We start from the raw sequence: 288,358 nt of genomic DNA on the forward strand, positions 1-288,358 counted from the left end.
CTACACTTCAGTTGGTTTCCCATAAAATCTTTTTTTTATTTATGAAATAATTTATCACTAGGATAGCGATAGGATTTTTCAGTACTATATTTTAAGTGCCTCACCAAAAAAAGAAGTTCTTTGGCAATGTAACTATTGAAATAGAATCTAACAAGCACCATAAGTGGAGACATGTTACAAACATTTGTACTATCACCCAAATGCATGGCCAATCTGTTCTAATATTTGTTTCTTCGTATGTTCGGCAATGTTTCTGTGACTTCCCTAAAAATGTGCTGACAAAGAAATGCTTTTGAGTTTGTTGGTCTTTTGTTTTATAATTATTTCAAACAGTTTTTACTGTGGCAAGAAGAACTAGAGATGCCGATGATTTGTGACTTTTGTTCGTTAATTGTATATTGAAAGACCTCAAGAAAGGCTTCTAAGCAATTATTAGTAGGTTTCATGAGATTTGTCAAGAACCAGGTTTGTTCCGTAAAACTTTAAGTATCTCTGAAAAACTGCTGAAGTTTGTCTTCCTGTTCTGAATGCTTAGCTTTTAAATGGCTAATCACTGGAATTCATAGTATTACTAGTTAATATCTCAGGACATAATATGCTAACCAACTACCATTAATGGAGAAGTCCATTAATATAAGTGGGTGTATATCCATATTTCAAGTGGTTTTCTTGAAAACTTTAGATTTGGAGGGATTCCTTCTTATATCTGCTCAGTCACTCAGTCATGTCCATCTCTTTGCTGTCCAACCCTTTGAACTGTAGCCCACCAGGCTCCTCTGTCCATGGGATTTTCTAGGCAAGAATACTGGAGTGGGTTGCTATACCCTCCTCTAGGAGAACTTCTTGACCCAGGGATTGAACCCGTGTCTCCTGCACTGATTCTTTACCCCTGAGCCATGGGACTATTCTAATTACAAACGTTACTTTTTTTTTTTTTTAAACCATAATGCAGCTGATTTGTACTAAAAGTAGAAAGGTTCGCTCTGCCATTTTCTTTAAGTTCATTTTGTTGTTATCTTTCTATTACCTGTTTCTTTTTTGAAGAAATATTTTTAAAGCCATTTTTCCAATATGAGGGTTAACTTAGTTAAAAGGAGATATTAGCTGAAACTCCCCTTACTGGGCAGACATTATTGGAATGTCTGGAAACCTGCTAGAAGCAATCAATTGACTGAACCAGGACTATCATCCCTTTGCCACTTTTTCCTCCATAGGATATCTTAGAACCACTGAGTCCTGGGAATTAAAATTATAGTCATTAGCATACCCTGACTAACATAACATCAACAGCAAGTTTGAAAACTACGGGCTCCTGTTAAGCCATGTCTCCCCTTTCTGAACATGTGCAACTGGGTTTTTTAACTTCGATGTAGAATTTTACCTTTGTGCCTACTCATTCCACTTCCTGTCATTTGTCCTTTTACTTTAGCCTATCAAGATCTTTTGAGATTCTGATTCTATCATCCAGTATGGTTGCCATCTCTTGTAAGCTTTCAAGATTTTCATATGCGTATTAAGAAGGATATTTCTTTAAGACAAAAATAAAACAATACCAAAAAAAGCAACTTCCTTCTGCTCCAGTTGCTCAGCCCCTGGGGCTGACAATGGCAGGATGGTGTAGTCTGTATTTTCTACACAGGGTTTCCTGTCAGAGGACTTCTGCATTTCAAAATCAGGCAACTGGAGTCAAACAACTCTTCGAATTTTTGTTCTCAAACTCCTGCAGTTCGGAGCTACAGTTTTCAGAACTCTCTCTCCATCTTCCCAATCACCATCTCCACCCTCCGTTTGCTCACAATTCCCTTCTAAGAGAGACATTTGAATATTATAAAAGTCTTTCCCAGATTTGCCTTTTACTAATTTTTTTTTTCCAATTAGGCAACAAAGCTTCTTTAATTCACTGATATTCCACATAGATTCTCTAAGCAGTTTGAAGCCAGTAAGACAGAGGAAAAGGGAAAAATTCTAGGATGACACCAGATTTCTGGTTTCAGGAGCTGCTTTGAAGGAAGCTAGTGCTTCTCACCTACTTCCTATGAAAAAAAAAATAAATGGAAAAGAAATGGAATCCAATCTTAACATGATGAGTTTGAGATGCCCAGGAATACCCATGTGGAGATGTTGAGATTCCATGAAATGGACCAGTCTAGAGCTAAGATAGCCACTAGGATTAGTACTCTGCAATGTGCAGATAGTAATTCCGAAGACACATTGAGTATGTGCTCTCACAGCTTTTGTCTCAAGGCAATTCTGGTCCTTGCAGTAGACATGGTGGGCCAGAAAGAAACAGGCAAAAACTGCCCTCTTTTTCAGGTGTGTCTCACTCTATGACCACAGACAACATACATTAGGAATCGTTTTGCAAGCTGCCTTTGGAATTCATCAACCCCAACTGTAGACAAATGGGGATTGCTACCAGAAGAGTTAGCTTCCATATTCAGCCTGCACAGCTCCAACTGCCGACTGTGAGCCACAATAGCTGGTTGTGGTCACTGCTCTCTGCTGCCACCTACTGGTGGGCACATTGTTGTTCGGTCACTAAGTCCTGTCTGACTCTGCGACCCCAGGGACTGTAGTATGCCAGGCTTCCCTGTCCTTCACTATCTCCCTGAGTTTGCTCAAATTCATGTCCATTGAGTCAGTGATGCCATCCAACTATTGCATCCTCTGTCACCCCCTTCTCCTCTTGCTGTCAATCTTTCCTAGCATCAGGGTCTCTTCCAATGAGACAGCTCCTTGCATCAGGTGGCCAAAGTATTGGAGCTTCGGCATCAATCCTTCCAATGAATATTCAGGTGGGCACAGAGCTGTTCATGAATTGCTCAAGGGCATGTCACATTACATACGGGTACTGGTCTGAGCAGCACACATCTGTTACTGGGAAAATGAGACTGGCCAGCCAACACCCACACAGATCAGAACAATCAGTGCCCACCTCCAGGTTTAAGCCATAGTAAAATCAGAGACACCTAATAGCATCAAATTTTTCATATATGATTTGGGAGTAGCAATTGAGCTGGGAGGGGGAGCTAGGGAGTCTGTCATTTAACTGCTTTTGTATACCAGGAATTCTATTTTTACTTAGATGGTATGCTCATTTGGAATGACTTTGGGTATGGAGGCTAATGAATGTCCTGGGAGCTTAATGGCCTTCTTAAGACACCCTTTGTTTCCATGACTTGGGCCACCACTCTGCTATGAAGTCCAGGCCATAGTTTAGGGAGCCCAATAACCTTTAGCCAAAGTCACAGACCTCTCAGGCTTCCATATACTTCCCAGACTTTCTTTTTCCTTCTCAGCCTTAAGATCCTTACCACACCCAATTTTTAGCAAGAGGCTTTCATCACTGAGAGGAGAAAAATGCGCCTCTGCACCAGGAGAGCATCTTCATGTTATATGGCATTTGACTCATGTCCATGCCCAGTAGGAAGTTATTGTTAGAATTTGAGTATAGATAGCGAAATTGATATTTGGTTTAAAGGTCCTCCAGATGGTAAGCAGAAGTAGAATTTGAAGCCAGGTGTGTCTGGCTTCAAAGTGTAGGATCTTTCTGCTTTTTCCATGCTTCCTTTCCCGGAGCAGGGCTCAGATGAGTTTCAGAGCCACCCCAGCATACACAGTAGAAGAGGTGTCTAGTCCTCCAGATTGGTTACCTTAATGCCTTGGAGGACACCTGCATATAAGTTCTTGACTTCCCTCAGGGCATCTCCCAACCCTCTTGAATGCATGCATGCTAAGTCGCTTCAGCCATGTCCAGCTCTTTGTGATCCCATGGACTGTAGCCCACCAGGCTCCTCTATTCGTGGAATTTTCCAGGCAAGAATACTGGAGTGGGTTGCTGTTTCCTTCTCTAGGGGATCTTCTCACCGCAGGGATCGAACCGGCATTTCTTACATCTGCTGCATCAGCAGGTGTGTTTTTTACCCCTAGCGCCACCTGGGAAGCCCCACCCTGTTGGATTATCATGGTCTGCTCAATCCATTAACCATGGCCCTTTATAACTGCTAATGGCTCTGTATTTAGACTAGTGCCTTTGACATTTAATTCTGACACCTGTGCCGAGAAAGCAAGACCCACAGTGCTCCAGGGCCTGCCTCAACCACTCCAATCCTAGTAAACTATCCCGGTAAGTTTTATCACAGATCTGCTCATCTCTCAAGTCTGCAGCAAATTTTGGAAGTGGCAAATATCCTTTATAATCCCTAGTCTTCATCCTCTGACCTTCTTCTCAGCTACCTTCATCATAGCCCACTTGTTCACCAAAGATGTAGGAGGATTATCTGGTATCTGACAGTGACTTCCAGTTCGTATCTGGCTTCAGAGAGCACATGTCTCTTGCACCCAACACCCATAGCCAGAAGGCCAAACTGTATCCACTCAGTTCTGAAAAATGCCTCTGCTTCTACATCCATCTGTCTTTGCTTTGCTCCTTCCTTCTGCTTTGTGATCTCATTTGAAAAATCTCATTCCTGATTTTGGTGTTTGGATTCAACTCTACTTGCTGTATTTTCCTCAAACCTGACACCATCATGGGATCATGTTTTAACAATGACGACTTCATTTTAGAAAGTAGCATGATGGTTGCCAAGGCTTGAAGGAAAGCAGAAAGGGGGAGTTGTTGTTTTAAGGGTGTAGGGTTTCAGTTTTACAAGATAAAAATTTTCTGGAGATCTGTTTCACGACAATGTGAATATATTTAACACTTCTGAACTTTACACTTAAAAATTGTGAAGTCTGTAAATTTTATATTAGGTGTTTTTTACTGCAATAAAAAAATGCAGAAAAGAAATTTTTTTTATCACCCAGAAAAAAACAAATGGTCTCTCCATCTTTACTTTTTCTGGGAAATACCAATTCAATTTGCTACCATTAGGCACACATTGGGCTTCCCTGGTGGCTCAGATGGTAAAGAACCTGCCTGCAATGCAGGAGACCAGGGTTCTATCCCTGGATGGGGAAGATCCCCCAGAGGAGGAAACAGCAACCCACTCCAGTATGTTGCCTGAAGAATTCAGTGTACAGAGGAGCCTGGTAGGCTGCAGTCCATAGCGTGGCAAAGAGTCAGACACGACTGAGTGACTAACACTTTCACCTTCAGGCACAAATTAGAACTGGTTTTAGGGGAATTTTATGCTGTAGCATGTATTCCAATACAGAACCTTGATGTTGGCTACAACTGTAATCAGAATTCACACAGTAATTATATAACCTGACCCTTTGGGTCACTCTCTCGTTTTAGTTAAAAATATATGTTTTGACCCCTGGATCATGGGTTCTGAAATTTATAGACTTATTATATATGTGTATTCTATGGCTTACTCTAGACCTATAGAATTAGAAATCCTCTGAGGCCCAGAAATCTGCATGTTAAATAAACTCTATGTTATGTTGAAATAGGCTGCCACTGTATCACAGTTTGAGAAATTCTGCTTTAGAAGGTATGCTGCTTTTAAGGCAAAGACCAAATGCTTAATTTTTTTCTTCTGTGGGCAAGCTCAGAGCTTTGTACTCAGTAGGGACTTACATGTGGTTGAAAAAATACAGTTTAAAAAAAAAAAGAGGCATTTTGCTGGACTTGTCCAAATAAAATACAATCTGGAGCATGTGGCTTATTTCAGAATTAATTATGCATTAATATGTATTTGAGCAAGCCATATATAATAATAAGGAGCTATAATGTGAAGCTGTCTCCAAAAATGTGGTTTTAGTGTTTAGTGTTTTGAATCCAGACTCTCAGAGCCTCTGATCTCATACAGCTCTAAAAAGTCATTTCCTTTTTTGAACTTTTTATCCCTCTTCAGCCTCTAGGTGGAAATGAAGCATTCCTAGTTTCAACCTGACTTACAACTTTCAATGCGTTCTCAATGAAGTATTAGAGAACATTTATAATGTTCATTTCATTGTGTAGTCTGTCCACACAAGAATAACTGTGAAGATACTTTTTAATACCGTATGTTTTAGAATTTAATGTTTTGCTTAAGGAAAAGTTTCATTTATCTAGTAAGCAAAGCAATTCAGAGTTGCCTCATTCAGATTAAATTCATAATTTTATTTTTAACAGCCATTTACATTTATGCTATCACAAGTATGTACAATGGTAGTCTTTTCACTTAGAAATTAATAAGATAATTTCTTCTTCATATTCTAGAGGATTTTTGCCCATTAGATGGGTGGTTAGATAAACGTCTATAAAGGATCCCTCTAACCCCTACTAAGGTCTGTGAATTTATATTACCAAAGCAATTTTTTGATACACTCAGTATTCAGTTCAGTTCAGTCGCTCAGTCGTGTCTGACTCTTTGTGACCCCATGAATTGTAGCACGCCAGGCCTCCTTGTCCATCACCAACTCCCGGAGTTCACTCAGACTCACGTCCATCCAGTCGGTGATGCCATCCAGCCATCTCATCCTCTGTCGTCCCCTTCTCCTCCTGCCCCCAATCCCTCCCAGCATCAGAGTCTTTTCCAATGAGTCAACTCTTTGCATGAGGTGCATCATTCACTCAGTATTACTGGGATGTAATTTGAAATGTAGTTGTTCCCCAGAGAGAACACACTTTTAGCCCCAAATTTGCCTGTACAAAGAGAATTGCCTGATAGTTTTATCTTCGTGTGTTTTTAGAATGACATCATGCTTTAGAAATATAAACATCCAAATGGAAAATCAAAAATTAGATCAGATAGCCTTTAACTGTGTGGATCGCAATAAACTGTGGAAAATTCTTCAAGAGATGGGAATACCAGACCATCTGACCTGCCTCTTGAGAAACCTATATGCAGGTCAGGAGGCAACAGTTAGAACTGGACATGGAACAACAGACTGGTTCCAAATAGGAAAAAAGGAGTACCTCAAGGCTGTATACTGTCACCCTGCTTATTTAACTTCTATGCAGAGTACATCATGAGAAACTCTGGGCTGGAAGAAGCACAAGCTGGAATCAAGATTGCCGGGAGAAATATCAATAACCTCAGATATGCAGATGACACCACCCTTATGGCAGAAAGTGAAGAGGAACTAAAAAGCCTCTTGATGAAAGTGAAGTGGAGAGTGAAAAAGTTGGCTTAAAGCTCAACATTCAGAAAATGAAGATCATGGCTTCTGGTCCCATCTCTTCATGGAAAATAAATGGGGAAACAGTGGAAACAGTGTCAGACTTTATCTTTTTGGGCTCCAAAATCACTGCAGATGGTGACTGCAGCCATGAAATTAAAAGACGCTTACTCCTTGGAAGGAAAGTTATGATCAACCTAGATAGCATATTGAAAAGCAGAGACATTACTTTGCCAACAAAGGTCCATCTAGTCAAGGCTATGGTTTTTCCAGTGGTCATGTATGGATGTGAGAGTTGGACTGTGAAGAAGGCTGAGCGCCGAAGAATTGATGCTTTTGAACTGTGGTGTTGGAGAAGACTCTTGAGAGTTCCTTGGTCTGCAAGGAGATCAAACCAGTGCATTCTAAAGGAGATCAGCCCTGGGTGTTCTTTGGAAGGAATGATGCTAAAGCTGAAACTTCAGTACTTTGGCCACCTCATGCGAAGAGCTGACTCATTGGAAAAGACTCTGATGCTGGAAGGGATTGGGGGCAGGAGGAGAAGGGGACGACAGACGATGAGATGGCTGGATGGCATCACCTACTTGATGGATGTGAGTTTGAGTGAACTTCGGGAGTTGGTGATGGACTAGTGTCCTGTGATTCGTGGGGTCGCAAAGAGTCGGACACAACTGAGTGACTGAACTGAATTGAACTGAGTAACACCCCAACTGATCTATCTTTTAACTTTTCTAATGGACTAATCTATTATGTATGCTCTTTCTCCCCCGTAAGTCAACAGTAGTAACACAATGGTCACCAAACACCTTGTATGGATGCAACCAGGACTTGTGGCATTCCAAAATGTCTTAAGAGGCTTGAAAGGACAGGTCCAAAGTCATAGAAGCTTAGAACTGAAAGGACCTCAGAGATGGAGCATGGCTTCTCTGCTGGCTCAGATGGTAAAGAATATACTTGCAATGCAGGAGACCCGGCTTTGATCCCTGGGTTGGGAAGCTTCCCCAGAGAAACGAATGGCAACCCACTCCAGTATTCTTGCCTGGAGAATTCCATGGACAGAGGATACAATTCATGGTGTTGCAAAAAGTCAGATACAACTGAGCAACTAACACAGCAAACAGCAGAGATGGAGCAGGAAATTAATTAGGTTACTGAATTGCTGAATAGTGTATAATGGTGGAGAGATAACATGCTTCTCTCTTGAGGCAATGTATTTCTCACCGCTTTGAGGGAGGAAAAATTAAGAAATTGTTTTGTCAGGACTTCCCTGCTGGTCTGCTGCTGCTGCTGCTAAGTCGCTTCAGTCGTGTCCGACTCTGTGCGACCCCATAGATGGCTGCCCACCAGGCTCCTCCACTGTGGGATTTTCCAGGCAAGAGTACTGGAGTGGGTTGCCATTGCCTTCTCCATCCCTGCTGGTCTAGTGGTTAAGAATCTACCTTCCAATGCAGGGGAAGCAGGTTTGATCCTTGGCTGAAGAACTAAGATCCCACATGCCCTGTGGCAACTATGCCCATGAACTGCAACTACTGAGCCCACCACCAGGGCAGCCCATGCTCCACAATGAAGTCAAAGAAAAAGAAAAAGAAATTGTTTCGTCCGTTCTGTCTGTGGATGATACTGTGCTCACTATCCTTTGGAAATCCACCTGGTATTATGTCTACTTACTTCTTCTTTCTAGGTTGGGTATCCATTGTGGCAGACAGACTAGGGCAGCCCCCGTGATCCTCGGCCTCTGGGGATTCACACCCTTTTATCCCCTTCCCCTGAGTAAAGGCAGAACTAATAGAATGCAGCAAAGATGACATGATATACATGGTTATGTGTATGTGATAACCTCACACATGACTGTAAACCATCTTGGTAATAGATCTCCTATCGTTTGCCTGGTCAGGTATGGTTTAGCCCGGTCCACTGATTCAGAGTCTTACAAGGATCCAATCAAGTTATCAGCGGAAGCTTTGGTCTCATCTGAGGCTTGATTCTGGGGGAAGGGGCTGTTTGCAGCTGCTCTGGTTGTTGGCAGCCTCCAGTCCTTTGCATGCTCTTAGACTGAAGGCCTCTGTAGCTGGTTGTTGGCGGGAGACTACCTTGCCATGTGGTGCCCTCTAGAGGCACTCACAATGTGGCAGCTTGCTTCTTCAGAGCCAGTGAGGGAGAGTCTATGGGTCATAACTGTATACAACCAGAAGACTCAGTTATTTTAACTTGCTTCATCTAATCGGGGTGAATTTGCACCTGCAATTTATGTTAGGATTCTAAAACTTGTGACTGTGTTTACCTTGACAACATCAATATAAATGCAGTTTTTTCATTATTTGCATAATTATATGGTTCAGGGAATTATGGAGTAACATTGACTGTCTTGTGAATTCAGATGAATCTATTGTGTAAGCAAGGAACCTGTATAAACTATTAAATCAGCCACCAACCGACCACTTGACCTTCCTTAGACCAGAGTGTCTGCCAAAGTAATAAATTGTACCTTGGAGGGATAAATCAATTTCACTGCCATGTTCTATCTCCTACTTCCTTCCCTTCTTCTTTCCAAATGTTGCACAAAAATGTGATATTTGGGCACCAAATCTCTTGGATCCCATGATAACCTCCTTCTGTCTTCAGAAGTGTGCTGCGCACTGTGCCCTCAATGATCTGCATTCTTGTCTGCATATGTTCCTCCCAGTGATGGTTTTGTTCATCCTGATTCCGTCAGTGATTAGCTTCACAAACACACAACTGACAGAAACCATAAAATGAAAGTGTCCATATTTTAAATTAACAGAAAAAACTTTTACCACACCACCAATGAGAATTCCCTTTAGCTATTATGATATCAGATCTTAGCCTTGACAAAACTGTAAAGTCTAGGCATTCATTACTGGAGAGGTTCAAGATCCTTTATTTTAAAATCATCTTTCTGTGGAAACTAGACTTGTTTCATCTTAGATGTATGGTGAACTGACAGAAGATCAATCAAGTGCAAAGTCAAATTCAGTGAGGGAAGTCTGGTTTAGATTTCCCCAATGAATTTTTAACCAAAGCTGCACTTCCGCTTGGAAATATTGTGAATGGTTTCATTTGTGCCAGGATTACTGTAATTTTGCAAGGTAAATTTAACATTGTTAGATTAAGTAAAAATAAACAGCTGACGAACATAATTTACAGAGGTTAATGGAAAAGGTTCACGTGTATCCCCCTAAATCTTATAATTCCTTCAAAGAGTTGTTAACTTTTATATTTTATTTTCATAATGTAGAACTCCTTCCTGACTTTCCACCATCTTTTCAATATTCCTGCTAAAATGTATAAACCCATCCTTTACTTATGTTCTTTGGACTATTCATTCCAGCAGCTCTGATATATTTTTTATTAGTTTAATACAACAATTCAAGTCAAAGGAACACAGTTCCCCGCAATTTGATAGCACCTAGAACTTCTGTACTTTGTGAACAAAGATAGAATACTTTAGAAAATACCTACAAGGCATCGAGACTCAGATCCATGCAACGCATTGGGTCATTTGAGAAATAATATGCAGGCTTTTTTCACATCTTCCCTGAGGACTTTTGTTTGGGTTTCCTTTACATGTATACATTGAAATTCTTTGTAGATGACTGCAATAAAAAAATGTATTTTCCTCCACTGGCAAAACCAGAAGAAACTGGCATATTACTTTTCCTCATGAGGTCTTTGACTTTCTCCCCTAATGCCTGTTAAGAGAGTCTACTGCTAATTTTAGATTAAGAGTACAGAGCTTTTCTGTTTCCATAAATGTTTTAATGCTTCATTCCCATAGACAGGCTATTTGGGGAGCTCTGTGAAGCTGTTCTTCTTGAGAAGTAAAATATTTCCCCACAAAAAGAGAAGGGAGGTTTCCAGTGAAAAATGAAAGCCTGGTGAGTGTACTTGGGGCTCCTTAGAAGAGTTCATTCTCACATGGAGAACGGTTTGCTCCCAGAAACTTATTCCCCGCTTGCCATGTTCCTGCCAGTGTCAACGCATGCACCTTTCAGCCACTTCAGTACACTACAGCTGTCATATCCTGACCAGCATGGACTTCCTTCTTCCTTTCTGCTACCTCAACGAGGTCATTCACTCCTTTCTGTCTCTCTCTCTCTTTTTTTAAAAGAAACCTTTTCCTCTCCATCTGTGCCTGGGATGCAGATACTCTTGCTTTTCCCTCATCAGTTCTGGCTGAGCTCATTGTTCAACCTATTGTTTCTCATGGATAGGGCTTTGCATTAGAAAACCATAATCTAATCACTAAGCAAAAACAGGGAGTGGAATATTTTGTTTGCATTCAGAGGCTTTTCATTTACTTTTGTCATATTTTCTTTGTTTTGTTAACATCCATATTTTCAAACATCCATGTTAGTAAAGTCTGCTTTGAATTCGTCCATATTAACTATGGCTAGCCACAATGAGACAGAGGTTTTGTCTCTCCCTTAAATACCATCAGTTTGCTCTTTCCACTGCTTTTGCCCTGCTTCAGGTAGCTCCTCGAAATTAATTGGGAAATCCATTTGACTTTTTAACCTTTATGTGTAAAAACTCTTGTGGTATTCTTCATCGGGGTCACTGGTATGGTATTTAAAGTTACCCTTATTTTTCCATAAAACAAAATCATTTGCCTCAAATCTTTTTATTTGTATTCATGTCTTATTTTAATTGAGGTATAATTGATATTTAACATTATATTAGTTTCAGGTATACTACATACTGGTTTGATATTTGTGTGTATTGGGAAATAATCACCACAATCAAGTCTAATTAACAATCTGCCAACATTCATAATTACAGAAAATTTTCCTTCTTGTGATGAGGACTTTAAAGATTTACTCTCTTAGCAACTTTCACATATGCAATATGGTATTAACTCTGGGCTTACCCTGATAGCTCAGTTGCTAAAGAATCTGCCTGCAATGCAGGAGACCCCAGTTTGATTCCTGGGATGGGAAGTTCCCCTGGAGAAGGAATAGGCTACCCACTCTAGTATTCTTGGGCTTCCCTGGTGGCTCAGAAGGTAAAGAATCTGCCTGCAATGCGGAAGACCTGGATTCTGTCCTTGGGTTGGGAAGATCCCCTGGCGGAGGGCATGGCAACCCACTCCAGTATTCTTGCCTGAGAATCTCCATGAACAGAGGAGCCTGGCAGGCTACAGTCCATGAGGTCACAAAGAGTCAGACATGACTGCGTGACTAAGCACAGCACATTATTAACTCTAGTCACCAAGCTGTAATCTCAAATTCTTTTAAGAGGGTGGGATATTAATAAACAAAATAATTCTGTAGACTGATGCTTCTTATCCTTTAGTGAGCATGAGAATTATCTGGAGTTAAAACACGGATTGCTGGGCCCAGCCACGGAGACTTTGATCACAAAGTGCCACTGCTTCTCCAAGTGTTACCAGCGGAAACCAATATAAAGAGAAGCTTGTTGAGGTGTTAAGTGTATAATCATTGACCAATGATAGATAATAGAATTGTATGAATCCTATGTTACTACTTATTATTTAAATAATAGCAGTTTTAAAAACTCTATCCCTTAATAAGTTTTAAAGCATGGTATACACAGTATAAACGTTAAAAAAAAGCACAAAATATGTATATCAGAAATTAAACTGTTCCTTCTTTCCAGATCTCCACACCCACTTTGAAGAATCAAGCATGTTTAATATCTTGTTAGAGTATGTGCACTTAACATTTTGAAAGAAGCTGGGAACTGCCCTCTATCAAATAGTTTATGCCAGTTTATACTTCCATCTACTGTTATATGGATGCTTATTTCTCCACACTTCAATGGTATCGAATATCCAAAATTTTGATCTGCCAATCTGACATGTAAAAAATGACATCTAATCTTTATTTTACTTTGTGTTGCATTAAATTGTGGCAGAAGTTAAACAACTTTGAGTAGCAAGACTGTGGGCAATCTATTAATTTTGTGCAAAAGCTGATTGGTTTTTAAATTCGACTTCATACTTGCATCCAAGCAAAAGTATCTGCTTTTTTTGTTCGCCTTTGGTTGAATCTTGCTTTGAAAAGTGCTGCGTCACCTCCTTTTGAACATAAAGAAACAACTATGGTAACTCTCCTTGTCTGCCCTTTTCCTCCTTTCCCCCAGGAAATTTGATTTTTTTTTTTTTTCGGACAATCTTTTGAAAAATGAAGGCTTAGATGTAGATTTTTTTATGGTCTGTATAGAAAATAATACATCTCCAAACCCAAGCCCTGCTTATGGAAAATGACAGCTGACAGCTAAACGGAGGTTATAGGAAATCAAAGAAAATGTTCACTACAGTGCAACGCACCAAAGCTGAATTTTCCTTAAATTGTTTATTGATGCTCACTTGAAAGAAACACACACACACACACACCCCCACCCAAGACTGCTTTGTGAAATCAAATGTATTTCCTGCCTTCTTCTTTCCTCTGGACTCTTACCACCAGCCTATTTATAGCCCAGGAAAGGAAAAAGCACCGCTGGAGGCAGGAAAACTAAGTCCAGAAAGAATAGGAGGAAGTGTGCCTGCCATTTAGCCAAACAACCTTTAATTCATTGAGCTCAAAGCTTAGCGGCTTCGCTGTTGTCGTGAGGCATAAACAGCTTGCAAATTAGAATTTTTTTCTCTCCCCACGTTTCCACTGGATTTGGGCAATGGAGATGAAGGCAGCATTTTAGAAGAGAGAACAGAAATCTCTAGGTGTTTAGACACCTGAAAGAGGAACTGGTGAGGGGTTGGTGAAGCAGACCGGAGAGGATGAGCTGGAAATGATTCCGTGCCTGCGATTTAAGGTAAGCGTTCTTTTCAAGACAGTCTGCTGTTGTGTCTGCATACATATCAGGTGCTATGGAGATTAGCCCTGGATGGTGTGTATAATTTGAGGGCAGAGTCTCTTGACGAGCTCATGAGCTTTGCTTTTATCGCTGAAGAAATGGGGAAATTTCTTTCAGCCTTAGTTGTGACATCTTCAGTTTTTAACAATAATATTTTTAAATAGTTGTTTCTTTAAAATAGTTTTGTCTCCACTAAGTTTTCTTTGGTTTCTTTGTCACCAGAGGATTAAATAGTATAAATAACTTCACTGAAGGTCATTTTTGAAAAATCATTTCTTGATATTTGTCTGTTTTTCTATCCTTTTCAAAGTACCTATTAATATTCCACATACCAATTTTTGAATCAATACTGGTTTTAGAATACATTGAACAGAGAGGCCCTCAAGAAAAGTGGTCTATTTTAGAAAAGTTATTTTAACTAAAATTTAAATTTTGTATAACATTCAGCGAAGATTGAATTTTTTAATGCAAAGCTTTTCCTAAACATGAATTTTCAGACTAAGGAAAACCCTCTAGAAGCATAAAACAAACCAGCACTTAACAGCTCCAGTGATAGAGACTGTTCACAATAATTACTTACATTTAAATTATTATTTCAAAATATTCATTCAACATATATTTTCTGAGTGACCTGAAAAATTGTTCCTGGGTTTGGAAGTCGAAAGGTCAAAAGGGAATGGATTATATCCAAGAGCAGCTGATGCCGCCCACAAAAACTTGGAAAGCTCCTAGGGACATTCCAACTCTTTTAACATTTTTTTGCCATCACACAAGTATGTTTGTTTAGATGATCCACTGTATTTGCATCCCCCACTGATTATATTCACATTTGTGTCCTGGAAAAACTTGATTAATGTTTCTATGATGTCAAACAAAGGAATAAGGTTCTGGTGGTTTATTGAAAAGGAAAAGCAGAAGGAAATGTGTTGCTGTTATTTTGGTTTATCCCCGTTTGAGATTGGTATGTTTAGAATCTGTCTTAAGAAGATAGCAAAACTGGAAGCCAGAAAAGCTGAGCCAGCCAGATTGAGACTAATGCAGGAGGCCAAGGCTGAGTTCTGTCTCGATGTGGATTTTATTGCCTGTTCTCCTTCCTGGAAGAATTTAAGGGTTATTTTCTTCTGATTAGAAAATTATAATTCATTCCATGGAAATAGCAAAGTATAATATCCTTGAGTAGAAAGAGCAATATTTCTTAGTTAAAGCTAGGTAGTAAAAAATAGAGGGAAATAAAATTAATCTGGACAAATATGATGAGTCTGAAGAAACAGAACAAACTCTTAGCCCTTGTTTCCAGGACTCTCTAATTCTGCAAAGTCCTGAATTCAGTACTGAATCCATTTTATTATTTCCGCAAAATAAAGTCTAAGGTAACCTAATTAATTGCCATTCCATGTGGGTCTAGTGAGAGAAACACTGCTTACAGTGATTCTGATTTCTCTGTGTATGTTGAACTTTTTCCTCTTGCAATTTCAAAACAGCATTCTCATTTGTTGTATTCGTATGTTTACATTATGAGAATAAAATTGTTATAAACACTGTTGAAGGCTTAAATAATAAAACTATGAGCTATGTATTTTATTCTAAGAATATGTATCTTTTCCAATTTTAAAAGTTCTGTTTTTGGTCATTAGTTTCTGGATGCCCATAGATGCTTATAAATGTATCCATGAAGTGCCAGTTATTTAAAATAGATTTCTTGAGAATCGCTTAATAGTTTTACAATTTTCTAGATGTATTCTCAAGTTCCTGAGATTATAGTACTTTATTGTTGTTGTTGTTTACTCACTAAGTCATGTCCCACTGCGACCACATGGACTGTAATCTACAAAACTCTGTTCCTGGGATTTCCCGGACAAGAATACTGGAGCGGGTTGCCATTTTCTTCTCCAGGGAATCTTCCCTACCCGGGGATTGAACTCGCATCTCCTGCACTGCGGGCAGATTCTTTACTGCTGAGCCACCAGGGAAGCCCATAGTATATTACTAGAGTTAGCTAATTTTGAAAAATAAAAAAAATAAAAAAAAACAAAAGCAACTTTTTTAGCTTCTCTATTAATTAAAAGCATTTACTTCTTGGCTTCCAGCATAACTCCTACAACTACTATGTGCTTACAGGTTACACAGTACAGCCGCCACTTGACACTCATTGAAATATAAATGACATCAGATTGCTGAAGCGGTAGAGTGCAGTTTAAAGAAATACAGATTTCACAAAACCTACAATTTGTAATCCACAACTTGTAGGATGTATTGAAGGAGGACATGGGGAGAAGCGTCCCACGCCAGGCAGCCATACCCACCTGGCCTGATGCTGTGGGAGCAAGGGGAGCTGCAAATTGATTTTCATGGGTCTATGAGCACCTTAAATCCAGATCAGTGACCTCTGGAGGTTCTTTTTCTCCTATACTCTTATCCCTTCACATCCTATATTACAGATCAGCAGTAACACCACCAAAGCATATTTATTAAGTTCTTCTACTTATAATCTCTACCTTTGATAAACTCAACATTAACGTGGAGAGTTGGAATTATACAGAACACAAGGCATCCTATATATGGAACCAAATGAATGATGTGGATGATTACAAGTTCTGATCCTGGCAGGCTTCTTGGAGGGAAGAAATTGAGCTCAGACTTGAAGGGCAGATCTGATGGGTATGGCTAGAGATAAAAGCCTCCAAGATAAGAATGGAACCGTGTGCATGGGAAGGGATAGGAGAGTACTTGGGTTGCCAAATGAAATACAGGATTCCCACTGAAATGTGAATTTCAGATAAACGACATATACTTTTCCTAGTAAGAGTATGTGCATGAGGTCTGTTGATTGAGATATACAAAATATATTTGTTGTAGATCTGGTTCACATTTAACTGGGAGTCCTGTGTTTTTTATTTCCAAATCTGGTCACCCTACCAGGGAACTCTGTGTCAAGCAGCTTGATCGAAGCAGAAGCAATGCACATATGGAAAAAGTGAAAAGTGTCTGGAGGAGATTGAGGTCAGACTGCGGTGGGACAATAACGCTAGACTAAGGAATTTAGAATCTAATTTGAAGACACTGAGGAGACACTGAGGGTTTTGAAATGGGAAATGACATCAATAAGATCTGGTCATTCAAGGCAGGACCTGCTGGGGCAGAGAGAACAGCTCACCAAGGTCTGGGTGTTGGTGACAAAAGAGAGAAAGAAACCAGTCAGATGAAGACACGTTAGAGAACAAATCCACATGTCTTGTAAACTAATTGGGTATGGATCTGGGAGGAGAGGAAGTGTTAGAAAGGATATTATGTTTAATTTAGAGTCCATTCAGAGAAATAGTCAGAGATAGCAGCAGGTCAGGGAATTGGTGAGGGAGGCAAGGATTTTGGTCTCAGACATATTAAATTTGAGGCAATGATGGGATAATCAGGTAGAAATAGATAATCAGGTAGAAACACTGGAAATGGGAAATAGCTTAGGAGAAAGGTAAAGCCTGGAAAGATTGATAAAGCCAACACTGATGGAGATTTTCTTTATGCCAAGCTTTTTTTTTTTTTTTTAATATCCATTCTCTATTTAATGCTCACAACTACCTATGAGCAGATTCCACTGCCAGCCACGTTGTACAAATGAGAACACTGAGGCTCAGAGAGGTTAAGTGACTTGTCCACGATTGCCTTGTTAGAGACAGAAAATGGAACCCAGGTGTCCATATGCCCAAAGCCATGTTCCCGCTCATTCCCATGGAGAATGTTGAGTATCTTCTGTGGATTCACTTCCTCCGTCTACAAAGATCTAAAGGCACAGTTGTTCATGCTGTAACCCAAATCTTATTTTTTTAATTTATTTATTTATTTTAATTGGAGGACAGTCATTTCACAACACTGTGGTGGCCCCTGCCACACATCAACACGGACCAACTAGATGCCTGGTCTTTGTACCTCACTGTGGTAGCCCTCAGAATTCTGCACCTTTTAATCTGTCTGAGGAAAAGGGAATAGTTTATACACAGAAAACTTCCCATTTATTTATTTGTATATTTATTACGCAAATTGTTTTTCCCTTCAGCGCCTTGTTTTTAGATTGTTCCTCGGTTATTTGGTGAAATAAAAATTACCATGAAGAGAAAACAGGACCAAGGGTGTTAAACTCCTCTCCCTGTCTCTGGCTGCCCTCTAGTGGCAGAACCAGGTTACAACGCTTAGCTCCGGTCTGGGAATGTGCTGCTGCTACTGCTGCTAAGTCGCTTCAGTCGTGTCCTACTGTGTGCGACTCCATAGACGGCAGCCCACCAGGCTCCCCCGTCCCTGGGATTCTCCAGGCAAGAACGCTGGAGTGGGTTGCCATTTCCTTCTCCAATGCATGAAAGTGAAAAGTGAAAGTGAAGTCGCTCAGTCGTGTCCGACTCTTTGCGACCCCATGGACTGCAGCCTACAAGGCTCCTCCGTCCGTGGGATTTGCCAGGCAAGAGTAGGGGTGGGGTGTCATTGCCTTCTCCGCTGGGAACCTTAGTTCCTTAGGAAACCAAGTCAGAGTCAGCAGAAACATCTGTGGGCTCCTAAAAGGTTTGGAGTCTAGTTGTGCTAAGAGATTCTGGAAATGGACTTCGTAGAGTATACTTACACCGTTCCAGATGGCTGGCTTGAAGGGTATCCCGTTCTGGATTTATTAAACTTGGTAATCATTAAAGGTATTTCACTTATTTATCCTGTTAGGAAAGTAAAAGCTGAAAATCTCTCAGCCGTGTCTGACTCTTTGAGACTCCATTGACTGTAGCCTGCGGGGCTCCTCTGTCCATGACATTCTCCAGGCCAGAATACTGGAGTGGGTCGCCATCCCCTTTTCCAGAGGATCTTCCCAACCCGGGGATCCAACCAGGGTCTCCTGCATTGCAGGCAGATTCTTTACCATCTGAGCCACCATCAAGTTTGGTTATGAAATTTTTAATACGCAATTGTGCCTTGATTGTTAAGAAAATTTCCTAGACTTATTATTCTAAATGTTTATTTAAAAATACACCATATATTTTCTCTTAAAATATAGTCTTTTAGGAATGTATCCTAAGGAAATATTCATATATTGAGACAAAAATGTATGTAAAAGAAAGTTTGTCTACTTGAAACAGAAAAGTTTTGGAAAATATACAAAGTTAGGGAATTGACAAATAATAGTCCACAATATGGAATTACAAATAGCCATTAAATTACATTAAAATATTTAATGGCAACAGTAACTGTTTGTAGTAAATGTATATATGAAAAAAGAAAAGACAAAAATGTTACATTCGTGGCATGATCCCATTTTCTTACAAATTACAAATGTATATATGAAAAAGAATTAAGAACTAAAAATCTATATACTAAACTGTTAGCAGTAAGAATCTCTGGTCAGTGGGGGTAATGGTGATTTTTATTTTCTGCTTTCTCTCTGGGATAAGCACGCACTACTTTTATAATCAGGTATGAAAACCAATATGTTTTGAAACAGTGGAGAACTAAGTCCCGATGCTATAATTTCTTGCTTTCATGACTGACAATCAGGTTTGTGCTAATTCAGCCCCATTTAGGCTTCTCTGCCCAGTAAGGAGCTGTATCCTGTTTGTGACAGCATAATTCATTGTAATGGAAAAGATTATGATGCACTAGTCTGGTCTATGACTTCACTGTATTCACTGGCAACAGGAAACACAGACAGACACTTGGTTTTTTTTTTTTTCATAATTGTTTTAGCAATAATTGACAATTGGAGGAAATGAATGGCAGAAAACAATTATGGGCAGACAAGACGGTCAGCAAATCAGACTGGGAAATGCAATGAAGCCCGTCTTAGTTCTATTCGTGCAACAATCTCAGAACATTATAAAGATATTATTGTTTTGTTTTCAACCTACTTCTGAAATCACTATTGTTTTTAATAGCAGTTACACAACTCTTTGCTGGCAGCAATAACCCCCAATGTGTTTTAAATTCAGTAAACTGGTAATTGCATGTCAGGGATTTGGGACTGAATTTTTTTATCTATGTTGATGTTCAGGATCAGTGTGAACTTCTCAGTGTGCACCATGTGTCCGGTTATAGTACTGCTACAATAATAACCAGCCCCCTGTTGCCCATACACAGGGTCTGAAAAGCTTTATTTTCCAGTAAAATTTAGAAAATCAAATTCATGTTTCTATTTTCTGTGAAAAGATCGCTTGTCTTTGTTTTAGCAGCAATGGTGAGGGAAACAACAAAAAGTCAAAACAAATGAATTCATGATTCACTGTCTTGTTTTCGTGCTGTGAAATGAGTACGATTAACAGCGACTGAGATGAAAATGGATGTGTTATCAACTGGGAAAGAGCTTAAGTAAGGCAGGTATTACATACACCGCAGTGACATTTCTCTCAACCAGTGGCTCCTGTAGCTAGACATGACTTAACTGTCCTGCTGGGTATTATTAAATGTTTGGATGTAAAAACTAAACACGAAGGAGCTGCTTTAACCTTTACTCCTTTACTGTTCTCCTCTGATTACTCTGATTTGGAGTAAAATTCTGCAGCAACTCTGACCTCCAGTCTGAAAGGCCAATTATTGGCCATGTGACTTAATGAGGAAGCCTCTAGACCAAACACTGTCCACTAGAAATATAAAGTGAGCCACAAGTGTGGGCCACGTGTGTCAGTTTATATTTTCTAGTGGCCACATTAAGAACTTACATAGTCAGGTCAAAATTAATTTTAGGAATCTCGTTTGTTGAACCCATTATATCCAAAACATTATCATTTTGACTTGCAATCAATATAAAAGATTGGTAACGAGACATCTTACCTTCTTCTTCTTTGGTACTAAGTCTTTGAAATCCAGGGTGTATTTCATGCTTGCCACCACTCTCGGTTCAGATGGGCCTTATTTCATGTGCTCAGTGGCTTCAGGTGCCCTGTGGCTACTGTATGTAGTGGGCAGTGCGAATCTCAACAGCAGAGCTTCCATGGCTTCATAAATGGCATGTGAATTTTGGACTGTGAGATTCCGCTATCTGTTCAGGACTCATGGTCTTCTCCATTCTGATGCACTCATTAGGCCAATCTTACATGTATCAGCTAAAACTGAATAACTGAAAAGCAAGCAAAGGATTGACAGTTTCTGAGTTTTGTCCTCTTAGAACAATCCAACTGCTTGTTGCATCAGCTGGAATGCTGCGTAACTATGGATTCCTCAATTGAGAATAAGGGTGAGAAGTTTTAAAAAACTCTCAGACTTTGAAATCTGGATTATGTGATTATAAGGAACTTTATTTTATCATGATGTTTCCAAGTGAATTTAGGCATGCGAACAGATGACATTACACAGCTTAAACTTCTAGAAATCATTATAGATATTAATAATGTGTACAACAGTACAAAGAAAGAAATCTTTAGCAGTTCTCATACGCACACATACACAGACTTCTACCATTGTGACCATTTCTGATGTCTTTTATGCATTCTGCATTGTCCTATTTGAAGGGGAGGAAGTATGCTTAAATAATCTTGTATAGCTACTATGCCCTGGGGACTCTCATGCCAGTCAGCTGGAGTGATAAAGATAGCTCTGTGTGCTAAGTATGGAGATGCAAAAATAGAACTGATGGAAGTGGATAAAACTAAAAGACATTGTAGTTTCTTAAGGCCCCGCCAACATCAGAGACCTGGAAACAAGGCCTTCTGAAGTCCTGGCAAGGAGTCACAGTCAACTGAAACAATCATATTTTAGGTTCATTGCTTATTCCATGAAGGTTTGGTTATGGAGCTAGATTTAAAACAATCAGAAAATTCTAAAATCATGATAAAGGTTAAAGACATTTAAAATATAAATAGTAACCATCCATTGCATGATATATAAATCAGAAGTGTTTCAAAAGCATGTTTTTTAAGAATGTTCTTGGTTCCCTGAATTGACTTTCCATTTTTCCTAAAGAAACAAAGTTATAAAGAGTGATTGGTATGTGCACCTAAAATATCATATGCTTACAGTGAAATCATTACAATGTATTTAGAATGTACTACATTAAATTATTTTGCTTTAATTATAATTTATTATAAATGTGCATTATTACTCCAATGCATTTACAATGAAATATAATTAGTAACATTTTGTTTTACATTAGTACATTATACCATACAGCACTATGTTGATAATTATATTAATACATTAATAATATATTAATAATTAACCCAAACAGGGCTTTCAAGGTGGCACTAGTGGTAAAGAACCCGCCTGTCGATGCAGGAGACATAAGAGATGTAGGTTCGATCCCTGGGTCAGGAAGACCTGCTGGAGAAGGACATGGCAGCCCACTCCAGTGTTCTTGCCTGGAGAATCCCATGGACAGAGGAACCTGGTGGGCTACAGTCAGTAGGGTTGCAAAGAGTCGGGCATGACTAAAGCAACTTAGCATGCAAACAGAAAAATAGTATATCAAATCAATTTACAATCTCCATCTACTCAAAGCAAAAGCACTGACGGAGAATCTAGAAAGTGCCGGGTGTTCTGTCAGGTACCAGGACAAGCATAAAAGATAAATTGTATTTATTTTGTTTGTCATTGTCAGTGGGACAGAAGCTTCACTAGAGAAGAATGAGGAAATAGATGGAATTCTTTCCTACGGGAACAGCCTTGTTATCTGCGTTAGTCCTAGGTGGAGAAGACCTTTTCATTTCTGTGTCTAATTTTAACTTCTTAACTTTGGATTTGCCTGTTTTTTTCTTTTTTTCCATCCTTAGGACCAAGTACCTCTCTTCAGGGTGTAGCCACAATTAGGAGCTTTTTCGATTCCCATATAGGGCGTGATTTTCCTAAGTCGCATTTGGCAGAGAGGTAGAAGAGACGAAGGTGAGAGAAAGGTTGTGGTGAAAGAGAACACGGGGCCACATGAGAAAGAGCGTTCGCCAAACTGGCTCGGTTCTGCTTGCGGGGGGTGGGGGGGGCAGGAAGGCAGGGCACAGGGGAACCAGGATTTGGATCATTCTGTGAATTTTCCTCTGCAGCTTCCAGAAGGGGAAAAGGAGGGGTGGAGGCCTGTGCAACTGACCTTTGCGTGTAGAGCGTACTTTCCAAGCCAGGGTTTTGTATCTTGGTGAGCGCCATTAACTGTTGGATTCTGTAGTACAGCCATCGCTTTTGCTCTTCACTAGTAAATGAGAAGCAGGTGCAAGGTCAGGTATTAACTGGCCTTTAGGCGAAATCAAGAAGCCTGGGGCGAGTGGGGCCACTGATTGAGCTCACAAACCAGCAAGAGAATTCAGGGACGTACAGGTGAGTTGAGACTACCCCGTTCCTCCCTTCCCGTCACCACGGCTCCTGTGTTTGCGCCTTTCCCCTTATTCAAGGGCTCACTCCAGGGGACTGCCCTGGCAGTCCAGCGGTTAAGGCTTCGCCTTCCGACGCGGGGTGCAGGCTTGATTCCTGGTTGGGGAGCTAAGATCTCACATGCCTAGGGGCCAAGAAACCAAAACATAAGCAACAGAGCAATATTATAACTAATTCAATAAAGACTTTAAAAATGCTCCACATCAAAAAAAAAGTATTTAAAAAAAGTGGGTGGGGGGACTCATTTGAGCTGACTTCCTTTCCTCAGAGTCTCCTATCCACAGGGGATTGGTTGCAAGACCCCTCTGAGGTACCTCAAGTCCTTTATGTAAAATGGCATAGAGTTTGCATTTAATGTAAACATCCTCTACTTTAAATCAACACCTCCAGATCTTGTAATACCTAATACAGTGGGTGTGCTGGGGAAGTAGTTGTTGCTTTGTGGCAAATTCAAGTTTTGCTTTTTGGAGCCTTCTGAAAAAGTTTTTTTGAACCCACAGATACAGCATAACTGACTGACTATAATCTGTCTTGGGGGTTGTTGTGACTTTATTGAATTAACAGTTGTTAAGTAGAACCCCAGGTGTAGGATGGTAAGCAAAACACAAGACTATAAGAGAAACTGAAATAGGTTTATCGTCAAGATGTACATGGCAGGCCTGAAGGGAGGGGTCAAGGAAGGGGGCAGGCTCATGACCTAGGGCACAAGCTTTTATTAAGGTGGAGTCCCTGGGTGGACTGCTTTGAGGTTCCTGAGCTAAGCTCAGTCCAAATCCCAAAGGCAGGATTTTGGTAAGTTCCACGGGGTGTCTTAACTTAGTGACACGGGGGAAGGCTCTTGGAGGTTGGGGAGACTGTTGATCACAGGGGTTATTGGGGAAGTCATATGGGCTTCCTTGATAGCTCAGTTGGTAAAGAATCCACCTGCAATGCAGGAGACCCTGGTTCGATTCCTGGCTTGGGAAGATCCGCTGGAGAAGGGATAGGCAATCCACTCCAGTATTCTTGGGCTTCTCTTGTGGCTCAGCTGGTAAAGAATCCACCTGCAATGCAGGAGACCTGGGTTCAATCCTTGGGTTGGGAAGATCCCCTGGAGAAGGGAAAGGCTACCCACTCCAGTATTCTGGCTTGGAGAATTCCATGGACTATATAGCCCATGGGGTCAAAAAAGAGTCGGACACGACTGAGCGACTTTCACACTTACCAGGAAGTTACATTTGCCTGTGGCTCTTTTGGCTGTCTTCTAGGGCACACCCTTGCGTGGGGGGCTAGTGTGAATTTAAGGCACCCTGCGGGCCTCTTTAGCCAAACAAAATGGATGCCAAGGCAGCAATACCATGGAGTAGCTTAGGTGAACACTTGGCAGAGGACAACACACTGCCTGGGATCTTAGCCAAGTTACAATGAACGTAAGCTACATTGGTTGTAAGAAAAAAATATACCTCACAGAAGCACAAGAAATAAGCTGAGGCTGCCAGGGGCCTCCACCCAGAAACCAGCTGATCAGGGGCCTGGGACCCGACAGGAGAGCTTGACGGTTCCAAACTTCCAGTCCTTCTGGGAGGTTCTGCTTCTCTCTCCCTCTGTCTCTCTCTCTCTGACTCCCTCTCTCTCTCTTTCCAGCTTTCCCTGTCTCACCAAGCACAGGGAGAAAGAGGATGTCCATCTGTGTGAATGTCCTTTGAATGTTCAAGCACTGGTAGTTCTAAATTCCAGACTCTCTTGTAAAAAAATCTGATGATCCGACTGGCCTATACTTGCCTCAGGTGTCAATCCCTTCTCTAGTCATTTATGGCCTTGGGAGTGGAGGTCACTAGACTAATCCTGCGGATGGGGGCAGTTTTCAGCAAAAAGGGGCTTGAGCTGGTATGCCCCAAAGCTGTTACACCCCTGGCATTGAGGTGTAACAGGGCTCTTGACTTTTTTCTGACCTCTCTCTCTCTCAGGCCCTAACCAATGTGTCTCCTAATTTTCCGTGAAATTGCCATGTGTTTTCCCTCTCTGAAGACTTTCTTGTGCTGACCTGGCCAGTTAGGGTTATGCCACCCCTCTCCTTTCTCTAATCCAAAGTGTCTGTTTCCAGACGCTGCACAGAATCGCTCACTTTGATAAAACTATTACCAGTCTTCTGTGACCTCGCTCACTTTCAAAATACTGTAACACACGGTCTATTGTCTAATATATTTAATCACATGATGTTTACTGGTATTTCTTTCGCTTATTCAGCTATTATTTGACTTTATAGTTAACTTTCCAGGAATTTGTTCTCTCTTCAAGCTAATCATGAATTCCTTGAGGTATGAGCCATGTTTTGTTTTTCCTTTCCTAAAACTCCCTCTGGAGTAGGTCAGTGTTCCAAGAAGCACAATTCACAGTAGCCAAAAGAGTGGAAACAACTCAAGAGTCCACCAACAGATGAATGGATAAACATATAATGGTATAAATGTTTGATGGAATATTCTTCAGCCATAGGAAGGAATCAAGTTCTGTATATACTACAACATGGATGTATGTTGAAAAAAAATATGCTAAGTGAAATAATCCAGACACAAAAGGAGAAATATCATATAATTTCACTTAGGTTAAAATCTTGAAAAAAAAAAATCTTGAATAGGCCAATCATAGAGACAGAAAGAGGTTGTTGGAGGCTCGGGACAGGAATGAGTGGAGAATTATTCCTTAACGGTTATAGAGTTTCTAATCAGGGTGCTAAAATATTTGTGGAAATAATGGTGGTGGTTGTACAACATTGTGATTGTGACAAATCCTACTGAACTGTAAACTTAAAAGTGGTTAGGGTCAGAGTAGCAATTTTTTGTTCCATATATCTTACCACTATTTAAAAATAATAATAATGCAATATACGGAAATCAATGAGTTGTATGGTATGTGAATTATGTCTCAATAAAGCTATTTTTTATTAATACCCTTTGGGAACCAGATACTATGTATAATAGTGAGTGCTTAAGTAATACTTGTATCATTTGTTGTGAGTTAACATAACATTATCATTTGCAATGTGAGATTCATTAAGACACAAGTTTCCATATGATAGAGAGCAGGTGTATTTCCTCAGTTATATACACACCAGATACAACACGATTGCTCTGCACTTGGTGCTAAGGTAGGTGTTGAGACATGAGCCATGTCTCATGTTGAGACATACCCATGTCCGGGTATGATTTGAGATCCTAAATTCTGTCAATCATTTTTTTGTAGAGTACCTGCTATAAGGGATTACACACCAATATATGAATTTTATGTTTGGTGAAAGAATAAAAATATTAACAAAGTATATAGTAATAGAATTTCCACTCATACATATATATTTTTCTCCAACCAAATATATATATTTTACCATCTCTAGGGATTCATTCTTTAGGGCTGAGACATTGTTTTCCAAATATCTGCTTTTAAGATGTAATATATTATAGAAGAAGTTGATTTGTGAACTAGGTTCCTGCTTCTCCATTCTCTGGTCATTGAATAAAGCTTGTGTGGTTTCAGTCTCAAAAAGAAAAAAAGACATATTAGACTATTGTATTGTTGGTAAGATGGAACACTGTGCAGCCATGGGAAAAGTCATGTTTTAGAGGAATATTTGATGACATTGGAATCTTTAAGAATATTGAATGATGTTAGAAATACTTAAAATACTTAAAGAGGCGACTAAAAAGCTATCAGTTCAGTGCAATCGCTTAGTTGTGTTTGACTCATTACGACCCCAGGGACTGCAGTAAGCCAGGCTTCCCTGTCCATCACCAACTCCCGGAACTTACTCAGACTCGTGTCTATTGAGTCAGTGATGCCATCCAATCATCTCATCCTCTGTTGTCCCCTTTTCCTCCTGCCTTCAATCTTTTCCAGCTTCAGGGTCTTTTCAAATGAATCAGTTCTTTGCATCAGGTGGCCAAAGTATTGGAGTTTCAGCTTCAGCATCAGTCCTTCCAATGAATATCCAGGACTGATTTCCTTTAGGATGGACTGGTTGGATCTCCTTCCTGTCCAAGGTACTCTCAAGAGTCTTCTCCAACACCACAGTTCAAAAGCATCAATTCTTCGGTGCTCAGCTTTCTTTATGGTCCAACTCTCACATCCATACATGACCACTGGAAAAACCATAGCTTTGACTAGACGGACTTTTGTTGGCAAATAATGTCTCTGCTTTTTAATATGCTGTCTAGGTTGGTCATAACTTTTCTTCCAAGGAGCAAGCATCTTTTAATTTCATGGCTGCAGTCACCATCTGCAGTGACTTTGAAACCCCCCAGAATAAAGTCTCGCTCTTTCCACTGTTTCCCCATCTATTTGCCATGAAGTGACGGGACCGGATGCCATGATTTTAGTTTTCTAACTGTTGAGTTTTAAGCCAGCTTTTTCACTCTACTCATTCGCTTTCATCAAGAGGCTCTTTAGTTCTTCTTCGCTTTCTGCCATAAGTGTGGTGTCATCTGCATATCTGAGTTTATTGATATTTCTCCCAGCAATCTTGATTCCAGCTTGTGCTTCATCCAGCCCACCATTCCTCATGATGTACTCTGCATATAAGTTAAATAAGTAGGGTGACAACATACAGCCTTTCCCAATTTGGAACCAGTCTGTTGTTCCATGTCCAGTTCTAACTGATGCTTTCTGACCTGCATACAGATTTCTCAGGAGGCAGGTCAGGTGGTCTGGTATTCCCATCTCTTGAGGACCTTTCCACAGTTTATTGTGATCCACAGTCAAAGGCTTTGGCATAGTCAATGAAGCAGAAGTAGATATTTTTCTGGAACTCTCTTGCTTTTGATCCAGCGGATGTTGGCAATTTGATCTCTGGTTCCTCTACATTTTCTAAATTCAGCTTGAACATCTGGAAGTTCACGGTTCATGTACTGTTGAAGCTTGGCTTGAAGAACTTTGAGCATTACTCTGCCTGTTATAAATTTTATAAAACACAGTAAAGATATTTATTAGTTGCCTGTCTCTGTGTAACAAGTCACTCCCTAACCAAGTGCCTTAAGGGTGGGTTGCAATCAGGCATCAGATGAGGCTCCAGATATCCAAAGACCTGATGGGAACTTGAAGACCTACTTTTGAAGCTGGTCATCCCCATGGCTGAAAAGTTGGTATTTACTGTTGGCTGGGACCCCCAGGTCCTCTCCTGTGGGATTTCTCTGTGGACTGCTTGAATATCTTCATGACCTGGCATCTGACTTCTGAGTGAGAAATCCTTGACTAAGATGAAAGCCGAAATGCTTTTTATGACCTTGCCTTGGGGATTACACTCCACTATGGCTCTTGTATTCTAGTGGTTATGCAGGGTCAGCCCTGAGACAGTGTCAACAAGGACTACAGAGGGCACGTGAGGATTATTGGGGACCATCGGCAGGTGACTGCAAATACACACTGAAATAAAAGTTTTAAGAATGGTTAGAATTGATCTTATTTTTGGGGGGAGCTTTACTTTAAAAAAGTTTAGGGTGAAAATACACGAGTTTTGGAATCACACACATCGAAATCAATGCAAGTTATTTTTTCAAAACCGTAACTATTCCAGTGAAGACAAGCTCATCCCTGATACCTTGGTATAAAGTTGGGTTATCTATGCTTTTCTTTCTCTGATATAATCCTGTAACTAGGGAAAGGAAAATCGATATGGAAAGTGGAATAGTTTTGAAATATGGGGCACATGACTAGGAAGATGTGGCCAAAGTAGAGAGCCTGGGGTAAGCATAGCAGTACAGGGGCCCCAGAGCCAGAGAGACATCAAAGAGGGTTAAGAATATTATAAAGAGTGACAAGTACATTGAAAAGACCTTGAGCCTTCAGGTAAAGGTGGGTTTAGCATATACTTTTACTTACCTCTGCTTCCTTCTGAGAGCCTATTAAGACAAGATCAAAGGATTTGGGTTTCTTAAAGTCAGAAATACACTATGACAATATTTCGGAAGCTGGAAAGTAGATGGTGACTAATTCAATAGTGGAAACCAGAAAATCAACCCAGTTTGCCCTGGTTGTGGTGGTGGTTTTAGTTGCTAAGTTATGTTCAACTCTTGCAACCCTATGGACTGTAACCCACCAGGCTCCTCTGTCCATGGGATTTCCCAGGCAACAATACTGGAGTGGGTTGCCATTTCCTTCTCCAAGGAATTTATACTGGAGAACTCTTCGAAGACTTGAGAATTAGTGGCACCAAGTACTGTTAAAACTGTAGGTGAAGGTGAGACTAAAGGGAGGGAGACTGGTTGAAAATCTTCCTAGGAAACAGTTACATTCCCAGGTCCTCTCCCCTGCTTTACACAGTACCATGATACCAGAGGTTTACTCTCTCAAGAGGATAAAACATAGGTGTTTAGATTGCAGGACCCTGGTCTTGGGATGAGGTCCAGCTGCAGGTAGACACATTCTAGTTACAACCAGAGAATTATTTAAAAGTTGAAACCCAGCCCTCTTCTCCCACTTGACTCCCGAACACAGTAGTCAAAGCAGAAAATATGATTGCTAATAGGTTCTGGGTTTTATATCTTAAGACTTGGCCAAAGAAAAAGAATGTTCTGGCTCCGTGTCTGAAAAATATGGGGAAGGGACCCATTAGGTTAGGGAATCATCTGCCTGAATCAGGTGCTTACCCCTGAAACACTCCAATTTGGCCAAAGTGAGAGAGGTGCCATGACTGGCCCAGTTAGGATCACATGCCCATCCCTGGACCAGTGAACCTTGCTCAAGGATCAAGGAAGTTCCAAAGGTCAGAGGGCCAGGTGGGCTTGTTGTTGAAGAGGGTGACAGAGAATGGGCATATTAGAGAGACAGTGTCCTGCTGCTGCTGCTGCTAAGTCGCTTCAGTCGTGTCCGACTCTGTGAGACCCCATGGACTGCGGCCTACCAGGCTTCTCTGTCCATGGGATTCTCCAGGCAAGAACACTGGAGTGGGTTGCCATTTCCTTCTCCAAGGCATGAAAGTGGAAAGTAAAAGTGAAGTCGCTCAGTCGTGTCCGACTCTTATCGACCCGATGGACTGCAGCCTACAAGGCTCCTCTGTCCATGGGATTTTCCAGGCAACAGTACTGGAGTGGGGTGCCATTGCCTTCTCCTAGATGACGACTAAAACTTCGCAGCCTCCTCTGTAGGAGGTGATGTCATGTAAGGAAAGGACCACAGCTTAAAATTTTTAAGTAGTGAGAAATGAGTATACTTTACATTTCTACAATACATTATGGGTTTTCAAAGTACTTTTTCTCTATATTTATTTCCTTTGCTTTCTTTGCTTCCAAGAAAAATCTGTGAGACAGATATTGCTATTACCACTTTCTTGATAATTAAGGGGGACTCATCATGGTAAATGTGTTGGACTCACTTACTATACCTTAACTAGATGAAGGCAGAGCTGGTATGAGAAATCCTGTCTTTTGATTCTTAGTCTTGAGCAGTTTATTTTTTAGCATCACAGCGATCAGCCCAACATCACAAACTCCTAGATGACTGAGCAGGGAAGGACATTTGGAGATGCCGTGTACCGGCAATAAACTGCAAGACTGTCCACAGTCTCCTATCGTCTGACCCACAATTCCCCTGCGCGTCAACCCCAACTAGTGTAAAATCAACAGAGGCTGGGAGAGTACAGCCAAACGCACACAGCTTGAAGGAGCCACATGGCCTCATTTTGGAACAAGACTAAAGAATTAACTTCTGGGGAGAATTTTCCATCTGTTTTCCAGATAACATTGATTAAAACCCAGTTTCAAAGATTCCGTGAAAGGGTGGATGAGCTGTCCCTTCTGGCCTGGTTAAGTTTGGTTCACACTCCTCTGCAGAGTCCCAGCTCCACCACACGAGGAAGGCCACTTCTTTACCTTCAGTCCCAGATGTGAGCCCCACCTGCACTGAGCACCTTGCTTTAAGTAGGGAGGGTGGCACTTCTGCTGCAGACCAGCTGGGTAACAACCTCACATGCATTTCATTTACCATTTTCACGAGGTAAGAGCAGGGAAGTGTATTTCTCTTTGCCAGTTCTTGTCTCCCTTCCACTTCACTCATGGTCTTTCCTCCTGATCTAGTTTTTTCAGTTCCCTTTGTTATTTTTAGTATAAAGAACTTTCATTCAATCACTTTTAAGGCTTCAGAAAAATAGTTAAAAGAAGTTGAGTTGGGGAGCATTGTCTGATCCTCTTATCTGTGTGTGTAAACTCAGTCCTGAATATTCATTGGGAGGACTGATGCTGAAGCTGAAACTCCAGTACTTTGGCTACCTGATGCGAAGAATTGACTCACTGGAAAAGACCCTGATGCTGGGAAAGATTGAAGGCAGGCGGACAAGGGGACAACAGAGGATGAGATGGTTGGATCGCATCACCGACTCGATGGACGTGAGTTTGAGCAAGCTCCTGGAGTTGGTGATGGACAGGGAGGCCTGGCGTGCTGCAGTCCATGGGGTTGCAAAGAGTTGGACACAGATGACTGAGTGACTGAACTGAACTGAACTGAAACACACACACACTGGTTACACACACATATCTGACACCTAGGGAACTGAATGGATTAAAAATGGGTCCATCTTTTGTTATTTAATGATAGTCTTTGCATTTTCATGGTGAATTCAGACAATTAACACTGTGGTTCTTTAGGTATTTTTTATTTTCTGTTTACCCTTCTTTTCCTTTCCTGCTTTCTTTCGGATTTTTCAAGTTTTCTGTATTCCAGTTTCTCCCTCTAGTGTTTTGAGCGTTATGTCGTCCATTTCTTTTCTTTTAGTAGTTACACTGAAAATTTTAAAACATATTTGATTGAGCAAAGCCTGATGTTAATATCTTCATATTAACATCATAACATCTTCTGAATAACATTAGGATATCTTCTGAATGTCATAAAAATCTTAGAAGCCTGTAATTATGCTCTCATGCTCCCATCTCTCATGTTATTACAGTTGAAAATTTTAGCCCAATATAAAAAACCAATTTCGTTGAGGTATAATGGATATATAATAAATGGCACATAATAAAAATATACAATTTGATGTCTTGACGTGTATATATCCATGATATGTATCACCACAATAAAGATAATAGTCATCCACTTGAAAATAAAACACTGATCGAGTTCACACACGAACGTACCTGGTTGCATGTACACTTGTTTTACTTAAGGAGTTCTGTCACTTCTGAGCAGAGGGAACTAAGATAACCACTATTCATCTCAGCCCACTAGGCATTCTGCTAAATTCTTTACGTTAATTATTTCTCATTATTTTTCCTTCTTTTTCATTAAAAAAAACTTTTTAAAATTATGAAATATTATAGCACATTAACAAAAGACTTGGAATATATGGAACAAAGTTACATATAGTTCCACTATATCATTTCTTTATTGCCATTACTTTTTAATTATAAAAAAATGCAGGTTTAGTATAAGTGAATGTACTCAATATCAAATGAATAGTATAAAAGAGGAAAGCTTGTAATTCTCTTTTTTTCTTAAGAGTAGTTACATGTTTATTGCTGGTTGTTACTGTAGATATTTTCTATGCAGTTGAAAACATAAATACATTATGGAGATTTTTTTGGCTTAAAACAATAATTTATGCATGCTGTTTTTATGCAGCTTGTTTTTGTCATTTATTAGATCGAAGGCATCTTCCCATCCATTCTTCTCATGGCTGCATGATTTATTCAGCATTGAATTAATGTATTGTGATTATTTTGATCAATCATCACCGACTCAATGGACATGAGGTTGAGCAAGCTCCAGGAGATGGTGAAGGACAGGAAAGCCTGGTGTGCTACTGTCCGTGGGGTCACAAAGAGTCAGACGTGACTGAGTGACTAAACAGCAACAACCCCTTGGTTTTGGTTGTTTCCCTTTTATTGTTGTTATTGCAGGTGTTGTATTAAACTTGTCTTATGTCTAGAGACAACAAGAGACTTCCCCGTGGCTCAAACAGTAAAGAATCTGCCTGCAAGGCAGGAGACCAGGGTTCCTTCCGTGGGTTGGGGAGTTCCTCTGGAGGAGGGAATGGCAATCCACTCCAGTATTCTTGCCTGGAGAATTTTATGGACAGAGAAGCCTGGCAGGCTATAGTCCATGGGCTCGCAAAGAGTTGGACATGACAGAGTGACTAACACAATATGTCTATCCTTGCGCATTTATTGAATTTTTAAATTTATTTTTTTCATTTTTTAATTATTTTATTATATTTTTTTTTACTTTACAATATTGTATTGGTTTTGCCATACATCAACATGCATCTGCCACGGTTGTACACGTGTTCCCCATCCTGAACCCCCTTCCCACCTCCCTCCCCATACCATCCCTCTGGGTCATCCCAGTGCACCAGCCCCAAGCTTCCTGTATCCTGCATCGAACCTGGACTGGCGATTCATTTCTTATATGATATTATACATGTTTTAATGCCATTCTCCCAAATCATCCCCCCCACCACAGAGTCCAAAAGACTGTTCTATATATCTGTGACTCTTTTGCTGTCTCACATACAGGGTTGTCGTTACCATCTTTCTAAATTCCATATATATGCATCAGTATACTGTATTGGTGTTTTTCTTTCTGGCTTACTTGACTCTGTATAATAGGCTCCAGTTTCATCCACCTCATTAGAACTGATTCAAATGTATTCTTTTTAATGGCTGAGTAATACTCTATTGTGTATATGTATATTTTTATAGGATAAAACTCTGAAGTGCAATGCATTATTTCCAACCCACATAGCCACCCTTTGAGTTGGGTATTATCATTTCCTTTTTACAATTGAGGAATCTTACACAGGTCTTCCTCTGCTTACAATGGGGTTATGTCCCAATTAGCCCAATATAAACTGAGAATATCACAAGTAGAAAATAGATTTAATACACTGCACCTACTGAACATCATAGTTTAGCCTAGCCTAACTTAAACGTGCTGAGACCACTTACATTAACCTATAGTCAGGCAAAATCATTTAACACAAAGCCTATTTTATACCCAAATGTTGAGTATTTCATGTAGTTGATTGAATAGTGTACGGAAAGTGAAAAATGAATGGTTGTAGAAGTTCAGAATGGTATTAAGTATATGGGTTATTTCCTCTTGTGATCACTCAGCTGACTGGGAGTTGCAGCTCGCCAGAGCAGCTCAGCATCACTAGAGAGGATCAGAGTGCATACTGCTAGCCTATTGTTCAGTCGCTAAGTCATATCCAACTCTTTGTGACCCATGAACTGCAGTACACCAGGCTTCCCTGCCCTTCATTATCTCCCAGAGTTGTCTCAAACTCGTGTCCATTGAGTCGATGATGCCATCCAACTATCTCAACCTTTGTCACCCTCTTCTCCTGCCCTCAATCTTTCCCAGCATCAGAGTCTTTTCCAATGAGTCGGCTCTTTGCATCAGGTGGCCAAAGGATTGGAGCTTCAGCTTCAGCATCAGTCCTTCCAATGAATATTCAGGGTTGCTTTCCTTTAGGATTGAGTGGTTTGATCTCCTTGCAGTCCAAGGAACTCTCAAGAGTCTTCTCCAATACCACAGTTCAAAAGCATTAATTCTTCAGCACTCAGCTTTCTTTATGGTCCAACTCTCATATCCATACATGACTACTGGAAAAACCATAGCTTTAACTATGTGGACCTGTATCAGCAAAGTAATGTCTCTGCTTTTTAATATGCTATCTAGGTTGGTCATAGCTTTTCTTCCAAGGAGCAAGCGTCTTTTAATTTCATGGCTGCAGTCACCATCTGCAGTAATTTTGGAGCTCAAGAAAATGAAATCTGACACTGTTTCCACTTTTTCCCCATGTACTTGCCAAGAAGTGATGGAACCGGATGCCATGATCTTAGTTTTCTGAATGTTGAGTTTTAAGCCAGCTTTTTCACTCTCCTTTTTCACCTTCATCAAGAGGCTGTTTAGTTCCTCTTCGCTTTCTGCCATAAGGTCAAAACTCAGAATTCAAAGTATGATTTCTACTGAATGTGTATAGCTTTCACAACACCATAAAGTCAAAAATTTGCAAGTCAAGCCATCATAAATCAGGGGGTGCCTGTACTTGAAGGGTTAAGTGACTTATTCAGCTAGTGAGTGACTGATTAGGGAATGAGAATCCTGATTTTCCAGTTCTCCAACATGCCAAAATCCTCACCACTCACTGTACTGCCTCTCCTCCTAGTTTGGAAAATGGCTAAAAAAGAAAAAAAACATATTAGTGTTGGAATTGTCAGGAGGAAAACTGGGGATTTTCAGCTAATAGTAGTCCTATGGAATTAGATTGCAGGGGACATATTTCAGGCAACTTAGAGTTTCACTTGGCCCCTCTGCTGAGGACACTAATGTCAGAGTTGCGGGGCTATTTTTCGCAGGTTACTTTTAAGCACCCCTGGAGAGGTTGTGAAATAACCTGTCTTTCACAGGCAGCTAGGAATTGCTTGCCTCCTTTTTTGTTCTGAAGGAAAGGACACAGACCATCTAGGCCAGTAAGTTGGGTCCAAAATTGGACTCATGTTTATTTTACTTAACAAATATGTTCTTGAATAATATGAGTTGAATTTTGGTTGGTCGAATGCCATTTTTAATGAACCAGGGCACACACATTTCTTGTAATCCTGCAATGAGTGGCTTTCTAAAACAAAGAATGCTTTGGTAATGTGAACAATTTCCCTTTAATTCATGTTGAATAGAACTTTTTTTTTTTTTCCTTTCCTTTGGGCAAGGAACTCTATGCTCAGTTGCTGGTATCTTAAATTGTGTTGGCTGGTATAGCCATATTAGTTAATGGTCAGGTGGAATATATATGCTGTTAAAATACAGACTAACATAGTCCAAACTTTCACTCCAAAATCCCAAACCAAATGACATGGTGAAACTATATAATTTAGAAGAGGTGGTTTGTGATAAACATCTAATGCCAGGAAGAGTGTAGTTGTAGACCTGGGGTGCTCCTACTGTTATATTTAGATTGTGGGCCCCATCCCTCCCTCACTGAGATGGCATGTGGAAGAGCTGGCCCTTCAGTTACTAAGGCCACAGTCCAGAAAATAAGATAGAGGTAAGTGAGGGCACTCCTGATCCTTTTCCACCCAGCACTAATTTCTAGTCCAACATTAACATTTTTGTTCTTCCTAACATATCAGTTCATTTTTGCTCATACATTAAAAAAAAAATCAATCAGCAAGAGATTCTGCAACTTGAATGGGCTCTAGAGTTCATGGAATTTTTGGTGTATGCAGATAATAAGGGTTGAAATGAAGTGAAAGTCATTCAGTCATGTCTGACTCTGTTACCCCTTGGACTGGTAGCCTGCCAGGCTCCTCTGTCCATGGAATTCTCCAGGCAAGAACACTGGAGTGGGTATTTGTTCCCTTCTCTAGGGGATCTTCCCAACCCAGGGATTGAACCCAGGTCTCCCACATTGTAGGCAGATTCTTTACCAACTGAGCCACCAGGGAAGCCCAAGAATACAGGAATGGGTAACCTTTTCCTTCTCCAAGGGATCCTTCCAACCAAGGGATCAAACTGGGGTCTTCTGCTTTGCACTCCAATACTTTGACCACCTGATGCAAAGAACTGACTCATTGGAAAAGACCCTGATAATGGGAAAGATTGAAGGCAGGAGGAGAAGGGGATGACAGAGGATGAGATGGTTGGATGGCATCACCTACACAATGGACATGAGTTTGAGTGAGCTCCTAGAGTTGGTGATGGACAGGGAAGTGTGGCGTGCTGCAGTCCATGGGGTCTCAAAGAGTTGAACAAGACTGAATGACTGAACTGAACTCAACTGCATTGCAGGCAGATTCTTTACCAGCTAAGCTATCCAGGGAAGCGAGAGAAATAGATTCTAAACTCTTAACTTTGGCCAATTATAGTGATTTGGCTTAATATGCTTTGGTTTTAAAAAAATGTTATTATTCTACATGAAAACCAAGCAAAATATTCAACACAAATGATTTAGTTAATATGCCTGGTAGGACAGGATTCTGCAAATGAATAATCTTGATCCTCTAAATTTACATTTATCAGTCTTTTAAAGGCCTTGACCCTTGTGTTGCTTTCAGTTTAGTCTTGGGGAAATAAATGAGAGTTCAGAGTAAAATGAAACACTTTGAAATCCCAACGATTCCAGTTTTGGAGATCTACACTTTGGAAATAAAAGCACCAGAAACTAAGACATGTGCTAGAATGTTAAGTGCAGCACTGTTTATAGAGACAAACACTAGGAGCATCTTTAGTGTTCAGCAATAAGGTGAATAAACTAGATAACTACAGTATGAAGGAGTACAAAACTATTAAGAAAATAAATCGGTGTTACTGGTAGTGAAGCCAGTATATGTAACCATGATACACTGTGATGGGGGAAAATCAAATTAGATTACTTTTTAATGGAAAAATAGAGCCCTATGTGTGTATGTATGCATATGCATGAGATGCATTTCTCATTGCTGTGTGTCATGTCAGTGAGAGAGAGGAGTTCTACAATAACATATTTTATTTTATTTTTTTTGGTAGTATTTCCCTTACATATATCTCTGTATTTATCTATGATGAGCATTATTGCTTTTTAAGTTTAAGTATTTTATAAGTTAAAAAATTCACACAGGCATCTGTTTCTCTTACAGTGTAAAAGGAAACAAGAGCATTCTTCCAAGTGATAAGGTAATTTTCCTAACCATTAGAATATATATTTTTAAAAAGGGTTTATAAGCATTCAGATACCTACTGAAGCCTCACCACTTAGGTTGCTGTTTTCAGCTATTTTAACCTATGCTCTCCTGCATTGATTGCTCACTACCACGTGTTTATTTCCACAAGCCAAGATGCTTTGGCTGACTTTCTTACTTCCTATGGTTCTATTGAAGCAGCACCCGCCTCTCAGCTCTGACCCTTCCCCTGTACTTGCCTCTCAGTTTGAGAGTTTACCACAACATAAATGAATCTATTGCCTTTCACTAATAAGAATGGCAATCACCAAGAAAAGCCCTGAGAACAAACACTCCTTATTTAATTAAAATATGAAGGAAAACTGGAACCATTCCTACCACTTTTTAATGTGCTTCTAAAAGGGCTTTCTTAGTTGACCCCCTGTGATCTGCAAATAAGAAAATCCTATAGCAAGAATGTTAGATCCTCATTCCGCAGCAGGTTCCCACTCTTGTGGTTGCCTTTTTGTTTTTCCAGGAAGTCACAGAAAGAATATCTTATCCAAAGGCATTCTACACACAAAGGGTGTAAGTAAGCCTGAGATGCAGTTGAAAGTTTCAGCAAAGATAGTGCAAGTAAACCATGGCGATATTTGATCATGTGTATGATAAATGGAAATGAGGTTAGAAGCTCAGGCCTCACAGATTTAGAACCCTCAGGTGGTGATGGTTGGATTAAAGCTTGAGCAAGTAGTTTGGCACTAAAGACTGGAAAATAGGACTTGTAGTCAGCCAGCTGGGTTTGGGTAATATGGTAAAGTAAAGAGCAGAAGTGATTTGAGTAAAACATTGACACTGGTTAGAATTATGTATAATTTTGAGCAAATGGATTTGGTATCAAAATAGTATGGTTAATGTATAGTATAACCATGGTGTAAAAATAAATTCTTTCATTCATTCCGAAAGTGTTCACTGACCATCATAGTCAGTGGGCTGTGATGTGAACCCAGGACAGCTTAGCAGACTTTCAGGAGTCCAGCAAGAGCAAAACAACAATGAGAGAATAGGCAGAAGTGGGCCCGAGGGGTCCTAGAGTTTGCATATAAGAATAAGAGGACTTGGAGTTTCTAACTATGCTTTTCCTGTGATTCCTAGGAAGATCAAATTGTGCCCCACTTCGTGCATTTGACTATCACATAACAAGAAAAAAAATAAATTTGAATATTTTCTTTGCCTCATTTATCCCTGAATCAGCTCTGTGTTTTATACTTTGATAGAACAATGATGCTGACACAGATAGGAAGGAAACCATAAATGTGAAAACTGCCCTTCTATTATTTTCTACGTACCAAATGAGTCTCAGGCAAATGCATAGAGACAGCCTTGGGGATTTTATCTATATTTATTTATTTATTTACTTATTTTTTACTCTGAGCAACTTTTTTCAAGAACTAAAAGAATTCTGGAAACTGCAGTGGCATTTTAGAAGATTTAAAGTTAATATTATCATTAATCTGTGGTATATAGTGATGAGATCTTCAAAGATTGATAAAATGTGCTGTCAAGTCAGGGTTTTGAAAGAAGACTCTTAGTGGGGGAAGTTATTGTATAAGCAGTTGTGCTAAGTAAGGTGTTTTGTGCCATGAATACCTAATTTTCCTTCCTGTTTTTTTTTTTTTTTAAACTGAATATAGCTTTAGCTAACATGGTCTAAGAAGCTACACTAAGAGATCTGAGAAGCCTAAATGGAGGAGAAAATGTTGCCATTAAGATAAATTTAAACAAATTAGATTGAGTAAATGTAACTCTACTAATATGTAATGTGTTTTTAAAAAGTAAATGAAATTTTATAAAAAAGAGGGAAAAGAGAGAGGAGATTGGCAGGAAAAAGAGATACTGAAAGGGGAAGGCTATTTTAATCTGGATTGATTTGTACAGAAATTTGGGAGTTCCTCCTGGGATGGTATATAAAAGGGGGCACAGAGGATGGGGTTTGAGGGCACCTTCTGCTGAGGCCTCCTCTGCTGGAGACTGTCCTTATTCATTCTCCTCTTCATTTTTCTACAGCCTGTCTCCAGTTTATGAATGGCTGGGTTCCAAAGGCTCACTTGTAAATCAGTTATTGGAAACCCAGAGAAGTATTATGCACAGAAACAAAGGTTTTTAAAAATATTTCTTTTACTTATTTGGCTGTGCCAGGTCTTAGCTGTGGCACTCTGGGTCTTCACTGCAACATGTGGGATCTAGTTCCCCGACCAGGGGTTGAACTCGGGCCCCCTGTGCTGGCAGCATGGAATCTTAGCCGCTGGGAAGTCCAAGAAGCAATGTTATAAATGCCACTCAGTCTACCAGACCACCTCACGACCATGAACCACTATCGTTGGCTGAAATAGAACATGTTTGCAATGGACAAGAGTAGCAGACTACTGTTGTGATGCCAGAGATTAGATCTTAAAGTGCCATGCAGTTTACTTGGCTATTATGCTCGAGGATAAGCAGGGTGAGCTAGAAAAGAACAAGCAAGTCTCTGAAAAGTTCTGACTGCCAAATCATTTTGTGGGGTTAAATGTGCAGGGTTCGGAGTCAGACGGTCGCATTCAAAATGTCTCTTTCTTTGCTGCTTCCTAGCTGTGGGGAGGCTAGTTAATCTTGTTAAAGGTCCTCTGGGGATAATAGTATCTCTATAGAGCATTGCTGTGAGAATTAAAGGAGCATTTTAAGCAGGTGATAACTGGTTATAAACTATTAACAATATATTAATATAGTACATCATATTAATAGATGCTGATTGTTGTGATAAATATTTGTTGTTATTGCTTACGTATGGCTTTCTACATGTTCCACTTTTCTCTTGGAGGTGTTATAAACCTTGAAGGTAGAGATGTTTGTCACATACTTTGATGAATCCCTAAATGCAATGTGCATTGAACACAAGACATTTTATTTTCTCATTTATTGACAATGGTTTACTTAGTTCAAGGGCTTTGGTGGTTAAAAACTCTACTCTGATTCTTTACAATTTCTTTCTGCAACTGGCATGTAGCTTGCGTGGTTCTTACAACTGATTGTGATTATGTATTTATTTTGGCTCACACATGGTGAAAAAAAGGGAAAAAAAAGGAAAGAACAAGAAGGTGAATGAAGATCCCCATTTGTCTAAGAATCTTGGACAAATGGTGGAAGGAAAAAAAGGAGAGAAAAGGCTCCCAAAGTATATGTATCTGAGAAAGCAGTGACCAGGTAGAATTTACTGAACCCAAGAAATACAAGAGTAACATTGCATATGAGGCTCCCTGAAAATAAGGTGGGGGTGAGGATGCAGCATCAGAGAAAGCAGTGGCACCCCACTCCAGTACTCTTGCCTGGAAAATCCCATGGATGGAGGAGCCTGGAAGGCTGCAGTCCATGGGGTCGCTGAAAGTTAAACACGACTGAGCGACTTCACTATCACTTTTCACTTTCATGCATTGGGGAAGGAAATGGCAACCCACTCCAGTGTTCTTGCCTGGAGAATCCCAGGGACGGTGGAGCCTGGTGGGCTGCCTTCTATGGTGTCGCACAGAGTCGGACACGACTGAAGCGACTTAGCAGCAGAGGATGCAGCATAGCAGTGGTACCTCAAGTTGACCAGCAGGTGGTGTGTCACCAGCTTGGAGCGGCTTGTATGGAGCCTGGCACCAAGCAGATAGATGGGGGGGAGCTGGCAGGGCTGAGGGGAGTAAGGGGCGGCGATGGTGGTTCATGCTCCCTGATCATGTGTGCATGGGATGGATACCATTTGGGAATTTCTGCTTGTGGGAATGCCTCTAATAGGCACAAAGGCCCATCAGGATGTCTCTGAGAAACTGAATCCAAGGTGCTCAAGCCAGGCCATGTTTCCCTCCTCTTCCTTCAGCCTTTGAACCTGGTAGGTAGTTCCACCACTTCCAGTGACTTGCTGTCAGTTATTACATCCAGGAGCACCAGTTTAGAGAGTCAAGACTTAGTTGGGAGGAAGTGGCTGGCTTTGTTAACGGATGGTGAGGCTTTCCTGCTCTGGGTCTTTTCTTCTTAATCATGTTTCTCATCAAAGGCTTTCTCTTCTTCATGTGGATGAATAAAATACTTCTAAATTAAAATATGACTAGTATACTTTTTCTTATATAAAAAAGATCTCATTTGAAAATGAACAACTGCTACATATTTATCATGAAAACACTAGAAAAGAGCTGATAAACATAAAGAAGGTGTGTGTGGGGGGGGAACTGGATGTGACCTGAACTCCCAAAGATAACTGCTGTTAAAAATTTGGTGTCAAAAGTTTCAATTTTCTACATGCTCACATATTTTCTTAGAAAAATGAAATCACACTGAATAAATTGTTTTGTAATTTGTGTTTTTCACTTAATCTATACCAAATAGTTTTCCACATTAACATATTTCAACATTATTTTATGACTCCATAGTGCTACATCTTATGAATGTGTTATAATTTATTCTACTACTTTTGGCACATAGATTGTTTCAGAGTTTTCACTAGTTGAAACAATGTTGTGAAAAACACCCTTATATATGAATATCTATTTTTTGGGGCTATATCTCTAAACACAAACTGAAGAATTATAAAGTATACATATTTTAAAAAGCTTTTGCTACATATCACAAAATTATCTTCCTCAAATGTTGTAGCAATTTATATTCTTGCCAGTAGAGAATGAAGGTGCCGTTTTCCAAACCTCCTGCCAACATTGGAAAGTATCAATAATCCATCTTTGTCAAGGTTTTAGAAAATAAAGGGTATCCTATTATTGTTTAGCTTATATGCATTTTTAGGAAACAATATTTTTCAAATGTGTGTTGGTCATTTGTATTTCTTCCCTTGTGGACCATTTATAATATCCTTTGCCTTGTTGTTAACTATAAGTGTTATTCATATGTTAAGGCTCTTAACCCTTTAACATACAGGTTTCATTTTTTAATCTCATTTTGTCGTTTCTGATTTAATTTTGGTTATGGTGGGGTTATTTCTGACATATACAAATTTTACATTTTATTCATTTAAATAGTAAATTTTTTTCTTTATAATTTCTGCTTTTCTGATTATAGAATAATTTTTTCAATAAACATATTTAACCATGATTTAAATGATTTTTAAGATTATAAAAACAATTACATCATTTTCTCCAAGTGTGTGGTTTTATTCTCATATTTCACTCTTTGGTCCACTGGGCATTTACTTTGTGTATGATGTGAGGTAATAATTACATCTTTATTTTTCCTAATAATTAACTATTCAACCAGTTAATTCAACCAGAATAATTTTTCCCCGCTGGGTTTAAACACCATATTTAACAGATAAACATTTTATTATAGTATGTGTATTTATAGTTCTGGGCTTTCTGCTCTGTTCCATTGCTCTGCCTTCTTTGGCATCAGTATCAAACTGTTAAATTCCTGATTTTTTCTTGTTAGCCTATTTAATATCCAGGACACACCTCTTTGTTGTTTTCTAGAAATTTCTTTACCATTCTGTATTTCATTCTTTCAAATAAACTTCAGGAGTTCTTTTTTAAGCTGTTTGAAAAATCTCTTTGAGATTTTAACCAAGAATTAATTATATTTATAAATTAAATAGGGAAAAATTGACATTTGACAATGTTGAATCTTCTGTTCCAAGAAAATCATATAACATTATTTATTGAAATATTTTCTCAATATAGTTTTATAAATTTTAAAATATAAGTTATTCACTTTTTTTTGTCATTTCTAGATACTTTGTTGCTACTATTAAGCTTTTTTTTCTCCATTATGTTTCCCAACAGTTTTTGGCTGTTTTATGGAAAATTCTTTTATTTTGTGAATTTGTTTTTTAACTGTTTACCTCATTGACATTTCCAATTATTTAAAAACTTTTTAAAAAGCTGATTCTTTTGAGTAAATGATTATAACATGTACAGGTTAGATAATTTTGTCTCCTGCTCTTTCATAATTCTTTTTTTAGTTTCTTTTTCTTACCTGGTCCAGAATACTATGCTAAAATAAATGATGGTAGTGATAATAGGCATTCTTTTCTTGTTTGTTTCTGGTTTTAATGTTTATACTTCTAGTATTACACCTTGAAGTATGATGCCTGTGTTTGGTTTGGGATACACAATCTTTATTGTGCTAAGAAAAATTCTCCTATTCTATTAATTAAAAAAAATTGATATTTAGTTTTATCAAAAGACTTGTTAAGATTACTGTGCTAAATCAAAATTTTTTTCTGTTGACTTATTTACGTTACTATGCTAATGCATTCCTTAATTTTGAGACTTTTTTTCATCTCAAGGGTTAACTGTGTTTATACAGGAACTTAGTCTGTGATTTCCTTTATTATGTTCTATCAGTTTGTTTGTTTATTTTTAAATCAAGGGTATTATGTTAGCTTTCTGTTATTTTTGTCCACTTGAACATTTTGTAAAGCCTGGGAATTATCTATGGCTTCAAGCCACAAGAGAACTTGATTGTATGAGTAATTTGGACCAAAAAGTTTTCTTGGAACAATTTCTTAATACCTTTTGCATTTTCCCATGATTATTGATCTATTGTTTTTTAACTTCTTCTTAAGTCAGCTTGTCTCTGATTAACTCTTTTGCTTTGTACATGCTGTTTGATATGTGGTGTTCTCATTACTGAAATTTCTAAGCATTCTATAATTGTTTTTTTCTTCTTTCCCAATCAATGATTTTTTTAAAGACAAATTATAAATCTTTCCAAGAGCTTGGCTCTTTTCTGGCTTTTGTAATTGTTTTATAGTTTTACTACAGTGCTGTCAAAGAATGTGGAGAAAATAATTTCTTTTGGGAGGGAATTGCTTAGGATGGTTTGATGAACTAATATAAAATCCATTTTTACAAACTTGAAAAATTATCTTTTCTTAAAGGAATAGGCAGATAGATGACCCTTCTCTTCAATCATTCATTTATTTATTCAGCATGGTTACAGCCACATATCTCCTATATATCAGACATTGTACTAGGCATTGCAGGATATAAAATGAGTAAGTTATACGCTTTCTCTAAGGTAGTTGAAGTTTGCATGCAACATAGACACATGAAGACCTAACTATAACACAGAGTAAGAAATGAAACAGCAGTGGAAAATGCAAGAGAAAAATTCAAGCCCAGTCACAGGTTCTGGTAATATAAAGGTACCAAAGCCACCACCATGGCCCCTGAGAAGATTTTAGTGTAAAAAAAATAAATAGATTGAAGGTAGAGACGGGCTTTTGAAGGCAATGCAACTAATTAGGAAACTGGTAATCAATGAAGACACATGCAAGATGTAAGAAAACAGGAAGAAAGAGGGGATTTTCACATTTAAGGGGCAAGTAGAAGAAAAGTCCACATAGGAGGCTGAAGGAGGCAAGAGTAAATTTTACAGAAGTCACAAGAGAAAATTTTAAGGAGTGTTTGGTGAGTTGGGTCTAGTAAAGCTGAGAAGTTGAGTAAAATACAAGTGAAGCCAATAACTTTGGTCTTTGGTGACTTGGGGGAAGATTTTATGTGTTATGTATGTTTTTACTAAAAGTGAAACGTGCTATTTTAATGTTGGAGAAAGATAGCTGACACATGTACCTAATGACTTGTTGTTGTTACATTAAAACTGTAGATTTGTATATTTATGTAGTTTCTCTATCGACATTCCTATTTATAGCTTTTTTTTCTTGGGCTATATAATCTTTCTGTGCTTTGGATTGTCTTGATTTGGTCAGAATTTTGATACATATTAGTCACTTTTAACAACTAATTTTGTTTGATTTATATTATAAGCTTTTATAGTTTTTGAATAAATCTAGCCTGCTTTCCAAGGGACTCTCAAGAGTCTTCTCCAACACCACAGTCAAAAGCATCAATTCTTCAGCGCTCAGCTTTCTTCTCAGTCCAACTCTCACATCCACACATGACCACTGGAAAAACCATAGCCTTGACAAGATGGACCTTTGTTGGCAAAGTAATATCTCGGCTTTTCAACATGCTATCTAGGTTGGTCATAACTTTCCTTCCAAGGAGTAAGCGTCTTTTAATTTCATGGCTGCAATCACCATCTGCAGTGATTTTGGAGCCCCCAAAAATAAAGGAGATCCAACCAGTCCATCCTAAAGGAGATCAGTCCTGGGTGTTCATTGGAAGGACTGATGCTAAAGCTGAAACTCCAATACTTTGGCCACCTCATGCGAAGAGTTGACTCATTGGAAAAGACCCTGATGCTGGGAGGGATTGGGGGTAGGAGGAGAAGGGGGGACGACAGAGAATGAGATGGCTGGACGGCCCGACTCAATGGACATGAGTTTGAGTGGACTCCGGGAGTTGGTGATGGACAGAGAGGCCTGGCATGCTGTGATTCATGGGGTCGCAAAGAGTTGGACACGACTGAGCAACTGAACTGAACTGAGCCTGCTTTCCCTAAAAAAAAAAAAAAAAATCATTTCAGTGAAATTGATGGAAGAAGCCAGACTGTAAGCAGGTTGAGACTTAAAATGGGATGCAAGACCAGACAAGTATTTCTCCAGAAGTTTAGTCACGAAGGGAATGAATGGGTTAGAGCAGGAGTTAAAGAAGCGAAGGATCAAAAAGGATTGTTTTTAGGACACAGAAAACCATGAGCATATTTAGATAATGAGGAGGGTGAGAAGGTAAAGTTGTTGGTGAAAGCATCCTAAACAGGTGGGAGTTGCCCAGTGAGACCCAAATCCGGTAGGTAGATGGCCTCTAATAGGAGGAGGGCACCTCTCTTTGAATTGAAGGAAATGATTAGTACCTGTAGACAGTATGGGCATGGAGGTGGGATCTCCCCATTTCTTTGCGAGGCTGAAAGGTGTCATTGGAGAACCTTCCATCACACCCCTGGACCCTATTGGGAAGGTGTGTTCCTGGTCATGGTCTGCATCGACAGTTTGCTTCAAGGCTGTGATTCAGGGTCCATCCCTTTTGTTCCTCTCTGCCAACAGAAGGAGAAAAGTATTTCCTTCTTTTGTTTTTCTGGAGTATAGCTGCTTTACAATGTTGTTTGTGTTTGCCTTTCCTGAGACTGTTTTTTCTATTGGTTATTGAAGGGTTTCTCTCCTTCATTGACCATGTGATATGCAATAGATCACCAGAACAATTAACAAGTCAGTTACAAGTAAAGTAACTGATGGATGCCATCAGGTCACAAAAGTTTCTATGATTATAAAGTAAAAATAAATCAAAGTAATATTTCACACCTTCAATGGGCCTCCTTTTCTGTTTTGGGTTAATGATGGTCATATGAACACAGGAAAAACTGCTTATGAAGCTAACATGTATTTTAGCACATTGTATTCTGATGTCTTATTTCTGTTAAAAACTTTGAACCCTTAAAGATACATTTTGAAGCTTTAAAAATTTTCATTTGTACTTTGGGCTCTCACATGTTGCTAACAAATGAATCCTCTGAAAGAATGGCAAAACTGATGGGTTTTTTTCATCCTTTTCTGATTTTCTGGAAAAACATTTTATCTTCTGTACAGAGGGAAATTTCTGGTTTGATTAACATTGTAAATAATTATAAGACAAAATCCAGATTTGAAAAATGGCCCACACAGGCTCTTCTATTAAGATCTTATTTATTAAAAATCAAGGTTGACAGTTTAACAGGCTCATTATGGTTCAGAAATCCCCTGGGGCATTTTAACCTTTTAAAAATCTTTTTTGGATGTTCAGTTTGCCAAAAGGGCTGAATCTCTGTCATATCTCCCCTCTACTCTCCTCGGGCACAGATTTGGGTAAGTGTCACTCTTACCACAGCTTGGGTCAGATGCCCAAGGTCAGATTCTGTCCAAAGTCAGATAGCTTAAAGGCTTTCTTTGCAGAGACAGGCAAAGAAGAAGGGGGATGTGGTGGTGGGAAAATCAGCACAGGTGAGAAATATGAATTCAACAAAGCACTCAGGATGGTTTGCCACTTTTGTGAGCAACACAGGAAACAGCAGGCTGGTCCCGTTTCCTGGCATACCATAGAGGGCAGCGGCACATCTGCAAAGTGCTTTGTGAATTTCTATGATTACTTCTGTTTCCACTCTCATTCCCTCGCTGATAATCTCAACAGTGCCACCAAATGTTGACACAATCCAATAGATAACTATGCGGAAGTTTGGTCTCAAGTGCCTGAAATCATTTCCATTCGCTCTTTAGATAAAGCTGCATTTGCTATTCCTCATTAAGCCTCCACACATCTCCCCTCAGCATCATGGGGCATAGCAGCCCTGTCCTTTGAAATTAAGCCTAAGCTTTCTTAGACTGCTAGTCTGTCCTCCCCAGAAGAGTCCACTCAGTTTGTGGCTCTTCCAACAAACTGGAGCCTGGGGTGCTGAGAAAATAAAACCAAGATGGAGCAGCGGATGGATGTAGACTAGGGACACTGGAAAGAAGAGCAGCTGCCACCAGCTGTACTGCTGGGGTCCCTTCCTCTTGCTGTTCAAGTGTCCCATTGAAAACCTGAGGGAGGTAAGAGAGCAGACGGACTGCCAGCCTACCCCCTGCCACCTCCTTCCCATCACAGACATCAACTTTCCACTGCAGTGACCTGCTCTCCAGGGTGAGTTATCAGCTGTTCGTGTTTTGTCACAAAAGAAAACAAATGATGGAATGTGCTGCTCTACATGCTAATGCACTGGCTGAGCCAGTGCACGGGTTATGAGACGGTTTGCGAATTAGGAGAATAATGATCTTCAGTTTCTGACCTCCTGGCACGTAGCGGTATTTATCAGGAGGTGCATGTGACTGGTTAAGACACAGCCGCAGCTTGAAGGAAACAGCTGCTCGCCGACTGCTCTGGCACTTGGCAGCTGAGCAGGCAGGGCGCTGATGTGAATACGCGACCAACCATCCTAGTAAGTAACTGGAGAACTTTCTTCTGTGTGTGAGTGTGCGTGTGTGTGTGTGTGTGTGTGTATGTGTGTGTGTTTGTGTGTGCATGCTCCTGTGTGTGTGCAGGTGCACACATGTTTTGCAAGCCACTGACAATTTTTAATTTTGGTTTCCCTCTGGCACTAAAGGAGACATTTTATTTCTACCTGTTGCTAATAGCCATTTGTGTTTTTACTAGTCTTTTTTTTAAAGCAAGTATTCTTTTCAGCGGCCTTGTTTTCTAACTTTAAGGATTAGTGAGGCATATGGCTTGATTCCTTTCTAGGAAATAGCAAGTTTATTTCCTGGTATTTGGAATTTTAATGGTATATGACGTTTAGTTTCAAAGCCAAGATTCAGTTTCTGAAGTAGAGACTATTGATGTGATGAGTTGATGACTAGATTTGATTTTCATCAGTTTTTACCACTGACGCTTGAGTCTTAGCATTGAAAATATTGTTTGAGAAATAGCTTGTGAATCAATTATATGTGCAACTGGACTGCTCTAAGTCAATTTTGAAGACTGTTTCATGTAACTGTATAAAAATCTGCAAAACAGAAAGCTAACAAAATAAGACTCAGATTAGAAATCATATTTCGATTTCAGACATGCTTTCTAATTCATGGAAAGATAAATTTTATAATTATTTTCATCTTCATTACAGCTTTTCTAACTCACTTCTATCACTTTACAGCTCAAATTTCTAGTCGTCCCTAGTCTTCCTTATTTTGGATAAGGGAATTCCTGTGTTTTTGATGTAAACAGCCGTTCTTCCTTGTTTACAACCCAGATTACAAAAGTGTTTTCTGAAGCTAATTACCAACTCTGGGGGGCCTGGCATCCAGCACCGAGAGGGCTTGTTCTTTCTCTGGTTCATTTGGCAGTAATGGGGCTTGGTTTCGGCAGGGCAGCGAAGCAGGCGCAGTCCTGAAACAAAGCTTCCGTTTAGGCGACTTGTCCTTGCGTTGCTGTCCCCAGACAGTGATTAAGAAAGGGAAAGGAGAACGGGAGAAGGCAAAATCTCTCGAAGTGCCGGGTCTCTGAATCAGACCCATGGGGGCAGGTAACCAAACAAGTTCCCTTTTCTGGATTGCCTGGACATTAAGGGGGGTGGGCGCGGGGCTGCACACAGTGGTGTTTTGATTTGAATTCTGACCAAATAGTCAGTTTTGCTTGTGAGAAACCCAGGCCACCCCAAAGTGTGCTTCTTTCCTTAAATGACTGGCAGATTGTCATATAGGCTCAAGTTCTCCCTCAGCCACCCACACCCTCTTCTTACTTGGAGAATGGATCGAAAATGACACGCTGATTCTGCCCAAGCTTCCCTCAGTGCGTCTGGCCTTGAGTTGCCACATCAGCCAAAGACCTGGGGTGGAAGCAGATTCAGACGCCTGGCTAGTCTGGTTTTGGGAGATCTCCCCCTTTATTTCTTTCAAAATGTAGAAGGATTCACAAAACCTAGAGTGTCCAGTAAGGAAACAATGTTTCCAACTCTTTGTTCCTCTGTATGCCAGTGGTGTGAGGTCCTTGGGTTGGCATGTGCCACATGGCCGAGTGAGTTCTGTCTGACTGTGGGGCACTGGCTGCCCAAGGAGCCATTCTCTAGGGAGTTTGTTTCTGGGGTAGTTCCCTTTTTCTGAAGACTGACAGTAGAAAGCAATACTCAGGTGAAGTCAGAGTTATAGAGCCATCCACCTTAAAAGTGCTGCAGCTGCTGAGTCGCTTCAGTCGTGTCCGACTCTGTGCGACCCCATAGACGGCAGCCCACCAGGCTCCCAGTCCCTGGGATTCTCAGGCAAGAACACTGGAGTGGGTTGCCACTTCCTTCTCCAATGCATGAAAGTGAAAAGTGAAAGTGAAGTCATTCAGTCGTGTCCACTCTTAGTGACCCCATAGATTGCAGCCCACCAGGCTCCTCTGTGCGTGAGATTCTCCAGGCGAGATTACTGGAGTGGGGTGCCATTGCCTTCTCTGACCTCAAAAGTGGGGGGTGTCTAAATGGCAGTCTGATTATTCTTTGGATTATGAGTGCTGAATTTTTGAAAGCCTACAGATTATTTTATAAACCAATGATATCTTGACTTTCAAAATAGTAATATCAGAATAATAGAAATAATTATTTTGCATGAAGACAGTATGTCCATAGAACCAAAGTTTTGTGTGTCTCTGTGTATTTATTTAGTTAGTTTTTAATCGGAGCATAATTCCTTTCCAATGTTGTGATAGTTTCTGCTACAACAGTGTGAGTCAGTTATATGTATATATATTTCCCCTCCCACCTCCCCATCCCACCTCTCCAGGTCATCACAGAGCACCAAGCTGAGTTCTTTATGCTAGACAGCAGCTTCCCACTAGCTAGCTATTTTAGCAACCCACTCCAGTGTTCTTGCCTGGAGAATCCCAGGGACAGAGGAGCCTGGTGGGCTGCTGTCTATGGGGTCGCACAGAGTCGGACACGACTGAAGCGACTTAGCAGCAGCAGCAGCAGTGAATATATGTCAATACTGCTCTCTCAGAACCAAAGCTTTTAATTCTTGGATAGGAATCATAGAATGTGCAATTTAATGCCTTCATTTCAAAGATGAGGAAATTGTAGCACATTTATCTAGGTTCCAGAACTAGTCAGGGGCAGAGCTTGAAAAGATGTCAAGGCTTCTGCTATCACTACCATCCTAATATTAGCACTAATAATTATAGGGCTTCCCTGGTGGTACTAGTGGTAAAGATCCCGCCTACCAATGCAGGAGATGTAAGAGATGTGGGTTAGATTCCTAGGTTGGGAAGATCTCCTGGAGGAGGACATGGCAACCCACTCCAGTATTCTTGCCTGGAGAATCCCATGCACAGAGGAGCCTGGTGGGCTACGGTACATGGGGTTGCAAAGAGTCGAACCCAACTGAGGTTAGCACACACAGCACAAAAGTTATAAATTTATTGTGTACTTGCTGTGCCAAATATTGTGATGAGCAACTGTGTTTATGTTCATATAATCCTCACAGTAAGTCTATGTGCTTTATATAGTTATTCCAGTTTTGTAGATAGAGAAACTGAAGTTCAGAGACTGTAGTCACTTGGAGATACATGACGCAGGCAGAAGTGATACCAAGATCTGGCTCCAGAACCTGCACACATTAAACAAACAAAAAAAAGGGCAGCTCATCTGCTAATCTCACACACTGAAGCTTAAACCTCATGAAATGCAAATGAGACTATTTCAGCACAACACGATTAGACACACAATGTGCGTTATGGCCTTTGCGAACTCTCCATGGCAGGAAGGGTGAGGCTTCCCTTTGTGACAATCCAAGCACAGGCAGTGTAGCGGCACTGACTGGCAGCATGTTTTTCTTCATGAGAGTGGTTCCCTGCTGGCCGTGCATTGGTCAGAACAGCCATTGAGAGCTTTATTATTACCCAGGAATGCACTGCTCCCGCTGCCCTTGCTGGCCTTTTCCTCCGTTTTTCCTGTCACTCCTTTCCTTTGGGGGACAGCCACTCCACCCCTGCCCCACCCCAAACAGCCAGCTTAGTGGTGATAACACTAATGTCAGCCCTGTTCATTGTGCGGCTCAACCTGGAAAGCGGGTTGTTCAGAGAGTTCAGGACTAGAAGGCTGTTCAGGACCAGAAGCAATGCAGTTCTTCCCTCTCTTTGCTCCATTTGGAGGGTGGGGGAGAGCAGAGAGGTGCTTGTCTCTGCTGATTAGAATGCTCCCTTGCACCACCATTTGCCACGGAGTGCACACTTCTCCGCCCACCTGCCCCATTTCTAAAGACTGACCTTCTCACTTGTGGCCCATGAACCTGTGGCTTTCCTGGGTCATCAACCAGAGACAGCCCTAAGAAAAACCTACTTCTCAAACACTTCTGAAAATGTAATTCTCCATACCCTTCCATGTGGTTCAATCTCAAAATGAGGGCTGGTGATGAGAAAGAGCACTGAGTGAGGAGGAGAAGGGTCTTTTGGTTAAGCAGGAGGAAAGCGAAGTAAGCAGACCACTCAGGCGTGTCTTTGAGAAAGTTGTCAATGTTTTTTTCAAGGTGGTTATAACAAGATTATATCTTTTGAAGACCAAACTATTTATAACAAGAAGAGACATTTTTCACCTACTTCTCACCTGCCTGATCCTTCTAAACCTAAGGCCAATTCAAGAGCAGTCAGCAATACAATCTGCTAACCCAGAGCCACTGGAAATCACCTCTAGTTCTTAACAATCAGTGTGGTCTGGTGGGTGCCACATGGGGACTCCTGAGATGAACTTAGAGGTGCAGCAGAATCTGCAAGTCACACTCCAGAGACCTGCTTTGAAACAAAATAAAGTGATTATTTTCCTGGGATCTTTTATACAGAAACCAATTTGGTGATGCAGTGCTTGTTTCATGTCTTTCTCTTTCTGTCTCTCTTTTTTTGCCAGCTTGTGTTCCAAAGAAACTCTTCCCAAAGAGTTAACTCCCTTGGATGCCATTTCTGTTTTTATTGGTTGCTCATTTGCCCTCCCTGGAGTTGTTTAGCTGTTTGTTGGTCACATTCACTTTGTTTTTATGGATTTGAAGGTCTGGGATTTTTGCTGCTTTAAACGATCACAGTAGTGTATGTACCTCTGGAGTTTGGTGTTATGTGGATTTCCTGTGTTTGCATCTCGTTGAGCGGCTCTGCTGTATTGAGAAGGCAAACTCCTGGATTTTTATGGAAATCTTTGCCACAATCCTATGAAAGAGGGCGATGGGTGGGCACCATCACCACTGATTACAGTGAGGAAACCGAGAATGAGAGAAAGTGAGTGACTTGTCCATGGTCATGGTACCAGTAAGTGACCAAACTCAACTAAGTCCCCAGTCTTCTGACTCTGAATAATACCCGTTGTTCTTTATAATCATAGGAATATAGTTTGTGTTGTATTCTCATGGGTGGAAGGTAAATGGATGACTGATTCCCTATGTGCCATTTAACACATGTCAATGATGATGTTTCCAAAGCCTTTCGATATTTGGCTTCGGCAACAGGATCAGCTTAGTTACAGACACAATAGTGTTTGTTTTGGTCGTATTTTTTAAAGGGACTTGGTGGTCATTTTCCTACCCTGCAGACCCAATGTGGTTAAGGTAGAGTCGTATCAACTATGGCATGATGTAATATTCAGCTTTTAGGAGGGCTCTTGTTGTTTTTTAGATTAAAAAGCATAGTCTGATGTCCGCTAGGCACTCCCCTTACCCAACAAAATATCAGCTTTCTTGGAAGTTCTACCTGGTTATATAGTACCTTTATTCTCATGAGAAAAAGATGTACTCTGACCACCAGGCACAGTGTCCCTGTGATCATTTCCTTCTGCCCACAACTGAGAGAGTCTTAGCTTGTTAGACTCATTGAGAATCCTCACTACTAGTTAATTTTCTGTGATAGCAATCCAGTTCATTGTATAATCAGTATGTTCTCAAGGTCCTAAAAATGACAGTGTATGGGGTGTGACTTTACAGCACAGCTCTGCATTTTGATGACTTGAGCTTAAAGGCAGAGAATGGGGAAAACAAGTGAACAGCTTTTTGACAATAACAGCTATTATGTCGTTTCTTTCCATAGTAGCTTTTTAAAATTATGGGTGTGAAAAATAGCCTTCCTCAAATAAAACATCCTGAAAAACATTTAATTCATAAACTGATTCAAGGATATTTTTCCTTGGTAACTATGGTGTAATACTCAGAATTTTCTGCACCTTTCCAGAGGAGGAAAGGGGAAATTTTGTTTTCAAGAAAAGAAAAAGATGAAAAAGTTGATTTAAAGGCTTACATTCTTGGGTTACAGTCTATGGACTCTGAAGTAATATATTGATATTAATAAACCTTATATATATTAATAAACCTTAATGCTCCTATTGTAAGTGGTGAACTTAGAATATTCAACTCAATATATAAATGACGTATGTAGCTGAAGTTATTCCCAGCATATTCTATGTTTCTACATGGTCAAATTGGTCATTTTATTTTCTGAAGACTTCTCTATATGCCAACTGCTGCCCTGTCTTTGCCGCACTTGGTGCTGGTTTGGGTGAACCTGTCCCTACCTCACAAAATGTTCCAAGACCCCTGCATAGATCATTAGAACATTGGTTTTCTTTAGTATCATAAGTATACTCAGAGTTTCGTCTTTGAATGTGTTCCAGGTATAATCTTTATTTTTTTTTAGTTGAAGGATTTTGTATAATTTTGCAGGTACAATCTTCGATCGAGAACTAGTAAGGGAAAAAACTAAGTTCACAGTTAATTACAGAATTTCATTTTAGTCACCACTTTACTGATGCTTAATTGCTGCCAAAGTCACAGACAAATAACTGCATTTGAACGCATCTAAGTGATTTTAATTGGTTCTCGTTTTTCCCTTCTTGAGGTATTTGTGGTAGAGACTTTAGCAGTTGATGAGCAGGCTAAAAGGAAGGAGAAGAACTCAGGCAAAAGGTCCATGAATTGGCCATGGGATCAGACTCCATATTTTTTTAAATAAAAAAGAAAAAGGGACTGTTTTTCTGATTTGTTTTTGAGAAAAAACAAATGATTTGTTTTGAGAAAGTAATATTCTTATTTTCATCCAGCAATTAAAAATGTACTGAACCAAGTTTCTGTGGAGTCTTTTGCTTAACTTCACTTTCAGAAGATTCCACTTTAAGGATTCCTTTTTAGGAACTGATGTCCTGGTTTCTTAGAACTCTTTAGACCTAGGATCAAGGAGCTAGGAAAAATGAATGTTATTTTCCAGCTACACTGTAAAAACTTGCCTGTGACTTGGAAGAATGAATGTTCTCAAATCTCGAGTTACTGTAGATTTCTGAAGCTCACAGACTACACAACAGTTTAAAGCAGCTTTAAAATAGAAGAACCGAGTATAATTTCCTTATTTGGTTCTGGAAAACTCATACCATGAGTTCAATTTGACTACACTTTGGATTCTGCTCCACTTACAGTTCTGCTTTTTAGAAGTAGAAAGAATTTCGTTTATGCATGGAACCACTGCCATTCAAAATCCTGTGAGCTGACAGAATATTTTAGAGATCATTATTTTCTTATGGCAAGGATAGGGCTCAGTCTGAATGGTGCTGCTCGAGATTTCTCTGTAGTCTCTTTCCAATCATGTCACTCTGATTCTAAGATGAATCTGTCCCTTCCTATTTTCCTCTGTAGTGGGCATTTAAACTGAATCTGTTGCTGCCAGAAGAAAGAACCTGGTGTTTATTTTCACAACACCCAGAGGTAGATAGTACTGCTGACACTTACAGAAGAGAAAACTAAATTTCAGGGAGGCTGAGGACCTTGTGCAAGGCCATGAGGCGGTGAGCAGTAAAGCTGGAGGCCCCGGTCTTCATAGAAGCAAAGTGCATGCCTTTTTCTAATCTATCATACTGTCTATATCACGATGTTTATGTTAAAAACCGATGTTCACTATGGAAAAGGCGTCCATTCTGGAGGGTCCAGGTTCCACAGTTTTGGTTGTGCCCAATGCATAACTATTTCCATTAGAAACATGCTGCAGGACAAAGAAACATCCTAGTAATCTGGATTCAAGCTTGCGTTCTGCACTCATCCTGTTTCCGTTGTTGAGGTGTTCCCTCCGCTGTGGTGCTCTGTATCTTGGGCAGGGTGCCCCTGCAGAGCTAAGCCTCTGGTAACACTCAAAAATCATTGTATAATCTTAGACGATGACAGGTATAAAATAGATCATGACCACAGGACCTAGCTAATTAACCAGCAGTGAGACTCTGCTTTACAAGGTATTTGGTTTTTACAAGAAATGACATAATATTGGCACCAAGAGGGGCATTCATATTCACTCTATAAATTGTTTCTTGGGGCCATGATTACAAATAGAGAGAAGGGCCAAGCAGAACTTGAAGCAGAATCAGTGGAACACATACTATCTCACTCTATTGTAATTCTCTAAGCTTTAGAAGAAATACTACCTTCAAATTCTCTTTGGAGGCTGAAAGAACTTTGATGGACATAAGCCACTGATGGAGTTATTGTGTAAGAATTGAGTCACTATCTTTTTAGCTACAAGGATGACCAAGAAATGTGTCATGCATAAAATCCTGCAACTATTTGAAGTATTCTTGCACATCAAGCTTGTGGAAGAGAGGCTAAGACATTTGAAAGATTGTGTAGAGTTGTAATCCTCATATTTGGAAATTTCACTCAACTAGAAGTTACCAAAACATGACTAAGTACATTCTAGTTTATGGGACCTCTTATGTGAAAGTCAGAATCCACATTTGGATAACAAAAGTAAAAGAAAAATCAAAGTATGTTTTCCTGTGATTCATTTGGCAAGTATTTTTACACATATGCTTTGCACTGCATATCACACAAACATAAATAATGGCATAGACTTGACCCTACAGAATATCACCACCTAGTAAAACAGATTGATATTTAAAAAAAATTATTACACCAAACATCTTACAACACACAAATATTTGTTCTAGAAAAGAGGTTTTCACAGAGTTCAATAGAAATCTGGGAAAAGGAGATGACTATATCAGATTAAGTCAGGGAAGGTTCCTTAGGGTTGGTGACTTTTGAAGAGGATATAAAAGGATAAGTAGTCATTGTTCAAAAAGAAAAAAAAACACTGTATTTTGAAAGACTCTTTTCAGGAGTTATATTTCCAATTTCCAGTTATATTTCCAATATTTCCAGGAATAACATGTAACTTGGTAGAGCTGAATCATAGGGTATGTGTTGGAAGAGGAACTGGATTCAAGGCTCAGAGATAAGGTAGTTCCAGATGGTCAAGGGTAATGTTTGCCCTTCTGAAGCATTCAGATAGTTTTGAGGAGAATTTAAAGTTAAAAAGTATTTTTATTATAGAAAATTTCCAACATACACAAAAGTAGGCAAAATTATATGGTGAACCTCCATGTGTTCATTATTTGACTTTAACAATTTTCAATGGCCAATCTTGTTTGATATATATCCCTACTCATGTTCACTCCTTCTTAGTTTTGAAGCAAATACCAGACAGCTCATCATTCTACCTGTAAATATTTTAGTTTATATTTATAATAGATAAGTTCTCTTTTGAAAAATCCACAGTATCATCAATACATATAAACTAATTAACAAAACTGAAGCTTGTCAATAAAGCAGTGATACAAATATATTTGTATTTTAGAAAGAAAATCGGAGAGGCAATGAGGAAGACAGGTTAAAGAGGAAAAAAATGCCAAAGACCAATAAAAGGCTCCAGAGATAAGTGTGAATTAAACTAATGGTGACATGGAAGAATTTTCAGAATGTTTAAAAAATAAAGTTGATAGTTCCTGAGAGCAATTGGATATGGGGGTGAAGGAGGGGAGGGAATTGAGAAAAAAAGTTTTTTTTGGCCACATGGTATCTGGGATATTCATTCCCAGACTAGGAATCATATCTTAACCACCTAACTGCCAGGAAAATCCCTGAGAAAATTTAAACTTGTGTTAAACTTGTGTGAACCTGGAGATTTTGAACTTAGTGCAGGAGACACCGGAGACAATGGATTGATCCCTAGGTCAGGAAGATCCCCTGGAGGAGGAAATGGCAATCCACTCCAGTACTCTTGCTGAGAAAATCCCATGGCAGGCTACAGTCCATGGGGTCGCAAAGAGTCAGACATGACTGAGCACACGCACACACGCAATCGGCATATGAGAGATGTGAGAGTTGGTCCACAGAAAAGGCTGAGTGCCAAAGAATGGACAACTTCAAATTGTAGTGCTGGATATAAAGGAAATCAATCCTGAATATTCATTGGAAGGACTGTTACTAAAGCTCCAATACTTTAGCCACCTGATGCAAAGAGCCAACTCATTGGAAAAGCCCCTGATGATGGGATAGACTGAAAGCAAAAGAAGGGGGTGGCAGAGGGTGAGCTGGTTTGATTGCATCACCAACTCAATGGACATGAGTCTGAGTAAACTCCAGGAGATAGTGGAGGACAGAGAAACCTGGCATGCTGCAGTTCATGGGGTTGCAAAGCGTAGGACATGACTTACTGACAAACTAACAATGATCAGCATATGAATATGCCAATAACTGATACAGTTTAGGCATTCCATGAAAAGCCGTTTAGACTGATTCTTCATTCACTGGAGACTATTGAAAACAAATACAAAAATGTTTTCCTATTACTCTAAAACAAAGCTTTGAGACTTGGAATATTTGGAGTAATTTTGATTGCTTCACCTTAAGAGAGTCATTAGCAAAAATTAGAAAACAAGAGAATAGCATGTAAAATGCTCCAGGGGAGACAGGAGTCACTTAGACAGACTGATAACTGACACCTCTTCAGTTTATCTATGATTAATAGTTATAAAATCATAAAGGCTAATGGATGTGACTTATTCACCAAATCCCCAAACACTAAAAGTTTGAAAGATGTCAGTTTAAAATAATGGAAGTACCCAAAAAACAAAAGTTTAGGACCAGACAACTTCACAGGTGAGTTCTGCCAAACATTTAGAGAGGAGTTAACATCTATCCCTCTCAAACCATTCCAAAAAATTGTTGAGGAAAGGGTACTTTCAAACTCATTCTATGAGGCCAGCATCACTATGATACAAAAACCAGACAAAACTATCACAAAAAGAGAAAGTTAGAGGCCAATGTAACTGATGATCACGGGTGCAAAAATCCTTAACAAAATATTCAACAAACAAGTGGGATTATCACAGGGATGCAAAGGTTTTTCAATATCTGCAAGTCAATCAATATGATATATCACATTAACAAACTGAAGAATGAAAAGCATATGATCATCTCAAAAAATGCAGAAAACACTTTTGGCAAAAGTCACCATTCATTTGTGATAGAAATTCTCCAGAAAGTGGGCATAGAAGAAACATACCTCAAGGAAGGCCGTCTAAACAAACATTTGTAACACACCCACAGCTAACATCATACTCAGCACTGAAAAGCTAAAAGCATTTCTTCTAAGGTCAGAAACAAGGATGTCCACTCTAGCCACTTTTATTCAACATAGTGTTGGAAATCTTAGACATACATAGCATTCAGACAAGAAAAAGCAATGAAAGGAATCCAAACTGGAAAGGAAGAAGTAAAACTGTCACTGTTTGCAGATGACATGATATCATATGTAGAAAATTTAAAGATGGCACCAGAAAGCTACTAGAGCTCATCAGTGAATTTGGTAAAGTTGCAGAATACAAAATTAATATACAGAAATCTGTTGCATTTCTATACAATAAGAAAGTGAAATTAAAGAATTCCATTTACCATCACATCAAAAAAATAAAATACCTAGGAATAAATCTACCTAAGGAGGTAAAAGCCCTGTGTTTGGAAAACTCTAAGACACTGATGAAAGAAATTGAAGATGACACAAACAGATGGAAAGATATACAGTGTTCCTGGATTAGAATCATGAATATTGTTAAAATTACCATATTACTCATGGCAATATACAGATTCAGTTCAATCCCTATCAACATACCAATGGCATTTTTTATAGAACTAAAACAAATAATATAAAAATTTGTATGAAAACACAAAAGACTATTAGTGGAAATGTAAATTAGTACAGCCGCTGTGTAAAGCAGTATGGAAGTTTCTTAACAGATTAAAAATAGAACTACCATATGATCCAGTATTTCTACTCCTGGGTATATATCCAAAGAAAAGCAAAAACACTAAATCAAAAAGATAAATGCACCTTAATATTCATAGCAGCATTATTTACAATTGCCAAGAAGATTTGGAACCAACCTAAGTGTCCATCAACAGATGAAGGATAGAGAAAATGTGGTACATGTGTGTGTGTGTGTGTGTGTGTACGTATCTATACGTGATGGTGGTGGTTTAGTCACTAAGTCGTGTCCGACTCTTACAACCCCACGGACGGTAGCCTGCCACGCTCCTCTGCCCATGGGATTCTCCGGGCATATATATAAATGGAATATTACTCAGCCTTAAGGAGGAAAAATTTTCGCAGCCACACAGATGGACTTGGAGGGCCTTATGCTAAGTGAAATAAGTCAGACAGATGAAGACAAATACTGTATGATATCACTTATATGTGGAATCTAAAAAACACAACAAACTAATGAATATAAAAAAGAAGGAGCAGACTCAGAGATATAGAAAACAAACTAGCCATTACCAATGGGGAGAGGGAAGAGGGGAGGGACAATACAGGGATACAGGATTAAGAGGTACAATCAATCATGTATAAAATAAGCTATAGGGATATATTGTACAACATGGGGAATATAGCCAATATTTTTAATAATTATTAGTGGAGTATAACCTTTAAAATTATGAATTACTACGTTGTATACTTGTAACATAATATACATTAATATTATATACCAATATATTATCCCCTTTTTCTTCAATTAAAAAATTAGTTGACTGTAAAAAATACAAAATAAAGTATAAAATAATGGAGAAAATTTTTCATACTTTATGATGACAATGTTCAAACAAAAAAAGTTGAAAAAATGGTATAGTGAACATCCGTGTGAGTGTGTTAGTCGTTCAGTCATGTCCGACTCTTTGCAACCCCATGAACTGTAGCCCGCAGGCTCCTCTGTCCATGGAATTCTCAAGGCAAGAATACTTGAGAGGGTTGCCATTCCCTTCTCCAGGGGATCTTCCCCTGCCAATTCAGTTTTACCATTAATAATTTCCTAAGTTTGCTTTTTCACATATCTCCCCAAATATTCATTCCTCTATTCATCCATTGGTCCATCTTTCCTTTTCAGTATAATTGTAGACAGCAGCAGTTCGCTCCACTCCTCAACACTTTATCATACATATCACTAACTGGAATTCAGTGTTTGTTTATGCAGAATTGTATTTTACACAAGAGATATTAAACTTATACACTTGTTTTGCCAGAAGGAAAGGCTGTGATTCAAGAAGGATTAACAAAATTCATGGCTGATTGTTCTTGGGTTATTTATAAAAATGAAAACTCTTTGAGAACCTCTTGATCCTCAAAAGTTGTTGCCATATGGAGCAGACACACCCTCCCACAGAACAGCCTTTGAGGCACTGTCGAGTATTGACTTGGCAAGAACACCTGCCTCTTAGTAAATGTTAATTGGATTTGAATGAAAAAAAAAAATGACCCCCAGAAGCATAAGCTATTTTCCAGTAACTGACAGAGATGGTAGGAGAAAAAAAATCACTTCTAATAGTTTCACATTGAGCATCACTCTCTGCCTGAAACAACTCTGCAGAGTAACAAGGCAACAGAGTAAATGATTTATAAGTAAAAACTGTAATACAAGCAATGCATTCTATGTAGAGTCATTCTGAGATTATTCAAGGGGAATCAGTACTGGGACAATGGGAAAGGAAGCAAGCTGTTCTCATAAAATAGAATTCTTTATTCATGTATTGAAAAAAATGCCTTTGTTCATAAATGTTTATCCTCTGATATCCTCCAAAAAGAATTTAAACAGCTTATGATAAGAAGCAAAAATAAAATGAAACTGAAAATGATTAACATAGGAATAAAACAAAGGCCAAAATAATGCCAGTCTAATACTCTTAATAAAATACCACTGTATCAACACCAGGGCAAAAATGAGATACGAAATGACTAGCCCTTCAGAATAAGGTTCAGGAAAAGCCAAGCTGAGAGGTTCACAACACAAGCTGACAATTCGTGATGTATCAACTTGTCTGTCTACCTGTGTGTGGTTGGTTTCCCTTGGTAAACGGTATGCTCCACTGGTCAAAGATCTGGTCCATTTCATTCATCACTGGATACCCAGGGCCTGGCATAATGTCTGGAAGGTAGAGGTGTGTATTCAGTTGATATTTGATGAGGCAATAAAGAACTCAGAATTTGGATATTGAACCTAAACAAACAAGAATCAGGTCCTTGTGCAGTTAGAACCATACTTTTAATTCGATTAAAAGACAACATTTAAATATCAGTGTGGGGAGGAGGGGAGAAAAAAAAAATTGAAGATATTTAATAAATGTGTGTTGATTAATGGATAGATTAACATTTACTTAATTTATTTGTATTCTAATTTATTTAGTTATAATACAGAAATAGCACTATTAACTCGATTTTTACAGAATTGTTTTATAAGGCAAAGTTAGATTATTGCCCTTTAATCTCCTTTGAAGAAAGATATTAAACATGTACAAAGCCCCATTTAAGACGGTGCAGAGGTTACATTGCTATCTATTTCTTTAGCCTGAGAACTGCACTCCACTAATGTCTGAACTCTTGTGGTTTGTGAGCCAACAAAATGTCATCGGTCTAAATTGTTATATGCCCCATTTGAAAGGACACCATTTGATAGTGTTTTTGTGAAGTGGCTGGAATTATATCATAGTGTATGCAGCCTTAGAGCCCTCTTTTCTGCTGCCCTGCCCTGTGGGGAGTGTTCTATGAGGCAGGTGGACCCCCAGCACAGAGCCCACCCCCACTTCCCTGGCTGATGGCGTCTGACCAAGGTACTGAAAGGTAACAGAAGTGAACGAAGTGGTGAAGGAAGCAGCTTCACAGAGAGGAGTAGAGGTGGTATTTCTCAACCTTAGTGGGGCATAGACGCCTCTGCAAAAAAGGAAACCATATGTTTTTAAACTGGATTCTAAGCCTAAGGTTGCTTGTGGACTCTTAGGAGAATGTGAAAATTTCTGCTAATATACCTCAAAGTTTTGTGACTCTAAAAAGCTGGTGGTGAGAATCAAGGAGTGATTTTGTGTTTTCTCTCCTTTTCCATTGGACAACTTTATCTGTTTTAAGATATAAAAAATGGCATTAGATGGTGGATCCTCAGGGAATATTGATTTTCCTGTGTCTTCTGAAATCCTCCGGGCAATCAGTCTCTGTGTGTTTGAGCAGTGGTTCTTAAACTTATATTGATCAAAAGCCCCTTTAAAAGCTCATGGACACAAACACAAAATTCTACATATGATGCCAGAAGTTTTTATAGATCTCTGATTCTTGGTTAAGAGCCAAGAATGGACTGAATGTGTGTCCACCCCAAATTCACACGTTAAAGCTCTAACTCTCATTGTAAGTATATTTGGTGATAGAGCCTAGAAGAAGGTAATTAAGGTTGAATGAGGTAATAAGCATGGGGGCCTGATCCAATAGGGCTCTACCCTTATAAGAAAAAGGTCCTCTGTCTACCATGTGAGGACATAGCAGAAGGTTGCAAGTCAGGAAGGGAGTCTCACCAGGAATTGGACTGGCAGCATCTTGATCTTGGATTTCCTAGCTTCTAGAACCATGAGAAATTTCCTTCCCCCCCACCCTTTGGTCATACCACACAGCTTGTAGAGTCTTATTTCCCCAGCCAGAGGTTGAACCGGTGCCCCTGGCAGTGGAAGCATGGAGTCTTAACCACTGCACTGAGACCTTTCTGTTTAAGCCACCTAGTCTGTGATATCTGTCATAGCAGTACAAGCAAACTAAGACAAGTCTCTATGGTAGAAACTGGTTTTCCCCTCAAAATGTCTATAGTCACTGGTCCATGAAGGAGTGGGCTGGGGGAAGGGGACTCCCTAGGGAGCTCACTTTCTGTGTGGGGAAGAACCGCCCTTTGGAGTGTATGGAAGAAGCCTGGATGCACAGGGACAAGATAAGCTGGCAGCACCTTGCCTGGCTCTCTTTGTGCCCTGGGCTTCATGAGTCCACACTACAGAACAAAGTCCGAAGGCCATGCAGAAGAATGACAAGCTCATGCTGGGCGTGGGCCTTTTCTGTAAGCTCTCCTTCATTTCCCTGGGCATGTTGTCCATCTTAGCCCAGCGGCCTCCTTGAATTTCTTTCAAACATTTCATGAGGCAGGTATCCGCCTGAATACAACAATCCCATTTTGTAAAGTAGAAATCTTTTCCCCCAGAGTTAAGTTTGGGATCTCCTGAGCCAGAAACAAACTGATGGCAATGTGGGAGACTTCCGTGGTAGTCCTGTGGTTCAGAATCCACCTGCTAATACAGGGGACATGGGTTCAATTACCTGGTCTGGGAAGGTCCAGATACTGCTGAGCAACTAAGCCTGTGTTCCACAACTACTGAGCCTACACTCTAGAGTTACAAGATGCTACTGCTGAAGCCACTGAAATGAGAAGCCCCCGCATGGCAGTGAAGAGTAATCCCCGCTCTGCAACTAGAGATAGCCTGCATACAGCAATGAAGACCCAGCACAACTAAAATAAATAGCAATTAAAACGAGAGAGAAGCCAAAATTTGAGTGACCAAAGGTAACCAAGAAAATATATGGGGTTCCATGTGATAAGAGTGAATGACTGGACAGTGTTCAGGATCAAGGCATCAGAGCCAGAGAGCCAGCTGTTTGTTCCAAGATGAATTTTGAGTTCCAAGACTCCACCTTCTCAATTTCAATTTCACTACACATCTTTACACCTGATCTCAAAGGTACCCAGAACTGCTTCTGATGTCCAGTAGCCACCAACTGGGGATTTTAGCTTTCTTCCAAACCCCCACATCATTTTGGACCCCTGAATAGAAAAACTGTTTTTCACAAAGGGAGATGATTACGTTGGAATAGTTTTTTGCAAAGTTTGAGTGTCAAATTACCGTGAAATCAGAATGGTGAGCAGAAATTCCACAACTCACAGCAACATCCATGCTGATTCATTTCTTCACATCGACATGGCAAAGAGCTGCTTCTTATCAGAAAACTCAAACTTTCTTAGGCAGATGCATTAGTATAAAACAGCCTCTGACACATGTACTTTTTATGTCCCAGAGAACCCGACTCACTATGAGTCTGGATTCTATGGAAGCTCTGCTATGATGGTGTATTTTCCTTTCTCTCATTATCTCACTGTTAAAACTTGGGCGAATTATGCCATCTTTTTGACCCTGGGCTTCTCCTTTATAAAGTGAGGTCATTAACCTGATAAATAAGAGGTTCCCTTGAAAAGTGGAAAAACATGCCTCTGTCTTTCCTGCACCACAGTCTATTTATTAGAACTAGAGAGTTTCTTTGAATAGACCAAAAAAAAAAAAACACCTCTCTCAGAAGACTTGAATGAGCAAGATGAGGAAATCAGGTGTTTAGAGGTCAATCCTTGCAGCTGCACTGACTAGTAAATAACCCGCGCCTGGTTGCTGGTTTCTCTGTTTAGAATCATAAACAACAAAGGAAGAATACCAGCTCAGCTTGTATCATCACAAGTTATCCAAGTGATTCATTATCTAAGGACTGGAAATGATCTTGGAAATTATCCACAGGAAATTATCTGAAAGGTCTACAGTGACCTGTGAGTTACTCAGATCTGACAGGGAGGAATAAGCTGTTCCTGGTTATAGTCAACAAATCCAAAGCAACGGAGAGAGGAAGTGGGAGAGAGTGAAACTAGATACTTGCCATAGTGCATGGAATCTGAAAATGCATTTGCCTCTAAGCATGAGTAGATACATAATTTTTGTGTAGATAGCCCTGTATACATTCTATTTTCCTGTAATCGTTCCAGAATCTACAAAGTAAAGTGTTGAGAGACATTGGCACCAAGTTCCCATGCTCTTTGGGAATCAATAGTGTACATCTGTTTTGTTGATTTTGAAAACTTTTTGGTAAAAGAAAAGCACAGAAGTCTGACAGGACTTCCCTGGCACTCCAGTGGTTAAGACCCTGTGTTTCCAATGCAGGGGGCACGAGTTTGGTCCCTGGTCAGAGAGCAAAGATCCCCTGCCTCATGGCATGGCCATAAACAAAAGAAAGAAAGAAAAACGCAGAAATCTGAGGAAATTGCAAAAGTTAGAGGTAATCTAGATATTTTAAGCACATTATAAGTGAAAATAAAGAAGATTTTATTAGCCTGACCAGCCTTGACAAATGCTATAGAAATCCCTAAACTTTTCTTGTTTGGGCAAGGATTGTCTTGCAATCTGAACTTACTTTCTGGATGGAAATAGGCCAGAAGGCATAGGAGCTGTCTTGTGATTCTTCCTTGTCCAGTCCACGAATAGGAACATTCTAAAGAGTCCTTCTTAGTATCTGTGATGTCAGTGAGCAGCCTCGTGAGCCTGAGATGGGGACTTGCAAAGGCAAATGTGTGCAGGGCCAAGAAGGGACCAGAATGAGTGAAGTGGATGAGGGATAAAAAGAATTATTTCTGTCTGGGACAAGTGGTATTTCACTTTCCTCTTAAATGTCTTAATATAGTGGGATGAAAAATGGCCATGACCCTTGGCCTCAGTCTGGGGAGATGGTAGAGGGTAGTGGGGACTTTAGGGAACTTTATTCCTCAGCTCCAGCTACATGTTGCCTGGTGGGAATGCAGCCCTAAAACCAGCAGAGCTGATTTTTCCATAAGAATTGAGAAAATTGGATTTTTAAAGTGGAAGTCTGGACTTGTACATTTTTGCAACTAATTCAAAATATTTGCAACTTTGTGAGAGCCAATCCTGTGTGAGGAAGCCTAACAAGACTACACCTTCAAGTTAGGTCTCTGTAGGAGGTCACTGTTCTACAACCTGCTGATGCTGAGTGAGTAAGAACTTGTTAGCACACACCATCTTCACTTTGGAGGAAAAAAGCCTAACACTGTGGTTTATTATTTACACGTCTTTAAGTAGATTTTTTACAGGTAATGAGAAAAATGCAAAAGAGAAGGGCATTTGAGGGACTTCTCTGCTGGTCCAGTGGCTAAGACTCTGCACTCCCACTGCGGAGGGCCTGGGTTTGATCCCTGGTCAGGGAATTAGATCCCACAGGCTACAATGAAGATGGAAGATCCCGTGTGCTGAAGATCTGGTGCAGCCAAATAAGTAAATGTTAAAAAAAAAGGGGGGGCATTTGAGAACAATATTTATAATGTGTATATGGCCACTATACTATCATATTTAATTGTCATAGCATCACAACCAGAGTTATTACAGAAAGGATGATTTTCTGTTAGGACCTGCAGGCACATCTATATGAGATATTGCTGATGTCACACATGGCACTTGTTCAGTCACTTTGATGCTAGTATGATTCTCAGTTAAAAAAAAACAAAACTAAAAAACTTATTGGAAAGACTCAGTTTCTTCCACAAAATATGGAGATTTAGATACATCTAGATGACAAAAGGAATAGTTTAGTCTTTATAAATCAGATGTTTGGCACTCTGTAGACAACACATTATTGAATTAAAAATTTCTTCTTATCCAAAATCAAAATTAGATATTTGGAAAGAAACTATAATACCTAAAAACAAAGACACTTTTTATAAAATCTGGGCTTCCTCATTGTTTTAGATGCATGAAAATAATACATTTTGGGTCTTGAGTATTCTTTGATTTTTCAGTGAGATACTGCTTCAGACATTTCAGTATTGTCCTCCAGTCAATGATGGGTTTTTGCCTTTATTTCCCAAACCAAGTGTTACTACATTATTATGAAGTGGTAAGTTAATGAGAGATTTAACCATTTTCTTCTGTATTTTTCTGTTTTAAAAATTCTATAAATAATTTATGTTGCATTTAGTAGGGAGAAAGTATCTTTTTGCCTAAGTTCTTGGTGAATACCTTCAGGTTTTATGTGATTAATAGTTAAAGAGTGTCTAAAATAAATAAATAAATACATGTCCAGTTTCCTGGACTAGTAATAAGAAGCAAGTGTTGAAAAAAGTCACTGAGTATGAGATATTGTGGTGAGATAAAGATTAACAAGTGCATAAAACTATGTGAACACGCGGACTTGTGAAATCCCCACAAATTACCACAGAAGCCGATGAGGTTCTCATTCTAATTTTAGCTCCCCGCTTGGTTTCACTTACTATTTCAGCTCTTCAACACCCTTCTTGTGACAAGTAGATCCATCAGCAAAACTTTGGGTGGACATGTTTTTGTGTAATAGCCACTCTCAAGAATTGTTTTTAAGGACATTAGTAATCCAACATTTATTTCCATTCTGCAGAAGAATGAATGCAATGTGAAGACCTGGGTCCCGTTCATGACTCTTTGGTACACGCAAAATATTGCTGGCATTTCTATGTGTGTCTACTAAACTCTCCTGGACTCTTTGGGGCATGTGTATGTCTTTGTGGGGATTCCCAGGTGGTGATAGTGGTGAAAAACCCACCAACCAATTCAGGAGATGTAGGAGTCATGGGTTTGATCCCTGGGTTGGGAAGATCCCCTGGAGGAGGGTATGGCAATCCACTCCAATATTTTTGTCTGGAGAATCCCCTTGGACAGAGGAGCCTGGCAGGCTACAGTCCATAATGTCACAAAGAGTCAGACATGACTGAGCATGCATGGACACGTGTGAAGCCTACACAGACATCCAGAAAAAGGCTACATTAGATTATTTCACGTGGACCATCACACACGCTTTTAGTTCTGATCCTGAGAACATGGTATTCTCTCTCCCTCTCTCCATGTTTGTTGAGTGAGTAAATAAACACGTAGGGACTCTAACTCCAGTTTTAAGACCTCACCATTCTGTTGGCATTCCTGCTCTTTCCACGCCTGTTTTTTTCAATGTCCTTTTCTCTGCAAACAGTGTTCTTTTCTCTTATCAGTGAAACCTCACTTATGCTTTAAGGCACAATTTAATTCTGTGAGTCAGAACTTGTTTTTACCTCTCTCATGACTCTTTCATAATGCCCTGCATCATAATTTTTGTTCATATGTATCCCCTCTTTAGACCCTATGGTCTCTGTACCTGATATATACTTGTACCTCTGCCACGGTGTTAATCACACTGGCACAGAAGTAAGTATTTATGAAGTAGATGAGAAAGTGACTGGAAGAAGTATTTGGTGTATTTTTATTCTCTCTAACATTAATCTATACTACTACAAATCTGGAAGCATGCCTTGAAATTTCATTATGGGCATGCTAATATAAAAGAAGTAAATTCATTCAATAGTCCAAAGAAAAAGCTTGAGACAAAAGTAAGATTAGAGAAGAAAACTGGAGAAGAAACAAATTTGAAGTTTAGAGACCATGTTGGAAGACTATGATAGCAGAGAAAGATAACCATATATGTTATCAGACATACTTCTGTGTTTGGGGCTAGAAAGACAAGATGACAGAGCCTAATTCTTAAGAAATTACTGGGGAGACAGAACTACAGAGTAACATAAATCATACAAAGCCTAAAGGAAGTCAGTATGTTGGGTGCCATAGTCTGCCTGGAAGAGTTGGGAGGGAGGAGGAGAATTCAAATAGGCATTTGAAAAGTGAGTTTGTGATTGCCATGCAGACATACTTAGAGGAGGAGAGCCATTCTAAGAAAAAACAGTATGTGCAAAGCATGATGTTTTAGTTCAAGCTGCTGTTAAACCATATCATAGACTGCGAGGCTTAAATAACAAACCACACTCATGAGTTAATTACCTCCCAACAACCCCATCTCCAAATACCATCACTTTGAGGATTACGGTTTCAATATATGAATTTGCTGGGGGATTCAAACATTCAGTCCCTTTCACATGGGCATTAGGAAAAAGAAGTTCATTTTACAACAAAAGGTAAAGTGGAGGTGAGGAAAGAAGAGTGAGGGAACAGGTGGACAGAGTGAGGGCCATTCATGAAAGGCTTTGTATGCCAGGCAAAGACTTTTTATTGAGTAGATAGGGAATGGTGAAAGAATTTTGAATAGGGGAGTTATGTCATCAATCTGACAATTCGGAAAGATTGATTTGGCACCAGTAGAAAGAAGAGGGAAACAGGAGATAAGAATTGATCTAGAAGCCTGATGAGTAAGCATTCCGTGGACCAAGGGAAAGGTAATGACACCTCGCACCCAGGAGTGGCAGTGGAGAGGAAGGCAAGTGGAGGTATGTGAGAAAGTGTCTGGAGGGACATGATCAGACTTGGATGTGGAGGGATGATGAAAGAAGGCACTAGGCAATCTAGGGTGAATCCCAAGTTTCTGGCATCGAATACTGGAAGAAAGGTTGAGCTATAAATCAAGGAAGGAAATACAGGAAATATAGCAGTTTAGGAACCTGAAGAGAACATATTTTTAAGTAATTAAAAATTAATTGGTATAATTCACATACCATTAGAATCTACCTTTTTGTGTTTTTATTGAAGTATAATTGTTTTACAATGTCGTGTTCGTTTCTGGTGTATAAGGAAGTAAATCAGCTATGTGTATACATACATCCCCTCCCTCTTGAGGCTCCCTCCCAGCCCCCCACCCCACCTCTCTAGGTCATCACACAGCACCGAGCTGAGCTACCTGTGCTAGACAGCAGCTTCCCACTAGCTGAATCTATTTTCTAGAATATACCTTTTAAAAGTGCATTTTTAGTATATTCGCAAGGAATTTAGAATATTCCAGAACATTTTCATCACCCCCAAAATGTAACCCTGAAGTCCTCTCAGTCACTCCCTCCTCCTCCTTTCCCTCAACCCCTGGCCACTGCTATTAATGGTTTACCTTCTGTCTCTACCTGCTAGATTTGCCTATTCTGGACATTTCATACAAGTGGAATTTACAATATATGGCCTTTAGTGTCTGGCTTCTTTTACTTAGCAATTTTATTTAGGAGGTTTATTCTTGTAACATGTATCGGTACTTCATTTCTTGCTATGGCTAAATAATGTTCCATTGTATAGATACACCTCATTTTGTTTTTCCATTCACCAGTTCATGGACATTTGGGTTGTTTTTACTTTGGGGCTATTGTGAATATTACTTCTATGAATATTTGTGTACGAGTTCTTTGTAGACATACATTTTCAATTCTCTTGGGTATATACCTAGGAGTGAATCTTCTCAACCATATGGTAACTCTATGTTTATATTTTTGTGGAACTGTGAAACTGTTTTCCAAAGTGGCTGCTTCATTTTACATTTCCACTAGCAACGTATGATGGTAAGAAATACAAACTTACCCTGAAGTTAAGTAGAACTCTCCCAGAGTCACTCATTAATAAGGAGCAGAGCCTAGATGTTATCTCAAGCGTGCCTCTCTCCAGAGTCCACTCTGTCCTCTATAGCAGTAGTCCTCAACCTCTGGGATCTGATACCTGATGGCCGGAGGTAGAATGATGTAATAATAATAGAAATAATGTACACAATACATGTAATGTGCTTGAATAATCCCCAAACCACCCCTCCCACCACCACATCTGTGGAAAAGTTGTCTTCCATGAAACTGGTCCCTGCTGCGAAAAAGATGGGGACTGCTGCTGTGCTGTACACCACATCTGGAGTCAGTGACGCAGAGGTGCTGGCTGAGTCTTGTGATTGTGGATGAGTTTACATGGAGAGTCTGAGGCAAAATGGAAAGTCATGGAGACTGCCAACCCCCAGCAGTACAAGATCCTGCACTGCAGACTGGGAAGGTGTGACCAGAGGCATAGGAGGGAAATCAGGGAAGAGGAGATGGCAGAAAAATCATCCAAGGGGAGAATTTCAGGGTGAGTGTGGTCAAGAGGTGGAGAAGGCAATGGCAACCCACTCCGTTACTCTTGCCTGGAAAATTCCATGGATGGAGGAGCCTGGTAGGTTGCAGTCCATGGGGTCGCTGAGGGTCAGACATGACTGAGCGACTTCACTTTCACTTTTCCTTTCATGCATTGGAGAAGGAAATGGCAACCCACTCCAGTGTTCTTGCCTGGAGAATCCCAGGGACGGGAAGCCTGGTGGACTGCCGTCTATGGGTCGCACGGAGTCGGACATGACTGAAGCGACTTAGCAGCAGCAGCAGCAGCAGTGGTTAGGAGGTAACCCATGGTAGCTGAGCCTTGCTATAACTTGTGACGGAACGCACTGACTTCTCTACCAGAGTGTTTTTGGAGAGGTGTGGGGGTGGGGAGTGGAGGGAGAATTGATTTTGACTGGCTGAAGAGGGGATGAAATCAAGCCAGCAAATTCTACTTGGCTGTGGAGGGTGGGGAAAGAGGAGAGATGGCCACTGGAAAGCTTGTGTTCTTTGTTTGAGGCCGGGAAAGACATTTCATGTGTCCATAAACTGCTAACGATTTAGCTCCAGTTCATCAGCTCCTCCCTTGTTTTATAACTGTGCCAACAAAATCCTTACTCCCATTTCTTTGCCCCTTCTAACTCTAACAGTGACTTTGTAAAAAGCTATCTTCCTCTCCCTCTCTCTTTCTTTCCCCTTTGTCTAACTAAATATATTTATTACTTTCATGTTTCCAGAAGTTACACAATTTCTGCAGGTTGATTTGGCACATGGAGCTTCCCTTGTTGCACAGTTGGTAAAGAATCTGCCTGCAATGCAAGAGACCCGGGTTCGATTCTGATAGGGAACCAGTGCTGTCGACCTCTAAACTTCCTGAGAATTCCAAAAGTTCTTTTTAGTATTTTTAACAGATCCCCACCAATCTCCTTGTCCTCCATGTGTGAATCTACTAGTAATCCATTTATAGTATTGTTCTAATGTGGAAATATATTCTAAATTCTGAATAACAACTTTTCAAATATAGCTCAGAACATTTCATAATTTTAGGACTTCCTTTTTTTTCCTGTTGTGTTTAATGCCCTTAAAATCTTTATAAATGAAGGTAATTTTTGGTCTGATGGGGAAGGCAGGGTAATGTTATTTCTCTCATGTTAGGGATGGTGAAAGTGAACCTTAGAGAAATTAAGTGGGACTGAAGATAGGACTGAAATTTACTGTTCACTTATGTTTTCTCTTTTGTTGGTATGTACTGCAATCTCTTTTCAGGAGTAAGGTGAAATTAGTTAATGTCTTAGATGGGAGGAAGAGATATCACCACCTCTTGAGATTTGTTTTTCTTTGACAGAAAGAAACATTTGCTGTAGGAGAAAAATCTGAAATAGAATCATTAAGTGGTGCCTTCTAATTATGGGCTTCAAGCTGTGTATATTTGATTGAGAATACAGAAATAATTTTTAAAAAAGCATTTTGGGGAGGTTACAATAGTTTACTTTTAATTGGTTCCAATAAAAAGTGTATCTCCAAATCCTTGATTCAGGAATAATTTCAAACTGAGACTTGGAGAGAGTGGGACAAATTAAGAGAAGAGCATAGAAACATATACATTACCATACATAAAATAGATAGCAAGTGAGAATTTGCTGTGTAAAACAAGGAGCTCAACCCAGTGACAACCTAGAGGGATGGAATGGGAAGGAGATGGGAGGGGGTTCAGGAAGGACGGGATATATGTATACCTGTGGCTGATTCATACTGATGTATGGCAGAGGCCAACACTAAAGCAATTGTCCTCTAATAATTGTATTTTGTTCTATACTTCTTAATATTGTACAATTATAATCTTTGATAATTAAAAAAATAAAAAATAGAAGTAAAGTTTTCATAACACTAAAAAAAGAATGCTATAAGCATATGAGTTTCTGAGCAAGTGCAAGATGTTTTCACTTATATACGTAGAGCTCATTCACTTTGCTGTACAGTAGAAACTAACACAATATTGTAAAGCAACCATACTCCAATAAAACTTAATTAAAACATAAATATAAACTAAATGGCAACCCACTCCAGTATTCTTGCCTGTAGAATGCCATGGACAGAGGAGCCTGGCAGGCTACAGTCCATGGGGTCGCAAGAGTCGGACTCGACTTAGCGACTAAACCACCACCACCGAAGTGTTAGAAGAATATTTCACTTGTATGAGAACACTGTACAGTTCACTTGAAAAGGAGAAATTAAGACTACATCTTCAAGTAGGTCTGTATCTCTGTAAACAGAATTAGCATCAAAATAATGTAAGAAATCTAGTTTTTAAAGCTTATTAGTGCAAGTAATAAAATTAAATAATGATAATGATCAAACATTGTACAGTTCCTATCTTTTTGTGGTACATTCATTACTTATATGTTTTTTAAATCTTCAAAATTCAACTCATACCTGCCCAGCTCCAATCATTTCACCCTTAACAGCTCTTATTCCAAATACTGTCTTCCGTGTGTTCTTATTCTTTTTTCATATGATGCGAAGTTTTGATAGCAGATTGGTAATATCCATCTCCTGCCCAGTTCTAAAATCATGCTCATAATCCTAGCCACTTTGCTATCTGACACCAGTGAATTTTGCTGGTATTTTCTGTTTTCGTTTTGTGATCCATAAACTCAGTATTCTCCAGGGTCCTCTCTTTGAGGAAGCCTTCCTGAATCTCTTGGTTAAATTTGTCCAATTCCTAGGCTCCTATAATGTCTTGGGCATATGTCTCTGATACTGGACTTAACACTGTTTTATAATAACCAGTTTATAATGGGTCTCCCTTACAGGGATGTGGGTCTTTATGAACAGCTCTTTATACCTTCAGCTCATAGCACAGCGCTGAACATTTCATAGGTAAGTAGTAATCACTGGCCTTTTTGCTCAATCAAACACATGCCTTTCTCTGAAAGCATGGAGACAATTTGAAGGCAATATTTCATTGTGTTATCTTCTTGCTGCATTCCTTTGTAACAACTTAGAACTCAGGTTTTGAAATCCTCTCCCAGTCCCTTCAGAGACAGGCAGCTTCCACTCCCAGCCCCAAGTGGTGATAGGTAAGAGAGAGATTTTGTCCTCCAGGCTGTGTCTTCTGTTCATATTCTCTTGCTTCTCAGTGGTGGTCTGTGTAATGTTTTCATTCCTCTGGAGCCTCTTTTGTATAGATTCTGTTCCCTGAGACTGTCAGCTGAATCCCAGTGGGAAGATACCTGAGTTTTACTTAACCCCCATGCCAGTTACTGAGAATGTCCTCCTGCTCATGGTGGGTTCACAGGTATGAGGATGTTAGTGTTGGCACTAAGTACTAAATGGAAGTTAATAACTAGCTCAGAGCTCACCCCACAAGGCCTCCTTGCATTTTCTTTTGGTAACAAATAACAAAGTGCTGTTGTTGTTGTTCAGCCACATGTCCAACTCTTTGCCACCCCATGGGCTGTAGCACACCAGGCTCCTCTGTCCTCTACTATCTCCTGGAGTTTGCTCAAATTCACGTCCACTGAGTCAGTGATGCCATCTAACCATCTCATCCTCTGTTGCCCCCTTCTCCTTTTGCCTTCAATCTTTCCCAGCATCAGGGTGTTTTCTCAGAGTCAACTTTTGTTTTTTTGCTGCATTTTATTTATTGCTGGATTTCTGTGGTGGGGCCTGGCCTTCGAGAATTCATTGGGTAAAGTGCTCAGCACAGTGACTGGATTGTAGTACTCAAAAAGATGATTTCCTCTTCCTCCTCCTCCTGCATCATCATCATCATACACTCACTCTAAGGTAAATGAGCAATCAAAGGGTAAGGGAATATGACTTTATTTCACGGCATTTGGAACCACATCTTTCCAAAGAACTAGTGCCACAGACAGGATTGGTATGAATATATTATTGGCATCTTCAGGAGAAGAAAGTGTTGATCTTTAAAGAAAAAACCCTATTTTCCCAAAGTTTAAAGTGTTAACTTCTGAGCTAAGCATCTCCTATTTCTGGGTCTTATTTGGGGGATATTTACAATCTGAATACTGGAGTTGCCATAACCTTTCTGTGTGGGTGAACATGTCCATCTAGAAAATATCTGACTGCAAATGCCTAATATGTGTATATGTTAATACTCTTCCATGTCCGTCTACAGCCAAATGCAAGGAAAATACCCCCTTGGTTTGGACTTTAGAGTTTACTGCATTTTTAAAATTTTTTTATTTTTTTATTGAAGGATAATTGCTTTACAATATTATGCTGATTTCTGACAGACATCAACATGAATTAGCCATAGGTATACATATATCCCCTCCCACTTATCACCCTATCCCACCCCTCTAGGGTGTCACAGAGCCCTGGTTTGAGTTCTCTTCCATGGCATTTATTGCTAGAACTTCTTCAAGACTTTAATTTCTCATTGAACTGCAAATATGTCAGTCTGGTTGTCAGTACTAAATACTGTTAACCAAGAAAAAATAAATAAAATGCAACCTTTTTGCCAATACTTAATTGTCACAGAAAAATGCTATGAGGTCTTGTGAGATGAGCTCTGAGACGGTTATTGACTTCTGTTCGGTGTTTGGTACCAGTGAGTCCCTAAATTGTCGAGCTTGCTGTAATAATGATTGTTATTCATTTTCAGACAATAGTGCCAGTGACAGAATGCTTAGAAGCTAAGCAAAGGGAACAGTAAACATTTGTTCTAGATAATGCCTAAAAATGGATCTAATAGGCAAGCATTAGCAACAGCTAACATTTGTCTGGATAGTGAAAAGAATATAAATTTTTGGAGTCACATGGACTTAGCTCTGCCACTTAACTAATAATATGATATGGACAAATAATTTCACCTCTCCAAGCCTCAATTTCCTCCTCTATGAAATGGTTATAATAATACCTAGCTTTCAGGGTGTTATAAGATTTAAACCTAATATAGGTAATTTCCCCAACATTATGTCTGTCACATTATACTCTCCAACAAGTAGTATTTGTATAAGTTATTATTATTTTGCTTTCTAGAATCCAGGACAACATTTATTATTAATGCTCAATTAATTTAGTAAAAGCTCTTTGCAAGAAAAAAATAAACAAGCAAAACAAATAAAAATTTAAAACTCAGGAAAATCTCATTGTGACATTAAATAAACCTATCTAAGTCAAAAATGAAAAAAATCGCTTTTATATCTGAGAGATTCAATATTATTCATGGCTGTTGCTTCTGGTCAGTCTTAAATAGAATTTGGAAATATTGATCCACTATCTGTAAATGTGGGATACTTTCTTCTATGGGTCATCACTATGGCCCATTTGAAATGCTTTAACTTTGCTATTAGCACTATGTTCATTTTCTAAGTTCATACTATCATACTTTCTAAGTTGCTTTATGATAGAATCAACCCTGACCATGCTGGCAATGAGACTTTAACAGAGCACTCGAGCAAAAGTAGCTGACTGGAGGAAATAAAGTAGAAAGATAAGTTCCAAGAACTCAGAGCTGACATTGAAAGAAATTAAAAAGAAAATTAAAACAAGACCAACACAGAAATAACCAAAGAATGCTCAATCTGAATAGTGAGCAACAGTAATGTGTCATGTGACATATGACCTTTTAAAAAGTAACAGGTAATGAAACCATTGGAGATTGTGCGTGGTGGGTCCGAGACAGAGAAATCTTGACTAGAAAGGTAGAGAACATGGGAATGAGTGCTGAGGTTGAAGTTGCCAGAATGAAATTTCCTGAAGCAAGTCAAAGTGTGGTAGGTAAATTATTTCTTTATTATAGTTTCCTTTCCAATAGTATCTGTCTCCATCTTCCCTGTTGTAAGCAAAGCTGGGTGAGATGGGAGCCCCATGCCCTCATATGGAAACCATCCAGAAAATGCCAACCACGCTTTAGCTCTGAGGTTCATACTTATAGAAACTTATGTGACTAGATGATAACAGTAGAAACCCAGAATTGCCTGCTCCATACAGAAGAAATGAGTAAGTAATGTCACCCAAGGAACAAGGAACACTAAACTTCCTCTCAAAACAAACTCCAGAAGAAGAGAAAATCAGCCTTTTATTCTTGATGAAAATTATCCCAATACTTCTGCTTTCTTTCTTCTGATCTTATACAGTATCTTTTGCTTCTTTTCTCCTCTGGGTAAACCTCAGATCTGCTTCCATCAGACCTGCTAGCGGATGACCTTGTCTCCTTCTTATAGAGTAAATAGAAGTCACTAGACAGGAACTTCCTTGACTTCCTGCTATCAAAAGGACACATACACCTGTATCTGTACCTGTTTTTTCTTCTTCCATGCCTTTACATTGAAAGAGGCAACCTTCTGCTTTATCCAAGGTAAATCCCTCCACCTGGGCACAGCCCATCACTGTTGTCTTTCCAAAGACCTTGTTATATAAGTTCTTTTTCTCTTGCCCCTTAAACTTCCCTTTCCACTGATGCTTAGCACTTAAACATGTAACAGATATCCAGAAGCTAACTCAACATTCCCCTTAAGATGTCTCAGACACCTCTAACTCCACACATTCAAAAATGCATTCATTGTTTGCTGCCCTCTCCATGAACTTCCTACTCCTTCCCCCGTTCCTTAAGTTTCTCAGTCTCAGGGAAATGGCCCGTAACCCAACCAGATGTCTAGCTGGAAATCTGGAAATTATCCCTGATTCCTCCTTTCTCCTCATTCCCCATAGCCAACAGATCAGCAAATCTTGGTGGATCTACCTTCAAAATATGCTCTGTGACCAATCACATCTCTCTGTTTTCACTGCCACACATTGTTTTAGATAACCTATATCTCTTGCATAGATAGTTATAACTGACTATGAACTGGTCATTAGTGTAGTCTTTACTAATTTCTCCTCCATATTGCAGCTGGAAGAATCTTTTAAAAAATCCAAATTTGATCATACCATTCTCCTACTTACTTTTAAAACAATGGATTCTCATTACCTTTCTGATAAAGCCCGAACTCCTTAATATAGCTAACAATACAGTTCATGAGCTATTGCTACTGACCTTTTTAGGCTCATCTCTTGCCCCATTCAATACATCAGTCAGTCTAAATATCTTTTAACTTTTCTTAATTGCTATCATCCTACCCACACTTGGCCTGGCTAAAACTCATCTGACTCCTAGACTGTCTTAGTGCTCCAGCCCTTCACAGGATACTTTAATTTCTTATTTAATTCTTTGCTGGAGTATAAGAGCAAGAATTTGAAAAGACCCTGATGCTGGGAAAGATTGAGGGCAGGAGGAGAAGGGGATGACAGAGGATGAGATGGTTGGATGGCCTCACCGACTCGATGGACATGGGTTTGGGTGAACTCTGGGAGTTGGTGGTGGACAGGGAGGCCTGGTGTGCTGCGGTTCATGGGGTTGCAAAGAATAGGACATGACTGAGCAACTGAACTGAAGAGCAAGAATTATGTTTGTCTTGTTCGTCAATTTATCCTTCTCTCTGCTTGTCTCCAAATTTTTCTACCAGCCACTCAAGTGTACCTTGCTTGGTATCTGGTGTCCAGTAGATACTCAATAAGTGTAGGGGTTAGCCACAAAATTCATTTGGGTTTTTCTGTACAATCTTACAGAAAAACCTAAATGAACTTTTGAGCCAACCCAATATTTGTCATGACTTCCCTGGTGGCTCAGATGGTAAAGAATCTGCCTGCAATGCAAGAGCCCCAGGTTTAATCCCTGGGTCAGGAACATCCCCTGGAAAATCCCCTATCCACTCCAGTATTCTTGCCTAGAGAATTCCATGGACAGAGAAACCTGGTGGGCTTAAAGTCCATGGGGTTGCAAAGAGTTGGACACAACTGAGTGACTAACACTTAACACTTACTTACAATATTTGTCAAATAAATTAACTGTCTTTCATAGTTTTGTCATTTCTCTTATTGAACTCAATAATCTTGATTCTACTGTGGAGTCTCAGTGAATATAATCACAGTACTTTTAAAATTTCATGTCTCTGTAGAGAAAGGAAGATTAAGCTTGAGTGTTGCCAGAATTACAAATGCTGTGACACCTTAGTTGTTAAAACTTAAAGTGTGAAAGTTTGTAATAACTACTGCTCATTTTAGCAAAGGATTTAGGCTTTTGGAGCAATCCCCTTGTCTCCATATGAAGGTCATATGAGTGTGGGAACATACTTATGGTTACTTATATATTAAGACCATATCTGCCATTAGGAAGGAAGAATCTTTCAAGAGATTTTATTTGTCTTTTCTTGCAACAGAGATAGTGCTATAGACAAAACTATCTTTGGAAATTCTAATATGGCCAATATAATTTCAACACTATTCCTTGCATACTTACTAGATGTAATATTTCACCTTATAAATTCTGCAATCCTAGAGCTACAGGCAATCAACCTTTGCTGTTATTCTGGCATGTTTCCTAGACGCTGTCTGGGAGTTTAGTCTACAACATCTATGACAGTCATTACCTTACTTTGGCTTCAGCGCTTTCAGGAATTCGATTCCATTGCTGATGAGGCCACCTGCCGCTGGATGCCCTAGTGTCACAGAATTTTTTTTCTCCTATTTCCTTCTTCTTTCTCTAAATTAACATCTCTTCCTGTACTTCTAAACATTGATCTTCAATAATACTTCACCTTAAGTCCTCAACTTAAATGCTTTTAAATATGGGAAGGGAAGAGGAACTGTGTACAAAGGGAGACACCTTCCCGAGCACCCAGTTTTTTGCAAGATTGACGGTGCGTGCCTTTTATGTTACCTTCTGACTCAAACAGTCTAGTCAGTCAGTTCAATCAGTTTAGTCACTCAGTTGTGTCTGACTCTTTGTGACCCCATGAATCGCAGCACGCCAGGCCTCCCTGTCCATCACCAACTCCCGGAGTTCACCCAGACTCGTGTCCATCGAGTCAGTGATGCCATCCAGCCATCTCATCCTCTGTCGTCCCCTTCTCCTCCTGCCCCCAATCCCTCCCAGCATCAGAGTCTTTTCCAATGAATCAACTCTCTGCATGAGGTGGCCAAAGTACTGGAGTTTCAGCTTTAGCATCATTCCTTCCAAAGAAATCCCAGGGCTGATCTCCTTCAGAATGGACTGGTTGGATCTCCTTGCAGTCCAAGGGACTCTCAAGAGTCTTCTCCAACACCACAGTTCAAAAGCATCAATTCTTCGGCTCTCAGCCTTCTTCACAGTCCAACTCTCACATCCATACATGACCACAGGAAAGACCATAGCCTTGACTAGACGAAGCTTTGTTGGCAAAGTAATGTCTCTGCTTTTGAATATGCTATCTAGGTTGGTCATAACTTTCCTTCCAAGGAGTAAGCGTCTTTTAATTTCATGGCTGCAGTCACCATCTGCAGCGATTTTGGAGCCCCCCAAAATAAAGTCTGAAACAGTCTAGTAATTAGCGTTAATGGCATTTCACTCAGAATGGTAATGGCATTTTACTCACAGTAGTAAAATTCTCCCCGTTTGTCTATCTGATATTGAAACACGATTTTGGAAAACTAAATGCTCTGAGTCAAGAGTCTGGGACTCTTAAGATCTGTCCATGTATAGTTGCATGGAGTTGGCTCCTTTGCACAATCTCTAACATTGAAAGCATCATTCTTATTGTCCTAAGCCACCTCACAAGGATTTTTTGGGTCTTCACAAGTCACATTAATGAAAGTCTTTTGCTGTGTGAAGGCATCATGGCCTTTGGAAATCACACCCAACAGAAGTCTATTGTTCTTTTGAGGTGAGACTTTCTCTCTTAGAAAGAATTCAAGCTCTGGGGAAATTTTGACTTACTGTGTCCTTTTCAAACCTGTGAAAAATGTTTATGCTGGGGACCAATAATTTTCATCGAAGCCAGAGAGTACCTATCAACACGAAAGCAAGTCCAAAGCCATCAGAAGACTAAACAACATGGAATAAAATAACATTGACATTCTCACTAAGACTGTCAGGAGTGATTTAGAATCAGTTTCATGATCACCATAACAAATTGTTTCAGAGATTTACTAACATTCAAAAGTCAATGTTTGGAAATTCTTAATATGTAATCTACCCATAGATGTATATTTGGACTAAAATAATGTTGTATGTTGTGTATAAATTTTGGTTTTGTCACACTTGCAGGTTTTTTGGGCTGCATAAGGTCTTAGTTGCAGCACGCTGGATCTGCATTGTTGTGAGGGCTTCTTTCCAGTTCCCTCAGGGGCTTAGTTGCCTCACGGCATGAGGAATCTTAGTTCCTTGACCAGGGGTTGAACCCACATCCCCTGCTTGGAAGGTGGATTCTTAACCATTGGACCACCAGGGAAGCCCTCCGTACTTGTAGCTTTTAATTGGCTGGAATTTATTTTATTTTTAAAAAACAATTTGATGTTAAAAATATCATGGCACCAAATAACTACTTCAAATGTATTGTCTTTTTAATTAATTTTGTGGGTGATGTTTAGACAAAAATCTCAAACCCACTTATAACTGAAGGGTTTTGGAAATGCTTTAATGCAATGGATTATTTGGGGCTCCTATTATTTAACTCTGGGGATTTATTTCTGTTCTTTTATCAGGTTCTCCAAAGTACTTATTATTTGTGTTGGATAAACCAATTCAGCAGACTGCATCCTCAATGCATTTGCCAGTGATGAAAACTGCCCTTAATATTCCTTCAGGTCTGGATATCTATCTGTGTAAGACCAATAGGTAAGTATTTCTTTAAACTATTGTAGATTATGTAAGAAACTTGCCAAAATAATTATGAGAGGAAAAACCAAAAGAAACATGCCATGGTATTAACAAGAGTTCTTTGGATGATGAAATTGTGGATAATGATTTTTCTTTCCTTTTTCATTACTGTCCTATTTTAAGTGATGAATGCATATTGCCTTTGTAATAAAGAAACTTTACTTTTGAACAAACAGTTGTAGACACAATAATATCCACACAAATGAAATGAGATCTCAGGTACATATGCAGGTGATAGAATTCTAAACAGGGACACAGATACATCTCCTGATTGCAGAAACAGATTGTAACTGGAGAGCCTTGTCCATCTGGCTCTCATGTACTGATTCTTTGCAGATCACAAATATAACTCCAAATATGGTGACAGGTCTTTGGTGCCAGATTACTTCTAACCCTCTGGGGAAAGTCAATACCTTCCCCATACTAGCTGAATAATTTTGGTTTTGACCTCAGAATTAGTTTAATTAATCTAGGTTGTTTGGTTCTAAGTAATACATTTACTCTTCATTAGCAAGCATTAACAAGATTAAAAAAAAAAAAAAGCCTGTTTATTGAGGGCAGGAGGAGAAGGGGATGATAGAGGATGAGATGGTTGGATGGCATCACCGACTCAATGGACATGGGTTTGGGTAGACTCCAGCAGCTGGTAATGGACAGGGAGGCCTGGCGTGCTGCAGTTCATGGGGTCGCAAAGAGTCGGACACGACTGAGTGACTGAACTGAACTGATATAAGAAGGTAATCAAACTTGTCAATTGTCCAGTGTTGACTTTTCATGGGGTTGACAGAATTTGCATTAAGAAAATCAGAAAAATTCTGCCGCAAAATGTCCTGGAAGAGTACCAAGTTCTTATTATCGTTGACTTTTTGTGGGGTTGACAGAATTTGCATTAAGAAAATCAGAAAAATTCTGCTGCAAAATGTCCTGGAAGAGGTACCAAGTTCTTATTATCGATGGAGTATAGGCAGGTACTATCATATCTAGAAAGCTGCAGAAAATCTAGAAAACATCTGTTCCAGTAATGTTTACTAAAAGCTGCTACTAAACTAGCTACAGTTTAGTAGCTTTTAGTACTAAAACAAACTAAAAAACAACCTCTTAAAATTTTATGGTATCCACTCTTCCAAATATACACATATTCAAAGACCAGCATTTTATCATTTTTATTTTACTCTTTCTTTATCCATCCATTTACTCATTCATTAATTCAGCAAATTCTTTTTTTGAGAGGCAAAATCTTAGGAACTGGGGAAAATACCAGAGAGCTAACACAAAAATTCCTGTACTCATGGAGCTTATGTATGTAGTGCTAGAAAGATTTAAGTGCAGATGAACAAGTAAAATATATAGCATCTTAAATGGGGATACATATTATGAAGAAAAATAAATCCGGGAAGAGAGATAGGGCATGCCAGTTGGGAGGTGGGCATGGAGAGAGGGTGTTGTGTTAAATTATGGTGTTCGGGAAGGGTCTTACTGATAAGGTTACTTTGTTAAGAGATGTAAGAGTTGGTTCCGCACTACTTTAACAATCCCATTTCACAAACCCTTTGAGTATCAAAGTGGCTCAGCATTGATCCAGTGTTTCTGTTATTTTTATGACACATTAAATAATTCTTCTTTTGATACTCTAAGAGTGGTACCTTTAGCTCAAGACTGTGTTTCCACCGGATTTATTTAGCTGGTGAATAGACTCAGATGTCAGTCTTCAGTGGCATCGTTGAACTAATGCAGCCGCATGTGTGGACCTTAGGCTTTTTTTTTTTTTTTTTTTCTTTTCTTTGCATTCATGTGTTTGCCTTCTGAAATTGACTGGGCCCACTGAAGGCAGGGATGAGGTGATGATGAGTTCATCTTGGCAGCCTCAGTGCCTTGCCTAGTGCCTAGCAATTGTCAGGTGCTCCATGACTACAAAGGAATAAATAAACTTTGAGAGTAAAAGAGACATTGACTTTAAACAGTTCAAGAGATGCAGTCCGAATGGCCACATTTACCTGCTAAACGGTTCAAAGTGGATAACTGTCTTACATCATGATGATGTCTCCATTTCTCTAAGCCTTGTATGGAGCTGGCATCAAGGACTTGCTCTGTAAAATAAAATGACGTTGTGTTTCCTACAGGGACACTTTTGGTATAAGCATCTCGGAGAGGTTGTTTCTAATCCCACTTTCCCCATGCCGTTGCTATAAAATGGACAGCTCTCAGGCCCACGTTTCCTTCTACCTCTGTGACAAATAACCTGGTTTATATTGTCTTTTTGAGACGGTGTGAAGTGCTGTTTTTCACACTAGATTAGGGGGCAAAATTATGACAGCTCATGATGTCCGCACTTGGGAGAGCAATACAAGGGAAAAAGGGAAAACAAAAACTTTTATAATGGAGTTCTGATTCAAGGCCTTAATAATTATATGGCTTTAGACCAACTGCCAAATTTCTGTGAACCCCATGACCTTGTGTCTATACTGGAAATCATAATTACTACCTTACAGTATTGCTGTGAAGGTCAAGTTGGATAATATATGCAAAACATCTGATATAAAACCTGGTACATAATGTGGATGTTCAATAGATTATTGTTAATATTTTTAATACTATTAGAAAAGTTATGCAAATAATATTTTTTTACCAGTTGTTCAACATTTACGTGATCACATTTACATAATCCTCATATTTGCGCTTTAAAGTTTATCTCTCTATATATACTTGTAGGGCCTTCCCTGATAGTTCAGTTGGTAAAGAATCCACCTGCAATGCAGGAGATCCTGGTTTGATTCCTGGGTTGAGAAGATCCTCTGGAGAAGGGATAGGCTACCCACTCCAGTATTCTTGGGCTTCCCTTGTGGCTCAGCTGGTAAAGAATCTACCTGCAATGCAGGAGACCTGGGTCTGATCCCTGGGTTGGAAAGATTCCCTGGAGAAGGGAAAGACTACCCACTCCAGTATTCTGGCCTAGAGAACTCCATGGAGTTTATAGTCCATGGGGTCACAAAGAGTCAGACATGACTGAGCCACTTTCACTTTCATATACTTGTAATAAAATTAATCCAAGTAATCAGCAATACGTGAACCATGAACTTCCAGATGTTCAAGCTGGTTTTAGAAAAGGCAGAGGAACCAGAGATCAAATTGCCAACATCCGCTGGATCATCAAAAAAGCAAGAGAGTTCCAGAAAAACATCTATTTCTGCTTTATTGACTATGCCAAAGCCATTGACTATGTGGATCATGATAAACTGTGGAAAATTCTGAAGGAGATGGGAATACCAGACCACCTGACCTGCCTCTTGAGAAACCTGTTTGCAGATCAGGAAGCAACAGTTAGAACTGGACATGGAACAAGACTGGTTCCAAACAGGAAGAGGTGTATGTCAAGGCTGTGTATTGTCACCCTGCTTATTTAACTTATATGCAGAGTACATCATGAGAAATGCTGGGCTGGAGGAAGCACAAGCTGGAATCAAGATTGCTGGGAGAAATATCAATAACCTCAAATATGCAGATGACACCACCCTTATGGCAGAAAGTAAAGAAGAACTAAAGTGAAAGTGGAGAGTGAAAAAGTTGGCTTAAAGCTCAACATTCAGAAAACGAAGATCATGGCATCTGGTCCCATCACTTCATGGAAAATAGATGGGGAAACAGTGGATGACTGTATTTTTCTGGGCTCCAAAATCACTGCAGATGGTGATTTAAGCCATGAAATTAAAAGATGCTTACTCCTTGGAAGGAAAGTTATGACCAACCTAGATAGCATATTAAAAAGCAGAGACATTACTTTGTCAACAAAGGTCCGTCTAGTCAAGGCTATGGTTTTTCCAATAATCATGTATGGATGTGAGAGTTGGACTATAAAGAAAGCTGAGTGCAGAAGAACTGATGCTTTTGAATTGTGGTGTTGGAGAAGACTCTTGAGAGTCCCTTGGACTGCAAGGAAATCCAACCAGTCTATTCTAAAGGAGATCAATCCTGGGTGTTCACTGGAAGGACTGATGTTGAAGCTGAAGCTCCAATTTGGCCACCTGATGCGAAGAGCTGACTCATTGGAAAAGACCCTGATGCTGGGAAAGATTGAGGGCAAGAGAAGGGGACGACAGAGGATGAGATGGTTGGATGGCATCACCAACCCAATGGACATGGGTTTGGGTAGAGTCCAGCAGTTGGGAAGCCTGGCGTGCTGCAGTTCATGGGGTTGCAAAGAGTCGGACACAACTGAGCGACTGAACTGAACTGAATGTTTATGATAATATGCTCCTGAGTGTCTTTATCACTTAAGAAAATAAAGAAATTGTAAAATGTTGTAAATTCTTTTCAACTGAAAAACAAGATGTTATTTGATAGGGAACATTCCCATGGTCTGGAGAAGGAAATGGCAACTCACTCCAGTATTCTTGCCTGGAGAATTTCATGGACAAGGGAGCCTGGCGGGCTACAGCCCATGGGGTTACAAAGAGTCGGACACAACTGAGTGACTAACACACACACACATTCCCATGGTCTCAGAGCATCATACATGCTAAGGAATAGTTTCACAGGCATTTTGCCATCATGGTGATTCACACAATCTCTTATCACTTTGATAATTTTCTTGCAGAAATACAGAGTAAATGGAAGTCATTATCTTTTCAGGTAGGAAAGCCATGCTTTAACTCTAGTTAAAGATATGTTAACTAGTCTGGCAGAACTCTAGTCTGATATTTTTTCTTCTTGTTTTTTAGAGCCCTGAGACTTTAGGACAGAGACCACCTCTAAGCACAAACATCACCCACTTGCATAGTTATGGAGATGATCTGCATGACGTTGAAAATGCCCCTAGTTTTTTGACGGCGGCGCATAACCATGGGGTCAAGTGGACTTGGGAAAGCAGCGACATTAGATGAGCTGCTGAGCACTTGCATTGAGATGTTTGGTAGGAGCCTTTCTCCCTTTTGTACATCTTGCTACTCTACCTCCCCCAGTTCAGTTGCAAGTGTTGCTGTGGAACAGAAGTCAATCTCCATACGTTGGTATTTGGGACTGCCCAGGTGGCGCTAATTGTAAAGAACCCGCCTGCCAGTGCGGAGACGTAAGAGTCGCAGGTTCGATCCCTGGGTTGGGAAGATCCCCTGGAGAAGGGCATAGCAGCCCACTCCAGTATCCTTGCTTGGAGAATCCCACGGACAGAGGAGCCTGGCGGGCTACAGTCCATGGGGTCACACAGAGTTGGACACGACAGAAGCGACTTAGCACACACTCACGCACCTTGTTATTTAAGGCCTTTTTATTAACCCCAGTTTGTCTCCCCAGTATCATTGCCCCATGCATTTCCTTCCTTTTACTGTCCACAGCTAATACCCAGACATACTGTTCACTTAATATTTCTGGAACATTCCCTGCATCTTTCTGCCTTTATGCCTTTATCATACTCCTTCATTGAAATTCTGCTTCAGGCCTCATTTAAGGTGTCATCTCAAATCTTCATAGTATCATTCCTCTACTCCCCAGTCAGGAATGCTGACTGCTTCCTCCACTCACCATAGTCCTTTCTGATTTTTTCATGGACATGATACATGCTGCTGTGATCCTTTCTTGGTCCTTTGGCTTAGACATGTGTGAATAGCACAATATCCTACTTTCTATGTTTGTCTATAAGTCTTATATCTCCTCCAAAGTTGTAGACTTTACAGCTATATGCTTTTCATGTTGTCTAACTACCGTAGCATTTTGGATTATTCTTTTTACAAATAGAATCACAAAGAAATTGTTTGTTGAATTGATTGTTTTAGGAAGAGTTAAACCAGACAGAGTAGGGTTGCCAGATAAAATACAGGATGATCAGTTAAATCTGAATTGCAGATGAGACACATTTTTAGTATAAGTATGTCGTAAATAGGGCATGGGACATACTTGTACTAAAAAATTCTTTGTGGTTTGCCTTAATTCAAATTTAACTAAATCTCCTGTATTTTTATATGTGAAACCTGGCAACTGTACACCAGAGGAAGGATGAGACCTACCCACTTAATTTGCAAGGAAATACCAGAAGTAGGAGGAAAATGATAATTGGGTCTACAAGAACTTTTTGACACTAATGTTTCTCTGCTGATATTAGACAAAGAGAAAAGCAGTATGTGCTATTGTCTCCTCACCTCTTAATCTTCTTTTATTTTTTAACAGATGACAATGGAGAGCTGAATAATAGTTATTTGCCAAGAATAGTTCTACTCATGCACCGATGGTATTTGTCTTCCACTGAATTGGCAGAAAAACTTCTCTGCATATATCTTTTTAACTACTGTGTAATTTTTACAATCATAAATCAAGTTCTGTACTTAGATGAAGTGTCTAACCAAAGCCAGTAAATTAAGATGAATAAACAGTCTTCAGTCAGTTATCCAGCTGTTTTGTGAATATATATAGATGTCTAGACAAAACATTCAGATGATTGACCAAATAGCTGATTATCCATCTGAATGTTTTGGCTCTACTTGAAAATAACCACTTGATATGAAATGAAACAGGAGCTGTAGCCTGAATGTTTCTAACTTGTCTTTAACATTTCTGCTATTAGTATAATGAAAGAATGTTTAACACTGATTCAAGAGTTACTTTATTCCTCTTAGGAAGGCAGAATGGTAGACCTAGAGGATACAGTTTAGACATATGGAAATGCCAGCCAGAATAATATGATCTGGCTCAGGCATAAACACCACCTAAATTTTCACATCGTCCCTTGCTGGTGAGACACAAGGAACATTCTAGCAGGTTTATTATAATCTGTTGATTGACATTAATTTTAGATTTTCTTCTGATATAAAGGCAAAGGAAATAACCATAGTTAGAAACCCCATTCTATAATAAGGACTTTTAGCAATCCACCACTTTTGTGCATGGTACAATCCTAAAAGGTGGTTAAAAGCCAAATGACTGAAAAATGGCTACGAAATAGTCACATACTTATAAGGAGGTTTTAGTCCCTGAGATCTAGTGTTTATTATATAATTGCTAACGTAGGTTCCTGTAGTCTGCCTGCTGCAAGCCCAGGGGTCCTGCAGATGAGTGAGAAGCCTTGCAGGGCAGATCAGTGAGAGCCTGAGAGGGAGTGGGGCCATTGAGTGTAATTAGGGCTAGCTGGCTTCCATTTGCTTCCTTCAAGTTTCCTCCACTTTCTACTTCTTCACTCCATCATCAACCATCCCCCCAACCTCAGACAGGGAGTAGGTGTTAGAGACGAGAAGGGAACATTCACCCTGAACAGAGGTCCCTGGAAATGAACAATATCTTAGTACCTTGTGGTCCCAGGGTTCCACGGGTCCTGCTATTGAAAGGTGGTATGTAGAGAAGGATGGAGGGAACTATGTTAGTCTGGCCCCATTCCCTCCTTAGGGTCCAAACACTTTCCACAAAATGTGCCCACAGACAGTATTCTCATCATCATTATGTCCACTGCCATATGAAACACAAATAGAAAGGGGTATTTAGACACGGTAAAGCTTAATATCTGAAAGTGCAGATTATATGGGAGTTGAAACCACCTGTGAATTCACATTTCTCTAGATTTTCCCTCTCTTTGGATTGCCTGCTCGCTGCATATCCATGGTACTTGGCATATAGCATGAACTCAGTAAATATTAGCTAAAAAGTATGAATAAATAGACTTGAGACTAAATAACAGCAAGATGTGTATATTACTATACCCCAAAATGATAACATTTTCAAATACTAAAGAAATTAGAGTACTTACATATTCCATTAATCCTACATATAAAATCTTTTTGGCTAAAATGGTGCTTCTATGTACTATTCATTTTAAATTATCTATAGTTAGTAGTACATTTGTCATTACAGTTGACAGTCATCATTTGGTAAGTGCTCAGGAAGGTAAAATTCACTGTATAAGTGGCTTCTCTTCCAGACCAAAAAAATACATCTCAGAGCAATAATATATGGTGCTAGTAATTTAGCACTGATGTCATCAGAACCCACTTTTCTCCCCACTTGAACATCCATGTCACCCTAATAGTATAGTCCTCTTCTTAGGAATTCATCTAAATTGATTAAACAGCCACAGATCTGTGCAAAGGAAACAACGTCCAAGGATTTTTTTCCCTTAACTAGTGTACCTATCGAAATGCCAGTGGAGAAAGCTGTGATGAATTTCGATTAAAGATCTGCTACTTCATGAGGTACTTACAAACTTAATTGTCTTGTTTCTGGTTCTGGAATTATTGACAGTTTTCTTTTCCCCAAACTACAGACCTAATCTGACAGTAAAATGGACTCAAGTCCCCCTTTTGTTGATTTCATTAAAAATGGCTCTCCTCTGTTGCTGGCGGCTTCCCTGGTGGCTCAGACAGGAAAGCGTCTGCCTACAATGCGGGAGACCAGGGTTCGATCCCTGGGTCGGAAAGATCTTCTGGAGAAGGAAATGGCAACCCACTCCAGTACTCTTGCCTGGAAACTCCGATGGACGGAAAAGCCTGGTAGGCTACAGTCCATAGGGTCGCAAAGAGTCCGACACGACTTCACTTTCACTTTCTGTTGCTGGGGACACAGAATTTATCTTTCTTTTGGACAATTAAGCACTGGTCAGTGTGTTTAGGGGATGAAAGCAGCTCCGAGAAAGAGTGCATTCATTTTTTTTTCTACTCCCTCACTATACACATTCCCACCTACTTGCCATGAGTTGGGAGAAGGGTTTCTTCTCAGCTGTGGTTCTAGAGAGAAAGAGACTCTCAAAGTAGGAGTGGTGGACTTGGGTCCTTGATTGAAGCAGGAAAGAGCAAGACTCAACCTGATAGATGGGGGATAAGAGATTGCTAATTTGAGGTATGGTCTTGAAACATTGTTAAATGTAATCTGTAAAATGACACCATAGTTTCCACAGAGATCTAGCTTGAAATCTTCTGGTTGTCAAACATACTTGATGTCTTTTAGGTACTGGATTGTGAAATTTCCTGCAGAGTTTAATTTGGACCTCGGTTTGATCCGTATGACTGAGGAATTCCGGGAAGTAGCTAGTCAACTGGGATACGAGAAACACACCAGTCTCATCGACATATCCAGCATGTAAGAATGGTGCAAGCTTCTTTCAAATATGATGAGTCTGCTTTTTGGGGGAGGGAGTAGCGATGATCCCACTTGACCTCCATCCATACCTGTTCAGAACCAAGGTGTGCTTCTTTGAGGAAAGCTTTGCTGCGAAGAGCACAGTCCCGTTGGACACAGTTTATCTCTCCAAGCTTCAATTTCTGTGTTTGTGAAGTAGAAATTGTACCTTTCTCATGGGGTTATAATGAGCACCCAAGAGGTACATGTGATAATATGTGAAAGTGTTTGACACCTAATAGATGCTCAGTACTTGGTTACTGAATCTAGTCTCCTATGCCCTTGCCACTGTGTTCTGTGGATCAGCAGCTCCAGCATTAGCTGGGGGCGGGGGCTCAATAGAAACATAGAATCTCATGCCCCACCCTAAAGCTGCAGAATTGGAAACTGCATTTTAGTAAGATTCCCAAGTGATACATATGCTCATTCAATTTCGAGATGCTCTGTACCATGGTGCTTCTCATGCCGGCCTGAGGCTGTGCAAATGTGGACCATAGCTGTGCCATGAACTGATCAGCTCAGTAATTAGGAACTTGGTGCTAATTAGGCTAGCATTTTATATTACTAGCTAACTTTATAGATAAAGCTATTTTAGGGTTTTAAGTATTATTATCCATATTGAAAATATATATACTTTTGTGTCCTAGGCATTCATACTCTAGTCTTCTTTCCTAAAATACTTCTTCAAGAGTGATCCATGGTGAATGGTCCTGGGATTATTAGGGGTGTTGTTAAAAATATAGATTATTCAGCCCAACTCCTCTACTTACTAGCTATGTGAGCTTGGATAAATTTTTAACTTCTTTGTGCCTATTTTTTCTCATCTTTAAAATGGAAGTAATAATAGTATTACCTGATAGAGTTGTGAAGATTTAATGAGTTAATACCTGTGATTATAGTGGTGCCTGGGACATCAAGCGTTTGATAAATGTTGATGTTAAAAAATAGATTATTCAGATTATTCATTCCTAGTAAGTCAGAATGTCTGGTAGTGAGGTCCAGGCCTCTGTTTTTATAACAAGCTTTTCAGATAATCCATATGTTGCTGACCATATGGATTTTGGTGGTTTCCATCCCAACTATATATTGACAAAATCCCTCATGATTCAGACCTTACTGCTCACAAGAAAGACCAAGTAAGAGATTCTGGATGAATCCATGCAAACCAACCCTGTCTGGAGAAACAACTTGAAGATTATGTTCTATTGGCAATGGGTCAGTGGGTTTCTCTTCAAACATGAAGGGCAGGGTGTGTATTTTGCACAAGCCCCTGGAAGCAGGCCAAGAGTTAGAGAGTCAGTAGGTTAATAACTTCCACTGAGTGCAATGGGCTTTCAACACATTGACCAGACTTGCTTTTCTTTCATAGTCCTTCCTATGACTGGATGAGAAGAGTCACACAGAGAAAAAAAGTATCCAAGAAGGGAAAAGCCTGTTTGCTGTTCGACCATCTGGAGCCCATTGAATTGGCCGAGCACCTCACTTTTCTGGAGCATAAATCTTTTAGAAGGATCTCAGTAAGAAACTGGACATTTATTCTTCCAAGGATAACAACCTCCATGCCAACTTTCCCAAGAGCTGCATTTTCATACTCTGAACTGTTGGCAGCCTCTGTCACTGTGCTCCTCTGGAAAAGTGCCCTTAATTCACAGGAACAATCCCTTTTAACCAAAGATAAATATTATCCTGTCTTTCTTTTATGGCTCAGGAGCTATATTTCTGTCGCTATTTTCAATGTCTCCTTTCATAGGATTAAAGCATGATTTTCTAAATACTTGGTGGAGATTTAACCATTCAAGGTTTATTTAGCTCCATTGATGTCTCCCAAGTGAACACATTTGGCTGGGCCCATCATTTGGGGGGGGGAAGAAATATTTATTTAGGTTGGGATTTGTATAAATGCCTAATTATGGGTATAGGTTGAAATTAGGAACTGTAAGCTTTCTGAAGAATCTTAACATTAGGCTGTTTCTTTCTCAGGGATGGAGATCTTGGATTAAATTTTTCTCTCTTTCTGTGTCTTGATAGAATTCCTTCTCTATGACCCCTTTCTTCCTTTCGACTGTGGTCTTTTCCTAGCCACCGACTCACTCACCTTCCATTTGTTATACTATTTCCACAATTGTTCACAAGTAGCTTTTGTTTTTGTCTCACCAACTTTTGGGCATGTCACTCCTTTTCCAAGATGCCAAAGAATGAATTACATTATTGCTTGCAAAGAAAAACATGAGGTCAGAAGTATGGATTTCTGAAAGACTGATTCTTTTCACTAAGTAATCCTGCTTGGAGAGGACCTTTTGAGACCCCACAGGCAGGCCATGAGAGGAAACCTCGTGCTCTGTTTATATGATAGGAGGCTCTTGTGTATTAATATTAATATCTGATGACTCCCATGCTGACTTCAAGAAAATGTATCTGTTTTGCAAAAGAGTGGCCTTACTTCAGTTACTATTTTTTTTTCTCTTCTTTTCTTGAGAACAATTTTGCAAGCTTATTCTGACTTGAAATTATGATCGTTATGTTCATTTCCTCTTCTTTAATGCATGCCATTGTATCTCAAACTTGCCCAACCATTGGAATCACCAGTAGGGGTGAAAAATGGAGATTCTTAGATTATTCCTCTGGAACAGTGATCCTTTAGGTCTAACAGGTTTCCTGAAACCAGTGTTTTACAAATGCCCCATGTGGATCTTAAGATCCAGCAAATTTTGGACTCACTGGAATGTGACTTTGAGTCTTGTCCCTTGCTCTCCTCACCAACACTATGGTGTGTAATTATTGTGTGTCTGTGTATGGGAGAGTGAAATGCAGTGAAACAGCATGTTAAAGGTACAGATATAGTCATTATTCATAGTATATTCATATGTGTAAGATGCCATGTAAGTGTGAAATGAAAGAAATAGTGATGTTGTTGTGAAACTGTCTCACCTCTTCCATGAAACATTCTAATTTATGATTTTTCAAAGACTCCATTATAACTCAGAGTCTCTGATTCTTGCTTTACTAGTTCACTGATTACCAAAGCTATGTCATCCATGGCTGCCTGGAGAATAACCCAACCTTGGAGAGATCTATTGCTTTATTTAATGGAATCTCTAAGTGGGTCCAGTTGATGGTTCTTAGCAAACCAACTCCTCAGCAGAGAGCAGAAGTCATCACAAAGTTTATCAATGTTGCCAAGGTATGTATGTCTGTTAATTAGACTGGGATTCTTAAAGCATTCTAGATATTCATTCACTTGGTTGAGAAATGTCATTGAAGAAATTTGAAATTCACAATGTAGAAGGTAATTAAACTACTAAATGTCTAATGAACAAATATACTTCTCTCATGCAAGAAGATTGCTTTTAATTGGCAACACTTGGAAGTATTTAATGTAGCTATTTTCTGTGAGAGGATTGGTATATTTTTCTAGTGTTTCTAGTACATTTTTCTAGAGTTTCGTTTGTATTTCATTTTGAATTGATATTGTTTTTCCTACATCCTTATTATTAAAATTGTACATGACTTCATCTGTACTGCCAAAAGGTGAGAATAATTCAAAAATTGTTACAAAGTATTGAAGTTAACATTTTTTTTATTGCAGAAACTCCTTCAGCTCAAAAATTTTAACACCCTGATGGCAGTGGTGGGAGGCCTTAGTCATAGTTCCATTTCCCGGCTCAAAGAGACCCATTCTCATCTTTCTTCAGAAGTTACAAAGGTACAGTGAACCAGATCATAATCCCAAGTAAAAAGTTTGCTTAGAAATTGTTTAGAGGTAGGATGATCCTAACAAATGTCACTCAGAAGGGGAAAGTTTTCTTCTTAGACAATAGGAGGTTATGGCCATACCTCCTGGAAAAACAGAATAGAAGTGGCAGCAAGTGTTCAGTACAAATGCTTTTAAGCCCCATTAACATATTCTAGACATCCTGGAATGTGAAGTCAAGTGGGCCTTAGGAAGCATCACTACGAACAAAGCTAGTGGAGATGATGGAATTCCAGTTGAGCTATTTCAAATCCTGAAAGATGATGCTGTGAAAGTGCTGCACTCAATATGCCAGCAAATTTGGAAAACTTAGCAGTGGCCACAGGACTGGAAAAGGTCAGTTTTCATTCCAATCCCAAAGAAAGGCAATGCCAAAGAATGTTCAAACTACCACACAATTACGCTCATCTCACACGCTAGTAAGGTAATGCTTAAAATTCTCCAAGCCAGGCTTCAGCAATACGTGAACCATGAACATCCAGATGGTCAAGATGGTTTTAGAAAAGGCAGAGGAACCAGAGATCAAATTGCCAACATCCACTGGATCATGGAAAAAGCAAGAGAGTTCCAGGAAAACATCTATTTCTGCTTTATTGACTATGCCAAAGCCTTTGACTGTGTGGATCACAATCAACGGTGGAAAATTCTGAAAGAGATGGGAATACCAGACCACCTGACCTGCCTCTTGAGAAATCTGTATGCAGGTCAGGAAGCAACAGTTAGAACTGGACATGGAACAACAGACTGGTTCCAAATAGGAAAAGGAGTACGTCAAGGCTGTATATTGTCACCCTGCTTATTTAACTTATATGCAGAGTACATCATGAGAAACACTGGGCTGGGGGAAGCACAAGCTGGAATCAAGATTGCTGGGAGAAATATCAATAACCTCAAATATGCAGATGACACCACCCTTATGGCAGAAAGTGAAGAGGAACTCAAAAGCCTATTGATGAAAGTGAAAGAGGAGAGTGAAAAAGTTGGCTTAAAGCTCAACATTCAGAAAACGAAGATCATGGCATCTGGTCTCATCACTTCATGGGAAATAGATGGGGAAACAGTGGAAACAGTGTCAGACTTTATTTTTTTGAGCTCCAAAATCACTACAGATGGTGACTGCGGCCATGAAATTAAAAGACACTTACTCCTTTAAGAAAAGTTATAACCAACCTAGATAGCATATTCAAAAACAGAGACATTGCTTTGCCAACAAACGTCTGGCTAGTCAACACTATGGTTTTTTCTGTGGTCATGTATGGACGTGAGAGTTGGACTGTGAAGAAAGCTGAGCGCCGAAGAATTGATGCTTTTGAACTGTGGTGTTGGAGAAGACTCTTGAGAGTCCCTTGTACTGCAAGGAGATCCAACCAGTCCATTCTAAATGAGATCAGCCCTGGGTGTTCTTTGAAAGGAATGAAACTCCAGTACTATGGCCACCTTATGCGAAGAATTGACTCATTGGAAAAGACTCTGATGCTGGGTAGGATTGGGGGCAGGAGGAAAAGGGGATGGGGGAGGATGAGATGGCTGGATGGCATCACTGACTCAATGGATGTGAGTTTGAGTGAACTCTGGGAGATGGAGATGGACAGGGAGGCCTGGCGTGCTGTGATTCATGGGGTCGCAGAGAGTCAGACACAACTGAGCGACTGAACTCAGCTGAACTGAACATATTGTAGTTGTAAATATTCAATAAATATGTATTTGGTGCTTACTATTTGATAGGTATTGTGAAATACAAGGCAAATACAAGGCAAATAAGACAGATATCATTCCTATTATCCGCTCCTCAAATGAAGTCATTAAACACTGGCTCTCTTCATAGAACTGGATTCAACACGGTGGAAGATACAAAAGAAGAGGGAGGGGACAGAAAGAAATCTTTTGGATAGAAAGCCTCCAGATTTATAGCTGAGTTTCCAGGAACAAAAATAATTTAAAGCAATGATTGTTTCCCAAACTGAACTTTTTCCAGACTGCAATTAAATTTTTCCTTATTGAGCGAAAAAGAACATTTCATCCTTATCAAAAGATTTCCCTGTAAAAGTGTACTTTGCTGTATCAGTGAGGACACTTTCAGCTATAAGTTAGAATAAAAATCTTGGAATTGCCTAAATAATAAGGAAATGGATTGTGTCACATACCTGGAAAGTCCCGAGGCAAGGCCAAGCCCATGCACGGCTGACCAGAACTCTGGCTCAACTGCTCTGGATTCCTCTGAGTGTGAGGTTTTTGTTTTTGTTTTTCATCAGACTGATTTCCCTCCTGACTGGGTTGTCTGCAACAATGGAAAAATTTTGCTCTTTTGTTTATGAAAGTTGGACATAGGGAAAACTTCTCTCTAGCTTTGTCCCCCTGGAATAAAGACCTTCTTTTTTAGGCAGATTGGACCATCTCAAATCACATGCCCACCCCTGGGCCAATGACAGTATCCAGTGGAATGCAACACGTTGATTGGCTTAACTCTTATTCCTGAACCAATCATAAACCAGAGGGATGAAATTATGTCATGGTAGATCAGAACCTATGCTTGGACTTGGGCATGGAAACAGCTCCATCTGAGACACATGGGAAAGAGTATACTAGTCAAAGCTAGGGTCTGTAAGGAAGGTCTGGTTGCTGTTAGACAACCAACAATAACTTGTTCATATGAACAGGAGAATTTAAGCCACAGGAGCACTGCTGACTGACCTCAAACACTGTACTCATTTCAAGTATAATGGGGCTCATTATGTGTTTCATTTCCCTTTAGATTAGTACTGAATTTCCAGTAGAGAGCAAAACATATTTTAAATGTGAAAATAAGAATTCAATGGAAAAAAATTGAAAAAAAAAGATAATTCAATGGAGGCTCATAGAGGCTTGGAACCACCAGTGTATATTGAAAAATTATTTATTCAAACTCCTCTTTCTTACAGAAAAAGAAACCTAATGTCCCTAAAAGTGAAGTGACTTGCTTAAGGTCACCTTCTTAGCGGCAGAGTCCAAAACCACAGCTATCTCACACATCAATATGACTGTTCCTGCCCCCGTCCTGTGCCCTTCAAGTTATATCTTGAATGCAACTTTCTTGGAACTAGGAAATTCTAATATACTGCATATGTTAAATATAATATATGCTTATTTTTTGGATTATAATATTTCCATGAATTATTAAATACTTATATAATGATTCAGTTTAACATCTCAATATCCCTAGTAGGTAGGCAGAGGTGTGGGCTATTTCTGTTTTGTAGCAGAATGGAACAGGCTGTCCAATTCATAGTCAGGTTTTCTAACTTTCTTTTTCCTGGTTAGTATCTCCCTGCATCAATGTTGGTGCAATCAATACTTCTCTTGGTAGCAGAGGAATTTCCTAGCCACACACTGTTGGGCCTGGGGGTGGGCAGAAGGGAAGGCTGTTTGAAAATCTACTTTTCCATCTGTTCTCAGAACTGGAATGAAATGATGGAGCTGGTCTCCTCCAATGGCAATTACTGTAATTACCGCAAGGCTTTTGCAGACTGCGACGGCTTCAAAATCCCAATCCTTGGCGTCCACTTGAAAGACTTGATAGCGGTCCATGTCATTTTCCCAGACTGGACAGAGGAGAACAAAGTGAACATTGTGAAAATGCACCAGCTCTCCGTTACCCTGAGTGAACTGGTGTCCCTGCAGAATGCCTCTCACCACTTGGAACCCAACCTGGATTTGATCAACTTGCTTACGGTGAGTTCTACGGGCTGGAGCTTGTGCTCCAATAGACTGGAGCTTGAACCTCACCTCCCAGGGGATGCAGGAAGATTCCCGCCAGCAGTTCACAATGAGGGCAGGGGAGGGGTGGGATGTGGGGTCAGTGGTTGGAAAGAAATCTCAAAGGAGGAAGGGTGGGGAAGCCACACCTGTAACCTGCGTAAGTTCAAACTGTTAAATATGATCTCCAAGCAAAGAAAATTCCGTTTGCTTTGAGGATCCCAGTCTCTGCTCCCGCAGCTCTGGTTTCTGGAGTTCTTTTTTTTTTTTTTTCTTTTTCTAATTTTATTTTATTTTTAAACTTTACATAAATGTATTGGTTTTGCCAAATATCAAAATGAATCCGCCACAGGTATACATGTGTTCTCCATCCCGAACCCTCCTCCCTCCTCCCTCCCCATACCATCCCTCTGGGCCATCCCAGTGCACCAGCCTGGAGTTCTTAAGAGAGGCCCTCCAGCTCTGTCCTCAGGGCCTCACAATCCTGAATCACACTAATCTAATCCTGCATCACACACATCCCCTGGGAGGTGAGGAGAGGCCCTCCAGCTCTGTCCTCAGGGCCTCACAATCCTGAATCACACTAATCTAATCCTGCATCACACACATCCCCTGGGAGGTGAGGTTCAACAGAAGCTCACTGGCTTCTCTGGATCCTCACCGCATAGCTGTAGCTGAAGCCTGGAGTAAAGCAGGAACCTCCTCCAAGATCTCCCTGCCCCCACTCCCACCAACCTCCCCAAAGCACCAGAGGCACCTCCCAGTCTGGCCCTGGAGGCCCTTCAGGACTTGCTTTCTGACTCTTAGTCTCTCCTCATTTCTGATCACCTGATCCCACATCACACCTGCCTTTGAGGAGTATGGGGCTTACACTTTCCACCAGTTAATTGCTGCCTTCTACTTTCTGGCCATTGCATTTTCTTGGAAAATCCTTTCCTTAGCCCTCCATCCCACCGCCCCCCTCCCCCTGGCACCCGATGACTAGCTTAAATTTAAATGCCTCTCTCTTTATTTAGATGCTCTCAGGGAGCATTCTGTTTCCCTCCAAAGCAGTAATGCATCTGTCACCTGTGTGCCCTCGCACTTTGTACTTTCTTATCTATAGGAGGTAACACTTGACATTAGATTTGTTTTTTTTTCTGTCTACTTGCCTTATGCATAGCGTGTCCCCAGCACCTTCCATAGTACCTGGCATATGTAGGGGCTCAACAGATGAACTGAACGCTATAATTAGGAATGATGTCGGTTGGAAGAAAGTAACCCATTTCTCATCATTTTATTAGTATTAGTGGCACACACAGTTAGCTGGTCTCTAGGTCCTAGCACTTTTAGATACACAGGTGTGTAGAAGAGAATATTTCCCATTGGCTGCTTCTTTGTAAGGGGGGAAAAGAGGCATAAGCAAATTCTCTCAGCTTAGCTGAAACAAGTGGAGGAGTAACTTCCTTGTTTGGGTTTATGACACTGTAACATTTGAAACTTGGCTTCAATACTGAATTAACTACTTCCTTGCAACGGCCATAGGAAATGAAAACAACAATCCCTCTGAAGCTCTGAAGGGCTAAATCCTCTAGGGCTGCTGCATTGGAATAAGAGTGTGGTTCCTAGACCTTCTCACCCACTGTTCCTAGAACACAGAATTGTCTACCAAAGAGTTGACCCCCTAGGTGTAGGCAATAATGGCAACTGCCTTCTTTGTATAAAGCAGAAGTGGCCAACACATAGAAACACAAATCTCTTGGGGTTCAGATTGTGTGACAAATAATAAACACACAGACATTCTCACTGGGTGTGGGGGGAACCTCACAATCATCCAGGCACCTGCATTTATTAATCATTTGCCATGTAAATCTGTTTCTATGAATAAGTGACCAGAGTTGTAGCCCCAATCAGACTGTGTAAACCCACACACACAGGTGATGTCTGCAGACCAGTCTCAGGGTGTAGCCGAGGTTTCAGGTGTCTGTGTTCAGACTGTCTCCCTATCCTCAGTGGAGGATAGCTTCACATAGCAGGTGCCTACACCTGGGCAGCTTCTCATCTGGAAAAAAGATAACGATAGAGTAGGGGAAATAATTTTTAATTGTAAATGCAGCAAGCAACATCATGACAGAGAAATCTTAAAGGGTTTTGAATGAAATTTTGGGATGCTGATGGAAAAATCTGAATTCCAGAGGTAAAAGCTAAGAAATAATTGGGTTTTTGCTGAGAAGGAAAGAAAAAGGAAAAAACCTCAATCTCTAGCTATCTCTCTGTCTCAGAAATTGAAGGAAAATTTAGAAGCCACCAGGCATCATATTTCTGGAGAAGGCAATGGCAACCCACTCCAGTACTCTTGCCTGGAAAATCCCATGGATGGAGGAGCCTGGTAGGCTGCAGTCTATGGGGTTGCACAAAGTCGGACACGACTGAAGTGACTTAGCAGCAGCAGCAGCAAGCATCAGAGTCGGACACGACTGAGCGACTTCTCTTTCACTTTTCACTTTCATTCATTGGAGAAGGAAATGGCAACCCACTCCAGTGTTCTTGCCTGGAGAGTCCCAGGGACGGGACAGCCTGGTGGGCTGCTGTCTCTGGGGTTGCACAAAGTTGGACACGACTGAAGCGACTTAGCAGCAGCAGCAGCAGGCATCATATTTAGTCATAGCAGTGGTAGTAGAGTGTAGTATCTGGGCCAGAATCTCTGATGGGAGATTTAGCTATTAACCTTGCCTCTGCAGTTTTTTAGCTTTGTCTCCTTGCTAACTGACTTTGGATTGTTTTCCTAAAGAGTTTTGTGCTCATTTGTGAGGTCTCACCCAGTTCTGAACTTCTGTGGTTCTAGATGTAAGGAATGGTGAAGCCTTGGGACTAAGGAACCAAGTGTCAGCCCAATCCCATGGTCCCAGCCCAGCACACATCAGGATAGCAGATTTCCAGAGATGAGCACAATCATCAAGTCAGTTCCTACTTACAGCCAAGAGCCTTACTCTCTCCCCACAGCCAAGGAGGAAGTTCAGTGCGTTCATTCTTCCTGGCCATAGACAGATTAATCTCCTCAGAATCAGGGTGGAGGAGGATCCCAGGACATGTTCACTGGAGCCCAGTGGACATTTCATGAACCACATACATGTTGGAATGAGAACCATATGATTGACGGCAGCTGCCCAAATGCATGTGAGGTCATTCTTAGGCACAGCATTGAAGGGGTGATTCTTTCTGCTCCAAGACCCTAGGTCAAGTTTCTGCCTGAAGTGACTGCTTCTAAATATGGCCCCTGGTGAGGAAGCTGATATCAGTTGAGAGCTCCAAAAAAAGGAAAATAAGAACTTTTAAGTTCGTCAACAATTCCTATGTATTTGCCTGCTCTATGTATAGCAATGCTTGAACTTTCTGTAGTAATTGATTCCAGTTTTCACAGCACTTTTCACATATATTGCCTCAGTAGATTCTCACACATGCCCTGTGATGTAGCCTGGGCAGGTCAGAGGGCATAACATCACCCCTGCTCCTTCCTGTTTTAGAAATGCAGAAGCTGAGAGTCATAAAGGACAAAAAAGCTTGCAAATAACCAACTTCTGAATCCCCAGTTTGGATGTTTCTCTCTCTCACGCTCTGATGGACATTTACTCAGTAATGTGGGAATATTGCTGATATTTATATTATTTTGCATCTTTGAAAATTAAATAATCTCTCTTTTCATAGGTGTCAGTCATATCCAACTCTTTGTGACCCCATGGACTATACAGTCCATGGAATTCTTCAGGCCAGAATACTGGAATGGGTAGCCTTTCCCTTCTCCAGGGGGTCTTTCCAACCTAGGGATCGAACCTGGGTCTCCTGCATTGCAGACAGGTTCTTTTTTTTTTTTAATATAAGTTTATTTATTTTAATTGGAGGCTAATTACTTTACAATATTGTATTGGTTTTGCCATACATCAACATGAATCTTCCATGGCTGTACACATGTTCCCCATCCTGAAACTCCCTCTCACCTTCCCTCCCCATACCATCCCTCTGGGTGGGTCATCCTAGTGCACCAGCCCCGAGCATCCTGTATCATGCATTGAAACTGGACTGGTGATTCATTTCACATATGATATTATACATGTTTCAATGCCATTTTCCCAATGTAGACAGATTCTTTATCAGCTGAGCCACAATGGAAGCCCAAGAATACTGGAGTTGGTAGCCTATCCCTTCTCCAGGGGATCTTCCTGACCCAGGAATCGAACCAGGGTCTCCTGCATTGCAGGTGGATTCTTTACTAACTGAGCTATGGGGGAAGCATGTAAGAACAAGTTAATTACAAAACAAAATCTATGTGAGCAGGAGCTCTGTTTGCCATTTTTTTTTATTGTAACCTTAGCCCCGCGAACAGCACTGGGCACACATGAAAGAAAGGCGACCATACCACCAAACTGCTGTGATTTGGGTTATTCCCTGTTTGAGGGAAGATCTGGAGAAGACCCTTTCCATTATGATCCTAATTCATGTAACCAGGAGCTTTCAGACTGAGGTTTCTTGTTTCACGGTACATGAAATAGTCTGTTCTTTTTCATAGTATTTTTAGATCTATCAGTTACGTTTACCATTCTGAGTATATGCAAATAACTGGAAAGCCCCTGTATTTTTACAATCGAAGAAGAAGAAGAGGAGAAGAAGAGGAGGAGGAGGAGGAGGGAGAGGAAGAGGCAGAATTGTAAAAATTGTGAATGGAGATAATTTGATGATCAAGTATGTGTTGTTTTACAATTCTCCAGTCGAGGCAATGTCAGTCCTTAGATGCAGACTAAATCCACAGCCATCTCTACTGATAGGCTTGGATGTAAAAGCAACAACCTGAAACAGTGACTCAAAACATTTTTCAGAAACAACCAAACTTAAAATGTTAGACACAAATAAAGATTTTTGAAATCCCATTGACAAGCTGCCTCTATTATTAGGAAGTAGAACAGGGCCGTAACACCCAGAGGAGATCCAAGAAAGCATGTAAGATTGTGACTGGGAAAGCAGAGAGCTGGCAGGACTGACCCAGGTGGCAGCTCTGTATTCATGGTTGAACACTGTGGCATTTGGCTGCTATATTGATTGGAAGCCAAACCCTGCAGTTCATTTCTGTGTGACCCTCTAAAACAAACTGCAGTGGACACATACTAGCTCGTTTAATCTTCCCAACAATCCTGGGAGGGAACTATTATTGATTCCCATTTTACAGATTGAGACAGACTCTAAAGGCTAAAACAAACACAACATTGTTAATCAACTATACTCCAGTAAAAAAAAAAAAAATTTTTTTTTAAAAAGAAGGTTAATGACTCACTTAGGTTTATACTGCCACTAACAAATGGAAAGCAAACCTTCCATTTGGTTTCCAAATGGAAGAAGACCAAAACATTTCCATCATGGAGTCAGGTATCTGTTCATTTGACACAAGAAAATCCCCACGGATGTTCTGTATCTTTTGAAAGAGCATCTCCCCTACTTGGTGTGTGACAGATTTAGGTTTTTGGTTGGATGTTCTTGCACTGCCATCTTCTCTTCTCCCACAGATGCCAGTGCCATCGTTAGAGGAGGAGTCAGGAGGACAGGAACATACTCATTAAAGCCTGGGTTAACTCCTGATATCGAGTAATTCAGAAGGAAGAAGTCACTCAGTTTTCTAGGTAGCATTCACAATGCAAGGTAGCAAACCAAGACAGGGATTATGGGGATAGAAAAGACAGGTATGCTCTTTGCTTCCATGAGGCTTGGAAATCAGCAGAGTCTTCTATTATGGAATTTACAAAATGGTCAGCAACTTTTCATGGCAGATGTGCTTTATTTGACCCACAAGGAATTATAAAAATTTTTTTATTATTAGATCCCAGTGCTTAAAATGGGAGTATTTCATATAACAGTCCAGATTTGTGACTTCTTTTGATAAATTGGAAGATGTGGCACTTGTCAGACTGATGACAATTTGCCTTAGCTGAATAGTGGCTGTCTCCCATTCATCAGAGTTCACACCCGCCCCCTTGCTTCCCTAACCCAGAGATCCAGTGTCAAATTCCACTTATCAGCACAAATTTTTCTTATTGTTGGGCTAAGAGGAAAGATCCCCAAGTTAATCACATTGCAAAATTCTGTTGCCAAATACTCCATTGTACCAATGTCTCTATCAAAATCTCTCTTTCACGCATCTTCTTTCACTCAGTTACATAGTAGGCTGGCTCCTAAAAGCATTTGTTTGTGACATGGGCTAGTTCCTCTCCAGCAAAAAGTCAGGGCCCCGAAGGTAGAAGTGACCGGTCTTCAGGGGAAGGTGAATACAGTGTGCATTCTTTGTGAGCAGGATTTTCCTGATCTGAAATAATACTAGGGTAATTTTGTAGTAAAGTCAATTGTCAATTTTATTATGCTTGGAAAAAACCTTTAGATGACAAAGTCTAGGTAAAGCAATACATGATCAGATGTGTGGAATTCTTAAATATTATGTTTAGTAGGCAGAATAGTGACTGGAATGGTCCTCACCATATATTAGGTGGCCAATAAATATTTGTTCAATGAACGATGCAAGAATGCTGTTTTATAATGCCAGCTTCTTCATTTTTTTAAATGAGATGAAACAGAAAGATAAATTCTTCAAAGATATCCTTTGCCTCTGAGTTTTCTCTTGCTTCCTTCTTCTTTCTCTTCCCTCTCATTCCATACCTGTACATATTAAGCCTTTGTCTAATTTATCTAAGCCTTTTTTTAATTGAGGTTTTAATGTTTGAATTTTTTCCTAAGTAGAAAACTATTTCACTTTTTGGCTGCGTCAGGTCTTAGCTGTGGCACCTGCGGGATCTTTCTCTGTGGTGTGCGTCTTCTCAGCCCGGGTAGACTCTATAGTTGTGGTGTGTGGGCTTAGTTACCCCACAGCATGTGGGCTTAGTTCCCCAACCAAAGATTGAACCTGCATACCCTACCTTGGAATGTGGATTCTTAACCACTGGACTACCAGGGAAGTCCCCAAGCTTTTATTTTTAGATGAAATACATTAGAGGAAAATTTTCATGCTTAAATGGACAGAGAAGGACAGGGCACATGGTTCTCTTCCCTGATGATGCCATGGTAGGATTCATCTTCCCAGTGAAGGGCATGTATGGCAATTATCCAGGCTTATTTAAGTCTTATGAATTCTGTTTTAGGAGAAGGAGACCATTCGCTTTAAGGTTTTATACATTTTATCCATATTCTTCAGTCTTAGTGTATGTTGTCATCCTTGCTCACCCTGTGTTTTCTCTCTGTATTTTTCTAAGTCTTCCCAGGAAGGTCCCAGTGTACAAATTCCTCTGTGAATCCATTCTGATCTTTTCAGTCTTCAGTGGTCTCTCCGCACAGTAATAAGAGTAGTTTTAGTACCTGTAACAATAACAATGACAGCAACAACATCAGATTCCATTTCCTGAGATTTCACTGTGTACCAGGCCCTGTGTGAAGTCCTTTACATGCAGTATTTCATTTGATCATGATAATAATGCGATTAGATAAGGGATTTTTGTGATCGTTCCCATTTTACAGAAGTGGAAACTGAATGTCAGAGAGAAAATAACTGGCTCAAGGTCACAGAGTTAACCAGAGACAGGCTTAGATCTGAAGTGAGGTCTCCAAAACCTCTCTGCCATGCTTATACACGCTGCTCCATGAAAATTTCCTACAGCACTTACTGTGGGACAGCTTCCTCGCATTTAGCTTGTGTTACCTTTTGTTGATATGAATATATCTTTTTGTGTTCAGGTCCTATTTATTCAAATAAAGTGTCAGGCCCTTGAGGGCAGAAATAGCTTTATACCATTTTGTATCACCAGAACCTAGCACAATGCTCGGAAAAAATAGAAACCTCTTAATTGCTCCTTTATTTCTACAGTTCTCTAATCAAACCCCTAAGACAGCACTGATTCCATTTTCAAGTCTTATTTTATGCACTTGTCCTATTCTATAATATCAAGAATTCCTGATCTCTGGGTCTTAGGAGCTTGGTTCTTAGGAGCTGCTCAATAATTATTGAGAAATTGAGTCAATGGTTCTTATATGCTGATGACCACACTAAGTTTAACTTTTTTCTTTTTGAAATTTCATTTTCCACCTCTGCAATGCTGTCTTTTTAATGTTCTACATTCAGCTCACTATGTTGACCCCAAGCATTTGGTTTGAAGAAATTTCAGCAATGTAAATAAGTAAATAAATAATTCAGCATTCTGATTTATCCCTTCTAATTTGTTGTAGCTTTCTCTGGACCTCTATCACACAGAAGATGATATTTACAAACTATCACTGGTTCTGGAGCCTAGAAATTCTAAATCGGTAGGTATTGCTTTTTCTCTGAGGATTAGTGACAAACACCATTATTTGTCATTTACAATAATTGCCCATTACAATAGTGCTATGTGGTTTAAAGATTGAGGAATTAAAAAAAAATCTGTATTCTCATTTTACCAGTGGAACAGCTTAGCCCTGACAGATAATTCTCTCTTCACTTCACAGGCTAACAAAGAAGAACATCATTTCCAATTACTCTGTTTTATTCTTGATCTTCCATGTTCCCTCTGAGAACTACCTACATATGGGGCTAAAAAATAAGAAGTGGTAACAATAACTCATCTTAATGTTAAAGATTATTCTGACCCTTCCAGGCTTTTTTTAAAGCCTATTCAACATAAAATTAGATTTAATAAATGTTAAATACCCTAATCATAATTCACAAATTTCTCTACTAATGATTGACCCAACTCAGAATTTCAATATCTTATTTGGATACCACCTCACTTAATTGATAGTTGACTCTTAGTAAAGAAACATTATACAATGAATTGAAGAAATTGCATTACTGAGTGTACACTGCTCATTACTTTTAGCAAGTAGACTGTAGCTCAGATATGTTTTACACCAGGAAGAAAAATATCAGGATGAATATGAAATTTACAATAAGGATGAGGTTTGCATGATGAAGAAAAAATTTCTGTCTGTTTCTTATATATATATCCTGAGATCAGTTTTCTTACAAATGTCTCATTCATTACCTCCATGAGTTCTGTGGTGTGTTGCCAGCAACTCTAGGCTCTAAGTCTGTCCATCTATTAATACCCACTATAATTCTGAACCATTGACTTGAAAGAGGCAGAATGACTGAATGCTGTTCACAGTGAAGGCCAGGTGAGAGAGAATAAACTTGAGTCTGAGTCAGTTGACCTAGTAGCTTCTGTTCTTAAAATAATGAGTGGTGTTTCCATCACTATGTTCCCCTCCCTGCCAGTCCCAAGAGGCTCATCTTCTGGGGACACTGCAGAACGCAGCCTTATGGGAAGATACAGCACCGACAAAGGGAGGGGTTAGGGCTAGACTCTTCAAAATTAGCATGATAAAGAGAACTCAAAAGAAAGGTGGACTTCCCAGATGCTGCAGTGGTAAAGAATCTGCCTGCCAATGCAGAAGACAAAGGTTTGATCCCTAGGTGGGGAAGACCCCCTAGAATGAGAAATGACAACCCACTCCAGTGTTCTTGCCTGGGAAATCCCATGGACAGGGGAGACTGGCAGGCTACAGTCCATGGGGTCACAAAGAGTCAGACACAACTGAGCACAAAAACAAGCAAGAAAGTAAAGTAATGTTATTGAAAAAAGGGAATTCGTAAGCTTCTCTTTCATTCCGTAGCTCTGGTGTGATGAAGCTGTCCTGTACATACACACAGCATTGCTGCCTCGCGACATCTTCCTTTAGCTGTAACCAGACATCTTAATTGCTGCCTGTTGGCTGTTGAATGCCTGGCAGGTCATAATACGTATGTTATCTCATTTACTCTGTTAAGCAAACAGAGTCTAGTGAGCCTAGGAATCTTTGACACAGCCAATAAGCAGGAGAATTTGGATTCCTCTCAGGACTGTCTGGCTTCATCACCTGTGCTTTTTCCTATGATGCTTCCCATCATTTCCTCACCATCTCTTGTTCAGAAACAGGGTAGGAATGGTCATGTTGGCATACATGCCTGATTTGTGCCCTTTAGATTTACTTTATTTTCAGTCTCAAGTTTTGCCAATTTTAGGAGATATTTCCATACAATATTAAAAAAAAAAATCTTTAAAAAGTATTTAAAGCAACCTAGATGTCCATCAGCAGATGAATGGATAAGAAAGCTGTGGTACATATACACAATGGAGTATTACTCAGCCATTAAAAAGAATACATTTGAATCAGTTCTAATGAGGTGGATGAAACTGGAGCCTATTATACAGAGTGAAGTAAGCCAGAAGGACAAACACCAATACAGTATACTAACGCCTATATATGGAATTTAGAAAGATGGTAACGATAACCCTGTATACGAGACAGCAAAAGAGACACTGATGTATAGAACAGGCTTATGGACTCTGTGGGAGAGGGAGAGGGTGGGAAGATTTGGGAGAATGGCATTGAAACATGTGAAATGTCATGTATGAAACGAGATGCCAGTCCAGGTTCAATGCACGATGCTGGATGCTTGGGGCTGGTGCACTGGGACGACCCAGAGGGATGGTATGGGGAGGGAGGAGGGAGGAGGGTTCAGGATGGGGAACACATGTTTTAAAATTATTAAATTAAAAATTAAAAAAAAAAGTATTTATTTGATTGCACCAGGTAGCAGATGGGATCTTTAGTTGCAGCACATGTGATATAATTCCCTGACCAGGAATCCAACCTGGGCCCCAACATTGAAAACATGAAGTCTTAGCCACAGAACCACCAGGGAAGTCCCAAAAGAGTCTTTTTAGCTCTTATCAAAGCAGAAGCTTTTGAAAACCTTTCAAAGTGCTAAAATCCTGTTGTTGTTTAGTCGCTCAGTCGTGTCCAACTCTTTTGTGACCCCGTGGGCTGTAGCCCACCAGGCTCTTCTGTCCTTAGGATTCTCCAGGCAAGTATACTGGAGCAGGTTGCCATTTCCTTCTCCAGAGGAATCTTCCTGACCCAGGGATCGGACCCGTGTCTCCTGCACTGGCAGGCGTGTTCTTTATCACTGAGCCACCAGGGAGCCTGCTAAAATGAAAACTCTATGAAAACACATTTCCCAATCCCTTTCTGTCTCTTCTCTAAGTGGAATGTCGTCCTATTGGTATTCAGTGTTTGACGCCTGTTGGGAACTAGAGAACAATTTCCAGTCAGGATTATTACTGAGAGCCTGTGGCTTTAGCGTGCTTACAGCTAGAGCCGGCCGGCCCCACCTACTTAGTCCCAGAGCTTCTCGGCCTTTCTCTATTCACAGGGGCATCCTTTGTGCCTCCCTGTTTTTTGTGTTTTACTTCATGTCTCAGTTTTTTCATGCTACCTCGAGGTCAAAGAAATACCTAGCATTTCTACTTACAGAATAGTTAGGTCCAGACAACTAAATATGTATAAATATTGATATTCTAATGACTTAGTACCTGCTTGAAAAAAACACACTGAAAAAGATATTAGTTTTACTTCATTCTTAAATAACCACAGATTCTAATGTGTGTTAGGCATTGTACAGTTTCTTACATCTTGGAATCATATTGATACTGTCGCCCTTATTGCTTGTTCCAGATTGATTTTTTGCTTCACAAAGATATGATATCCTTGGTAGAAACATAGCATGATTTAATGGGTGACCTTTGTAGTTTGTGTGGAGTCTGACAAATATTGAGTATAGCTATATTTCCTTTGGAAGTTTGAAATATCTTCTGGTATCCCTCTGAGCTTATGATAGTGTTTTGAGGAGATGGGGGTACTTTACCAAGTACCAAGGGAACCAAGGGTTTAGTCCTTTGTCATATCAACAAGATGAAAGACTTGAGCGAAAGAGCCGAGATGGGAGAGTGTGTGTGTGTGTGTGTGTGTGAGAGAGAGAGAGCGAGAGAGACTGTGAAAGGGTGACCATATGCGGATGGCAGATATTTTTTGTTTTATTTGTAGCCCACGGGATATCAGAAACACCCACCTCACAGCATTAGTAGAGGCATAAATCCACGTAGTTACACCTCAGCTCCCCTTGCAAAAATTTTATTCCAAACTCAGTGTCCAATTAAAAAAAAAAAAATCTGCTAATACATGTGTGTAGGTAGGCACCAGAAAAAATATTTCATTGTGTGAGAGTCCAAGGGAAAGAACACAACATGCACAGCGCTCTTGGCTGGTCTCCTGATAGGACTGTGTTTTGTGCTTGTGCCGTATAAACGTGTTATGCATTATTGCCACCATCTTCTCACATTCTTAAGTGAAAATAGCTTGCAAGAACGTAGGAACATACTGTGGAGAAAACAAGTTGCACTCAAGAGGGCTCAAGGGAGCTAGCGATTATTCAAACCATCAAGAAGTGGTTAAGCATATTGAGAGAGACGCTGGCAAGATGACATAAACTTGGCTGTGCACCGCTGCCTGCTTGCTGCACACACCTAATTTATCACTAGCACTGAGTATTAAAGAATTAGATAACTGGTGTTTCATAGGCATTCTATTATACAAAAAAACCTGTATGGCGTGTTATAGAGATGTTTACCAGTGTTTTCGTATTATTTAGGGAACTTGGATAGGATTTTTGGATAAGCAGGATGAGTAATGTTTTTTCCCACCTATAAAAATGCAATCTAGGCTCCTGCTAACCAAAACGCACTATCCAAATATGTATTTGGTTACAGATTAGATTCTACCGACAAAATATTCCATTAACAACATTTTCATTGATGTTTGTTTTAAAAACATTTAAGTGCTACACAAATATAATTTTCTACTGATGTGAACATGCAAAACTCACATGTCTTTCTCAGTGTCCCTGGTCCAAATTTCAAAGTCCCAGATAAAGTTGAAAAATGTGTGTGTTTTCCGTGTGTAAAATAGATAGCTAGTGGGAAGCTGCTGTCTAGCACAGGAAATTTAGCTTGCTCCTCTGTGATGACCTAGAGGGGTGGCCCGGAGGTGGAAGGTGGGAGGAGCCACAAGAAGGAGGGGATATATGTACACATACAGCTGATTCACGTTGTTGTCCAGCAGAAACTAACACAACACTGTAAAGCAATCATACTCCAATTTAAAAAATAAATTAAAAAATTTTTTTAATGTGTATGTTTTCTATTAGCAGCCTACCTCCCCTACGACGCCCACCAAGCCTGTGGTACCCCTGGAGTGGGCCTCAGGAGTGATGCCGAAGCCAGATCCTACAGTCATCAACAAGCACATAAGGAAGTTAGTTGAGGTAAGTGAGCACTAGGAGGCCCCTTTCTCTTTCCAGAATGTTCTCTGGTACCAGCCTAGGTATCAGCTGGAGTCCATTAAAACAGCCCTCCTGCAGGTAGGAAAAATTCAACAGACACTTAGCTCTGCCTGGCCATGGCTTCTGGGGAAAAATCTTCCAGGAAGGCCCCCTTTCCCCTTTCTTTCTGTGGGTTCTCACTTGTCCAAATGTTCACAGCTACTTAGAACTCCTGTCTTCCCCAGGCATTTGACACATTTGTCATTGCCCCTGCAACCCAAAGGACTGTTTGAAGGTTAGAAACTACTCATTAAAAATCCACATGGGGGTACTTGCCTGGTGGTCCAGCAGTTAAGAATGCGCTTCCAATGCAGGGGATGCAGGTTTGATCCCTGCTGGGGGCACCAATATCCCACAGGCCGCAGGGCAGTTAAGCCCATGAGCTGCAACTTCTAAGCCCGTGTGCCACAGTGAAGACCCAATGTAGTCAAAAAACAAGCAAGAAACAACCCACGTGGATCAGAATAAAATGCTTGATAAATTGGTTACCTGAGGCTAGGAGGAAAATCCTGCAAGTTCAATAGTCTCTTCAGCTTTGTATGTTTGGAGGTCTGTGACACAGCAGCACAATACCATTTAGGTCAGAAACATCACTTAATAAAGGGCAAGATGATGTCAGAGTTTTCCATGTAAAAAAACAGTAGATGCACCAATGTGGGAAAGAAGGAAAGCGCCTTTCTCAGGCACTAGAAACTGTGATTATTGATTATACATCTACCTTCGAGCATCAGTATCTCCTCAGGTGCAGTAGAAACAAGTCTTTGGTATGTAATGTACTCTTTGCTGGGAAAGAATGTTTACAGAAAAAGAATGTTCTACATCTTGGCTCATCCACAAAACCATGAGGTGCTGATAGAAAAGTTTCATGGAGCATATGTGGCAGAAAGGAAGGAAAGGGTGAGGGAAGATGATGAGAAAGCCATAAGGTCCAGTGGGGACCATATGATGATGTGATAGTGACAGACCCTACTTGGAGCCAGGGAAAGTCGGCAAAGGATCCAGGGATATGGAATTGTGGCTCAGGAAAGTCTAGAATCAGGAAATAAGAGGTATTCTTTCTCCTACTCTTATGTCTGCTTTTCTCTGAATGTTCACGCCATTCTCTGCAGACAGGCCTTCTTTGCTGCACACGTGGAGTCTATTTTGCCCCTTAGTACTTTATCTCTTTTCTCTAATTCCAATTTCATGGGGGAAGGTTGACCCAGTTTTGATAGGCTGAGTACCACTAATTTAACCAAATAAACGACTGGGTTTTACTTGAATTTCCATAATGAGTTTTATTCCACAAAAAATCTTATACTCTCAGTATAAATATGGGTATTAAATGATAAATTGTAAGCACTCCATAATAGTTAAATTTTAAGCCGTTTTGATTTGAATAAGTATTGAAAGTGAAACTTACAAAAAAGTTCAGTTATCTATGAATAAACTTATAATGAGTGCCAGTCATATTTTAATGAAGTAATTTGTTCATTTATACATTGCCTACTTCCCAAAATACTCCTGAAGCAGCCTGAAACCTAAGGCAATACAGATAAAATATAATAGACACCACAAGGGAAAGAGAGAGAGATTCATTGCAGCTAGACTCGAAGTCAAGTATTTGCATACATGTGTTTGCAGGGATAACTCACAAATTTTTTTTTTAAATCTTAAGAGGGCAATAGAAAATTCTTTTTTATTTTTCTCTGATTATAAGGAAAGCCAGGGGGATTCTATTGGAAGTCCAGTGGTTAGGACTCAGCACTCTCACTGGCCCCTGGTTCAGTGCCTGGTTAGGGAATTAAGATCTCATAAGCCATGCGGTGAGGCCAAAAAAAAAAAAAAAAGGCAGAAACATTGTGAATATTAATGCATTACATAAAACATAGAAAGTAGAAAGTTTTACCTTCAGGTCTTGGTATTTCTTCTGCCTAGGGATAATCACTGATAACTTGTAGATGATCTTGTATGACTTTATTCCACTCCCTCCATACATACACACACACACACACACACACATATATGCATATCTTTGAGCAAACTTTTTTGAGAATTCTGAATTCTTACATATATATATAAATCTGTTTCTAGACTGTACTGTCTCTACTAAGTTATAATACCATGTTGTTTTGGCTAATGTAGCTTTGATTTCTGATAAGGTACACTGTCTCTCATGACTCCTCATTTTTTTATTTGAAGTATAATTAACCTTCTAGGTGTTCTAGGTATTTGACATTTCTACACATTATAAAATGATCACCATAATAAGTCTGGTTACCAACTGTCACAATACAATGATATTAAAGTATTATTGACTGTATTCCCCAAGCTGTGCTTTCCATCCCATGTCATTTGCAACTGGAAGTTTTCACCTCTTAATTTCTCTTGCCTATTCTTCCATCCTCCCACTCCCCTCACCTCTGGCAACCACCTGTTTGTTCTCTGTATCTATGAGTCTGTTTCTGTCTTATTTTGTTCATTTGTTCTTTGAATCCTACATATAAGTGAAATCATATGATATTTGACTTTCTCTGCCTGACTTATTCCAGAGAAGGCAATGGCACCCCACTCCAGTATTCTTGCCTGGAAAATCCCATGGAAGGAGGAGCCTGGAAGGCTGCAGTCCATGGGGTCGCTGAAGGTCGGACATGACTGAATGACTTCACTTTCACTTTTCACTTTCATGCATTGGAGAAGGAAATGGCAACCCACTCCAGTGTTCTTGCCTGGAGAATCCCAGGGATGGGGGATCCTGGTGGGCTGCCATCTCTGGGGTCGCACAGAGTCGGACACGACTGAAGCGACTTAGCAGCAGCAGCAGCAGCCTGACTTATTCCACTTACCATAATATTCTAAAGTCTTTCCATGTTGTCAAATAATGGCAAGGTTACATCCATTTTTTATGGCTGAATCTATTCCAGTTTATTCATATATCACATCTTCCTTATTCATTCATCTGTCAATAGACTCTTAGGTTGCTTCCATATCTTGGTTATTGTAAATAATGCTGGAATGAACACAGGGGTGTATATGTCTTTTCAAAAACAAATATTTTTGTTTTTTTTGGAAAAAATACACAAAAAGGAATTGATGGATTGTATGATAGTTCTAGTTTTAATTTTTTGAGGGACCTCCTTACTGTTTTCATAGGGGCTACACCATTTTATAATCCCACCCAAACAGCACACGAGGGCTCCCTTTTCTCCACATCCTCAACAACAGTTGTTGTTTGTTGTCTTTTTGATAATAGCCATTCTGACAGGTGTGAGGTGGTATCTCATTGTGGTTTTTATTTGCATTTCCCTGAGACGAGCGATGAGTGATATTGAGCATTTTTTCATATGTCTGTTGACCATCTGTAAATCTTCTTTAGAAAAATGTCTATTCAGGTCCTCTGCCTTAAAAAAAATTTTTTTTTGGTCAGTTCTTTGTATGTTTTGAATATTATCCCCTTTTAAGATGTATCATTTGCATCTTGTAACCTTCTCCTATTCAGTAGGTGGCCTTTTCATTTTGTTGACGTTTCCTTCCCTGTGCGAAAGCTTTTTAGTTTGATATAGTACCAGTTGTTTGTTTTTGCTTTTGTTTCCCTTGCCTGAGGTCATTACTCCTCATCTTTAATAATTTTAGGCTATTTTCAACATGTTACTTCTATCGGAACTTTAGAATTAATTTGTTCATTTAAAACAAATTCCCACTGGGATTTTTATTGGAATTGCATTACATGTATACTTTGATTTTTGAGATAATTTAACATTTCAAGTTTCACATTCTATTGTCATGGTGTTGGTATTTGTATATTTACCAGCCTCACTCCTACTCAACCCAAAGGGCTCGGTTTAGACCTTGCTTTCTTCAGGAAATATTTTAAAATTTCCTCCCCACCTCCCTTCATAGCATTCTGCCTTTATCTTCAGCATTGCACTTACCTCATAATACCATAAAGGCTTCTCAATTTTGTTATCTCCTACTAGATTTCAAGCTCATTGATAGAAAAAGTAATATGCTAATTATGCTTTCCCAATAACAAGTTCAGAGGCTGCCTCATAAATAGTCATTCAATAAATATTTGTCTTTCCTTTGCAGTCTGTGTTTAGGAACTACGACCATGACCATGATGGGTATATCTCCCAAGAAGACTTTGAAAGTATAGCTGCCAATTTTCCCTTCTTGGATTCCTTTTGTGTGCTGGACAAAGACCAGTAAGTTTAATTTTGTTATATTATAATGTAGCTGTCCTGAAGCAGAAAATTACTATCAAAGGAGAGCAGAGAAGTCTATCTCTAATTTATATCCTGAAAGCGTCAATCCTAGTGATTTGATGAGATGTGTCTAACTTTTTGCTGATTTTTTCTTGGTGTCCATGAACATGACTGGTTGGATGGAATCACAAAGCAGATCACATCGTTAGTGTTAAGTAGAAGTTCATTTGCAAATTAGCCCAGCTCTCCATTTCATGTATTACTGCTACTACTTAGCAGATGAACTGTCCTCAACCCCAAAACCTCCATCAATAAAAGAATAGAGACTAGATGGGGAAACAGTGGAAACAGTGTCAGACTTTATTTTTTGGGGCTCCAAAATCACTGCAGATGGTGATTGCAGCCATGAAATTAAAAGATGCTTACTCCTTGGAAGAAAAGTTATGACCAATCTAGATAGCATATTCAAAAGCAGAGACATTACTTTGCCAACAAAGGTCCATCTAGTCAAGGCTATGGTTTTTCCAGTGGTCATGTATGGATGTGAGAGTTGGACTGTGAAGAAAGCTGAGCGCTGAAGAATTGATGCTTTTGAACTGTGGTGTTGGAGAAGACTCTTGAGAGTCCCTTGGACTGCAAGGAGGTCCAACCAGTCCATCCTAAAGGAGATCAGTCCTGAGTATTCATTGGAAGGAATGATGCTAAAGCTGAAATTCCAGTACTTTGGCCACCTCATGCAAAGAGTTGACTCATTGGAAAAGATTCTGATGCTGGGAGGGATTGGGGACAGGAGAAGGGGACGACAGAGGATGAGATTGGCTGGATGGCATCACCGACTCGATGGACATGAGTTTGGGTGAACTCTGGGAGTTGGCGATGGACAGGGAGGCCTGGCGTGCTACGATTCATGGGGTTGCAAAGAGTCGGACACAACTGAGCAACTGAACTGAACTGACTGATAGTTAGGTCTAGTATAGTAGAGTCTTCATTATCACTGGACCAGGGAGTAATCTTAAAAATCATCAAGTAAGTAAGATTTTTTTTTTTAGATTACGTATGGTGTTCAGCTGCAGATGACAGGTATGGATAGCCAGAAAGTATCCATGCTTTGTTTATTTCTTTGCTAGCTCAAATGCTGTCTTGAGAAACAAAGGAAAAAAAATGTTTCTCTTTAGCTTCAAACAATTTGTGAGAGATTAAGTAAATTTAGAGGCTAAAACCCAGATCATTAAATTTTTTTTAATTGGCAAGAAACTCTGACATTAATAGTTTTATCACTTCATTTTTAATTATGTGAGATTAATTCCTAGTTTAAAAATCATCTGTAATGAAATACTGGATTTTATATTGGTCAAGTATCCAAATTATATCATATTAAAATCCTCTAATATTTGTGTTGTAGTGAGAAATTTTTAAAAAGTTAAACCTGTAAATAATTCAGCATAAGGAAAGCCTTGGCAATTTATCATCAACATCTTAAAACCTTAATCTATCTTCACTGTATAACTAGATCAGAGAAATACTTTAAAAATACTTATATACTTTTAAAATAAATTATTAGAAACATAAACTTCTCTTATTAAATCAACTTTAAATTATCTGCTAACTACCTACTTCTTCTCTGTTTGTTTCTGTCAGTAACATGTATGTAGAATATGAACTTAAAATCACTTTCCAGTCTTCATTTTCTTGCTCTGCCATTCTTTAGATGGAACTGAGTCTGTCCCAGTAAATACATATAGTTTTTCCTAAAAATATAATAATCTTCCCTAAAAATGAAGGTTTAAAGTATCCCTACATGATTTATTGCCAGACATGCTTAGATATGTTGATTTTGAGAGGAAAGTGGACCATCCAGGAGAAGATTCTATCATGTTGTTGAAGATATGGCACCAGGATTCAAGAGAACAGTCAGGGCAGGAGACATAGATTGTCAGGTCTTCAGTGCGGTGGTGTGAGCTGGAGTCCCAGGAGTGTGAGCACATTCTGATGGGAAAGTTTATTATTTTAATTAAAAAATTTTTTTTTATCTTTTGGCCCCACTGCACAGCATGTGGGATCTAGTTCTCAGACCAGGGATCGAATCCACACCCTCTGCAGAGGCAGCACAGAGTCTTAACCACTGGACCATCAGGGAAGTCCCTCTGATAGGAAAACTTAGAGGAACATGAGCATGGGGCCTGGGAATGTGGCTTCAGGGACTCCTCTCCCCACGTGCAGAAGCTGAAAGACATGGATCCTTCAGAAGAGCTAGAGAAGGAGGAGCAGAAGAGGCAGAAGGGAGCCATGGCTACATGGAATCACCGGGGAGCATGGAGAAGGGATGTCAAAAAGGGGGAATCCTGTCCCCATGTCACGTGCTGCCAGGAGGTCAGCAAGTTCAAGGAATGAGAAAAGGCCACTGAGGATGTTACTGTGACAGCTTCAGTAGAATGGTGAATTAGAAACCTGATTATGTGGAGGAAAAGAGTAACTGAAGGAAGTGGAAAAAATGTCTACTGAATACTCCTCCGAAAAACTTCAGGAGTAAGAGGACAACTTCAGGAGTAAGAGAGAAAAGACAAGTGTTGGACTGGAGGCAGGAGTAAGGAAAGCCCTTTTTAAGGAGGAGACGTCCTGAGTGTATTTGTAAACAGAAGAATGAGTGGCTGGCAAGATGGAGCAGCACTTAGAAGGAGTGGTGTCCTGGAGAGTCGGAGAGCGGGGTTGGCGGGGAGGTGGAGGTGGGAAAATGACCCCAAGAAAGGACAGATGAGAGATAAAGGAATTCTGAATCAGCACAGAAGGGTGTGATCTTCAACACACGCTGATGTAGCCAAAAGGCAACATGAAGTTTACCTATGTCAATGAATTTGATGGGGTCTTCCGGTAAACAAGGAGTCAGGGTGTGCAGTGATAGGTGGAACCAGAGGTTCTATGTGAAGAAGATCTGGGAGAATCACTCTCATGGTCTGTGTGCCAATAAGACATGAATGAAAAGGTTACCAATGGTAGTGATCTGGACAATATCAGGTGGAAAAATCTGAGAATGGTGGGTCCAGTTATCATGGTTTTATTCCTTTCTCCAGCAACCTGATTCTTGCAAACCCTCTTATGAGGCAAAGGCTAGGAAGGAGATGTCCTTCTGGAAGCTTGTTGGTAATGAAGAAGACTTTCTGTGCTACAGTGCACAAGTCACCCTCCCCCCCACCATACATACACACACACACACGCTCTGCTTACTAAGAAAGCCTTTGGGACTGAGAGCTGTCCTTTGAGGTCCTCTCCTTTTGGATGTGAACATGTGAACAGGATAGTGAATATTCCCACCTGCTTTGGTACAAAGGTTTGGGAGGCGAGTGATTTAAGTGTGGCAACTACTGAGCAGCATGTTTAAAGAGCCCTCTGTTCTTGGTTCTCTTCGCAGGGATGGCCTAATCAGTAAGGATGAGATGATGGCTTACTTCCTGAGAGCTAAGTCCCAGCTACACTGTAAAATGGGACCAGGATTTGTCCATAATTTTCAGGAGATGACCTATCTCAAGCCAACCTTCTGTGAACACTGTGCAGGATTTGTAAGTCTGTTTTTCAGTGTTTTCCCTTGTATGTAGTGATTTGTGCAGTATTCTGAGAATGTGGGAAAATGGTCCACTATCAGAGTTCATGGTCTGTCTTAGACCATGTAAACCACGATGGCTCCCTGAAATGAAACATTCGATTAAAAGCAAGATCTGCAGCTGTCTATGAGGTCACACAGAGTCGGACATGACTGACGTGACTTAGCAGCAGCAGCAGCAGCAGGTTTAGCTACACTCTTTCTAGGAATTCAGGGCTGGCAAAGACAGGGAAGGTTGGTGAGGCCTATTAACTTGAGAGAGCAGTTTGACTGTTCATACCTGCCAGGGAAAGTTTCTGCCCAGTGAGTCCTGGCATTCATCACTAAGTGGGTACAACTAAGTGGGGATATTTCTTAAGCCAGCTCCTCCCAGTTCTTGTTTTATATGGTGTCAATCACTAGAAATCTATCATGACATGGCTCAATAATTCATAGCTCAGAAAGGAAAGAAATCTTTTCAAAGATAAGGTGGTTATAATAATAAATAATATTTACTTGGCATTTGACAGGAATAAACTATTTAGAGACATTAGTGTAATTGATCCTCATAACTAGCCCACGAGGTGGGCATTTCACTCTCCCCACTTGTGTGTGAAGGGAGGGGGTCCAGGGTGGATAGCCCAATTCTCCCCAGATTTCACAGCCAATAATGACTAGATCTGGGACTCAAATGCAGGTATTCTGGTTTACCTACACCACTGCAATAAAGGAAGGTTGTATACATCATTTCCCACATTTGATGATTCTTTGGCAATTAAGATCAGGTTTGGCCTTGGTATTCATCAAAGACCCTTGAGCTCTGAACATCTTCTAGTTGATATCCTAGTAATAAAAGATGGAAAATGTGGTACCTACACGAGGGTAGCCCAGCAGCCAGGTGAGTGGCATTTGTTCAGGCGCCAACTCAGTTTTGTTAGCTTCGTGTCCCGCTGTGGACCCATACGAAATTCATAGCTGATATCATATAAGCTCCCACTAAATTCTATTTTCCCTTTCATTCTTTTTTAAAAATAGTTTAATATTTATTTGCTTTTTGTCTGTGTCAGATCTTAGCTGAAGCAGGCAAGTACTTCACGCCACACGTGGGCTTCTCTCTAGTGGTACCGCGTGGGCTCAGTGGTTGCAGTGAGCAGGCTTAGTTGCCCTGAGTCTTGTGGGATCTTAGCTCCTTGATCAGGGATTGAAACCTCATCCCCTGCATTGCAAGGCAGTCTTCACTACTGGACCACCAGGGGAGTCCCTCCCTTTCATTCTGGAATAACTGGCTTTGAGGAGCCGAAGGCAGGAGTTTCTATTCAAGCATCCCTCTGAGAATGGATAAATTAGAGGCAGTGGTTACATCAAAGATGCCCCATGTGATCATAGCAGCTGCTGTGGTCAGGGGGCAAGGGCAGCCTAACAGCTCTCTCCGCCCACCCCAGGGAAAGAGAGGTTCTCCTACCGGCTACAGCACTGGGATTGTGTCACCTGATCACTTGATCATCAAACAAACACGTCTCCTTTTTCATGTTTCTCTCTTCTGAGAGGGACTTTTGCCTGTGTCTAGACCTGAAAAATGCTCGAGTGGGATGGAGCTGTGTGCAACTCTCTACTGCAGAGGGAGGCCCAGGGAATTTCTTTGGCCAGGGCCCGGCTCAGCCAAAAGTCAAGTTGAGGCTTCTGACCCTGGCATGCTATGAGAGTTGGTAGGTGCTTATCAAATCTCGAGGTCTTATCTCTGCTCCCCAGTGCTTCTGGGCGTCTCTCCCTTCCATGGAGGCACAGGTTCTGTAGAAGCAACAAGGTAGGATTCCCAGAGCTTCCACACTCCCCTCCTCAACTCATCACAGTGCATTTGCTGCACTAGTTTTTAGAAGCAGCTGTGATCAGGTAGAATGCTCTGGACTTGGCGTCCAGAACTCTGAATCTCAATTCTGCCCTTAACTCTATGTCCTTGACCAAGTTATTGATCATCTTGGAGTCTCTACTTTCCTCTTTGTAAGACAGGGTTAAGACTTACCTGTCGTGTTGTTGTGATGATTAAATATCAGACGTTGCATGCCACAGAGCTCAAAATAAATCCTTCTCTTTTGTTTTTTAGTGTGCCTTAATACTTTTGGAGTTTAATTGAAATGAAATCATTTACAGTTTTAATAGCCATTTTTACTTTCCAAAATACACTGAATTTCATTGCTACAATATGAGTTGACCTTTACACAGGCATATTAAGCAACAACAACAAAAAACCTCATTGGTTTTCAAAGGGATTTATAAAATATCATGTTCTAGATGGGCATTGAAGGGAATTATGGGGAAATAGAAGGAAATATTTTTTAGTGCCTGTACCACATACTTTTGAAATAAATTCCATTTTGAGGGTAAGGAAGGCAAACAGACACTGCTTGAAATACACTGATTTTAGAATTAGAATCCCAAAGCTGAAAGAGTTTTGCTAATTCCCTTACTTTGAACTCCGGAGAAGTTAAGTGACTTCCCTAAAGTCACATGGATCATGAGCAGCAGAATCATGACTCACATTCAGGTCTCCTGATGCTCAGTCCAGTGCTCCTTCCACCACAAACAATCACTCCTGCAAGAGCCTGAGATCTCACAGTCAAAGGGCTATGGGAAGTATCCTCTCCTGTCCTTGGCTTGTATGCTGACCCAGAGCCTCTTTCTGCCTCGTGTTGTCTCCTGGTTCTTAAGTAAGCATTAGCAAAAAAAAAAAAAAAAAAGCATTAGCAAGCAATGCTCTGACTTACCCTCCTCATGGGTCTCATGCTTGACTTTATCCTTTTCAGCAGTTTGGCAGTTTGTGCAGCTGTGCTAATAACATAGCTGGCTATTTGATCATAGCCAGATAATCAAATGCTTCTTAAACCTTATCCTCTCTTGTCCTAGATCAGTGCAAAACAGCCAGGATCCATGGCATCCTGTCTTTCCTCAAGTGACACATTCTTCACCTTCTTCTCTCCCTACTGATTAGCTATGAGATCTTGTCAAGTGACTTCACCTCTCTATAGCTCAGTCTCCTCATCTATAAAAATGAGAAAATTATCATTACCTATTTCATAAGGATCTGGAGGAGGGCATGGCAACCCACTCCAGTGTTCTTGCCTGGCAGATCCCAATGGACAGAGGAGCCTGCCAGGCTACAGTCCATGGAGTGGCAGAGTCAGACATGACAAGCGACTAAGCACAGGGATATTGTGAGCATTAAATGAATTGCTACCCATAGCTTACTCATTACTCACTTACTTTGTGAAACTGCCTTTTACATAGCAAGAGTTCACTCAATGCTATCACTGTTATTTTTATTACAGAGACCAAGGGCTCTGTGAGGAAACATTTTCTCATACCCACAAAGTTTCCCAGATGTGGGACCTTGCAAATTATTTGACTTCCTGCATCATGACACTCACCTTTTATAAAAGGGAAGAAAACTTGATTATCATAAAGATCCTTACAGCTCTGACAGATGTGATTGGCTTACCTACCCACTTCCTTTTCTGCAGTGACACCTCCCCATCCCTCTTCCAGTCATCTGAGACACCTGAGGCCTTGCTTCCAGTTAGTTGTCTTAATAATCCTTCCTGTCTCCGGGGCAAAATGTTACCCTGTCCCAAGAGACATTTGTAACGTTTTCTGAAGGAACAAATTACTTTTAAGGCCCAAAGGAATCACTGTCCACTGGTGGGATTTCCTTGTCAGAAAGAGACTAAGGAACAACCTTCCTACCGCCTTGAATCAGCAGCCACTTACTGTTCTCCTAGGACCATGATGCTCACACTCAGGGCATTGTTCTCCTATAACACATTGTGCACAACACCCCCGTCAGTGTCAATAGCCCCTACCATCTCTGTTTCTATCAAAATGATTTTATTAGGTAGATATCAGTCACTCAGCCTAACCATGAAGAGGTTATGAATGGAGTTTCTCCAACTTTAGGGCTAAGCCCGTTTAATTCATCCATGTTCCCTGCTCCTGAAGTCCCTGGTTCCCATATGCAAGTGCTGCAGGAGGCCTGAGAAAGAATGTGGGAAGTGCCCTTCTTCACGGAGGTTACAGCGAGGCAGAGGCTTGTGAGGACACTGTCACCACAATGATAATCCTCAGCTGCCTGGGCAGACTCCCATGTCACTTCCTACATCCTACTTCTACCTGGGTTGGCACAGCCCTGGCACAGACCAAACACTGGGCACATGGAGAGAATAATGACATGAACAGATGCAAGAGCTTTTCCTCTTTTGTGTTTCATCAAGGCAGAAATGCTTCTCAGAAAATAACCAAGCAAAATTCAAATGCTTTAGTAGGATGGTTTGCTTGGGTTGCTTAATTTCCTGTGCTGTGTGCTTTGCTGTGCCTAGTCGTTCAGTCGCATCCCACTCTTTGTAACCCTGTGGACTGTAGCCCACCAGGCTCTTCTGTCTATGGGGATTCTCCAGGCAACAATACTGGAGTGGGCTGTCATGCTCTCCCCTGGGGGATCTTCCCATCCCAAGGATAGAACCCAGGCCTCCCCATTGCAGGTGGATTCTTTACCGCCTGAGCCACCAGGGAATCCCAAGAATGCTGAAGTGGGTAGCCTATCCCTTTGTCAGGGGAGCTTCCCCACCCAGGAATCAAACCGGGGTCTCCCGAATTGTAGGTGGATTTTTTTACCAGCTGAGTTACCCGGGAAACCCTTAATTTCCTGTAGGGGGCGCCAAAGCAGTGTGAATTGGAAGGTTGGGAATAGATGTGTGTGCACGGCCATGTGTGACATACAGCTAGTGGGGACCTACTGAACAGCGCAGGGACCTCAGTTCGGTGCTTTGTGGTGACCTAGTTGGATGGCATGAGGAGTGGGGATAGGAGGAAGGCTCAAGAGGGAGGGGATATATGTATATATATTATATAGCTGATTCACTTTGCTGTACAGCAGAAACAAGCATAACTATGAGTTGTAAACTAACTATACCCTAATTTAAAAAAAAAAAGGAAAGCAGAGGGATCTAGGGCTTCCAAAGGCAGAGGGACAAAATCTTTCTGTGAATTTTGCTGAGAGCGCATTACAACAGAGTCCAATAAATTCACCAGTATCAGCTTCCCATCCCAGCTCCCGTTTGGCTCCCAGAAAGAAAACGGAAGCCAAACTCCTGTTATTGCTCCAGCTGGAGTGGGCTGGGAGAGGGTCCTCCAGTCAGACAGGAAGGGTGTCAGGAGCAGCTACATCCTGTTTGTGCTCCACCAGTCATCACGCTTCCCAGGACTTCCTTCTCTGTGGCCTTGTCAGATCCCCTGACATTCCTTTGTCTTTTTGTTACAGCTCTGGGGCATAATCAAGCAAGGATACAAATGCAAAGGTATGTAAACGTTATTTTGTTAAAATTTTTAAATGTGACTTTTGGGGCAGAAGTCGTAATTGTCTGATGGAAACTTGAAAGCTTTCGGCATCTTGGAGGACCAGAGGCTTTGGGGCTACTGGCAACTGAAGAGTTAATGTGCCCAGGAAAGGCCTCCCTGACAGTTCATTTCCAAGAGCCCAGGCTGGAATTTTATCCCAAGCAAACTACACTTATCATCCCACACACATCTAACCCCTATCTCTAAGATGTCCTGCTTATCATTAGCACACATTCAAGGTGGGAATTCTGAGGAGAGCAAGCCCAGTGGATACTGTGTATAAGAACTTTGTCCTTCAAGGGAAAAAAAAAGAACCCATGCTTATTTCTGTAATACATATACATCTCTTTCGGCTCTCACATAGCTAGTCCTGTCTCTACTAAATCACAGATGACAATGAGAGAAGAGGAGACACTTTTGCCCTTTTCAATCAATTTGTTCATATACTCCCCCCATTTAATTGAAATTTATAGCAATTGCATAAATATATATTTAATAAATGCAAATTATAGATACTTTTGTTGCTACTTGTAGATAAAAGATTATTACATATTATGTAATATGTATTATGCAGAGTGTTCATACTGGTTCTTTTAAGAATCTGATAATGCTCTTGAAAAATATAATAAAACCACAGAGGAAAATGTTGTAATCACAGAATGCCTTCAGATTAATAATGTTCCCTGTGATGCCTTTTTTTCTCTAATTGTCTTTCAGTATTTGGCTTTCATCTTACAAAGAGTAGGGAGCTTCCTTAAACCTCTATGGGAGTCACCCTTTAGTGCTCAGGGGAAAAAAAAAAATCCCTTTAGTTTTCTGAATCAGTTGTCTTAGTCTAACTTGAATTGTTCCTTGATTTCAAGCAGCAAAGATACTGGTTTCTCCCCCTTATGTCCTAGACAGACAGACAGACAAACACACATACAATTATATGAAGATGAAAACCAATTAAACCCTAAGATCTCTGTTCATATAGTATTTTCTCTTAAAGATACGTAGAGTGAAAAGTCTAATTAAAACAGACCAAACGTCATTACAATTTGATCTTTCCATGATGTCATTACAAAACCATTTGAAACTGGACCACTTAGGACTGGAGTCCCCAGTCTCCAGGCTGCAGACCAGTACCTGCTATCAGATCAGTGGCAGCATTAGGTTACAAATAAAATGCATGGTATATGTAATGTGCTTGAATCACCCTCAAACCACCTTTCCTACCCCTGGTCTGTGGAAACACTGTCTTCCATGAAGAAATTGGTCCCTGGTGCCGAAAAGTTTGGGGACCACTGATTTAGAGGGAAACGGTTTTGAAAATAATGAGAAAGCTCCTTTTTGGTGGTGAGAGAGAAATATACCCTTTAAAATGATTGTCTGTCCTGTGATTCTAAGAGGAATGTAGAACTCTCATCCTAGGAAATAATTGTGCTGTTATCTTCCAAAGTGGCCAAAATTTTCTACCCCAAGGAGCAATTAACATCTACTTTCTTAACTAAAGCATCTCAGGGACAATCACAGGGTCGCTGCATGCCATTTCCAAGCCACAGCCAGTGAAACATGTTTATTGAGCATAAGCTCACCTTGTTTTCTGTTTCTGTGCCAAGAAAGGAAGTGAAGGATGAAATCACTTGCTCTGGAAAAGGTTTGGGGACATGAAGAAGAATAGAAAATGCAGACAAATCCTGAATGGAGGGATGCCTTGCTATTAATAATGAGAGGCAGCAGTAGGTCCTGGGAGAGAGTAGACGCTGAGGCTTCTCACCCACGTTCTGGCTCAGGGAGTGCATTTATGGGGACAGATCTTGGTATGGAGAAGAACCCCAGTCCCATGTAATTTACAACTAGTTTGAGGACAAAGGCAACTCCTCCCCTCAGGCTGCCCCTGCTTGTTGCTCCCTGGTACTTTAATGAACTGTGTAGAAGAAACAACAGAACAAATAAAAGAGAGAACTTCGGGAACCCCAGGAAGGGAAGAGAGTCCTGCTGGCCCTTTTACTGCCCCAAGACACACCCTGTGGATCTGAGATTAAACACAGAAACAAGGGTGGGGGAGGGGAGTCCTGACAGCCCAAAGACCACCCTGGAAACCTGGTCTGCACCCAACACATGAGGTTCATACTAATCACCTGTGATGCTTTGGGTTGTTTCAGATTGTGGAGCCAACTGTCATAAACAGTGCAAAGACCTCCTGGTTCTGGCCTGTAGGAGGTTTGCCCGGGCACCCTCCTTGGGCAGCAGTCATGGGTCACTGCCTGGAAGTCCCTCGTTGCCCCCAGGTAATGTCCTCTACTTTCTTTCCTATTGTGATTTCTCTCTGCTCACCTTCCAATCCTGCACCTTGGTTGGGTTTTAGATCTAAAACTGGTCAGAGCCATTATTATAAACACAAAGGTCTTCTTCAGGATGAGCAGCAGTGGCTAAAAACCCTTGAACCCTGCACGCTGTCTCTGCTTTCAGGTCTCAATAACTGAGGCCAGTTTCACTCCGCCTCTGATCTGTTCCTCTAGGACCTTGCCCTTCGGACTCCTGTTGTCTGCAACCACTTTGACCGTTTGCTATGAAGCAGTCAGATGTCAAATAATCACGATAATCACAGTAAGCTTTCCCCTTCCAGTGCAGGATGAGGTGTTTGAGTTCCCTGGTGTCACTGCTGGACACCGAGACCTGGACAGCAGAGCCATCACACTGGTCACAGGCTCCTCTGGCAAGATCTCTGTGCGGCTGCAGCGGGCCACCACCAGCCAGGCCACCCAGACCGAGCCTGTGTGGTCAGAGGCTGGCTGGGGGGACTCAGGGTCCCACACCTTCCCGAAAATGAAGTCCAAGTTCCACGACAAAGCAGCAAAGGACAAAGGCTTTGCCAAGTGGGAAAATGAGAAGCCCAGGGTGCAGGCTGGTGTGGATGTTGTTGACCGAGGCACCACGTTCGAACCTGACCAGGATGAAGCAGACATGGATGAGACCAAACAGGATGGTGAGGTCAGTGCTGGTCAAACCACAAATAAAATCAGAAGAGGGAAGCAGAAAGGGACTGAGATGAGCGTTATAGTGATTCCACAAGGCACCCTGGTAGTTTTGAAAGCAGAGTGGTTGGGAATTAAGATATATCACTTTTGTTTTTTTAAAGACATATCACTTTTAGTCTTGCTATTGGCTAATTATGTGACTCTGGACAAATGGTCTCTTCTCCTTGGACCTCAGTTTCATCATGTATAAAACTGAACCAAGGGACTTCCTGGTGGTCCAGTGGTTAGAATTTCACCTTCCAATGCAGGGAATGTGGGTTTGATCCCTGGTCAGGGAGGTAAGATCCCACATGCCTCTTGGCCAAAAAACAAACATAATGGAAACAATACTATAACAAATTCAACATAGGCTTTGAAAATGGTCTGCATCAAAAAAAACAAATCTTAAAAAAAAAAAAAAAACTACACACACACACACACCTGAACTGAATGGGTTCTAAAACTCAGTAAAGACTTTCCTGTCTGTGTACTGATGTGATGTCCAGGGACCCTTGTGTGTATCCAATATATCAGTTCACTATACCCACCAGCTTAGTTTTCCAACTAGAATCAGGGCGCACACTCAGAGAAGGCAGTGGAAGCAAAAAAGTTTGCAGACGGAGGAGAATTGGAAACTCTTGCCCCTACTTAAAAAAAAAAGAAAAAAAAGGCTTTTGACAGCATCATGGGGCAGAGGGTGGTGAATATCAGAGGTGGGGGGCTTCAGGATTCTATAAGAGTCTTTGCCTCCACACAAAAATGATGCTCAAATCATCCAAAGCAAATTGGGACTCATATGGAATATGTTACAATAAGCTGAAAATATAAATTGTTTCAAGATGGACTTAGATAAATTTATTAGTCAATAGTCTATAGTGTATTAAGAAAAAGATTTGAGGAAATTGGTGTCATATTCGTAACCTTTAAAGCAATGTCATGGAAGGCAGCCATTGCCTCCCTACTGAATCATAAACAGAATATTAGGTTAGGCAGAGATCCTACTGGATCAAGCCGATGCTCTTTATTCTTATGATTGGACCTCCACATTCCGCTTGTCCTCAGATCTCAGCACAGTCTCCATAGTTATCTATGATGAGAAAAATGTCAATGACCTTTAACTAAAATTCCTTCCTCACTGAAGACAGTAAGGATACTGCACGTGGTAGTCAGTCATACGAAGTTTACTGTAAGTTCCTGCTGAGCCATTGTTTCCCTCTTATAACAATAACTTTTAAAGCAGCTTTATTGAGATATTATAACATTTCCCCATCTAAAGTATATAATTCAGTGGGTTTTCGTATATTCACAGAGTTGCACAACCACCACTACAATCTAATTTAAGAACATTTACACCATGTGCTGGGTGGACTACATGATCTTTTAATTCTCTCTAAATCTTGAGAGCACAAAATACTGGTCATTTGTGATGTTCCCTCAAAATTATCTGATAAATTGCTTTCTGGGGATAGTTTTATTTTACCAAGAGAGATCCCTTGGTACAGCAGGCTCTGATTCATGTTGCAGGATGGCTGACTTCAGCTGAGGACACTGAAGGCAATTGTGTTGGCATTTGGAAGGAGCAAGATAAGAAACTCTGAAGAACACTCCAACGCTCAGGAAGTTATCTGAAAAGATCCCTGGACATTCACTGGCTTGTGACGCTGTGGGATCTATGACTAAACTATGGGCCAGAGGATTTACCCTATGAACTATTTATTTCCTCCTCCCCTGCTCCTAGTGAGGTGCCACAGAGAGATGTGTATGTCGTTGGTGATTTCCTCTCCTTTCTCTAGAGCCATTTATATACGGGTGAAATGGAAGCTTTTGGGCACGTACTTGATATTCATTCTCTAAACTCAGACTACTTTTCTGTGAGAATGTTACTTCAGTGTTTTTATAAACTTCTGAGGGGGGTGTTTAACGAGGAGTCAATTTAATGGTCTTTTTGGGTGCTTTTTGGATGGGACCAGGACTTAACATTTTCTTGAGAGACAAGGAAGCTCTTCTAGGCTTGGAATGTAGTGGTTCTTCTAATAATGATCTGTTGCAAGGAGAAGCTGTTTACATTGTTCTTACTGTACAAAGTGCAACAAACCACACTTTTATAATCATGTCTTACCAATTCTGCATCACTAGGTAGCCATGATAGATACATCCATGAAAACTCTCCTAATATTTATAATTGCCATGGGGAAAAATTAACTAAATGCTTGTCCCATCTGACTAGGTTTAGCCATCTTTCCTAAGACTGCTATTAATTAAGTGTCAGTAGCAATTTAAAAAATAAATTCAAGTTTTAGGGAATAAAATTAAGGAGAAAAACAAACCATCCCTCCAACCACATACTGAAATATTTTTAAAACTCAACCAGCAATTTTTAAAACCTCAAAATAGTTTTAAGACTTCTGTTTGTTGAAAAAGAAAAAAAATTTGGTTGTGAAAGAGAGCTGGCACGTTCTTCCTAAGAAATTGCCATCCATGGTTTAAAAAAAAGAGAGAGAGAGAGACATAGAAAGCAAATCACCACAAACTGCCTCTGATTAACATTTCATTTAAACTTTTAAAGTATCAGGGTTTTGAATATCTTCCTTGACTCAGCGTTTCTAGACACGGGTCTGTTTCTTACATGATGAATTAAGAGAAAGCGCTTGGTTCAAGATATTGAAAAATAGAGGTGGGTTTGAGCCTAGGGGTGAGGAGAATGAGCTGCTACCAAGTGACCAGTCAGAAACTGGATCCACAGAGGCGCACTGGTCTGCATCTGGAAGCAATCCATGTAAGACTGAGTTTCTTTGGGGGCAGTCGCTTCAATAAAGAAATGCCTTTCTTCTCACTTTCCATTAGGTAAATGAGGACAGTTCTGTTCAGGAAGCACTTGTTGAGGACCTGCTCTGGGCAGGTCCTGTGTTAGATGCACAAAGTGGAGCAACCCTTCATCTCTCCCCTTGGAGATGAGAGTCTGTGCGTGTTAAGGCAAAGTGACTCTCTAAAATACTGTTTCAAATTTGCTAGAACTGACTTAATCAGGCCAAACAGATCCAGAGATCAGTTTGCAAAAATAATGCAAATTTAATAAAGTTATTAGGTGAGGGGTCATGATTGAGCTAGAAAATATAAGAACTCACCATTTGCAAGCACCTCAGAAAGCAAACAGCCATTCTCAGCATTGGTTCTATGTATATGCACTCTCTATTCCTATTCATAAATGCAATGAAATACATGTTATCAAAATTAATAACAGAAAATGGCAATTTAAGTACAAGAAAACTTTCTTGTGTGTATGTCTTGTTAAGGAATATTAAGACTTATTTTTCATCTCAAAGCAGTTATTTCACTTGCCATTTAGTTTGTGTTATTTTTGAGATTTCAAATATACAGAAAGTTTTATATGATCAGCCTTCCTGTGACAAAGATATAAATGAAACTGGAGTAAAAACAAACCAAAAAAAATAATAAAACAAGCATATTTGTGTGTATATATGTATATAAATTATTTTGTATATGTGTGTTTATATATATACATGGCTAGTGGTTAGGGTTCAGTGCTTTCACTGCTTCCATGGCCCAGGTTTAATCCCTGGTTGGGAACTGAGACCACTCAAGCCATGTGGCAAAAACAAAAACAAAACCAGTGAGTATTATTAGATACCAGTGGGCTTCCCTGATGGCTTAGCAGGTAAAGAATCTACCTGCAATGCAGGAGACATAGGAGACACAGGTTTGATCCCTGGGTCAGGAAGATTCCCTGAAGGAGGAAATGGCAACTCACTCCAGTATTCTTGCTGAAAAATCCCACGGACAGAGGAGCCTGGAGGGCTACAGTCCAAAGGGTCACAAAGAGTGGGACATGCTTGAGCAAACACACACAAAGGAAATATTAGATATGGCAATTGAGTCTTCATTGAAAGATGTACAAACTGGATTGATGCTTTTCCAGATCTGTCTAAACAAGAGTGATCCTAATTGATATTTTGAACACTTTATGTGGAGTGACTGTTTCCTGGAGTAATAATGTCCCCAGATTTCCATGGTAACAAAGTCTTTCCAAAAATCAAAGAAGTTTGTTATTTGACAATGAAGGCAGGACACCTACAGAAGGAAGTGCCAAAATGTTATTGATGGCAGGAAGCTTAAGCACACTGAAGATAAATATCTGGATTTTTGACAGAGGAGGTAAATTCAGTCAAATGAGATTCCCACAGCACACCTTTGGCATGCAATCCACAGCCAGATTTAAATCCCATCTCTGCCAGTTGTAATCACGAGATCCTGGGCAAGTTATGTACATATCTTTGAGCCTCAGTTTTCACGTTTGAAAAGGAGAGATTTCACTACCTTCTTCAACTACTTGTGTTGAAGTACAACTACCTGTGTGTGTGTGTTCAGTTGCTCAGTCATGTCCAACTCTGTGACCCCATGGTCTGTAGCCTCTAGGCTCCTCTGTCCATGGGATTTTCCAGGCAAGAATACTGGAGTGGGTTGCCATTTCATCCTCCAGGGGATCTTCCTGACCCAGGGATCAAACCCTTGTTTCCTGCAGTGCAGGTGGATTCTTTACCCCTAAGCCACGGGGAAAGCCTTCTACCTTACAGAGTTTTAAAGATCAAGTCTAATAATACATGTAAAAGTACTTTGTAAAGACCTTATAAGAATATTATTTTATAGTCAAATAGGGTTCTTTTCTAAACTTGTCTTCAGACTACATACTTACATGACTCTGTTCTTTGGAAGCTCTAAATCCAACTTTTAACTAAATTTTGTGTCAAAGAATTAAACAAATATTCACAGGGTTTTATTTTTTATTCCTGGCACTGTGTGTGTATAGGGCCAGCTCTGTTCTGTTTTCTAACACTGGTTATTCTCACTCTGTTTGAAAATAGATAGATGAGATTATGAAACCAAATGGGTAAAATGTAAATAAGCTTAGAGAAAAAGATCAAAGTATAAAGGTGCTTAAGAGGTTGACCTTTTGAAAGAATTTATTTTACTACAGGGATACAAAAGGAAAATAAAACAACTTTTTAAGTAAAAAGTATTCCATTTATTTGACATCCGCAATGTATTCCATAACTACTGAAGGTGGTAATGATAGGAAACTACTTGAATTTAAGGTTCATCAGAAAACTGCTTCCTCCGTGCTTCATCCAAAGCTTGCTTGCTGAAGTTTAGAGAGTACTCAGACCTTGAACAAAAATATTTATTCTCTTTTTAAGAGGTTAATGGCAACCACGTTGGAATTCACATCTATTCAGAATCTAAGTGACTTGCAGTTTACACAAAATAGCATAAGGAAAGCATCACATGGGGCATTCTATAAAGCAGTGGACCCTAATGCTTCAAAAATAAAATGGCTTTAAAAAAAAAGTAGAAAGAGGGACGGAGCAGTTATGGCTCAACCAAAACCCAGCAACAAATTGAGGTGTTGTAAACCTTGATTGGATTCTGGACCAAAAAATAAATAAAGCAGACATTTTGGGGAGGGCAATTAAATATTTAAATATTTAAATTTGGGGAATTAAATGACGTATGGAATGCATGTTATTAATTCACTCCAGTCTGAGATTTTGTGGTTATGTAGGAGAATGTCTCAGAGAAGGAAATGGCAACCCACTCCAGTCCTCTTGCCTGGAAAATCCTATGGATGGAGTAGCCTGGTAGGCTGCAGTCCTTGGGGTTGCTAGGAGTCGGACACGACTGAGCGACTTCACTTTCACATTTCACTTTCATGCATTGGAGAAGGAAATGGCAACCAACTCCAGTGTTCTTGCCTGGAGAATCCCAGGGACGGGAGAGCCTAGTGGGCTGCTGTCTATGGGGTTGCACAGAGTCAGACACTACTGAAGCGACTTAGCAGCAGCAGCAGCAGGAGAATGCCTATTTTTAGGAGATACCTACTGAAGTAGTTAGGGATGAAGTATCAATATCTGCAATCTACTTTGAAATGGTTCAGTAAAAAGGAAAGCATTTTCTGTAGAGTGATAAAGCAAATGTGGCAGGATGTTAACAATTGTTATATTAGGTAGAGTGTTATGTAATAGGGAAGAACCTTTGTATTCTATTAGAAGCTAATCACTAAAGGGATGTTGCCTATAAGCTTAAATTATATATAATGGTGCATCTCTGGGAAACTTGCCTCCCAGGTAATGAGTATTAAGCTAAAATACCTTTGTTTAGCTCACAGGAAACAACCTGACCAGGCCTGCCTGTGAATGACTACAGGCAGGAAGAAATTAACATCCCTTTAGGAGGCTGACAGGAACCAGGAAATGTTTGACCTTACTTGTCCTCCTTTTAGTTTAAAAGAAGCCTGAATTCTAACTCAGGCAAGATGGTTCTTTGGGACATGAGTCCACCATTTTCTCAGACTACTGGCTTTCTGAATAAAGCCGCCACTCCTTGCTCCAAAAACTTCTCTTTTGATTTATTGGCCTGTCATGCAGCAGGCAGTACAAACTTGGACTTGGTACAAGTTACTACAAATTTTGTTGTAGTCAGTCAAAATCCTTGTTGCTCATGGTCAGCCAGCCCTGGTTGGGGAATTTTCAGGTAAGGCCTTAGTAGGTGCTGGGGTCCCTCGTCCTGAGGATCTTGCCTTTGAATTTCCCTGAGGCAGCACCCGCTGCCCCAGTGTTTGGCAGTCAGAGCAAGGAATCAACATTTGGGAGCCAATGGGATCCATACAGTATAGTAAGTCATCCTGGTGTGAATAGTTGGGCCTTTATTTCCTCTCTAGGGCTTTTTCCCTGGAAGAGTCAATTTATTTTGTATTTGAATAGGGTACCCTTTTGCTGCTGCTGCTAAGTCACTTCAGTCATGTCCGACTCTGTGTGACCCCATAGACGGCAGCCCACCAGGCTCCCCCGTCCCTGGGATTCTCCAGGCAAGAACACTGGAGTGGGTTGCCATTTCCTTCTTCAATGCATGAAAGTGAAAAGTGAAAGTGAAGTCGCTCAGCCGTGTCCGACTCTTCGAAACCCCATGGACTGCAGCCTACCAGGCTCCTCCGTCCATGGGATTTTCCAGGCAAGAGTACTGGAGTGGGGTGCCATCGCCTTCTCCATGGTACCCTTTTGGAGAGAGGCAAAAGTGGTTGGACTTTTACCTGATTTATGAACTGGTTCATTTGTATCTTTGGATGCATTTGTGTGTATATTTTGTATTTTGCTTGTCATGAATTTCCTGTCTTTAAAAATGGAGAATTTTAAATGATCAACTAATTTCAACTATCCCTAAAGCAAGTCTTCTGAGGCTTATTTTGAATAAGACAAATGCATGGGTGGGAGGATGATAATATTTTATTGTAACAATGTGTGGCCATAGTACCTGTTGGGATCTTCACAAGGGGTTTAGGCAGGGTTATCTTGGGGCCCTGTGCCCCAAGTACTGTAACCTTTCTTGTATTAATTATGTCATTTATGGTCTACTGTGTTGTGGTATTTGTAAAACCCCAAGACCAAACTTGAGGGTTTATTTAGGATTTTGTGTTTGTTCTTTGGGTTTTTCATTTTGTTTGGTATTGTTCTCCATTTACAGCCAAAGAAATTTTGTGATATTTAAGACTTTTACTGATGTCAAATGGAGGAAAGGATCAGGGAAAAAAAAAAAAAGGAAAAAAATCTGTCTGTTCTTGTCCAACAGTGGGACATCCCCAAGAAGAAGAGAAAGGTTCCAGTTGGCTCCTAAAATCACCAAAATCTATGAATAGAAGTGTCTTTTCCATAAATATTATTATAAAAGGGTATTGCCATCTAGAAAGGTTAGCTTGATTTCTCACATCTGCCAGAAACCCAATTTGAATACAATCTCTTTTGTAACTGATGGGCTTTGTATTGCTGTACCTGATTCATGACTGAATATTTGGAATGGGAGCTTTGAGGTCCCTGTGTTTGTGTGTTTGTATGTGTATAATAGGTATGTGGCACTGCCAAAATTAATCTGTAAAAGAGCTCTATTTAATTAGTTTAAAGGAAATTAAGCACTTACATAAATACTCAAACACATAAGACATTGGCCAGAATACATTTTAGGTTCATAAATACTCAGTATTGAATTAATATCTGGTATACGCTAAGTTGCTTCAGTCATGTCCGACCTGTGTGACCCCATAGATGGCAGCCCACCAGGCTCCCCTGTCCCTGGGATTCTCCAGGCAAGAACACTGGAGTGGGTTGCCATTTCCTTCTCCAATGCATGAAAGTGAAAAGTGAAAGTGAAGTCACTCAGTCGTGTCCGACTCCTAGCAACCCTGTGGACTGCAGCCTACCAGGCTCCTCCGTCCATGGGATTTGCCAGGCAAGAGTACTGGAGTGGGGTGCCATTGCCTTCTCCCAATATCTGGTATATCTGGTATTAAAGTTATATTGGGCTTCCCAGGTGGTTCAGTGGTAAAGAATCTGCTTGCCAATTCAGAAGACATGGATTTGATCCCTGGGTCGGGAAGATCCCCTGAAGGATGAAATGGCAACCCATTCCAATATTCTTGCCTGGAAAATCCCAAAGGCAGAGGAGCCTGGAGAGCTACAGTCCATGGGGTTGCAAGAGTTGACTGAGCACATATGCAATCATTAAAGTTACCTTAAGCTTTCTGGTTTGATTAATACAGATATGGTTTTACAGTTATGAATTTAGGTATAATACTTTTATTGTACATACGTTTACTAGAAATCAAGTAAGACCTTATTATTCCTGTTACAAAATTTGTCAGCAAGAAAAATAAACGATATGACAAAGCTTTTAAGTAAATAGAGGTAAATGAGGTAAGAGTTTTCAATAATCTTTAGGAATATTATGTTTTGGGAATGTCTAACTAAAATAGTCTCTCCAGATTTTTGTAACTTTAAACTAAATGAAGAGAATTCATTGACTATCTGAGTCATTTCAAATAGGATAAAATAGTGGAACATTAATTGCTGGGCAGGTCTAAGTTTACCTACCTTTGCTTCTTAGGAGAGGAAGACCAAAGCATAAGTTTATCAATCAATAAATGCTGATATGATAAACAGATACAGTCACTGTATTATTTTTAAAGCTTTTTTTGAAGATTTGTAATTTTAAAAGTTGTAAAACAAAGAAATCCTTACTACTTTTCTTACCAGAATTCATTAGAAAAGCAACAGTTAGAATAAAAACAAAAAAGCAAGCTCCATTTGCAGAGAAACTAGAAGAGATCTGAAATCTTAGGCCCAATAGAGGAAAGATAACCAAAAGCATCAGAGGTTGATCAGAGAGGCTTGTAGGAGAACATGAAGAGAAGCTGCTGTAGTAGAGTGGGATTCAGCAGCTAAAATATAGACAAAGGAACAACTAGCAGGCAGAACAAATATCCCTCTCAGCATGTAGGGGGAGATTCCTTTTAAAACAGAAGCAGCAATACCAGCAGGAACTTCCTGGATCTGGTCTGGTTCTGAGAAGCAGTAGAGAAGGAGCACACAGATGAAACATTTGTAAGACATGACCTGTCTATTATATAAAGAGACTGTATATATATATATTTATATTCTATATTATATAATATTATTTGTAACATATATACTATAAATATTATAAATTATATAAAATATAAAAATGTTATATGTAATTATACAATATACAAATTAAAATTCCAGGGACTGTATAGTCCATGGGGTCACAAGAGTCCGACACAACTGAGCAACTGAACTGAACTGAATTCTAAGATAGTGAACTTTGTCATGGAAAAAAAGAAAATACAATTGCCAATCCCTCCCAATTAACCTTTGCTAAATGAAGTTACATGCAAAACCTAGGATGATAAGACATTTCACCTGGCCTGGATATTATCCTGGCTTTGTCCCAAAGGGAACTTCCTGAAATTTTGGATTACACACCCACAATTAAAAACAGTTGAGACAAAACAAAAACCCAGGGCTTACTAGAGGGGAAAAAAGGGATAGTTAAATGTGAGACCTCTCACTACAAAAACAAACAAACAACACTGTTAAAAGCTAAGAACTAAAGCCACTTAATGAATTCCTGATCCCAGAAACCATAATAATAAAAGCTTATTGTTTTAAGCAACTAAGTTTTATGGTGTTTTGTTATACAAAATATTCTACTTGGTGATTACACCATAACTTTGGGGTTATTTTCTTTACTGTTCAGAATTTGTACTTCTATCAGATAACTTAATAAGATGCAAATGATTTTCTTCTCCAAGTAAACACCTGGGCCCTAATCCATAATAAATAGTATTATCAAACAAAGTTATATTCTCTTCGAAGAGTTTCTCAACCTCTGTGCTGTGGAAGCTTGGGTCCAGTTAATATTTTGTTGGGATGGGGTGGAGGCTGTCCTGTGCATTGTAGTATATGTCACGAGATGCTTGTAGCACTCTGTCTTCCCCACTTGTGACAACCAAAAAATGCCTCCAGACAGTTCCAAATGTCTTCTTTGGGACAAAACTGCTCTTGTCTGAGAACCACTGCACAGGCATCAGACTCATGTGGAGGTCTTGCTCAAGCAAGACAGATTAACAGACTCCATGCATAGAGTTTCATTTTTTTTTTAATTGGAGGCTAATTACTTTGTTGGGAGAAATATCAATAACCTCAGATACGCAGATGACAGCACCCTTATGGCAGAAAGTGAAGAGGACTAAAAAGCCTCTTGATGAAAGTGAAAGAGGAGAGTGAAAAAGTTGGCTTAAAGCTCAACATTCAGAAAACGAAGATCATGGCATCTGGTCCCATCACTTCATGGGGAAACAGTGGAAACAGTGTCAGACTTTATTTTTTGGGTTCCAAAATCACTGCAGATGGTGACTGCAGCCATGAAATTAAAAAACACTTACTCCCTGGAAGAAAAGTTATGACCAACCTAGACAGCATATTGAAAAGCAGAGACATTACTTTGCCAACAAAGGTCCATCTAGTCAAGGCTATGGTTTTTCCAGTGGTCATGTATGGATGTGAGGATTGGACTGTGAAGAAAGGTGAGAGCCGAAGAATTGATGCTTTTGAACTGTGGTGTCGGAGAAGACTCTTGAGAGTCCCTTGGACTGCAAGGAGATCCAACCAGTCCATTCTGAAGGAGATCAGCCCTGGGATTTCTTTGGAAGGAATGATGCTAATGCTGAAACTCCAGTACTTTGGCCACCTTATGCAAAGAGTTGACTCATTAGAAAAGACTGTGATGCTGGGGGGAATTAGGGGTAGGAGGAGAAGGGGACGACAGAGGATGAGATGGCTGGATGGCATCACTGACTCGATGGACGTAAGTCTGAGTGAATTCTGGGAGTTGGTGATGGACAGGAAGGCCTGGCGTGCTTCGATTCATGGGGTCAAAAAGAGTCGGACATGACTGAGCGACTGAACTGAACTGAGGGTGGAAACTGAGAACTTGTATTTCTGAGTTCCCTGGTGATGCTGGTGCTGATGCTGTTAGTTGAGTACTGCACTTGAGAATTGCTGCTCTAGGAAGTCAGCTAACCCTTAAGCAGGCTTGTTAAGACACTGCTCTAAAATGACATCCAAAGGACAGCGCAGCCATTCTTTATTTCCAGGTAAGGGGTGAGCTTTCTTAGTAATTCTTTCTAAAGACATAGAAGGTGAACACAATTCTACGTAGTTATAAAGGTAAACACTGGAACAACACTCTAATCTGTCTAAATATTAGAATAAATATAAAAACCAAAGCAAAGAGAACCTCTATGACATTTAAAAGTTGTAAAAATAGAAAACAGAATCTAAAATAAGACAGAACTAAGTTCAAATATATCTGTCATGTAAATATAAATGGACTACACTCAACTATATTTTTAAAAAGATTCTCAGACTGATAACAAAGAAAAATCCAATTCTCTGATGTCCTCAAGAGACTTCTTATAAGTGATTCAGATGGTTGAAAAAAAGTTTTTAAACGCTGGTCATAAATATAACACAAAATTCAAAGCAAAAGGCACAAAAAGAGACAAAGGCAGGCTGATTTTTATGCTAAAGGATACAATTCACAGTGAAAATTTAATGATTAAGTATTTTTGCACGAAATTACAGAACATCAGCATTTATAGACTAGGAACTAAAGGTGATTCAAGGAGAAATACACAGAAATATACTAATGGCATAAGAGATTCACTTTCACCTGACTTAGCACATGATATATAAAGGACCAAGTACATAAAACATACATCGCTGGACTGGTGCCATCTAGTACAGTAGCCACCCACCACGTGTGGTTGCTGAGCACTTGAAATATGCAAAGTCCAAAGTAAGATGTGCTATTAGTACAAAATCTGTCAGACTTCTAAGTGCACAACAAAGAAGGTAAAATTTCACTAAGAAATTCTGTATATTGATTATATGTTACAATATAATATTTTGATGTAATGTGTTAAAATATTATTAAGAATAATTTTACCATTCAAAAAAATTTCTTAACATAGCTACCATAAAAATTGCATATGTGAATTGTGTTATATTTCATTTGGAGAGTGCTGTTCCAGAAAAATTCTAAAAATTAATGAAGTAAATCTAAATAATTAAAACAGCTAATACATATATGGTGCTTATTTGATTCTAGACACTACCCTAAATGCTTTGCATATGTTAATCCATTTAATTCTTGTACAACCCTAAGAAGTAGATATTATCATTATAGCTACTTTACAAATGAGGAAACTGAGACATAGAGAAATTAAGTAACTTGCCAAAGAGTCCAGTAAAAAATCTGGGATTTGGATACGTTAGTCTGGCTCCTAGAGGAGCAACCCCACGTCCAAGGAGCTGCGGCTGCGTGGGGGAGGGCCGAGAGGAGCTACTCCACGTTCAAGGTCAGGAGGGGCAGCCGTGAGGAGATACCCCTCATCCAAGGTAAGGAGCAGCGGCTGCGGTTTGCTGGAGCAGCCGTGAAGAGATACCCCACGTCCAAGGTAAGAGAAACCCAAGTAAGACAGTAGGTGTTGCGAGAGGGCATCAGAGGGCAGACACACTGAAACCATAATCACAGAAAACTAGTCAATCTAATCACACGGACCACAGCCTTGTCTAACTCAGCGAAACCAAGCCATGCCATGTGGGCCCACCCAAAATGGGCGGGTCATAGTGGAGAGGTCTGACAGAATGTGGTCCACTGGAGAAGGGAATGGCAAACCACTTCAGTATTCTTGCCTTGAGAACCCCATGAACAGTATGAAAAGGAAAAATGATAGGATACTGAAAGAGGAACTCCTCAGGTCGGTAGGTGCCCAATATGCTACTGGAGATCAGTGGAGAAATAAGTCCAGAAAGAATGAAGGGATGGAGCCAAAGCAAAAACAATACCCAGCTGTGGATGTGACTGGTGATAGAAGCAAGGTCCAATGCTGTAAACAGCAATATTGCACAGGAACCTGGAATGTCAGGTCCATAAATCAAGGCAAATTGGAAGTGGTCAAACAAGGGATAGCAAGAGTGAACGTCGACATTCTAGGAATCAGCAAACTAAAATGGACTGGAATGGGTGAATTTAACTCAGATGACCATTATATCTACTACTGCAGGCAGGAATCCCTTAGAAGAAGTGGAGTAGCCATCATGGTCAACAAGAGAGTCCGAAATGTAGTACTTGGATGCAATCTCAAAAACGACAGAATGATCCCTGTTCATTTCCAAGGCAAACTACTCAGTATCACGATAATCTAAGATTATGCTCCAACCATTAACACTGAATAAGCTGAAGTTGAACGGTTCTATGAAGACCTACAAGACCTTTTAGAACTAACAGGCCCAAAAGATGTTCTTTTCATTATAGGGGACTGGAATGCAAAAGTAGGAAGTCAAGAAACACCTGGAGTAACAGGCAAATTTGGCCTTGGAGAATGGAATGAAGCAGGGCAAAGGCTAATAGAGTTTTGCCAAGAGAACGTACTGGTCATAGCAAACACCCTCTTCCAACAACACAAGAGAAGACTCTACACATGAACATCACCAGATGATCAACACTGAAATCAGATTAATTATATTCTTTGCAGCCAAAGATGGAGAAGCTCTACACAGTCAGCAAAAACAAGACCAGGAGCTGACTGTGGCTCAGATCATGAACTGCTTATTGCCAAATTCAGACCTAAATTGAAGAAAGTAGGGAAAACCACTAGACCATTCAGGTATGACCTAAATCAAATCCCTTACGATTACACAGTGGAAATGAGAAATAGATTTAAGGGACTAGATCTGATAGAGTGCCTGATGAACTATGGACAGAGGTTCGTGACATTGTACAGGAGACGGATCAAGACCTTCCCCATGGAAAAGAAATGCAAAAAAGCAAAATGGCTGTTTGAGGAGGCCTTACAATTAGCTGAAAAAAGAAGAGAAGCGAAAAGCAAAGGAGAAAAGGAAAGATATTCCCATTTGAATGCAGAGTTGCAAAGAATAGCAAGGAGAGTTAAGAAAGCCTTCCTCAGCAATCAATGCAAAGAAATAGAGGAAAACAACAGAATGGGAAAGACTAGAGATCTCTTCAAAAAAATTAGAGCTACCAAGGGAACATTTCATGCAAGATGGGCTTGATAAAGGACAGAAATGGTATGGACCTAACAGAAGCAGAAGATATTAAGAGATGGCAAGAATACACAGAACTGTACAAAAAAGATCTTCACGACCCAGATAATCACGATGGTGTGTTCACTCACCTAGAGCCAGACATCCTGGAATATGAAGTTAAGTGGGCCTTAGAAAGCATCACTACAAACAAAGCTAGTGGAGGTGATGGAATTCCAGTTGAGCTATTTCAAATCCTGAAAGATGATGCTGTGAAAGTGCTGCACTCAATACGCCAGCACATTTGGAAAACTCAGCAGTGGCCACAGGACTGGAAAAGGTCAGTTTTCATTCCAATCCCAAAGAAAGGGAATGCGAAAGAATGTTCAAACTACCACACAATTGCACTCATCTCACACGCTAGCAAAGTAATGCTCAAAATTCTCCAAGCCAGGCTTCAGCAATACATGAACCATGAACTTCCAGATGTTCAAGCTGGTTTTAGAAAAGGCAGAGGAACCAGAGGGACGGGGGAGCCTGGTGGCCTGCCGTCTCTGGGGTCGCACAGAGTCGGACACGACTGAAACGACTTAGCAGCAGCACCAGCAGTCAAGGCTATGGTTTTTCCAGTGGTCATGTATGGATGTGAAAGTTGGACTGTGAAGAAAGCTGAGCACCGAAGAATTGATGCTTTTGAACTGTGGTGTTGGAGAAGACTCTTGAGAGTCCCTTGGACTGCAAGGAGATCCAACCAGTCCATTCCAAAGGAGATGAGTCCTGGGTGTTCACTGGAAGGACTGATGCTAAAGCTGAAACTCCAGTACTTTGGCCACTTTATGCGAAGAGTTGACTCCTTAGAAAAGACTGTGATGCTGGGAGGGATTGGGGGCAGGAGGAGAAGGGGACGACAGAGGATGAGATGGCTGGATGGCATCACCAACTCGATGCACATGAGTTTGGGTGATCTCCAGGAGTTGGTGATGGACAGGGAGGCCTGGCGTGCCTGTCCTATTCATGGGCTCGCAGAGTCGGACACGACTGAGCAACTGAACTGAAGTCTGGCTCTCGAGTCTGTACTCTAAACCATGGTTAAAAATTAATGCATATCCATGTTAACCCTGTCCTCTAAAAACAGACTGTCTTTAGTTCTGTCTTCTTCAATGAAACAATTACAAAAATCAACCATACGTTAGGTCACAAGGAAAAACATCAGTAAATTTCCAAAGTTTGGAAATAATAGAGATAAAACTTTATCATAATACTATAAAATTAGAACTTGATGGCAAAACTAGAAAAATAAATTCCCTAAAATCCAGAAGTTAAAACAAAAGTTACCTCTTTCAAATCTTTAAGAAGAAATTGAAGAATTTATAAGAAATGATCTTGAAGACACTATACATACAAAGAATTTTTAAGAAATGATTTTGAAGACACTATACATACTTCCTACAAGTTCCACATAAGCACTGCCCATAAGAGGAAAAGTCAGTCTTAAATATATGAATACATTAATATACAAGAAAGAATAAAAATAAATGACTATTTAAATTTAGACCTAAAACAAAGGGAAAATAGAAAACCTAGTTAAAATGGATAATTTCTAGGAAAATACAATCTGCAAAACCTGACTTAAGAAAACAATAGTGGGGTCATTGAAGAGTTGCTGTCCAAAGTTATCATCAGACTCAGATAGGTCTACTAAAAACTGTTATCACACTTTTAAATTATAGATTAATTCTGTATAATTTACATAGTTCTAGAACATAATGAAGACTTCTAAAAACTTTAAAGTAAGTCAAACATAATACTGACATCAAAAGAAAACTGGAATAATATCATTTATGAATATCAAGGCAAATCTGAACTATTTTAAGTACAGTGCAAAATATACAGGTTAGTACTAGGAATTTAAGAATGGTTCAGTATTCTTTTATCTGTGAATATGTGATTAGGTTAAAATCTAAAGAGAAAATTATATGATCGTCTTAATAAATGCTAAATATTTGACAAAATTCGATACCCATTTTTATTTAAAACTCTTGAAAATAAAAAACAATTTTAAAAAATAGATAAAAACTTTTGAATGTGATTAAAATGTATTTATCTCAACTGCCAAACCAGGAAGATACTTAGAAAACATTGTAAGCATTGTGAGTAAAGCCTTGCCGATGATAAGAAGGCCTATAATCATTTATTATCTAACATTGCCTTTGAGAGGTGTTAAGTAATACAGAATATAAAAAGGGAAATAGGAGTATAAATATTTTAAAGTAGGCAAAAACAATTACTGTGAAGTGACTACACTGAGACACTACAAGTGAATCAACTGAAACTTACTACAAACAAAAAGAAAAACCAATAACTGGGTATTAAATGAATAGAAATAACAGTCATTAATACAGACAGTAATCAGAAAGTAAAAGACCTCATATACAAGTGACAAAATAGTTAAGATATCAAGGAATAAACTTAATAAGAAACAAACAAACTAAGCTTTAAAGTGCTCTTGATAGACACAAAACAAGATTGAAATGCATGGAAAGGTACCAAGTTCCTGGAGAGGAAGGAAACATCGTGAAGATTTCAGTTTTATTCAAGTGAACCTTTGAATTCTTTACTGTGAACTTCAAAAAACACCAAGAGGATTTTTGTGTTTGTGTGTTAGCAAACTGATTTTAAAGTTTACAGGAAGAAAAATATGTACATAAATAGCTAAGAAGTATATGAAAAAAAGCAATAGTGAGAACTAGTTAGCCCTGTCAGATATTAAAGCATAAAACAGTTTATTAAAAGGGTATGAATCCATAGAAAAGGACTAAGAAGTCCGAAACAGGAGAGATAATACAGTAATTAAGTATACAATAAAGTGGCTATCTCATTACATTTCAAAAACAGATATTACTCAGTAAATAATTTGAGACAACTGGGTAGCAACCTTAAATTTGGATCAATAGCTGAAAACTATCACAATAATTTCCAAATGAATAAAAGATTTAAATGGAAAAAAAATCAAACCACTATGTAACTATGGAATGATTGTAAACTATGGAATGTAAACTATGGAATGATTATTTTAAATTGTTATCTTGGAAAGTGAATGCCTTTTTAAACATGACCGTATCCAGAAATCATAAAAGAGAAGACATAAAAATCGGCTATGTAAAAAATAAATAAGTCTGAGTGGCTGTTCCCAGCAAAAGTTTTCAAAAGATAAATTTAAAACATGTTTCAGAATATTTGCAAGTCATACCACTAACACACAGATTATTTAATATAAAGAGCTACAAATTCATACAACAAATTCAACATCCTGGTTTCAAATAAAATGGGAAAAGGAACTGAACAGGTAAGTCACACCAAAAGAAATCCATAGGACTCATAAAACCATATTACCCTCCTCACAAAAAAGAAATATAACCTTTTTAAAAGTTTTTAAACTACTATGCAATAATTTGTTTTACTACTATGCAATAATAGTTTTCACTCATCAGATTCAAAATTTTTAAATACTTTCTGGGCATGAATGTGGAGAAACATTCTATTCACACATCATTTCTGGTAATAATTTGTTGAATCTCGATTGAAGACTATTTTGGCAATACCCTTCAAAATTAGAACTCTATTTTCTTTTTCACTTAGTAGTTCCATGTCTGGGAACTTACCCTAAAAATAATGGTGATAATAATAACAGTAGCAGCAGCAACCGACACAGCATTTACTCTATGTCAGGCACTCACTCAAGTAGTTTACAGAAAGGGATTCTTTCAGTCTTTTCAATACCCTGAGCTCTTACAGATAAGAAACGTGAGGCACAGAGAAGTTACATCACAGGCTCCAGGATGCACAGCTATTAAACGGTGCAGCCAGTCTTCAAATCCCAGCAGCATGTCTTCAGAATCCAGGCTGTTACTCATGACCTCTCAAGATACACTTGCACATAAGAGAAATACAAAGTGAGCATGTTTTTCACAACAGCATTGTTTGGAATGGGAAACAACTGGAAATAACCCAGTGTTCATTAATAAAGCTTCGGTTAAATAAATGGCTATATCCACATAATGTAATACCATTTAGATGTTAAAACAAAACTATGAAGTGATAATGGTCTCCAAAATAAATATTCAATAAAAATCAAAGTGAAAAATGGTATGTATTGCAGCCATCATTTGTGTACAAATGAGGGGAAAGAATGAATACATTTAATCTCTTTATGTTTAAATGAGAGCACATGAATGCACACACTCCTAACAAATTAGATGTCTGTGAACCAGTGGCTGAGGGGAAAAGTGAGATTTCTACATTTCAAATTTTGATCCATGTTATTACCTATTCAAAAATTAAATAATCATCATAAAAGAATGGCACAGACCCTCCTTGGGCTTCCCTGGTGGCTCAGTGGTAAAGAATCTGCCCTGCAATGCAGGAGATGGACCCTGAGTTTCCATCTCAGGGTCAGGAAGATCCCCTGGAGAAGGAAATGGCAACCCACTACAGTATTCTTGCTGGGAAATCCCATGGACCCAGAAGCCTGGCAGGCTACAGTCCATGGGGTCACAAAAAGTCAGGCAAGACTTAGTGACTGAGCATGGGAGCATGGACTAACCCTCCTTAGGGTCTGTGTCACACAGGAACACATTGAGGCAAGGTGAACAGTGCCAAGTGTCCCTTTGCAACAAATTCCTAAGAATGACTACAGAAGAATGCATAGTTATGCTTTTAATAATCACTTAATGAAACACAAAAATTATAGAATTAGTTATTAGCAGAACTGAGACAAGAACCAATTTTTTTCAGCTCCTAATATAGTTCTCTTTCCAGTATATCACACTATTACCCTTATTTTTCCCATGGCTAAAATGACTTTAAAGGTGGTGTTCTATACACTCAAAGACAGAGCTTATATTTTCAAATAGGGGCTGGTCTGGTATATAATATACAGGCAGAAATTTCTTTGGTTCAGGACAATGCATTAGAAATGAATTATTCCTCAAACACACATGAAGACATTTATCAATCAGAAATTAGTTTATCAATTTAAGCCTTTCTGGTCATCTGCACTTTTTAAAGTTTTATCATAAGTTTAAATGTTTATTGTTTTCTGTAAAATGAAATGAGTATTGATAGTGATCAGAATACATATCTCATGACATGATTTGATAAAATCAGTTCTATTTTATTTAAGGCATAAAGACCCCTGAAAGTCACTTAACATTTTTCCCGTGAGTTTTAATCCAGTGTGTCTCAATAGATTATGTAAAATAGTCTATTTATATATTTAAAAGAATCCATATGATTAACCAGTACTCTTTCGGTTGCTCTGAACTCAGTGTCTCTAGATGAGTCAATTTGTAAGAGGAAGATGTGGGATGTATTTTGGAATTTTTTATTTTTGCCAAGTGGGAAAACATTTTCTCAGCTCATTTTAGGAAAGAATACTTGTGAAAAATGAGGATTTTAAATGTATTCTCTTGCCTAAAGCAATGTGTTCAAGCAGCATATCCCTTGCAATGACTGTGTTTTCTTGTTTATTCCATTTTGGAAAAACATTATGCTAAATCACAGACATCAACTTACCTTCTTATTTTAGATTGATTTTTGATGAAAAAAAAAAAATAGATGCTCACCTAGAAGGAACACTCAAAAGAGATATAAAAAGAATTCTGTAACATGAGCCAATGAGCAATGAGTCTCCTAATCTTCGACTCACTCCCTTGGTTTTCCTTGATGATGCTGTTACAAGGCTGTTCTAAACACACACTAAATACACTGGAAAAGAATTCTCCTGTCAGACCAAAAAAAAAAAAAAGAACAAAAACCTAAAAAGCAAAAGGATGCATAGTGACTGTCCATCATAGACTCTGTATGTGCAGGCAATTGGGATATTTTAGGCTGTTTTGAAATTGTAGGAGAGAATGCCATGTACTTCTTTGAAGTATTTGTTTCAAAATGAAACAGGAAGGGAAAAGATATATAATCTCTTAGGTTCTGTTTAAGGTGTTCCGGAGTATTACCTCTGTAGTGATAATTGCTAAACACTGAATGCCTATTACGTGCCATACACTATGGTAGGCACTTAACACAGATTATCACACTTAAACCACATACTTGTCTTATGCAGGCGGGAACTGCTATCCAGATTTTCCAGATTGGAAGATTATGTACGGTTTGTTGGTGATGTTGTTCAGTTGTGAAGTCACGTCCTACTCTTCGCAACCCCGTGAACTGTAGCCAGCCAGAATCCTCTGTCCACAGGATTTCCCAGGCAAGAATACTGGAGTGGGTTACCATTTCCTTCCTTTCTTTCCTCCTCATATTTCCTTCAGGGGATCTTCCTGACCCAGGAATTGAACCTGTGTCTCCTGCATTGGCAGGCAGATTCTCTACTGCTGAGCCACTAGGGAACCTGGGTATGGTTTAACTAAATAACTTGTTCAAGGTCATAGAGCTAGTGTACCAGGTTCTGAATCCAGATTACCTGCCTCTAAAGTGTTCTAAATGAAATCGTTAGATAAGTATTTCTTGCAACCAGCCATTGCTTTCGAATTTTAATACAGATACACATTCATAGCTCTAGTTTGTTACAGAGAAAGTACCTCTGGGGAAACATGTTTTCAATCACTTTTATTTTTCCATAGCAAGCACTTCAGTAACTGGATAAGAAGTTAACTGATAGCAGCCCCACAAGATACTAAGGGCTTCTCAGGTGGTGCTAATGGTCAAGAACCTGCCTACCAATGCAGGAGACATAGAGACCCAGGTTCAATCCCTGGGTCAGGAAGACCCCCTGAAGAAGAGCATGGCAACCCACTCCAGTGTTCTTGCCTGGAGAATCCCATGGACAGAGCAGCCTGGCAAGCTACAGTCCAAAGGGCTGCAAAGAGTTGGATACAACTGAAGTGACTAAGCATATAGCACACACATACAAGATATTAAACTGTTATAGATCATCATCATTGTAAATAAGATTATCAAATAGCCCTTTCTCATTCCTTTAGGTTAGGGTTTATTTTCCAGTTGTTTCATTTGAAATGTTTAAATAAATTTCTGATAATTGAAGATTAGTTAGAATGAAACAAATTTTTCTGTAGTTTCACGTTAGTGAAACTTGTGACTCGACTTGTGACTGGTCTTCTATACCACACAACTGGTCTCTACTGAACCTTCAATTAAAAGTGAACAAATTATTTAAAAAAAAGAAAATACAGCACACACACAAAAAAAACTAGTCACACTGATTTCTTATTCTTACTCTAAACAAAAAAAAAATCCTATAATTTTACTTCCTAAATATTTCCTGAATTTGTGCTTTTGCTCAATTATGCTATATTAATTTAAGCTCTAAGCTCCTGATTCCAATCTTTTCCTCCCTCCTTAAATTGATTCTCTACTTCTTAGCCAGTGATTATTATATAGAATCCAAAACTGACCAGGCTACAAGCCTCAGCATACTAAGGCACATACATTAGGTTCAGTTTACTTGGGAAAGTACATAGAGCCCTCCATAACCTGACCCCTGCAACCTTCCCAACTTCTCCAGGCAATTTCCATCTCATATGAGCAATTCTGACACTGTGCTAGCCTAGCTCCCTGGTACAATATTCAGTTTTTATTATCTTATGATACAATCATCTATTTCTGGCTCTGCCTCTGGACATTTTCCAAGGCAGGGACTTTCTGACCTTTGTGCTTCAAATACCCAACATGGTGCCTGAATAGAGCAGCATTCAAGTGTTTACTGAAGTGCAGGCCTCTCTTATTGAGGAAAGTATAGTAACTTAACATGTACTGGTCATTTTCATAGACTTTTCCCCTAAGCTTTTCCCTCAAATTCCTAGGAAATATGTTAAATTTCTTTTTTTCTCCATTTCCACCCTAGGCTTCTGCATTTACATTTAGTGAGCAGTGAATGATTTACTATGGAAGTTCTCACGCCAACTGTTAAGTTTATGCAACGTCTTTAGCAACACAATTTTGCAGGTGACTCAAAACACCCAAGGTGAAGGAGAGTTTCAACACTGACATACATACCGGCTTAAACACTGATCTGAACCCTTGGAACACATTAACCTATACAAATGTGGATGTGTAGCACTGAGCAACACATAGCATTTCTAGTGACTACCATCATGTTAGTGGAAAATGAGAGAAACAAGTAGGGGGAAAAGAGCTTTATATAATATTAGATACCCTGTGATGAATGTATTTTTAGATAAAATTGAATCAAATACCATCCAGGTTACCTAAAGGGGAGATGGTTAAGTAGTATACACACATTAAAAATCTATTTTCAAAATAGTGTAACACAGGCAAATAAAGTGTCCAAAATGGTAGGATGAGCACAACAAAAAAAAAGTCAGTGTAAGAATGTAAATGACCCGGGCAGTGGAAAAACAACTAAGTATGCAGGTTTGAATAGCACTGCTGCTGCTAAGTCGCTTCAGTCATATCCAACTCTGTGTGACCCCATAGATGGCAGCAGTGCAAGAACACTGGAGTGGGTTGCCATTGCCTTCTCCAATGCATGAAAGTGAAAGTGAAGTCGCTCAATCGTGTCCGACTCTTAGCGACCCCATGGACTGCAGCCTACTAGGCTCCTCCATCCATGGGATTTTCCAGGCAAGAGTACTGGAGTGGGGTGCCATTGCCTTCTCCTTGAATAGCACAGGTCCACTTAAACGTGGATTTTTTTTTTTTCAATAAATACAGTGCTATACAATCTGCAGCTGAATGCACAGTGCAGAGCGTCAGCAACCCTAACCCCCTCATTGTTCAAAGATCAGCGGTACATAGAAACAAATGCTTTCCCTCAGCATGAATTTATTTAGCTCTATTCCAGTTGGATGTGTTGAGAAGAAAGAAATTTCCACCTCTACCCTCCTTGAGTTCTTGCGGACTAATAATAAAATTGACCTAAGACAGATTAGTAGAAGAAAAAGAAACAAATTTTAATTTCTGCATGCTGAGGTCTCACAGAAATGGAACCCAGCCAAAGAAGGCGGCTTTCAAGTTTTAGATAAAAGAAAAAAAAATTTTTTTTGTGATGAATTAACAGGTCAAAGAAACTCAGGTTTGGGGCACTTAATTAGTGAAAACTCTAAATAGTTTGGGCTTGGGGTAGTAAATTAAACAAGTAACAAGGTTGTTTATATGGGCTTCTCAACCTGAATTCCCTATCTTCCACAAGTAGGGTATCCTTTTATCTTTAGGTGCATGGAGTATATGTTTCACATGAGAGACTCATTTCTTGCTTTCTGTGAGACAGAAAGGAGGGTCAGTGTCCCTCTTTCGTTGGCAGTTTCTTAATTTAAAATAATCAATATGCCATTGTGGTATATTTTGGGGGTAGCCAACAGACACTAGCTTTGGACCTAGAGCAAGAAATGGAAATGGTAGTGGCATATCTCTGGTAATTTTCACAGAAAATGTTGACATCCTGTTCTAGCTCCTGGTAGAGGTGGAAACAAAACACCAACAAGAAACAGTATCTTGAGACTTCCCTGGCAGTCCAGCAGCTAAGGCTCAGGGTTTCACTGCAGGGGGTGGGTTACTTCCCTGGTTGGGGAACTAAGGTCCTGCATGCTATGCAGTGTGGCCAAAAAATATATATATATTTTAAGATTTCACACGTCAAAAATTCCCTCCTAAAAATTGTTTCTCCAAGAAATTCCTACATTCCCTATACCAGTAAGTCATTATTTTCTACAAGTAAAGGTTAAGAACGTATGTAAAATCAACACTCTAAATAAACCTAAGAACTTTAATATAATATATATAAATATATAACTTTAATATAACTTTAATAAGAAGTTTAATATAACAAAACTGACTAGTGGTTTGAAATATCCTCTTTCTAGAGCACTAAAATATATGTCAAAGAAAAGAAACTAAAAGACAATTCTTTTATGGGATTATAATGTGAAAATAAAGTTCTGATATGAAGCAGAATAAGTGCATTGTCAAGAAATATATCATTTGTTTTCTTTTATGCTCATACATGAAAAGTAATCATATAAAAATGACATAAGAAATGTAAGCTATTAACCATAAAAATAAATCAAAATTCTATTTGTCAAAAGAATGAAACATGTTCATTAAGTACAATGTGGAGTCTGATGCTAGAAAACAGATTAAAGCAAACACAAAGGTATGTGTTAATACATTCTAAGATACTACTTTAAGATACAAACCTTGACAATTTTGTTTCTAATAGGTAATTCCTATACATACTAAACATATTTAACAGCATAAAGCAGAGACACTTAAAACTTTCAAGATACAACTTAAAATTTTTAATGATAAATAAAAGTATGTTAAATTATCTTCAAATCTGAACACTTTAGAATGGTAAATTCCAGTTGAAAAATCTAATAAACAGGTAAAATTAACAAAATGATCAAGGCTTTTTAAAATGGTTTAGGCAATCAAAAGAATGTGCTTAACAGCAAACAGAATATTTTTAATGGTAAGTTATGAGTTCTTTACTCTAAAAGGCCCAATAGGAAAAGGAAATACTATTTCTTCTTATAAATATATATTTTGAATTCACTTCATTCAAAATGTCTCTAAGAATGGAGAAACAAACAAAAAAGGCCCCTAAAACATCAGGGCCATTAAAGATCTTTGCCTGACAGACCGTGTAGCAACAGCGACACCTAGTGGTCAGGGATGAGTAGTGACGTTATCCAGCTATAAAGTGATAGTAAAAGGTAAACTCGGAAATGGCTCTTTTTCAACTTACTTAGGGTAAGGTTTTATCTTTTACCACAAACTATATGTTCCAAGGAAACACTTTAGAATCTTTGGGGAACAAAGGCCTTAGTTCATAAGCTTGAAGCAAGCGTCCAGAATCAGTTCAGTTCAGTTGCTCAGTCGTGTCCAATTCTTCGCGACTCCATCGACTGCAGCACGCCATGCTTCCTGTCCATCACCAACTCCCGGAGCTTGCTCAAACTCATCAGTTTAAAAAAAAAAGTGTCTAAAATAAAACTCAAACCAAAGAGAGAACATACAGATACTTTATTGCTCACCTTTCACACAAAGCACACCTCCAGCCGTTTTCTTTCACAGCTTGACAATATTTACGTGTACAAAAACCCAGCAAGAAGCGTCATGTAGATTTCAGTAAAGGTGAGTGTCAAACATCAACTCAGCCAGGCTTTTGTTTTCTGCAGCAATAATAAAGGGCCTCCTGCTCTAAGCAAAAGTCTGTCCTCTTACTCGGTAGTGCATTTCTTTCATTACAAAAAGTCTCCTGCCCAAAGCAAACCAACTTGTATCTGCTGAGCCAGTGGTATTAACTCGTGCATAAAACAAATTTCAGTTTGCTGTTTCTTCTAGCAGATTTCAAGTAAAAATAAAGTTGAAAGAGGAACTTGTTTTGAATGGATGCAGGTCAGTTTGAATTGCTAAACTTAACTAAATGACTACAGGTACTATAGGTTCACAACTTAGTCTGCTTTTATAATCTTTATGGATTTTGGCCGTGTTCAAGGTTTTCAGAGTTGAGCATATGGTACAGTATTCTGTCAAAAGGATAAGGCTACTTAATGTGCTATCTGCAGAAGAGCTCATTTAATAGGAACTGACCTTAAAGTTCTATCATGAAGCTAATGTTGCATAACCTCTCTGAAGAAAAAGCCAATCAGGGCAGAACTGTGCTTGGAAAATAGGCATTAGAATACTTTAAGGAAAACACATATAAATGGATTGTTAATATGAGGAAGGTTTCCTAGTTGTAAATCTAAAAAAATCTAGAAGAATTCTCATTTTTCAAAACTGCATATTGAAAACATGAAAACTACTTGTTCAAGTAATTTCCTCAGAAAAATACACATGTTCTGACTGTGGAATTAGTCTACTGGTCAGTTAAAGGCAGTTTTAATTACCTTTTAAGAAATTCTTCATACAAAGGAGAGATATTGTATGTGTTTCTCAAATAAACGGCATTATGTAAGTCCATTAAAAAAAAACCAAAGGAACAGTATTGTATGAAGACCTACAAATGCTTATGCCAAGCAGGAATCTGCCTGTCACCGGTGGTCTCACATTAATTCAAAATCAATGCTGAATTCAGGATTCTGAAACTAAGTTTCTATTACTTGAGCTCTAGCAAAACGTAAGGTTCTATGTAGCCTCAACTAGTATAATGTCTTCCCTGTCCAAATCCAGAATGATTATACTGGTAACCTCCATGCTGGAAGTGCTGTTCAAATTGCCCCCCTTGATGATAATTCTGGCTCCCTCTTCCTCCCCAACCTCCTCCTTGGCCAGCGCGTCCGCCTCGGCCTCCACGACCCCCTCTCCCTCCACGACCCCCGCCTCGATCGCCGTGATGCCCACCATCTTGGTATCTATTGTCCTGCTGATATCCACCACCCTGGTACCCACTTCCTGTGTATGTAGTTGTCTGGAAGCCACCATAACCACCGCCCTGATAGCCACCACTGTGGCCACCGTGATAGCCGCTGGGCTGGAAACCCGAATCTCGATAACCGCCATCTTGGTAGCCGCCCCCTCCCCCGCTCCCTCCGTCTGTCCAGCCGCCTTGGTGCTTATTTCCTCTTCCTCCCCCCGCGGCCACCGTGGTCGTAGCCGCCGCGTCCACCTCTGCCTCCTGTTTGCTGTTCATGACCTCCTCGTCCTCCGTATGAGGAATGTTCATAGCCCCCTCTCCCGCCTCCTCGTCCTCCTGCTGGTTGCTGGGGGCCATCTTGCCTCTTCTGCCACGGTGGCATCTCTGGGGGTGGAGGTTCGATTTCATTGGGCCTACCTCCTCTGTCAGGAACTCTGCCCATCAACACCTATGGGATACGAAAGATATTTTAAATTTTAAATTACTTTATTTTAAAAACATAAATAAATGAGTTAGAAAGAAAAGGTAGTCTTGTCACCTTATTGATGGCACAGGCAGTCTTTTCTCTTATAGAGCCACTGCTCGTCCTTAAGATCTTTGACAAGTCTTGTCTTGCAGCCAAAAGGTGGGCAACAGAAATAGTACTTTTAGGAGATAAGACTGAGCGTTTTGGCTGGTAAACCTTCGCCAGTTTTTCTGTTTGACTCTGAAAGAAAGTGTTCAAAGACAAATGTTGGTTTTCAACGTGACACAGAAACTGATACTAAACAAGTTAAAGATTTTCCAAATGTTTGATGATAGTATCTACTAGGCTCCAAATGAGAGAAAAAGTTACATACTCACCACTGCTCCTATCTAGTGATGAACTATCTTAGAGTATAGCTGTCGGACCTGCTGATACAACAAGGAATGATAAAGGGGACAGAAGGGGTATGGAGATAAAGGGGCTTCCCTTTAAGACTGTGGAACAAAAAGGTTTCCCATGCCATTGGTCTCAAATGCCTTCACTTTATCTGTACCTTATATTTAAATAGATAAAATGAAGGCATTTCTATTATAAATAAGAAAAAGAGAGTCTACTTTATAACCATTTAGTAGAAGTACGTTTAATGTATTTGTAACATTAAGATCACAAAAGATGAATGAACGAAGGATATAAAGAGCAAGTTTACACAAGATAAAATAAAGTTCCAATAAATACAAAACATGTTTTCCAGACAGATCAATAAATGCAAATTAAAGTAACCTAAATGCGGGGAAACAACAACAAATTCTTACCTATTAAATTTTGGAAGCAACAGCTACAGCTACAATACACAGGAAAATAGCAGAAGAACAAAACGTAATTGCTCAGTCTGTTAGTGATGTGCAGGTACTCAAATATTGATGGTAAAAGTTTAAATTATATTATGTGAAAAGGTGTAAAAAGAGATGTTTACTATGATTATATATGTAAAGAAGATAATGCTAAAATGAAACAGCTATCGTGGTGAAGACAGTGGGATGACAAAGGACTAACTGGAAATAGAACTGCCTTATGATCCAGCAATCCCACTGCTGGGCATACACACTGAGGAAACCAGAAGGGAAAGAGACACGTGTACCCCAATGTTCATCGCAGCACTGTTTATAATAGCCAGGACATGGAAACAACCTAGATGTCCATCAGCAGATGAATGGATAAGAAAGCTGTGGTACATATACACAATGGAGTATTACTCAGCCATTAAAAAGAATACATTTGAATCAGTTCTAATGAGGTGGATGAAACTGGAGCCTATTATACAGAGTGAAGTAAGCCAGAAGGACAAACACCAATACAGTATACTAACGCATATATATGGAATTTAGAAAGATGGTAACGATAACCCTGTATACGAGACAGCAAAAGAGACACTGATGTATAGAACAGGCTTATGGACTCTGTGGGAGAGGGAGAGGGTGGGAAGATTTGGGAGAATGGCATTGAAACATGTGAAATGTCATGTATGAAATGAGATGCCAGTCCAGGTTCAATGCACGATGCTGGATGCTTGGGGCTGGTGCACTGGGACGACCCAGAGGGATGGTATGGGGAGGGAGGAGGGAGGAGGGTTCAGGATGGGGAACACATGTATAATTTTTTTTTAATTAAAATTGAATAAAAAAAAAAAGAAAAAAAAATCTATATCAAAGTAAAAAAAAAAAAAAAAAGAACTTACTCTCTTAACAACTTTCATATGTAGCATACATTGAGGTTGATTATATTAAAAAAAAAAAAAAAAGGCTAAAGAGATTAGCTTGTCTGGGAAACGTTTCCTGAATGTCTTATGTTTCATTTCCTTGTGGTCACTATTGTACCTACAGTAAGGGCTCAATCAATCTTTAGGTGAATAGAAACAAGTTTGAGAAAATAGTTTCATATAAGCTTCAAATAAAACTGATTTTATAATGCAATTTCAAAGTGAGATATAAATACACAAATTTCATTACATGAAACAAAAGTTCAAAGAGTAAACAGAAGCTCAGACATCCTGCATCAGAACCCCAGAAGTAGAGTCCGCTAATGGCAGTGTTAAGCCCAGAGCTGCAGTGTTAATACCTTGGGTCCATGCACATCTGTCAATCACTGCATGCTTTTCTAGCTCAAAGTTGCAGGTTTTTGTTTTTAAAGTACAGTATTATGCCAAGAGTGAAACGATTGTTATCATCAAAGATATTTTAAGAAAGGACTGCTATCTCCTCAACAACAGGCCCCAAAAAGAACAATTTATTCCCTGTGTTACTACTGACTCACTGTGAGATCTCAGGCAAAACCTTCCGTTCACTTGGGTCTCCACTTGTTTTTAGTTGCAAAATGAGGGGAGTTAAGACTGATCTCTAAGACCCTTTTCCAACACTAAGATATTGTAATTCAGTAAATATCTACCCCATCAATTTAGCAGCTAAATAGGACTATACTATGGTTTAAAGATTTTAGGTGAAACTAACATTTATTGTATTAGGAAGATAATGGGAGAACTAAATAAAAACCTTTTCTCAGTCAATTAAAGTTCAGAAAAAATCTACTTTTAAAAATGAATCCACCATTAAGGGAACTTCTAACATTTTGGATCAATCTCCACATAAATTCAAGAATTAGTTCTATTTCAGGGTTCTAAGAAGGTCAGATTAACCAATTGTGCCAATTAATTACCACTTACTGATAAAATACTAGATAATTTAATAAATATTGGTTGGAATGACCAAGACCTTTACCTGGATTATCTTACTTAAGCTGTAAGAAAATGAAGTTTTACTGGATTCTCCAATTCTCTATAAATGAGTCACAATATCTGGTCCTCCAAAATCAGTATTTTAAATTTAATTAATTTAATTAGCAAGTTAAACTGTTAGCTTAAAGTACAATAAACAAGTAATTTAAAATTTTATTATTTTTAGTAATTTTTAGCTACTCTACTTTTCTCTTATAAATGGATACTTCCAGTAGGGTTTACAACATATAGCTTTGCTGAAAAATATTAAAAAATTGAAAAATAAATGTTTTCACTATTGCTGAATGGCTCCTCAGTAATTCCCTAAAGAAAAACCCCTACGTGTATCTCCTACGTATTTCTCTTATAGTCTGCACTATGTCTAAGCTGTGTTGCTGCTGCTGCTAAGTCACTTCAGTCGTGTCCGACTCTGTGCGACCCCATAGACAGCAGCCCACCAGGCTCCTCTGTCCATGGGATTCTCCAGGCAAGAACACTGGAGTGGGTTGCCATTTCCTTCTCCAATGCATGAAAGTGAAGTCGCTCAGTTGTGTCCGACTCATAGGGACCCTATGGACTGCAGCCTACCAGGCTCCTCTGTCCATGGGATTTTCCAGGCAAGAGTACTGGAGTGGGGTGCCATTGCCTTCTCTAAGCTGTGTTAAGTATGTTTAAAGATCATGTCCAGAAATACTCTGCTCTTTTCAGTGATTTAATGTGTACCTTAGCTCTGTCAGACCAGCCAAAAGACTGGACGGTGACGTCCAAACGTTTTATTAGCAGCTTTCTCCGAACTTCATATTCATTGGCCACAGCTTGGTTAATTGCTTCTATCTTTTCCTGAAACAAAATTAAAAAGACCAGTTAGAATTTAAATCTGCTTGACCCCCTATTCCAAAAGGGGAGAAACTGCTTCATTCACAACTGAATGCCCAGCATCAGCACAAAATGATTTAGGTTATATACTAAACAGAATAATAAGTTATAATAAACTAATGAAATGACAGGCATAATAATGTCATCTCAAAATAGAACAAAGAATATGTAAGTACAAAATTCTCATTTAGTTTTCCTATAACACACTGTGTGGAGCTCAGCCCAGTGAAGCTTTTGGCTTGAAGGCAACCCATTTGGCAATTAGAAACATGCATCATACTGAACTTCAATTTAATCAGCTGTGTGAAATTTTTTACAAATTATGAAAGAAGTACTTCTAACGTTACATAAAATTATTTTGGATAAATCTTAAGACTTACAAAAATGATTCTAAGGATGTCCACCATATTAGAGAATATAACTTCAAAGCACAAACATAAATATCCTGAGATAGGTAGATGGCTCCTTACAAAGTCTACTCAGGATGCTCACTACTCACCCAGTGGGCCGGTCCCATTGGCTTCTTCAATAAAGGCTTTCCCACATGATTAGGTGGAACTTTTGCTAATGTTTCCTTTAACTGACACAAAAACATAAATGAATGAATAAACAAATCTAAAAGTAAAACACATCCTCCTCATCTTCCCAACTCCCATCATATCCTGCCATCAAAAGAAGATTCCTGACAGAGGCAAAGGTGGAGATGTTTTGAAATGTACAAGACCCACACGATAAAGACACTCACTTGACCCACTCCTCAGGTGTCTATGGAAGTATGAGTCCTTCACTGCACCTGGAACAGTGCCTGACAACAGTGGGCACTCAATATGAATTTGCTGAATGAATGAATGAACACACAGAAAAATATGGACTATGGATACACTGCTGCTCCCCGGTAGAGTTCAGCTAAATTTGTGCATCATGGTGTCCATTTACCCCACAAGGCAAATACACCAATTCTTAAGAGTCCAGCAGATATGCATATAGAGAATAACTCTGCTATAATAATTATCATTCTCTTCTGTTCATTAATTTTTTAATTGAAATTGCTTGTTCCTAATCAATTATATAAAGACTCTTAACTGTTGAAAATATGTGGTATAAAAACAATTCTGACTTATTTTCATGTACTAGATTATATTAGCAGTTACCATAACTAATTTGTCAAATGAAACATGTAAGACTTAAAGTGACTGGATTAAAATCCCAAAACATTTACATTGTTTTCTGTCCAGTCAATGGGGAGAATGGTGGTAAAATTTAATGATAAAGACCTTAAAATTAATTGTATCGAAGTTCAATGATAAAATAAGTTTTAAATGGACTTAAGTCCTAATTTTCTTTACATTATTTCTAGTTTATTTCAGTTTATAAATCAAGGTGCAAAGGTTCCTTTTTGAAAAAGAAACATGCTAATATGTTTAAAAAAATAGTAAAATACCAATTTTTCTTGACGGTATCTAGGATTTAAAATGCAAAACTCATTTAGTAACAATCACTTAAAAATATGTACATTAGGTTCCCATTAAGAGAAATTGCTTCATTTCAAACAACTGTAGGACTATGCCTTTAATACACTACAATCTGGTACTAAAGGTCTTACTTTTTTTTCAATCCCGCTGAAGAATTGGAACATAGTTATATTGGCTGGAGGTTTGGACATTCCTAGAGCAATACATATGCCTTTCAACTCTTGAAAGACCTCACTACCGCCTCCTTCTTGAGCTTTCTTTGGAAGAGTATTCACACAGAGCATTCTGGCAGCTTCTAGTTCTGAGATGAGGTATGCTGAAGTAAACAAAATAAGATTTCAAAATGAGATACAGCTACAATTAATAGTCATAAGTCTGGAGTCACAACTCTATAGACCTAATGATATGTAATAAAGCTGCAAGAATGGATAAAAACAAGAAAGAAAAACCATTTTTTACCTGAAAATTATGTAACACATAAACTGGTTCTGTAATTCAGTATTTAACCAATATATGTTTAAAGCCTGATTTAAAAGCAAACAATTCTTTTTGGAAACCAAAAGATCAAGGTAGATCACATCTTAAAATCTGATTCTTGTATTTCACTATTAAGGAACCTCCAGAACATGGGTTGGCATCTGTTAACAAATTGGCAAAGATGGCAGGTGGCTAATTTTCAGCAACAGTTAAAAAAGTTATATATATACATATATCTATATTTTACTTCTCACAACTGATACACACCAGTGATATAACTATCTTGCCCTCTTACCTTCCAACACTCAAGTAGTCTGTTTAAGACTGGAGTGAAAGAGTATTTTTAAGTAGTCAAAGCTTCACTTTCAAGAGAAGGGGGAAGGTACTAAATTTACAAACACCTTTTTTATGCATGGTCTCCAGTAGCCTAATGTAACCTTCTGGAGGTCACACAATACCTTCTTTCATCTATATTCTTCTTAACATTCCCTTTCCTCCTACATTCCTCATTCTCACCCCCTCCCCTGGGGGAAAAGAAAAAACCCCAAACTTTCTAATCATTTCTGGGCGGAGTCCTTTCATATCAGTATCATTCCCTTGTTTGTTGACTTCAGCCAGGTATAATGAGGGCTGCAATCTGCTTCAGGTAAATCAGTTGAAGGTAAAAATATTCAATCTTATTCCTTATGTTTAATAATCATTTGGATCGTAGGATTTCAGGTTATGTGACAAAGTGAGAACCTTCTGACAATATTAGGAAGAGAGCTGGAAAAAGACATTTTCTGGGCTCTTAAGCCCTACAGTAAGTATAAAAGAATGATCAGCTTGATATCTCATTTCCTACACCCAAGGTGTAATGTGAGAAGTACAGGGGTCATAATTTTAGCAGACCATTTCTGAAAAGCTGCCAAATCCTATTCTAGAATAAACATAACTAAGTTTCTGGAAAGGTCATCCTAAATGGGTTTGATAGAATCTTAACATGTTCTGTATAGCAAACTGCATGAGTTAAAAGATCAAAACAGTAAAACCCCACTGCCATGAAAATAATCAACTGTTTTTGTAAATAAGGTTTTACTGCAACGTTGCCACACTCTAAAATTCATTTACATGTCATCTATGGCCACTTACATGCTACAACAGTGGAGTTAAGTAGTTGCCAGAGACCTTATGGCCCACAAAGCAGAAAATATATACTATGTGGCCCTTTAAGAAAAAGCTTGCCAACCCTTGCTCTAGAAAATCATATATATTATTTAATAAATTGGTCTCTAAATTTGGGACAACATAGCTCAGGCATTCACAAAATTAGTTTACCAACACAATTATCATCAAAAAGCATTAACTGTAACTGGTGGGTTCATAATATCAGAAAAGGCACGAAAGATATAAAACACAACAAAAAAAAGATTATCTCTACTGACAATCTAATTAGAAATAAAGAATATATGCATACAAAGATACCAGACTTATTATACCTAAGGGAAATATTAACATCCTGACAACCACAAAGGCCAATGAACAGCCACGACAGTTCTTAACCTGACACATGAGAGTTTTTCAGCCACTATAGACTATTAGAGAATACTCTATTCTGTTTTACTAATAATTCTAACGAGGTTTAGGACACAATGTATTAAAAGATTCAATTCAGTAAGGTAGGGTGCTGCAAGAAGCAAGTAAAATTATAGCACTGAGATGTGACAACTGATACTTGGAAAGATGAGAAATATTTATACAGACTGAAAAGAGAATGAGTACATGTACATAAATGCGTACTAGCATGAGAGAGGATACAAACCGGGGAATATTCAGAAAGAGGAAAGAGCAGAAGCAAAGATAAAGAGAAGGAAGGGAGCAGTGTGTATGTATGTATGAAGAATTCCAAAAGCAGAGTAAGCTTTAGTTGATTTAGTCATTTAGTTGAGGAGCAAACAGTTGTATAGTCTTGAAGAGCTTTTGAGGTAACAGCACATTAAAATATAATGATGACCCTGAGTCCAAAATAATAATGTTCAGAACAGTCTGCTTAAGAAACAGGAAAGAGTTAAAGGCATTTTTATAAAATATTTATATTCCAAGTGGTTTTTTATAAGTATCAGGAACAGAAAGACCAAACTCTGAGCTCTCTGGAAGAATTAGCTAATTCAGGGTCCTTACTGAGCTTTCCACACAGCTGTTGTCTTCCTATGTAAGATAACATATTCTAAGTGCCAAATATCAGGTATTGGTAAGGATAAGCAGTGCTACAAAGGAAGATTCAGTGAGTATACTGTGGCTGAGCCAGTTATTGAAATTATACAATTTGAAGGATAATGAATGCATGTATAAGAACTACATGCCAGCAATATCAGTATCTGAAGCAATATCTAACAATATGCACCCATCCACCACCCCTATACCCACCTAGTAACAATCATTTGACAAAGGGGACGTTAAAGTGATTTTAGAATACCTTAGTTCCTAAATATAATGGCTATGAACATACGCTTTTTAAAAAACTAAACATTCAAAATTGGAGTTGAATCATTTTTCAGAAGCCAAAGTTAAGTTGTAAAGACAAACATTTGAAAGATGCTCTGAACTGTGTTTGTCATAATAAGAACTATAATATTCACTTAACCAAAGCTTAATCTAAATGTGTCTCAGAATGCTACAAAAATTCTGAGTTTAAGATGACTGGTGGTGATTTATTGGAGAGTTTACATAAGGCAATAAACTTTGTGAGTCTACTTACTGTTTCTCAGGGTGAAAAGAAAAATAGTAGTTAGTATATTTAAAAAAATAACATAGAAGGAAATAACTTTTCATAAAAATTTACTTCCCAACTGATCAGTAAGTACAGGAACAATCCAAATAGTATTCTAGAAATGCTTACATTGTAATTTGACATCTTTACAAACAAAATCGAAATCCACAAATAATTACCCAGCCACAAAGAAATAACAACACAAAATACTTTAAATAATTACATTTTCCATTTACTGTGCCTAGAATGGTTACTGTCCACAAATTAAAAAAAAAAAAATCTTCATTATTTCCATAGTATCTTCCTAGTTGATTTTAGTGTGCTTCTGGTCTAGAACACTGATGTTTGGATGATGCCACACCTGGATAACCCTCTAGCACTACTTCTGGTCATGTCAGGTGAAGAACAGCAGGCTGAGCACCACACTGCACTTAAACTGTAAGAGTAGCGATTACAAAAGGACACTGCTACCAGTGCATGAACCCACCATTAGCTTCTTGGTTAGAAATTTTAAACAAAGTTTTCTTTCAACTGTTTTATTAGTCATGGAAAACATAAACAGAAAATAATAGCTACATTCTAGTAGCCATGAACTTACTGAGCAAAAGGAGGCAGTTCTTCTGAATGAGAAGGCGCTTGGTCACATCCCCAGATGTCAGTGAAAGATATGGACAGTTCATCTCCCCTAGTAGCCCACTCACCTCAAGCTGGAATTCTTCAGCTTCACTTGGGCCTTTTAAGAATGAAAATAATCTTATTTAACAAAAATTACTGTTTTCCCCATTGGCATAGTAATTATCTATAAATTGAAAATTTTAATAGTATTTTCCTAATAAAAGTTCCTTTCTATTCTAATCCATCCTTTCTCACACAACTGCCTATTTGCTTTCTTAAACAGTTTTCATCAGGTTACTACCTTTAATGGATTCCTAAGTTCCACCTCATCCAATCTAATTTTTTCTGTTTGCCTTTAAAGATTCTTCATAGCCTCTCTGCTTGCCCTTTCTGGTATATTGGTAGGAGTAATTCCTATTACTTGTATATAGTAGTTAACTACAACCTCCAGAAATTTTCCTTCTAGCTGTGCCAGGCTGGTCTCCTCACCATCCTGGAAATGGTCAGTCTCATTTCTACCTACATGTCCTAACTTAAGTGACTCCCTGTGATTGATAGGACCTCTATCCTCTCCTCCTCAATTAAATCCCACATATCCATCAAAATCCAACGGTCTTGCTCCTTGATGAAACCTTCCCCAAAGCCTGCTGCACTCACCGAGTTTCTTTCCCTGTGAACCACAAAGTGAACCATTTAACTACTGTTCTAATCTCCATTTGTTTCCGTTGTGTCTAAAATTCCCATTTGAAGACGGTGAACATGATTTGGATTTCTGTATTCTCATAACATGTCAGATATAGCATTTACTTGGTGAACCAAGAAAAAGCAATGCTCTTCTTCCTTACTGTTTTGATAGTACTCTATCCAGTATTGCAAAGGGGTAAAATTTAACTATATACACTTTGAGAGAGTCACTTGATTTGACTCCATTTTCTTACCTATAAAATGGGAAGAACGCACTATCAGTGTTTTGCAAGCTGTGTTCTGTGAATTCTAGAGTTTCAAAGAACTCTGTTAGAGGCAGCTGGAGAAGAGAGATCTCAAAGCACTCCCTCTCAACTTCAACTAAAACACTATAATTTACCTGTTTTGTATTGACTTCTGTATGTTTTCATCTGAACAGGGCTCCTGGTTATAAAGTTACCATCTAGTATTAAGTGTTTTCAAAGGCACCCACAGTCTCTGAAATGTCAGGGAAACAGGCAATGTAAAGAACACTGGCTCCCAAACCTGACTGCTGGGGGCTGCAGCCTGCCTGCATCCCTTACTGGTTGTGTGACCTCAGGCAAGGGACTTAACCTTTGTGCTTCCTTGTTTGATATATAACAGGAGGAATAAAAGCAGCCTGGTAGGGTTGCCCTGGGGCTTAAAAGAGTTAACACTTGTAAAGTGCTTAGAATATGGCTAGTGCTCAGTAAGTGTAAGCTGTTGCTACTACTTTTACACTATACTCTCCTTAACAATTACAGTTGAATGCAACTAACTATACACATTAAATATACTAATTACATAAGAGTAAAGCTCTTCGAAATGGGATTCTGTAGGAGGGGATTATGTGTATAGTTTTCCACAAGGGTGGAGTAGCAAGTGAGCATTTTTCTTTGTTTCCTATTATGGGTTTACCTATGATAGGAGGGAACCAGGTTGTGGCGTGTCAGGTCCCAAGCTTTTGATTCTTTCACAGCATCAAAATTAGTGCTAAAGCAGTAACAAAATTGGCAAATATCAAACAGCTCTCCACACCATAAATCTGACGATGATGGATCTGATTGTGATGCACCTACTGATACATTCCTATGACACAGAAAGTTCCTTAATAAAGTGTTTTTTTCTCCTCATGTATAACAGAATTATAATGTATTTACATGTTATATATACTTCTGGAATTTGGTAGTCCTCAGAGAAAAATACCCCAATTTCTAGTTTTGGCCACCAATTTAAGATCTTATAATTTTTACAAAGAATGAAAAGTTCTTATATACTCTGTCTCCATTTTTTTTGTATCTCAGTAAAAGGGTCATTTCAATTTCCACAAACAGCTGTATGACTACATTCTGGTTTTCAACTCAGAATCACCTTATCTATAAAAACAATGGAGGGGGAAAAAAAAGCATTCTGTTTCCTTATGATTTTTTTTTTTTACATTTATAAAGAATTTGAAATTTCAGCTGTAATACTGATAATGTTCACTCAAAATACAAACTTCATTTTTATATTTGCACCTAAAACTGAAATGTTTACTTACTGTTAGTTGCTTGCACATTTTCCTCTAGTTTACAGAGCACTCTTAATTCAGACACCAACCAAGCACAGAGTTTGGTAAACTCAGGGGAACTGGCTCCAGCAGTGACGGCCTGAGACAGAGCTCCATCTTCTAACAATGGACCCTTGTAACTGGTGAGTAAGAAATTACACTTCAGAAGAACAAAAACCACATCTAATATGTTACAAATGTAATATATTCACATTTTATTTAATTAAGCAATGATTTAATAAAGCTACAATGACCAATCTCTAAACTTGCATATATAAATAAACCATTAAAAAAACAAGCTAATCCCTTCAAAATATGTGAATACTGAATAGACTCACATATACTAGTAAATTATGTCAACCTCTGTACATTTACTCACTGTACAAAAGTTTGCTTTCTCACTTTAATTGAATTAGCATTAAAACTAGATTATAAGTGATAAATTATACTATAGTTTGGGCTTCCCTGGCGCTCAGTGGTAAAGAATCCACTTGCAGTGCAGAAGACACGGGTTTGATCCCTGGGTTGGAAAGATCCCCTGGAGAAGGGCATGGCAAGCTACTCCACTATTCTTGCCTGGAGAAACCCACGGACAGAGGGGCCTGGTGGGCTAAAGTCCATAAGGCTGCAAAGAATCCGACACGATTGAAGCAATTGAACAGGCACACGTGCATGCTATAGTTTACTATTTGAGAAATAAAACTTAGCTTATCTTTTCTAGAAGATATTCCAGAAATTAATTAGAGGTTTTAATGACTGTCTTTAAAAGCAAAAACTTGCCAATTATTATCTCCTTCTATATTTAATGATAGTTAAAATTAGTAAGACGTACTAGTAGCAGAGAAATGCCAAGATTAATTTAATAATTGCTGGCAAGTTGATGTTTGGGTGAACTGGTGCAAATGAATCCCAATCCTTTGTAAGGGATTCAAATATAATTTTAAAAAATTATTAAATGTTTAAATATTCATAAAAGACAATAGTAACAACGAACCTCAATCTAGAAAATAGCTAGAATTAAGTATTTTGTCATTCTCAAAGTCATTTTAAAATATACATTTTTCAGAAGGTTATTTTATCTTTTAAATGTAATATTGATAAATACTTATTAAATATGTTCAAGGTAATTCGATATTTAGAGGTACAGAAATGCCAGAGAAATAACATTCAGTTCTTTTTAAAATATAACTATATGCTTACATATTTAATGGGACAAAAGAAACCTTACACAAAAAAAATGAGGTTATATATAGTACAGTTTGGCATCTAGATTTAAAATCAAATTATTAATAGACAGTGAAATAAAAAAAACTGGGCCTAGAAACTTCTCTTCCTGTTACACATTTAAACTTTATTAATTTTTCCCTGCAAGTAATTACTGAATTCCTACTGTGTACCAGGCTAAAAATAAATGATTGTCATTTATTTCTAATTGTTGTTGTTTTTCACTCACTCAGTCATGTCCAACTTTTTGTGACCCATGGAGTACAGCACACCAGGCTTCCGTGTCCTTCACTATCTCCTAGTGTTTGCTCAAACTCATGTCCATGGATGCCATCCAACCATCTCATCCTCCATCACCTACTTCCCCTGCCCTCAATCTTTCACAGCAAATCCTTGAAAAGTACATGTCATTTAATTGAGGCTAAATTTTAATGGCTGAATGCCACCAAACTAGGCAGTTATATGTTAAAATTTATAGTCAAATTTTCAGAGTATCCCACGGTTTACATTACAACCCATCTCCATGATTTATTTAACTAGAGTTATTATAGTGACAATGACTTTTATACTACCCAAGAGAAGAAAAACATAGTTAACAGAGAATAAAAGAACAATAATGGGAAGAAGAGGCATCGCTTAATTGTTAAGGGACCTCTATCCATGCAGAGTGACTATATTTAAATAAGGTTCACCTCCATCCTCTCTCCTACTTAAGTGCTCTTCCAGGAAGCTTAGGACTTTGTTTCCTTTTCCAGTTTTCCTTCCCCACTTCCTCTCCTTTTTCTGGTTCTCCTCAGTTCTCTCCACAGCGTTATTTTCACAGTGTGAACTTCTCTTCTACCTCACTCTCTACCCTTAAGTGCTCAGACCAACACTGTCAACAGAAGTGTTCCTCAAAAATGTTTACTGAATGGTTTCATGTCTTACATCTAGCAGTTTAAAGTTTGAGAGATCCACCAAAAAGACACCATTTCACCGAGTGTGACTTTTCCATAGGCCCTCATCAAAGAAATAAGCCACCTAAAGCCTAGAATATTCATGAAAATTCAGAGCAAGTTCCGGGGAAAAGTACAATGACAATTCACGTCGACAAAAAAAAAAAAAAAGATGATAAGCACTACCATTTCCTTTCCTAAAAATCCGTGCCAGGACAAGTTACTTAAACAGGCAGATGCTGGAAAACCTCATGGTATCCATTCCTAAATAAGAAAGGTTTTCCACAGCAAGGTAAAACCTAGGGGAAGGTTTTGGTAACGTTACTTTATAAATATAGTTACCTAAATCTGTTTTTCTTTTCTTTCTTTCCTTTTTTGGGGGGGATACCATATCTTTAAGCAAATATTTAATCATACAGTTTGTTTCTGGAACCACATTTAGCCCAAGAAATTCTAAGTTCTCAAGTTTTAATTGAGCACCCTGAACTGGGTGACCCAGTGAGATAAGAAGCCCTATTTCCAGCTTCTAGATACTAATGAATTACGGTTCGGTAACCGTCATGGGGAGAGACAAAATGCACAACAAATACAGAGACTTGGTGGGTGAAGATGCCCCGAAGGGAAAGGGCTAATGGGGCTCAATGAAGCAGGGTCAGAATCAAGGGAAACTCCCCATGATTCCCAAGAAGGTGGCGACAGGTTAAGTGCACAAGTGAGCTGGCAGGAGGAACGGACACAGCGCACAGACTTGTGGCTGAGGGAAGCCTGGGTGCATGCAGACATGACTGGGCAAAGGAGATTTTTTTTTTTTTTTGAGAGAACTGGGGTGGTGTAGGACTAGGGGCTCAAAACAGGAGCAGAAAGTTTGGAGGACAAATAGGAAAACAGAAGATCAACTTTGGCAACCTCCAGAGTGAGGGGGTAGGGCAGGAGGATAGGGAGCAAGGAAAGGAGCTCAGGGAGGGTGGTGGCGAGAGCCAGAACCCAGACAATGACACGCATGACTGACAAACGCTGCGGGTAACTCGGCTGCAGGGCGCACAGGGCAGGCCTAGGGGCGTCGTAGCTGGAGGACCCCGACCCGACAGGGCAGGCAGTGGACGTAGCATTGGGGTCCCGGAGCTACAAGGAGGCGACAGCCAGGAGCCACGGGATGCGGCGCGGAGAGGCAGGTGTCTCTGACTGAGGCGGAGAAGGAGTTCCTGGGAGGTCTGTAATGTGGGGTTTGGGAGACCGGTGCACTGGCAGTCTTACCCGAGATCTTCCAACGACTCCAAGATGTCAGTCTCCATGAGGTCACACTCCATGCTACTGTGGTATTCAAATTTCCGAGTCGTCAGGCTCCCCTCTTCGCCGGCAACGCGTACACTCGCGCATGCGCTGCTTCTCCGGAACTTCCAAGTCAACAGCTGGCGCCTCAGCTGCTGCACTGCGCATGCCTGGAGCGTGCGCAAGAAACTTGGTTCCGCCTGTCGCCCTGCCCCGGCAGGCTAAAGGATGGCCAGGCGACACCTTTTGCACATGCGTATTGCTGAATAGTGAAGCCAGCGGCCCCAAGAAGGGCAGGAAGTCTGGCTGCGTGGCAGCTGGGCGTGGGGACTTAGGCGAGGCGGGGAGCGCGCTAACTTTTTCTAATTGGTGTACGCATGTGCGAGTCATGGGGCGAGGCAGGTGGGGGAGGATCGTCGGGGGTGGGGGTCCCAAAATTTGGGTGAGTGCTGGCTGAGAATGAGTCTCTGGGTCTCAAAGAGTCACCAGAGTGGATGTCTGCAGCCAGCTGGCATTTTGTAGCTTTAGCTGTGGGTCATCGTGCGCTCCGAGAGAGTTCCTTAGCTTAGGGGTAGACGGGCCAAGTGCCGAGAGAATGGAAGAAGACTGGATTTCCTTGTGGCTGCAGTAGTTGTATTTCAGCGTTACGGAGGGGTCGACTTTCCCTTGACACGGATTAAGGAAATTGTTTCATTGCCTCCCTTTGCATTCTTGACTTCTTAAGCCCTTCCCAGACACTAAGCATCTTCTTTTAAAGCGGGGAGGGAGGTAAAAGGAGGTCTTCATTCCATATCAATCTCAAGTAGACTAATATATCTTTAAATCCACGCAGTTTTAAAAGTAAACACATTTTTTGTTGTACTATTATTGACTTGGCAAAATGTGACACGGTTCACAGTTGGTTGTTTCTTGGCATGTACTGGTTGGGTATGTGCTTAGAAATTATTGAAAAACATGAGAAAAATTGTATTCAAAGTGATGATATATTTGGAAAATTATATTTAACTATAAATTGGCATTCACACTGGTACTAGTAGATTTAATTTTGCAATTCTTAAACGTTTTCGTGTCTGATGGATAAATGCTTCCCACCCTTAACAGTAATTTTTAAAATTCTTTATTTTGCACCATCTGGAGTGGAGGGAAGGAATTAACATTTATTATGTACCCACTGTGTTCTTGACGTAGTATTAATGCAAGCACAGTAAGTCTATATGAGTATTACTCCCATTTTACAGATGAGGATACTAAGGGCTAGGTGAACTTAATGGTCTGTCAAAAATGGTACCACCAATAAGGAACTGGCTTTTGAAATGGAGTTACCTCTAAATCCATAGTTCTTACCTGAGTAGTCCAATAAGGATTTACAAGCAGGATATGAAAGGAGGAATATCTAGCTAGTTGAATAAACAGATTATGTATGATTGTGTATCTTATATGTAATTACCTTAACAATAAAAATGGAATGATTATTCTCATTGGGTTGTTGAAGGTGCTAAAAAAAAAAGTAATTCTCAGTGCAAAATCAGTTTAAGGGGAAAAAGGTTTCATTCTTGACTCACTTTTCTTCTTTTTATAATTATTATTTTATTTATTTGTTTGTTTGGCTGTAGCCTTCATTGCCATGTGGGCTTGTTTCTCTAGTTTCGGTTATCAGGGGCTACTCTTTAGTAGAGGTATGTGGGCTTCTCATTGCTGTGGCTTCTCGAAGATCACAGGCTCTAGGGTATGCGGGCTCCAGTAGTTGTAGCTCCTGGGCCCCTCAGGGCTTCAGTAGTTGTAGCTCCCAGCACAGGCTCAATAGTTGTGGTGTAGGGGCTTAGTTGCTTTGCAGCATATGAAGACTTCCTGGATCAGGGATTGAGCCTGTGTCTCCTGCATCGGCAGGCATATTCTTTACCACTGAGCCACCAGGGAAGCCCTTGACTGACTTTTCAGTGTAAGTTGTAACAAATACTATTAGTGAGTGAACAAGTGATGACTCCTCTACATATATTATTTCTCTCTATCTAATGCAAACTGTTAGAGTAAATGAAGGGTAGCCAACATTAAGTTTTTTTTTTTTTAATATTACATAAAATAAATCTATAAGGGACTTTACTGCAATACTTTTAAGGGTAAATATTGCTGTAATTTTGGTAGGATCTAACAGGACTCTTTTGCATTTTATTTTGAAAATTTTATATTTGTATTGTAACCTGGATATCTAAGGATGTCATTTGAGCGAATTACATGAAAAAACTGATCTGGGAGGAGGGAACCCTGGTTTTTGCCTCAGTTCAATTTAAGAGTTTTCTTTAGATTTTTCTAAAGTCCATCAGATTATCTTTAAGAGATAAGTTTTCTGTTTAGAAGGTGTTCAACTAGAAATGATGAATAATCGTAGTTTGAAGTCCAAACTTTCCAACTATCCTTGTAAAGAGTAAATATATTCTATACTTGTGGGGAAAAAAATGTAACAGGGAAAATGGAAATGAAAATTGAATTTAGTTTTCAGAGGAACATCTTTTTATGTCACTACCTTAAAGATGATTATAGGTGAAGTTCTGACTTATGTAGTAGTTAAATTATTTGTGGCTGAGATTTGTAAGAGTTACTTTTAAAATCCATACAAGGGTAGTTTTTATAATGACAAATAAATTGCTACTAATTAGAATATAAGATTTGTCATAGAATAGTTTCTCAAAGCTGGTTAAACAGGCACCTAAAATTAAAATTGTTTCCCCTCAGTTAAAAGAAGTTGAAAAATTACAGCATTTTCCATTTTTGATGAATTTGCCCTTAGAATGACTCTCCAACAGGAGAAAATAAGAAAAACCCTAGATTTGCTTATGTTGCTCATGAAATTAAAGTTTGTATATGGTATTTAATAAATAAAGTCCTTTTCAGAATGCATACTGAAAACAGTACTCCCCTTCCCTAAATATTAGCATGTAGAATTAATCTTGTAGAGTCTCAAATACTCTTATAAGTATGCCTTGGAGAGGTTGCAGGTTTGGTTTCCAACAACAGCAATAAAGTGGATATTACAATAAAGGGAGTCTCATGAATTTTTTGGTTTCCCAGTGCATATAAAAGTTACATTTATACCATACCATAGTCTATTAAGTGTGCACATTATGCCTTTAAAAATGTACATCAGATCAGATCAGTCGCTCAGTCGTGTCCGACGACTCTTTGTGACCCCATGAATCGCAGCATGCCAGGCCTCCCTGTCCATCACCAACTCCCAGAGTTCACCCAGACTCAAGTCCATCGAGTCAGTGATGCCATCCAGCCATCTCATTCTCTGTCGTCCCCTTCTCCTCTTGCTCCCAATCCCTCCCAGCATCAGAGTCTTTTCCAATGAGTCAACTCTTTGCATGAGGTGGCCAAAGTACTGGAGTTTCAGCTTTAGCATCATTCCTTCCAAAGAAATTCCAGGGCTGATCTCCTTCAGAATGGACTGGTTGGATCTCCTGGCAGTCCAAGGGACTCTCAAGAGTCTTCTCCAACACCACAGTTCAAAAGCATCAATTCTTCGGCACTCAGCCTTCTTCACAGTCCAACTCTCACATCCATACATGACCACTGGAAAAACCATAGCCTTGACTAGACGGACCTTTGTTGGCAAAGTCATGTCTCTGCTTTTGAATATGCTATCTAGGTTGGTCATAACTTTCTTTCCAAGGAGTAAGCGTCTTTTAATTTCATGGCTGCAGTCACCATCTGCAGTGATTTTGGAGCCCAGAAAAATAAAGTCTGACACTGTTTCCACTGTTTCCCCATCTATTTCCCATGTAGTGATGGGACCGGATGCCATGATCTTCGTTTTCTGAATGTTGAGCTTTAAGCCAACTTTTTCACTCTCCTCTTTCACTTTCATCAAGAGGCTTTTTAGTTCCTCTTCACTTTCTGCCATAAGGGTGGTATCATCTGCATATCTGAGGTTATTGATATTTCTCCCGGCAATCTTGATTCTAGCTTGTGTTTCTTCCAGTCCAGCGTTTCTCATGATGTACTCTGCATATAAGTTAAATAAACAGGGTGACAATATACAGCCTCGACGAACTCCTTTTTCTATTTGGAACCAGTCTGTTGTTCCATGTCCAGTTCTAACTGTTGCTTCCTGACCTGCATACAAATTTCTCAAGAGGCAGATCAGGTGGTCTGGTATTCCCGTCTCTTGAAGAATTTTCCACAGTTGATTGTGATCCACACAGTCAAAGGCTTTGGCATAGTCAATAAAGCAGAAATAGATGCTTTTCTGGAACTCTCTTGCTTTTTCCATGATCCAGCAGATGTACATACCTTAATTTAAAAAGATACTTTACTGCTAAAATATGCTAACCATTATTGAGCATTCAGTGAGTCATAACCTTTTTGCTGGTGGCAAGTCCTACCTTGATGTTTATGGCTGTTGACTAATCAGGGTTGTGGTTGCTGAAGTTTGGGGTACATGTGGCAATTTCTTTAAATAAGACAATAAAACAGTTTGCCATATCAATTAAATCTTTCACAAATGATTTCTCTGTAGCATGCAAAATTGTTTGATAGCATTTTACCCACAGTAAACTTGTTTCAAAACCAAAGCCAATTCTTTCAAGCCCTGTCATTGCTTTATCAACTAAGTTGATGTAATATTCTAAATCCTTTGTTGTCATTTCAGCAATCTTCACAGTTTTTTCCAGGAGTAGATTCCATTTTAAGAAAACACTTTGCTTATCCATAAAGAGCAACTCCTCATCTGTTATAGTTTAATCATGGGATTGCAACAATTCAGTCACATCTTTGGGCTTCACTTCTAATTCTAGTTCTCTTGCTTTTCCCACCACATCTGAAAGTACTTCTGCTGCAGAAGTCTTGAACACCTTGAAGTCATCCATGAGGGTTGAAATCAACTTCTTCCAAACCCTTATGCATGTTGATATTTTGACCTCTTGCCATGAATCACAAATGTTCTTCATGGCATCTAGAAGCGTGAATCCTTTTCAGAAGGTTTTCACTGTACTTTGCCCAGATCCTGCAGAGGAATTGCTAAGTCAACCACAGCCTTACAAAATGTATTTCTTCAACAGTAAGACTTGAAAGTTGAAATTACTCCTTAATCTACGGGCTGCAGCATGGGTGTCATGTTTCCAGATATGAAAACAACATTCATCTTATTGTACATCTCCTTCAGATTTCTTGGGTGACCAAATTCATTTTCAATGAGAAGTAATATTTTGAAAGGAATCTTTTTTTTTTTCTGAGCTGTAGACCTTGATAATGGGCTAAAAATATTTAGTAAACCATGTTGTAAACAAACGTACTGACATCCAGGCTTTGTTATTCCTTTGATAGAGCACAGGGAAAGTAGATTTAGTAAAATACCTAAGTGCCCTAAGATTTTTAGAATGATAAATAAGTATTAGCTTCATAAAGTCACCAGCTCCCTTAATCACTAACAAGACAGTCAGCCTGACCTCTGAACTTTTAAAGCCAGGCATTGAATTCTCTCTAGCTGCAAAAGTCTTAGATGGCATCTTCTTCCAGTAGAAGACTGTTCCCTCTATACTGAAATCTGTGGCTTTTGCTAGCCACCTTCATAAATTATCTTACCTAGGTCTCCTGGATAACTTGCTGCAGCTTCTACATCAGCACTTGATACTTCACCTTGCACTTTAACATCATGGAGATGACTTTTTTCCTTTAAACTTACGAACCAACCTCAGTTCACTTCAATCTTTCTTATTACCTTCCTCATAGAATTGAAGAAAGTTAGGGCCTTGCTCTGGATCAGGTTTTAATTGAAGGAAATGTAGCTGATTTGACCTACCCAGATCACTAAAACTTTCTCCATATCAACAATAAGGCCGTCTCACTTTGTTATCATTAGTGTGTCACTAAAGTAGCATTTTAATTTCCTTCAAGAACTTTCCCTTTGCATTCACATCTTGGCAAACTGTTTGACACAAATGGCCTAAATTTTGAACTCTTGTGGCTTTAGATGTGCCTTCCTCACTAAGCTTAATCATTTCAAGCTTTTGATTAAAGTGGGAGATACGTGACTCTTTCATTTGAACATTTAGAGACCGCATTATAACACTTAGAGGCCCACATAATAAAGGAAGGATTATCAACAGAAGGATTATTAACTGGCCTAATTTAATTAGTGTTGTGTTTCAGAGAATAGGGAGGCTGGAGGAGGGAGAGAGACAGGGAACAGCTGGTCAGTGGGGACAGTCAGAACACACACAGCATTTACTGTTAGCGATGGCACCCCACTCCAGTACTCTTGCCTGGAAAATCCCATGGATGGAGGAGCCTGGAAGGCTGCAGTCCATGGGATCGCTGAGTCGGACATGACTGAGCGACTTCACTTTAACTTTTCACTTTCATGCATTGGAGAAGGAAATGGCAACCCACTCCAGTGTTGTTGCCTGGAGAATCCCAGGGACGGGGGAGCCTGGTGGGCTGCCGTCTATGGGGTCGCACAGAGTTGGACACGACTGCAGGGACTTAGCAGCAGCATAGTATATGAGCATAGTTTCTAGAGCCTCAAAACAACTAGTAACATCAAAGATCACTGATCACAGATCATCTTAACAAATAATAATGAAAAAATTGTTATCTGCAGGAATTACCAAAGTGTGACACAGAGACACCAAGTGAACAAATGCTGTTGGAAAAATGGGGCTGGTAGACTTGGTCAAGGGGCTTCCCAAGTAGCTCAGTGTGTAAAGAACCTGTCTGCAATGCAGGAAAACCCAGAGATATGGGTTCGATTCCTGGGTTGGGAAGATCCCCTGGAGGAGGGCACAGCAACTCACTCCAGTACTCTTGTCTGGAGAATCCCATGGACAGAGGAGCCTGGCAGGCTACAGTCCATAGGGTTGCCAAGAGTCAGATGCAACTGAAGCAACTGAGCACAGCACAGCACAGACTTACTCGAGGCAGGATTGCCACAAACCTTCAAGCTGTAAAATGGTGAAGTGCAATAAAGTGAAGCACAACAGAATGAAGTAGGCCTGTTCATTAATTAAGAACACTTTTTTTCAAAATCATGCCCCTGGCTATGTTAGTATATTTTCTAAACCCTGGCAATTTTTGAAGAATATTATAGAGTTTGAGAATAATATCTTGCTTATAATTAAACTGATAAAGATATAGATATACATATAGATATAAATCATATTGATATATATGGATGTGTATATATATATATATAGAGAGAGAGAGAGAGAGAGAGAGAGAGTGCAACAGGTCTTTCCAAAATAAAATCTCCAAACATGATTTTTTTTTCTTTCCCAACAACTCTTCAGCCTAGCTGCCATGTTTTGCCAACGCATGAATTAGGCACATGGTGAATCAGATAGACACTGGTCTAATCTGGATGTAGTAAGAGTTTATTAGACTCTAGCTCGGTAATGATAAACTAGCATCCATATCAGCCCCATAGTCGTAGGGCATTTTGGCCTGAAAAATAACTTGAAGAATTTTGAGTCATTATTTAAAGTTTGGGGATACTATCTAAAAATTTGGGTTTCTGGGTTTTCTTGAAAACATAAATCAGATGACTTGGCAACACCAGGCCCTTCATGCCCAACAAGGCAGCGACTGGCTTGGGTTGAAGAGGCTGCCCCTTCTATATGTGACATGAACCTACCTGTTCTTTGTGGGTCCTATCACTCACACAGTATATCATATGCATGTGTATCCAGCAATTTACTTTTTCCCCTGAGGGTTTGAGAAGTTCAGTTTTATTCTTTTACTTCTTAATCATGTCGACCACTTTTCCTACCCTCCCTCTCAGATAGGCCTCTCCTTCTTCCTCTTCCCATTCTAGTATAGGGGAAGAAAATTTTCTCCTCTACCCTCTTAGGTTTATGAATGGGGCCTACAAATTAAACTCACAAGACAGTTAACAGGAGAAAAGGCATCCAAATTTTTATTGATATTATTAATGCTCATGATGCTTCACAGAAATAAAGTGAAAACTCCAAGAAGATGGTTGGACTTCAGAGTTTATATACCACATTTTAAAAAATTATTTATTTTTAAATTAATTAATTTATTTTAATTGGAGGCTAATTACTTTACAATATTGTAGTGGCTTTCGCCATACATCAACATGAATCAGCCATGGGTATACATGTGTTCCCCATCCTGAACCCCTGAAGGATAATTGCTTTACAGAATTTTGTTGTTTTCTGTCAAACCTCAACATGAATCAGCCATAGGTATACATATATCCCTTCCCTTTTGAACCTCCCTCCCATCTCCCTCCCCATCCCACCCCTCTAGGTTGATACAGAGGCCCTGTTTGAGTTTCCAGAGCCATACAGCAAATTCACAATGGGTATCTACTTTACATATAGTAATGTAAATTTCCATGTTACTCTTTCCATACATCTCACCCTCTCCTCCCCCTCCCCATGTCCATAAGTCTATTCTCTATGTCTGTTTCTCCATTGTTGCCCTGTAAATAAATTCTTCAGTACCATTTTTCTAGATTCCGTATATATGCATTAGAATATGATATTTATCTTTCTCTTTTTGACTTACTTCACTTTGTATAATAGGTTCTAGGTTCATCCACCTTATTAGAACTGACTCAAATGTGTTCCTTTTTATGGCTGAGTAATATTCCATGGTGTATATATACCCCTACTCCTTTATCCATTTATCTGTTGATGGACATCTAGGTTGCTTCCGTGTTCTAGCTACTGTAAATAGAGCTGCAATGAACAATGGGATACATGTGTCTTTTTCAGTTTTGGTTTCTTCAAGGTATATACCTAGGAGTGGGATTGCTGGGTTATATGGTGGTCTTTTTTTTTTTTTTATATGGTGGTCTTATTCCTAGTTTTTTAAAGGAATCTCTGTACCATCTTCCATAGTGGCTATATCAATTTACATTCCTGCCAACAGTGCAAGAGTGTTCCCTTTTCTCCACACCCTCTCCAGCATTTATTGTTTGTAGACTTTTTGATGAGAGCCATTCTGACCTGTGTGAGGTGATATCTCATTGTGTTTTTGATTTGCATTTCTCAAATAATGAGTGATGTTGAGCATCATTTCATGTATTTGTTAGCCATCTGTATGTCTTCTTTGGAGAAATGTCTGTTTAGGTCCATTTCCTACTTTTTGATTGGGCTGTTTTTTTTTTTTTTTCTGGCATTGAGTTGTATGAGCTGCTTGTATATTTTGGAAATTAGTCCTTTGTCAGTTGTTTCATTTGCTATTATTTTCTCCCGTTCTGAAGATTGTCTTTTCACCTTGCTTATAGTTTCCTTTGCTGTGCAAAAGTTTTTAAGTTTAATCAGGTCCCCCTTGTTTACTTTTGTTTTTATTTCCGTTACTCTAGGAGGTGGGTCATAGAGGATCTTGCTGTGATTTATGTCACAGAGTGTTCTGCCTATGTTTTCCTCTAAGAGTTTTATAGTTTCTGGTCTTACACTTAGGCCTTTAATCCATTTTGAGTTTATCTTTGTGTATGGTGTTAGGAAGTGTTCTAATTTCATTCTTTTATGTGTAGCTGTCCAGTTTTCCCAGCACCACTTATTGAAGAGGCTGTTTTTGCCCCATTGTATATTCTTGCCTCCTTTGTAAAAAATAAGGTACCCATAGGCATATGGGTTTATTTCTGGGCTTTCTATCTTGTTCCATTGGTCTATATTTCTGTTTTTGTGCCCGTAGCATACTGTCTTGATGACTATAGCTTCATAGTATAATCTCAAGTCAGGAAGGTTGATTCCTCCAGTTCTATTCTTCTTTCTCAAGATTGCTTTGGCAATTCAGGGTCTTTTGTGTTTCCATATGAATTATGAAATTTATTGTTCTAGTTCTGTGAAAAATGTCACTCGTAATTTGATAGGGATCACACTGAATCTGTAGATTGCATTTGGTAGTATAGTCATTCTCACAATATTGATCCTTCCTACCCAGGAACATGGAATATCTCTCCATCTGTTTATGTTGTCTTCTGATTTCTTTCATTAGTGTCTTATAATTTTCTGTGTACAGTTCTTTTGTCTCCTTAGGTAAGTTTATTCCTAGATATTGAATTCTTTTTGTTGCAGTGGTGAATGGGATTGATGAAATGCAAGTGATTTATGTGTATTGATTTTGTATACTGCAACTTTGCTAAATTCACTGATTAGCTCTAGTAATTATGTACAGTATCATGTCATCTGCCAACAACGAGAGCTTTACTTCTTCTTTTCCAATCTAGATTCCTTTGATTTCTTTTTCTTCTCTGATTGCTGTAGCTAGGACTTCCAGAACTGTGTTGAATAATAGTGGTGAAAGTGGACACCCTTGTCTTGTTCCTGATCTTAGGAGGAATGCTTTCAGGTTTTCATCATTGAGAATAATGTTTGTTGTAGGCTTATCATATATGGCCTTTACTATGTTGAGGTAGGTTCCTTCTATGTCCATTTTTTGAAGACTTTTAATCATAAATGGGTGCTAAATTTTGTCAAAGGCCTTTTCTTCATCTATTGAGATGATCATATGGATTTTTCCTTTCAATTTGTTAATATGGTGTATCACATTGATTGATTTGCATATGTTGAAGAATCCTTGCATCCCTGGAATAAACCCAACTTGATCATGCTGTATGAGCTTTTTGATGTGTTGCTGAATTCTGTTTGCTAAAGTTTTGTTGAGGATTTTTGCATCTATGTTTCATCAGTGATATTGACCTGTAGTTTTCTTTTTTTGGTGTTGTCTTTGTCTAGTTTTGGTATCAGGGTGATGGTGGCCTTGTAGAATGAGTTTGGAAGTTTGGAAGTGTTCCTTCCTCTGCAATTTTTTGAAAGAGTTTTAGAATGATAGGCATTAGCTCTTCTCTAAATGTTTGATAGAATTCTCCTGTGAAGCCATCTGGTCCTTGGCTTTTGTATTTTGGGAGATTTTTGATCACAGCTTCAATTTCAGTGCTTGTAATTGGGTTGTTCATAATTTCTATTTCTTCCTGGTTCAGTCTTGGAAGATTGAACTTTTCTGAGAATCTGTCCATTTCTTCCAGGTATATATCACATTTCTTTTCTTAATATCTAAGGCAAATATTTTTGAATTTTTATTTATTTATTTATTTTTGGCTGTGCTGGGTCTTCATTGCTTTGCAGGCTTTTCTCTGGTTTCAGCAAGCAGTGGTTACTCTCTAGTTGTGATGCGAGAGTTTCACATTGTGGCGGCTTTTCTTGTGCAGAGCTTGGGCTCTAGGGCACACAGGCTTCAGTAGTTGTGGCTCATGGGCTCAGGAGTTGCAGTTTGAGGGCTCTAGTGCATTGGCTAAGTATTTGTGGTTCATGGACTTAGTTGCACCATGGCATGTGGGATCTTCCTGGACTAGGGATCAAACCCAAGTCTCCTGCATTGGCAGGCAGATTCTTTACCACTGAGCCACCAGGGAAGCCCCACAGAGTTTGTATACCACTTTAATGAAGAGTGATACCTTGTGACTACTTTGATATTGAATGGTTTGCCTTGGAAATGAATAGAGTTCATTCTGTCATTTTTGAGATTGCATCCAATTACTGCATTTTGGACTGTTTTGTTGACTAAGAGGGCTACTCCATTTCTTCTAATGGATTCTTGCCCACAGTAGTAGATATAATGGTCATTTGAGTTAAATTCACCCACTCCAGTCCATTTTAATTCACTGATCCCTAAAATGTCAATGTTCACTCTTCCATCTCCTGATCAACTACTTGCAATTTACCTTGATTCATGGAACTAACATTCCAGGTTCCTATGCAATATTGTTCTTTACAGCATTGGACTTTAGTTCCATCACCAGTCACATCCACAACTGGGTGTTGTTTTTGCTTTGGCTCCATCTCTTCATTCTTTCTGGAGTTATTTCTCCACTGTTCTCCAGTAGCATATTGGGCACCTACCAACCTGGGGAGTTCATCTTTCAGTTTCCTATCTTTCTGCCTTTTCATACTGTTCATGGGGTTCTCAAGGCAAGAATACTGAAGTGGTTTGCCATTCCCTTTTCCAGTGGACCATGTTTTGTCAGATGAGAGTTCCTTGGACTACAAGGAGATCCAACCAGTCAATCCTAAAGGAAATCAGTCCTGAATATTCATTGGAAGGACTGATGCTATAGCTGAAGCTCCGGATACGAAGAACTGACTCATTTGAAAAGATCCTGATGTTTGGAAAGATTGAAGGCAGGAGGAGAAGGGGGAGACAGAGTATGAGATGGTTGGATGGAATCACCGACTCGATGGACATTAATATGAGTAAGCTCCGGGAGTTGGTGATGGACAGGGAAGCCTGGTGTGCTTCATTGTATGGGGTCACAGAGTCAGACAGGACTGAGCAACTGAACCGAACTGATACACTGTGAAGAAGTAACTAAACAAAGGGAAGGGAAGTTGAGTTTCTTGTTGTTGTTTAATTGCTAAGTTGTGTCTGACTCTTTGCAACTCTTTGTTGAGTTTCTAGGGGTGGTAAATTGTGGGAAGGTAGATGTATGTGGACACTAACAAAAGATCAGCATTATTTTTGTAAGGTGTTTTTTGTGTGTAGATTCATTTCAGTGCCAACTTTCTTCTTCATGGCCATAAAACTCCCTCAGAGTGGAGATTTATGACACTCCTAGTTTCTTAGAAGTTTCTGCTTATAGTCATTTAATGCAAACTCCAAGAAGATTTCTTTCTGCATCTGTTGATTCTCAATTGACTTCAGCTCCAAATAATCTATATGCCTGTCAACTGAAAAAAAAAATGCACAACCTAGAAGTTGAGAATTATGTTTTATTTGGCAAACTTGCTGAGGACTTCTGCTCTGGAGACAGCCTTTCAGATAGCTCTGAGGGACTGCTCTGAAGAAGAAAGGGAGAAGCCAGGACACATAGGAGTTTTTGCAACAAAAAGCAGGTACGTAGTCAGAACATCAAAATATCACTGTTAATTAAAGAAAAAATAAACATCTCCAGTTAATGAATTTAGTGTTTTTCTATGTGTGGGAAGATGCAAGAGTCTAGACCTGATGAAATTATTCCTCTGATATACTCCTTAACTATCTAGGGCCAGTATCCTGTTCTTTTTCATCCCAAATCCCCTCAGGGCATACCACTGGGGGGCAGCCACAGTGATTGATGACCACAACATCCTTCCTTTGCTGATACTATGGCAGGTGGCATCCTTTGTCTACTTGCCAAGCTAGTAGCAAAATTCTGATCCCCTTCATTAGTCATATGAAACTTGTTATTCACTTAACACACCTTGCCTTTCTACATCTCTATACTTTGTATAAGTTGATTCCTCTGCCTGTAATACCCTTCCCCTCTGTTTGATAGATTCTTCCTGCCAATCTTTTAGGCTCAGTTTCGGCAAAGCCTTCTCTGACTGCCTTAGGCTCTCATTCTCTCCTTTTCAAAGCATCCCTCACTTTGTTCTAGCTAACATTCCTGCTTCAGGCAGGTGCCAAGATGTTCTCTGGTCTCTCTCTTGCTTTCTTTACATTCTACCCTCTCTTCGAAACTGAGCTCAGCTTAACTGTGCCACAGAGGTGTTCCCTGACTGTAGTAGTTGAGATTAATTTTCCTCTTCTGGATTTGGAAGGTGCAAGTACCTAGCTTAACTATCATAAACATCAGAAAGACTTAAATGGGCTCTGGGTCTCATTCTGGGCCCTGCCTCTGATAAGTTTTATATCAACATTTCTAGGATTGGGTATAAGAATCCATTTTTCTTAAAAGACATATCAAATGGCTTCATATTTCATCCTTCACAAGTTAATATTAATGTTATATTTTTATGTTGCTTATTTCATATGTTCTGATCATTTCTATGCAGTTGCTATAAACTTCACGTCCTGCACATGCACGTCCTACATAGTTCTTAGCACACTGATGCATACACAATAGACATGAAAAATGTTGATTAGTTGATTGACAAGAAAATTTTCCCTTTCTCATGATTGGATTTTGCTTTCTTCTGAAAGAATAAAGTGATTCTTTGCAGGGAATAAATAAATATACAACAATGAATTATGCTCTGAGCTCTTGGATCATCCTGGAACTCAGTCAATGCCTATTTAAAACTAGGCTATTCTGGTAGGACGGTATGTTCTCTACCGACTTAGATTGTTATTAGCAACTTTGTCTTTTGTCCCTAGTGTTGTGATCCATTATTGTATGGGGAGGCTAAAATCCTCAAGGAGACTTTTCAAGCTCTCCCCTCCCTGCAAAAGAGTTCCCATGAGAATAGCAACATTGTGATTAAAAATGATACTGATTGGGAGTGTGCTGTGAGCAAAACAGGGTGAAAGGAGGATTAAGGCTATAAATCACTGTCCTAGGGAGAACTTGTCAATATGGCATTATGTGTCAGCAGCAAATCTTATTTTCCTCTTCTCGATAACAGTTACATACTTAATTTCTTTATTATCACAATAGGATCATTGTTTAGAAAACAATAGAGATAAGAAGAAACTATTTTGAGCAGAAACAGTTATATTCAAATCTTTGTGTTGGATTACTTTATGTTTTGGATAATTTAGGTATAAAGTCACATAAATTTGACTCAAGAGATATTTGGGATATTAGACCAGTATTTCTCAACCAACTGCAAGAGAGAATTAAGCACTAAAGCCTTAAGGCATCCATTGTTTGTGATAATTTGCTTCTCTCCTCTGTGTCTACAATTCCAGCTGTCTATATAACCATACTGGGAGAAAAGAGCCACATTTTCTCTAAGGCTCATATCTCTCTTTTGATTCAGTCAGTTCAGTTCAGTCGCTCAGTCGTGTCTGACTCTTTGTGACCCCATGAATCGCAGCACGCCAGGCCTTCCTGTCCATCACCAACTCCCAGAGTTCACCCAGACTCACGTCCATCGAGTCAGTGATGCTATCCAGCCATCTTATCCTCTGTCGTCCCCTTTTCCTCCTGCCCCCAATCCCTCCCAGCATCAGAGTCTTTTCCAATGAGTCAACTCTTCGCATGAGGTGGCCAAAGTACTGGAGTTTCAGCTTTAGCATCATTCCTTCCAAAGAAATCCCAGGGCTGATCTCCTTCAGAATGGACTGGTTGGATCTCCTTGCAGTCCAAGGGACTCTCAAGAGTCTTCTCCAACACCACAGTTCAAAAGCATCAATTCTTCAGTGCTTAGCCTTCTTCACAGTCCAACTCTCACATCCATACATGACCACTGGAAAAACCATAGCCTTGACTAGACGGACCTTTGTTGGCAAAGTCATTTCTCTGCTTTTGAATATGCTATCTAGGTTGGTCATAACTTTTCTTCCAAGGAGTAAGCGTCTTTTAATTTCATGGCTGCAGTCACCATCTGCAGTGATTTTGGAGCCCCCCAAAATAAAGTCCTTTGATTAAGAAAGGCTAAATTATCTAGATCCACATGGTTTTCAATTTTTCGTGTCTATCAGAACTACCTGGAGGTCTTTTAAAACATAGATTGTTATGCCTCACCACTAAAGGTTCTAATAAAGTAAGTCTTGGATGAGGTGCAAAAATTTGCATTTCTAATGAATCTCCAGGTAATGGCTGACACTGCTGGTATAGAGACCACAATTTAAGAATTATAGATCTAGAACAACTTTCACATTGTTTAAAAAGACTGATGTCTCTCAGTAAGAAAGCTGCACATATACAGCTGAAACAGTTTAGTGAAACAAATCATACCCTTTGCTAGCCCTGTTTGTTTTTTCTTTTCTTTCCATTTTTTTTTTTTTAAGGTTATTTCCTTTACTTGAAAATGCTGGTTGGGAGCCACTAAATTGATCTTTCACGTCACTGATAAGCAGCCTGAAAAAAAAATGGATGAGGAAATCTGTCTTTTCCAGGTTTAGTATTTCACTTTATGGCTTGATCACCCTCATTTTATGCCTAAGTACAAGAACCTCTGAGCGCATTACAATCCCCTATGATGAAAATTTTTTTGGTATTTGTTCAGAAAGGTCTCATAAGTCTTCAGAGAACTTCAGTCAACTTCAGCTTCTTCAGCTTTAGTGGTTGGGGCATAGATTGGATTACTGTGATGTTGAATGGTTTGTCTTGGAAATGAACCCAGATCTTTCTGTCATTTTTGAGGTTGAACCAAGTACTGCATGTTGGATTCTCTTGTTGACTACGAGGGCTACTCCATTTCTTCTAAGGGATTCTTTCACACAGTAGTAGATATAATGGTCATCTGAATTAAATTCACCTAGTCCTGTCTACTTTAATTCACTGATTCTTATGCCTATGTTCACTCTTGCCATCTTATGTTTGACCATGTTCAATTTACCTTGATTCATGGACCTAACTAACATTCCAGGTTCCTATGGAACATTGTTCTTTATAGCACTGGACTTTCACCACCAGATACATCCACAACTGAGTGTCATTTCCACTTTGGCCCAGCCATTTCATTCTTTCTAGAGCTATTAGTAATTGCCCTCCATTCTTCCCCAGTTGCATATTGGATACTTTCTGACCTGGGGGTGTTCATCTGCCAGTGTCATATCTTTTTGCCTTTTTGTACAGCTCATGGTGTTCTTGAGGCAAGAATACAGGACTGGGTTGTCATTTCCTCCTCCAGTGGACCATGATTTGTCAGAACTCTTCACCATGACCTGTCTGTCTTGAGTGGCTCTGCATGACATGGATAATAGCTTCATTGAGTTACACAATCCCCTCTGCCACAACAAGGTTGATCCATAAAGTAGGAAGTCAAGAGATACCTGGAATAACAGTCAAGTTTGGCCTTGGAGTAGAAAATGAAGCAGGGCAAAGGCTAATAGAGTTTTGTCAAGAGAACATACCAAACACCCTTTTCCAATAACACAAGAGATGACTCTACACATGGACATCACCAGATGGTCAATACTGAAATCAGATTGATTATGTTCTTTGCACCCAAAGATGGAAAAGCTCTATAATTTTCTGTCAGCAAAAGAAGACCCGGAGCTGACTGTGACTCAGATCATGAATCCCTGTTGCAAAATTCAGGCTTAAATTGAAGAGAGTAGGGAAAACCTCTAGGTCATTCAAGTATGACCTACATCAAATCCCTTATGCCTATACAGTGGAGGTGACAAAGAGATTCAGTGGATTAGATCTGGTAGACAGAGAGCCTGAAGAATTATGGATCAAGTTTATAACACCATATAGGAGGCAGTGGCCAAAACCATTCCAAAGACAAAAATGCAGGAAGGCAAAGTGGTTGTCTGAGGAACTTTTACAAAGCGCTGAGGAAAGAAGAGAAACAAAAGGCAAGGGATAAAGGGAAAGATATACTCGACTAAATGCAGAGTTCCAGAAAATAGCAAGGAGAGATTAAAAAAAAAAAAAAAAAGGCCTTCCTAAGTGAACAATGCAAAGAAATAGAGGAAAACAATAGAATGGGAAAGACTAGATATCTTATCAAGAAAATTGCAATTATCAAGGGAATGTTTCATGCAAGGATGGGCATGATAAAGGACAGAAGCAGTAAATACCTAATAGAAGCAGAAGAGATTAAGAAGGGGTGACACGATTACACAAAAGAACTATACAAAAAAGATCTTAGTGACCTGGATAATCACAATGATGTGGTCAGTCACCTAGAGCCAGACATCCTGGAGTGTCAAGTCACATGAGCCTTAGGAAGCATTGCTACCAACAAAGCTAGTGGAGGTGATGGAATTCCAGTTAAGCTATTTCAAATCCTAAAAGATGATGCTGTTAAAGTTTGCACTCAATATTTCCAGGAAATTTGGAAAACTCAACAGTGGCCACAAGACTGGAAAAGGTCAGTTTTCATTCCAATCCCAAAGAAGGACAATATCAAAGAATGTTCAAACTACCTTACTGTGCTGTGCTGTGCGTAGTTGCTCAGTCATGTCCAACTCTTTGCGACCTCATGGACTGTAGCCCTCCAGGCACCTCTGTCCATGGGGATTCTCCAGGCAAGAATACTGGAGTGGATTGCCATGCCCTCCTTCAGAGGATCCTCCCAACCCAGGGATTGACTGTGGTCTTATCATATGCTAGCAAGGTTATGCTTAACACTCTTCAAGCTAGGCTTCAGCAGTATGTGAACCGAGAACTTCCATATGTATAAGCTGGTTTTGAAGAGGCAGGAGCCAGAGATTAAATTGCCAGCATTTGTTGGCTCATGAAGAAAGCAAGGAAATTCCAGAAAAACATCTGCTTCATTGATTTCCCTAAAGTCTTTGACTGTGTGGATCACAAGAAACTGGAAAATTCTTACAGGGTTGGGAGTACCAGGCCACCTTACCCACCTCCTGAGAAACCTCTGTGAGGGTCAAAAACCAACAGTTAGAATGGGACATGAACAATGGACTAGCTCAAAATTGGGAAAGGAATACATAAAAGCTGTATATTGTCTTTTTGCCCTGCTTATTTAACTTCTCTGTAGGGTACATTTTGCGAAATGTCAGACTGGATGAATCAGGAGCTGGAATTAAGATTGCTGGGAGAAATATCAATAATTATCAGATATCAGAAATATCAATATTAAATATTAAAAAGCAGAGACATTAGTTTGCTGACAAATATCCGTATAGTCGAAGCTATGGTTTTTCCAGTAGTCATGTATGGATGAGAGGGTTAGGCCAAGCCCCAAAGAATATGCTGGAGAAGACTCTTGAGAGTCCTTTGGACTGCAAGAAGATCAAACTAGTCAGTCCTAAAGGAAATCAGTCCTGAATATTCATTGGAGCCGAAGCTCCAGTACTTTGGCCACCTGATGCACAAAGCTGAGTCATTGGAAAAAGACCCTGATACTGGGAAAGACTGAAAGCCAAAGGAGAAGAGGACAACAGAGGATGAGATGGTTGGATGGCATCATTGACTTAATGGACATGAGTTTGAGCAAATTCCCAGAGACAGTGGAGGACACAGGAGCCTGGCGTGCTACAGTTTATGGGGTCACAAAGAGTTGGACATGACTTAGGGACTAAAGAACAAACAAGAGAGTCCAAACACAAGAGCCTAAGAGACTCATTAAGGATTCAGACATGTCTGGTGAGCCTAATGGGAAGATGTTTGTGACCCAGTGAGCAAATACCTGAAGCTGAAGTCTTGCCTTCAACATCCTTTAGCAGTGAAAAACCAACATCCAGGAATTCAGCCAAACTTAATAAAGATCTCAGCCTAAACAGAGGGCATGGCTCTGTACACATTTAATCTGAGACACTGACCAGGGTTTGTCCGGGAAGAATGGTTCTGAGTGTGTTACAGGGCAATAACACTTAAGTGGACTTTTGATTTGGCTCAAAGGAAAAGTGGGCCTAAGCTTAGAGTAGGAAAAGAGAGATAAAGGAGAACTCTAAGGAATTAAAAAAAAACGATTATAGGGGTATGACAGACATTTAGACTACAAGGAAGCTTTTTTTAAATGATCTGAAGACACGATAGGGTTGGGGAAGAGGAAAGGTATTTGTTCTTCTATTTGCTCACTTTATTACTGTGAACTTGGACATGGGAAAACCACGGGTGACAGTATCGGTAGTATGGAAATAACGTCTCCAACAGAAATGAGCTTAGGAGTTATGCTGAGAGAGGAACAGATTGCTTCCCCGACTCCACTAACGAGGAGTGCTTTTAGATTGAGGAGTTTTCAAAGGGAGATTCAGAACCTGAGCTTGTTCCCTAGGCTAATGTGCCCTGGGCAGAATATTTATTTAGGAAAGAGGGTTTTTAGTTTGTGTGAACTGACCTGCTTCAGACCGTGAGTAATGAGCAATTGATACCTGAACCCATTTCCTCTGATCCTCAACTTTCTGTATATGCATTTTTGTTGTTATTTGTTTGTTTACCTTTTGGGCAGGATGGACCGCACCAACGCAGCTTGTTTCCCCCGGAAGTCCCTGACTGTGGCCAAGTCTACCCCTCGGCGTTTCCGAACCCGTACTGAACCCAGAGAGCCTGGAAGCTGTGTGGGAGCGGCACGCGCCTGCGCAGTTCCGTCAACGCTCACCTGCCCAGGGCACCCGGAACCTCTAGGTCTGTGAGAACCCAGGCTACCTCAGCTCTGCCAGCAGCCTTTGTTGAGCTGCGCATCAGCTGCAGGGTACTCATGATACGGAGTAGAGAAGGTTGTTGGAGCCCGACCTGTTGGAGGACACACAGAACGTTTGTGGGAGTCAAGTTCCCGAATGTTTCTCCTCAGCGGACTATCAGGCCTTGCGGGGGGCATGGCAGACTTTCGGGCGTTCCGGTGAGACGTGGCTTCAGGCTGCAGGGAAACAGGTAACTCTTGTTTTGAAGCTGTGTGGACCTTGACATCGCCGTGTGTCCTGCATAAGCCCCTGCTCGTGGCCAACTCTATTCCTACGAGGCCTGGGCCCGGGGACCATCCCGGGATAGCCTGAACGCCGAGTCCCGCAGCCCCTGACGTGCACCTCGCGTGGGATCACCTGCCTCAGGCCCGGGCCCTCCTGGCGGCTGCACAGGGCCTGCCCTTGCCCGCCAGGCCCTCAGTGCGCCGTGGATGGGGAAGTTTGAAGGAGAGTTACCGGCAGGCCCCATGTGGGGATCAGGAGCCTGCCTGACAATCCTTGTGTTGTTAATCCAGGGTGTTTTCCGTAGGTAGAAATACTTCTTTGATAGTGAGCTATAATTTATTGTAAGACACTCTGTTAATATAATAATAGATTTTTTGGAAAGCGTAACAGTATGTGACAGAATGCAGAGATCTCTGGTGATAGCTTAGCAGCAGAAATAGGCCTGCTGTTTACATTCTCTTAGGCCTTCAGAGGGGAGGTCTCAGTTTCTTCCTGAGTAGTTTGGGCCTTGATTGTTTTCAGCCGGAAATAATCCACAGCCCAAAGAGACATATTGGGGTAGTAAATTTTTCCCCAGCACCCCGATTGTACTAGTTCGCCTGGATAAAATCTACCTTACCATTGTGACAGGTGTCACAAAGTATATTTTCTTTAGCAGTACTAAGGTGTGGAGGAGCTTTGCAAGCAGGGAGAATGATGATGATAACATAACTCCATGTTATGCAGTAGTGAATCAGTTGATAAAACTATTTCCTGCGATAACTTTGGAGATGTATAAATAAAAAAGTTTAAATGTATGGAATAAGATTGGAAAACAGAATGTTAGAAGCTTATTTAGGTTTTTATTGGCTGCATTTGTAAGGTATTATTTGAAAGAGATGAACTCAGGAAAGAATTTCTGTGTGGCCAATCAGGAGCAGAGAAAGTCCTCAAATTCAAGGACTTACTCTTGGAAGAAACAGTTGCTTCTTAGTCTTCACAAGAAAAAAACAGTACTGAAAAGGCTTCTGTGCATTCAAAGCTGATTAAAATTCGATCTTGTGTCAAGTGTTAAACTTTCCATATTAAAACAATGGAATGAACTAAGATATTTCAGAGTAAGCATCCACCTAAATTTGCTTGCCCAGTAAATCCCTCCAGTGATTCAAGAAAAAGAGATTAAATGTAAGATGTTCCCCCTGAAACGTTAGAACCAAGGTACATGCAGTTAATTCACATGAGAGAGTCTTGAGGGCTAGAAAGCAAAGGAATGTAGCTATTCTGAGAACTCTGCCTGAAAAAGAAAAATCAGAGCTATAGAGCTGACAGGAATCACAAAATGGGAGACCTGTTTAAAGGAGTTAATTTGGCAAAGGAAGCGCAAACCTGGTCAAAGAAGCTGTGATTGATTTAGACTTAACTACGATTTGAGGTCCTGAACCTTTCATGGGCAAGAACCACCCAGGAAAGCTGCTCAGTGCTCATGGAGGGACTTCGATCCAATCCTATGTCAGGTGTGGCTAAAGATGATGAATAGGAAGAGTCTCCCCAGAGGGTGGAAATAAAGGTCACAGAGGCACTTTCAGGGATTTCTTCTGTATCTTTCCCACCATAGTGACTCTTATTCTGCAGTTCAGAGAGGCTTGTGATTCTTTCAGCTGGTGATTATATTCATCACTGTTCTACACTCAGAGGCCAGGGAAATGAGTAGAAGGTGGGTCTATTTGGCAAATGGGAGGTAGATTTGAACTATGATTCCATGTGCTACCACCCTGAAGGACAACGGGCATGACAGCATTTTGGTTTCCTTCATTTTGTTGTCAGCCAGTGCTCTGTATATTACAAATCTGGGTATTCCCTTTATTCTGAGTAAAGTTATTCTAAAATGCTATACATTGGAATGCTTCCCTGGTGGCTCAGACAGTAAAAAATTCCTCCTGCAATATGGGAGACCTGGGTTCAATCCCTGGGTCGAGAAGATCTCCTGGAAGAGGGCATGGCAACCCACTCCAGTATTCCTGCCTGGACAATCCCCATGGACAGAGGAGCCTGGTGAGCTACAGTCCATGGAGTCTCAAAGAGTCAGACATGACCGAGAGACTAAGCACAGCACATACTTGGAAATATTATACAGAAGCAAGAATGTGCAAAGCATGATTACTCACAGTATTTTTTTTTACTCACAGTATTGATGAATCCCAAACATTGAAAAACAGAAGTAAGACAAAGAAAGAGTACAGTAGTGTGTGAGTCTATTTATAGAAAGATCAAAACCAGGCAAAACTAATTTGTCATCTTTGATGTCAAGATAGTAGTAAACTTTGAGGGGTTAGAGACTGAGAAGGGAAAAAAACATGATTTTATTAGATGTTTGTAAAGATTCATTAATCTGTACATCATAACTTAATTTGTGTTTCAGTTCAGTTGCTCCATTGTGTCTGACTCTTTGCGACCCCATGGACTGCAACACGCCAGGCTTCCCTGTCCATTACCAACTCCTAGAGCTCACTCAAACTCATGTCCATAGAGTCTGTGATGCCATCCAACCACCTCATCCTCTGTCATTCCCTTCTCCTCCTGCCTTCAGTCTTTCCCAGAATCAACGTCTTTTAGAGTGAGTCAGTTTTTCACATCAGGTGACCAAAGTATTGGAGTTTCAGCTTCAGCATCTGTCCTCCCAATGAATATTCAGCACTGATTTCCTTTAGGATTGACTGGTTGGATCTCCTTGTAGTACAAGGAACTCTCAAGAGTCTTCTCCAACACCACAGTTCAAAAGTATCAATTCTTCGGTGCTCAGCTTTCTTTATAGTCCAACTCTCACATCCATACATGACTACTGAAAAACCATAGTTTTGGCTAGATGGACCTTTGTTGGCAAAGTAATGTCTCTGCTTTTTAATATGATGTCTAGGTTGGTCATAGCTTTTCTTCCAAGGAGCAAGCATCTTTTAATTTCATGACTGCAGTCACCATCTAAAGTGATTTTGGAGCCCCAAAAATAAAGTCTGTCACTGTTTCCACTGTTTTCCCCATCTATTTGTCATGAAGTGATGGGACTAGATGCCATCATAGTTTTCTGAGTGTTGAGTTTAAGCCAACATTTTCACTCTCCTCTTTCACTTGCATCATGAGGCTTTTTAGTTCTTCTTCGCTTTCTGCCATAAGGGTGGTGTCATCTGCATATCTGAGGTTGTTGATATTTCTCCTGGAAATCTTGATTCCAGCTTGTGCTTCATCCAGCCCAGCATTTTGCATGATATTCTCTGCATATAAGTTAAATAAGCAGGGTGACAATATACAGCCTTGATGTACTCCTTTTCCTATCTGGAACCAGTCTGTTGTTTCATGTCCAGTTCTAACTGTTGCTTCTTGACCTGCATACAGATTTCTCAGGAGGCAGATCAGGTGGTCTGGTATTCCCATCTCTTTAAGAATTTTTCACAGTTTGTTGCGATCCACACAAAGTCATATTTTGTGTTTGCTGTGCTATAAATAGAGAAGGAAATGGAGAAGGAAATGGCAACCCACTCCAGTGTTCTTGCCTAGAGAATCCCAGGGATGGGGGAGCCTGGTGGGCTGCCGTCTCTGGGGTCGCACAGAGTCGGACATGACTGAAGCGACTTAGCATGCTATAAATATTACACAAATCTTTGTGGGTAGATCTATTGCTATGAGTTTATTTCTTTAGGATACATACTTAGGAGTAGTATTACAGAATCATAGAATAGTTGTTTTAATGTTATTAACTACCAAGTTTTCCAAAGAGATTGTAGCTTTTTACATTCTTATCAGGAATAAGTGAGACTTCTGGTTTCTTCACTTCCTTGTTATTTTCAACCCTTGTAATTTTTTGTCTTTTTCACTTTAGCCGTTCTGCTAACTGGCCTTGGTTTATCTCATTGTGATTTAATTTTTATTTCCTTCTTGGCTAATGGTATCAAGCACCTGTCTACCATTGTGGATATTTAAAACTGGGTCTGGCACAATGTGAACATTAAATAAATATTTCTTTAATGCATAAAGGAATTAGATATCATAAAGTGCAACTTTATGCTTTTTATTAAATATATTTCTGTCTCTTAAGCCACAATTAATAGCACAGTGCAACATATGGCTTTTCTTCCTTCTTATATGTGAAGTTCCTGAAAGCAAGATGGTCTTAACTGTCCTCTTTATATCTATGATAGAGTAGTTAAAAGTCTAGGTTTTAGTAATAGACTCCTTGGCTCTATCCTTTATTAAATGTACGATTTTAGGAAAGTTACATGAAAGGTTTGGGCCTCAGCTTTCTCATCTGTACAATGGATACTGTAATATAATCTATCTCATGGTGCTGTTTTGAGGCTTCAATGACACATTCTATGCAGTGTGTTTAGAACACATAGCCTGGCATATAGTAAGCCATCGGTAAATGTTTTTATTATTATTTTGAAGAAATGTAAAACAAAGCTTGTAGCTCTTTTCTAATATAAACTGTTGAATAGTGCAATTGAATAAGAAAAATGGTCTCTTTTTTTTTAAAATAAGAAACTGAAGCTTAAAGAGATACTGTTGTAAATTTATACAGTGTGCCATCACTAAGCACTTATAGTAAGAGTTTCTCTTGAATAACAGAGAATTCACCTGGCCAACTTTCTTAGCAAATAAACTTATCAGTAAAAGTGTTCACTGATAAGGCATCTTGTTGGATCACATTTTATCTATAAAAATGCTATGTGAAGAGAAGTCAGAAAAAATAGTAGCAGTGCGGAAAGAGGTAGTAGAATATACGTACTTGGCTTTCAAGATGGCAGTGTGTTTTTATGGGTGGGATATACATATAGCCTCCTGTTCTCAGAGGCAGAGTTCAAGCTTGCCTTCCAGTCTTTCAGTATCCACTAGGTGAATTGAGATGGTAAAATTGAGTTTGGGCTTTTGTCCTCTGAAGCCTTTTTAAGTTGGGTCCAGTTTGAGAGGACAAGAAGAAGATGAACATGTGATGCTCAAACACCTTTTCCATGTAACCAATGTTAGACCTTTATTCCAAATGTCAGAATACTATTATTGAATGTATTGAAGACTCACGATGTTCCAGGTACTGTTCTTAGAGCCTCACAAATATCATCTCACTCATGCCTTGAGATTGGTACAATAATTATCCTATTTTACCAGTGAGAACATCAATACATAGTGAGGGTGAGTAACCTCTCAACAGGCATTGAAAGTCAGAGTAAGATCCGTGGCCAAATGACTCCAAAAGTACACTTCACTGCCTTGCTCTCCATTAGCTAAAAGGTGGGAGAGGACAGAGTTGGGAGAGAGGGGAAGAAGGAGTAGCTACAGCAAAAGGAACAGAAAAAGACAGGAGCGTGGAGATACAGTACCTGCTTAAACCCCTAGATCCTGTCCTTGAGAGCAGATAGCTCCCCAGATGGTCTGGTTGTCTTTGCTGGTTATGCAGAGGTGTCCTGAGAGTGGACTCTGGGTTCCCAGAAACTACTAAGGAACTGAGGCCTATGCTTTCTAAATACTTGGAAGTAATATTCTTTGGTAAATTCATTCACACTAAGAAAAATCCAAGTAAGGCCACACCTCCTATCTTTGCTCAACATGTACTTTGGCCTGTCTTTGCCTAGTTAAAACCACCTCTTCTGTTTACATTATAACCCATCTTTAGAAAAATACTTTGCATTAGCGTCTTAATTAAAACTACCTAATTGCTTTCACTTTGCTAAAGTAATAGAAAACCAAAGCTTTGGTTCATTAATACATTTGATAAACGTTTACTTGTCATCCAGTATGTGACATACTGATCTAGAGCTTGAGCTATTCTGGTGCTCCCCTCCCTCCCTATCTCTCTTCTAGAAAAGACGACTAGTTATTCACAGATTACTGGGTGATATTTGGTACTTGAGACTGAGAGCAAAATCTGTCCCAATAAATGTCTTGGTGGTTTGTTTCATCATCATATTATCTATCAGATCTTAGACTGTCATATTCTAAAGTGAATAAAGTTCTCAAAATTTGTTTGAATTGATTTGACTTTTCCTTCTGCATTTGAATTTTATGAAACTTCATTTTTTTATTTCACTCTTACCAAAAAAGATACTTCAGAATTTGTTTAATTTTGAAAAGTGATAAAGAAGCCCAAGAAACATGTATGTAAGTGCAGTTCTAAGATATTTTAATCGAAGCTTTAAAATAGTTTATCGTTAACCAAGAGTTATTGATCATTGCCTGCCCCTTTCACTTCCTCCCCGTTTTTTGGAATTTTTTTTCCCCCCGACACCTAACATGTAGGATCTTAGTTCCCCAACCAGGGATGGAACCTATGGCCCCTGAATTGGAAGCATGGAGTCTTAACCACTGGACCACATGGGAAGTCCTTCCACCTTCTTTTTTATTGAAATTTTCTCTGCTGTTGCTAATCCAACAATGGGACTTTGTGTCTTCCTACAGTCACAGTGGTAGTTGACTGTGTGAGGGGAGAATACGTGACCTAAGAATAATGTCCCCAAGATCTGTAGCCTCCTGTTAAAAGATGAGTTGGGCCAAGCATTTTTCTCCTTTGTGAATTTGCAATTGGAAAATTGAAGAACAAAGACTGAGCCATTTGGCCATAGAGACAGTGGTGTAAAGGATGTGCAGAGGGCTCCTTTGGTGTAGCATGGCCGGGGTGCCTGAAGTTAGGAGAGAGAAATAATCTTAAAATGCCTAACCTAGTAAAATGAAAGATTAGTGCTTTATTCTCTTTAATCCACTATTCGTACTTATTCCATCCATTTTCATCTATATCTAAGACTATTTGTTTCTCACCCCATTTCTACGAATAAAATTAATATCTACAGCCTGCTTTTTGCTTACAGTTCCAGTGAGTGCAAGTCTTTCTGTTTAATGAAGAAGGCCCAAAAAGAGGAGAATGAAAGGTTTTTTCTTTCCTGCAGCTTCTGGGGGAGAGAGAGCTTCATGTGTCATTGAAAGGGGTCAAATAACCGAATTTGATAAAGCACTGGAAACATTCATTAGACTCATAATCTCGCTTTTCTGTTCAGTAAAGAGATTTCTGTGAATAATAATAATTGTTGCTAACTTGTTTCCTGCTAATATAAACCTGCCCTTGCAAGCAAAATTGAAACAAAGGGAATTTGTAAGATTCCAAAGACTTTAGAAAACAGTGTCATGTCCTTTGAAAATAACCTTCAAAGAGAAACATGAAATTCAGATAGTTTTCTTATTCATTGTTTTAATTTTTTTTTTTTTTGCCCTGGTTAGAATGTTGAAATTGACATCTTTATATTTCCAAAAAGGAAAAATAATTAGATGTTTTTCTCAAATTGGTATCCCTTTCTCCTCCCTCATGTGGTGGAGAATGGGTATGACTACTAGTTTTCATTGTTTAAAAATACAGTTTAAAACTTCCCTGGTGCCCTAGTGGGCTTCCCTGGTGGCTCAGATAGTAAAGAATCCGCCTGCAATGCAAGAAACCTGGGTGCCCTAGTGGCTAAGACTCTGTGCTCCCGGTGCAGGGGGCCTCGGTTCAATTGCTGGTCAGGGAACTAGATTCCACATGCTGCAACTGAAGAGTTTGCATGGTGCAACTACAGACTGAAGATCTGGCCTGCCACAACTAAGACTCGGCACAGCCAAATAAAAATAAAGTTAAGAAATGAACAGTTTTATTTAATTTATGTTATTAGATATGCATAATTTATTAATTCATGATCTGTCTTAAATGAATCTGACCTGTTTCACCTGCTTCAGGAAAAACATCACTTCATGCTGTTCATCCTCACATGCCTTATTTGTCAAGAAATCAAGTATTTCCCACTGTGGTTTTTTTTTTGCCCTTCCCAATTGTCCGAGGACCCTTTGACCAAAGTTTCAGTCTTTCCTTAACGTCAGGCAGAGAGCATGGTGGGAAGTCCTGACAGTCCATTATCTGCCTGTTCAGATGCTGTCACTGAGTTTTGCTGCTAAGTATCTTGGATAGCCTGATGGACTCTTGTCTATTTCTTCACTGATACCTTTTGTTTTTGCCCAGATCCTTATAAAGGCTGAGGCTTGGAACCTAGCTCAGGCTTCAGGCTTATGTTGATGTTATCAGCTGTTTTCTCCACAGACTAACACTGGGGCTCAGGGGATATGGATGGGCTGCACAGTCATCCCTTCTCTGTGCTAGAATCAGTTCCCTATGTTGGCTGAAAACAAAAACAAAAACACACAACTTAAAATTTGAGGGTTGTGTTTCTTGGGGGGACCTTACTAAGGACTATAACCCAGGGTACAGCCTGCCAGATAACTCTGAGGAACTGTTCCGAAGAGGTAAGGGAAGAACCAAGATACATAGGAATTTTTGCTGAAAACAAAATAAAAGCCCGTGTGATGAAACATAAAAAGATTACTGCAAATCACAAAAGCCAGGCATCTCAAGTTAATGTTTTTGTGCTTTTCTATGTATGGGAAGATACGAGAGTCTGGGGTAGTTGAAATTATTCCTCTGATATGCATCTTAACTTTCTAAGGTCAGTATCCTGTTTTCCTCCATCTTAAATTTCCCTAAGGGTGTACCAGCAGAGTGGCTGCAGTGGCTGATGGCTTGGTGGTAAGCAGCATTCATTGTTTACTAGAATGGCAGGCAACATTCTTTGTCCACACTAGATTTGCCCATACTCGTTTTCCATACAATGATCCCACTTTGGGGCTCTTGATATTGAAACAGGATAGAAGCGGGAAGGGCACAAGTTTTGAAAGAATGGCATAGCTGAAGACAGGGCATAAACTGATTAGAACCAAATAGGTCCAGGATGGCAGATAAGTAGACTTCCACTCGACCTTGAGCCTTAGTACATGCTCAGTGTAACACATCCGCAAGCTAAATGACACACCTGCAGGCGCCATGACAGTTCCCAAGTTGATGAGCAAAGATCAAAAAGTGGATGGTGGCCTAATTCCTGGAAATCCCTGCCCCCTCCCTGATATAGTTGGAATGATCCCCTCACTCATTAGTCTATGAAATCACTCAACCCATAAAAACTAACTACAACATATTTCAAGGCCACTCTCACCTTCTGAGATAGCCTACAGTCTGTTTGTGGAGTGTGTTTCTCTCTAAATAAATCCATTTCTTACCTATCACTTTGTCTCTCACTGAATTCTTTCTGCAATTCTTTCTGCAATACCAAGAAACTGAACTTCATTAAGTCCTTAAACTAAGTGTATGATCTCAGTTAAAAGACTGTGGGTTCAAGTCCCAGCCTGAGTTACATGGTTTCAATATCTTTTCTCACCAGTGAACTACCCTCTAAGCCGCTCTGATCTGCTTGGGTCATGTGAGGCTTACGCATCTTTCCTCCCAGGGGTTAGGAGAGGGGGTGGGGGGGCCGCTACAGTGGTTGGTGGTTTGTTGGCCACATCTTTTGTTTGCTGATAAGACAGACAACATTTTGTTTGTTTATTTGTTTGCTGGTAAGGCAATCACAATGGATCTTGGACAAAGGAGCTTTGTGATCTTAGGATTTCCTTTACTATGAAACCTCAGCCATATTAGCAGGAATAAAGTCTTCCATCAGTGGACCTTGGCTGAGTTCTCTTACTGGCCAGTTCCATGGTGCCTCACAGTATAGGAGTGAAGAGGGGGCTGGTGGCCCACATGGTGCACTGAAAGTGTAAAATGCAGTTGCCTCACATGATAAAAACGTGATTTCTTGCTTTTAATTTTTCTACTTGTTGGATTTTAGTTTGTCGTCACCAACATCTAATGATATTTTTTTCTGCTTGATAATTTTTATCAACTTGATGTCTTACCAGATTGGTTTACTCTAATTTCTACTGATAACTAATTTAGAGAAAATATCATTTTCAAGTTAAGTGTGTGCTTGTGGATCCAGAGAAAACAAAAGATGAGTTGACCAAACGCTAACGAAGTGGAAAATATGCGTATTTTGCACTAATAACTGTAAGCCTCAGAGCCTGTGTGAACACTTGGTTTTTATTCTTTGCTGTAGCAGGTACTCAGCAATGGCTTTGGAATAGTCTCTTTGTTCTCTGGCCAAAGAAGTTTTCCTGCCAGTGGCAGATGGCAATTTATTTTTAAATTGACCTGGACAGGGATATTTTTTTCCTGCTTGATTCTGGTGATGATTTGGGGGAGACAGAGCTCTATGGAATCTTAATTCTGGCAGGTTGGATTTTTCATGTAACCCTAATTGGAAGAATTGGGAATAATGACTATAAACTGACCAATAAATACTTCCCACAGGGGAAAGATCTACTCAGAGTTGTTGCTAATGATGTCAAGGTCTCCAGCATCTTCTATAGCTGATGACTGTTATAAATTCAGACTTCTCTCTCAAGCCTTATCCTGGTAGATATGCTTTGAAGCCCCTTCTCCCTTTGCTTCCACAAGGCCCCTAAACATTCTTGCATAACTGCTATTTCATATTTATGTTTCCTTGATGGCTCTCCTGAGTCAATAACAGCATCTGCTCCCACAGTTTGCAGGGCATTAAAGCAAGAGCGCCTCTCAGCACTCTATGATCTATGACGGACACTTCTTATTGACTGCATTTTAATCAGGTTCTCTCTCTCTCTGCATCTAGGTAGCAGTGTTTTCTACATTGTGGCATTGACAGATAAAAGTTCCCTTCAACTCTGTTCAGAAATTGGTAAGACAATTAGTTTACAGCTATGGAATAATACATTGTATTTTCTTTATTAAGATTTGTTTTTATCAGAAGAGGAAGATTTGTTATTTGCCTAGGAATGACTGAATTGGTTCCATTCTTTGTTAAAACACTGACACTTTGGCAGTGCCTCTGTGTGTGTGTTTTATTCATTTTTCAGAGAAGAAGACTTTCATCTGTTATATAACTTATGCTACATAAAAAAGTTTTATATAATATGATTCTGTAGATCCAAGCTGTGCTTTGAAATGATCATTCATTTTATGGGAATTTTATTTCTGAAATGACACTCATAATCTTATATTAAATGACTTCTTTTAAAGTTATTTCACAGCACTGAAGAAATAAGTCAGGGCAAGAAATAATTTAAGTATTAGTACCTTTTCTTAAATCTATCCAAGAGCCATTGTATGAGTATTGCTGTGGAATCTTATGTAACGAAGGAATGTAAGAATATTCATCTTGGAAATTATCTTAGGGTAGTGTTAATAGACTGAATGTGTCCCCTTCAAATTCATATGTTGAAATTTTAACCCCCGCTATAGGCTGCAGTCCATGGGGTCGCTAAAAATCAGACATGGCTGAGCAACTTCACCTTCACTTTTCACTTTCATGCATTGGAGACGGAAATGGCAACCCACTCCAGTGTTCTTGCCTGGAAAATCCCAGGGACGGGGAGCCTGGTAGGCTGCCGTCTATGGGGTCACACAGAGTCAGACACGACTGAAGTGACTTAGCAGCAGCAGCAGCAGCATGATGGTACTATTACGTGGAGCCTTTGAGAGGTTACTAGGTCATGAGGGGTAGAGCTCTTATGAATGGGATTAGTGGCCTCATGAAAGGAATTCCAGAGAGCTCTCTTGCCCTCTTTCTTCCATGAGAGGACCATAATAAGAGAATAGTAGTCTGCAGTTTGAAAGAGGGATCTCACTAAAACCTGACTAACCCAGCACCCTAATTTCAGGTCTCTAGCCTCCACACTGTGAGAAATAATTATCTGTTGTGTGCTGCTGCTGCTAAGTCGCTTCAGTCATGTCCGACTCTGTGCGACCCCACAGACGGCAGCCCTCCAGGCTCCCCCATCCCTGGGATTCTCCAGGCAAGAATACTGGAGTGGGTTGCCATTTCCTTCTCCAATGCATGAAAGTGAAAAGTGAAAGGGAAGTCGCTCAGTCGTGTCCGACTCTTCGCGACCTCATGGACTGCAGCCCACCAGGCTCCTTTGTCTGTGGGATTTTTCAGGCAAGAGTACAGGAGTGGGGTGCCATTGCCTTCTCCGATCTGTTGTCTATAGCTACCCAATTTATGGTATTTTGCCATAGCAGCTTGACTTGACAAGAAGAGGTGGTGCTTCCTTATGTTTCTTACAGAACAATAGTTTAGAGACCTGTCAAGAGGTTCAAAGGGGAAACATGGTGAGGAAGACACATGATCCAAGAGATTTATGAAGAAGGTTAAAAAAATGGAAAGTTTTCTTTATAATAAGATTTCACACCCCTTTAAGATGTTAGTGTGTATCATTGTTTCCAAGAGACAGTTTAGTTATATTGTGCTTCCCAAAGTTATTTGATCACAAATTATTTTTTTCCAATGTATCCTTTTGTGGGACTCCTGATTAATCAAACACATGTGGGTCTAGTATGACTTCTTAGGGCCTCAGTGGAAGAATATGTACCCATGAGAGGGAATTGATGTATCCAAGATGTACCCAGATGGTGAAGTGCTGACTCAAGGCTGGACCAAACTCCCTAGTCTCTGTTCTGACTCCCCATTGGCTTTACCTGGTTATGTGCTCCTATGTAAAGACACTATTAGAGTTAGATCCTATATAATTTTTTCATGCCGTGCTTTTTACAATACACATTTTTAAAAAATCACAATTTTTTAGAGCAGCTTTAAGTTCATAGCAAAATTGAACAGAAGGTACAGAGATTTCCCATATACCCCGTACCCCCACACATGCATAACCTCTTTCATTATCAACATCCCCCACCAGAGTGGTACATTTGTTACAATAGATGAGCCTGTCTTAACACATCATTATCACCCGAAGTCCATTGTTTATATTAGGCTTCACTCTTGATATTGTACATTCTCTGGGTTTGGACAAATGTATAATGACACAAATCCACCATTATAGTATCATACGGAATAGTTTTACTGCCCTAAAAATCCTCTGTAGTCCTTCTGTTCATCTTTTTCTTTCCACTAACCTCTGGCAACCACTGATCTTTTTTATAGTCTCCACAGTTTTGTGGAGAAATAACATTCATTTCCAGAATGTTATTTGGTTGAATTATACAGTTTGTAGCTGTAGGAGAGGAAAAACCTAACTTTTTCCCCTATGCCCTCCTGGGTTCTCTAGCTGGGGGCTGTAAATTAAACTGACAGAAGATAAATTAGGAAGAGAAAAATAAGTTTATTAGCATATGCACTGTGCATGCACATGGGAGCCCTCAGAAATGAGAAACTCTAAGGGGTGGTTAGAATTTGGGCGTATATAGCATCTTAACAAAAGACCAGTAAATTTTTAGAGAAGTGATAAGACAAAGGAAAATGACTGTGCTTCTAGGGTGACAAATTGTGGGAAGGCAAATATATGGGGAAATTAATGGAAGACACAGACTAGTTTTAGCAAGGTTTGTTACACAGATTTCTCTGGTGCTGTTTATTGTTTTATCTGGTGATTACCTTCTGTCCTTCTTGGTAGAGAAAGAAAATTATGGATTTTGGCCATTCTAATAGATGTATGGTCCTTATATAATTTAAAAATTTTATTTTGCATTTCTAACTGGAATTTAACATTTAAATAAAGCAAAAGACTTTAAGAAAAAAAAAATCAGCCTGTTGGATTAATCCTTCCTAATCCCCAGTCCAGTTTCCCAGAGGTAAACACTTTTAACTCTTTTGCCTATTTCTTTTGGTATCTTTCTTCAAGGTTTAAAATAATACGCCAGTGTCTTAATATATTCTTTCTGACCATTATCTATTCATTTCCTATTATGACAGATGAGGATTTAACTCTTTGAAGCATTGTTCTCCCTCAGCCTGATTTCATGGTTCACTTTCCCTATTTGTGTTTATTTTCTGTTTTCTGTACTTTTTTTTCTTTTTTTGTTTATCCTAAAGTTAATAATTGTCGCTTTCTCATTTGCTTGATTCTTAATGTACGTGAAAATATATAAAAGTACTTACACAGATATATTTATGTACATTTGTATATGATATACACACACAAACTTACATAGGAAAAAGAGAGGAAGAGAGAGAGTGATGAAGGTGTTACTGAACTGAAATTGTGTCCATTTGCCTGCCTGTCAGCAAAGCCAATTTACTGACACCAGTTTGTGAAGTGCTTATTGTAGGACCCATCAAGGGGAATAGGCAGCGTATGATGAAAAAGTCATGAACTCCCTGATAGCTTTCAAGGAAGGGTTTTTAAAGGCAAAATTTGGAGATTCCTTAAAAAACTGGAAATAGAACTGCCTTATGATCCAGCAATCCCACTGCTGGGCATACACACTGAGGAAACCAGAATTGAAAGAGACACGTGTACCCCAATGTTCATCGCAGCACTGTTTATAATAGCCAGGACATGGAAGCAACCTAGATGTCCATCAGCAGATGAATGGATAAGAAAGCTATGGTACATATACACAATGGAGTATTACTCAGCCATTAAAAAGAATACATTTGAATCAGTTCTAATGAGGTGGATGAAACTGGAGCCTATTATACAGAGTGAAGTAAGCCAGAAAGAAAAACACCAATACAGTATACTAATGCATATATATGGAATTTAGAAAGATGGTAACAATAACCCTGTATACGAGACAGCAAAAGAGACACTGATGTATAGAACAGTCTTTTGAACTCTGTGGGAGAGGGAGAGGGTGGGATGATTTGGGAGAATGGCATTGAAATACATATAATATCATATATGAAATGAGTCACCAGTCCAGGTTTGATGCACGATACTGGATGCTTGGGGCTGGTGCACTGGGACGACCCAGAGGGATGGTATGGAGAGGGAGGAGGGAGGAGGGTTCAGAATAAGGAACACATGTGTACCTGTGGCAGATTCATTTCGATATTTGGCAAAACCAATACAATATTGTAAATTTTAAAAATAAAATAAAATTAAAAAAAATTAAAAATAAAGGCAAAATTTGGGGTGAGGGCTTCAGGGTGCCTGACTTTCTTCTGATTGGTTAATGATGAGGTAATAGGGTAGTGGTTTAAGTACCCAAGTATCTTAATTATCAGCCTGTTGGTTCCAACCAGTCTGGGGTCTCTGTGCTTGTGCTCAGTATGTTGTCAACAGCTTCCACCTGAGTGGGGTCTTAGTGCCTGCAGAACAACTCATTGTTACATATATCCCCTGAGGAGGAATTAGGACTCTGAACTATTGTTTCTTGATTGTTTTTTCTTTAATTTCACATTCTCTCACCTCCCTAATTAGTAACTGATTGAATCTGCTTGTTGGACCTCAGGGAAGGCCTATGAGACTAAAGGTTTTTTCTACAAAAAAGAAATGGGGGACATGGCGGGGTTCTTGTACCTGGTGGGCTCTGCAGGGTCTTGCTTGGTTTCAGGAGGAGGAGTAAGAGAGAGATCTTTTCAACAAATATGTGTAACTTCTCTTAATAAAATTTTGTATATGGACAAGCTCATCAGATGATTCATCAGATCCTCTTTTTCTCTGGAGACCTTCCTTGCGCCCACTCATTTCCTGTCCCTATCTCTAGGCCTGTTGTACAACCATCCTCTAATAATATTCTCTGTCACCCTTTTAAATTCCTGTTTCATTGGATACTAAGTTTGTTTTCTCATTTTACCTACTTTGGTAAAGGACATTCTTCAACCTGTCTTAAATATCTTAAATGTACTCTTGTACTTGATTAATACTTCAGCTAAGTATAATAATCAAGGTTGAAGGCAGTTTTCCTCAGAATTGAAAAATATTGCTTCCAGATTCCATCATTGTTTTTGAGAAGTCTAATTTAATCATTCTATATTCCAAGCCTTTATAACTGACATTTTATATAATATTTTTGTCCTGAAAGCTTTTATAATTTTTTTAAACCTTGATGTTCAGGAATTTCATAGTGACATAACTCTATTGTGGCTCTTTTCTCATTCTCTAGTCTGACTCTTGGTAGCCTTTTCCAGTCTTTGGATTAATGTTCTTCATGAGTGAGCATCCTCTCATCTGTGTTTTTTCCTTAAATTGTGTTTTTGTTGTTGTTCAGTTGTGTCCGACTCTTTGTGACCCCATGGACTGCATGGGGTCCTTCTCTGTCCTTCACCGTCTCTTGGAGTTTGCTGAAACTCATGTCCACTGAGTCAGTGATGCCATCCAACCATCTTGTCCTTGTCGTCCCCTTCTCCTCCTGCCTTCAATCTTTCCCAGCATCAGGGTCTTTTCTAATGAATTGGCTCTTTGCATCAGGTGGCCAAAGTACTGAAGCTTCAACTTTAGCATCAGTCCTTCCATTGAATATTCAGGGTTGATTTTTTTTAAGATTGATTGGTTTGATCTCTTTATAGTCCAAGGGACTTTTAAGAGTTTTCTCCAACACTACAGTTCAAAAGCATCAATTCTTTGGTGCTAAGCCTTTTTTATGGTCCAGCTCTCATATCAGTGCATAGCATGTGAAAAACCATAGTTTTGACTAGATGGACCTTTGTAAGCAAAGTAATGCCTCTGCTTTTTAATATACTGTCTAGGTTTGTCACAGTTTTTCTTCCAAGGAACAAATGTCTTAATTTCAAGGCTGTAGTCACTGTCCACAGTGATTTTGGAGCCAAAGAAAATAATGTCTGCCACTTTTTCCATTGTTTTCCCATCTATTTGCCATGAAATGATGGAACCGGAAAGTTCTTACTCCTTAGAAGGAAAGTTATGACCAACCTAGACAGCATATTAAAAAGCATAAACATTACTTTGTCCACAAAGGTCCATCTAGTCAAGGCTATGGTTTTTCCAGTAGTCATGTATGGATGTGAGAGTTGAACTATAAAGAAAGCTGAGTGCCAAAGAATTGATGCTTTTGAACCGTGGTGTTGGAGAAGACTCTTTAGAGTCCCTTGGACTGCAAGGAGTTCCAACCAGTCCATCCTAAAGCAGATCAGTCCTGGGTGTTCATTGGAAGGACTGATGTTGAAGCTGGAACTCCAGTACTTTGGCCAGGTGATGCGAAGAACTGACTAATTGGAAAAGACCCTGATGCTGGGACAGATTGACGGCAGGAGGAGAAGGGGACGACAGAAGATGAGATGGTTGGATGGCATCACCGACTCAACGGACATGGGTTTGGTTAGACTCTGGCCGTTGGTGATGGACAGGGAGGCCTGGCGTGCTGTGGTTCATGGGTTTGCAAAGAGTCGGACACGACTAAGAGACTGAACTGAACTGATGGAACTGGATGCCATGATCCTAGTAAAATATACATAGCATAAAATTTATCATCTTGGGACTTCCCTGGTTGTCCAGTGCCTAAGATTCTGTGCTCCCAGTGCAGGGGGCCCAGGGTTCCACCCCTGGTCATGAAACTAGATCCCACATGTTGCCACTAAGGCTTTGCATGCTGGAACTAAAAGATTCTGTATGATACAATGAAGATCTCTGATCTGGTATGCTACAACTAAGACCTGGTGCAGCCAAGTAAATAAATATTAAATTGTTTACCATTTTTCAATGTAGTGTTTGGTACTGTTCAGTACAATCACATTGCTGTGCCATCATCACCACCTTGTATCCACAGAACTGTTTTCATCTTGCAAATGGAAGCACTGTACTCTTTAAGCAGTGCCTCCTCATCCATCTCTCCCTTCAGCCCTTGGCACCTACACTTATATTTTCTGTGTCTATGAATTTGACTGTTCTAGGCACCTCATTGTGTTAGTGTTTTCCAGAGAAACATAACCGGTAGGGCTGTGTGTGTGTGTGTGTGTAAGAGAGAGTGAGATTGAGAGAGATTATTTTAAGTAATTGGTTCACATGATTGTAGGGGTTGGTAGGGTCAGCTGGTGGGAAGTTCAGTGAAGAACTGATGTTGCAGTTTGATTCTGAAGTCTGTCTGGAGGCAGAATTTCTTCTTCCTTGGAGGAAGTCAGTCCTTGTCCTCTTAAAGTCTTCATTGAATTAGTTGAGGCCTACTCACATTATGATGCATTTAATCTTGTTGAAGAATGCCTTCACAGCAACATCCAGACTTTTTGACTTAAATATCTGGGTACTGTGGCCTAGTAAAGTTGACATATAAAATTACATTTAAAAATAACATTTAAAACTGTATAAGTAGAATCATACAATATTTATCTTTTTGTTTTATTTTACTTAGCATAATATCATCAAGGTTCTTCCGTGTTATAAATGATTTTCCTTTTTATTCTGTTTTTGGAAAGTTTTCTGTTCTGTGGTTTAAGCCACTCTTCTCTCCTTCTAGTTTTCTTTTCCTTCTTACTTCCCTCCATCTCTTTCTTGTACTTCAGCTATATATCTTCTATTGAACAAGTGCTGCTTTGGAGTTGAATCATGAAGCAATTTTATTTTTGTCTACTACTCTCCTTTTATTATTCTGTGGGTCTAGTGGTTTCTTTGCCCTTGGATGAAATTTAAGGCTATTCCCATAACTTTTCTCATCATTTTCAGATAACCAAAGATGCTTTCTAGTCCCATGTCATAGTTAAACGTTTAATCTTGATTTAAAGTTAAGTCTTGTTTCTTTCTCCAACTTAGGCTGCTGCAGATGGGAAATTTGAAGTCAGGAAAGGGAGGCTATAGTTACTTCTTTCCTCCTTTAAATCTGGCACTTTTATTCCTTTGCATCCTCCCCACCCCCATCATTCTAATAACATTTCCTGATCTGCATCCCCATCCAGGGTAGGAATCTTGTGAAGGGATAGGAGAAGGAATTAGAAACCTGTCTATGATGACAGTAGGGTCAAGGTGTGTGTGGTTTCTTATAGATAATACTCTCCTATACGCTTTTATGAGAAAACATAATCATTGTTAATTATTTAAAAAATTTTACAACCTCATTAACAGATATGAAATGTTATTTAATAACATAATACAACATAATACATCACTTTAATGATGCTGAAGCATCTTCTGAGACCCCTTCCATGGAATTTCCTCAGCCCCACCTATCTGCAGCATGGTTGACCTTGCCCACATCCTTTACCACAACTTGTGCCCACTTCTGTTTTACTTGTAACAGATTGTATTAGGATCATCTTTTCCCCTCCCAGACAGTAAGCTCATTGAGAGACCTCAATATTTCTCCAGTGCCTGGATTATAGTGTTGTTATGGAAGTTTCTGTCAAATTGAAAGAATTCAAAGATTCAGCAAAAGAATCTGCCAAACGTTTGCTACCCTGAGTTGTGATCTCAGGTCCCATTCTTTCCTCCTGCTTCAGTGAGTAGGGGTAGGGGCTGACAGGTTTTTTGTACTGTAAGCTCAGGGCTGCCTCCACTTAGCAGGTGTTAGACAACAGTGTGAAGAACATTTTCCTCCTAATAAGGAAATTCGGACTACAGTAATCTAGCTCAGATACCTTAAAGCATTGCTGGACTCTGACCTATAGAAACCCAGGGAATTGCTGTATTGTGAAAAAAATCAGTATAAAAAAAGTTAATGAGATAGTCTTGTTTGTAAATATTTTGTTCACCTTTCTGAGAGACAGATCTTTAAGCTATAAAAGTGTGTAGTATGTTTTATGGGTTTTATCTTCCTTCATAGGTATATAAAATCAGAGCTTTATTGGTATGAGCCCTCTGTATGAAATAAATGATAGATAAGCAGATGATCATTTTATTTCATGGTTGAGACAAGATGTGCTGGGCTTTTATTGCACCTAATTCCCCACTGAAAGGAGAGTTTTAAAGTGCATAGTTGTTAATTCTCTTTGGCAGATATGGGCTATAAACATGTTTTTATCTGCTTTCTCTCCTTATTAAATGAGAAATTTTTAATGATTATAGGTTTTTACCTCTCTTGTGGGGAATTTGCAAATAATTTTTTTGTATCTATCTTTCCTATTTGTCCGATGCAGTTGCAATGTTACCTGGAATGACCTGGGATACTGGTGTTGATTAGTTTCAGTTTATCCCTGCTGTTGGTATAAACAACTTTTTTGGCTTGAACATAAAGATTAGCCATCTTCACCATTGTTAAAACAGTGATTCCTGATAATAGCAACCAGAAAAGAGCCATCTTTGTCCTAATCTCTTTCACTTCTTGTCTGCACTTAGTAAATAATATTCCTTTACTTGGGAGGCCTATATAACAACGTAACTAATTTTCACTCTCCTTATCCCTTCTATTCCTGCATATGGGACTGTCTAACTGGGTTAGATCCCTGGGTTGGAAAGACCCCCTGGAGGAGGGCATGGTCACTCACTCCAGTATTCTTGCCTGGAGAATCTCCATGGACAGAGGAGCCTGGTGGGCTACAGTCCATGGGATCACAAAGAGTTGGACATGACTGAGTGACTAAGCACAATTGTGAGTAATATAAGACAGAAAATTGATTTTACTTTTCACACCAAGTCTGAAAATGTTTTTGGCTTTATGGAGCCTTGAGCCTAGAAGATGGTGAGGCCGCACCTAGACTGAATATGAAACAGTGGTTAGAGATGCCTTCCCAGATTCAGGAGTGGGATCCTAGTCACGGCTCACATTATTACATTACAAAAGAGTAGAGGGAAGGGAGTTGGATTTTATTGAATTTTCAGGCAGGTTACCTTTCATAGGAACACCATGAATCCAAATGTACCCATTAGGAATGGACTTCAGTTTTACTGACAGGTAGCCTCATTTCTCGGAGAAGGCAATGGCACCCCACTCCAGTACTCTTGCCTGGAAAATCCCATGGACGGAGGAGCCTGTTGGGCTGCAGTCCATGGGGGTCACTAAGAGTTGGACACTACTGAGCGACTTCACTTTCACTTTTCACTTTCATGCATTGGAGAAGGAACTGGCAACCCACTCCATTGTTCTTGCCTGAAGAATCCCAGGGACGGGGGAGCCTGGTGGGCTGCTGTCTATGGGGTTGTGCAGAGTCGGACATGACTGAAGCAACTTAACTTAGCAGCCTCATTTCTCCCTTCTGAATTTTTCTAAGCCATCTCTACTTTCCAGGTCAAAAACACTCAGTCAAAGTAGAATATAGAACCATGCTAGGAAACTTTATAGCAAAAATGTTTTAGAGGGAAATAGGGTTATATACAATGCAATATCTTATGGCAGGAGCCACTACTTCATCCTAAACCACACCATGAAGTGGGCAGTCCTGTGAACACAGGCTACTGAAAGGTGGGGCCCCAGCTTCTTAGAAGAAAGAGGGGGCAGTGTTTGACGTGAGGGAGAGAGAAAGAAAGGAAAAGAGGTAAGGAGGGAGGCAGGGCGGGAGATATGGTTTGGAAAAATAGGAATATTGGTTTAAAGATACTATTTACATTTGTAAGTTTTTCCTTTTTTCATTCTTTATTTTGATTTCGTAAGGAAGCTTTAGTCATTTACTGAATGGAGATATTCAAGGCAAGTATGACCTGTTTCTTCTAGGTTCATAAACTTTTGCTCATAGACAGACAAACCTAGTTTCCTTGCTGACTCGTGACCCCATCTTTTATTATTTTATACTTCGATGAATAGCTCATAGTTTTTCACTCTCTTCCTAGTCTTTATGCTTTTGTTCATTCTGTCACCTTCTAGAATGCCTTCTCTCCCTGCCTGCTCTTCAAGCTACTCCTTCCTGGGTCCACCCAATCTATCACATCTCTGCTAGCATGTTAAAATTTAGCTCAGGGATTGCCTTTTCTGGATCACTTCCTTTTTTCCCACTATGGCAGATGTTGGTTGCTTCCACATATCTTATCTTCTTCCCTCCAGACAACACTCTGATTTTTTAGCATCACGGGTGGCTAGACCTCTCCCTGGATCTATCTAGGGGTTGAATCTTGACTGCTTTAAGCCAATAGTAATAAATCTGTTCTTACCAGTGGTTGTTTTGGAAATTACCAAGTGATGTAATTCTGATTACCAGCACATGAGGGAAGGTCTGATGGAAACTTCTGGGAAAGTGTATCTAACTCTTCAGAAGGAATCCAAAAGGGATATTCTCTCTTCTAGTATGTGAATGTTGCTGGTGAGGAAATAACGTGTGGAGCTGTGGTAGCAACTTTGTGATCATAAAGGGACAGGCCTGAGGGCAAAGGCCAGTAAGAGAATGGAGGGACAGAAAGATGGAAATAATTGGAATCCTAAAGATGCCACTGAGTTTCTGACTTAACTACCCTGGAACTATCCTCCTTCCTGACTCCTTGATGTATAAGACAATAAATCCCTTTGTTTTTGAATCCAGCTTAAGTTGGATATTCTCTCATTTGCAGCTGAAATCATCCTTACTTACACCCACCGTGCCCCTCATCTATACTTGTTTTAGAACCTCGTGTATTTTTCTATCATCCATGATGTAGCATGTACTAGTTCTTCATTTACTACATTTTTTTAAGTCATTTATAAGGATGGACATTTGAGTTGTTTCCACTTTTTGGCTATTTTCCCCCCCGTTTTGTCCTTCACAGCTTGCAGGATCTCAGTTCCCTGACCAGGTATTGAACCTGGGCCGTGGCAGTGAAAATCCAGCATTCTAACCACTAGGCCACCAGGGAACTCCCTTGGATATTATGGTAATGCTGTTAAGCACATTTGTGAACAGATTTTTGTGTGGACATGTGTTTTCATTTCTCTTGGATGTATGACTAGGAATAAAATTGCTGGGTCATATATAATTTTATGTTTAATATTTTGAGGAACTGCTGATCTCTTTTCCAAAGTGGCTGTACCATTTTACAATCCTTCTAGCTATGTGTGAGAATTCTAATTTTATCTACATCCTAACCAACACTTAAAAAAAAAAATATATATATATATATATATGTTATTGATGTATAGTTGACTTACAATGTTTCAGGTGCACAGCAAGGTGATTCAATTATACAAATACACATATATTATTTTCTAAAATTATTTTCTATCATAGATTATTATAAGGTATTGACTATAGTATCTTATGCTATACAGTAAGCCCTTGTTGCTTGTTGCATGTCTATTTTTTTAGTTAGAAATCTAGCATTCTATTCATACTAAGTTTCAAACAAGTGGAATCAAAATGTCATAATGTTTTTGCACAAAAAATTCATATTTTTTATAATATATATATAATGTGTTTATATATATGTATACACAAGCTTTTCTACTACACTTGATAAAGGCTTGACAAAGAACATCAAAAAAAAAAAGAGAAATTGGAAAATATAAACTAAATGAAATGGGAGCACTGAATATGAAATTGAAAAAGTGAAACAAACTAGGTAAAAGATCATAATATAGTCCCTTTGTTTTTAAACATGACTGCTCATTAGAAACATATCTGGAGCTCTGGAGAAAAAAAGCAATACCTAAGCATTTGTATTTTTTAAAAAAATTCTAATTCTGATATGCATCTGGATTTTAAAAGTGATTACAGGTTTTTCTGTAATCCTAGTTTTGGAGTTAAATCCTAGTTTTGGAGTTCTGTTATTTTTCTGTTGATCAATCATGATACAGTGGTGTTAAGTGAGTAATAGTTATATAACCACAATAATAAAAGATGTTTATCAGTTTTTGCAATCAATAGCCAGACAAAAAATAAAAGATAATTACAATTGCAAGCCATACATGATTAACTTAACCGTATAAAATACTTACATACAATTTTCGGGGGGCTCAAGCTGAGTGATGTAATAAGTGGAAGTGCACACATACACGTTTTCATCCATCCAGTCAGTCTATGTCTTTTGGTTGGTGCATTTAATCCATTTACATTTAAGATAATTATCAATATGTATGATCCTATTACCATTTTTTAATTGTTCTGAGTTTATTTTCTGTAGATCTTTTCTGTCTCTTCTGTTTCCTGCCTAGAGAAGTTCCTTTAGCATTTGTTGTAAAATTGGTTTAGTGGTGCTGAATTCTCTTAACTTTTGCTTATCTGGAAAGCTTTTGATTTCTCCCTCAAATCTGAATGAGAGTCATGGTGCGTAGAGTATTCTTGGTTGTAGGTTCTTCCCTTTCATCACTTTAAATATATCATGCTATTCTCTTCTGGCTTATAGAGTTTCTATTGAGAAATCAACTGATTGCCTGATGGGTAACATTCCCTTAAATGTTATTTGTCATTTTCCCCTTGTTGTTGTTTTCAATATTTTATCTCTGTCTTTAATTTTTATCAGTTTGATTACTATGTGTTTCGGTGTATTCCTCCTGGGTTTATCCATCCTAGGCTGTGCTTCCTGGACTTGGTTGACTATTTCCTGTCCTATGTTAGGGAAGTTTTCAGCTATTATCTCTTCAATATTTTCTCAGGTCCTTTCTTGCTCTCTTCTTCTTCTGGGACCCCTATAATGCAAATGTTGGTGCGTTTAATCTTGTCCCAGAGGTCTCTTAGCCTGTCTTCATTTTTTTTCACTCTTTTTTCTACATTCTGTTCTGCAGCAGTGATTTCCACCATTCTGTCTTCCAGGTTGGGCTTTCTCAGTGGCTCAGACTGTAAAGATTCTGCCTGTAATGCAGGATATCTGGGTTCAATCCCTGGGTTATAAATAAACCCTGGAGGAGGGCATGGCAACCCACTCAAGTATTCTTTTCTGGAGAATATCTATGGACAGAGGAGCCTGATGGGCTACAGACCATGGGGTCACAAAGAGTTGGACACGACTGAGTGACTAAGAGAGCACATGGCACAGGAGTTCTCCAGGTCATTTATCTATTCTGCCTCAGTTACTCTGCTATTGATTCCTTCTAATGTATTATATTCGTCTCTGTTTGTTGTTCTTTAGTTCTTCTAGGTCTTTGATAAATATTTCTTGGATCTTCTCAATCTTTGCCTCCATTCTTTTTCTGAGATCCTGAATCATCTTCTCTATCGTTACTCTGAATTCTTTTTCTGGAAGGTTGCCTATCTCTGCTTTATTTAGTTGTTTTTCTGGGGTTTAATCTTGTCCCTTCATCTGGGACATAACATTCTGCTTTTTTATCATGTTTCAGTTTGGTTCATTCACTCAGTCATATCCAACTCTTTGTGACCCCCTGGACTGCAGCATGCCAGGCTTCCCTGTCCATCACCAACTCCTGGAGTTTTACTCAAACTCATGTCCATTGAGTCAGTGATACCATCCAACCATCTCATCCTCTGTTGGCCTCTCTCCTTTTGGCTTCAATCTTTCCCAGGATCAAGGTCTTTTCCAATGGGTCAGTTCTTTGCACCAGCTGGCCAAAGTGTTGGAGTTTCAGCTTCAGCATCAGTCCTTCCAATGAACACCCAGGACTGATCTCCTTTAGGATGGACTGGTTGGATCTCCTTGAAGTCCAAGGGACTCTCAAGAGTCTTCTCCAACACCACAGTTCAAAATCATCAGCTCTTTGGCATTCAGCTTTCTTTATGGTACAACTCTTACATTCATACACGACTACTGGAAAAACCATAGCTTTGAAAAAAAAACCAACCTTTGTCTATAAAGTAATGTCTCTGCTTTTTTTAAAAAAAATTAATTTATTTTTTATTGAAGGATAATTGCTTTACAGAATTTTGCTGTTTTCTGTCAAACCTCGACACAAATCAGTCATAGGTATACATATATCCCCTCCCTTTGGAAAATCCCTCCTATCTCTCTCCCCATCCCACTCCTCTAGGTTGATACAGAGCCCCTGTTTGAATTTCCTGAGCCCTACAGCAAATTCCCGTTGGCTATCTATTTTATATATGGTAATGTAAGTTTCCATGTTACTCTTTCCATACAACTATCCTCTCCTCTGCTTCCCCAAGTCCATAAGTCTATTCTCTATGTCTGTTTCTTCATTGTTGCCCTGTAAATAAATTCTTCAGTACCATTTTTCTAGATTCCATATGTATGCATTAGAATAAGTTATTTATCTTTCTCTTTCTGCCTTACTTCACTTTGTGTAATAGGTTCTAGGTTCATCCACCTCATTAGAACTGACTCAAATGCGTTCTTTTTTATGGCTGAGTAACGTTCCATTGTGTATATGTACCACTACTTCTTTATCCATTCATCTTTCGATGGACATCTAGGTTGCTTCCATGTTCTAGCTACTGTAAGTAGGACTGCGATGAAAAATGGGATACATGTGTCTCTTTCCTTTTGGTTTCCTTAAGGTATATGCCTCGGAGTGGGATTACCTGGTCATATGTTGGTCTTATTCCTAGTTTTTTCAGGAATCTGCATACTGTATTTCTTAGTGGCTGTATCACTTTACATTCCCACCAACAGTGCAAGAGCATTCCCTTTTCTCCAAACCCTCTCCAGCATTTATTGTTTGTAGACTTTTTGATAAGGGCCATTCTGACCTGTGTGAGGTGATATCTCATTGTAGTTTTAATTTGCATTTCTCTAATAATAAGTGATGTTGAGCATGTTTTCATGTGTTTGTTAGCCATCTGTATGTCTTCTTTGGAGAAATGTCTGTTTAGGTCCTTTCCCCAGTTTTTGATTGGGTTGTTTGTTTTTCTGGCATTGAGTTGTATGAGCTGCTTGTATATTTTGGAAATTAATCCTTTGTCAGTTGTTTCATTTGCTGTTATTTTCTCCCATTCTGAAGATTGTCTTTTCACCTTGCTTATGGTTTCCTTTGCTGTGCAAAAGCTTTTAAGTTTAATCAGGTCCCCCTTGTTTACTTTTGTTTTTATTTCCGTTAATCTAGGGGGTGGGTCATAGAGGATCTTGCTTTGATTTATGTCATCAAGTGTTCTGCCTGTGTTTTCCTCTAAGAGTTTTATAGTTTCTGGTCTTACATTTAGGCCTTTAATCCATTTTGAGTTTATCTTTGTGTATGGTGTTAGGAAATGTTCTAATTTCATTCTTTTACATGTACCTGTCCAGTTTTCCCAGCAACATTTACTGAAGAGGCTGTCTTTGTCCCATTGTATATTCTTGCCTCCTTTGTCAAAAATAAGGTACCAATAGGTGTGTGGGTGTATTTCTGGGCTTTCTATCTTGTTCCATTGGTCTATACTTCTGTTTTTGTGCCAGTGCCATACTGTCTTGATGACTGTAGCTTTGTAGTATAATCTAAAGTCAGGAAGGTTGATTCCTCCAGCTCCATTCATCTTTCTCAAGACTGCTTTGGCTATTTGGGGTCTTTTGTGTTTCCATATGAATTGTGAAATTTTTTTGATCAAGTTCTGTGAAAAATGCCATTGGTAATTTGATAGGGATCACATTAAATCTGTAGATTGTGTTTGGTAGTATAGTCATTTCCACAATATTGATCCTTCCTACCCAGGAACATGGAATGTCTCTCCATCTGTTTATGTTGTCTTTTGATTTCTTTCATTAGTGTCTTATAATTTTCTGTGTACAGTTCTTTTGTCTCCTTCAGTTCAGTTCAGTCACTCAGTCATGTCCAACTCTTTGCGACCCCATGAATCGCAGCACGCCAGGCCTCCCTGTCCCTCACCAACTCCTGGAGTTCACTCAGACTCACGTCCATCGAGTCAGTGATGCCATCCAGCCATCTCATCCTCTGTCGTCCCCTTCTCCTCCTGCCCCCAATCCCTCCCAGCGTGAGTCTTTTCCACTGAGTCAACTCTTTGCATGAGGTGGCCAAAGTACTGGAGCTTCAGCTTTAGCATCATTCCTTCCGAAGAAATCCCAGGGTTGATCTCCTTCAGAATGGACTGGTTGGATCTCCTTGCAGTCCAAGGGACTCTCAAGAGTCTTCTCCAAAACCACAGTTCAAAAGCATTGATTCTTCGGCACTCAGCCTTCTTCACAGTCCAACTCTCACATCCATACATGTCTCGTTAGGTAAGTTTATTCCTAGATATTGAATTCTTTTTGTTTCAGTGGTGAATGGGATTGATTCCTTAATTTCTCTTTCTGATTTTTCATTGTTAGTGAAAGGGTAACAGGCAGGAAGGCCAGGGGTCTCCAAATGGAGGAAATAGGCTGCAATTGTCAGACATTTTTTATCTCTCTTAAGCAGCAGGAGGAAACAAACTAGTGTTACATTTTTTCTCCTTCTCTATAAAAATTTAAAAAGAGGTTTCTTTTAAAATTCTATGTTGCCATGATACCTGGTTCCACCTGAACTTAACTTTTCTCAAACCTTGAGCTAACCAATGCATTTTTCTTACGGAAATTTTTGTCTTAGGCTATGTTAATGTACAATGCATTTACCCCACACTCTGTCTTCAAATTGGTTCCCTCTAAAGGCTCAGAACCAACTTGACAAACCTGTATGTTATACTCATACATTGTTCTCTTAATCTGTGTTAATGAAACTTTATATTTATATGGAAATCTGCCTTTCTTCAAGATTGATGTCAATCATTTTATGGCCTGGGATGACTCAGCTGGTGCCAAGATTATCTCAGAATGCATCTTGTGGGTTAGGAGCCTGGTGCCATTCTCTGAGTTTTGAGACATTTCCTTTCTTTAATTAGCAGACTGCTGCTGCTGCTGCTGCTGCTGCTAAGTCACTTCAGTCGTGTCCGACTGTGTGACCCCATAGACGGCAGCCCACCAGGCTCCCCCGTCCCTGGGATTCTCCAGGCAAGAACACTGGAGTGGGTTGCCATTTCCTCCTCCAATGCATGAAAGTGAAAAGTGAAAGTGAAGTTGCTCAGTAGTATCCGACTCTTAACGACCTCATGGACTGCAGCCTACCAGGCTCCTCCATCCATGGGATTTTCCAGGCAAGAGTACTGAAGTGGGGTGCCATTGCCTTCTCTGAGCAGACTGCTAGTAGCTATTTAACATCCAGCTAAAGACTAGCAGGGGGTACTCTTTCTGCCCCCTTCTGATGTCTAAGTCAGAAACTTTCTCTATCTCTTTTATACGTTAATAAAACTTTATTACACAAAAGCTCCGAGTGATCAAGCCTCGTCTCTGGCCCCAGATTGAATTCTTCTCTGGAGGCCAAGAATCCCGGCGTCTTTCGTGGTTCAGCAACAACCTTTAATTAGTATATAGAAATGCAAGTGATTTCTATGTATTGATTTTTCATCCTGTAACTTTGCTAAATTCACTGATTAGCTCTAGTAATTTTCTGATACTGTCTTTAGGGTCTTCTATGTACTAATCATTTCATCTGGAAACAGTGAGAATTTTACTTCTTATTTTCCAATCTGGATTCCTTTTATTTCTTTTTCTTCTCTGATTGCTGTAGCTAGGACTTCTAGAACTATTTTGAATAATAGTGGCAAAAGTGTACACCCTTGTCTTGTTCCTGATCTAGGGGGACTGCTTTCAGTTTTTCACCATTGAGAATAATGTTTGCTATAGGCTTATCATATATTGCCTTTACTGTGTTGAGGTAGGTTCTTTCTATGTCCTTTTTTTGTCCATTTAATCATAAATGGGTGCTAAATTTTGTCAAAGGCTTTTTCTGCATCTATTGAGATGATCGTATGGTTTTTATCTTTCAATTTGTTAATATGGTATATCATATTGATTGATTTGGATATATTGAAGAATCCATGCATCCCTGGAATAAACCCAACTTGATCATGCTGTGTGAGCTTTTTGATGTGTTACTGAATTCTGTTTGCTAAAGTTTTGTTGAGGATTTTTGCATCTATGTTCAATAGTGATATTGGCCTATAGTTTTCTTTTTTTGTGTTGTCTTTGTCTGGTTTTGGTATCAGGGTGATGGTGGCCTTGTAGAATGAGTTTGGAAGTTTGGAAGTGTTCCTTCCTCTGCAATTTTTTGAAAGAGTTTTAGAAGGATAGGCATTAGCTCTTCTCTAAATGTTTGATAGAATATTCCTGTGAAGCCATCTGGTCCCTGGCTTTTGTTTTTGGGGAGATTTTTGATCACAGCTTTAATTTCAGTGCTTGTAATTGGGTTGTTCATAATTTCTATTTCTTCCTGGTTCAGTCTTGGAAGATTGAACTTTTCTGAGAATCTGTCCATTTCTTCCGGATTGTCTATTTTATTGCCATATAGTTGTTCATAATAGTCTTTTATAATCCTTTGTATTTCTTCATTGTCTGTTGTAACCTCTCCTTTTTCATTTTAAATTTTGTTGATTTGAATCCTCTCTCTCTCTCTCTCTTTTTGATGAGTCTGGCTAAAGGTTTATCAGTTTTGTTTATCTTCTCAAAGAACCAGCTTTTAGTTTTATTAATCTTTACTATTGTTTTTTTCATTTCTTTTTCCTTTATTTTTGCTCAGATCTTTATGATTTCTTTCCTTCTACTAATTTTGGCAATTATTTTTGTTCTTCTTTTTCCAGTTGTTTTAGGTGTAAAGTTAGGTTGTCTATTCAATGTTTTTCTTATTTCTTGAAGTAGGATGGTATTGCTATTAACTTCCCTCTTAGAACTGCTTTTGCTGCATCCCATAGGTTTTGAGTTGTCATGTTCTCATTGTCATTTGTTTCTAGAAATTTTTTTATTTCCCTTTTGATTTTTTTCAGTAACTTGTTGGTTATTTAGAAACGTGTTGTTTAAACTCCATGTGTTTGTGTTTCTTACACTTTTTTCCTTGTAATGGATATCTAGTCTCATAGCATTGTGGTAAGAGAAGATGCTTGATATGATTTCAGTTTTCTTAAATTTACTGAGGTTTGTTTTGTGACCTAAGATGTGGTCTGTCCTGGAGAATGTTCCAATGTGCACTTGAGAAGAAGGTGTATTCCTCTGCATTTGGATGGAATGTCCTGAAGATATCAATGAGATCCATCTCATCTAATGTATCATTAAGACTTGTGTTTCCTTATGAATTTTATCTTTTGATGATCGGTCCCTTGGTGTGAGTGGTGTGTTAAAGTCTCCTACTATTATTGTGTTACTGTCAATTTCTCCTTTTATGTCTGTTAGTCTTTCCTTATGTATTGAGGTGCTCCTATGTTGGATGCGTAGATATTTACAATTGTTATGTCTTCCTCTTGGATTGATCCCTTGATCATTATGTAGTGTCCTTCCTTATCTCTTGTACTCTTCTTTATTTTAAGGTCTATTTTGTCTTATATGAGGATTGCTACTCCAGCTTTCTTTTGCTTCCTATTTGCATGGAATATATTTTTCCATCCTCTCACTTTCAGTCTACATGTGTCTTGAGGTCTGAAGTAGGTTTCTTGTAGACAGCATATATATGGGTCTTGTTTTTGTATCCATTCAGCCAGTCTGTGTCTTTTGGTTGTAGCATTTAATCCATTTCCATTTAAAGTAATTATTGATATATATGTTCTTCTTGCCATTTTCTTAATTGTTTGGTGTTGATTTTGTAGATCTTTTTTTCTCCTATTGTATTTCTTGACTATGATAGTCCCTTTAACATTTGTTGTAAAGCTGATTTGGTGGTACTGAATTCTCTTAACTTTTTCTTGTCTGAGAAGCTTTTTATTTCTCCATCAATTCTGAATAAGATCCTTGCTGGGTACAGTAATCTTGGTTGTAGATTTTTCCCTTTCAGTACTTTAAATATATCCTGCCATTCCCTTTTGGCCTGCAGAGTTTCTACTGAAAGATTAGCTGTTAAGTGTATGGGGTTTCCCTTGTATGTTACTTGTTGCTTCTCCCTTGCTGCTTTTAATATTCTTTGTGGTTAGTCTTTTTTAGTTTGATTAGTATGTATCTTGGTGTGTTTCTCCTTGGGTTTATCCTGTACGGGACTCTTTGTACTTCTTAAAGTCGATTGACTATTTCCTTTTCCATGTTGGGGAAATTTTCAACTACAATCTCTTCCAAATTTTTCTCATACCCTTTCTTTTTCTCTTCTTCTTCTAGGACCCCTATAATTCGAATGTTGGTGTGTTTGATATTGTCCCAGTGGTCTCTGAGACTATCCTCAGTTCTTTTCATTCTTTTTACTTTATTCTGCTCTTCAGAAGTTATTTCTACCATTTTATCTTCCAGCTCACTGATTCATTCTGCTTCAGATATTCTGCTACTGATTCCTTCTAGAGTATTTTTAATTTCAGTAATTGTGTTGTTTGTCTCTGTATGTTTATTCTTTAATTCTTCTAGGTCTTTGTTAATTGATTCTTGCATTTTCTCCATTTTGTTTTTGAGGTTTTTGATCATCTTTACAATCATTATTCTGAATTCCTTTTCAGGTAGTTTGCCTATTTCCTTTTCATTTATTTGGACTTCTGTGTTTCTAGTTTGTTCCTTCATTTGCACAGTGTTTCTCTGCCTTTTCATTATTATTTTAAGTTATTGTGTTTGAGGTCTCCTTTTCCCAGGCTCCAAGGCAAGTTGAATTCTTTCCTTGAAGAAGATTGAATTCTTTCTTCCCTTTGGTTTCTGCCCTTCTAAGGTTGGTCCAGTGGTTTGTGTGAGCTTCTTATAGGGTGAGATTTGTGCTGAGTTTTTGTTTGTTTGTTTTTCCTCTGATGGGCAAGGCTGAGTGAGGTGGTAATCCTGTCTGCTGATGATTGGTTTTATAGTTTTGTTTTGTTTGTTGTTTAGATGAGGCATCCTGCACAGGGTTGTTGGTTGATGCATGTATTCAAGTGGTTTCCTTTGTGTGAGTTCTCACTATTTGATACTCCCTAGGGTTAGTTCTCTGATAGTCTAGGGTCTTGGAGTCAGTGCTCCCACTCCAAAGGCTCAGGGGTTGATTTCTGTAGGCTTGACTGTTCTCCAGATTTTTCTCCCTCAGTCTCTTTGCTTCATTTTTTTTTTTTTTTGGAAACTACTTCACCTTTAATCGGCAATGTCAGGTGAAGTCATTTTGGACAGAGGCAACTTTCGCATCCTTTACGTCTTACTTACTATTCTGAAAAATTATTTGCCCAATTGCCATCTGAGGAAGCCATATTCAAAGCAGTCACTGCCAGCTGAGCTCACACCTGGCTGCCTCCTTGGGAAGAAAACGTTTTCTTGAAAACTTTGTAAGCCAGTCAAAGTGGGCAGATTCTGAAGAAAATGAGATGACTGTGCGTTTCTGTCAACCAATTTGACGCTGAGTAGCAGAAATTCTATAAAGAGGTAAGGACATCTGGGGAAAATTTTGCATCTCAATAGCTTGGAGATGATGCCCCTCCCAGACCCCATTGGGTACGACAGGTGCAAAGCACTCCTGGGAGGAGCTTCTGCCGTCCAAACTGAGTCACAGCCCATACAGGAGAATGTCCATTCCCGAATGCCTAATTGGAGCCCCATGTCTCTGCTTTTCAATATGCTGTCTAGGTTGGCCATAGCTTTTCTTCCAAGCAGCAAGCGTCTTTTAATTTCATGGCTGCAGTCAGTATCTGCAGTGATTTTGGAGCCCAAGAAAATAAAATCTGTTACTATTTCCATTGTTTCCGCATATATTTGCTGTGAAGTGATGGAACTGGATGCCATGATCTTCATTTTTTGAATGTTGAGTTTTAGGTCAGCTTTTTCACTCTCCTCTTTAACCTTCATCAAGAGGCTATTTACTTCTTCTTTGCTTTCTGCCATAAGGGTGGTGTCATCTGCATATCTGAGGTTATTGATATTTCTCCCAGCAATCTTTATTCTAGCTTGTGCTTCATGCAGCTTGGCATTACGCATGATGTATTCTGCATATAAGATAAATAAGCAGGGTGACAATATACAGCCTTAACCTACTCCTTTCCCAGTTTGGAACTGGTCTATTGTTCCATGTCCAGTTCTAACTGTTGCTTCCTGACCTTCATACAGATTTCTCAGGAGGCAGGTCAGGTGGTCTGGTATTCCCATCTCTTTCAGAATTTTCCACAGTTTATTGTGATCCACACAGTCAAAGGCTTTGGCATAGTCAGTAATGCAGATGTTTTTCTGGAACTCTTGCTTTTTCTGTGATCCAACAGATGTTGGCAATTTGATCTCTGGTTCTTCTGTCTTTTCTAAATCCAGCTTGAACAGCTGGAAGTTCACGGTTCACATATTGCTGAAGTCTTGCTTGGAGAATTTTAAGCATTATTTTGCTAGTGTATGAGATGAGTGCAATTGTGTGGTAGTTTGAACATTCTTTAGCATTCTTCCAATGCTCTTTAGCATTGCCTTTCTTTGGGATTGGAATGAAGACTGATCTTTTCCAGTCCTGTGGCCACTGCTGAGTTTTCCAAATGTGCTGGCATATTGAGTGCAGCACTTTCACAGCATCATCTTTTAGGATTTGAAATAGCTCAACTGGAATTCCATCACCTCCAGCAGCTTTGTTCATAGTGATGCTTCCTAAGGCCCACTTGACTTCGCATTCCAGGATTTCTGGCTCTCGGTGAGTGATCACACCATTGTAGTTATCTGCGTCATTAAGATCTTTTTTGTATAGTTCTGTGTATTCTTGCCACCTCTTCTTAATATCTTCTGCTTCTGTTAGGTCAATACTGTTTCTGTCCTTTATTGTGCCCTTCTTTGCATGAAATTTTCCCTTGGTGTCTGTAGTTTTCTTGAAGAGATCTCTAGTCTTTCCCATTCAATTTTTTTCTTCTATTTCTTTGCATTGATCACTGAGGAAGGCTTTCTTATCTCTCCTTGCTATTCTTTGGAACTTTGCATTCAGATGAGTATATCTTTCCTTTTCTTCTTTGCCTGTTGCTTCTCTTCTTTTTTCAGTTATTTGTAAAGCCTCCTTAGAAAACCATTTTGCCTTTTTGCATTTCTTTTTCTTGGGGATGGTCTTGATCGCTGCATCCTGTACAATGTCATGAATCTCTGTCCATAGTTCTTCAGACACTGTATCAGATCTAACCCCTTGAATCTATTTGTCACTTCCATTGTATAATCATAAGGGATTTGATTTAGGTCATACCTAAATGGTCTAGTGATTTTCCCAATTTTCTTCAATTTATTTATATCATATATTATTTGATATTTCTTAGTTTTACTTTCTTCATCTGTAAAAGGAGGAAAAGGTTATCTATCTCTCCATACTATTGTGAAGGTTAAATGAGACACTACAAGAATTTTTTTTTTTTGCAAGAATATTTTTGAGCACAATATCTGGCACATAATCAATGAAAGGCAGTTCTTCCTTGATAAATAGATGCTAATTCCTGTTGTAGACTGTGCAGTGCCCATCTAGACTCCCTTTACTGTGCCTACCCATCCCCCGGCTCTGTGAAGATTGGCTTCTTAGAACTGGTGGCCTCCTTTCTCCAAAGCATTGCCCGGGCAGACTATAGCCCTGCATAGCTCATCCACCCCCAGAGCACACAGCCAATGATTGATCCTCACACAAAAGGTTCTTGGGTGTGATTTCTGCTCTAGAACTCTCTCCCCATGGATCAAGGGAAAGTCAGTCTTTGCCTGAGACCCCATACTTGCTTGCTGTTTCCTTTCCAGCTTTACTCCCAGACTTGTATGTTTTTTCTGAGCACATTCCTTCAACATGTCTTGTATACTACAAATCCAGTCTTGGATTCTGCCCCTCAGGAGCCTGCCCAAGACAGTGCCCTTGCCCAGCACCCGAGTGCCCCTCATCCAGCAACCCTCCCTTCACCATCACCCCATTTTCCCTTACCAGCTCTCCACCCTCCTCTGTCAAGAGAAGGGGAGAAGTAAGTTATAAAAGTGTGAAAGAGATAGAAATAATAAAAGAAAAAGAAGTAAAACTGTGGTGAAGAAAACAAGCTTTGAAGAGTTGAGGAAGTGCAAGAGAGAAGAGAAATGTCACCATACCACAGAGGGAGGATGAGTAAAATAGATTCAACAACAGTAACAAAAATCTATGGCCTAAGTATGGCAGGAGAAAAATTATTATTTACAGCCCTTTCAGAGTCTTTTCTAAGAAGGATGTATCCTAAAAATGGATTTTTGTTTTAGGAGGTTAGCTGATGCATTTGAAGATGAGAAGCAGGCAGGAAATAAATTACTCTGCATAAAATAGGAAGGCTGGGCAGGCAGGGAGACTGGAGGATGGTGTGGAAGGGTAGAGGGGATATCATGTTGTTGGTGACTGATGGGATTAAAACAGAGATCATTAAAGATGATTTTTATTTTAGTGAAATTTTTTTTTTTTTTACCCATAGGTGTTCAGTGTAAAACAAACCTTCCAGCCTTCTCCAAGAAATACTTAATAAACATCCATTTCTCAGTATGCTAGGTAGAGGGGTTGATCTATTTTTGGAACAGTGAGTCTTTTTACAAAAATAGATGTAGGAGCAGGAAGAGGGATTGTCCCCAGGGAGCCAGTCTCAGGGGTCACAGTGGTATACCTTTCCTGCTTCTGAAGGAAAATTTGGAGAAAAAGAAAAGACATACTGAGAGATTGTGAATATGTATTTCTGCCTTAAATGGAAATTATTCACTAAAATAGAGCCAGAAGGGAGGAGTATGAAGACCAAGAGGGAAGGGGCAATGCAGTAAAAACCCCCCAAGCAAATGCTTGCATATTTCATTGAGCTGCTCTAGGAAACCTGGAAATTTCTGTGAATGAACATTTTTGGTACTGTTTCATGACTCGTATCTATTTCTGGGAACTTTACTGATTCCAGTGGCTTCTAAGTAATTACATTTTTTTTGTTGTAGTTGGTTTTCACCATAATTTCTTAAGTCCTATTATACATTAACATGAGGCATCTGTCTGCAGTTTTGGATGTGTCTTGCAGCCCCAGGAAGAAAGGAGAGTGGGATGAGGACTACATCTGCTTCTCTTAGAAAACTCTGCTGCAGCCCCGTTTAGTGTCTTTTGTTTCTGTCTCATGGGTGAGAACAGGATCCCCTCAGCCAGCCTGAGCTTAAAGTGATATGAGAAAGTAATTATTTTAGCTGTCCTACCTCTTTGGTAGAGGATCTAGTAGAGAAGTGGGCTTCCCTGGTAGCTCAGATGGTAAAGAATCCGCCTGCAATGCAGGAGACCCCAGTTTGAATCCTGGGTCGGGAAGTTCCCCTTGAGAAGGGATAGGCTACCCACTACAGTATTCTTGGGCTTCTCTGGTGGCTCAGATGGTAAAGAATCTGCCTGCAATGCAGGAGACCTGGATTCTATCCCTAGAAGATAGGGATACTCCAGGGAAGATCCCCTAGAGTAGGGCATGGCAACCCACTCCACTATTCTTGCCTGGAGACTCCCCATGGACAGAGGAGCCTGGTGAGCTATAGTCCATGGGTTACAAAGAGTTGGACACGACTGAGCAACTAAGCACATTACAGAGCATAGCAGTAGAGAAGCAGGATGCTAATGTCTTTTGGGTAGCCAGTTTATTCCATCTATCAGAAAATGGAACAGAAAACCATTAGGAAAGTTAATAAATGCGTGACAACTGACTTAGTAGTCTAGGTACTCTCTGGGAGGATCATCACTGTTGAATATGGAGAATTCCTATATACAGAAGGTTTGAAGTTTCAGAATTTAGAGAATTTAGGCTCTGTAAGGTGCGGGGTGGGGATGTGGGAGAAAGCTGAAGACAGTCAGCATTGTTGAGAATACATATAGTGAGTAAACTGTCAAGATTGCTCCAAATACCTCCTACACACACAGAATAGTTTAGTCTCTGGAGACATTCTTTGAGATGGCATGGAGAGCATGTGATACCTGCATTCTGAAACATGGGACCCCCATCCCTCCTTCTCCCTCCATGACCCCAAAATACTAGAACCAGGGGGATATACCCCAGAAAGGACGTGAAGGATTCTTCTCTGAAGAAATTATGAGCCCTTGAGAAAAGACTTTTAGACACTGACATTCAGCTTTTAACCTCTCTGTGGTTTCTACCTCTGGGAAAAATCACCGAGTCACTGCTCCAAAGATAGGAGTAAGGGTAGTTGTCCACATCGTTCATAGTGAAGCCCCTGCTTTATGAGCTGTGCTCTAGGTGAGTCAATAGCTTGATCTTTTTGGTTTGCTTCTACTGGCATTGAACTGCTGCTCTATGAGTAGGTGAGGAGTCTTAGAAGCTCAGTATTCCTGGTCTACTGTGCTTGGAGTGGCCCCTTCACCTTGTTTGTTGGAGGAAGGGAGCCCTCGGCTCTCAGGTGTAGTCACCTAGAAGTAAGCCTCTACTGCAGGGACCCAAGAGTGCTGGCAGCATCCTCCTCTTAAGGAGGTACCATGGCCTCTGACCGTGAAGAAACCAGGGGCACATGGACCTGTGTGTGCCCGGCACACCTATCCAGAGTGGAACTTGCCTCATGCTCTTTGGGGATGAAGGAGGAGAGCAGGTCATGGCTCAAGTGCCACAGATTCTCACTGTTCTTGTCAAGATATAGTAGATTTTTGAATAAATGTTTCTTCATTTGCAGTATTTCCCTAGAGCAACTTCAGATTTTAAAATGGTTGTGTTTTCATGCTTTTCACCATTTATGTTTGTTTTGCTGGGGAGTAGGTCTACTAAGGAGAAGGCAATGGCACCCCACTCTAGTACTCTTGCTTGGAAAATCCCATGGACAGAGGAGCCTCGTAGGCTGCAGTCCATGGGATCGATAAGAGTCAGACACGACTGAGCGACTTCACTTTCACTTTTCACTTTCATGCATTGGAGAAGGAAATGGCAACCCACTCCAGTGTTCTTGCCTGGAGAATCCCAGGGATGGGGGAGCCTGGTGGGCTGCCGTCTATGGGGTCACACAGAATCGGACACGACTGAAGCGACTTAGCAGCAGCAGCAGCAGTAGCAAGTCTGCTAAGCTCCTCATATTCCTGGTCTGGGAATTGCTCTTTATTTTGGCAGTTGGTGGAAATGTTGGAGGGACTTCTTTAGAGCATCTACAGCTCTACGCATGTTGTGGAAGAGATACGATACAGGCAGTTTATTTTTATGGAGAAGACATACATCTCTGAGCCTTAGTTCCTATGCCTCTTTCCAGACTTAGACGTCATTGGGCAGATGGTATGGATGTTACAGTTCAGCTGCAGACTATAAGTGAATGTGTGGGAACAAGATTTATTGAGTGTTCTTTGTCTTCTCCAACCCTTACTAGAGGTAATTTTGTCTTCCCTCACACAGATTCTCCCCTCCCTTTAGTCTCTAGGAGATTTTTATCTTTGTCAGCCTGAATCCAGGCTTTTAAAATTATCTAGAATTGAGATAAGTGGTAGAGCAGGATAAGACCAGAAAGATAGAGGAAAAGGAAAAAAATCTTAGGAAGAGAGGCTCAGAAGAACTGGATGAGAGTAAGAGAATGAAGGTGTATGTGTGCCTGCCATACCAAGGTAGTTGGTTGGAGAGACAGTTTGTTAGAGTGGGAAGATGAAAGAATTTGCAAGAAGAAGAAAAGGAATTGACAAAGTTTTGCTTTGAGTTATGCATGTTTCTTGAGAGATGGGAGATTTGTAATATTGTTTTAATTTTGTTTGGCTGGTGATCCATAGTCTGCTATATGCAGCTGGTCTATGTATAGCTCTTGTTCTTATTATATTTTAATAAATAAACTCTAAATACACTTCTCCTCTGCTTCCTTGTTAGATTTCTGCCAGTGGTACTGATTATAAAGAATGCTCATCTTTATATCAGATGCACGAGAAATGGAGAGAATCATGTGCTGTCTTAAGAAAAGCATCTGATAGTTCTGTGATTCTAAAAAAGATATAAAACATATGTATCTTTATTTGATTTACATATTCAATTGCATAGTTATATAATGCATGTTTTGTTAATAACTCTTAAAACCAGGATTCTGTAATGCTATCTCAGCCAACAGAATTCCGACCTAAAGGATATGAAATGACATTGTGCCCATATTGTTTAAGAAAACAAATGCCATTTAAAGAGTAAATCAAGAATTTTTCTTTCTTTCTTTTTTTTTCTGGTTTGATTCATTGACTGATATGAGGGCTGGTGGGAAAGAGTAACAGCTGTAAATGACTCCTCCCACTTTACAACTTAGATAACTGAGGACCATGTTGTTTCAATAAGATATGCATGGGAGAAAAGCAATTAAGGGAGGCAGAAGAATGATGATGGCTTTCCAGGTGTCACTAGTCATAAAAAATACGCCTGCCAATGCAGGAGAGGCAAGAGACGTGGGTTCCATCCTTGGGTAGAAAAGATCCTCTGGAGTAGGAAATGGCAATCCACTCCAGTATTCTTGCCAGGAAAATTGCATGGACAGAGCCTGGTGGGTTACAGTCCATGGGGTGGCAAAGATGCGGACACAACTGAGCACACACACACACGCACACAGAGCCATACCCACACATACCCACACACCCCCACACACCCCCACACACACACTAGTTATAAGTGTTCTTGACCAGAGGAAACTGGCTTTTGACCTTCAGGAATGAAAATACAGCATCACATATTCTGAATCTGAGGAAGTGCAATTTGCATATACCAATTTAAACTGGGGGAAAACAAAACAACAGAAGAAACACCCTCTGAATGCAATTGTTATATTGATCTCAGGTTGATACGTTGCTTAGAAGCTCAGCTCATAGGGCAAGGTGTTCTTGTCTGAATAGATCTTTGGCCCCCAGAATTTCTTTTATTTTGTGGACATCCTTGTATAAATTCCTCTGTTCTAGGGTGATACTATTCAAACTTTAAAAGTCATCCCCCCTCAAACCATATTTTCAAATGAAATTTCATACAGAAGCTGAATGTAAAGTGTAGTTGCTCTAGCTAAGGTGAGGATATGGGAACTTTTCACTCTTGGCTGTTGGCTCCGACTGAACTGCCCTGAGATACTTCTGCTAACCCTAGGGTTTCCAGGAACACAAATTGAAAATCAGTACTTTAGGGTGATAGCAGCAATATAGAGGACCAAAGAGCAGAAAATAACATTAGACAGAGTGACTTGAATTGTTTGGCCTATAGAAAAACAAGGCCACTTTCATTGAGTAGTTGTGAAAGGATCCCAATCTAAAATGGAATTGAAGGATATATAATGGATAATCTCATGCATGTACCTGCAGAAGGATGGAATTTTAAGAACTGAGAGACTGATTTCATATAAATACCTGATTTCCCAAAGACCCAAGACTTACGTTTTAACCAGTCAACATCTGCTAAGAATCTCTTTCCATCCACAAATCAATGAATTTACTCCTTGGCCTCTGGACTTTTCCCTCTTTGCACTCCATGCTCATAAATGCAACCTATCCCAAACCCTCAATGGGATTGCCTGTAGCTTGCTACAGCATACATTTCCTGATTTGCATTTCCTCTGCTATTCTGGAATAAACTGAAGTTCTGGTAATTAGATTTTGCCTCAGTTTACCTCTTTATTTAGGTTGATGTAGTCAAGGCTACAGAGTCCAACATGCTCAGTGGGAATGCTAGGTATAGAAGAGGCATCAAAGAAAGGAAATAAATGCAAGAGGAGAGTAGCCAGATAGTGTGAAGACTGAAAAATTATACTATGGGAGATATAGTTGAAAGAACTGGCAGTTTTTAGTTTAAAGAGAAAAATGTGCTAACTCTTCAAATATTTTTAGGATTGTGATATGTAATCAGGAATGAAGCAGTCCTGTATAGCTGCAGAGAGTAGAATATGCACCATTGGGTGGGAAGAAGCTTCAAGGAAAAATTAAATTTGGTTCAACTTAAGAAATAAGTTTCTTAGAAATAGACTCACAGATATAGAAAAAAAAATTTATGGTTACCAAAGTAGAGACAGAAAGGGAGAGAGGGACAGATTAGGAGTATGGGATTAACAGATACTAACTACTGTACATAAAATAGATAAGTAACAGGGATTTACTGTATGGTACAGGAAATTATAAGTTCCTGGTGACTAAGATGGTAAAGAATCTGCCTGCAGTGTGGGAGACCTGGGTTTGATCTCGGGGTTGGGAAGATTCCCTGGAGAAGGAAATGACAACCCACTCTGGTTTTCTTGCCTGGAGAATTCCATGGACAGAGGAGCCTGCTGAGCTATGTCCCATGGGGTCCAAAGAGTCAGACATGACTGAGCAACACAAACACACAGGAAATTGTATCTAATATCTTGTAATAACCTATAATGAAAAAAACCCAATCCAAATCACTTTGTTGTACACCTGAAACTAACAATATTGTAAGTAAAATATAAAAAAAAATTATAATGGGCCCTGCTTCAGAAATTAGCAGGTTCCTAGTCCCTGGAGATGTTGAGCCATTTGACTAGATTACAGAGTCATTTGTTTACTCCTTCCATCCCTCTCACCCTCTCTCATATTCTTGAAGATTCACATTAAGTAAAATGATAACTTTCATCAGAGTATCTACTGTGTGCCACAGTAGATACAGTATCTACAGTATCTACTGTATGCCACACTGAGACGGGAAGGGGGCAGGGTACAACCTTTGAAAGAAAGACAGCCAGTGAGGACGTTGCATAAACTGATCAGAACCAACATACTCCAAAATAGAAGACAGTTGACTTCCACTAGACCTTTAGCCTCAGTATTACATCATTGTATTATATCAGCAAGCTAAATGACACGCCCCCAGGCGCCAAGACTGTTTTGAGGCTGTTCCCTAAGAGGCCAAAAAGTGGTGGCCCAATTCCTGGAAATCCCTACCCCTTTCCCAAAATAGTTGAAGTAATCCTCCCACTCATTAACCTATAAAATTACCCACCTGTATAAAAACTGATATTTCCTACCTCTGCCTTGTAAGATGGCACACATTGTCTATGGAGGGTGAATCTCCCCAAATAAACTTCCTTTCACTTTACTGTGGCTCACTCTTGAATTCTTTCCTACGTGAAGCCAAGAACCCATATTCAGAGGCTGTCCCAAGAACTTGCCTGAGATCTGGGACATGACCGTCTTCTCTGGCCCCACTCTTTAATGCAACGATACAAGTGGTTCTTCACTGCAGTGTTGACAGAGATATCACAATTAGCTGTGAAGTGTCTCACAAGAAATTAATTTTCTATTAATATACTTGTAAATGATTCGCTTTAAAATGAATGACAAATTAGAATGGATTCAGTGTAGTACCTATACCATAGTCATTTTTATTCTGTATTCTGTGGTGAATATTTTTGAAGAAAGAGATATGAGTTATTTGCTAAAATGTTTAAAATTATTATAACTGATGTCATATCAAATAATTATAACCTAGAGTAAATAAAATGCAGGGCTGGATATGTTGCAAACTGGAATCAAGATTCCTGGGAGAAATATCAACAACCTCAGATATGTGGATGATACCACTCTAATGGAAGAAAGCAAACTAAAGAGCCTCTTGAAGATGAAAGAGGAGAGTGAAAAAGCTGGCTTAAAACCAACATTCAGAAAACTAAGATCATGGCTTCCAGTCCCATCACTTCATGGCAAACAGAAGGGGAAAAGTGGAAGCAGTGACAGATTTTCTCTTCTTGGGCTTTAAAATCACTGTGGATGGTGACTGTAGTCATGAAATTAGAAGACACTTGCTTCTTGGAAGGAAAGCTATGACAAACCTGGGCAGCATATTACAAACAAAGACATCACTTTGCCAACAAAGGTCCATATAGTCAAAGCTGTGGTCTTTCCAGTAGTTATGTACAGATGTGAGAGTTGGACCAAAAAGAAGGCTGAGTGCTGAAGAATTGATGCTTTTGAACTGTGGTACTGGAGAAGATTCTTGAGAGTCCCTTAGACAGCAAGGAGGTCAAGCTAGTCATTGCTAAAGGAAATCAACCCTGAGTACTCATTGGAAGAATTGATGCTGAAGCTGAAGGTCCAGTACTTTAGCCATCTGACGTGAACAGCCGACTCACTGGAAAACACCCTGATTCTAGGAAAGACTGAAGGCAAAAGGAGAAGAGGGCAACAGAGGATGAGATGGTTGGATAGCATCACCAGTGAACTTGGGGAAACTCCGGGAGATAGTGAAGGACGGGGAAACCTGGTGTGCTGCAGTCCATAGGCTCTCAAAGAGTCAGACTTGACTGAGAGAGTGAACAACAGCAAGAGTAAATGACCAGTACTGACTAGCTGTCCCAGGTCTAATAAATAGAACTTTTATTATTAATGTCTGCTTAGATTCTTTTGTTGAGGATGTCAGAAGTCTACCAAATATACATACAACAATGCCTTTTTAAAAAGAAACTTTCCCTGAATCAAAGCACAGAATTTGTTAGTTTTCTGTGTTGTAGAAGAGAACCACTAGATGGTAGTGTTACATAAGTGATCATACTTGGAACAGTACATTGAAATTTTCTTCATTGAAATATTTTGTTTTTCAACTCAAACTGTACCAACTTGATTAATAGTGTATCTTGGTCTAGAGTGAGGAAGTAAATTGTCACGATTAAGATTTATGGTAAATCCTTGCAAGTAAATGAGTAAGGTAATCAGTTTAGTAGTCTTTTGGCAGTGTGTATGCATGGAAATTTGTGAACCACAACATCCTGTATTTTGTATTTGAAAACTGAACTCCTTTCAGAAGAATATTTTGATTCTTATGAGAAGGAAATTGCATTTGGTATGTATTTAAAATTTCTTGATTTGTACATGACAATTTATTGACTCTTAGTTGTTTGCAAAGTTTTGCCAGGAAATCCACCACTAATTGGGGAATGTCTAAACCTTACACATTATGCAATTAGAAACCTTACATACTGTGCAATGGAGTAGCTACCTGGAAGCCTCCTTGTAATATTTCCTGGAGTTCATGCTCTGGAATCTACCTTGGAGTTGGGCCATTTGAAAGCAAGCCGTTTTGATACCTAAGTATCCTTGGAAGTAATCCAAGATGAACCTGATTCATATAGAGTTTATAGTATCATTATAGCACACTGACTATCCAAATCATGAAAGTATGACTTACATGTGGAGAATTCAAAGCTTTGAACGGAAAAGATAATTCTATATTTGTATTAAAGTTGGCAATTAAATATATTGGCAATAAAGTCATTCAGTTCAGTTCAGTTGCTCATTTGTGTCTGACTCTGCAACCCCATGGACTATAGCATGCCAAGCTTCCCTGTCCATCACCAACTCCCGGAGTTTACTCAAGCTCATGTCCATTGAGTTAGTGATGCCATCCAACCATCTCATCTTCTGTCGTCCCCTTCTCCTCCTGCCCTCAATCTTTCCCAGCATCAGGGTCTTTTCCAGTGAGTCAACTCTTCGCAGCAGGTGGCCAAAGTATTGGAGTTTCAGCTTCAGCATCAGTCCTTCCAATGAATATTCAAGACTGATTTTCTTTAGGATGGACTGTTTGGATCTCCTTGCAGTCCAAGTGACTCTCAAGAGTCTTCTCCAACTCCACAGTTCAAAAGCATCAATTCTATGTAGAGGATCATGTCATCTGCAAATAGTGAGAGTTTTACTTCTTCTTTTCCAATTTGGATTCCTTTTATTTCTTTTTCTGCTCTGATTGCTGTGGCCAAAACTTCCAAAACTATGTTGAATAGTAATGGTGTAAGTGGGCACCCTTGTCTTGTTCCTGCCTTTAGAGGAAATGCTTTCAATTTTTCACCATTGAGGATAATGTTTGCTGTGGGTTTGTCATATATAGCTTTTATTATGTTGAGGTATGTTCCTTCTATTCCTGCTTTCTGGAGAGTTTTTATCATAAATGGGTGTTGAATTTTGTCAAAGGCTTTCTCTGCATCTATTGAGATAATCATATGGTTTTTGTTTTTCAATTTGTTAATATGGTGTATTACATTGATTGATTTGCGGATATTGAAGAATCCTTGCATCCCTGGGATAAAGCCCACTTGGTCATGGTGTATGATCTTTTTAATGTGTTGTTGGATTCTGATTGCTAGAATTTTGTTTAGGATTTTTGCATCTATATTCATCAGTGATATTGGCCTGTAGTTTTCTTTTTTTGTGGCATCTTTGTCAGGTTTTGGAATTAGGGTGATGGTGGCCTCATAGAATGAGTTTGGAAGTTTACCTTCCTCTGCAATTTTCTGGAAGAGTTTGAGCAGGATAGGTGTTAGCTCTTCTCTAAATTTTTGGTAGAATTCAGCTGTGAAGCCGTCTGGACCTGGGCTTTTGTTTGCTGGAAGATTTTTGATTACGGTTTCAATTTCCGTGCTTGTGATGGGTCTGTTAAGGTTTTCTATTTCTTCCTGGTCGAGTTTTGGAAAGTTGTACTTTTCTAAGAATTTGTCCATTTCTTCCTCGTTGTCCATTTTATTGGCGTATAATTGTTGATAATAGTCTCTTATGATCCTTTGTATTTCTGTGTTGTCTGTTGTGATCTCTCCATTTTCGTTTCTAATTTTATTGATTTATGTTCATCGCAGCACTGTTTATAATAGCCAGGACATGGAAGCAACCTAGATGTCCATCTGCAGATGAATGGATAAGAAAGCTGTGGTACATATACATAATGGAGTATTACTCAGCCATTAAAAAGAATACATTTGAATCAGTTCTAATGAGGTGGATGAAACTGGAGCCTATTATACAGAGTGAAGTAAGCCAGAAGGACAAACACCAATACAGTATACTAACGCATATATATGGAATTTAGAAAGATGGTAACGATAACCCTGTATACGAGACAGCAAAAGAGACACTGATGTATAGAACAGGCTTATGGACTCTGTGGGAGAGGGAGAGGGTGGGAAGATTTGGGAGAATGGCATTGAAACATGTGAAATGTCATGTATGAAACGAGATGCCAGTCCAGGTTCAATGCACGATACTGGATGCTTGGGGCTGGTGCACTGGGATGACCCAGAGGGATGGTATGGGGAGGGAGGAGGGAGGAGGGTTCAGGATGGGGAACACATGAGAAATAAAGGAATAAAAAATTAAAAAAAAAAATAGAAAGCAGCTGAGAAAGAGAGAGGAGAAGCTAGGAGTGACCAGGGAGATCTGCAGGTTTGCCTTGTTTCTTTTTTCTTAAGCCAAAAAAAAACAAAAAAAAAAAAAAAAAAAAAACAAAAGCATCAATTCTTTGGCACTCAGCTTTCTTTATAGCCCAACTCTCACATCCATACATGACTACTGGAAAAACCATAGCTTTGACTAGATCGACCTTTGTTGGCAAAGTAATGTCTCTGCTTTTTAATATGCTGTCTAGGTTGGTCATAGCTTTTCTTCCAAGCGGCAAGCATCTTTTAATTTCATGGCTGCAGTCACCATCTAAAGTGATTTTGGAGCCTAAAAAACTAAAGTCTGATACTGTTTCCACTGTTTCCCCATCTATTTCCCATGAAGTGATGGGACCAGATGCCATGATCTTAGTTTTCTGAATGTTGAGCTTTAAGCCAACTTTTTCACTCTCCTCTTTCACTTTCATCAAGAGTCTCTTTACTTCTTCTTCACTTTCTGCCATAAAGGTGGTGTCATCTTCATATCTGAGGTTATTGATATTTCTCCCAGCAGTCTTGATTCCAGCTGTGCTTCCTCTAGCCCAGCATTTCTCTTGATCTACTCTGCATATAAGTTAAATAAGCAGGTGACAATATACAGCCTTGACATACTCCTCTCCCAATTTGGAACCAGTCTGTTGTTCCATCTTCAATTGTAACTGTTGCTTCTTGACCTGCATACAGATTTCTCAGGAGGAAGGTCAGGTGGTCTGGTATTCCCATCTCTTTCAGAATTTTCCAGTTTGTTGTGATCCATACAGTCAAAGGCTTTGACATAGTCAATAAAGCAGAAGTAGATGTTTTTCTGGAACTCTCTTGCTTTTTTGATGATCCAACAGCTGTTGGCAATTTGATCTCTGGTTCCTCTGCCTTTCCTAAATCCAGCTTGAACATCTGGAAGTTCACAGTTCGTGTACTGTTGAAGCCTGGCTTGGAGAATTTTGAGCATTACTTTTCTAGTGTGTGAGATGAGTGCAATTGTGTGGTAGTTTGAACATTCTTTGGCATTACCTTTCTTTGGGATTGGAATGAAAACTGACCTTTTCCAGTCCTGTGGCCACTGCTGAGTTTTCCAAATTTACTGACATATTGAGTGCAACACTTTCACAGTGTCATCTTTTAGGATTTGAAATAGCTCAACTGGAATTCCATCACCTCCACTAGCTTTGTTCATAGTGATGCTTCCTAAGGCCTACTTGACTTCCCATTCCAGGATGTCTGGCTTTAGGTGAGTGATCACACCATCGTGATTATCTGGGTTGTGAAGATCTTTTTGTATAGTTCTGTGTATTGTTGCCACCTCTTCTTAATACCTTCTACTTCTGTTAGGTTTATATCATTTCTGTTTTTTATTGTGCCCATCTTTGCATGAAAATTTCCCCTTGGTGTGTCTAATTCTCTTGAAGAGATCTCTAGTCTTTCCCAGTCTATTGTTTTCCTCTATTTCTTTGCATTGATCACTGAGGAAGACTTTTTTTATCTCTCCTTGCTATTCTTTGGAAATCTGCATTCAAATGGGTATATCTTTCCTTTTCTCCTTTGCCTTTTGCTTCTCTTTTCATAGCTATTTGTAAGGTTTCCTCAGACAACCATTTTGCCTTTTTGCATTTCTTTTTCTTGGGGATTGTTTTGATCACTGCCTCCTGTACAGTGTCATGAACCTTCATCCATAGTTCTTCAGGCCATCTGTCTATCAAATCTAATCCTTTGAATCTACTTGTCACTTCCACTGTATAATTGTAAGGAATTTGATTTGGGTCATACCTGGATAGTCATTCAGATCATACCTGAATAAAGTCATTACAATTATTTAAATATGGGATATGTACTTTTGTTGTTGTTGTACAGTCACTAAGTCATGTTCGACTCTGTGACCTAATAGACTGTAAACCCCCAGGCTCCTCTGTCCATGGGATTTCCCATGCAAGAAAACTGGAGTGGGTTGCCATTTCCTTCTCCAGGGGATCTTCCCAACCCAGGGATCAACCGCACGTCTCCTGCATTGGCAGGCAGATTCTTTACCACCGAGCCAGCAGGGAAGCCCATATGTACTTTCAGTGACTTAAAATACAGCAAGTAACATAATATTCCTTTTTTTTTTTAATTTAAGCTGTTAGATTCTTCTAATTTGGAGGTTCTTTACCTGGTCCATGGACCAATTGAGTGTTCATGGATAGAAAATAGAGGTCTAGGAATTTCGAGTGGAAAAATTACAGTTAACTAAAAGTCAGCATTTTCTCTAATTACAAGTGTAAATAACAAATTATGGAAGTATTGTCAGAAACTGTGCTTTATACATCAAAAGAAATAACAGTTATCTTCATATCACATTACAGTTTTAGTATCTTGAAATTTTTTTCTTGTTCATCACTAAAGTTATGGTGATCATTAGATTGATGGATCTTAAGATGTTAATAAACTATAATAGTTTGGAAATATTTTTATTACCATATTTTAGTATAATTATTTTCTTTATAATCCTATATGTTTTACCTTATGTATTTAGAAATATTATCTGACAAAGGGTTTGTAAGTTTTACACCAGGCCGCCAAAGGGGTCTATAATACAAAAATGTTCAGAAATTCTACTCTAAATTGTGCCTTGAGATAGGACATTCTGGAAAAGCTTCACATTGTTTTTCTTCCTTAAAAACATAGCATCCTTTAGACTGTACAGTTTAAGAGAATGAATAACCTAGAGGGTGGATGACCTTGGATAGAATTAGAATCAGTGATTACCTTTCCATTTATCTATAGGAACTAAGAAGGTAACTGTTTCAAGTGAGAAAATACTCAGGATTTAAAAATTTGTCAGAAAATGAAACTTTTAAAATGAAGAGCAGTAGATTCTCAACTGTGTCATGAACAGAATTGAGAATTGAACTAAATAGGCAGGAACCTAGTTTCTTAGTACTCACTTCTCCTCAGCAATTCAGGGTTTGAGGGACTAGACCAATTATTAACTTTTCAATTAACACACATATCCTGGTAACCTCAATAAATTAAGAAACATTTAAGAAACAGGTAGAAAATTTCTACTAGGAATAGAATTGAAAGTTTTTGTGATAAAATATAATACAATATTCTGGCCACCTGATGTGAAGAGCTGACTCATTTGAAAAGACTCTGATGCTGGGAGGGATTGGGGGCAGGAGAAGAAGGGGACGACAGAGGATGAGATGGTTGGATGGCATCACCGACTCAATGGACATGAGTTTGGGTAAACTCCGGGAGTTAGTGATGGACAGGGAGGCCTGGTGTGCTGCGGTTCATGGGGTCGCAGAGTCAGACACGACCAAGTGACTGAACTGAACTGAGACCTCCATGGAAAGTCAGTCTCCCATTCCCATGGGATTGCTACCTTAACCAGCAGTGGATAGGTGATCCCCAAGTGATTGCAGCTGCCACACTAGGGTGTGCTGGATCACTGGATAAGGAGTAAGTGAGAAGCTTACTCTCCTTGTCTCCTGCTAATAAGCTTACTGTGGTGCTGCCAGTCCAAAAAGGGGATGGCCAACACCATATTCCTCCCTGAGACAGGGGTATGTACTTTCTTTTACACATCACCCTAAAGCCTGCCACACCCATACCCCAACCCACTGGAAGGTTGTGTGGGAGGGTGCAGACCACCACTGAAGTCAGGAGTTGGGCAGCTGAGAACACATCCCAGGGAGGCAATGGGAGTCAGGATTACACGTGAGCCAAGTCTCCAGCGCCTCCTGGCACATGCTCCATTGTCCTATTGGACTTCACTTACAAAACACAAATTCAAAGATGAAATTATTAAGAATTTTAAGGCAAAGATTGCAGTGCCTTAGCTGCAACCAGGGGACCCTTCTGAGTGTGAGTCTCTGTGCTACTGTACTGGTCATACACACATAGAGGCAGCTTTGCACGCAATTGGTGAGGCTTGACTGGTACAGAGTGTAACATATAAGATCAAGCTAGTAAATCCTCTAAGAATTGAAAGGATAGCATAACATTGTATCCCTCCTTGGGAAAGAGTATGTGGCATATTCATTGTCTGGTGTGCTCAGTCACTTCCGTCGTGTCCAACTCTATGTGACCCCATGGACTATAGCCCTCCAGGTTCCTCTGTCCATGGGGTTCTCCAGGCAAGACTACTGGAATAAGTTGCCATACCTTCCTCCAGGGGATTTTCCTGACCCAGAGATTGGACCCACATGTCATTTCCTGCATTGGTAGGCAGGTTCTTTACCACTAAAGCAACCTAGGAAGCCCTAGGAAAAATAATCTAAGGCATACCTTTGTAAAGAGAGTGTCCAACGCGGGAACATATATGTGTAAAATTGAAATGTCTGTTTAAAGTATTATAAATTATACCACTAAATGGATTATATCTAGTTGTTGGTTCACTGTCTTGATGTATGTTTAACTAATAACCTTTTCACATATGCTAATTGAGGGGATACTGTGGGGTTCAGAGAGGCTTCCCAGGTGACACCAGTGGTAAAGAATCCACCTGTATGTAAGATGTGGGTTCCATCCCTGGGTCAGGAAAATCCCCTGGAGGAGGGCATGGCAACCCACTCCAGTATTCTTGCCTGGAGAATCCCATGGACAAAGGAGCCTGGCAGGCTATGGTCCATTGGGTCACAAAGAGCTGGGCATGACCGAAGCAACTTAGCACACAGGCACACAGATTGATCAATATTTAGGAAGGAGGAGCATTCACAGATAGAATCCACAAGGAGGAGCTCTGAGCTCATTTAAGCATCGAGATTTGCAGTTTCTGTCTCAGAGTGTATCCATGGAGAGTAAGATTATCTTGAAGTATATAATTAGTAATTAGTTCCAAGGAAGAATTTTATCAGGTAAGTCTTTAGGGAATGGTAATGTGTAAATACTTATTAAAATGTTGTGGGAGGGTGCGCAATTCTGCATAAGTCAAATTAGACAGATGCAAATAAAACAAAAGGCTTCTTGCCCTTAGGATTATTTGTTCTTTGGTTGCAGATATATGTCACATTTTGGATTCTCATCTATGTTAAGAGATAGCAAGGAAAGAGTATGGATGTTTTTGCAGTTTTTGATTAGCTCTGACAAATAGAGATATAAGCTTTACAGCTCTCAGATTCTGGTATTTTTCCCAGGGCAACACTCCCAGGGAAAGTTATTGAATTATTTTTCTATATATTGTTTTCATATCAAGAAAGCATGAATTAAAGTATATTGTGGGATGTCTTTCTCTTCAAGAAAATTAGAGATACCAAGCGAGCGTTTCATGCAAAGATGGGCACAATAAAAGACAGACATGGTATGGACTTAACAGAAGCAGAAGATATTAAGAGGTGGCAATAATACACAGAAGAACTATACAAAAAAAATCTTCATGACCCAGACAATCACGATGGTGTGATCACTCACCTAGAGCCAGACATCCTGGAATATGAAGTCAAGTGGGCCTTAGGAAGCATCACTATGAACAAAGCTAGTGGAGATGATGGAATTCCAGTTGAGCTATTTCAAATCCTAAAAGATGATGGTGTGAAAGTGTTGCACTCAATATGTCAGCAAATTTGGAAAACTCAGCAGTGGCCACAGGACTGGAAAAGGTCAGTTTTCATTCCTATCCCAAAGAAAGGCAATGCCAAAGAATGCTCAAACTACCACACAATTGCACTCATCTCACACGCTAGCAAAGTAATGCTCAAAATTCTCCAAGCCAGGCTTCAGCAGTACATGAACTGTGAACTTCCATATAATCAAGCTGGATTTAGAAAAGGCAGAAGAACCAGAGATCAAATTGCCAACATCTGTTGGATCATGGAAAAAATAAGAGAGTTCCAGAAAAACATCTGCTTTATTGACTACACTAAAGCCTTTGACTGTACGGATCACAACAAACTGTGGAAAATTCTTCAAGTGATGGCAATACCAGACCACCTGACTTGCCTCTTGAGAAATCTGTATGCAGGTCAAGAAGCAACAGTTAGAACCAGACATGGAACAATGGACTGGTTCTACATTGGGAAAGGAGGATGTCAAGGCTTTATATTGTCACCCTGCTTGTTTAACTTATATGCAGAGTACATCATGCGAAATGCTGGGCTGGATGTAGCACAAACTGGAATCAAGATTGTTGGGAGAAATATCAATAACTTCAGATATGCAGATGACACAACTCTTATGGCAGAAAATGAAGAAGTAAAGAGCCTCTTGATGAAAGTGAAAGAGGAGAGTGAAAAATTTGGCTTAAAACTCAACATTCAGAAAACTTAAGATCATGGCATTCAGTCCCATCACTTCTTGGCAAATAGATGGGGAAACAGAGGCTGACTTTATTTTGGGGGGCTCCAAAATCACTTTAGATGGTGACTGCAGCCATGAAATTAAAAGAAGCTTGCCCCTTGGAAGAAAAGCTATGACCAACCTAGATAGCATATTAAAAATCAGAGACATCACTTTGCCAACAAAGGTCCATCTAGTCAAAGCTAGTTTTTCTAGCAGTCATGTATGGATGTGAGAGTTGGATTATAAAGAAAGGTGAGCACAAAAAAATTGATGCTTTTGAACTGTGGAGTTGGAGAAGACTCTTGAGAGTCCCTTGGACTGCAAGGAGATCCAACCAGTCCATCCTAAAGGAAATCAGTGCTGAATATTCATTGGAAGGATTGATGCTGAAGCTGAAACTCCAATACTTTGGCCACCTGATGTGAAGAACTAAGTCATTGGATAAGACCCTAATGCTGGGAAAGATTGAAGGTGAGAGAGAAGGGGACGACAGAGGATGAGATGGTTAGATGGCATCACCAACTCGATGGACAGGAGTTTGAGTAAACTCCGGGAGATGGTGATGGACAGGGAAGCCTGGCGTGATGCGATCCATGGGGTTGCAAATAGTTGGACGTGACTGAGCCTGTGAACTGAACTGAAGGTTTGTGTTCTGTGCTTAGTCGCCCAGTTCTGTCTGACTCTTTGTGATTTCATGGACTATAGCCTACCAGGCTCCTCTGTCCATGGGGATTCTCCAGGCAAGAATATTGGAGTGGGTTGCTGTGCCTTCCTCCAGGAGATCTTCCCAACCCAGGGATCGAATCCAGGTCTCCCGCATTGCAGGCAGATTCTTTGCCATCTGAGCCACCAGGGAAGCCCATTGTAAGGTTAGTAGCAATGATTTGGGAAAGAGTGATATGGTTTGACTGGTACTTCTAAAAGAGAAAGGAAAGTTTGATTAGACTCATAGGGTGAAAAACTGAAGAGGTGTTTCTTGGCAAAGTAAAGCCACCTACCCTTCTATCACCACTCCTTTTCCTTGATTTTATTTTCCCTATCTAGCTTTGTGTTGTATATTTATTTGCTTTTAACCTGTTCCTCCCACTAAAGTGTAAGTGTCATTCTGAGGATAGGACTTTGATTTGGTTTAGATTTATCCTTAGAGTGTAGAACTGTGTGTTGCACAGAGTAAGGTGCTCAATAATTATTTGTGGAATGAATAAACCAATGAATCTGTAATACCACATGATTTATTTTATCATCTTTTAAAATCATATTTTTTATCATCTTTTGATTGAGGTAAAAATCATGATTTTGTGATGTAGTGCTATTCTTATTTTGATATTGGGAAATAGGGAAATTCTCAACAGTAACTAGGCTGATAATTAAAACTTCCTTTACTGAGGAAATCTCCTACACCTGCCTACTTGAAGTGAGCGTCTGCATATCAACAGAACCTGGGGGCCCTAACCCAGTGCTATTGAGTCAAGATATGCATTTTCACATAATATCCAGGTGATTTGTGTGTATATTAAAATTTGAGTAGGTGACTCCAAAGAATTGGGACTTTAACCAAGCATGTGATTAGATTAGAAAGTCTGGCTTCTATTTACTCCTGAGCAAAGCCAAAGAAGAAAGGAGGCTGCAGATGGGATGAAATGGGATGTTTTGTAATGCCCTTCACTCTTTCTGCTTTTATACCCTCCTAAATACTTCTATATAAAGTCCTTTCAACTGTAAATCTTTGTTGATGCTTTTCATTCCTTTTCCACCTTCATTTTTTCCAGGATTCATACACTGTTTCATACATTGTTTCACCTAGTACGTCAATAAGCAAATATAATGCTTTGTATTTCACATATGAATGCACTTTATTCAAATAATGGCCTGTCCTAAAGATCTTACCTCTCTGTATATAAATATTTTCTTCCTCTGCTTTCCTAGATGTTAAGAAAAAAGTCCATTTTATAAGTAACAGTTTATCCTTCAAGTAACATTTTACAAAGGATATTTTTTCACCTTTGGTTTAAAAAAAAATTTTTTTTAATTGGAAGATAAAAGCTTTGCAATGTTGTGTTGGTTTCTTCCTTACAACAGTGTGTATCAGCTAGAAGGGTATGTGTATCCTCTCCCTCTTGAACCTCCCCTCCCACCCCCATCCCATCTTTCTAGGTTGTCACACAGTAACAGGGTGACATCCCTGAGATATACAGCAACTTCCCACTAGGTATCTGTTTAACACTTGGTAATGTATTAATACATGGCAGGCTTCCCAGGTGACTCAATGCAGGAGACTTGGGTTCACTCCCTGGGTCTGGAAGATCCCTTGGAGAAGGAAATGGCAATCTGCTCCGCCTGAAAATCTCATGGACAGAGGAGCCTGGCAGGCCAGTCCCTGGGGTTGCAAAAGTCAGACATGACTGAGCACATATGCAGGAATGTATATGGTAACGCCCTCCTTGGGTCTGGGGTCTCTTCTTCAGTGGCTTTTCCAGTATTAACTGAGAATGCTTGAGTGAGCATTATGTTCAGAAATGAGGTGCTATGTATTTTAATAAAGGTTTCCTGAGCTGTAGCCTCCGAAAGTGTTAACTTCTGATGAATATAATTTATAGTCAGAAGGTCACTCTTAGAGACAGGACAGGAAAATGCCAATAGTGGTTTGAGTTTTTTTTTTTTTTTTTTTGGTTAAAAATGTCTTGGGTCCACATGCTAAGATTTCATTGTTAAGTGTTAATACATAGGATAAATAATCTTGCCCCATTGCTACCATCTAATCTCCACACTGAAATTTAGTTTCCTTGATGAAAAAGGTCTACCTTGTATTTTCCTCCATGGAGTGTCTAGCACAGTATTATGCACTTCACAGTGTTCAGTACAAGTTCATGATTTGAAATTTGAAAAAAGAATCAGCTGCAATAGAATTGTGAGTAAGCAAAAGACATAATAAGACAAATGAGTCATGCATTTAGTAAACAGAAGTCTATGGACATTTTAAAGCTGCATGAATCATCATAATAAGCAGTCATTAGAAATGTTTTACATTGTATAGCCCAAATATCTTTATTTTTTAATATGTATTTAGGTTTAACTATGAGTGGTATACCTGTTTTCTTTTGGAAGCTATATTCATGCATTCATCTAGGTAAAAATTCATGATGCTAAGATAGCATCATTTTGCTTCATTCATATTCCCTAGTGATGATCATACTATTTTTCCTCAGCTGAATAACAAAAACCAGTTTCTTTGTTCTGTCTTGAAAGGTGATATGAAATGAACTCAGCCTGCCTTTGTTTGTCTATATCTTATGGCAAATTAGTCTTAGTGAATAATATGAAGTCAGAACAGGCTCTCTTTTCTAGCTCTTGGTGGTGCTGACACACACAGACACAGTGCTTTATACTTTACAAGTTTAAGAGAATACTATGTAAAATACAGCCTTACAAATGTTATACAATTATGCAGTAAATTAAGCAGTGCTGACATGGATGTGATAAAAGGTAGGCAACATCAAACTGTTAGGCTTACTGTTGTAGCTTTTTTTTGGAACTAATGCAAAATATAAAGTACTCAATTTTCATGTCATTGGATTCTACTCTAACTCCCCACCTCAATTTCATCAGGTCCTTGGGTATGTTCCAGTTTAACCCTGCATATGCTTACTTTTTATGTTAGGTATATTATATAGAGTTATAGAGGCAAAGTTTGATCCAATTATACTTTGGGGCTGATGAGAGAAAATCAGCGATGTAAATGAAACTGTCTTTTGGGCAAGTTTTCATTAAAAGTAAGTCCCAAAGCTATAGCTAAGGAAAGGCTATTTGAATTAAGCTTTTCCTTTTCCTCTTCCTCTCTGTGTTTACTTTTTCACTGCTGATAAGTGAGAGAGAGAGAGAGAAAAGTGTTGTTTGAATTGCTTTTTCCCTACCTGCTTTAATAAAATCAAAACCCAAAGATCACAAAGGGATGACAGGGCTTGGTATCTCCTAAGCCAAAGAGAATAGGAGAGGGCCTAGTGAAGTAGCTTAAGGTCAGGAAGGAGTGAGAGATGGTCTTTTATTATAACATGATCTAGGTGACTGTGAAGAAGGCTGAGTGCCGAAGAATTGATGCTTTTGAACTGTGGTGTTGGAGAAGACTCTTGAGAGTCCCTTGGACTGCAAGGAGATCCAACCAGTCCATTCTGAAGGAGATCAGCCCTGGGATTTCTTTGGAAGGAATGATGCTAAAGCTGAAACTCCAATACTTCGACCACCTTATGCAAAAAGTTGACTTATTGGAAAAGACTCTGATGCTGGGAGGGATTGGGGGCAAGAGGAGAAGGGGACGACAGAGGATGAGATGGCTGGATGGCATCACTGACTTGATGGACGTGAGTCTGGGTGAACTCTGGAAGTTGGTGATGGACAGGGAGGCCTGGCGTGCTGCGATTCATGGGGTCACAAAGAGTCAGACACGACTGAGCGACTGATCTGATCTGATCTGATTGGATCTATAAAATTAGAGCCAGATTTTATTGACATGAGTCTCAGTGAACTCTGGGAGTTGGTGATGGACAGGGAGGCCTGGCGTGCTGCGATTCATGGGGTCGCAAAGAGTCAGACATGACTGAGCAACTGATCTAATCTGATCTGAGGAGATCACTTCCACGTTAGTGGAGTAGGAACCCGTGAAAATCCACTTCTCTATAAAAAAGGTGAGACCATTGACAACAATTATCAAAATCAACATTTCCAGAACTCCATAAATTAATCAAAAGCTTTCTGTTATTTGACTACCTTTTATTCAAGGAAAATGTTTAAATCTTGGTAAGAGCAGTGAGTTTTGTGGTATTTGGTTTGCCCTATCCTATCCCCCTTTTACTGACCTTGCAATCATTATAGCCAAGAAAATCAACAGCCCACTAGTTACTGGGAGGGACAGAACAGGTTTGAAGATTCTTAAAAACCCCATTCCCAGATAATTGCCATCATTTGGCTTGTCTGTCAATTCCCTGGAAACTTCCTTGGCAGAGCTTGTCTTATTTGGTCTGACTGTCTCAATGCTTACAGCCTTTTCTCCTGAAGGATTTATCAAAAATAATCAATGACAATTATTTAGGATTGCAGTTGCCTGATATGGTGATAATATCTGGGCCACACAGGAAGCTGGCCAAAGACCTAAAAGGAAAAGCTGGGTAATGAGATGTTTATTAAGATGAAAAGTGAAAGTCTTTCAGTCATGTCTGACTCTTTGTGACCCCATGGGCCACCAGACTCCTCTATCCATGGAATTCTCCAGGCAAGAATACTGGAGTGGGTAGCCATTCCCTTCTCCAGGGGATCTTCTTGCTCTAGAGATTGATCCCAGGTCTCCTGCATTGCAGGCAGATTCTTTACCGTCTGTGTCACCAGGGATCTTTAAAAAGCTCTGACATTCGTGGGAATCTAGAAGGCCATTCACATGCAAAGCTGTGTGCATGATGTCTAGAAATAACCTCAGAAAGCTCTTACCTCTCACTTCTGGTTGACCTGAAGTTCTGCACTAGCAGGAAGTGAAGACTAAGGTAGTGTATAGTAAACTACCTGCCTGGCATTGAAGACATAACTGACATAGGGCCCCTTAGCAAATGTTGGATACTTACTGGTTCTAGACATTTAAGAAAATCTCTGTCCAATTATTAGTTGATCCAAAGCTAATCAGTGTCCACACATGACAAACAAGACAGATTTCATACAATGAGTCCAGGAAACCTATTAAACAAACAGCAAAAACAAAAAACCTTGGGGAGAAGATCTGATTTTTAGTCTTGCCGTATTATTTAAAATATTTAGCTTTTGCTATAATATATTATTTCAAAGCATGCAAAGAAAAGGAAAGTATGGTCCACACACAGGGGTAAAACAAAGGTTTCAACAGTAGCTGACCCTGGGGAAACTCAGATATTATTAGAATAAATTTCTAGACAGCCCTTAAATCAGTTGTTATACATATGTTTAAAGCACTAAAGGAAACTTTGTCTGTAGAATTAAATAAAACTATGGGAGTAACGCCTTGTCAAATAGAGAATATCAATAAAGAGAGATTATAAACATTAAATAGAATATGTGGAGTTGAAAAGTACAATAATTGGAATAAAAAGATCGCTTGAGGAACTCAATATTAGACTTGGCAAAAGAAAGAATCAGAGAATTTTGAAATATTAATAGGTCAACTGAGATTTTATAGTCTGACAAACAGAAAAAAATAGAGCCTCAGAGATATGGGGAGGCCCTGAAGTATATCAATAAAGGCATAATGGGAGTACCAGAAGGAAAGGAGAAGTAAAAAGGTGCTGAAAGAATGTTTGAGGAAATAAATAATGTCCAAAAACCTCCCAGACTGATAAAAGTCATTAATCTCCATATCCAAGAAGCTCAACAAGGTCCAGGTGGAGTAAATTCAAGATCCACATCTAGACACATCCTAATCAAAGTGTAGAAAGTCAAACACAGAGAGATTTCTGAAAGTAGTAGAGAAGCAACTCATCACATACAAGAGATGTTCAACATGAATAACAGCTTATTTCTTGGAAGAAACCAGGGAGGTCTGGAGGCAGTGGTATGACATATACAAAGTGGTGAAATAAATACTGAAGAGAATTTGATGCTGGCAGGCCTCTCATACCAAAAATACTAAGGGGATCATTTAGGTCAAATAAAGGACCTTGGAAACTAACTGGAATCCATATGAAGAAGTAAAGAGCACTGGAAAGGGAAATTATAATAAAGATGAGAGATTTAGAAATAAATGAGGTAGAGAATAGAAGCATAATAGAGAAATCAATGAAACTGAATTTTTAAAAAATAAATATCAAGAAAATTGACAACCTTTAGCTAGACTGACCAAGAAAAAAAAATTAGACTTGAATTACTGAAGCCAGAAATAAAAGAGAAGTCATTACTGACCTTAAGGAAATGAAATGATTATAAGGGAATGCATAAATGACTATATCCCAACAAATTAGATAACTTAGATGAAATGGACAGATTCCTAAAAGGACAAAAAATACATAACTGACTCAAGAAGAAGTATAAAGTTGGAAAACAGTTGTAACAAATAGATTATACATTTAATTTAAAAACTTTTCACAGAGAAAAGTTCAGGCCCATATGGCTTCTCTGGTGAATTCTACCAAATGTTTAGAAGGAATGAATAGCACTCCCTTACAAATTAAAGTGTACAAGTAGAGAAACACTTTTCTGAGGCAGGCTAAATAAGTCCCCACCTTCCCCTGTCCCCAGATAATTATGTCCTGATCCCTGGAACCTACAAATGTTACCTTATAGAAAATTCTTTACAAATATGATTAAGTTAGGAATCCTGACACCAAGGGAGGGACTATTCTAGATTATTTAGGTCATCCCTAGATATAGTCATAAATGTCTTCTTAAAAGAGAGGAAGAGGGAGGGAAATTTTAAAGAGAAGAAGACTCAGTGTGACAATAGAGGCAGAGGTTCGAATGGTGCAACCGCAAGTCAAAGAATGCTGGTAACCACTTGAAGCTGAAGGAAGTGGGGAATGGATTCTCCCTGAGAGTCGCCAGACTGAGCATAGCCCTGCCAACATCTTGATTCTACCTCAGTAAAGCTGTATTTGGACTTTGGGCCTCCAGAAGTTTAAGAGAATAAATTTTTGTTGTTTTAAGCCACCTGTGGTTTGGTAATTTTTAATAGAAGCTATAAGAAACCAGTATACTTACCAACTCACTTTGTGAAACTGGTATTATTCTGATGCTAAAACTGGACAAAGACCCAGGAAAAAAAAGAAAACAAAGACTGATACCATGTGTGAATATAGATACCCAAATACTCAGCAAAATACTAGCAAATTGAATTCAGCAGTATTAAAAACCAATTATACAACATGCCCAAGAGGGGTTATTTCAGGAATGCAAAGTTGGTTTAATATCTGAAATCAATGAATTATAGTATAGATAAAGAACAAAACCCACTAACCATCTCACTAGATGGGGAAAAACCATTTGACAAAATCCAGTACTCTTTAATGATAAAAACTCTTAGAAAAATAGGATTAAAGGTGAGTTTTTCCTTAGCCAGATAAAGGACAACTATGAAGAGCTCACAGCTAACTTCATATGTAATGACAAAATGCTGACTAATGTCTCATTAAGGTAAGCAGGACAAGAATGTCTGCTCTTCCACTTCAGTTTGGCATTGGATTGGAAGTTCTAGGCAGGGTAATTAAGCAAGAAAAAGAAATAAAAGACACCTAGCCTTTTGGTCAGAACTGCCATCTAGTAATTTGCTGAAATAACCAACACAGAGGGCAAAGAGGAGAGGACCTACTCTAGGTTTTTCAGAAAGCGTAGTGTTGATCCTTTGGCCATGTACATGTTACTCCATAAGAAAGGTGATATTATCAAGGGGATGGGCACTGTTTAAAAAGAAATGCCCTCACAGATGTTATCATGGCAAAACCAGAAGAATCAACAATGTCCCCAGAATTGTTCTAAACAAACAAATTAAGGGCAAGATTCTCGTTAAGAGAATTAATGTACATATTGTGTATATTAAGCACTTTTAAGAGGTGAGATGAATTCCTGAAATATGTGAAGGAAAATGATCAGAAGAAGAAATGAAAGATAAAGTTACTTGGGTTCAACTGAAGCACCAGCCTGCTCCACCTGGAGAAGCAGACATCGTGCAGCTTGTGAGATCTTAGTTCTCTGACCAGGGATTGAACCTGGGTCCTCAGCAGTGAAAGTTCTGAGTGCTAACCGCTGGCCCACCAGGGAATTCCCTAGGAAGCACACTTTGTAAGAACCAGTGGAGAGGCTAAGGGAACAGACCTGCGCTGCTGAAACACATTTCCTATGAATTCATGGCATGAAGTGAAGTGAAAGTCGCCCAGTCATGTCCAACTCTTTGTGAACCTATAGACCATACAGTCCATGAAATTCTCCAGGCTAGAATACTGGAGTGGGTAGTCTTTCCCTTCTCCAGGAAATCTTCCCAACCCAGGGATCGAACCCAGGTCTCCCACATTGCAGGCAGATTCTTTACCAGCTGAGCCATAAGGGAAGCCTATTCATGGCGTAATAGATCTTAAAAAAATAAAAGGTCTCTGGGTATATTTCCCTTAATTTGGTAGAAGTGTGGTGTCTCCTCCCCCAAAGAAATATTTAAAGCACACTTTGTATCTTAATAATGAATAAATGAATGAGTTGAGTTGAGTTCAGTTGCTTAGTCATGTCCGACTCTGTGACCCCATGGACTGTAGCATGCCAGGCCTCTCTGTCCATCACCGACTCCCAGAGTTTACCCAAACTCATGTCCATTGAGTTAGTGATACCATCCAACCATCTCATCCTCTGTCATCCCTTTCTCTTCCCGCCTTCAATCTTTCCCAGGTTCTTCGCATCAGCTGGCCAAAGTATTGGAGTCTCAGTGGGCATCAGTCCTTCCAGTGAATATTCAGCACTGATTTCCTTTAGGATTGACAGGTTGGATCTCGTTGCACTCCAAGGGACTCTCAAGGGTCTTCTCCAACACCACAGTTCAAAAGCATCAATTCTTCGGCACTCAGCTTTCTTTAGTCCAACTCTCACATTCATACATGACTGCTGGAAAAACCATAGCTTTGACTAGACGGACATTTGTTGGCAAAGTAATGTCTGTGATTTTTAATATTCTGGCTAGGTTGGTCATAACTTTTCTTCCAAGGAGCAAGTGTCTTTTAATTTCATGGCTGCAGTTACCATCTGCAGTGATTTTGGAGCTCAAGAAACTAAAGTCTTTCACTCTTTCCATTGTTTCCCTATGTATTTGCCATGAAGTGATGGGACTGGATGCCATGATCTTAGTTTTTTGAGTGTTGAGTTTTAAGCCAAATTTTCACTCTCCTCTTTCACTTTCATCAAGAGGCTCTTTAGTTCCTCTTCACTTTCTGGCATGCGGTGGTGTCATCTGCATATCCGAGGTTATTGATATTTCTCCTGGCAATCTTGTTATGACCAGTGCATTTTCTTGGCAAAACTCTATTAGTCTTTGCCCTGCTTCATTTCGTATTCCAAGGCCAAATTTGCCTGTTACTCAAGGTGTTTCTTGACTTCCTACTTTTGCATTCCAGTTCCCTATAATGAAAAGGACATCTTTTTTGGGTGTTAGTTCTAAAAGGTCTTGTAGGTCTTCATAGAACCGTTCAACTTCAGCTTCTTCAGCGTTACTGGTTGGGGCATAGACTTGGATTACTGTGATATTGAATGGTTTGCCTTGGAAACAAAGAAATCATTCTGTCGTTTTTGAGATTGCCTCCAAGTACTGCATTTCAGACTCTTTTGTTGACCATGATGGCTACTCCATTTCTTCTGAGGGAGTCCTGCCCGCAGTAGTAGATATAATGGTCATCTGAGTTAAATTCACCCATTCCAGTCCATTTCAGTTCGCTGATTCCTAGAATGTCGACATTCACTCTTGCCATCTCTTGTTTGACCACTTCCAATTTGCCTTGATTCATGGACCTGACATTCCAGGTTCCTATGCAATATCGCTCTTTACAGCATCGGACCTTGCTTCTATCACCAGTCACATCCACAGCTGGGTATTCTTTTTGCTGTGGCTTCATCCCTCGTTCTTTCTGGAGTTATTTTTCCACTGATCTCCAGTAGCATATTGGGCACCTACTGACCTGTGGAGTTTCTCTTTCAGTATCCTATCATTTTGCCTTTTCATACTGTTCATAGGGTTCTCAAGGCAAGAATAATGAAGTGGTTTGCCATTCCCTTCTCCAGTGGACCACATTCTGTCAGATCTCTCCACCATGTCCCGCCCATCTTGGGTTGCCCCACGGGCATGGCTTAGTTTCATTGAGTTAGACAAGACAAGACTCTATACATGGATGTCACCAGATGGTCAACACCGAAATCAGATTGATTATATTCTTTGCAGCCAAAGATGGAGAAGCTCTATACAGTCAGCAAAAACAAGACCAGGAGCTGACTGTGGCTCAGACCATGAATTCCTTATTGCCAATTCAGACTGAATTTGAAGAAAGTAGGAAAACCACTAGACCATTCAGGTATGACCTAAATCAAATCCCATATGATTATGCAATGGAAGTGAGAAATAGATTTAAGGGCCTAGATCTGAGATAGAGTGCCTGATGAACTATGGAATGAGGTTTGTGACATTGTACAGGAGACAGGGATCAAGACCGTCCCCATGGAAAAGAAATGCAAAAAAGCAAAATGGCTGTCTGGGGAGGCCTTACAAATAGCTGTGAAAAGAAGAGAAGTGGAAAGCAAAGGAGAAAAGGAAAGATATAAACATCTGAATGCAGAGTTACAAAGAATAGCATGGGGAAACAGGGGAAACAGTGTCAAACTTTATTTTTCTGGGCTCCAAAATCACTACAGATGGTGACTGCAGCCATGAAATTAAAAGATGCTTACTCCTTGGAAGGAAAGTTATGACCAACCTAGATAGCATATTCTAAAGCAGAGACATTACTTTGCCAAAGAAAGGTTCGTCTAGTCAAGGCTATGGTTTTTCCAGTGGTCATGTATGGATGTGAGAGTTGGACTGTGAAGAAGGCTGAGTGCCAAAGAATTGATGGTTTTGAATTGTGGAATTGGAGAAGACTCTTGAGAGTCCCTTGGACTGCAAGGAGATCCAACCAGTCCATTCTGAAGGAGATCAGCCCTGGGATTTCTTTGGAAGGAATGATGCTAAAGCTGAAACTCCAGTACTTTGGCCACCTCATGAGAAGAGTTGACTCATTGGAAAAGACTCTGAAGCTGGGAGGGATTGGGGGCAAGAGGAGAAGGGGACGACAGAGGATGAGATGGCTGGATGGCATCACTGACTTGATGGGTGTGAGTCTGAGTGAACTTCAGGAGTTGGTGATGGACAGGGAGGCCTGATGTGCTGCAATTCATGGGGTCGCAAAGAGTTGGACATGACTGAGTGACTGATCTGATCTGATCTTGCAATCTTGATTCCAGTTTGTGCTTCATCCAGCCTGGCATTTTACATGATGTACTCTGTATATAAGTTAAATAAGCAGGGTGACAATATACAGCCTTGATACACTCCTTTCCGAATTTGGAACCAGTCCATTATTCCGTGTCTGGTTCTAACTGTTGTTTCTTGACCTGCATACAGGTTTTGGAGGAGGGAGGTCAGGTGATCTGGTATTCCCATATCTTTGAGAATTTTCCACAGTTAGTTGTAATCCACACAGTCAAAGGCTTTAGGGTAGTCAAATGAAGCAGAAGTAGATGTTTTTCTAGAATTCTCTTGCTTTTTCTATGATCCAACTAATCAGAGAAATCAACTATAGTCCAATAAAATTTTTTTTAAGTTGCACAAAAGGCCAGAAGAAGAGCAAGAGGAAGTGGGGCTCTTCCCAGAAATAAGAAAATTGTAGACAGCTGCTGCCTACATTCCATCTGAAGCCTGACAGTAGACCATAAGCCCAAGAAGCAAACTGTTATTGATGCCATTGCTGCAGAAGTCTGAACTTCTGTGTGAGGAAGAGTAGATTCTGCCTCCTTTCTGCCTTCCAAGTCACACACAAGTGCTTCTTTTTCATGGCATCTCAGTTGGAATCTTAGTGGCAAGAGGTTCTGAGAAATGTAGTTCCCAAGCTTCTAACCCCTGCAGCACCAACAGAATATGTACCAAAGTGCTGGAATGTTACTGAGGTATAGCCAGTATAACATGCCTTCAGAAATCAAAGCATTTGTCAAAATGAACTTTGGGCAAATGATACTTTAAGTTTAGCAGTTTACCTTTGTTCTTTAAAATGCTAGGGAATTTATACTGCTTTTTTTGCTTATTATTATTATTTTCCTATGTCTCTGGCTACCTAACATTAAGCTAAATCCAGAACATATATGTCTTAGTGTGTCCTTTCTGCTGTATCAATTGCCACAAACCTGGTGGCTTCAAACAGCACAAGTTTGTTCTCTTACCATTCTAGAGGCATAAAGTCTGAAATCAGTCAAAAGTCAGTGTCAGCGGGGCTGGTTTCCTCAGTAAGCTATGTGGGAGAACGAGCTTCCCAGTCGTTTTAGCTTCTGGAGGCTGCCTGCATTCCTTTACTTGATTCCTTCCTTGAATAACTTAACTTTAGTATCTTGTTTCCATCATCACATTTCCTTCTCTTTTGTCGTCAAATCTCTCTCTGCTCCACTCCCATAAGAACACTTGTGATTATATTTAGGGCCCACTTAGAAAATTCAGGATAATCTCTGCATCACAAGAATCTTAATCATACCTCCAAGGTTTCTTCTGCCATAAAAAGAAGCATTCACAGTCTCCAGGGATTAGGATCTAGATTTCTTTGGGAGCCATTGTTCAGCCTGCTATAGCATTTAAAAAATATATGTGTTTTTCCTTTTAAAGACACTTACCTTTATTCCTATTTTGTGCCTATAGTTTCCTGTCCAGCATATAAGTTACAAGGCTTATCCCATCACTGTAACTCTGGATCTGGGATTTTACAGAAAGGATACTCTGGCATATATTGTTCTTTCTGTGGTGATCCTTGTTTATGTGATGCCAGGTACTTCAACTTTCCAGGTACAGAAGGCTCTGGGGAAGTGGATGCATTAAAAAGAACCATTAATTATTTCAAATGTCATATCCTAATTTTTCTCCAAAAAAAGTATTAGCTATTTTCTGTTAAATGTTCTGTTTTTTCTTCTGGTTGATTCTTGGTTCACAAATCTCATTTAGTGGTGTCATGAATTTCTTTTTGTTTCTCAGGCATGGTCTGGAGTTGTATTGTAGTTGGAGCTTGGTGAAAGGACTGGGACCTATGCTGGGCGTTTTGTTCCTCAGGAGTTAAAATGTATTCCCTCTGTTCCACATTCTTGGATCTTGCTTAATCACTTGGCCCCAGTTTTCCTAAAGAAGCATTCCTAGTGCACTTCTTTCCTGCCAGCTTTAGTTCTTATGGTTCTTCTATTGAGGATGAGGGTTTGTTTTCTGAGGCCTCAGTCATAAAGACAGGAGAGTAGTAGATGGATGTCTGAGAACCTTTCTATCAACTGACCATTGATTTCACTCAGATTACATGAGAAAATTCTTTATTACAGCAGGAGTCTGTTACAGAAGAAGAAAGATGGCAGAGTAAGAATATGCAATATGGGAATCCCTGATGATTCAGTGAGTAGGACTCTGCTTTTTCACTGCCAAGGGCCTGGGTTCAATCCCTGGTTGAGGCACTAAGATACCATAGGCTGAGCGGAGTGGCAAAAAAAGAAAAAGAATATGCAGTAATTGGAGTCACTGAAGAGTGCTGTGCTTTATGCTCAGTCATGTCTGATTCTTTGCAACCCTATGGACTGTGTGTAGCCCTCCAGTCTCCTCTGTCCTTGAGATTTTCCAGGAAAGAATACTGGAGGGGTTGCCATTTCCTCCTCCAAAGGATCTTCCTGACCCAGGGATTGAACTGGGGTCTCCCACATCTCCTGCCTTGGCAGGTAGATTCTTTACTACTGAGCCACTTGGGTACCCCAGGAGATGAAGAGTGGTAAATGCCAAACAATCTCTCAGTTTTGGGGAACTGTATTGTCTTCATTTGAGAAAGAGAGAATTCTCATGGAGAGAACAGATGTTCTAGAAATACAAATTATGCAAACATAGGCTGTATATAGATTTAAAAAGACCCTGAAAAACAAACTAGAATTAATAACCTATTTCCTGCCCTTAATTCTTATTTTCTTACTATGTTCCCATCTGAAATGGACTCATTTAACTGACTAATCTTAGGTAAAATTGATTGCTGATTTCCTAGGATAGTGAAAAGTGTTTGGATAGTTGTTTTTATCATAGGTTTTATTTTTGCCCCTATCTTAAATAGAGTAAACAAAGGTCTAATTTATATCAACAAAACACTTTTTGAAGCTGACTAAATGACAATGTCAATAAACGCTTGAAAGGAAGGTTTGCTTCCAATTCATTGTGAATATCTGAGGTGACAAATGTATCAACAGTTCCTTCCTGAACTAAGCTTTGGATTAAGGAAAATGTATTAGCGCACTATCTTCTTGCATCCCTGTCTCACTAGTTTTTTCCTGTAGAAGCAAATTGACATTCAGGCACCACAAAGATTGGTAGCAGTTGGGAAAGGATAGGCCTCTAGTGTTTGGTTATACAGTTGGATACTTGCCAGCATCTAACATCAGACTACTTTTTACAAACTCACCAGTCTATCAGGCAAGTTATCCAAAGCTAGAGACACAGACGAGTCACTTAGGTGTGAGCCTTACCTTTTAAAGCAAGATTTCTTTTTTTTTTTCTTTCCTTCTCTTTTTTTAAGAGCCAACAAGGAAAGGCTTCAGTGTGGAATCATGCAGAGGATTTCCTTTGTTCTCTGAAATAATTGGATGTGCAGGAATGATCCTTTATTTACACAGGGACTTTCTAACAATAGATTCTGATTTTGCTATTAGGGTTCCTATTTCTCATTTATTCTAAGAGAATTTGAAATTCAAAACAAAAGAAGAACAACTGTGTAAAAGCAGAATGTCTTGAATATGCTATTGATGTAAAGATTAACCTTTAAAACAGGGCATCTGCTATGGCACGGCTCTATGCAGAAAGTCTGTTTACAAAAAAAGGCATTAATCAAGACATATAAATCCATTTATAATGTCTTTGCACTGTGGCTAACTTAGGAGTAAGCTGGTGAGTGAGACGGCTGAAGTCTGACAGCTAATTTAAACCCAAGGTCTTCACTGTCCAGAGATTTATCAGAGAGTCAAGCAGCCAGTATCTTTTTATGACTTGCACCTTCTCCTTTTTCAGAGGTAGTAAATGAAGAAGACTGGAAAAGGAGGTGCCATCTATTGCAGCTGTGTAAAATCACATAAACACCATACCCTGGGCTTTCATTCTAACACCTCCTTCTTAGCTAAGTACTGTCAGCGTTAAATTACAGAGTCAGGAGGCCCCACTCGGTACCAATTCATTCATTTCAGGTCACAGTTTGGCAGAAAACCTGTGGTGAAAGGCCAAACCTTTATCCACTAAGCCTTTTATTTGTGACTAAACAAAAGTCTGGACAAGTAGTATAATTTGCATCAAGCAGAGCCACACCAAGAAGTGATTAATAGTGTTTTTTTTTTTTTTTAAGTAAAAATTTACTCTAGCCTCTAGTCCACTTGACAGGATTTATCATTTAGCATATCAAAAGACACAAAAGGTGGTCAATTATTTTTTCCCCAGTTCAAGCATTATACCTTTCAACGAATGAATAACATTATTTTTTTTTAAATTAAGCGTGACATTTTACATACATCAGATCGAATTTATTGTCTTTTAATACTGTTCTGGAAAGGTAAGGTTTTTGGTAGTATTGGTTTTTATAAAATGCTGATTGGAGAGGTTTACTATCCTAACCCTTTTAAATTCCATTATTGTACAATTCAACATGCTGGGGGGTCAGATCAAAATGTGTTTTTAAGAAATTGCAGAAAGGTTTTAATATGTCTAGGTATTTTCTATAATATAAAAGTCTATAAAGCTACCAACCTTCCAGGGGGTTTGATTTGCTTTTTGACTATCAAGCTGTCATTCTTCAGACAGCTTATTTAGGAAAAGAAATCAAATGTACTAGAGCCCAGTATATATGGTTGGTAGTTTGATATAGCTTCTTAAACTGATTTTCTGTTCATATAGATACAAGATTGAAATGAGAAATTAAAAATCAGTGAAACTCAAACTCATGTAGGGTAGAGTGATGCTATTAATCCATAAGAATCAATTTCTTCTCATCTTCTCTGCTTGGGTTTTAGGACATAAGAGAAATGCTTTCAGTGAAAACATGTGTTATTGTTTTCAATGAAGGGTTCTTGTGGCCTTAATGATGTCAGAGCCTAGCTAGCCATCCTGGCCTAGCTAGCCATCCTGGACTAGCTAGGCTCAGGGCTAAGACAGAGCCTGGACTAGCCATCTTCTCACTTATGAGATTAAATACACTTATGTGTATTTAATTTGCACAAGGATAATGTGAGTTGAGGGTAATCTTTATTTGTAGATGAAGAAAGTCAAGTTACAAGAAATTAAATATCTTGCTCAAGATCATAGGCTGCTAAGAGGCAGGTCTGGAATTCAAACACATCTGTCCTATCTTGAAGCCTCCTGGTTTTTCTGTCTCATCTCCTTCTCTTCTGCACAATGGAGTTGTCAGTAGGGGAAGATTGTATCTCTTTTGGGCTCATCATTACCATTTTCAATGGTCAGTGTTTAAATGCATTGTCCCCAGCAACGTTTTTGGAAGAATAGCCTTCTCTCTGTCGATTGCCAGACTGAGAAAATTTTAGTTTTAATTCCCTTCATGGAATGAAGCACTTGAGATCATAACTGAATTGAGTAGGTATGGAAATGTCATGCTCTGTGGGATCCTTAAGATTTTAAATGCCTGAGACTTGCAGGGATTGGGGCCTGGTGGTTACATTTGTGATACAAACAGCATCATACATGTCTGTAGCTTGTTCAGTTCAGTTCAGTTCAGTCGCTCAGTCATGTCCGACTCTTTGCGACCCCATGAATTGCAGCACGCCAGGCCTCCCTGTCCATCACCAACTCCCGGAGTTCACTCAAACTCACGTCCATCGAGTCGGTGATGCCATCCGGCCGTCTCATCCTCTGTCGTCCCCTTCTCCTCCTGCCCCCAATCCCTCCCAGCATCAGAGTCTCTTCCAATGAGTCAACTCTTCGCATGAGGTGGCCAAAGTACTGGAGTTTCAGCTTTAGCATCAGTCCTTCCACAGAACACCCAGGGCTGATCTCCTTTAGAATGGACTGGTTGGATCTCCTTGCAGTCCAAGGGACTCTCAAGAGTCTTCTCCAACACCACAGTTCAAAAGCATCAATTCTTCAGCGCTGTAACTTGTTAGTCCTGCCCTATTCTGTCTCAGGGCTCAGCGAAAGGTAACCTTTCAACTAAGATGGATTCTATTACTGCAGAATGGATGCTAACAAGGCATTTATTTATGTAACAGGTATGTTTTGTGATTTTTGCCTTAAAAAAAAACTAAATTAGAAAGAGATAGCCTTTGTGAGTGTCTACAAAGTGCCTGACAGTGTGTTGGATGCTCAGGGAGGGATCAGCACTGAATAGGACATAGTCTTTAGTTGTACCTCTATAGGAAATGATAGAACAGTTGGATAGCAAAAATAGGCAGATGTTACAGTGATAGATGCAATAATAAAAAAGCACATAATATAGAATAGAGCTATAAGGTGGGTTTTAGGAACTCTGGGTAAAAGAAGGTGCCTTTAAAGCATAAATAATGATTTGCTAAGCAGAGGAAATTTCAGGTTCAAAGACAAGCAAGAGGATATGGAATAGCGAAAGTGCCATGGGTCCAGGGTAAGAGTAGGTGGGTTGAAAGGTTTTTACAATATGGCAGGAGAGACTTGTGGCAGGTAATGAAAAGACTTGTGGATCGTGGAGCTCAGACATATGAAGACCACTGAGAGCCACTGAAGGGCTTCAGCATATCACCATGATCACAGTTGTGGTTGGAAAGCATCAATCAGCAGTGTAGGGACAGATTTCAGAGCAACAATATCAAAAGCATGAGACCAGTTAGGAGTTAGGATCTCACGTCGTGTAATCTTTAAGGATAAACAGATTAAAGAAGCCCTGGCAATCTTAATTAATTCCTAAATTTGGTTGTGGGGCTGCTATAGTGTTTTAATATTTATAATTGCCTTAAATGACCAACTTAGATCTTTAGCTGGATTCCCCAGGGAAAGAGCAGTGAGGTGGAGATCTGCATATGGAAGGTACATTGGCAAGTGCCCTCAGCATCAATGCCTGTAGGGGAGTAAAGAATGCAGGAGTGGCAGAGGGAAGAGTTGAGAGGTAATGAAATCACAAAGAGCCAATGCATGGGATGCTCTTTAGGAGATGGTTGGTGCTTAAAGGTGAGGGAGCCAGATCTTTATACCTCTGTGGCCAGTCATTGGATATAGACTGTCCGCAGGGATGAGGGAGACTTGTATGCTGTGGGCAATTCCTGAGATTCATCTAAGAACCATCAGTTCCAACAGTCTGGCTGCTGGGGGAACAAGTGTTCAAATGAAGCACTGCATCCACTATAGCTAAAGGTGTAAAAATTCTCCTGAGAACATCCTTGTAGAGTAATCAGGCTCAAAACAGCTCTCCCAGGCCTTTGCACTGGCTCTTCCTCTGCATGTATTATTCTCTCCCAAGGCCTTTTGTGTGGCTGGATTTTCTTGTCACTGGATTTTTACTTGTAATATCTCCACCAAAAAGGCTCTTTTGATCACCCTCTGTAATCATCCCCAAGCCCAACAGTCACTGCCTAGGACACCGCCCTGTTTTCTTTATAGCAGAACAAGATGAATACAAACCTCGCTGTCTCCCCACCCCTAGAATGTGATCTCCAGTAAACTTTTTTGCCTTGTTCACTGTTGTATCCCCTGCACCCAGAACAGTAGATGCTCAATCAATCTTTGCCAAATGAATAAATGAAAATTAAATTTAAGAGAATGGATATTAAGAGAGGCAGAATTTTCCAAATGAGGGATCCTGAGGAATTCTTATCTTTTGCTTTTGACATTGGCAGAACTCAAGTCCAGGAAAAGGGTTTATGTCTCATAAACCCTTTCTACAGTTTTCAGTCACCCACAGAGAACTACTGGAGAATATCTCTTGATCATGTAAGATGGATAGGCCTCTGGCAAGAGATTAGCTCTTAGATCTCACATTGGGTATCATTTTTTTTTCCTCTGGCCTCTGGGATGTTTGAGGGCTTTTATTATTCAAAAATGAAACTATCTTAGGGGAACATAAATTATCTATTAAAGAGACTTTTGGAATTTTAGCATAAAAATCACATGTGGAATTTGTGCAGAATTGACAAGCTGCTACTCCTCTATAATCACCTAAGCCATTTTCTTTCAAACAGAAACAAACTGAAAAATGTAGTAATTTTCAAGTGTAGAGGCAAAAAGGCACTTAGCCCAGCTTGAAGATTCAAATTATTATGGAAACAACACTGCTGTACTTGGCTTTAATTTGAACTTCAGCTCTTAGAAATAGGTTTAACATCTAGCCCGAGACAACTGCTGACTTCAGAAGGGCCTGTGGAGGGCAAGGGATAGAGGGAAGAGCCTTCTTTTCACTTTTTACTTTGTCTGCCTGCTTCATCCCTGTAACTCCTTATAAGGTGCACTTATTGTGTTTGGAAGCACTTATTGTGTTTGTTGGAGAAGAGTGGAAGGAATCTTTGGAAGTCATTTATTTAAGTCTTTGTCACTAGCCAGGAGTAAATGGACATCAATAATAAAAATTCACTCTTAGTTATATTTAAATATTTAGATTCTTTGCTAAAATGTTTGGTCTTCTGATTCAACTAACAGTCCAGAGAAGAGACAGGAAAGCATTTGGGTCATTATCAAAGGCACTGAGTATACTTAGGGCAGATCTGCAGTATCTTCAAACAATAGGAAAGAGAGTAAAAAATCACAGGGTAGAAGTGGGGCCAATGTGTATATATGCAGATTTGACCTTATTAAAGGAGTTTCCTGTCAACAATTAGAGAAGTGCAAGATAAAAGTGGAATGCCCCAGAATGCGGTGAATGCTCAGTCTTATAGGTGTTCAGAGAGACCATGGATAGCTTTTGCAAAAAGAGATTCCTAAAGGAATTCAAGAAACAGAAGGAAGATGATATTGTAGCCTTAAAGGTCTATCCCAAAGAGAGTGACTTTTTATGATATTTTTGTCACTAGGTAGTTTGTTGCCATAAACCCTATATGCTTTTAAAAAAAAAAAAAATAAGTGCTATTCTTTTTTAATCCAAGTGTTCCTTTTGACTTCTGCATCTTCCCAGTCACTTAAATGTGAAAATCCGAGTCTAAATAAATAGAGATCTCTCTCTCTGTTTCTCGTACCCATCATTCCTTCATCTTCAGCCTGCTGGGTTTTTAAGTTAAAAATAGTGTTTTTATTCAGTCTTTTTTTTTTTTTTATGCTTGAATCTTTTATTTATTAATTTTTTAAAATTTTATTTTATTTTTAAACTTTACAATATTGTATTAGTTTTGCCAAATATCGAAATGAATCTGCCACAGGTATACATGTGTTCCCCATCCTGAACCCTCCTCCCTCCTCCCTCCCCATACCATCCCTCTGGGTCATCCCAGTGCACCAGCCCCAAGCATCCAGTATCATGCATCGAACCTGGACTGGCGACTCATTTCATACATGATAGTATACATGTTTCAATGCCATTCTCCCAAATCTTCCCACCTTCTCCCTCTCCCACAGAGTCCATAAGACTGTTCTATACATCAGTGTCTCTTTTGCTGTCTTGTATACAGGGTTATTGTTAACCATCTTTCTAAATTTCATATATATGTGTTAGTATACTGTATTGATGTTTTTCTTTCTGGCTTACTTCACTCTGTATAATAGGCTCCAGTTTCATCCACCTCATTAGAACTGATTCAAATGAATTCTTTTTAATGGCTGAGTAATACTCCAATGTGTATATGTACCATGGAAATAGAACTGCCTTATGATCCAGCAATCCCACTGCTGGGCATACACACTGAGGTAACCAGAAGGGAAAGAGACACGTGTACCCCAATGTTCATCACAGCACTGTTTATAATAGCCAGGACATGGAAGCAACCTAGATGTCCATCAGCAGAATGGATAAGAAAGCTATGGTACATATTCAGTATTTATCTTTATTGAAGTTATATATACACAGGTAACAACAGAATCAGCCCCAAACTGGCTCTATTCTGTTTCCAACAAGTTACTGAGTTGCTTTTCAGGGACAGCAGAACAAAACTGCAAGTCATGCAACTGAAGCACACTCGGCAGAGACAATTTTTACTGCAAACAATACCCAGAACCAAAATTACCCCCTTTCTGCCCCTTGAGAATTCACACCTCTGGAGTAAATATGAATTGTATCTAATGAAACTTTAGGAGAAATTGTACGGCCAAATAATTTGGAGCCAAATTTGTCAAGTAATATTTTACAAAAATAATATATATATTTTCATTCTTCATCAGACTCATAATTCAAAACCGAGCCCAAATATCACATCCCATGTGCCAATTCCTTTTTTCCTCTCTGCATGGCAGAATTAGGCTTTCTCCTCTGGACTCAAATAGCCCCTTCTCCTTTCATCTAAAACAGAACTTCCAACATGATATTGTAAATTTTTGGTTTCCTAGAGGGAGATTATTTTCCATTACTCATCTTTGAACTGCTTATGCCCATCAGAGTTCCTGGCCCACAGTAAGAGCTCAGCATGTTTGTCAAATGAATAATGCAAATTTCCTTAAAGCACATGAATTCATTTCATGCTGCAAAATTTCATGTTCAAATGTGTATTAGCTAGTTTCTATAACAAACTCCAAAATGTCAGAGGCTTATCCAAATAGAGCTTTATTTTTTATTCGTATAAGAGCAGTGCGGTCAGCAGATAGTGGTGGCCTTTCTTTAGCTCCACCTTTCTCTAGGACCTAATAATGCTGAATTTGTGATGGTGTACATCTTCATGAGAGAAATTCCTGGACATACTCTTATAATTAAAGTAGTACATGCTGTTTTAGGCCAGCCACTTATCTCTCATTAGTTTATCCAACTAATGTTTATTTAAGAGTCTACTATATGCAAGACACTGTTCTAGGCGTTTAGATCCCTGCCCTTGTAGAACTTAATTTTATTTCAGATACACAAAAAATCATAAGTTAAATAAATGAAATAATATAGTGTGTTAGAAGGTGATAAGTGTTACGGAAAAATAAAAGGTAGAGCACAGTAAAGGAGATCAGGAGTATGTAGGAGGCTTACTGTAAGCTTGTTGTTGTTGTTTAGTTGCTAAGTCATGTCCAACTCTTTTGCGACCCCATGGAGTGTAGCACACCAGGCTCCTCCGTCTATGGGATTCTCCAGGCAAGAACACTGGAGTGGGTTGCCATTTCCTTCTCCAGGGGATCTTCCTGACCCAGGGATCATCCCTGAGTCTCCTGCACTGGCAGACAGTCTTTACCACTGAGCTACCAGGGAAGCAGAATTTGAAAGAGGGCTCTTTTGAAGTCAGATAAGATGGAGCAGTATGAAATTTTTTCCAGCTGTAACCAGCATCCCAATGTGTGCTTACTTCACATATTCAAATTGCTCATGTCTAAACTTCATCGCTAGTCCTTTCCTAGCTTCCTATGCATTGGACTCGGCTTACACATTGGTGCAGACTCTAGGCCCCAAAGCTATTTACTTTTCCAGTTACTGTTTCATACATTCTATTCTCTGGTTCCCCTGGATTAAGACATGGACACAATTTAAAATCTTCTGCTTGACTTTCAATAATTACCTAAACTTCTACTATGCCACGTGTTGAGCTTAGAGACTGTGGTTACTCATCCAATCAGAGCTTACATCGCACCAGCAGAGTGACTTTTTGGTTTACCACTTTCTACTCATGGGCAGCCACTTCACCCCTTGTAAGACCTCTCTGCCTTGTACTCATCTTCCTGGATATGCTTTGAGATACCATCAACTTTCTTTCAACCTTCAGCTTTCTCTCTTTTTCTGCCAACAGAGCCTGACTATTCCAGAACCCCTTGGCCTATCTTTTCCTATCCTGACCTAACCTGACTGTTATTTCCCAGGAAATAAGTAACATGTATTTCATTCCTTTCACTGGAAATGGCTCACCCTACTCTCATTTTTTTTCTTTTAAGGCTTGGTTCAAAAGTTCCCTCTTTTGAGATATCATGACCAACTCTATCGCATCCTTATCACTCCATCATCTGTCTCTCCAGTCCTCTGTGTAAAGAGTTATATACCTTACAGATACTTATGTGTTGCTTTTAGCTGTTGTTGCTACCACTCTAATCTTTCTTTAAACATCAATTTAATCATGATTATCTCTTCCCTTTTTCCTATTGCTTCAGGCCTAAAACGCACTGTCCCCATGGAGGCTCCCACTCCTTTTGTACCCCAAGTAGCAAGCTGCTCTCCTGGACTCACAATGATCCTAAATTCATTTCCTCCTTTGTATCAGCCTGGTGTTTTTTTCTTTATTCACCTGAATATGTAGGTTCTTCCCATCCTTTAAAGCCCGCTAATGTCTCATTCATCTCACTGAAAGACTTCTCTGATTTATAAACTTGCTATTTGAACTCATAAGCCAAAGAGCTACTTTTTTCCTCATTGATCTTTCCCTCATTGATCTTTCCTTTGAACTCCTGCTCTCTCTCACACACACATACACACACACACACACACAAGCACTTAATTATATACTGTTATATATTGTTTATTAATGTTCCACCTATTGTTGTATTTACTTCTCAATAAGCTTATTAGCTTGTTAAATTATAGCATTTCTATATTTTCTACAAAATAGCCACCATTCCCCTGACTGATCCCCAGTCCACCTGCCCGCTTGTATACGAGGGACAGTATTGGAATGATCCTGGGAAGTGATTTATGTTGTGAAATTGAGATCTGCTGTCTTCTTTGATGTAGACTTATATGGTTGGGTCCTAGGAGTATCAGTCAGATTTAGTTGATTTATTCACTCAACAAATAATATGGAAGAGCAGGCTTTTAGGTCCTTTAAATAAAGTAATAAGATAGACCTTGCCTTCAGGGAGATGCCATTCAAGTACTGCGGTATGTAGACAACAAACACATAAATACAGAGATGTGTTAATCACTCAGTCATGTCCAACTCTTTGCAATCCCATGGACTGTAGCCCGCCAGGCTCCTCTGTTCATGGAATTCTCCAGAAAAGAATACTGGAGTGGGTAGCCATTCTCTTTTCCAGGGGATCTTCCTGACCCAGGGTTTTAACCCAGGTCTCCTTCATTGCAGGCAGATTCTTTACTGTCTGAGCCACCAGGGAAACCCACGGGGGAAGCCCACAGGGGAAGCCCATTAGGAAAGCTTCACTGGTGGCTCAGACAGTGAAGAATCTGCCTACAATGCCTGAGACCTGGGTTTGATAGCTGGGTTGGGAAGATCCCCTGGAGAAGGGAATGGCTACCCACTCTAATATTCTTGCCTGGAGAATTCCATTGACAGAGGAGCCTGGCAGGCTATGTTTATGGGGTTTCAGAGAGTCAGACATGACTTAGTTACAGAGTGTGCATACACACATATCCATCTTTGGAGGGGGGTTAAAAAGAGTAGAAACCTTATAGGACAGTCATGAAGATTGGATGAGTTAGTATTTGTAAAGTGCTTAAAAGTAACTTGCACAGGATAAGTGCTATTAAGTGATTATTAAGTAAAAAATAAATATTTTTGAGATATGTTTAACCAAAGTTAGAAGTGTCCAATGAATTGGTTATGCAATATGAGGGAAGGAGAAGGAGTCAAGAAGACACATACATATTTTTTTTTTGACTTTGTCAGTTGCATGAATGATGATGTCAATATTGGTATGAGAAAGGCTTGTTGGTTGAAATGGTGGTAAATTTACAGGATATTGGTGATCAAGAGTTTTGTTTGACCAAACACATTACAGAGGAGCTGTCAAGTAGGCAGGACACTTTAAAAAACTGGAACTTACAGACAGAGAACTGAATCTGACATAGAAATGTGAGAATTACCAGTGTGTGGATGGTATTTGCGATCACAAAAATGCATGTGATATTTTAGGAAGAAAGCTAAGATTGAGAGATGAGTCCTGAGGATAGGGGAACATTCAGAGATTTGTAGAGGAGGCAGAACCAACACAAGTCTGAGAAGGAGTGTCTGGTATTGCAGATGGAAAACCAAGGAAAGGAAAGTGTATAGTCCAGTGCAGAACAAAATTCAAAGAGAATATGGACAGCCCTACCAAATAAGGCTGAGAGGATGAATAAGATGAAAGTGAGAGTTGTCAGTGGGTTTTGGAAAAAAGGAGGTAATTGCTGATCTCGGTCAGAGCTATTTCTGTGAGGGTGGTGGGGAGGAAAGCCTGGTTGGAGTGGGTGGAGGAGAGATGGGGAGTGAGGGGTGGGGATGACAAGTATATAGAACTTTCCTGAGAAGCTTTGCTGTGAAAGACAGCAGTAAAGTAGGATGGTAGCTGGTTGTGTGTACATGGACAAGGAGGGTGGTTTTCTCTATTCTTTTCTCTGATGGGTATGATATTAAGATATGTGTTCTGTCAAATGGAATGACCCAATAGAGACTAGGATATATTGTTAAGGCTGTGGGAGATAAGATACTTCCAGAAGTGAAGCCATGAGATGGCCAGAGAGGATGGACTCACAGCTCAAGTGGAGAGTTTTTCATGAGGAAAGTGAAATGGAGAGCAATGTAGATAATGAAGAGTTTGGGCTCTGCATGAGGCACAGACTTCTTCTCCCCCATTTAGTCTATTGAGTAATTCTCTAGGTTCAAATATGCTGTAGATTTAGGAGCTTATCCAGACTTGAAGGATTTTATTATGTTGAAACAGACAGTGTTTTCATTTTGGTGGCTGAAAAGATGGTGAGGAGTTGTAACACATGCATTGGTCACCTGGCTGATTCTTCCTACCTTTATGCTCTCAGTTTTTCACTTCCTCCAGATCTCCATCCCTGCCTAGTTTATTATGTTCTGCTGTTTGCTACTGTGGAGCATGCCCTTCTCTCATTATGTTACCTACAGAATTTTGTTTTTTATTTTTGATGAGTTTTCTTGTTTTTTCACTGAACTAAAAGCTTTATAAGGACAGAAGCACATTTCTCTTTTTCTCCAGTGTATCTGCAGCATCTGGTATAGCCAGCTATCCAGTGAGAGTTTAATACACACTTGTCTGGCATGCAATGGAAATTTAACATGTACATTTATCCAAAAAATAAATAAATGAGATTTTTGAGTGAGAGAGGATGTTCAAATTAAAATTAAGTACCTTTTCTATGTCTCTAGCAAGATCCCAGGAAATCCTTTTTTAATTCAATGAGAGGTAAGGATTTATGTGGAAGGGAGTCTTTAATGATATCCATGGAGACATCCATCTCCTTGCATTGTCACAGAACAATCTGAATTAGATTATGGCTGAAAAATATAACTGTATTACATACAAGTGAATTTAGTGACACATTATTTGGTAATAAAGTTTCTTACACATATGTAATAGATGCCAATTTTCTTCATAATACTCAATAGTTTTATTATTTTTGAGAGGGATTTTATTGGAACTTGTATTAGCCCCTACATGTCCAAACTGCTGCAAAGTCCAGTGTTAATCATTTTTAGAGGTCTCTGACCTTGTTTTATATTATCATACTCTGGGCTTCTGTCATTCTGAAAAGAGGTCCTGCAGCCTCCCAATTCTTGCCTAGGGCAAATCCTGGTCCGAGGTCAGGGTTGTGCTGCGATGATTATTCCTTATGGTCACATTTTTCCATGGTTAAGGGGCTGCTGGTTCCATTTGTGGCCCCAGCATTGCCATTTTATGTCTCCAGATCCAGGTCTCTGCCCAGTTCTCCAGAGATTCCACATGCCAGGTTGGTCTCACTGTGTCCAGTCCTGTATCATTTATGGACCTGACATATCCAAGGCCCTTCCCTGAAGTTACTACAGAATCTGCAAGCCTTGTTCTTATTCCCAGTTCTGTGTTATCCATTGGAGGAATGTCTTCCTCTCCACTTTCAATCTTTCTAACACAGAAAAGGTTCATTCCACCTCCTTTTTCAACAATAGAGCTTGAGGGAGTAAGAGATAGCCCACAGCATCAGGCCTCAGATCCACCACAGATGAACCTATTGTCCTTTCCTAAGAGTGGGAAGGGCCTGACTTGAGGAATGCAGATGCTTGATTCTTTCCTTTCGGATGATTCTACAACAGAAGGAAACAAAGCATACATTAATTTCCCAGATCATCACCCCGCTGTATCACGTTCTCAATAAATCCATGTTTGCTGAATGTATTGGATTTTAACATTATGCAAGAAATGAGAAAGCCTTTTAAAAACATATAGATAACATTTTAAATGAGTAATTTGCATAGATGGTTGAGCTAACAGGCTTAAAATTTTGTGTGCTCAAAAGTAAAATTAAACATTATCTTTAACACTGCTGTCTTTAACAGTGTTGATTTATTTGAAACATCATTTCCATAAAACTGATCTCTTCCTATGTCTGACTAAAGATGTTAGCTAATGTAGGATCTAGCTATTGACATTTTATCTTCTATACCCTGTGGGTTAAAATAATTTAGTAGCCTGAAACATACACTTACAGTCTCAGGTTTTGGGGTTTACAAATATGGTATTTGCAGGCAAAGAATGATCAAGCTCTTTTATTTCTCTTTGTTCCTCCCTGCCATTTACAGAAAATGCTTCTTTGGTCACAGTATTACCTGGCTGATCTGCCTCTGTGGCAATCTCTTATTTCCCTTGATTTCTGGGATTAGAACAAGTGACCAGAAACGCATTTTGTCTCCCAGGATACAAGCCCATTGTGGTTGCTGGGAAATGAGTACAATTAGGATCAGCTCATTAGCTGAATGGTTTTTAGTGCATCATACAGGGCATGTATCCCTGTGTGGTGAAAGGCATTGCACATTAGCCTGCATCAGGGCAATCACCTTTTCATTTGGTTTCTTTGAAAATTTTCACACTCTATGGTGGAAGCAAGAAAAATAGAACACCTTTAATGAGCAATTACAATTAACATACTGACTCTGTAGTTCGTAGAGGTGGGACAGAAGTGTGGCTGTTTGTGTGTTTCCCTTAGTGGTACAGCCCTGCCAACCGTTAGCATTGCAGTGGTCCCTGCAGTGGCATTCTCTCTGGGTCACAGAGAAGGGTGCCGCCTTCTCCACCCCACCCCACCCCACTGCCTTCACTGAAGCAGTCCTGAACCAACCCTGGTGAGCTAAACCTGGTGGAGCACTGTGGGCAGGAGGGGCACTGAAGGGGAAGGCTGCAGCAGTACCAGGAGCAGCCTCTCCTCCCTGCAGCTTCTTGCTTTGGGCAGGCACACTGACAGGGACACTGGCAGTCAGGTGGAGATGGGAACGCTCTGTCTGATTGTGAATTTGGCAGCCGCTCTGCCGGCATGAAAGGCCAGTTGAAGATGCTGTGGACTGGAATATCATGACTAAACCGTGACCTGACCTATGTGGATGACTGTAAGAACAAAGGATCCTGCATCAAGAAGTTTGCAACAACTAACCACACCTCTCCCCCACCTCACCCTTAAAAGGGCTTGCTGAAAGCCTTTGGTGGAGTTTGGGAGTTTTTAAGGCATTAGCCTCTAGTCTTCTTGCATGGTTCTATAATAAACCTTTCTCTGCTCCACACTGATGTTTTGTGTTTCTGTATTGTTTGGCCTCACTGTGAGTATATTTGAAAGATAGCTATTGTGATACAGTGTATTACCTATTAGGGTACATTTTTGTATTCATGTTTGATTTTTTATTTTCTTTTAGCTTTACAGATAGCATTTTTTCTAAGATAATTTTTTGAGTATTTTTGAAAAGAAGCCATAGTTCTGGTTCAGTGCAGATTCAAGGGAGACTAGAAAGATATTTCGTGGTCCTGCCCATCTTAAATGGTCTCAGGCAAGCCTTTTTACAGGTAATAAGGAGCTGGCTTAAATCAGTGCTTCTTCATCATGGCTGAAGAATCCTCTGAAAGTGAAAGTGTTAGTGACTCAGTCATGTCCAACTTTTTGCAAATCTGTGGACTGTAGTCCCTCAGGCTCCTCTGTCCATGGATGTCTCCAGGCAAGAATACTGGGGTAAGTTGTCGTTCTGTTGTCTAGAGGATTTTCCTGACCCAGGGATCAAACCTGGGTCTTCTGCATTGCAAGCAGATTCTTTACCATTTGAGCCACCAGGGTATTTCTAGAAGAATCCTCTTCCCTAGGATTCCCTAGAAGAATCCTCTTCCCTAGGATTCCCTAGAAGAATTCTCTAGGAAGTTTTTATTTTTTTATTATTTTTTTTAAAGAATAGTAAAGTTTTATTCAGATGAATTTTGGAAACAAACTATTCAGACTATTATCACTTCAGTTTAGTTCAGTCACTCAGTCGTGTCTGACTCTTTGCGACCCCCTAGCGCAGCACACCAAGCCTCCCCGTCTATCACCAACTCCTGGAGTTTACTCAAACTCATGTTCATTGAGTCGGTGAATGGGTGAACATTCACCGACTTAAGGCATGAGGTTATTGAGTCGGTGAACAGAGACCCCAGACATTAACCCATTCATCTCATCCTGTGTCGTCCCCTTCTCCTCCTGCCCTCAATCTTTGCCAGCATCAGGGTCTTTTCAAATGAGTCAGCTCTTCGCATCAGGTGGCCAAAGTATTGAGTTTCAGCTTCAACATCAGTCCTTCCAATGAACACTCAGGACTGATCTCCTTTAGGATGGACTGTTTGGATCTCCTTGCAGTCTAAGGGATTCGCAAGAGTCTTCTCCAACACCACAGTTCAAAAGCATCAATTCTTTGGCGCTTGGCTTTCTTTATAGTCCAACTCTCACATCCACACATGACTACTGGAAAAACCATAGCCTTGACTAGACAGACTGTTTCCCAGGTCCTGTCACAGATTAAGTAAATTAGAGATAGTGGAGTGGGACCTGGCATTTTTACTAACAGTATGTAACAGCCTCTCTCGGTGATTTTGCTGTGTGTGCCCAGGATTGACAAGCATTGGATTAGATGATGTATTAATGTTTTGCCAGCCTCCACACTCTATGAATTAGTTTTTCTCCCCCCTTGTGGAAGGAACTTTGTATTATATTGCAGTCTTTTTATTAAAAATGTTAATAATGAAACCACAAAGAACTCTGAATAGCCAATCCAATCCTGAGAAAGAACAAAGCTGGAGGCATCATGCTCCCTGATTTCAAAATGTATTACATAGCTATAGTAATTAAAACAGTATGGTAATGGACTAAAAACAGACATAAGGATCTACAGAAGAGAACAGAGGGCCCAGACATTAACCCATGCATATATAGTCAATTAATTTATGACAGAGGAACCAAGACTATATTAATACAGTTGGAAAAGAACAATCTCTTCATAAATGGTGGTGGGAAAACAATGGTCACTTGAAATATATTTTTTTGCACTCACACATCAATTTTGTATGTGTTTGTAGTTTTTGTAAAAATCACAGATATTAGTGTTAAATTCTCCTCAGTTGTTGCTGAGGAAGGGAGGTAGATATTATCCAGAAAGGATCTATACAAATGGGGTTGTTCTACTTCCAACAGAAATAACTTTTCCAACTAAAAGAATTTAATCTGTCTCATCTATTGCCACCGCACAATGCTGATTCCTTGGGAAACTTCATCTCTTTAGAAAACAAACACTCAGATACGGACAACCCAGAGATGGAAGAGCTGCAGGGCTTAAGGCATTAGGTCATTGTTTTGTAGGGCATATTGGACTGGAGTTATGGTATAAACCTGTTAGTAAATATGAAGTACTGTGGTTGATGAGGAGAGCCAAATCATTGGAAAAGACCCTGATCCTGGGAAAGATTGAAGGCAGGAGGTGAAGCTGACGACAAAGGGTGACATGGATAGATGGCATCACTGACTCAATGGATATGAGTTTGAGCAAACTCCGGGAGATGGTGAAGGACAGGGAGGCCTGGCGTGATGCAGTCCATGAGCTTGCAAAGAGTTGAACATGACTTAGTGACTGAACAACACCCTGTGAGTGGCTTTAAACATGGGCATTTACTAAGGTGTCATAAATAAGGGCTTTCTGTGACACCAGAAAGAGAATTTCCAACCTATTCTAGACCTCATAGGTTGTCAGATGCCCAGTTAAATTTGAATTTTTGATAAAGAACATAAATTTTTTTAGTATAAGTATGTCCCAAATAGTACATAATTTTAAAGCATAAGTATGACCTATAAAAACATTTGGGATATACTTATACTAAAAAAAATATCATTAGTTGTTTGTCTGAAATTAAAATTTAATTTGGTTTCATATATTTTTAGATATTAAATCTGATCATTCTACTTTGGGACAAGATAATCTTGGGATTCTCAGGAGAGGATGCAGACTGGTTCAGAACTGTTCCTCTAGCCATACTGTTTTGGGTCAGTCGCCAGGTTGTTGGGAAAATCTTGAGGTTAGATGAGAACCCACTGCCTATTTCTTACATAGTTTAGCATATTTTGACTATGAATGGTGAGTTGAAGCAAATTCTCATAATAAGTAGCATTAACTTGATCATGCATACATACTTATTTGCTCAGTTCAGTTCAGTTCATTCGCTCAGTCGTGTCCAACTCTTTTTGACCCCATGAATCACAGCATGCCAGGCCTCCCTATCCATGACCAACTCCCAGAGTTCACTCAAACTCATGTCCATCGAGTCAGTAATGCCATCCAGCCATCTCATCCTCTGTCTTCCCCTTCTCCTTCTGTCCCCAGTCCCATCCAGCATCAGGGTCTTTTCCAAAGAGTCAACTCTTCACATGAGGTGACCAAAGTACTGGAGTTTCAGCTTCAGCATCAGTCCCTCCAAGGAACAGCCAGGACTGATCTCCTTTAGAATGGACTGGTTGGATCTCCTTGCAGTCCAAGGGACTCGCAAGAGTCTTCTCCAGCACCACAGTTCAACAGTCATGTCCAACTCTTTGCAACCCCTTGGACTGCAGCCTGCCAGTCTCCGCTGTTCATGGAATTTTCCAGGCAAGAATACTGGATTGGTTTGCCATTTCCTCCTTCATGGCATCTTCCCAATCCAGGGATCAAACCCACATCTCCTGTAGGCAGATTTTGTCTCCTGTGTCTCGTGTGTCTCCTGCATTGGCAGGCAGGTTCTCTACCAGTGAGCCACCATTTGGCACTTGTTAATTTGGTCACTGTGTTAATGTACATTATTTTCATTATTTTACTTGATTGTTACAACAGTCTTATGAAAGAGAAACTATTATTAATCTTTTTTTAACGTATGAGAAACAGAGGACTCCCCCCCAAACTGTAGTATAATCTACATACCATAAAATTCACCTGTTAAAAGTGTATAATTCAGTGATTTTTGATATATTCACAAGACTGTGCACAGTCTAATTTCAGAATATTTTTATTACTTCCAAAGCAGTCACTCTCATTTCTCCTCTTTCATTGGCTCCTGGGAACCATTAATCTGCTTTGTATCTCTGTGGATTTACTTATTATGGACTTTTCATGTAAATGGAATCATGTATAAAAATGGAAGTGACTGGCGTCTTTCACTTAGCATAGTATCTTCAAGACTCATCCACTTTGTAGCATGTATCATTGTTGCATTCTTTTTATTGGATGAGTAGTCTTCCATTGCATGGATACAGCACATTTTGCTTATCTGTTCATCAGTTTGTGAACATTTGTATGTATGAACACTGTTATGAATAGTCCTTCTATGAAGATAGTGGTTTCATAGGGTAATTTGCTCGATGTCGTACAATAAAGAGATAAAAGATCTAATATGTGAAGATCCAAGATGATAAAGATCTAAGATGATTTAGAGTCTGAATTTGTAACAACTTTTTCATATTACTTTTTGTCCTTCTCACAAATCCAACCTTCATGAAGTATCATGTTTTTATGCAACTTCTTGGATCTGAATTAACTTGTTGGGTTCTTTCTGATGAGACCCAGGGTAGGTATAACCAGTTAAATGGTCCTCTGCTAATAGAATTTTGCCCTAACAACACCCATTACCGCCTGGAATGCAACATGTTACATATTCCCATGTTCATAATGAGTATGTCATGCTCAGTCTTGCCTGACTCTTTGTGACCCCATGGACTGTAACCCGCCAGTCTCCTCTGTCCATGGAATTTCCCAGGCAAGAATACTAGAGCAGGTTGCCCTTTCCTCCTCTATGGGATCTTTCTGACCCAAGGATCCGAACCCACGTCTCTGTCATCTACTGCACTGGCAGGCAGATTCTTTACCACTAGCGCCATATTTCCATACTGCAGCTCAAAGAAGGAATGTGAGGGGAAACCTCTCTACATTTCCCTGTTCTTTGTCTTAATTCCAAATCCTCTACTTATCAGTGCTTGGCGTTTTTAAAAAAGTTATCTAAGATAATATTTTGTAGTTTCTTCTGAAGTTCTACAAAGTTTCTGTTGCTAAGGAACTGAAAATAAAATCAGAGAATCAGTGCTAGAAAACCAACCAACAAAAGAACCAACCATAAAGCAAGAGAGAAGTGGTTTGAGGGCCACTGTTGTTTTATTGCTTTTGTCAGTTTTTGTCTTTCTACCCTATCCCCCTGTGCAATGGCCTACAGCTCGTACAAGTAAGAGGCAGTGTGTAGGCAGAGTAGCAAACAAACCAAAGACAGCATCCAGTTTACTTCTTGGTGGCAACTTGAGGAATTCGACTGACTGTAAACAATCCCAAAATTCAGAGGGCAAATACTGTACTTTTTTTTTCTTCTTACAGTTTCAGCTAGCCAATATTTAACCATTCTGCTAAGAAACATGCATGCTTCATGTCTGTTTCTTTTACAAAATGCTTTGTTAGGGAGATAATGTTTGAGCCCAACTGTTTAAAACAAAGCTCACTGTGCCGGCTGGTTAGAAGGGAGGCAGCTTTCCTTTGGGTCATGACTTGAACCAGGGACAAACAAAGGTAAAATCCTGAGTTCACATTCCCACTAAAAACCGGGATTGTGATTTCGATCCCACTGATCAGTGTTCTCTTTCTTTTTTCAAAATGTAAAATCCTCAACCTGTCAAAAATAAAATTTTAAAAGAATGTTTTTCCAATAGAGGCATATGAGTCAACCATACGTTAAAGTTCCTGTGTAGTGATTCTACTCACATGACCCATGGATACTTCAGTTTGCTTCCTCACAGCAATGGATGCCAGGTACTCTTTGCTGTAATTCCAGGGGGCTCTATGGTTCGAGAAAATCACTTACCTTCCTAGTGTCTAAATTCTAACTTGTGAAATGAGCAAAAGAGACTTATCCACAAGGGTTTAAGAAAACTAATTAACATTTATAAAGAACTTCTTGGGTGAAACACAATGTAATTGTTACTGTAAATAATATAACCATGTCATCTCCTGGCCGCCAGGGACCCAATGTGCTTCATGCATATGAGTCTATTTAAATTGCACAGTTCCCTCATGAGGCAGAAAGAAGGCAGTTCTTAACATTCACATTCTATAGCCACATACTGGGGACCTTCGTGGTTAAACTTAGCTATTTACATTTTTGTTGTCCAGCTCCCAGTGGGATATGTTCCCCACCACCACCCCCCCCATAAATTCATATTATACTTTAGGTAAAATCATGGAGGAAACTTGATTTTACAATTTAGATTTGTCTTGCAAGACAGCTGTGTATATGTTTTTACTATGCAGTAATTTATATGAGGAGGAGTCTATTGATGTATTTGCTATCTGATGTCATAGCATATGGATGATATGGAGAAAACAAGCATTGAAAGAGGAAAAATAAGAAAAAAGAATAATTCATCAGAACAGTTTGGATTTGACTAATAAATTTCTGTTCATCAGACACCAACAATTATACACATTCATACCACATGCATACACACACACATACACAGGCATAAACACAGCCTTTGGGGAGTGACAAAGAAGAAAAAGTGTAGCTTGTATATCTTGTATTTCTATAGTGAAAATTACTCTTCAAAATGGCAGTTTAACTTGTCTTGATGGAGTATTACCAATATATTAAAAATTTCATATAAATTACTCAATTGGCCTTTATAATACTTGTCTGTCCTGCTGTAACTATCTAGAAGTTATATTACACTTCTAATTGGACTTGATACAACTGGTTAGAAAATAATAAATCTCTCACTTTGGGGAAATATAATAACTCTTTTGGGCAATTTGAGTGCCATTTGAGTACATTGAATGAGGTAATTTTCTAAATTGTGTCCTAAAATTAATGCACATTTGAAAGAGGATCATTTACCCTTTCCTTAATGGAAGGTTCAGGCCTTACAATGAAATTAAATGACTAAATCTAATTACTGATAAAAACACAAGTCACACTAGTCGCTTGATCTTTTTTTAATGCTGGGTCAGTACCAGCCTTGGAAGATACCCTAAGGAGGCCTTCCTCTGCAGGGTGTGCAATATCCTGATGGCTGTGGTCTATGCCATTTGCAAAGTTTGCATTCAACTTTCCCTTTAAGCCTACTTTTGTGAACAAGGCCTGGTGAATTCCATGGACTATATAGTCCATAGGGTTGCAAAGAGTCGGACATGACTGAGCAACTTTCACTTTCACTTGTGAACAAGCCATGGAATTCTAGAGTTAATGGAGTTGTATCTTTTGGGGATATTTGAGTTTCTTTTATTTTTTCTTTCTCCCTCTCTGTGGGATCTGATGACTAGAAGGTCTTTAAAGCTGATATATGTGTGATATATCACATATATGTGTGATATATGTATACACACACACACACACACACGCATGCACTTATAATTATGGGCTTCCCAGGTGGTACTAGTGGTAAAGAACCCACATACCAATGCAGGAGGCATAAGAGACATGGGTTAGTGACTTAGCACGCATGAATATTTCTATGCTAAGTCGCTTCAGTTATGTCCGAGTCTGTGTGACCCTATGGACTGTAGCCTGCCAGGCTTCTCTGTCCATGGGATTCTCCAAGCAAGAATACTGGAGTGAGTTGTGGTGCCCTCCTCCAGGTGATCTTCTCAAACCAGGGATCCAACCTGCATCTCTTATGTCTGTGGCATTATACCGCCTCTCTCTCTAAGTTTGAATGAAGAGAGTTTGGTTGAGAAGGTAGGTTGCCTTTCTGCGAGTTGGAGGAATGTTGGAGGAAGAGATGAGATTATGGATGAGAATATTATCTATCTTGGTATATGTTCCTTGAAAAGAATGTGTATTCTGTTTTTGTTAGGTGGAGTGGTCTATCAATGTTGGCTGATGCTGTGTTTGAGTTCTTCTATATCTTTACTGAATCTCTGTATAGTTATTCTACCAATTTATGAGAGATAGGATGAAGACTGCAACTATAAGTGTGTAATTGTCGATTTCTCTGTTCATTTTATCTGTTTTGCTGCAAATATTTTTCACCTCTGTAGTTTCGTACATACATATTTTGTGCTGTTTTCTTAAAGTACTGAACAATTGATTATCATATAATTATGTACCCCTCTGTCTTTGGTAATTTTCTTTGTTCTGAAGTCTGCATTATCTGATGTTAATACAGCTACTTCTGTTTCCTTTTGATTAATGTTTGCATGTTTTATTTTTCCATTCATTTATTTTCAATTTGCCTAGGTCGTTGTATTTCATATGAACTCCTTCTAGACAGCATACAAGTGGTTCATAGTTTTAAATCCACTTTTCCAATCTTTTTTAGTTGGTGTATTTAGGTAACTTAAATGTAATTATTCATATGTTAAATCTATGTTACTTTAAATTTTTTGTTTGTTCTGTTTTTTGTTTCTGTGCTTTCTTTTTCCTTCATTCCTATGGATTACTTGAACTTTAATTTTTAGAATTACATCTTGATTTATCTGCAGTGTTTTGATTGTGTCTATTTGTGTAGCTCTTTAAGTAGTTACTATAAGTGTTGCTTTATATATATGTGTGTTTGTAATTTATCCAGGTTACTGGTGTCAACATATTATCAGCTTGAGTGAAGCATAAATAACCTACTTCTCTTTATGTCCATGTACTCTCCTCCATTTATTATATTAATTGTCTGGAATATTTCTTCTACATACTTTTAGAACCATGCCAGGGCTATAATTTTTGCCTCACTCACTGCACATAATTTAGAAAACTCAGGAGTCAGGGAGTTGTTTTAACCATTTTTTTTTTTTTTTTGCTTAGCATGTTCTCTCTTCTTTCCTGACATTTCGTTTCCTTGATCAGTTGTTTCCTTTCTATTTAGAAAACTTTAACTATTCTTTTATGGTAGATCTGCTTCCAACAGATTCTCTTAGTTTTCCTTCATCTGAGAATACCTTGATTTCCCCATCATTTCTAAAATGCATTTTTGCTAGATATCAGATTATAAATTCTAGCAATTCTTTTTTTTTTTTTTCCAGCACTTGAAAACTGTCTTTCCTTCTAGTTCCATGATAAGATATCCACTGTCCTCTGAATTGTTTTTCCCTGATAGGTAAGGTGTTATTTTTTTCTGTTTCCAAAACTTTTTCTTTTTTAAAAAAATTTCAAAAGCTTGACTACCATGTGTCTTATTGTGGATTTCTTTGGATGTATCCTATTTGTGAGTCACTGAGCTGCTCTTGAATATTTAGGTTTATATACTTAGTGTCAAATTTTGGAATTTTTCATCCAGACTGTCTTTAAATACTTTTCAGTTTGATCCTCTGTCTCTTTTCCTTCTGTTGACCAAAATATTGGATTTTATTTTAGTCCCAGAGATCCCTGAGCCTCTGCTCATTTTTTTTTATTTCAGCCCATATTTTCTCTGTTTTTCAGATTGGGTAATTTCTGTTGTCTGGCTTTAAGTTCACTGATTCTTTACTTTCTCTTCTCTGGTCTGCTGTTGAGCCTACTCACTGAATTTTTTATTTTGGTTATTGATTTTTTTAGTTTAAAATTTTCATTTGTTTCTTTTTTATATCTCCTGTTCTTTGCTGAGACTTTTTTTTTGTACCCACTTTTCAACTGTGTTTTGTAGCTGCTTGTTGAGACATTTTAAAGACAACTGCTTTAAAATATTTGTCAGATAATTTAAAGTCCTCTGTCACTTTGGGATTGGCATCTGATGATTGTGCTTTTAAATTGTTTGATGTTTTTCTGGTTCTTGGTATGATGCATGATTTTTGACTGAAACCTAGATATTTTGGATAATATTGTGTAAGACTCTAGATCCTATTTAAGTCATTTTTATTTTGTTTAAAAAAATCTTTTATCGTAGCTAACTTCTCTAACACTGCTCATGGGGGACACCATCTCATTACTGCCAGATGTGGATAGAATTTCAACTTCTCTCAACCTCTGTTGACAGCTAAGATGGGAGGACTTCTCACTACCGCTGAGTGGGGATAGCTCATGGCCTTCAATCTTCTCCAAATAGTTGGAGTGAAGACTCTCAGGAAAGAGAGTAGAGCTCATGTATTCTTCAAGAGACTGTTCGTAGCTTCAGATGAGCTCTTTCTTGTCTTTTACTCACCCCACTGCCTGCCTGCTATGACTCAGTCTATGATCAAAATGAGCTCTCAAATTATAGCTGAGGGGACAAAGCAAACTGTAACCCACACTGTATCAGAGAAAAATTACTGGGACAAATCAGCTCAGACTGAATGTGAATAGTATGAGAAGAAATGACAATGCAACTATGAGAACAAATTTTAGCAACAATAAAAGCAAGCATGAACAAAAATAGAAAGAAATGAACAATAAATTTAGTCTGGGAGATACTATGACCTAGAACAAAAGAAAATCCCCTACAGTGCTCTGTGTTATTTAGCAACTTAATAGAAATGACAGTCATGTTATTTCAGGGAAGGGGCGATAGATGTAATAAGAAGGATACTGTGGAGCAAATAATGCAAATTGAAGATCAAACCAATACAATACAGAGCCAATAAAGTGATTAGAAACATCAAGGAATAGACTGCTGCTGCTGCTGCTGCTAAGTTGCTTCAGTCGTGTCCGACTCTGTGCGACCCCAGAGACGGCAGCCCACCAGGCTCCCCCGTCCCTGGGATTCTCCAGGCAAGAACACTGGAGTGGGTTTCCATTTCCTTTTCCAATGCATGAAAGTGAAAGTGAAGTTGCTTAGTCGTGTCCGACTCTTAGCGACCCCATGGACTGTAGCCTACCAGGCTCCTCCATCCATGGGATTTTCCAGGCAAGAGTTCTGGAGTGGGGTGCCATTGCCTTCTCCAAGGAATAGACTAGCATAGGTGAAAATAAAAATGATGATGTAGACAAAAAGCTTAAGATAACCATAATGAATGTAAATGAAAAAGAATAAGATATTTAAGGAATTAAATGAAAAGTAATAGACATAGAGGATAGGCAAAGACAGTCAATTCAATGCAAGGATGATTGAGACCCTGAAATATACTTTCTGACAAATGGAATTGAAAATGTATTCAGAGATTGAAAACAGAAAAAAGTTTCATGAACTGAGTGAACAAATTGGAGAAAGCTACTGTATTCTAGGAAAAAATAATAAAACAACTGACATCTAGACATAGCCTGGTTATGTTGAATTTCAGGGATAAAGAGAGAATTCTTAAGGTGTTAAATCACAGTAGGAAACCAGCATCAAATACAAGAAAAATAACATGCTGCCTTCAAGATTTTTTTTTTAGTATGGCAATGCATGCTATATTGAAGAAATAATGGTCTAATATTACAATATTTAGACGGGTTGATTTTGAGTGAAATCAAATCCAATCCTTTATGATTACACAGTGGAAATGAGAAATAGATTTAAGGGACTAGATCTGATAGAGTGCCTGATGAACTATGGATGGAGGTTCATGACATTGTTTGTACAGGAGGCAGGATCAAGACCATCCCCAAGACAAAGAAATGCAAAAAGGCAAGATGGCTATCTGAGGAGGCCTTACAAATAGCTGTGAAAAGAAGAGAAGTGAAAAGCAAAGGACAAAAGGAAAGATACACCCATTTGAATGCAGAGTTCCAAAGAAGAGCAAGGAGAGATAAGAAAGCCTTCCTCAGTGGTCAATGCAAAGAAATAGAGGAAAACAATAGAATAGGAAAGACTAGAGGTCTCTTCAAGAAAATTAGATATACCAAGGGAACATTTCATGTAAAGACGGGCACAATAAAGGACAGAAATGGTATGGACCTGACAGAAGCAGAAGATATTAAGAAGAGGTGGCAAGAATACACAGAAGAACTATACAAAAAAGATCTTCAAAACCCAGATAATCATGATGGTGTGATCACTCACTTAGAGCCAGACACCCTGGAATGTGAAGTCAAGTGGGCCTTAGGAAGTATCACTATGATCAAAGCTAGTGGAGGTGATGGAATTCCAGTTGAGCTATTTCAAATCCTAAAAGATGATGCTGTGAAAGTGCTCCACTCAATATGCCAGCAAATCTGGAAAACTCAGCAGTGGCCACAGGACTGGAAGAGGTCAGTTTTCATTGCAATCCCAAAGAAAGGCAATGCCAAAGAATGCTCAAGTTCAGTTCAGTTCAGTTCAGTTGCTCAGTCGTGTCCGACTCCTTGTGACCCCATGAATCGCAGCACGCCAGGCCTCCCTGTCCATCACCAACTCCTGGAGTTCACTGAGACTCACGTCCATCAAGTCAGTGATACCATCCAGCCATCTCATCCTCTGTTGTCCCCTTCTCCTCCTGCCCCCAATCGCTCCCAGCATCAGAGTCTTTTCCAATGAGTCAACTGTTCGCATGAAGTGGCCAAAATACTGGAGTTTCAGCTTCAGCATCATTCCTTCCAAAGAAATCCCAGGGCTGATCTCCTTCAGAATGGACTGGTTGGATCTCCTTGCAGTCCAAGGGACTCTCAAGAGTCTTCTCCAACACCACAGTTCAAAGGCATCAATTCTTTGGTGCTCAGCCTTCTTCACAGTCCAACTCTCACATCCATACATGACCACAGGAAAAACCATAGCCTTGACTAGATGGACCTTTGTTGGCAAAGTAATGTCTCTGCTTTTGAATACGCTTTCTACGTTGGTCATAACTTTTCTTCCAAGGAGTAAGTGTCTTTTAATTTCATGGCTGCAGTCACCATCTAAAGTGATTTTGGAGCCCCCCCCCCAAAAAATAAAGTCTGACACTGTTTCCACTGTTTCCCCATCTATTTCCCATGAAGTGATGGGACCAGATGCCATGATCTTAGTTTTCTGAATGTTGAGCTTTAAGCAAACTTTTTCACTCTCCACTTTCACTTTCATCAAGAGGCTTTTGAGTTCCTCTTCACTTTCTGCCATAAGGGTGGTGTCCCGCACAGTTGCTCCCATCTCACAGGCTAGTAAAGTAATGCTCAAAATTCTCCAAGCCAGGCTTCAGCAATATGTGAACCATGAACTTCCAGATGTTCAAGCTGGTTTTAGAAAAGGTAGAGGGACCAGAGATCAAATTGCCAACATCCGCTGGATCATTGAAAAAGCAAGAGAGTTCCAGAAAAGCATCTATTCCTGCTTTATTGACTATGCCAAAGCCTTTGACTGTGTGGATCATAATAACCTGTGGAAAATTCTGGAAGAGATGGAATACCAGACCACCTGACCTGCCTCCTGATCAATCTGTATGCAGGTCAGGAAGCAACAATTAGAACTGGACATGGAACAACAGACTGGTTCCAGATAGGAAAAGGAGTACGTCAAGGCTGTATATTGTCACCCTGCTTATTTAACTTATATGCAGAGTACATCATGAGAAACGCTGGATTGGAAGAAACACAAGCTGGAATCAAGATTGCTGGGAGAAATATCAATAACCTCAGATATGCAGATGGCAGCACCCTTATGGCAGAAAGTGAAGAAGAACTAAAAAGCCTCTTGATGAAAGTGCAAGAGGAGAGTGAAAAAGTTGGCTTAAAGCTCAACATTCAGAAAACTAAGATCATGACATCTGATCCCATCACTTCATAGCAAATAGATGGGGAAACAGTGGAAACAGTGTCAGACTTTATTTTTCTGGGCTCCAAAATCACTGCAGATGGTGATTGCAGCCATGAAATTAAAAGACACTTACTCCTTGGAAGGAAAGTTATGACCAACCTAGACAGCATGTTGAAAAGCAGAGACATTACTTTGTCAACAAAGGTCCATCTATTTAGGGCTATGGTTTTTCCAGTATTCATGTATGGATGTGAGAGTTGGACTATAAAGTAAGCTGAGTGCCGAAGAATGATGCTTTTGAACTGTGGTGTTGGAGAAAACTCTTGCAAGTCCCTTGGACTGCAAGGATTTCCAACCAGTCTGTCCTAAAGGAGATCAGTCCTGGGTATTCTTTGGAAGGACAGATGTTGAAGCTGAAACTCCAATGTTTTGGTCACCTGATGCAAAGAGCTAACTCATTTAAAAAGACCCTGATGCTGGGAAAGATTGAAGGCAGGAGGAAAAGGGGACAACAGAGGATGAGATGGTTAGATGGCATCACTGACTCAGTGCACATGAATTTGGGTAAACTCCAGGAGTTGGTGATGGACAGGGAGGCCTGGCGTGCTGTGGTTCATGGGGTCGCAAAGAGTCAGACATGACTGAGCGACTGAACTGACTGACTGACTGACACACAACCTTATCTTCCTGGTCCCTGAGTCATAGCTTATTGTGTCAACAGTGGGCACTTTAGCTGGGGCAGGCAGTATTTCAACTGGCTATTGACAACCTAGATAGTTTGACTTGAAGATTTGATGTGTGCAATTTATGAATTATGTCACTTCAGTTCTTCATTTCATATGCAGCAGACTCAGAGATGCTTAGTGTATAGGGTGGTCCTTCAGGAGTGCTCTAGAGATCTACATCTAGGGAAGAGGAGGAAAAAGGAGAAGGGGAGAGGAAGGGGAGGGGAATGAAAGGAGAACGGAAGCAGAAGTGGACACAGTGAAGAGTTGAATGGTGATGCAGTCTCAATTCAGGATTCAGCAGATATCCTAGGGAGTTCTGGACCTGGAGTTATCCTTTGGAGATGTCCTGAATCAAGATAAGAGGACTAGGTCTTTATCCTCTCTAAGTCCCAGCTGCCCAGGAAGGGGACAATGCCTTTGATGAGGCGACTCTCTTTAGCTGAGACAATCTGTGTGTCTCTGTGGGGCCTGAAGGCTGGGGGCTCTCTCACAGCAACACTTGCAATTGCTAGGGGAGAAATCCCTTGTTTTTGAAGGTGATCTGGGTGACACATCCTAGTGTTTGTCCACTACAGTGCTTTTCACCTTTTTGCTGGCAATCAGAATCTCTGTTTTGGGATTCAAAGTAGGTAACATAGTGTCTATCATCATTGTCCATGGAAGAGCATGTAAGTCATTGTGAAGAAGCAGTCAGCAAGGCCATCGTGAGGCATATGGAAGTTAATCATAAAACTGAAGCTCTAAGGGACTTCCCTGGAGGTCCAGTGGTTAAGACTCTGTGCCTCCCAACGCAGGGGTTGCAGGTTTGATCCCTGGTCAGGGAACTAAGATCCCACATGCCACTGCCAGAAAAACCAAAAGAAAAAAATAAAAAGCTGTGAGCACACAAGGAAGAGCTTGAAGCAGGCCAGAAAACACAGAATGGTGTCACCAGCTGGAGGTGGGATATTTGAGCTCCTGTGGCTGAGCCCTTAGAGACCACTCCAGCTCCAGTGTGGCTCTTGATTTTCCATAGATGAAATTTTCCTTTAGGTAGTAGCCCAAAGATCTGAAATTCCATGGTGACCTGAGTATACATAATTCCTTATAGCTTCCTATATAAATGCAAGGAACTCAGATAGGACCAAGATAATGTAGGCCATCTGTTTTGGGGTTCATTTATCTTTTCACCATTTCTTAATAACAGGGCTCCAAGTTGCACAGGATAATGAAAGATACAGGTCTCCAATTAATGGTCATAATGACCATGTGCTACTTCTGTGCTCTTTTCCATGTCATTTATTCCCATATTACATTGTGTGCTGGAACAAAATATTACCACGTTAGGTATTTGTTTAATAAGTACCCTGAGAGTATTTAAATAAATGTGATTGAACATTATTTGTTATTTACTTTCATGGTAAAATCAATAATATGAACATTTATTGTGTACCTATCACATGTCAGCCACTATGCAAGGGGATTTACACACATTATTTCAATTACCACTTGAATATCATAGTGTAGGTAAGCTTTTCCTTTCCTTTTGCAGATGAGGAAACTAATGGTTAGGGATAAGTGTCTTGTCAGAGGTCATAAGGCTAGTAAGTGGTATACAGCCAGGACTCAACCCAGGCAGGTTGCTCTAGACTACACACATCATAATACCTTGCTCTGTATTATAGATCTCAAGGATTATAATCCTTATATCTCCAGCACTGGATTTTTGATGGAATAATGGATGGTGGACTGGTGAGCTCT

At 39.6% G+C, this 288,358-nt stretch overlaps 2 protein-coding genes across 7 annotated transcripts; one reads left to right on the forward strand and one right to left on the reverse strand.

The window, feature by feature from the left end:
• The first annotated feature begins 13,552 nt into the window (after nt 1-13,552).
• Nucleotides 13,553-132,162, forward strand: RASGRP3 (RAS guanyl releasing protein 3). 6 transcript variants are annotated; one of them, XM_061432058.1, is made up of 19 exons: nt 13,553-13,845; nt 37,770-37,806; nt 82,560-82,692; nt 87,450-87,640; nt 88,888-88,990; nt 90,834-90,896; nt 91,648-91,779; nt 93,188-93,335; nt 94,826-94,999; nt 95,405-95,521; nt 99,002-99,277; nt 107,531-107,608; nt 112,371-112,484; nt 116,610-116,725; nt 120,132-120,279; nt 125,608-125,644; nt 127,832-127,957; nt 128,296-128,660; nt 130,211-132,162. In XM_061432058.1, the coding sequence occupies exons 4-19, from the start codon at nt 87,571-87,573 to the stop codon at nt 130,217-130,219; spliced, it is 2,076 nt and encodes a 691-aa protein (XP_061288042.1). In that variant the 5' UTR covers nt 13,553-13,845; nt 37,770-37,806; nt 82,560-82,692; nt 87,450-87,570; the 3' UTR covers nt 130,220-132,162. The 6 variants fall into 6 exon arrangements, with proteins under 6 accessions (XP_061288042.1, XP_061288040.1, XP_061288039.1 ...); XM_061432059.1 differs by lacking the exons at nt 13,553-13,845; nt 37,770-37,806 and adding exons at nt 48,382-48,659; nt 87,326-87,360; XM_061432056.1 differs by lacking the exon at nt 37,770-37,806.
• Nucleotides 132,163-154,158: 21,996 nt separating this feature from the next.
• On the reverse strand, nt 154,159-170,770 carry FAM98A (family with sequence similarity 98 member A). The gene is given in 9 exon segments (XM_061432062.1): nt 154,159-155,728; nt 155,730-155,957; nt 156,048-156,215; nt 159,466-159,582; nt 160,118-160,198; nt 161,222-161,406; nt 164,915-165,049; nt 167,177-167,325; nt 170,599-170,770. Coding segments are annotated over 9 exon segments (1,554 nt in total). The 5' UTR covers nt 170,652-170,770; the 3' UTR covers nt 154,159-155,290.
• Between the last annotated feature and the right edge of the window lie 117,588 nt (nt 170,771-288,358).

The sequence above is a fragment of the Bos javanicus genome, chromosome 11 (assembly GCF_032452875.1).
Source record: "Bos javanicus breed banteng chromosome 11, ARS-OSU_banteng_1.0, whole genome shotgun sequence".
In the NCBI taxonomy this organism is placed as follows: Eukaryota; Metazoa; Chordata; class Mammalia; order Artiodactyla; family Bovidae; genus Bos; species Bos javanicus.

Excerpts from the sequence above, each read along its gene's own strand:
- RASGRP3 (XM_061432058.1), top strand. The coding sequence starts at position 87,571 with ATGGGGTCAAGTGGACTTGGGAAAGCAGCGACATTAGATGAGCTGCTG. Across the intron at positions 90,897-91,647 it reads AAGATCTGCTACTTCATGAG|GTACTGGATTGTGAAATTTC; the intron begins GTACTTACAAAC and ends GATGTCTTTTAG. Across the intron at positions 125,645-127,831 it reads GCAAGGATACAAATGCAAAG|ATTGTGGAGCCAACTGTCAT; the intron begins GTATGTAAACGT and ends GGGTTGTTTCAG.